The 249809-nt window shown below is 42.3% G+C and overlaps 1 protein-coding gene across 3 annotated transcripts; it reads left to right on the top strand.

Moving 5' to 3' along the window:
* Nucleotides 1–61115: 61115 nt before the first annotated feature.
* SLC35F3 (solute carrier family 35 member F3) lies at nucleotides 61116–245238 on the top strand. 3 transcript variants are annotated; one of them, XM_074820674.1, is made up of 7 exons: nucleotides 61116–61237; nucleotides 194389–194713; nucleotides 231536–231755; nucleotides 237920–238045; nucleotides 240540–240732; nucleotides 242301–242390; nucleotides 243564–245238. In XM_074820674.1, exons 2-7 carry the CDS (start codon nucleotides 194433–194435, stop codon nucleotides 243806–243808), a joined length of 1155 nt encoding a protein of 384 aa, XP_074676775.1. In that variant the 5' UTR covers nucleotides 61116–61237; nucleotides 194389–194432; the 3' UTR covers nucleotides 243809–245238. The 3 variants fall into 3 exon arrangements, with proteins under 3 accessions (XP_074676775.1, XP_074676774.1, XP_074676776.1); XM_074820673.1 differs by lacking the exon at nucleotides 61116–61237 and adding an exon at nucleotides 178436–178631; XM_074820675.1 differs by lacking the exon at nucleotides 61116–61237 and adding an exon at nucleotides 178436–178631 and having other exon boundaries at nucleotides 243601–243826.
* Nucleotides 245239–249809: the final 4571 nt, after the last annotated feature.

Raw genomic sequence — 249809 nt, 5'->3', positions numbered from 1 at the left:
TGTCATCTTCTCTTTGTCTTTCAGACATTAAATGTGTTTTATTATTATTTCAAGGGAAAGAACTGGCAGGCCATTCAGTTGTGTTGGGGGAAAGAAAATAGAAGAACCTGCTTGAGTTTTGATCTTGGAGCCGTGTGACAGCCATGTTTGTCCCTTTGAGAACATGTCCTCTTCCTTAAGAGTTTCTTCCCCAAGGTTCACCAATGGCACCTAGTGCGGGTGAACACAATACTTGCTGAAGGTTGAAATGAGTCATTTTCTAATTAGGTAAATTCAGAGACTTAAGTGGTTTGTGGCTTTAATGCCAGAACTACAAAAGTTACCTAGTGGGTGTTTATTTCAGAGTAATTGCATAAGAGCAGCAGTTCGGGATTACATTAACTGTTTTTCTAGCACAGTATTTTGTCTCTGGCAATGGTCAAGAGCAGACATGTGTGAACTTGTGTAAGGAGAGGACAAGTGTGTAGCAACAGTTCCCCAGAATATTATTCTAGCTCCCAGCAATCTGCAGCTCTGGATCTATGATAGTGTCTAGGAGGTGTGGAAAGTCAACGTAGGTGTGATACGTAGAAGATGTGCTACACTGACGTGCATGCTCTCTGTTTTTGTCAGCAAGAGACTATCCCACGCAGATTCAAATGAAGATTACCTATTACTTTCCCAAAAAGGAGTCTCAAGTTAAGTAAACGCTTTGCAGTAACCAGGTAGGGTAGCACTAACAGTGTGACTGCATGGGATGGTCTCTTGAAAAAGGGAAGAAAGGCAGGGGAATGCCTTTTACACACTGTTACTTGGACATTGATGTCATCTGTGTAGATAGGAGCATACACAGAACCTGTTTGCTGATGCTAAATCTTGCAACTCCACATTACTACACTACCTTTGTAAATAGTAGTCAGAAATCTACTGAGTTGAACCATAGGTTGCTAAAAACATTACTGCCCTAATGTTATTCCATTATTACTGATTCTTCTAGATTCTACTGCAGCAAAATAAAGTTACTATAACTGGAATCAGTGTTACTCCAGATGTGCACCAGCACAAAAGAATGGGGTTTCTCTTTTCTGCACTAGTAACTGTCATTATTGTAGTGTATATCAAGAAGCTCCTAGATAGCCAAAAAAAGCATATATCTTCATGTTGCTCGTTTCAAACAAACAGTAGTTTTCGAAATGATGGTGACTAGCTCTGCAAATTCACATGCTTGCTAATGCATATTAGGTACTTGATGTGTGTCATTTTTAATGCCTGCAATGTTAGTCTCATCACTTCCTAAGTTATCATTCTACCTGCTTTTTTTCCTGGATTTCTTGTCCCAATTATCTTTAAAGGTCATCACATTGCCACTGATTATGAGTGCTGTGATGCAGTTATTTTGCTGGTGATGATGGGGTTTTTGTCAGAGCCGTTGCCTTAGCTGATGAGACTACTTCACATGTGGCAGCTGGGGCCAAATGATAGATTCAGGTAATGAGGAGTGGCAGTGTGGCTGGGAGCAGGTGCACGGGCTGACATCCAACGTCGGGACAAAATCATCCTGGCAGACTGCGAAGTGACTACATAGTTTTCACCAGGCTTCGTTGCCTGTCACTAAGAGTAAGAGAAAAATGGTTCCAGAGGAAGGAAGGAGGAAGGACATTGCCAAAAGACATCTGAAATGGAGTTCAATGGAACTATTTTTTTCACAATTTGTCTGTAATCTGTGTCTCACTTTTACTTCAGTTGCACTGTATATACTACGAATTAGGAAAACTGTTTGGCATTTCCCCAGAGTAGATGGTCCCTGTGCTCCCTGAAGCAAGTTATGCTTGTTATCATAATGAGTTTTCCTGTATTAAGTTCAGTGAATGTTCAGACCCATGAGCAGGAGTGTAAATCAGTGCCACTGATGAAACTTCCCAGGGGCAAATGGGGCTCAGGTCACTGCCTGGCCCTGGGGCTGCCTCCCAGGTTGTCTGGAAAGAGAAAAGTGAACCCTCTACGTTAAAAAGTGGGAAACCCACTCTCCTGGGAGGCTCAAAGCTCCCCAAACCCATTTTGTGCTAATCCCAGAAGTTTTGTAGTCTTGAGCATATATGTGCAAGTATCCAGAGTAGCACATGGAACGGGAACTCGGTTTCTCTATGCCTAATTTTTTTAGACTCAACCTCCTGAATTTATCTTCCCCATTTAAAAATGTGACTTACAGTATTCACTGACCATCCCTAAGCACTCACCAGTACCTAGCTGGGCCTCTGCTGCAGGCAGCAAGGTGAGATTAAGAGGGCAGAAGGACTCCTATACCATCTGCCCTAAGGAGGAGCGGTGGTGGGAATAGGTGAGGGGGCAGGTAGTCACTGGGAAAGCCCCTTCCCTGCCCATGAGTATACGTTAACTTCAGCTGCAGTGTATCAGTTTATTTCTAAAACAACTTCTAACGTCTGGCATATAACGACTGTACGATTCATCCTGCTGCACTCTGTACATCAGCCAAAGTTCATGCTGCTAGTAATGTAATGACTATAAAAACTAATAGCTCATCTAGAAGAATTAAATTATTTTATTTTTCTTTTTAAGTGCATCATTGCTGTGCTTCTGGGCATTATTTAGGCTCTGATTTTATTCTGGGCTGCAATACCATGTTATCCTACAACTGTAAAGCTTCTGTCTCTGCCACGCACGGGCAAAAATTAATTAGCATGCTTGCATAAACAGAAGACAGCAAACTGTAGTATCAGTTTAAATGGGAATTAGCAAATCCTAATTCTGTATTCCTGGGCTGGTTTCCTGATTATGGGCAAAGATCTGTTAAATTTGTTTAGCAATTGACAGCTGTGATTTGAGGCATGCTTTCTGAACAGAGATGCAAAAAGTATCGGTGTCCAGTAATAAAGTACAATATCACCTTTGAGATTAAGTCCCGCAAATGTTGAGTTAGCTGCTTTTGCAGATTAATCCTATTTGCATGGGGTAAGGCCTTGTTTGAAATTTAGTACACAAAAATGAAAATCCACACTCCATTTAACTTGAATTCCTACTGCATGTTCAGAGAAAAGAAAAAACACGAAAGAAGAAGATGACCTTACTTCATATGCCACCTCCCAGGGAGCTTGACCTGATGCTGCTGACCCATGCTCAGAACTGCTTTCCAGGCCACAGAGGCAGGCAGACCTTGCCCCAGGAAGGCTTGCAAGCAACATCCCCAGCCTCAAGAAGATGGGGCTGCCCTGGGGGAGAGGCGAGGGGAGAGCAGCCTCTGTGGGACACAAGAGGAGAGACCACAGCTGCTCTGAGGCCAAAGGGAAATAGCAACAATGGCAGGTAAGAGGGGACATGGTGGGACGTGGAGTGGGCAGGGGCAGGCAGCTGGCTCCAGCCTGTGGGGAGGGACCTGCGCCTGCTGCAGCATGAAGAAAGGAGTGAAATAATTTCATATCAGGACTATCAAAGTGGGCTGGGGGTGGGTGTTGCTTTTTGAAGTGACTTAACTTCTAATCTTCCACACCAAGTTGTGTGAGGCTTTGAAGTGTACTGTGGGAAAGAACTGCAAAGAAGCACAAAGAAGTAGGAACTAGTGAATCCGTAAAAATTAGTAGGTGTTGAGAGAAAAGATGCATTTCTGTCTTCTAAAGGCAGAAATGACCCTTGTGATGTTCTTCCCTGACCTCTTGGAGAACCCAAGACACATTGGCAGTAGCTGTATTAGAACAGATTGCGTTTCCAAGTCTGACAGAGACTCTGTCCCAGCTCTCATCCCCTGTCCCGGATGCTAATTACCTTGTCTCTTAAAATTTTCCTGTTTCCTTTGTCTGGCTGCACAAGTTCTAATAAATTGTTCCAAAAGCAGCATTTCTATAGGACTTTGTTATGTTTTTGACTGCTAGGTGACAGACCACATTACATTAGCTATCAGCTTGCCTCGAGAAGATGAGCATCCCTCAATGTCCTCTTTAATAGGCAAAGCAGGCAGAGCTCCTGTGGGCTCTGAACTCAAACATCTCATCAAAAGCTCAGCTCATTCCTGGTTCAGTTTTTCAACATGCATTTTTCAGCACAGCACTGAAACACTCCTGCCAGTACCCAGGGTGGTACCTCTGCAGAGGGGCTGGGCTGTGGCCATGGACCAGAAAGGGGAGATGGCATTAGCCACCATGCCCCCACCACTGTGCTTTCAGTCTCCCTGGGGACCCCCGGATTTATTCATCCCTCTCCTCACCCAGCCTGTGGAGGACAGCTGGTGCCACAGCTGGGGCTGCAGCACAGGAGGTACTTGTCCCCTACCCCTGCTAACCCTGGGGGAGGTGCATGGGGACAGGGCAGAGGCTGTGACAGCACCAAGTCCTCTCTGCTCCAGATGGCCCTAAGTGTCTGAAACAGAGACACTGATTTTAAACACAATCTGCTGTACCTTACGAGAGCCAGGAGCTTTGTGACCCCCTTCCAGCCCATCTGCCCAGCCTGCTGGGCCGGAGCTGTTTGCGTCTTGTGTTGACCCTCAGGATGCAAGAAGTTGTCAAGCTCGGAGAAATATGGGCTGATCTGCCAGAAGGGACAATTACACATTTACTTCAGGCAATCTCAGAGCACTAATTTTAGGCAACAGGGGTAATTCATCATTCCTTCTGCCCTCCTGGCAGCACCTTGAGCATCAACAAGGTGCTGAGCACACATCTGAGAGTATACATGCACCCTTGGTCAGGAGTGAAGCACCGTGCAGGGAGGGCATTGCAGAGAGAGGGAAGATGTATTTTTATTAACTTCAGGGTACAGCTCCAAAAAAAAAAAATCTGTTGCATTCATTGGAGCTGCTCTAGGGCTGTACCGTGCCCCTGTGATAGACAGTGCCCCTGTGATGTGCACTGGGGACACTTGTACTGTGATCCCCTTAGTGAAGTCTGGCTTTAATTAAAATGCAGCTGAGGCTGCAATTTCCTTTTAGAGAAGGGGCAAGAGACCTAATTCCAGGATACTTGGGTGGGTAAGGCAATGTCAGGCACCAAGGACCCACCTCTAAACAATCCAAAAACCTGTGAGTATCTGTCAAGTTACTGATAACTTTGATGCTGCAAATATTGCTATCTCATCTTTTCACAAAGGAGACTAATAAGGTTTATAGTTTTTTCTTTGCATGTTATGCATTGAAACAAAAACTAATCTCAAAATGTCAATAGTTTTTCCAAAGGTTTTAGTCCTGAATGCCCTTAAATGTGAGTTTGGTGACTAAACAGAATAATGTATTGATCTGTACGCACACAGGAGACTGACACTGAATGCTTGAACGAAAATAGATCCACCGGGCAAATAGTTACCCAGGACTTTCTTCCTCAGCTGCAAAATGTAAGCCTGGGTGAAACTCTCAGAGATGATAACCGGAGCAGAGAAGCAGGAATAAATGGAAAGCACACAACCCCAGTTCGGTAAGACCCCAGGAAGGCTGCGTCCCAAGAAACGAGAGGATACATATGCACTAAACTGACCAAGCGGGGTAGCTAACACAACCATTTGCTTCTGCTACTTTTCTACCTTTTTATCACTGTTGCACTTCGCAGTCATCCTGTAATCCAGGGGGTACCACCCTTCTTGAATGTAATCCAAGTTTATTTTAAGATTATTTTTAGAGGCGTTGCATCAGCAATATGATGGTGTCCTAACACCATCATGTTGGCAGCTCCATGAGGCATTCCCTGAGGCCATGTGGTCAATCTGGCATTTTAATAACCCCTCACATCTCATGAGGTGTGAGATATAAAATCAGTAGAAAACCCATGTGTTGAATAATACAAGGAATTACCGCTCCAATTTCAGCCAGTGGTTTTGCACCTGTCTCAAGAGTAACCAAGTTTATCTTATTTATTGACTTTATAAATCCTGCTGCTGATAGATCATGGGTCTATCACACTCTAGAAATGCAGCCAGATTCTGTCCCCTTTATACTTGTGCTACTATTTTACCAGAGATGAAAGTATTGACACATGCAGTTTATCCGAGAATCAGAAGCGTGTACAAGACCTGGGACTTCTCCAATCCCAAGAGCCCAAATTCAGCTCCTGAATGACAAACTGGTCTCTGGAGGTCTATGAGGAAGCAAGAACAGGCAGTGAGGTGGGATGTGAATTTCTGTTCTTTTGCTTAGATTCAATTCATATTCTTTCCCCCATGCAGCAGTCACGGTACGTGCTCCCATGGGAGCTTAGCAATTTTAACGTAAATTTGGCTTATTTCGCATCCAAGCTTTAATGCTGCGTACAAGCCATACCACTGACAGCTCTTCTTCTATATGATACTGTTTAACCTCAAGTCCAGCTAAATGGATTACAGGAAAATATTTGTGACAGGCTGGGAGGTACTGGATAAATATTTATCATCTAGAGGGACAAACTCAAAACAAATAGAGACTTAGGCTTCATATCAGCTGTAGGTATGTATTAAAGCCAAGGCAGAGCTGTATATGTTTTTGACAGGCTTAAGTCTTACTCAGTTATTGGTCCTCTGAGAGATGCTGCTGTCAAATGGTTTAGTCTAAACACATCCAGTGTGTTTAATGGCTGGTTCTGAAGGAGGTTTTGGGTAAACAGTGCTCCTGCTGAGGGAAAAAGACTTCATGCCCATTTACACTGCAGATTAGTGGCTGGGAACTATTCCTGGCTGAAAAACACTCTCTTTAAATAACAGCTCCTTTGGTTATGTTTAAATGGGTTGTTACCTCTTGGGGTATTTATATGCAGTGTTTTCTATTTGTTGTCACTTAATAGGATTTGGTTCTCCTGTTCTAATAAAGTCTGGATGAGCATTCAACTTGGGAAGGGTACAGGCTGAAAGCCCCACTTTACAAATATTTGTGGTTTCTGTAGGTAAATTTCCCCCAAGATCAGAGGGTCTCTCCCAAGACAAATGTACTGATGTGTGGAAATGTTTGCACGGCTGGACTCAGTCCAGATCAGAGGAAAAAATCCATCAGTTGCAAGGACTTCTCAATTCCAGATGGCAATGCCTTTCTTCATCATATTCTTTCTTTCAGTTTCATGCTCTGTCAGCTGCCAAACATGAGAGTCTTCCTCCATTGTTAAAATTTCATGGAAAAGAGCAAGAAAAATTGTCGCAGCTGACCTGGATGACTCTGGGGTCAGAGGGGACACAAACTGGTGGGGTGCCTAAAAGTGGTCTCTATGACACTGAGACATCCATGCACCTGAACCAGCCCTGTTGCTGCCTGCAACAGCTATAGTGCCCTAAAGAAGAGTAAAAATCAAAATCAAAATGAACAGCATCAAGCAAGAAAGAGAAAATCTGTCCTGGAGCCTGGGGATAATCAGGAAATGGGCCTAGCATGGGACTGAACAGCTAAATCTAGTGTCACAAACACACGTGACTAAGTCTTCTTTCAACTGGAACTCTGAATAGTACTAAAGGAATTGAAACCCCATATCTTACACCATCATTTCCAAAATGGAGAACCATCCCTGTGTTCACACAATCTCTTCTGTAACCTAATCTGACATTATCTTGTAACAGTCAGATACCTTCTCCCAGCATCCCTGTTCAAAGGCTGCTCCAGCACTTTATTTCTTAAAGTTAAATATCTTCTTCTTTCCAACCCAAATTCTTTCAGGGTCAGTGTACACCTCTTTAGCAGCTTTTATCTGAACAGAAATAATTCCTCTCCTTCTCTGCATTTATTGCTCAAACGTAATCCAACCCTCTCTCAGTCTTCTGTTAACACAGCTGCACAAGACAGGCTAGTTAACCTGCCCTTAAGAAACAGAGAGAACCATCTCTTGTTTCTGAGTAGCCCTTTTCCCATTTGTCTGTTTAAAGTCATGTTTTTGAAAGGCAGGTGATGAGAAGTGCACACTGGCAGCTCAATGAGGCTGTTGCGGCACCTCCGCCAGTGCCAGGTCCTTCCCTGACACTGTGGAAAACATCTCACCTGACACCTCCTGGATCTGCTGCCACGTCTTCCCCGGCTCTTGAGTGCAGGAGGCTAAGCAGCAGCGTATCGTTTTGCAGTGCACCCAGATCACCCTCCTCCCCAGCATCCCTGGATAACATCTCAGCACACAGCAACAGACTTTCTTCTTTGAATCCAGCTGAATTATGCCAAGGATTTTTTCCATCACATTTCATAATTTTACTAGCCTGAGGGCTACGTAATTCTTCCTATGAAATAATCCAGTCATCCATTATAAACACAGGCCTTGTCTTGAGCTGTAGGCATGACGAGAAATGGACTAATTTGTGATTTGAGATAGCTCTATGTGCTGGTAACACCCTTACCGATTAATCTTCTTATACTGTCCTCTTCACCCAAGTCCTTACACTGCTAATAATTCCTGCAGTATATCCCAGCTTTACAAACAAATCCTTGTGAGTCACTGCACTAAATTCTTCTGTAGAGATGAGACCAACTAATCTATGCTATTGACTGGAATAACCTTTTTTGCAGCACTCTCCATCTGCATGCATCTGTACATAATAACTAGCTATTTCTATGATTACATTTTCTAATTCTTTTCAGTCAACATGATGGGTTTTGTATCTGCCTAACTTTACCCCTGCTCATTGATAAAATGTAACAAAGGAGTTGAAAAATACTTGCCATGCATGCTTGAAAGGAAAAGGCAATGGCTTGATGGATACAGAGACACTGGTTTTATGTATCATGAAATACAAGATCTGATATGGTTTAACCTATTGGGTGTTTCTTCTTGTTATCCTCCCCTTTCTCCTGGTAAGAGGTGGCCACACAGAGCCTGGACATGCTGCTGCCCAGGCAAAGAGTGCTTTTTGTTCACACAACAACTTCCAGCAGGTCCCCAAATCCAAATGCCAGCGCTCAAGAGATAAACGAGACCCCCTGCATAAGAGAAGTGTGTATGAACAGGTCTCACCTTCCCTTGCCCATGAGAGAGGACACTGCCTGGGGCCAGGGCTGGCTGGTGGCCGCCTGCCTTACCATCGCTTGGCAGGCAGGATCGCAGATGGTCCGGAAATCAAGCCTCTTTCCATGCCGGCTCATCTCCCTGCCATGGTCATTAATAGAAGCACTTATGCCAGTTTTCTCAGAAAGGTCAAACATATGCTGGCTATCGGCTAACACCAACTCATTTTCCTCCAGTAATTTCAAGTTGCCATTTGCTGGCTTTCCCGATCTGCCAGCTCACCGCAGAATTTGCTTCCCACAGAAGGCGGCCGCAGCTCCCTGTTCATGCCACTTTAATCATTTCCTCCTTGGGGTGGGGGGTTGTTTGTTTGTTTGTTTATTTGTTTAATCATCTCCTTCTCTGTTGTGCTGAGCTCTTTCTCAGTGCCTCGCACTCCCCCACTCTGTTCCAGTGCCTGCTGTTATTCTTGGCATCTGAATCAATGCTAACTGGTATATAATCAGCCTGTGTTTTACCAACCAACATTTGTTCCACTGTCAGCTTTCATTTCAGCTTCTGCTCTGATGCCAGTTACTGTTCTGCTCTCTGGTGTGGAGCTCTGATTGCTTGCTGGGTGCTGTACACTACTCTTTAGGCCATTTCTAATTATTTTCATGTCTGTAACGGTGCAGCCTGTTGCCCAGTGTTGCATCCTCGCTTCTTACTAATCCGTATATTTGGTCCACTTCTACACTGTATCTGCACTGTATCCTGACTTTTACCTACCCTCTTCATGTTCATGTGATTGCAATTCTATTCAGATTATTTCTTAATTTTAAGCCTAATATGATAAAATATTGCATAAATGGCTCCTGACAGGCACACTCACACATTATAAGATGCTGTTTTGAGTGTTTTGGCATAGAGCTACTTCATTAAAATCTGCCTGTGATAATCAAAACTCTAAAAACTTATTTCACTCAATCCCTTCTTTTCCAAATTTGTATTTTATTGATCACTAGAAGCATGTGTTGTGCTGAACAAATAGCAATGTAGCTAACAAGGCATTTATCTACATGTCGTCCATGCTATGGTGGGACTAGATTGTGTAGATCAGGCTTTGATTTTTGCAATTAAGAAGCCACAATCAAAATAATAAAGAAAAGCTGGCTTCTAGGTGTCGCAATTCCTCCGCTCCCACTCAGCACTCTGTCAGTCACTTTTTTAGACCATCTGCCTTTTCTCTAAAGAAGCACCTACACTCCAAAGTCACCTTTGAAAATGGCCCACAAACCCCACAGACCTGTTGACGAGGTGCAGCAGCTTTCTCCTCTCCCAGGCCGCTATTGTGACAAGTGAGTGTCTGCTGGTACTGGCTGTCCATAACGCAGTGGCCACATGGGCTCACCCTGTCACAGACAGGGATAGCAGATGAAAGCCCTGGAGATCTAAGAATATTGAGATGCCAAGGGACTAGGAAGGCTTGTATGGATGCTCACAAACATCTGAAAAAGATCCCCAGTCCTTTCATGACACTCACAGCAAGAGTTCTTAAAATTTTATCCTAAATGCCACTGCCTTTGGTGTTTGTCCCAACTCCCAAGACCATATCCGAGCCCTGTGACAGTGATGTACACTGATGGACATACCATGTACACTGACAGCTATATTCACTCCTTCTTGCAGAGCAGGGTGCACCTGAGAAAATGCTGTATTTCTTTGGTATGAAGTAAAGCCTGGAGACTGCAAACTCCATGCACAAATTTATTGTGCATAGATATATAGCAGTTATTAACAAAACCTGTGTCAAGGGCCGTGGTGTTTGGGCTGTCAGTGAGGGGCATAGTGGTCATGATGTTAGACCTGTGGTTAATGCAGCAGGAGAATGCAGACGGAGAAATGCAGATGGAGCAGGTGGGCTCGTGTATCACCTATTCTAGTCTCTACAAGTCCTTCCTCTCCAAAGTCATGTCGCTGATACAATCCAGGCAAACTGGACGACGTGGCATTTCCTCATCCAGCATATGAGAAAAGTCTGCTAGAAAGAGCTGAGCAGCTGGGAAGGGCACTCACAGCAGAGAACCAGAATAGGAAAGCTGAATATAAATTGTTGGGGGGTTTTTTTAGAGTTTCCCTAATTTAAGAAGCAATGAGCTACAACGCTAATAGTCAAAGAAGAAGAATCACAATTCTTTCCTTTTAACGTTGTGAATAAGGAAGAGATACAAGAGTCAACAGAGGATAAAATATTCTAAAAGAGATAAGATGCAGGAGTTCATTTTAAAATAATTAAAGATGACAGCCTGGATCCCAAGATAAGGAAAATGAGGATACAAAAGGAATCATCAGCTCAGTAAGAATCTGGCAGCTCTTTTGTGTGGCCTGATGTGTTCAAAACTAGACAATATTGTCTGTTGGGCAAATACCAATGGAGAGTAAACATAGCTGTACTTTTTTGCAATAGATAAAGTAGATATTACATTAAAGGGGGAGTTATTACTCCTCAATGGACCAAATCCTGCCCCCAAAGCACACTCAGTGCTATCTTTAAGATGTTGTCATTTTCTTTTCACTAAATGTGTTTGCTAACTTTACTGGATTAAATGTGAATGAACAGGCACAGAGTGATCTGCTGAGCTCCTTAAATCAAAAATTGTATCCCCTGGGGTTTGGCAGCTCTCCCTTTAACTGAGCCCAGGCAGCTGGGGTAGGTAATGGCAACCAGTGGTTGGGTGGGGAAAGGTCTGTGGTTTGAAGGGCAAGAGCTTCTCCTCTGCAGAGAGTCAGGCTAGCTAAAAAGGAATATCACAAAAACCTAAGCAATGTGTACAGGAAAAACACTTGGTAAAACAGATCCTGGCAGCTTTAGCTATGGAGTGAGGACTTGCAGCAGACAGTGACGGGGGCTTTTATTGGTGCAGGAGGTGTTAGCAGTCTTGCAGGCAGACTATCCAGGTCAGTGCATCCATGTATGTGCAATGGCTCTGGCCTCACCCCTGGAGAAAGGTAAGACCCAAGCATGTGTCTCCTGCTCGCTGCACTTTTCCCCAGCCCAGGGCAAGAGCCGTGGAACATCCTGGCCTGATCTGGGGGTGAAGGGGCTGGTGGGGCAATGTAACTGCTGCTTGGGGTAGGTGCAGCTGTAAAGGACTGAGGGTGATGCTGTGGAGCAAGAAGCTGAGATTAGAGAGAAATCAGAGGGCTGTGCTGGGAGCAACTCTTAAGTCAGGAGATCGGTTTTCTTTTTAGACTCTCACAAGTACTGTTTGGAGACCTAGAGAAAAAGGCTGAACTGCCCTGGGGCTAAAGGATGAGTTTCCTGTCTGAGGGGAAATAGCAAGGCAAGGATAAAACCCTTGTTATGAGAATAGCCAAATATATTCCTTTGATCTAGCTGGGTTTAAACCTCATCCATATGTTTATTAGCCTCCTCTTATCTGAGCCATATCCCTTCTTACAGCTGCATTTCCCTTATCACACAGCAGTGGAAAAGACTCAAAATGTCTAAAAAGTGTGTCACTCTTTCATATGTTTCATAAAATCCCAACTGTCACCCATATCATTGTCTTAAGTCCATAACTGCTATAAGTCCTCCTTACTTTCCAGTTGATTGTCCACTCCTTTCTCTTCCCAGTCTTTCCTTTACCCTTGTCCTCCATCTCCTCTGATCACCTCCTGTTGCACCATCCCCTTCTAGGCACCCCTGGGCTCTTGTTCCCTCTTTTCCTGCTCAGTTCACCAAGTGAATGGCTGCTTTAAAACCCATTGGTATGCAAAAGTGTCTTCATGGTGAGTCTCTGGCACCTTTAGAAACCCAGCTGTTCGGGACACTTCTCAGGGGAAGGAATCACCCTATTGTGATGCCAAGTGAATGCCAAACAGCTGACTGCTGTGGGGTGTCAGAGGTGTGGGATGAATGCTGATGAAGTTCCAAAAATGGAAGCAACCTTCAGTAAAATGTAGGCTGTCAGGGACTGGAAGACTGATACCACCCTTCTACACTTATTTGGAAGAGGTTTTTGCATGGGGACATCCCCTCGAGCCTGTGGGGATGTAGAGGTATATGCTGATGCCCTAAAACACACCTGTAGTGATATGACCTCTGTTTGATCTCCTCATAAGGCCAGTGCTTGTCTCGGTTTAGGTCGAGTGAAATCTCATGGAGCAAATGTATTTCCTGCATACAACAGTTCAAATGCATTTCCTGCTTGGTGCTAACCCCTAAAAGTAGGACATGAGAAACCATGATATGTATGCAGAGCCTGTGAAAAGAAGGTGATCATCTAGGGCTGAGACACAGGAGTATATAAAAGAGCAGACACCCAGGCCAGGTTGAGTCTGAGCTGTTATGAAAACCTCACCAACGCAGTGGCCTGTGGAGCGTGGGAATGTGTGCTGAGGCTCTTCTTGACCCCACAGCTAGACAGGAGCTATAGCTATGGAGGGGGTCACAGGACACCAGATAAGCATGAACTGTGGACAGGACCTTCTCTTGTTTCCTGGAGAAGCTGTATGTCTCTTGGCCCAAGGTGCTTGGTCTGTCACAACATCCTGGCTGAGGGTGTCCTCTCAAGGGAAAGTGCCAAGCTGAGGCTCTGGTGATGCTCCTGGGGGCCCAACACAGGGCAGGATGGAGAAGTCCACTTGGAATGTGGGTTTGAGACTTTTTGGAGGTACCCTGTGTGGAAGTAGGGCTTGGGACCTGTAGTTACAATTACAGGCCTTCACCTGCCTGTAGCAGTTCACTTTGGTATGTTTTCCTTAAGGGGGGCTCATGCCATGCCTACATCTCACACAGCCTCAGCTGAGGGCAACTACAGCTTGAAGGAAGCCATGATATTGGCAAGGCTCTCCTCTCTGCCCACAAAGCCAGGATGCCCCAGGTGGCACCTCACACCAAGCATGCCTGACAGAGGAGTCAGGGGGTTATTTTCTTTTTTTACTATCGCACCAAACTCACCGAGGGAATTGCCTGAGACGTGCAGAACTGCAGCTTTTGTGTGTCTGATTTGTCAAACCACCCTTCGCATGACTGAATTGGGAAAGGATCGCACTGTGTGGCTGTAGCCTGCTGGAGCTTTAGCTTCTGAGTTTATCCTTAGCTTGCTGTCAGCTACAAATGCATCAATATTTTATTTTTTTTCCATCTAACAGATATTCTCTCTCCCAAATCTTCTTCATGGGTGAATTAACACAGTGATCCACTTGCTCAAGTAGAGACTGATCATTGCCTGCACCCCCAGGAGTTCTCTGTATTGCTGAAGTCTCATTTCTGGTCTGCTAACCAGGGAAAATATTTGATGGGGAACAACATGGAGAGGAGGACATGAATGTGGAAAGAGGACAAGGGCACAGACACAAGACAAACTGACACAAGCTCCTGGGTACCACTTTACTGAGGGAAACAGCTCCAGCAAGTGCCTAGTTTTGGCAAGTCCCTCAACCTTCCCTGAGTGGTAAATTAATGAAGGAAAACAAATCACAGAATCACAGAATCATTCAGGTTGGAAAAGACCCTTGGGATCATTGAGTCCAACCATCAACCCTACTCTACAAGTTCTCCCCTACACCATATCCCCCAACATCTCATCCAAATGACACTTAAACACATCCAGGGATGGTGACTCCACCACCTCCCTGGGCAGCCTATTCCACTGTCTGACCACTCTTTCTGTGAAAATTTTTTTCCTAATGTCCAGTCTGAACCTCCCCTGTTGCAGTTTATAACCATTCCCTCTTGTTCTGTCACTAATCACCTGTGAGAAGAGACCAGCACCAACCTCTCTACAATGTCCTTTCAGGTAGGTGTAGAGAATGATGAGGTCTCCCCTCAGCCTTCTCCTCCTCAAGCTAAACAGTCCCAGCTCCTTCAATCACTCCTCATAGGATTTGTTCTCCAGGACCTTCACCAGCTTTGTTGCCCTCAGCTGCACTCGCTCCAGCACCTCGATATCTCTCTCATATTGAGGTGTTCAAAACTGGACACACTACTCAAGGTGTGGCCTCACCAGTGCAGAGTACAGGGGGACTACCACCTCCCTACTTCTGCTGGTCACACTATTTCTGATACAAGCCAGGATGCTGTTGGCTTTTCTTGGCCACTTGGGCACACTGCTGGCTCATGTTCAGCTGCTTAATGAGTCAGGGTATAGCCAGAACACCAAGGTGTTGCTGGAGCACAGACATCACCCTCATGGCTATGCTCAGCAAAGAGCTGCTGCAAAGGGCAATGCATCAGAAGAGTGTAAGCAGCTTAGATCAATAGTCTGCAATAACATGAACTACTTCTAAACACTTTTTCTTGCACTAAATCTTCATTAAAATGAAAATAATAAACTAAATAAAGTTGGGTGTATGTTAGGAAGATTGATTAGGACCACTGATGTTAAAGCAGAGTTCAGTCCCTCCTCTCACCCCTTCCAGCTTGGCATTCAAGGACACCCTCTGGACCCCTCTGACAAGGGAAGCAAGCCAGATGCACACAGCAGGGTTACAAAAACAAGCTTATTGTCCTGCTCCGGGCTGTGTTGATCAGCTGCATGGATGTTTGACAGGTAACCCACAGAGCCCCGAGCACATGAGTTATTTTACCTAGCAATCCCTTTTCACACCTTTTCCTTTCCTAAATAACCCACCTGCCTCTATTTAATCTTTCCCCATGGGCCCCAGCTTCGCTGATTTGGCCTCAGTGACAGCCAATAAACCGGAACCCTATCTCTTGAGATTTCACCTAAAGGGAGTTCTCAATGCTCCAACTTCACTCTGAAATGCCTGGTAGCTTTTTCCAGTTCCTAATTGATTAGTGCCATCCCAGGTGTGGCTGGCCAGCCTCTTTCCCCCTTCCATGTTTGGAAGAGCCAGTGTCTGGCTCTTTTCTACATTGTTTTCCTATTAGTTCAGCCTTAGGGCTGACCACCTGTATGCAGACCTTAACAGCCAATACTTCCTTCTAAAGACTGCAGAGTATAAACCCTTTATGGCTGTGTTCTTCAAAACGGTGCTTTCCATTCTCTGTTCTACCAAAAAGTAAGGCTGAGTAAAAGGAAAAAAGAAATTCTGAATCCTCTGAATTTCGTGTATATAACGCCAGTCTCTCCCAAGCTGTTCAGCTAGCATCAACAGTACACCTGGCTTCAAGATTTCACACATTTGTAATTTTTTTTGGCTAAAAAATACTTGCCTTCAAACCCAGATCAGGCTTCATAAGAAATATCTGGTGTTCACTGGAAGTAGTAAGGTCTTCTCAGGCACTATCAGTTGTAAGTTTTCATCATGTCAACAGTTGGTCTATTTGCTTCTTGTGCCCTGCGTGGTGTCACTTGCTCTCTGCCCTATATTTGCTGTGGGACTAATTGTAGCTTGCCATATCAGAGAGATCACTGGGGCTCTTGGGCACTGTTCGCAGGGGAATTAATTGTTCTCAGTTTTGGTCTTGGAGACAGTAAGAGAGAAACCACTCTCTCTGGACTTTCTACACAAATCTGTAGCAACTTGAAATGTTAATTTACTTTCTAATGTGTTTGGGCACAAGTGTTGCACCAAGTATTGGCAGAGCCAGGATGAGGTCCTGCGGGAATATCCAATGGAGCAGGAGCCTTCAAATGCTGAGCATGCGGCTGAGGGAAGCAGGAGAGAAGGATGGAACAGGATGGGGCACCAAGGGAAGAAAGACTAGAGACAGGCACCATGCCAAAAGGGGCCACAAAGGAGAAGTAAGACACGTAGAGAAGGGACATAGATTTGACCTCCTTTTGTAACTGACATGGAGAGAAAGACTTTTATCCTCTACAATTTACTGTTGTCAGTGACAGCTTGTGAAGAAAAGTCCATAAATCATATTGCTTTTCTTAGTGGGAAGATGCAGTTTTGAGGAGGAAATCTCACAAAGCCCACATTCTAAGCCTATCTGTGAGAGGGAGCTCTATAGCAATGAAACGCTGACATCAGGAGAGCAGCTGCCTCCACACACTCAGCCCCCACCAGAAGCACTGCTTTGAGATTGTGCTGGCTCTTAGGCACTGACAAAGAGTGGCCTCGTTTTAGAATTACCATGCATAGCCACTTAGTAAATGTGGTGTATTTGCAAGTCATAAACAGAATCATAAATAAAAAGCTTTCTGCATGCATGGGCCATAACTCAAGAGCATCCACAGTCACCTGGGTCCCAGGCAACATATTGCAAAGCCTACTTGAGTCTCCTTCACCCATGGCATTAGCCATACTAGCTTGTGCAAAAGCTGACACACATCATTTTGCTGTGCAGACAAATCCTTTAATTTATACCTCCTATTTTCTGACGTAAGACTTACAAAATCACTTAACACTCAAACAGACCACTTTTAAATAGCTAGAAACTGGGTTTCAAAGCTAGAGGTTGTGCCGAGATGATGACGCTGGGCCACGAGAGGCATGGCATTCACTTGCATAATGCAAATACTGCAGTCCTTTGTGGCTCTCCAGAACTACTAGTTTGCCTAGAATATCTGAATTAGTACAAGTGTCACCATGCACCCAGCCCATCTGTTGTTATAGAACTATTGAATTATGATGTATTACAAGTTTGGTCTAAAAGGAGACTTCCTACCTGTCTGAAACTGACTATGCCATGAATGGATGGTCTGACATTTCAATTTCTCTTGAGCTTCCACCTAAAAAGGGAGAGAAAGTGAAAGTCCCTCAATACCAGATTGCTGTGACAGTAAATATACACCTATTTATTATGTATTCAGACATTACAGTGAGTGCACAGAAAAGTGCAGGAGAAGCCACACTTCTCCTGCCACGAAAGAACAGAAAAACCATGTGGTTAGACAAGACGATGAAGGTGAGATAAAACACTGAACAGCTGTATTAAGCAAGCTTCTACTTTGTTCAGTGTACAAATGGATCTTGCAGAGAAAAGCAAAGCAAAAAGAATTCTGTAATCCAATACATTGTTTGAACAAATGACCTCAGCTGCAGTGTCTCCTAGCATCCAAATAGCTCAACCAATCTTACAAGACCATTAACGTCATAGGGTGTGTTTTATTATACTCATAATCCAAGAAAGGGGAAGGAGAAAAGAGATTTGTCACAGGCGTGTTCGGTAGAAATTCTCTACAAAGGTAAATGGCTGACACACCAGGAGATGGCCCATCTTAAATTTATGGCACTCACCCTAGAACTGTAGGACCAAATAGTGTCTGCACTGCCAATGCCGTGCAGTATGCTACATAATTGGTATGATGGATAAAAGAAAGGCTGTAAATAAAAGTGATACAGCTGAAGCAACAGCTAAACAGCATTTTGGAAACTGCTTTCAGTGTGGGGAAGTATAAGAGTTGAGTGACAGCACCTGATTGATAGAAGGGGTAGGGGAAGAGGCAAAGAAGAGTTGAATGTGGGTCTGGTTTGTCTATTCATCACTTGTCTCCTCTGTACAGTCAGCATCACACAAGACAAAGTCTCTCATACAATGGGTCATCATCTGCTGCCTACCGTCTGGGTGGAATTGATAATGGATTGGGGTTCTTCCTTCTGGTTTGATGACTGAGTGAAAAAACAAAAGAAAAAAGTACTTGAATCAGGTTTGTGGTTTCTTGACAAGACTAGTATGAAAAGTAATCCTGTTGTGAGGGGGAGCTCTTAATCATCCTTTTCTTTATCGAGTATTAGCTCATAACATTTACAAATTTGGTCTTTTAAAATTAGTTGATGGGGTTTTTTTAAAATATACTTTTACAAAGTAACCGTTTCTGAAACAACATTATGTCCCATTTATATTTTTTTCATGTGTTCAAAACTATCCACTTACTTTGACTAAAATTCATAGATGAAGTTCTTCTGGAGCTTCCTTCAACACTGGGAGGGATATGGGAAATATCACCCATGTCTCACCTGATCACTTAGAACACTTTGCTGTTCCCTGCCCTTGTCTTCAAAAGGTGACACATGCAGTGGGTTGAGTCTTGTTTCTGCACCTTACCTGAAGGCTTTTGTTCTCCAGCAGGTCCTCAGTACTAGTCTGGGACCAGTGCCTTCACACCTTGCCTTTGCTCAATTAGCATCAGTCACATGATGCTATAACTTGCTTCCCGGGCAGATGTTTTTATTTACTTATGAAAAAAATAGTTATGCCGTCCTCATCACTTTGGAGGGAAGATATGTGTCCACCTTCACTTAGCCCAAGTGTTGTACACAATTTATTATATAAATGTGTTTTTCTCTTCAAGTAATTGATAGGATAAAGTTTTCAGATACTCTTATCTTGTTGCTCTTCACCTGTCAAGTATGTTTCCTTTTAGTTTAAACTTCAGAAAGATGATTCTTGTCAAAATGATGGCTGTCTGCTCACTGATTGCCCTAAAAAATCACTAAAAGATCATCTGCAGGCCAGCACTGTCCTGGTTTCACCATCACAGGCCCCCTGTCCTTCTGCTGCTTAAGTCATGTATCTCAGTGCTCCTTTTCAGTTTTAATAGGATTTTGCATTTAGTTTGACCTGCTAGGAGATATTTCCATCTTTTAGTCACAGCTAAGACACTCTCCTTCTCAGGTTGAGGCTTTCTGGCACACACACAGGTCCCCAACCCCACCACCTGCTACTTATAGTCAGGCTGAGCAGCTGCCTTCATTTTCTTTTTCCAGAAGAGCATGGCTCAGAGTCTGTGGTATATGGAAGTACTGTAAGGCACTAGGTTTGATGGAGACCAGTGGAAGTCATATATTATTTCTACTTGTTTTCTGTCTTGCTTTATACTCATAGATGAGGCTTATCTACTTAGAAAGCTCAGAGAAGTTCTCCTACTGGGGGAAAAAAAAAAAACAAGTAGAGGTGAATACATACAGCTGATGTGAAAAGCTGGAAATAAATAGCCAGAAACTGTGCTCATGTGTATCTAAGTGTATAAAAGTGGCATGTGAAAATAGGATTTATAAATCCCATTAGCTCTTGAAAGGAAGATCTTCTGGGATTGCAGTTTCCATTGCAAACTTCATTATATATATATATATATATATATATATCAGACAAACAAGTTTTTAAGTGCCTCAAGTGAGAAAGTAGCCTGAGGTTCAAAAGCTACGGACAACTTGTGGTATTCAGAAGTCTTAATTAGCTGTTGAGTGTCTAATGAAGATTTTGAATAACATACTCCAATAAACAAGTTGCTCTGTATAATAATATGTGGAAACTCTTTCATAAGCCTCCCTTCCACTGATATAGAAAAAGAAATCCAGTAAAAATTCCATGCTGACAGTTTCCATAAAGTCATAACATGCTGGGATATCATCTTCAGTTTGATATAAATCTGGATCTATCATTGTGTTGGGATGTCTTTTTTTTTTTTTATACACTCTCCAAGATAAAAAGGAAAAAGATGGGCCTCCAGTGAACCACCAGCTGGTGAAAGGCAGAAGAGACTGGCACTTTGCACAGGGTATGATGATATCTGCTGTAACTATTGACAAATTGAAAGAGAAGGCATAGAGTACCCCTGGTTCAGTGATGGGACTTGCTGCCAGGGAGTCTGCAACAATGCCCAAATCAGGGGAAGGACCTAGATAAGCAGCTCCTTCATATGCAGAAGGGACCTGCATTATCATCGGTCTTTTCAAGTCTAAAGGCACATACCATAGGGCTATCCCTGCCAATGGCAAAATACCTGTCAAGTCTCTAAATACGATTTTTCCAAACAAGGTATTGCCACCAGCTCAGGATTATTCTGTGTCTGCTAGATAGAATTATCTCCAAAAAATGTTTCTAGTTTAACAGTTAATTCCTACAGCTACCTGTGAGCTAGGCATGACCACAGTACAGCTTTATGGAGGAAAAGAATGTGATTCTGGAACAAATAAGAAAAGCTCAGGGGTAATGCTCAAAAGGCAAATGTGCTTCTGGGAAACTGAGGGAGGGGAGGATTATGTCACAAAATATCTATGTTGATAAAGATTTTTAAAATCCTTCTTTTGATATCTAAAAATTGTAATTATTTCAGACTGATGTTATGACTACAAGTACATATATTAATATGCCTATTAACATACATATTTTATATATGTGTATGAATATATATGTCATTGTTATTTCTAACTTCCATTTTAAAGAAATTTGCATAATGGAAGCACGAATAGATGGAGTATTTAGTCAAGATATAAAACTGGCAGGTACAGGTATGGACCTTTCTTGTATTCTGTAAAGAGTATTTAATTTAAAAAAAAACCACCACCAACAGTCTGTGGTCAATCAACATTAAAGACAAAGAGAGGGATTGAAATCTGATTAGTTAATGGATTTGTATTTTGCCTCCTGAGCGAAAGGGAATCACGCAGCACGCTGCTCTGATGTGCACTGTAGCATTATTCAAATACCTATTTGTGACAATAAAGAATCTGCCTGGTACTGTGTCAAAGGATATATAATCAGGGGAATATCACATGAGCAGAAAGACTACGTTGTTTCTGTACAGGATAATAATACCACCACTGCAGGGATATAACAACCTGCTCTAGGGCTAACACTCTTTCTTAGCGTGCTTTGTGCAAAAGGATTCAAGAAAGATTTTTAAATGGGAGGAAAAGGATATAAAATTTAATCTGTTTGCTTACTGCAGTTGAAGGTTAAGAGGTGACTTGATCATGGTCCACGTGTGTGTGAATAAGAGAGGGATTTGAATGTTTAGGGAGAAAAGCACAAAAAAGAAATCTTCAGTGCTTTAATGATAAACTATCACATCTCTGTATTCCCTGATCAGTTTGAATTCAGAGAAATTCTGCAGTTTAGCCTGTAATCTACTAATAGAGATGTGAAGCAATTCTGAAATCCTCTTCTTATCTCATGATTGTTCAAAGAAATATTAAGCTGTTAAACTAAAGACATCATGAATTAGGTGAACAGAAGCATCCAAGTATAAAACTGATTTATCTGTCCAGTTTGCTCGCAGAGTCTCCAAAGACCATGCTTTAATTCTTGGTCTTGTTCAAACATCATAAATCAGGTTCAATTCTGGACAAAGCTAAGATGTCATTGTCACATCCCGCTCAGACGAGGGAGACAAGTGACTCAGATTCGCAAATCCCCAATGGAGAAGACAACAAGTCTCCAAGTCCAAACATTTATTAATAACCCACAATGTACTAATTGAACACACGATAACTGGCTAAGTATATAGCAAGTTGTGGCAAGCAATACCATATGCCTTGCATTTCTTAATGGAAAAAGGAAAAGAGGGAGATAGAGGGAATGGGGAAATATGGATCACCGGTCTGGGTTTCTGCGCTGATCCCACCAGCAAGGGTTCCAGGAGGCAGCCCTCTTTTTCACTTGCATCCGTCTTCTTCGCTTCACTGCACTCTCCAGGCCCCACCCCCCCCGCCCTTTCTTCCCCCCCGCCCTTTCTTCCCCCCCCTTGATTTATACACACTTTCCTTGGGTCCATCCCCCAGGTCGACCCACATACCTACGTATCCTATGTACGGAGGAGGGGTAAGGTGTTTCATGGGATAATGTAATGATCATGTTAGCCCTCGTTAGCATATTGAGGGGTGTTAACTTTAATATGCATTTCGTGGATAATGAAGCAAAGGTCATTCACCAGACAGATGGCCCTTGAAATTTGTCCAGGTGCACCAGAGCAGAGCCATCCTGTCTCCACAGGGCTCCCTCCTCCAGCTGCATCTTGTGTTATTTGGGCAGCCTTATCAGCTTTGACCTCCACACTATCCACCCTGTGACTCATAGTTTTGTCTTGCGAGTGTTTGAGGCATTTCTTCGATCAGCCTCAATTTTTGCTTTCTCAGGCTTCTTTTCTTAGTTTCTCGCAGGCCCGGTTTCTCGTCTCTCACAGTCATCCTCCTGGCTGAAGTGTTCCCTGTACTTTTAAAAGCTCTGTTTCAGGGATTTATGAGAAATATCGGAGGCAGGGGGAAATGCTGGTATAGAAAAGGTGCAATGAAATTTGAAAGCTCCTTCAACAAGTAGGATTTTCAGAAATCTCTCTGGGTCATTAAAAGCTCTTGTTTAAAATCTGTTTTAGAGTTGTGTAGGGAAATGAACAACAGACAGATGAAAATCTGAATTTTTTATTCTCCTCTTCTGTGGTGAACTATTGAGTCTTGCTCCTTGTAGAATCAATATTTGCAGTGTGGAACAAAAGAAAATTAGGGTAAAGTAAGAAAAGCATAATAGTAGGGAACACTTTTTAAGCATTCTGGTACTATTTTCTGCCTAATTCTTTAAATAAGCTCTTACAGGACTGTGGAAGGAAATAGTAGTGTTCAGAGCTACACTCCGCTGTGCTGTGTGAAGAAGCATACTGATAAATGAAGGATTATTTCCCATGACAGTAGGGAAAGACAAGCAGGTTGATCTATGAGCAAACTGGATGACAAGCGGTAGCTTTGGCTGAGCCCTGGTTGTCCCAGCTGTGCAGCAGGAACCACAATAACAGGGGGAAAGCAAGGAGCAGGGAGGCATTGTAGGAAATGTCAAATACTGAGACCATGACAGAGCAAGGCAGGTAACTCAGCAGTGCCCTGAAAGAGGAGCAAGGGCCTGCAAGTTAGAGGCCTCGAATTTTTATTTGCTCTAAAAATATACTTGCCCAGGGCTGGGCTCATTCTGTAGAGCAGGTCTGCAAAGACAGCTTGGAGGAGTGAGGGAGAGCCAGGTCCTCATAAAATATTACCATCAGAGCAGTAATTAGCAGGAATCTGCAAGCGGAAGACTTCTCTGAGGAAAAGGAGGAGAAACTTGAAAGTGGTCATTAACTCGAATGCGAATGGTTGTCAAAGATCAGTCCGTGTGGCCAGGCCTGCAGGCTGGAGGCTGAAGAGAAGTCCCCAGAGACTTTCTGCTAGATTCTGTAACATCTGGATGAAGAAGTAATGTAAATATGTTCCCTAACTGGTCTCTCATTGTCTGGAAATTCTCCCTGACACCAGCAGCTTCCTTATACAGTGTTCAACCCATTCACTCTCTTTTCTGTCATCTTGGTGCAAAAATTCAAGTAACTTTAAAACCTATAGCAGTTAATAGAGCTCTACAAATTGTCTCCAAAATGTACCAGTATAGATCCTAAACATGACACATACTTCATCTTAGTCAGATGCAAGGGAAATAAAGGCAAGAAACTCAAAACATTGCTGTAGGTTGTTTTCATTAAAGGTAAACTGTACATCTCTGATGTGGCTGGGTCTGGCAGAAAGCTCTTTTTTCTGCCATATACAAACTACAGTCTCATTGAATATACATTTTAAGGCTCATTTTCAGGTGTTTTAGACTCAAAGTTAACCTTTTGACAGGTCTACAGCAGTCAATGCGATTATTTGAGGCCAGGATCACTTCTCTACATACATAAATGTTTTCTGAAAGAATAGTGCAAATTATCAGCCTTGTCTCATGTGGAAGTACTAGCTATTCATTACACATTTTCAGTCTGATACATATGATCTGATGCTAATTAAGCCCCTGCTATCTGTGCTTCTGTGAAAAGTGACTCCCTGATGTTTCTTGCTGTCTTTCATTTGCAATTATGTGAAATCAAAAGGAATTGGCTTTTTTTCTTTCTTTTATATCATACAATTTATATTCTTAACTTGTATAATGGTTATCTGCAGAATTGACATGATTGCCCTGAAAATTGCACCTAGCTCATGAAAGCGACTATTGATTTAAAAATGGTGACTATTCTCACTTCCTGTGATCTTGGAACAGGCTTGAATACACTAAACTTTGTCTAAATTTGCTGGGAATCTCTGTAGAAGTATTTCATTTCTGGGAAGCTATGGTTTTAATTTGCAGATTTTAATGGGTCTGTGACCTCCCATGATATCAGCTTGGAACTCCTACTGAAACTGATGGGAGTTGCTTTGAGAGAGTAATGGCTTCGTAAGAGTACCTGCGTGCAAAGGCTTTCATGCAGCTTGTGAAGATGGCTCTGAGTTGTATTAACACCCACAGTGCACAAATAAATAATGTTCAGATAGAGTGTTTCTATACAAATTGGCTCTAATCCCCACCAGAGGCAGTCATGGTTGCCTACCATATTTCAGATCTTCAGTCTCCTTTGTCCTATTCTCACCGCTAGCCTCAGCAGCTATAAACCTCTGTGAGAGAATAAAATGTATTAATCTAAGCCCACCTGAATATGCGAGTCGTGAACAGTTTTGCAGAGGAGCTCAGGCTACCCACAAAGTAATTCAACATGGTTCTGTGATGTCTTGTAGAAAAACCTCACCAGCTGAGCAAAATCTGCCTGCCCGGAAGCCCTGTGAAGCCTTCTCATCATGTTAGATCTTACACTTCAGGACCCCAAACTGGGTGCCAGGCAGTAATTAAAAACCTACCAACTGGACTCATTACTCAGTCAACACAGCCACTGATATGCTTGATCAAAACTTCCCGGCAAGTGCAGCTTTGCTGTATTTCCCTCCCTATCAATGCATGGCAAAATGACATCTCTATATTTTAGCTTTGCCTCAGGCTTAGTGTGTCTCTGGTAAATGTTATGCTGCAGTTGTTGCCTGAGCTGCAAATACAGTGTTGTTTTGCTACAGCTGAGGTATTTCTCCTCTAGTGAGTTGCGCCGATATTTTGGTGCAGTCTTCAAATGTTCAGTGTTATGTTGGTTGCTGTCTTCTTGCTGGTTGTGTGTCTTCTGGGATTGTTATTTTTTTGGCCAGCACCTTCATGAAGGACAGAATTGCTTTCTTCATACTCCCTGCAGAATTTGCCATGGCACTGTTGCAATAACCATCTACATGAACGCTCTCTTTGCAGTGATTATGATCCTTTGCTTGCCAGCCCAGATTAGCTACAAACTGTTAGCAACGGACATTTTGTGTTTGGTAGATCAAATTCCAGGTGTGCTTGTAATGTAATGGATGTATCTGGAAAGAGCTGTCCGCTTTGGTCATAATTACAGCTGTACTGTAGAGTCTTGTACATAAATTTGCTGCAGTAGGGTCTAAACGTTATACTGATGGGACCATATGACAACAGGTACCTCCCTTCCTGCAATGTAGGTAACATGGGAGGTCGCTCCATAGAAATGTGGCATAGTCCAGATAGGCAGGTGATACCAGGACATCCAGAGAAGCAAAACTGCTGCTGCAGTGAGAACTTTTGCACTGTTGACACTATGGGACATGGTGACAGCATTTGATCGAGGAAACCTGGCTTAATCTCTGCTTGCCTTTCAGAACCTCAAGTAGGGAAGAAGGCCAAGTTCAACACAGAAGGACTATTCTGACACCTGGGTGTAAGGATCTTCTTATCCCCCAGAGACTGTCTTATCTCCTGCTGCCAGATGCAGTGATCTGAGTGCACCAGGTTCTGGTCTCAACTCTGTGTGCCAGACAGTGCACTCTGGCCAGCAATTTCAATCCCATTTGCTACTTTAAAATGCCAAAGAGATAGCAGTGGGCATAGTCTTGAGTGGTTGGTAGGTTCAAGGAAAACACTAAAAAAAAATTTCTGAGGTTTATCATTTTGGGATATACACAAGAAGGGAAAAATATTTTGGAATAAAACTCACATTAGAGTACTCTTTGTACTACTGTATATATTTTAAGAGTCTGAAAAAGCTTTGCTGTTGCTTTTTGTCTGATTATACTGCAGCTCTTTTCTCTTAGGATTATCAAACATACACTGAACAAGCAGCCAGGACATTGCATGAGCTTGAAGAAATAACAACTTACATAGTACATTAATTACTAGGAGCATTAATTGTTTGCAACACACAGGACTTGGTTGTCTGGTGAATCTGTATCCTCCAAAACCAAATCTTGTTGGAAGTTGACTAAGTGTAAAGATTTCTATTAATATTATACATAAATATTCTGCAAGGATAAAAAGTATTTTAAGTTTATTTATCAAATGAAAGTGTTTGCAGTTGAGAATAAGTTTAAAATCAAAATAGAATTTCAAGCTTTTGTGAGCATACTGAAGTGATCTTACATTTCTGCTCTTCCTGTGAATGAATATTACTGATACATCTTTCACAAGTCGTAGGCTGCAATGTATGTGGGTTTTAAAGCTCTGACTCTTTGCTAGTGCATGCTTCAACCGGATAGACTTTGGAGACCCAACTCTGTTTCAACAGCAATAAATTTGTAAAGCCATTCTGTCCTGAAATTGTTTGGTGATTTGAAGCAGATAGGATTGTTCTGCTGCAACAAAACCACTTTATTTCCTAAATTTATTGTGACTATTACAAAAAGAATATTGCCAGTATTGTCAACTGGAGTCTTAAATATTTTTATTGCTTGTATTTAACAGTTCATTTTTTTTAATTTATACAAATTCTGTTATCTGATTTAAAACAGAATGACAATGTTCACATTAAGTACTTGGGTCCAAAGAAATAAGTAAAGAACTGTGAACTCTAATCTGTCTGCTTAACCAGGTTTTTAGTCAGCTTTCATATCTTCTGTTTTCTTGACCTTAAAATAAGATCATTGCCTCCCATTGGCTTAAAAGACTCACTGGTCTTGGAAATATGAAGGAGTGCATTCAGGAAAGCTGGAGAACACACGGTGTCAAAAAGGCCTATGAGAAAGCGGTACTAAGAAAAGCTACCTACAAAGGCACAATCTTTATTTCTGACTCACATTAAGGCTAATCAGGAAGATTTAAGTGTAATTTGTCTTTATCTAGATACCAGTTTGACTTACAGTTTGTACAAACCGGCCTTACACACCCTCTGCAATGTGAGTTAAAGCCCACTGAAGTCAGTGGAGGTTGGAGCAGAGCTTGCATGGAACAGGGGACTGTGGAAGGAAAAGTACTGACTGTCATGAGTTTGCCAGGTGAGCAGTGCAGACTTTGTAGCTTCAAAATCTGGGTGCAATTTGTTATTGCACAGCCTCCATACCTTCCCCCAAAGTATTGTTTAGAGTATTATTTAAAAATAAAGACTACATTAAGGCATCCGTAGGCAACATGACAGTATTACAATTTCACAGTCTGTCACAATGCCAAGGCTTCCTATACGTTGGTGTTTGGCTTGCAAAAGTAACACTACCTGAATACCAGAGGCTACTGATGCTGGAAAACAGCTGAAGAAAATGAACTAAGGGCTACTTTAATGGTAGTTTTCATTCTACTGCTGGCCCCAGGCTAGATTAGAAAGTGTTGTTTGGACAAAACAAAATAGTTTAGAAGCTATAGCAGCTCCCTCATACCACTCACATCAGTGCTTTCAAGTGGAAATTCATATTTTTGTGGCATTAGAGAGCTCTAATCCATAAGCTCTGGTGTCTTCATATTTGTAATATTAGCCTGATGTAACTTGTGGAAGGCCAATCCTGAATATAGAGGGACGTCTGCTCATTATTACACACAGAGTTTTTCTGGTTTAAAGGAGTGCCTGGGTCAGTATGACTATGACTAGCCTGGCTGTTTGAGAGCATGTGGCACCATGGGTGCTACCACCCTTTGCAGCTCAGCACTTGGACAAATTGATCCCTGGATCACATCAAGCACAGCTTATTACTGCATACAAAGAGTTACAGTGGGTGACTTGTGGCACTTCACAGAGTCATCTGTGGCTGAGGTAGTGATAGAAAAATTGTACCCTGGGTAGCATTAATCTGCTTTAACCATGAGCTCATCCTTTCTGACTCATCCACTGTGTGCTTTCCAGTTCCTACAACAGGCACAGGAGTTGGTTTTAGTCCTTTTCCTTGCACAACCTTGATTCACAACATGAGCAGCTCCATCCTGTGATCCTAAGGAGGAAGGTCCTGTGCAGAGCGCTGCCTATGAACACATGCCACAGCCCACAATAAAGTATGTATATAAGCACACCATGGTAAGGCTGCAAGGGCAATATTAATTCTCCCACTTCTTGATTTCCAAACACTTTTCTTTTGAACTTTATTCTCATATTCTCTCTGGTGTATAATACTTTTAAGTACAATGTCTCACCTTTCCATACTGAACAATCACTGCCATGTAAGTAGTCCAAAACTTAATTAAATTGTGCTTAATCAAAAAAGGAAACCTGCACTGGCGAGGATATGCCAGTCAACTGCTTTATCTATTATATTTCTTGCTTGGAGGATTTACTGTGTCTCCAAAGTCCTGCTGCTGCTTCAGAGACTACCATGAAGAAAGGCAATAAAAACCATCCAAGTATAATATTCTGTGCTATAGGCAGATGATTACCATTATACTTTTAAATATCTTTCTGTCTTTATACAGAACACATTACACTCAAAATTAAGTATTATTTTTATATGATGAAAATCAATGAAAACATGTGATGCAAGTATAGGCTTATACAAGAATGGAATAACTGAATGAGTCACACAAGACTCCTTCTGATAATATGACTTTTTTTTTTTTTTACTTCAGTCTGTCACAGCTCTCTAACTTCATCCTCCCTCAGATAATGCTATTTGAATAAAGGGTTGTTTTCATGAAAAGACTTGTGACAAGGAAGAGTTATATTAAAATGACACCGGTAACAGAAAGGCAGCATAGTCCTTTATTTTGCATGTGATGTCGGTAATTCCAAACCCTTGAGCTGGTCATATACTTTGGAACTGGTTTGCTTCATGGCTTAAAAATCCCAGCGTTTTGCTTTTTAATGCCTTAAAATAGACAGAACAACTTAGTTTACTGCTCCCTCAGAGGCTGGTGAGAATTCAGTTAGAGCCAGACTCAAAGCCAGGTCCCAACTGATTTCAGGAGAACATGGGTTGGGATGTTCACTATTTGGAGAGCAGCTGGGATACCCTTCCAAAGAGTTTGCTTGACCCAACACTCAGCTAGGATAGTCTTGAGGGAAAAAAAACAACTTTTCACAAAGTTGCAAATGGACCTGTAGAAGGGAAGTGCTGAAAAGCAGGACTCTCCTGGCTGAAGTAACTAACTTTTGGTCTAAGCAGAAGTGGAAACACTGCATAAAAAGATTCTTACTGCCCACATCAACTCCGATTCATCCCACAGAAATGTGTAGAGGTATTTTAACAGGTATTATTAGCACTTTGTCTTGGTTTGCACACCTAATCAAAACCCATCCATTTGGAGAGCACTGGTGTTATTTCAGTAAGTAATGAGAACTTGACAGATAAGACAGAGAGCATGTATATTGAACAGTGAATACTTAACTACTCATATGAATACTAGTAAAAGTAAGTAGCAGTCTTCAAATAAAAATAGACTGTTTTCTCAGGAATAAATCTGATCTCTGCCCATTTTCCAGGATTTCACTGATACTTAAGATTTCTATCCATATCAGTATGGATAGAATATTATGCACAGTCATTGTAAAGTTGTCCCTCCATTTCTTCAAAGTAAAATATAGCTATATCAATGTTTCTTACATATAGAAAAATAACACACAACTTCTATAGAGCTGTCTTTTAGGAGATAAAATTTCAAGTGTATTACAGTTCAGTAAAAATGATGAGAAGAAATATAATTCTTCAGCCTGTGTTATGGACTCTGACAAAAGATGCAGAAGCTGGAAAATCTAAAGCCTTGGGACATAGTGCTCAAAATGTATGAAGAAACAGATGGAGGCTTCAGTCTTCATACCAGTTTTCAACAGGTCTTCAGTCTTCATTTTTCAGTTGTTATGCACCTGGGATCAAATACCAAAAGTGTGGATTGAGAAGGAAGAAAGCAGTTTATTAGACTGAAATCTTGCACATTTCCAGCTTAGAAACAAGTAGCACATAGACAATTGGGTATATTTAGAAGTAATAATTGAAATCATAGCAGAAATTCTGTTTTCTGTGAAGTGACATTAATGTGATTGTCAGTCTCTGAGCATTATCCTGAAAACTCTGTAGAGAAAAATACTTAAACCTGGGACAAATAGTTCCAAGTTCTCCTACACTGAGTTATTTCCAAGACAGTATGTCTGCAAAATCACCCCTGCAAAGATATTTGGTTCCATGCGTAGGAGCCATGACATTAACACCTGTTGTATCCATGGGTGCTCCCATGTGGAGAACTATGTTTTTCTCCTTCACTTTCCCAGGTTATCTGTTTCTTAACATCCATTGTAAAGTTTTTGCTTGCCCAGATTGACACTATTGTCAGAGCATAAATGAAAGTGTTTACAGAGTACAAAATGCAGAAAATCATAGAGTATATTGCACTTGTAGCTGCTGCTTTCACACAGTTCAGGATCTCTATCTGTTCAGGCACTACTGTTTGCTATTTGTGTTCAGAAACCACACCTTTCTGACTGCTTTGTGTTTGCTTGCAAGTTCAATACACTTGATCAGTAATAGTGAAAAGGTTATGTGTGTTAATATTCCATTAGATCATTTAGTAATGTTTATTCCTAGGTTTTATGCAACACTTGTATTTTTTTCAAGTTGGTAAAATCTGTATGTTTATCTGTGTATGCATCTGTTTAGGTGTATCAACCAACAGATATGTGATACTGAAAACTGGAAACGGAGAAGAGCTCAATAGTGTTTTAGGGGGATCTAGGACATCAAAGGATTCTGCATCTTCCTGGCAGACCTCCAAAACCCACCCAGTGAGCCACCTCAGCCTTTCCTCTATTTGTTTCAGATCCCTGCAGGAGCAGAAGATGGCACGACTGCCCCAGGGCCACGTGGAGAGCAGGCATGAGGCCCCACAGCAGCACACAACACATCTGCCAGAGCTCTGCTGCTCACCTTGCAGCCTGCTGGGTATTACCCCTTCCCAGGTAATGAGAAGAATTGTGTTTTCCCTGGTGACTTCTGTACATCCTCTGTAAAGTCTTTATGTGTTTTTCCTTGCCTCCAGCTAGCTGACAAGTTTCTGTCCCCTGTGGCCAGCTTTGCACAAAATGAGCATGTGTAACAAGAAGTCTTGGCCTGGTCTTACAGCTTTGAGATGCATGGAAACACTGCTACAGAAAGTAGCAGGCAAGGCAGAAGATAAAACCCTTCAATCACAGAATGATTGAGGTTGGAAGACACCTCTGGAGATCATCTAGTCCAGCTTCCCTCCTTCAGGCAGGGTCTGCTAGAGCAGCTTGCCCAGGACCATGTCCAGATTTGGTACAGTTTTTAAAATAAAGGCCAGAATAGTCTGCAAGATCTTTTAGAATAGCTTTTTTTTTTTTTTTAGTTTTCAAACACTTCAAAATGCTGCAGGTTTTAGGGATCCTGTTCTACTAGGATTCTCAGGGTACAGGGTGTCACATAGATACAATGTATACATTCTGAGTAGGTAAACCACACTGACCCTTGATGTTCATAGTCAAAGTACTGGAGGGAGCCTTAGCATAAAACTCACCTAAAAGTAGGATGGTTTAGTGCAGCTTCTGCCCTAAATATCTCTTCAGACAGGGAGAAAAGGCATGGAGCTCATATTTAGAAAAATAAATCTTTATTCTTTTAAAATATAATACAATAGATGGGAATAATTAAACCTCTGTTCCACAAAGTTAACTTCAGCACAATGCAGAGACTGACTCTGAAATACACTGATCCTTCTGAAAGTGTGGAGGACCCCTTGCAAACAGCCAGTGTGAAGGGACTGCATTGTGTGGTTTTTCTTTTGTCAGGGCAATGCAAATCAATGTCAAAGTGTTTCTGGAAATTCAAGCAGTTTGTATATCACATTGACATAAAAATACTTGCTTCTAAAAGTCTGTACAAATGAACCTGCAGACAGGAAAAGTGTTTGTCAAAACCTGCATCCTATGAAAGAGATACTATATGGTAATCTGGAATGTACAGAATGGTTTAATTATGAACTAAAGTGACTGCTTTTTAGAAAAAACACCTTTTCTTTTTTTTTTTTTTGTCACGAGACATTGCCATACTCTAGCAAATGAAAAAGACCAATCCCTCCCCCTATTCTTATAGTCGTATTTCACAGATATTCCTCCCATGCTTAGTTATTTTGGGGTGGGGAGGGCTGGTCTGGGGTGTTTGTTGGCATCGCAGAATTGTAAAAATGTCCTATTTTAGTAATATTAAAAGTCAGACAAAATGTTCTTTAATTTCTGTTGTCCTTTACGAGGGAAACAACAATCTGCTTTCTGTGGAGCAGAAAGATGCTTTAAATTCCAAATATTGTAAGACTCCATAGAATTAACCCAGGAGATAAACCAACAAATTCTTCTGAAGACATTATTGTTACTATAGAAACATGTCTAAATCCAGAACTTCATTGTGAGGTAAAAAGGGAGAATTTGCTTCATTGATCATTTTTACTCTCCTGTCACTACTTGGTCAATGGGGACCCTGGTAACCACAGTGCAGAGAGTCATAGAGGTATAAAAACATCTCCTGCCCTCTCCAGAAAAAAACAGACTGACAGAGATGCAAGTTGTTCTTCAGAGCTGGGGCTGAGGGGGCCTTTCCTTCAGCCACCAGGTTGTGTGTCACAGCCCTGTCTTCTTGTATCCTTAGCCCAAAAGAGACATTTTTTTGTATTTGTTGTTTCTTTATGCAGTTTTTCATTAATTGGTGGATTGCACTGCTGCAGGAGATCACTGGAGCAAGTACTGAAGTATGAATTTTAAAAGTGGATGGACGATATTGTTACTAAAGTTTCATCTAATATAGGAGCACGAGCAAAGCTGTAACTAAACCCCAGGCTTCAGAGAGTATGGATGCTTTCCTCTGCCACTCCACCACTGCCCTCTTTTAGGTTTTAATAGCATTGTACATATGCTTCCACCTCGCCCTTTGTCATTTTCCCAAGAGCCGTCAAAGGCAGTCCTCTACATAGGCAAAACACCTCCAGGAGCCAGACCTGGTCTGTTATTTCCCTTAGGTACCATTTTAGGGATTTTGACACTGAACAACAGGTTATGAGCCAGGTTGTTGGCCAAACAGAATACAGAAGGGCAGATCAAGGATGTGCCCGGGGTGGTGTGGAGACCTGCAGCGTTTTGGCTTCTGTGTCTCCATGGCAGCTTCCAGAATCAGAGTCATGCCACGATAAACATGGATAGTGTTGGCACCCATGGCATCCCTTGCTGGGAGCAAAGGCTGGCTTGCTGAGGTGACAGCCATGCTCTCTGCAAGTGCATTCACTTGGCTGGAGTTTGCTGGATTTAGAAGTCAGGGAGGAGCTAGGAGCACCCAAAAACATGCTTGTTGTACTCCCCATTAAACTTTTAAATGCTCCCTGCAAAGTAACACAGAAAATTTTGTGTGAAGGCAGGAAAAGGCCTTTAGGTACAGCTCCCTGGGGCTGAGTTAGAAAGGAAAGGGAACTTGCAATGGCCATTTCTAACCTGGGGATCTCTCAGCTTTTCCAAGCACCCAGGCCTATCACCCAACCACATCCCTACACTCATGACTTCATTTCACAGATAGAAACACACCAGCATGTGTCCTGGAAGACATCTGCACTGCAGTCCATCCAGTTGTGTCCTCAGCCTGGCTGTGCAAGAGGCCAGGACTCACGGTGGACCTGCTCGGTCACCACCACTGGTGTCTCCTGCGCAATGACAGACAGTGCGCCATTCCCGAGGGAGGCAAGCTGAGCTGCTGACTCCTCTCAGCACATCATGAAGAAGGTAAAATTATGTAAAATTATGCAAAAGCTGACATGATTTCAATCATAGTTAAGGTCTCTTGGAAAAATCTTTACAATGTTTAATGAAGATTAAACCAGTAGACTGCTTGAGAAACTATTGTCAACTACAGAAGTTAATACAGAATACCTTCTCTACTGAGATATTTCAAGAACATCAATTTAAGAATACAGTTGGAAGGATGATTTAAGTTCCGCATGGATATTCAGAAGACCTTCTAAGGAGATCTGCCAGGGAGAAAGCCCATTAACGTTTTTATCAGACTCTCTAGGAATCTCCCATAAATTGAATAACATCCAAACTGGAAAGTACATGACTTTGTCTCTATTTCCTCTGAGAAGGAGCTTATTTCTAGCCCTCCCCTGCCCCTTAGTCCTAAAATCTCTTTAGAAACTTATGGTTCTATCTAGAAAAGATATTAAAAATTAGGTTTCTGCCAAAGTAATAATTAATAGTCAAGTAACCAGGCTCACATACTTGCCTTGTTTTTCTGTGTTTAATAAATATATATTTTAATATTTATAATTTTAAGATAACAATTTTTATTGATGGCACTCAGTTATATTGATTTTTATCTGAATAAAAAAAAAAAAAAGTGCTACCAAGTTATAACTTCTGAAATAATGAAGATGAAAACTGAGAAAGGGAATACATTAATTTTCTTTGTGGGTGGTTTCTTGAAAATTACATTTCATGCAAAGTTAAAACACGAGCCTTCTCATTTGAATTTCTTTATACTTCTGGATTACACAGATCATTAGTACTGAATTTTTTTTTGTTTCCATGCAGACAGCTATGTACTGTAGTCAATATTCCTCTCAGGCTCTTTGTTGACAAAATAAATAAACTACCTCTTAAAGTCTTTCACTGTGAGGAATTTCCTCCAGTCCTTGAATCACTTCACAACAGTTCTTTGCACTCATTTGATTTTGCAACATTCATTAAAAAAATGGAAGTAGTGGAGCTGAATGCTGAATACTGTATTGCCATATCAGCCTTGCCAGCCCACAGAAAAGTTATCCTGCCTTCTGCATGCTTTACCCCAGCAGTCAGACCAGCTGTCTTTACAGTAAAATTACAGTAACAGCTCAAGTTTGGCACATAGAAACCCATGTGGAGGTACAAGCATTATTTTCTTCTCCCTGTAGCAACCTGGAAAGGGTTAAAGGGAGCCTGCTTCCTCCTCTTGCCCAAATTGCCTATTAGGCACAACTGCTCTAAAAAGGAGCTCTCAAGGTACAAGTGAGTTGGCAGTGGGTGAGGGTGCTGGGGGTTCCTCTGGAGAGCTGGTAGTGAGAGGGGCAGAGAGAGGCTGCTTGGAGGGCACTGAGGGAAGGCTGTTGGATGTGGAAGGTAGGAAAGCAATCTTGGAGAAGGGTGAAACATGAGAAGGGTTCATATGAGATCTGCATGTAGGAAATTAATATAACAGAACCCATTTCAGGCTCTTATGGGAGGGGCAAGTGATCCTATTTTAAGCAAAGCTGATCTTGCTCACTCATGTTCTCTCATTATATGTATGTATTGCTTATGTTTTCACACCCATGTATTGTAAACAGAGAGAGGGTTGCACAAGTAATGGGTGGCCAGGAGTAATGGTGTGCAACATGGAGGACAGGGGATGCAGGCCATCCAGTCTTTTGTCCTTCTTGTCTTCTATCTATGCTTGGCAGATAACTGTTCTGAGCCACAGCAAAGTACTTCTTTTGTTCTTAGTGGTATAAGGACATTGATGTGCATATCTAATATTATGAGTTGGAGTCTCAAGGCTGGGACTTCTAAAATCTACTTCCTATGCGCCTCATACCAACAAAAAGAAGGTCCAGAGCTTCAGCCAAGTGGCATGGAGATGACAGGGTCAACTGATCACAGCTGTTGAGACTGCTGTTCTCTTGCAGCAGTTTGCCTGCCTAAACTTGCATTTAGGCTCTTTGAGGGGTAGCAAGGAAGTTCTTGGTCCATGTAAACATTTTGAGATGGAGTTATGAGGTTACAGGAGCTGCAGAGCTCTCCTGGGGCTGCCAAACCCAACAGAGCTAAGGGCTGCAGATTCCAGATGTCCAGCTGCTGGTGTGAAATCCCCCTGCATTCTTGCTCTGGTATCTGCTGGTGTCTTGTGGTGCTAACTTGTGGCCTCTTATTTATGGCTAGATGGTGGGATGACGGGTGTCTGTGCCCAGACAACCTGGAAGAGATTGAGCCCCAAAGAGCCCTTGTTTGGGGTTTCTGCTAGCATCTATGGGAAAAGTGAGATGCCTGTGCTCACACTAGGTAGCACAGCAGGTGGAGGTTCCTGAAGGAGGTTGCAGGGTGACCACAGGTGGGAGGTTTCAGCTCCGAGTCCCTCCTCAGAAGCAGCATAATTGACAGAATCATGATTTGGGAACTGCCAGTTGCTAACCTGGCGACAACTGGTGGGTATAGCGTAATTAATTACTGATGTGGGTCCTTCAGCCCGCCCTTGCATATGATCTCTTCCTCTGGCTTGGTCTAGTAGTCCAGAGCAATTCCCTACCCCGTCTCCTCTCAAAACTTCTCAGTTGGCACGTTGTGGCTCAGTGTGTGGGTAACTGTGGGTTCCTTGCTCTAGTTTGCCTGTTTAAAATGTACAAAATAAAGTTTGCTTCTTGGGTTTTTGAGTATTAAGAACACAATAGTGAAAGGTTGGATGTGAAAAGAAAGGACTTGCAGCAATTATCGGTTGGAACTAATGCTTTGTTAAGAATCCTTGTTTCCTATGCAATCCTATTATTACAAGGTTCCTGCACTAATTGTAATTGCAACTTAAAGATATTAGGTTTTAAAATAATCAGAACAAACAATTTCTCAAACTGCTTTTTAAAGAAATATTACATTATTTGTTTTATAGATTTTTTTTTTTTCTAAAATCTCCTTATGAAAAAAAAAAAGTGAAGTCTTGTTTTCACGAGGGAGACTGTTTTTTCTCAGAAGGACAATTGAGCTTCTGGAAGTGTTAGGCTGTGAAATTTGTAGAAAGTGTTTGCATGGATCCCAGAGACCTAAACTCATCTGTTGGGTCATGACTTATGTTGTGTAAAGTGTTATGGTTTGCTTTTTTCTTTTGTCTTTCATAAAGCTCTAATAATGGTCCAGGTTATGAAAAATTGCACAGATCTAGGAACAAAGACATAATTGATTCTTTCATGATGGAGAAGCAAATCATATCAAGGTAACTGATATCTTTATTACTTCCCTACCCTCTTCACCTAATAATTTCTGAGTATTGTACAAACTGATTTAAGCAAAATATCTTCCCATTGACTAGCTTAGAGAATGCCAACCACTCTTGCTAAGTTTGATAGTACTCTATCGCTTATGTTAGTCATACCAGAGATAACAAGGAGATGTGTCTGCCAGTGAAGAATGTGTCTATAAACTCACTTGGACCAAGAGAAGACAATAAGCCAGAAACTGTGAGGGAACTGGAAAGGGAAGAACTATGTTGTACCTAACTGGACTGTGTAAGACCCAGAGGTTCAGGCCCCTTTTCTAGTGGTTACACCTTCCTTGCATAGCAGGAAGCAATGGAGTGAAATTTTGAAATAGTGTGAATAAAAGAATTGTTCTGATAAAGTTCAAGAGGGACAACTGCTTATACTGGGGCAGTAAGGAATAGATATTCTTACCTGAGTGTATGTTTCAGGGGAAACAAAGATCATGTCTGAGACAGGTGCTGTGGGATACAGGATTAATCATACATTGAAGCTGAGTGCGTATTCAAAGCTTTACCTGCATTCTGTATGTATGATCTCCATAGTTCTTTGCCTCCGTTAAACTGTTTTGCTAGTCAGGCATTTTTTTGAATAGTCTGTCAGACCACAGGCAGCATGTTCTTTTTTTGAAATTTAGACTACAGGTGACTTGAACTTCATGGTCTTATGTTGCACAGTCTGTAGATCCAGAATGCCTGCAGATGAGGATTCTGGACGTGCAGAAGACCTCAGTCAGTCCCTGCTGTTCTGGGGTGAAATGAAGACAAAGCCGTCCTTTGAATTGCAGCCAATTGACTCCCTGGAGAAGAGGCTTTTATCTGCCTTCCCCCACATACATTTATGGAGGTGCATGGAAAACGTTATTTATGAGGGGTGCACAACTCTATTAGAAGCTGTTGTTAGTGTAAGTAAATTGGCACGCACTCCCTTTCCTACCCAAAGAGGTAATAAGGAACTACAGAGCAGGGTACACAATAGAGATTTGTATTAAGATTTGCCTTTGAGATTTGTGTCAAATGCTTCAGCAATGGTTTTAAGCTTGATTTAATTCCCTAAATGTGTTAACAACTAACAATCATTGGGTTTGTTTTCTATGCAACTCATTTAATGCGCAGTATAAAATACAGTAAGGATTGAATTACATGGGTTTGCGATTATGCTTGCAAAAATGTATTGCAATGAGCTTTTCAATTTATAGGCAGGAAATGAAGCTCTGCAATTATGTGACAACATAAAATCAGAGCTGTGAAATGGAATTTAGTCCTTTCTTTTTTGAGGTCTACTGTCAGCAAACATGACCTTGGCCCATTCTCCCTTCCACCAGCTCTAAAAAGATTTCTAGTGAGAATCCAGTGAGAAACTGGTAATTTAGAGACTTCTGAAGACTGCATCATAGCCCAGAGCATGCAGTGATATCTGGCCTCAGCGCTGGTGAGCAACAGGGCAATGTCTCACGGTACCTCAGCTCGCTCACTCAAATGTAAGGCCTTTTAGGAAATAAGCACTATTTTAATCACAGTAAAGCACCCCTCAACACAGATAGACCATTTTAAGCTAGCTTGGGAATCTGCCCTGTTCTAAGGTGCAATCATGCCATAAAACATACTTGTGAGAGGGGAAAGGACAAACTCCACAATCCTCGCTATCCCACACCAGCCAAGACTAAGTCACAGAGGCTGAATGTGTTGAACCTCTTATGTTGCTTAATTATGAAAGTGTAGTTTACAAAATGCAGTACTGATACCAAGAGGTCACAATAGTACTAGTTTCATACAAACCTTTTGAATGAAATAATTTATAGAAAGTAAGGCTAAAAGAAAACCAAATTGATACTTAATGAGTAAGGGATTAATCCTTATTTTGGAGAAAACACATTTAATAAAAATTGTACTTACAGTATAATGTGCTGTTCGTAACAGTGATACTCTCTGAAGTATAGTTTCCTTTAAAGAATAACAGTTAGCTTCATGTTTCCATGGAATATACTCTGGATTTACTGCATCTGTATGAACACTTACTATCAAAGGGTATGATCTTCAGAGTAGAAAGAGCGGTGTCTGAATACTCTTGCTAGGAATTCTGCTTCAGCTGAGTAATCTGTGGTCACCTTTGTCATCACCTAACTGCAAACAGATGACTGGAAGAGAGGAAACAAATGGAACAAGGTCTTTGCTGGTGAGGGTTGAGAGAGGCTGGATCTCCAAGCCTGGACAGGGCTGGCAAGGGGCTGCTGAAGGAAAGGCTGGGCTGCCAGACAAACTGTTCCCTGAGAATGCCTGAAGCGGGGCTATGGCTGGGGATTTTATACCAAAGCTCTGTTAGGTGTATGCTGAGAAATACTGAGAATGAATCTAGGGCAGGGATTTCTCATGGAAAGTACAGAAACTCAGTTACTTGCTAGCAAAAACACAACTCCCAGGTCTTCATTTTAAAGCAGCCCTTATGAAGAGATACATTTACTGACGTCTTCCCTCAGAAGCTGACACACTTCAGGCACAATTCTAGCTCTCTGGAAGATGTTTTATATTACCACTGAATATTAACTGGTTTCTACTACAGAACTACAGTACTTAACTATTAAGTGGATCAATCTTGATTCCTATTTTCAGTTACATATTTTTTATATGAAATTTCTTTGTACTTGTATAACTGTTTTCAGTAATATGAGAATAGAGAGTATTTGTGGTCCAAACAGTTAATCTTGATTAAGCTGGAAGGGGAAGTCACCCTGTACATAATGCATAACTGAACTATAAAAAGCTTTTGAATCACTGATCTCTAACAGCTACATTCCATGTTACAGTACTGCTAGTGTATGTTTTACCTGGTTTAATAGGAGGAATGTATTAACAACTTTTAAACTGTCTTAACAAGAAATAGCAATATCCTATTTTTTTCTCATGTTCATAGAACCTGTAACTAGTTGCTACTGGAATACAAATATTCATTGTGTTAACAGGAAGTAGGATATATATTTTTGTCATACAGAATACTGAAGTATAGATGTTTAATGTGGAAAATAGAAAGCATATAAGTTGTGTTAGCAAAAAGGAATGTTCCAGATGTCTCAAACTGTATTGCAAATAAAACCAGACTGCAGGTCTCCTCTTGCTTACTCCAAAGTCCGGTTTGTTTCCTCTTTGCATAAGAGAATTTGATAAATTTGATTTTGATAGAGGAAAAGTGGGACAGAGAGAGTGATGTGTATCTCACATTGGCAGGTTATTGTTTGAGCTTTTACTCTTATCTGGAGTCAGAAGGAGGAGTAACACAGAGCTGTTAATAAGGCTTGCTTTGGCAGGTGATCTGTGTGCTCAGCGTTGACTGCAGATGCTCTAGGTTTCTAATATCATTGTTGAGGGAACCATTTGAGCCCTAACCGATTCTATTTCAAACCATCTGTTTGGGTAAGCTGTGTTTGATCTTTAGTTTAGTTGGAAACTCAGCGTTTTTGCTGTGTATTACAAGCTTCGGTATAAAGTCAGTGAGAACTCTTCGCTAGTGAATGCTGATCTGATGGAACTGCAAAATTAAGAGATCTGTCTTGTGGAGCTATGAAAGCTTCCAAAAAAGTTCAATAAAGGGAAACTCTCTAGGCAGTCTGCTTTTATTTTCCTATGCACGCTGGTTTCTCAGATTGTCCTCTCTTCCTGTGCTTCAAGAAAAGCAGGAGGTAAAATTGTCAGACCTCCTTGATGTTGCTTTAATTATTTCTTTTTTTTTTCTCACTCCTGAAGACAGATAATCTATAGAAAAATATTCTGAAAGCCCTGTGAAGCCTGTTGAATGAGTCAGAGCTGAATTATCTTCTCAACCACCTCAGAGGATATGCCTGACTTCAAATCCCAGCAATTCTACCTATCTGTTACTGGGTATGCTTACTGGGGGCTGCAACACCTTCGGCCAGCTTGGGACTCCAGGTAGCATCCAAAGCGTGATGGAGTACTGAGCTCTTCCCTATACCCCTTTCTAAAAGATGAACCACAGTAGGTGACTACTGCTGAATAAAGTAGTTAATCTTCTAAAATAGTCCTAAATAGGCACTAGTAGATGTACACACAAAAAAGCAGCTGACTTTATATTTTCTGAACTTCCCATCTTGGGAAAAGATATATTAGATATCTATAAATACATTCTTTCCAAAGATTCAGGCAAATGTCCCTTGTTGCAACTGATTGAGCTTTTCCAAAAACTACTTAATATTTGAGCTTGTTTAGGTCTTAACTCCTATGCAACTGTAGTACCTGTCTAAATTTTCCTCTGTATTTATGAATCTTCTCTTTAATATAAAGAGTAGACAAACACTTTAATACTAGAATACAGTTTGATTCTAATGTACTCTAACAGGGCTTGTTAATTAAAATTAACACTTGAGCATCTAGGAATTAGTAAAATAAAGGGGGTTTTCTTAATTACTTTTAAGTTAATGTGTTTTGAAAATCAAAACTTGCATGCAATCTTTCTAGCTCCAGAGTCATGATATTTGAGCTTCCAATTCAGGCCAGGACGGTGAAAAACAATGTGGTCCTGTCAGGAAAAAAATTATCTGTAGGTTGGAGTTTGTATGTTAGAACAATTTTTCTACTTAATGTCTCTGACACTTATTGATACATGCCAACTATAAAAAAAACTTTGAGAAAGATGATATTCTGGACTGTATGAATAGTCAGATAAATGCTTTCAGAGGTGTTAATTGCACCACCTCAACAGGATTTTAGTGCTAAAGTCAAACAGTGACAGCCTTTTTTAATTTCCTCACAGCTGATCAAAGCATGCAAGAAAAGAGAGAAATTCTATTAATATTTTTAAAGATCTTGATAAAACCTCATTTATCTTAGACAAGTGAATGGTATTTTAGAAAGTATTGCTAAGTCAGATCTGCTTTCCCTGCTGTTCAAATGCATTTTATCCCTATTAATGAAAAGAGTATGCATGTGCCTGTGTCAGCCTTGACATTATATCAAGCAAAACAATTCTTAGCATTCAGGTAGCTGAATACTCTTCAATACTGAAATTCTTTTGTGTTGATGTCTGAGTAGCCAAGTGTGGTCAGTTAACCCTGGCTGGACACCAAGCTACTCTATCGCTCCCCTCCTCAGCTGGACAGAGGAGAGAAAACATAACAAAAGGCTTGTGGGTCGAAATAAGGACAGGGAGAGATCATTCACCAATTATCATCACAGGTCAAACAGACTCAGCTTGGGAAAAGTAATTTATTGCCAATCAAATCAGAGTAGGAGTAGGGCGATGAGAAACAAACCAGATCTTAAAACACCTTCCCCCCACTCCTCCCTTCTTCCTGGACTTCTGGTTTCTCTACCTCCTTGCCACCAGAGGCACAGGAGGGCAGGGAAGGGGGGTTGTGGTCATCACCTGTTGTGGTCATCAACCGTTGTCTCTGCTGCTCCTTCCTCCTCAGGGAAGGACTCCTCACACTCTTCCCCTGATCCAGCGTGGGGTCCCTCCCATGGGAGACAGTCCTCCACAAACTTCTCCAATGTGAGTCCTTCCCACGGGCTGCAGTTCTTCACAAACTGCTCCTGCACAGGGTCCCTCCCATGGGGTGCAGTCCTTCAGGAACAGACTGCTCCTGCGTGGGTCCCCCACAGAGTCACAAGTCCTGACAGCAAACCTGCTCCAGCGTGGGCTCATCTCTCCATGGGTCCACAGGTCCTGCCAGGAGCCTGCTCCAGCATGGACTTCCCACAGTGTCACAGCCTCCTTCAGGCATCCACTTGCTCTGGGGTGGGGTCCTCCACAGGCTGCAGGTGGATCTCTGCTCCAGCATGGACCTCCATGGGCTGCAGGGGCACAGCCTGCCTCACCAGGGTCTGCACCATGGGCTGCAGGGGAATCTCTGCTCTGGCACCTGGAGCATCTCCTCCCTGTCCTTCTTTGCTGACCTTGGTGTCTGCAGGGTTGTTGCTCTCATGTATTCTCACTTCTCTCTCCTGACTGCTGCTGCTGTTGTGCAGCAACTTCTGCTTCTTAAGTGTGTTCTCACAGAGGTGTTACCACTGTCACTGATGGGCTCAGTCTTGGCCAGCAGTGGGTCTGTCTTGGAGCTGGCTGGCATTGGCTTTGTCGGACATCAGAAAAGCTTCTAGCAGCTTCTCACAGAAGCCACCCCTGTAGCCTCCCTGCCACCAAAACCTTGTCACACAAACCCCATACAACAAGCACCCACTTACATTTCTCAAAGGTGAAGTTTGAGGAAATTGTAAGTTCCTTTGAAATTAGATGTCTGGCTTCTTCAGCTTGACTCCCAACAGGGTACATAAGACCAGGTGAGTTGCCTGACTTGTTTTTTTAGTGAAAACAGTGTGTGCAGCTCTGTCTCTAAGTACAGAACATGCAGATACCAACAGGAGATGACTCAGAGTGCACCCTGCAAATATACTGAGAGCTGGGAGGAACCTCTGTATTTGCACCTTCTGCATACTGAGGGGGGGAGCAGTTCACACGCCAGTGATGTGTTTTTCCTACTCTATGCTCTGCTGAAGACTCATCCTTAAGACTTTATTCTGGTTTCACTGAGCCAGTCAACAAGGAGAAATGGAAATAAAAGTTGGGAGAGGGAGATTAGACTTGGGTCCTTCAAAAGTCACTGAAGGATTGTGCAAGCACTGCTCACAGAACTGTTTCATGCTGAATGAGGGTGCGTGAACTTCAGAAAGCAATCATGACAGAATAAGACTTTCATCTCAAATTAAATTTCTTCACTAAGCAGCATGGTGCTGCTTTTATAAGCCAGCTGTAAAATCTCCTAAATATGATGCTACAAATGCATGAACTCAGAATCATACAGTTAAGTATACAAAGATAAGAGCTATCTTCTTAATGTTCACTTTCATGTAAAATCCTTTGGTACTTGTTTACTACAGGTTCAGTGACTTTATCCTTTAATGTATTTAAAGACACCTGGACTTTATTTTTAATACAATATTATTCAACCATGTGATCCTTAAACATTGCTTCATAGTGTTGGAAACTTAAGATCAGATGTTGATTAAAGTGCTTAAAGCAGGATTGAAAGTTCTGGGAAAATAATACTGCAGTGTTTTCATATGTCTGCCCATAGTAGGCCCTGAGATAAATGAGTGCAAGTTCACTGGCCACAAAAGATGGATTACTGCTCATACTGAGTTTAGCTTTATAATCTGACAAAGGATCAGTTCTGAAGTTCTTATTGAATTTCTGCAATGGATAATGATGATGATTAAAGCCTTGAATATGCAAGAAAAACAGACACTGAACTGCAGTATTCTAGAAACTGCCTTTATTGAGCTGGTGCATGTTCCTTTAGTCAGAAATCTCAGCTATGCAACTCTGTCTCTAGCTCATGTCAAAGTCTCCTTAGAATCCAGAAGAAATATCAGTCTTCCAAGGGGGCCAGTAGTTACATTTTCAGAACATGGGTAGCAGACTCTAATCCCTTCAGAAAATGCAGGTCTAGCCACTGATTTTAAAATGTCAGGACTGAGATGATGATGATGATGTGATAAAAGCAGTGCAAATGGGAGATCTCTTTTCACATCCAATGTGAAAATGTTGGAGATTGTTCAATCTCATTTTCTTTTCCTAGGACAGTGCTATAGCCATGTCTGAGATACTCAGGAAGAGCAAAGCTCATCTAAGGAAGCCTATTAAGTTCTTTTATTCAGGAACAGTCTGTCAGCCATTGGGGGAGAGAAGTGAAAGGAGGAGAACACATAATCTTGAAACTCTAGACTTTCTCATTAGTGATTAGGCTACCCTCCAGTGAATTGACAGGTGGACACTTGTGCCCTGTTCTCTTTAAGTGTGAAATGTTGAAAAAGTCCTGGGGAAAGCTACAGACAGGGTCATGAGAAAAAGGGCTAAATATAGCTTGCTGCTATGATACATAAATGCAAAGCACTGATTAAAGGCATATTCAGTACATGTTTTAAAAGCACTGTCTTCATGTCAGAATGGAGGCATGAGAGATTCTGCTTTATCATGGGTTTTTCATTGCTTTGGGTACGGAGTGCTAACATAAAACTGCCTCTTCCACAATCACTCAAGAAAAAGAAGACTTAATTGTTTACACTATCATGTCCATAAGAAAGCTCTGGTGGGCCTTTTCCTAGCAGTGCTGGAGGTACTAGATAAACACCACTGCCGGCATGATAAAAGACACATGACAGTCCCAGTCAACCTGGGAATCCTAGGGTTTTGTCTGTCTTCTGTGATCTTTGCCTTCCTTTCTTAGGGCTTTTATCTGTCATCTTTATTCTGGTTCTTTGTTTAGAATTTACCTTTATCTGTCCTCTTTGAACTGTTTTGCACTCAGATGATAACGCTTGTAATGAACTCTTTGCAATTAGTAACCAAAAGGCCCCAGAGTACAGAGTTCAGTATAGACTTCATATTCCATAAAGTACAACAGCGTGTGGACCCAGGTCAGTAAACTCCACTTTGGTATTGGAGAGGATAAGAGCAGTCTAAATTTCTGTTTCTGTATTTCTCCTTCCTTTTGCTATGATAGATTGAGTGGTAGAGATGTTACCCTCTATAATATGAGCTAAGTCATCTAATTAGCTTGGCAAAGAGTCTCTCTCTCTCTCTCTAGTTGTATTGTCTTCCTTCTGCACTACATCTTCTCTCCTTGCTATGCACTGCATTTGACTCTCATGTTCACCAAATTAAGGGCCAGCATGCACCATTATTTCCTCTCTCAAAAGTTTCCAAGTCATGTGTGGTAGGATGCAGCCTAAAAAAAAAAATCTAATGAAAGCAGATGATGTCCATGTGATTAAAGTTACAAACAACTGTTATACTTAGGGGCACTGGCAGTTACACTTCTGCACTATGTAGGCCATTGGGTCAAAGAATTTTGCTGTTTCAGGAGATTATTCTGATCAAAGTTTGTGTACTGGGATGCATAAGTTTTGTTGTTCTACTCCAAAGTTCTTGCTCTGAGGCTCATAATTCCTACAGGTTTTCATAGTACTAGAGGTAGAAATTGCCCAGTTAATGAGCTCAGAGTTTACTTTGGTGTAAGCATGAACTGTTGACTTTTACATGGATGTAGTTACTTGACCTAAACCCTTGTATTTGGTCTTGTAGCCTCTGTCATGTTTCTAATTTACTCTAAAATGAAGGCTCAGTTTCTCTTAGCTCTAAGTAGAGATTAGTGCCCACAAGCATCCCCTTGACATACCACCTAGGATATTAGCATGCAGGTTTTTTTCACTGCAGAGCTCTCTTGCAGTTTTGTATGTGTGCACATGAGAAAACCAATATACTCATTATAATCTGCAAAGCAGTGGAAAACAATAGATGCATGAACAATGGAAAACAAAGTTAGTATTCTTCTAACAAACACATACCTGATGAAGATGTTTGTGTTAGTGTGGTATTGTTCATTTTCATTCCAACACTAAAATTTGTAGATAGGTTTAACTAAGCTAATATTACAACATTATAAACAAATGAATAGAGTTCATTATACAGACAAGAAGAAATATATTTGCACAAATCCACAGTAATTTATCACATCTTGAAGCTTGTATAAGCAACAAGAAATTGTTATGAGGAAGGAAAAAGAGGATGAATAGTAGAGCCACCAGGGGAAACAACTAAAAGCACTAGTAATTTAGTGTGGCAAAGTGTGGCAGCAGCAGAACCTTCTGCATGGAGCTTTGTGCCAACTTCACCTGTTCAAAGCCTTGCTTTTGCACCACCTGGAGGCCGCAGGCTTCTCTGAAATGAACCTCTCCAAACTGAGAGAAATGTGGGGTTTCACTTCTGTCTACTGAGACAGCCTAGTGACTCGCTGCTATTTAGGACCAAAACTCATTCCACTGGGATTCTTTTTTGTCACTAGAAATGATGCTTTACAGAAACTCAGCATAATGTTGCCAACACTACTATGGGGCAAGTCCTAAATTAAGGTCCTCTTCGATTTCCCCTCTGTTCTTCCTGACAGCAAACTCTTGTGCTATTGTTTGAATGTCAAACTATTCTTAGCTCCAAGTCTTTGACATTAGGTGAACACACCTGAGGAGACTGTTACTTATGGATTTTTGGGTGGGTCTTTTGGCTTGGACAAGTTACAGAAGGTGATCCTACAGTGAAGTGTACAGAATTAGCGTCAGCTCCAGTGAAAAGTGCATGTTTGAAGCTTCACTATCATTCATTGGGTGTCATGACTTGGGTGCCAGAACTAGGAACTGGGATTTCATTTCTGTGTCCACCACAAAGTTTTGGTGATATTAATTAAATATGCTTATGCTGTACTGTCACCATCTAAAACATAGAGTTGAAGCTACCTACAGCACAGGGAAATGCTATTTTCATAGAAGTGATTCTTGGCTAGAAACTATCATCGAAGTTCCAGTGATGTGCAGGTTGTGCCAGTTCCCACCACCTTCTGACATGAAGCATCCTGTGTCACACCTCAGGGATCTCTTATTGTTTGTCTTCAAATGGGATAGAAATTTAGGAATCAGTTTAGCTCACCTTAAAACACATATTCCAAACAACTCTCTTTTGCAGTTTTGACCAGGTCCTTAGTTACACATGTATATTGACTGCCAGTCTAGAACTAAGAACTAAGAAGAGGCTGAGGGGAGACCTCATCGCCCTCTACAACTACCTGAAAGGAGGTTGCAGAGAGCTGGGGATGAGCCTCTTTAACCAAGTAATAAGCAATAGGACAAGAGGTAATGGCCTCAAGTTGTGCCAGGGAAGGTTTAGACTAGATATTAGGAAGCATTTCTTTACAGAACGGGTTGTTAGGCGTTGGAATGGGCTGCCCAGGGAGGTGGTGGAGTCCCCATCCCTGGAGGTGTTTAAGAGTCAGGTTGACATAGTGCTGAGGGATATGGTATAGTTGGAGTCTGTCAGTGCTAGGTTAACGGTTGGACTAGATGATCTTCAAGGTCCTTTCCAACCTAGATGATTCTGAGATTATTGTACTTCACAGTGAAGGAGCTTGCCCCTTGGCTGGACTTATGACTTTAATGAACTTCACAGGGACTCTTGTTGCAGATAAGCTAGGACCATTAATTCATGTGGATAACGCTTGGAATTGCCTAGAAATTATTTAAACACAGTTTAAACATCTGGTTTCTGGAGAAAAAGGAAACTTTTCTTGTATTACTTTTCAGCCACCACCCTCCATCAGTACTATGTTTAGAAAAGGAAAATCTAACACAAGTGTTTATACATAAATGACTCTCAGATTTTGAACTGTGTTCATCACATTTGCATCTAATGATGGCCCACAGAGTTGGAGTGGGAGAGGGGGAGAAGGAAACCATTTCCAAAAGCTTATCTATAGCTTGACAATTAGAGCAGGAGCTGCAGAATGACTTACCAAAGCCTGCAAAGCTTCATCTCTTCTGACTAGACAAGCAGAGCTGAAAGTTTCCAACTGTTCTATGAAGAGCTGAGGCTCCCCAGCCTCCTTCCCAGAAGGAATAGGTTCTTCTCCAGGTTCCCAGCTTGCTGCTGGAAAGAACAGCCTCAAAATGAAAGCCATGTCACCCACTCAGAATTCTGCAGCACTTGTCGGTCTTGTTTCAAATGATGGTAGTTCAGCATCCCTACTAAATGTTGTTATGGTGACAGTGAAAATTTAACACTGAGCACTAGATCTGTCTCCTTATCTACCACTAACGATCCTGCTGTGCACAACTTCAAAACGAAGGGAAGCAATGTGTTGTTTTTTAAAACCTCCTCAATGATCAAAGAGGAGAGAGACTACAAAACTGTCCTTCTATTAAAAATGTAATGCTTGAGTTTGATCCCAGGTAGAGGAAGGGAGGGTAGATAAGTTTCTTTATACAGCTCTACGGCTAGATCCTTTGCTTATTTAGGGCCTGGGCATGTTCCTGCAGAAGATGGCAAAAATGCCCTAGCCCCACGTGAGCAGCCTCCAGCAGAGCCCACAGCTGGTACAGCAGCTCCAAGAATGAGCTGATCAACGCCGTGGTCTGGAGCTAAGTGTGTGTGTGCAGACACACACACTTTGTTGGGAAAGCACTAACAGAGGGTAAGAACGTGTATATTCTGGCACTGGGCAGTTTCACACCCCAGAATTGCACAGTTGACTCTCAGGGATATTTTCATATTCCTCCCTTCAGCTCTTACTGCCCTTTGCTTAACACTGGCAGCAATTGTGTCTGTGTAGGTAAATATCTTAAAAATAAATAAAATCAACTGGTGTTTAGGAAAGGTACAGAAATGAAGTGGGGGTGTGAACTTTTTAAAACTCAAGTTAAAAATATAATTGATGTTTAGTGTAGATGAGCACCATAACTGCACATTACCTTTTTATCCCAGTAAAAAATGGTCACAGTCATATGAGAGGTCTTAACTTCCCTCCTTTTTATCACATACACTTTCTGTAAATCAGTTTAGTTGGTCTCTCCCTGACCTCTCCATTGTATATGTGCTTGTCTTGTTGGTCTGTGTCAAGCAATACCTCAACACAAGTGGCACTAGATGAAAACTCCTGCAGTCAGCTAGACCTCCAGGTGATGAATGGGTGCTCTGCAGTCATCCTGCCTATTCCAGAATGAGGTAACAGAAGGCAGGCTGAACTTCGGAAGGAAATGTCATGCTCACAACTGTTACCACTGGTAGACAGCTATAGCCCCTCTTGTCTGATGCTCAGCAATTTAGATTCCATGGTCATCTGAGTTCTTAAGGATGCTCAGGGTTTTTCTCCTCACAAAGCTTCCTTTCCTGCTTCTGAGTAGTGAGAGGAGGTTTTCTTAGTACTTTCTACTTTTCTTTGTGATTTGACTCCTTCTGTTTTGTCATTTTGATGACTGCCTCTTGCATGTGGTGAAATTGGAGCCAGGGAAACAGGCAGGCGGTTCTCCCCATCACACCCCCCTGCATTGCAAGCTGCAGGGAAATCTTTTTTGTGCTTCATTTGTACTTTTACAAAATGTCACGAAAGTATCTTTTCAAAACTTAGTGCTACAAACTGCATTTCTGAAAGGCATGACACAGATAATATTCTCTAGAGCTCTGACTTGGCTCATACACGAGAGAGCTGATGAGTATCTATGGGTAAGGCATGAGAATCAGGAGTAACTTAATTTTATCAGATGAAATGATAGCTTAACTCTGGAGGGGGGTGGAAAAAAGGCTCATTCTTAACCAGAAAATGAGCATTCAGAAAAGGGAAAACAAGTCATTAACCAAGCTCCAGGATTTATTTATTGTCAATCTTGTTTGACAACTAAAATGTAATACAATGGAAAAACCAAGGAGGCTGCAAATAATGAGATAGCTATTGACTAATGCAATACAAAACATTAGATGGAATAATAGGAGCAACTGCAGCAACACTTCTCTAGAAATCTTATACTGAGTCTGTGTTTTTTTCTGGCATGGTTTGGCCTGGCACATGAAATGGCTACTGCCAGTGAGCAATAGAGATTGAGGCCTCCGTGAAGAATAGAGATGGCCAAGGCAGGATTCATGTCTTGACAGATGTGTGTCTAGCTACTTACATACCAGTGATGGAAGCTCCAGCAAACTTCCTAAGTGAGGCACTTCTATGTTGGTAACTATCCTTACCAAAACAAAATTTTTGCTGAGATGTAAGCCCCTTCTCTTGTCCCAGGCAAACAGGAAAATTAATGTATTGTCTCTTTCTTAATAAATGGCTTTAAGGGATTCATATTAGTCCTCACCCCAGTCCCAGTCTAAAAACTACAACACAGATGGCATCTTCTTGCTGCCTCCAGTCTGTTTATAATCTGATCTGCTAACGTAAGTAAAAGAGATGTTACCCTGTGCAGTCCTATTGCCCCATGAGAATAAAATAGGTGAGAAAGTGAAAACAATTCCCCCTTCTTCTCTGTTCATAATGCAGTAAGTATCTCCTAAATGGTGAACCTTTGTTCATGCTGCTGATGCACAAGCCTGAAAAATAACTTTCATCCCTAGGCTGCCTCATGGGGAGTGTGTGTGGTTTTTTCATAAACCTTTGCATATGATCTGGTGGTGTGCTGTCATGATAGATGCAGGTTTCCTTAATGCCAAGAAGATTTTCTCTTTGGGGTATAAGTGCATTCTGGAAGATCTGGGAGACAGCTAGGATTTTTGCATACTTTCTCCTAGTGCAGATGTTCTTGTTTCTGTTGTTTTCTGTTTTGCAAGGTCTAATTGTACAATGGTCTAATAAAGTCACCACTTGGATTTACTAACTGGCAAAATTGTTAAATAAGCACAAATATTGTTCATCAGCTTAATTTAAAAATCTTGTTTCAGTCAATGGAACCCTTTCATCAGTTCTTTTGTAGAATTTTTGGTTTTACTTGTCCTATGTCCTACTATCACATTATACCTCAATACTAAAATAATATAACCACATGCTGCAAAACCACTGATCACAGAAGAAAGGGGAATATTTAATCTCTAGTGGGAGATATACCAGAGCCTAGAATTAGCTTGATAGCCCATGGATTATTTCAATGTCAGAAAAATTGCTGTTAATAACTTATGTGTTTGTATAGCTCTTCAACTTCATAAGCAGAGCTGAATATTTCTGTTGAGGTTTTTTCATTTGACTGTCAAGATTAGGCTTAAAAAAATGGCTTCTGTACATTACAATATCTCTGCCTGTGTATAATATTAAGGAGTGTTATACCTGATAAAGCAGAGAATGTCCGCAACTACTGGAGGAGAGAGGGAAGGGAGCACTTCCTCAGCTTTGCAAGGACAAGGTAGTGTTTTATGGACTAATGCAGCACGAAGTGAACTTGAGGGGTGGGGAATGACATGGCCACCTCAGTAACTGCATGGTGTGAGTGGGCTTTTGTCCTGAATGGTATCATGGTAACTGACAATAGGGCAGGTGGGAAGAGAAGGCACAAAAAGGCCCTTTTATTTATGACAACAATCTCGGACCATAATTGGTGCCAAAAGGCGGGCTAAAACCTGTTGTGATGAGGATTTATTTTGCTTTAGTAGGAAAACACCATATTTAAGGTTACGAGACATTAATTTTAATAGCAGCTGAGAGCTAAAACTCTTGGTATATATGTGTGTGAGTACTGGAGGATGGCAAAACACTATCTGCAGCTCAGTGTTCAGGCAGCAATAATGGCTGTGTTTTATAGGGGCTATTTTAATTCCCTTTCATTTTTTTCAAAAAATACTTTGGAGGCAATATAAAAATCCCATGTGAGATACAGAGGGCGCAAATTACCTCTTCACTGCACAGTAAAGCATAAAATGTTGCTGTTTTTCAACTTTTTAATGTGTGAAATCTCAACTGCTTCATCCATATGTTGTGTAGCAGGAGAAAAAAAAATAAAAATGAATTATACTAATTTTTCTTTAGCTATTTGATAAAGCTAAAATTGATATTTCTGGCAGGCATTTAAAAAATCCTATTAGAGAAGTTTGCAATGTCATTGGTTTTTCTATTTACTACAGATTCTAACAAAAGAATATCAAGGCTAACACTTTTGCTTATCTTTATAGCCAAATACTCAATTAAAAAACCCACAGTGGCGTGAATAATGTTTCTCTCCTTCAGTCTTTCTCACAGGTCTTCAGTCTCACACAGCACTGTCATTTCCCGAAGTGCCATGTAATCCTACAGCCTAGGAAACCTTCTTGCGATTTTTGTCTCTGGATTACTATTTCAAGGACAATATTTGCATTTCAAGACAGTCAAGGTGAGTGTCCATTTCCTAATGAAGATATCTAAGCATAATGTGATCTCTTCCTTACTTTCATATACAGTTTTTAGTTTGCCTTCCACATGCTGCCTCCTGTTTATCACGTTGGCAATGCAGCTTAATTATTCTTTGCTGGATTTTCTCACATTCCCCTATTTTACTTGAATAGGAACTTTGCGTGGGCCAACAAAAGAAAACTTTTATACAAAGGAAAACCTTTAGCTCAAAACCCATAAAGACAGCCTAGGAAAAGGAATATAAAATGCACTTTTGAAGAAACATTACCAACAAAGGAACACAAGGACCTACTGATTTTTACAACGTTTTTATATGCTTAGTTTAAGCAAATTTAGAAGAAGTTAAGATACTTGCAATAAATTTTTCTTGCAGTCAGATTTCTTTTGAAAACATGATAAAGTGATCGATCACAAAAATCATGCCACTCTTCAAAATGAGAGCTTACCTGTGAATTCAGAAGCTATATGTTGGAGGCAACTCCATTAAGCTGGTTAAATTTCACCAGCATGAAATAAATCAGATTAATTGAGCTTGGTGGATAACTTTGCCTTAAATTTTAATGACTTGAAATTAGTTTGCTTGAGTACTTCCCATTTCTGTTGAGAAATGCACGTGCTTGTGTCTACATACAGAAAACCCTATTTCTATCTGGACAACCAGTTGTAAAGAATGTTTTATTTACTGGGGACATTCACTCTACATGTCTAAGTAAACAATCTAAACACTGTTTCCAAAACAAAAGTTTGAGATCTGTTTTACAGGCTGTTGTGTATGAGAATTATAATGCAATTTACTTGACAATATAACTTTCTGTAGTTGTGTGTGCCATAGATGCATGATTTTAAACAGCAATGATGACATTAATCTTGATGTTTGTGACGTTTGGATAGGCACGATTATGCACAACTGGTGCTATTCATCCACTTTCTCCATGTCTTTCTGAGCTCTAATTGCTTATACAGAATGTGAGGCATTGGTGAAAGTGGTGTGGTGGGTCTGTATCAATTATTGTAAATGAAGTTTACCTTTAGACCATCAGGTGATGCTAGCGTACTTTCAGCTACTAAAAAAAATGCTAGAGGATGCTAGCGTATGTGGCTTTTTCCAAACTAAGCTTTTGTATGTAGCTTCCCAATCAGCATGCACAGCAAAATCAATCTTGATGCATTGAATTACACAAGGAGAAGCCATGTTATTTAACATACTGTTCTGTGCAGTAAGCAGCTCTAGCATGAATGGGCTGGGGGGTTCAGTCTGGACAGTTCAGGACTACAGTTTTTGCAAGGTCATCTTCTCCTGACTCAACCTTTAAGAACATGATTTAAAAGCTTTCTGACTTTCCTTAGCAAATGCCCTTTGGCAGGATTAAACCGCGCTGCTGCCAATCCAGCTCAATACCAAGCATGTTAATGAGGTGTCTTGGCCTTTTTATTAATTCTACAAGCAGGGTAGTCCATTCAGCAGTGACTGAGAAAGTTTAATCAAATAATCTCATTGTTCCAAATTTATCTCCACAATAAAAGAATCTACTAAAGAAATACAAGATGAAAGAACTCATTTTTTGAATGCTATATCATTTTATACTAAGAAGCCATGCAGCCTTGAGGCTCACATTAGTGCTAACATCTGCCCCTATGTGGATATACAGCATATAGGGGTGTTGCTGTCTACAGGAGGGACCTGCACAGCACCTCTGCAAATTGCCCATGGTTCTTACTGTCACTCTCACTAAAAATTTATACTGTTAACAGATTTTTTTAATGAAGTCTTTTCATTTCAAAAAACAGCTGGAAAAAAGTGCAGTGAGATACTGTCTTTATGATATGAAATATCTCCATTGTAGATGACAACAGGTGAAGAGAGGACACCTTTTTGTATATTGTAGGGAGAAGTGGGGGCTGGGTTGGTGTAGCAGAACATTTGTAGCAGCTTCCAAAATTATTTCCAGAAGATCTGGAAAAATAAGTGTGGCTAACTTATGAATAGGGTTCAAAATGCATACATGGAAATAAGTGGCTATGCCCCACACTATAGAACCGTACGGCAAAAGTGTAATGCTCCTCGATCTTCTGTGCTCCCAGATCAAAAATTCAGCTGTGGGATTTTTAATGTTTCAGACACATGAGCAGCTTCAAACAGCTGCCATTAATTTTATACAGTAAAAATTGCCTGTCAAATCAGTCTCCAAGTGTTCCTTTCTCTTCAGAAATCTCTCCTGCTGAGAAGGCTGCACAGTCCACGGCTAGCGACACATTTTCTGCATCAAAAAAATGTCAACTTTAAAAACCACCTTCAAAACTGGAAAAACAAAAGTTTATCTGAAGGGTGAGAATTATCAGGTTTTTCTTGGGGCTAGCACACCTTCTGGATAAGCAACTTCAAATGTAATATGAATATTGTGCTCTAAATCACTAAAGCAACTGCCTTCCCTGAGCACAAATCCATTACAAGTTCTTTCAGGTTCTCTCCAGAGTCCTTCATTCTCTTCCCTATATCTTTGTGGCTATTGCTTTCCCCCCCCCCCCCCCCTTTTTTTTTCCCCCTGTGGGTTTTCATGGGCTAGCCAGGGTAGATTGCTGTTGCTATGACCTTCCCCTCTTCCTTTTTCCCTGCTTTTTGGCCTCTCAGCCAAACTGATGCAAAAAGGACAAACTAGGAATGATGCACAAATAAACACAGAAAACTTGCAAGACCAGTATCTAGTCTTTCCTTAACCTCTGTTTTATAGCCCATTATTTCTGGTACAAATTACTTGAAATGGCAGAATATGAAGGGATACCAAGGCTATGTAGAACACAGATTGACTCTGATTCAAGCCTCTGGCATTTCTCAAAATATGGGATACTGAAGAGGTCTGCTGTTCTGTATTTTCTGTCATCGACACCTCCTACAGTCCCTTTGGGGCTTCTTGCTGGAGGAAGGAAATGTTACTATTTTTCTGCTCTTTACATTTCAGTTTTTGATTTGAACTGGGAAGAGAGGCTATGGCAGGGCTCAAACACCACCAAGACATGATGAGATGTCCTAAATTATTTTTTTCTGCACTTCTCGTCAAACAATTGATAGAAAAACAATAGGCCTATTTTCAGTTCCAAATATAAGAGACTTCTATTTTCCACTGTGTCTGGCCAAGAAGAAACTTAACAGTTTATAATCAAAGTAGCACATTGAAATCAGCTTTCTATAAAGCAGCATACCTCCCAGGAACTAGGACACTGACTCTGTACGCCCCTTCCTGAATACAACAGGCAGCCACCTCATAATTTCCAGAGCTTTTCAGTTGCTTTCAGCAAGGATTCATGTCAGAAATTCTCATGCTTGTTTGGTTTCGTCCTGTGCATTGCAGGGGTCTCAGAACAATGTGGGAGCTCACATGAAAAATCTCTGGCAACTTGTCTTAAACCCATCTGACTGCGCTCTCAAGCACAGTCTCTGTCTCTCTACATGAAGGAGCAAGTGTGAGTCTGTTGAATGTGGTCGGTCTGATTTTTGCTTATTACGCAGTCTTGCATTTGGCCATTCTCTGCCTGCTCTACCAGTTTTTCTTGGTTCTCTGGGTTTATTTAAACCATTTAAATGTGGTACTAAATATTTTAAAACACAAATGCAAGCAAAGATTATCCAGGATAGACTAGAAAGTTTCTAGCTACGTATTTCCTTTTGTTGCTGATTCAAAATATTTTGTGTGTGAAATAGATTATGTTCAAAGTTGCACTCCTATTCAGTCTGAATAGCATACTAAAATTAGACCCACTGATTGAGCTGGAGCTACTTTGGATATACAGTAGCATTATATTCCTGTGGATGTAAAATTTGACTCCAGGTAAAGAAAATTAATAGTTTTGCTGTACAAGCATTTCCATATATTATATAGGACTTCTACCATGCATATTGTATTTCTGTCTAGCACCCAAAAACCCTTGGGGTGGGAACATCTGATTAATGGCTCAGGTATATACCTTCAGTGCTAAGCCTAAAAATACTAAGAAGCGGGAACATATATCAGATACAGAAGATTCAGTTAGAAGAGTACTTGCTTGAGGAGGGACTTGTCTTCTAAAAACTCAGTTCCTACGGGTGACTTTTATGAACTGGAGAAGAAGGAACAACACATCAGCTTCATGCTGTAGTTTCTGCAGTTGTGATTAATTTGTTGCCCAATGAAGTATCTTTGCGATCTTATTCTACTACTGTCACTGTATCCTTTAAATGTAAAACTCTTATCTTGGGGGGTGGATGGGTGGCAGAAATATAGATATTCACTTACCTTTCTCATGAAATGAGTAGTATTTTCATAAGTGTAAAATTCCATCCCAGAGAAACTTTTGGCAAGCTAGTATTGATGGGAGGTGAAAATAAATAGCTTAAATTATATTTTCCTCTGACATGGCATCACATTGTAGACAACATAATGTTAATCTAATATATTTTAATGGCTGTGCCTTTTAAGAGCTGACTATCTGTCGAGCATATAATTTCATGTTGTCTGGAAGAAAATAAAAAGGTGTATCTAACAGGACAGAAGTCACCATACTGGAATAAATACTATATGTTCCCTTGCTATAGGGCTCTGCCATTTTAAAAAATACACTATTTCCTAACTATTCTGTGTTTGGACAATTGTAGGTGTTTTATTTAAGTAACGTACAAGTAAGAGGTTCAGAAAAGCTGTTTATAGTGGCTCCAGTTTGGTGTTGCATACCATATTAGGTGGCTCAAACCTAAACTCTGAGGCAAATCCTGCTCCATTTTGCCTGCTATTCCTTAAAATACATATATACTGTTTAGCATTTCTTTTTGTTTCCTGCTCTTGGTAGCATTGCCAGTATGCTACACTATTTTCTCTCCTCATATAAAATATCTCAAGTAGCTCCATAACTATAGATTCTGAATCATGCAGGATCCCATACTTTATCTTTTAATGTCCAGTGCCATATTGTAATGTTTGTTTTAGCTACAATGCTTAAGCGTAATTAAAATAATACACACAAGAACTTTTACTTGTGTCTCCAGCAGCTATTTTTTAAGAAGAAACATCACTTACAGCAGGGTTTGATAAGATCCTAAGAGCTAGCTATGTTGATGTTGCCTCTTACTACACTTTTGAAATGTCATCTTTATTAAACATTTCAGTGAACTTTAAAATTTTCACTCCCATGAATTTTTTTTTCTCTCTTGCAAGATGCATGCTCACTTCAAGTTTGTCAGCACTGCCACCCAAGGTGTCCAAAGTCACTTGCCTGCATGACAGGAGAAAGTATTAACACCCATCCATCATTCCATTTACACCTTGAAATGACAGCAACTGGGAAAGAATAAAATAGCAGAAAAACAATCTTTATTGGACAGAGGAATGAGATGGTTCTGGCATATTAAAGCAGAGATGCGTGTAACAGGGCCTCTGACTTCATGGCTCCTGTTTGGGACTAATACTTCAGTGATGGAGGAGAAATTTCTAGCTGGGCTAACCAAGTCCCTGCTAGTCTGTGCCAGCCCATGCCAAGAGGTAGGCGAGTGCTCAGCAGGTGTCACCACTTGGCTGGTCAACAATGTCGCTTCCTTGGTTGTTGGAACCTTTGCTTGCTCTGAGACTCAGAACTTTATATTAACTGTTTTCTCACACCAATGTGGATTAGCCCTGTACTGAGCACAGCCAGCCCAGACTTACATTTCTGGACCTGTATTATGTTATTTTTAGTACACTTTGAGATTTGTACCTACAATAATGGAGGAATTTGACACTAGATACATGAAGTATTACAGGCAATTCTCAGATGAAATCCTATTCTTGTCCATCACTTAAAGCCAGAGCGAGCATGGGCTCTGCATACGGAATGATGCCGGACTTCAGAGGCCTGACTGAAATGTTTAATCCCATTCATAACTGTTGTTATCACTACTGCAGCCCTGAACGCCCTGAAGAGACTTAAATCAAGCCATGTAATCGGTATCTGTAGATTTAGTGAGCGCTGTGTTTTCATCCTCTCATCTTAACCTAAATCATCCCTCTGCGCTGGTTGTGTACCTTGTGGGGAGCTCTGTCACTTCGCAGGTAGGCAGCGTCAAATGCCGGCACAGTTATTCTCTGCCAGCGCTGCTGGGCCACTGCTGTTCACCTGTGCGGGGTTTTGAAACCGACCTCCTCAGCAAGGACGCCTTTCCCAGGCTCGAAAGAAGGGTTGCAGAGGAAATAAAATAAATTTAGTGCATTATTTTAGTATGTGTGTATTTAAAATGATAATCAGTTTGGCTTTCATCTGCTAGCGGTTTTTTTACTTCCTCTTTCTGATAATGGTACGGTGATCCTGTAACGTTGCCTTCAGTGATAGTGAGAGGTTGCATTTAACTGATACTGCCTTGCTTCCACTTTCAATACCTTGGTGTTTTAATGTTCAGGTGAACTGAGCTTGTGCACTGGTGAAAGGGAACAACCTTTCCTCCTTGGACTTCATTTGTTTTTTCCTATGAGAGACATATACACAGAAAATTATTTTAATTTCAACTCCTTGTAGGTGATCAAGTTTTGTCTAATATCTGTTAGGGGATTTTAATTTGCCTGCTTGTGACTTAAACGCCTGTGCAAGGTACGCACCTGCGCTCACGCAGTTACTGAGGCTTAACCTCACCGTGGTCTCGTCGCTGCAGCCAGGGGCAGCCCCTCACCGCGGCCGCAGGCTCCCTCCCCGCCGGGGGACCCGGCGGCCGCCCCACGCGAGCCCTCTCGGCCCGCGGGGGCGCAGCCCACCCCACCCGTGCCCCGGCTCCCTCGCATCGCCGTTCCGCCGCTCCTTCCTAGCTGACGCCGGACGAGGCGACACCGCGACGAACGACGCGGCCCTTCCCAGAGCCGCGGGCCGCCGCCCCCGCCTCGCACCCCGGCCGTGGGGCTCCCTCAGCGCCGGGGCCGCGCCCCGGGCACCCGACCGGAGCCCGCCCCACCGGCGAGGCGAGGCGAGGCGAGGCGAGACAGGTGCCGTCCGCCCCTCGCTCCGCTCCGCTCCTGAGCCGGGATCGGTCGGGGCTGCCCGGGGGCTGCCCCCGCCCCGCCCCGCCTCGCGGCCGCCAGGGGGCGAGCGGCGCGGGCGGTTGGCGGGCCGGCGGGGCTCCCCCTGCTGGCGGCCGGCGGCACCGCGCGGGGTGGGGGGCGCGGAGCGGAGCGCGCCCTGCCCGGCCCGGCCCGGCCCCCGCCGCCGGCGCTTCGCAGGCGGCAGCGCCTCGCAGGCGGCAACGGCGGCCCGCCCGTTTCCCGGCCTGCCCCTCCCGCCGCCGGCGGCCAGCGCTAGCCCAGGGACCCTCTGCCGCGGGAGCCGCCGCATCCCCGCTCCCTCCCCTCTTTCCTTCCTTCCTTCCCGCCTCTTACCCGGCCGGTGAGCGCCGCCGGCTCGCCCCACCGTGAAGTCTGGGCGCCCCCCAGCCATCGCTGCTGCTCCCCATGGGGATCCGGGAGTTCCCCAACGGCTCCGCGCGGGGCAAAGCCGCCACCCTGTGAGTACCGCTGCGGGGCCGGGCGGGCGGGCTGGGAGGGACGGGGACATCCCACTCACCTCACCCCACCTCACCTCACCCGGCGGCGCCGCCCGCCCCGGGGGTCGCTCCGGTGGAGGGCGGCGAGGAAAGTTTGCGGCGCCGCCGCGGGCGCCGGGCCCGCTCACCTGCCGGCGGAGGTCCCGCCGGCCCCGGGCGAAGTTGGCGGGGGGGGGGGGGGGGCGGCCCCCCCGGCCCCGCTGACGCCCCTCTCCCGGCCCCCAGCGGCATGCGGCGCTCCCCCGATGTCAGCCCGCGGCGGCTGTCCGACATCAGCCCGCAGCTGCGGCAGCTGAAGTACCTGGTGGTGGACGAGGCCATCAAAGAGGACTTGAAGTGGTCCCGCTCCGTGGAGGACCTCACCAGCGCTTCCGTGGGGCTCACCTCCATCGAGGAGCGGATCCTCCGCATCACCGGCTACTACGGCTACCAGCCCTGGGCCGCCAGCTACAAACGTGAGTCGCCGGCGCGGCCGGGGGTTGGGGGCTGCGAGGCGGGGGACGGGCACCGGCGCTCTGCGTGGGGGCCCGGCGGCCCCGAGCGGCCGGGAAGGGTGGGCGCGGGGCTCTGGCCGCTTTACCCGGTGGGAAAACCTCGCCCCGTGGAACGCTCCCGCGCTCTGCACAGCGTGCCGTGCCCGTGTTGCACTGCTCCTTAGGCAGCTGCTGGCTCGCAGGAGCGTCGCGCAATAATCACGACAGTCCCGTTAAGAAAATAGGTCAAATATTTGTCTTAATGTTGCAGACACACTTCGTGACGCTGTGTTTTTGACGGCTGTGTAGAAGCCCCAGTGAGCTCACGCACATGCTGTTTTCAAAAGTAACACGTTATTAGTGCGTCTTTCCGTTGTTCTGGGAGTCTGTCAGATTTTCACAGCACTTGACCTGAGTGTTATGCCTCTTCCTATGTCAAATGGAACTGGTTCTTCCATATGCCTGCAGCTGAGGAAGAAACATGCTGATATCAATATGAAGAGCGACCTAGTTGTATTCCTCCATGTGCATGATTTACAAAGAAAGTGATACCTTGAGTGGTTGTAATATATCAACTAGTATTTTTGCATGTAACGCATCCTATTTCTTGTCCATCTTTCATCACCATGATGGCAACTGCATATATTAACAAGTTCTAAGAGTAACTTACCCATTAACTGAAGTCATAAAAATATTTTGGTTGTCTTATTGTCGTTCATAACATCACAGGGATTTTGTTGTAGAAAGGATTCTGCTGCAAGAGAAACCATTGCTCTGCTGGGAAGACTGGCTCTGACAAAGTGATTGTTTTCACGTTGCACTTTCCTCAGTATTAAGTGTAAACACTCTGAAATGTTTACTCATGGATTATCTGTTTGGCAATGTGGTTAATCATGGAAGAGAATGATACAAGAAAGCATGGTACACGGTACTAGTTCATTTTTTCTGAGGAAGAGATCTTGATTGCCAGATTATAGGACTTTACTGATAAATATTTTAGGACTTCTGTAAAAGCCTTTTATTTTGCTTGATTGTGCTTATGACAGAAATATCTGATGTTTGCTACTTTACTCACAGGGAGTATGGGATTTCTCTAAGAGTAATTCCATTGCCTGGACTGGGACCATTCCTGAGAGTAGAGCTTATTCAGGTCAGTTTTCAGGATCAGATCATATGCTGGTGCCAGACTGAGTTGGATGTTAGTGCTTCTATCTGACAGAGTGACTAATAGTCCAGCTGAAGTCTCAGTGAGCTGCTATGTCTGAACCTTCTGAAGTAATAAAGGTCATGCTGGCTTCTCAATTATAACCTATTTATTGAAATTTATAGCTCTGTCTGAAAAAGTTAATTGCAAGCCTAAGCCTGCTATTCTAGTTATATTTTCTCTTGTAACTTGTTCTGAATAACAAAATTACATACTTGAGGTGTAATGGTGGGGGATAAATATACAAAGTGTCTGAGTTTCATAAATGTATGTCTAAAAATAATAGGTTATGTGAAGTCACTGCCAATTTAAAATCTGAGTTGCTAGGAATGTAGAAGAACATGCAGAAGAAAAGACCCATCTCTCTAGCTGATATAATATGGCATGGCTGAAGAAGAGCTGTGTTGAACTGCATCTGTTGAACCGTTGACTGCATGTAAATGGGGTAGATCATCAAAAGCAGGAAGTTAGCTTTGTCAGAGCTACTTTGAAACCTCTTTGAATAGTCTTTCAAGCTGAGCTTATGCCAGGTTTTGGGATATGGACTTTCCTTGTGACTTTCCAGTTAGAAGGTTTAATTGGCCCAAGAACTGTGAACAAACGATATTTAGTAAGTTCAAATTCCACCATGGGTACTTTTTTGTCATCTTATTGTGCCTTTGTATTTAGATTTAGATGCTGTTGGCACGATAATTATGGAGTGCATTAATAACGGACATGCTTTCTGGAAAGTAAGTCTGTAATCTAGTGTGGTCTAGATTTGGTCTCTCTCTCAGTGACATTCTTTTTATTGTGACTAAATCACCTGTAGGGCCAGGTCTGTTTTTTTTCACATTGGAGTGTATTCCTCTCATACTTAATTTAGACTATATATATAGATAGATGTATGTATGTATGTATAAAATTGTTTGAGACATTCAGAAAGCTTTTGCTAGTCTTTTTAGCAAAATTCCATGGAGAAAGTACCAGAGGTAATCACAGGTAGTGTTGCCATGACTCCAAAACTTGGTTGGAGTCTAGTTTTGTTGTGGTAAAAAACTGACCATTTAAAACATACTGGGACACCTCAAGGTTTTGTATCAACTCCAGTATTTAATATACTTACACATTAGATGGAAAGAGGGGAGGAAGAAGTGAAAATCTGCTGAAGACACAAACTGATATGGGATTGGACAGAATGAGAAAGGACTTGTCATTACTCTAGGGAGACCTGACCTAGCCAGGTGAATAGCCCAAATGTCAACAAATGACATTCGGTTATCACAAATAGAAGCCTCATGTTTCCTGAAAATACTAAAATTACCTGCAAAATTTCACATCATTACATCAGCTAGTGAGAGGGAATGGTTTGAGACTGTACGCAGCTCAGGGAAGACCTCTGCTGTTTGACTGCACTTGCAATCCAGCTTTTAGGAACTGGAATAAGGTAACGTAGTTCTGTGTTATCATGCCTTCAGAGAATTTAATGGTACAGCCTAGTGAAATACTGTGTAATATTGGTTATCTCCTCTCAAAAAAGATTACAGAAGGCTCTGAAATGAGTAGGGAGAAGGAGTATAGACAATCTATAAAGAGTCTCAAGAGTTTTGGCTGTTTACCTTAAAGAGGTTGAAACGAAAGTATGGAAAGTACTGGCACATATTGCTCAGGCAGATGGATATTTTTTCTTCTTATTGTGTCATAAGAGACAAACAGGTGGACAGTCAATGAAGCTGAAAAGCCGTCAATTAAAAACTGATAGAAAAAGAAATGTTTGTTCTTGAGATCAAGAATTCAAGGGCTTGTAATTCATAGCACTGACAAGATCTAGAATTGTAAGCTGGGAAAGAGGATATTAAACTCCATTATTCAGAATTCAAATTAGGCCCTTTTGGGCTGGGAGGGGGCTGCTTCTTGAGGGCTTTTTGCGCTTTCCTCTGTAGCGTCTGCCCGCCTTCAGAAAGAGGACAGGAGTGTGTCCTCATCCAATCTGGCAGCTCTTATTTTTCTGAAATTCTCACTATTGATTTTCAGGGTAACTAATTATGTGAATAACTGCTCTCCAGTCTAAATCAAATATTCATACTTGTCCCATAGGGACTATTTTGCAGCATCTGATTTGATTTCTCAAATGCAAAGGCAGGAGGGAAGAAACACATGTAAGATGTAGTCAGATTGTAGAATCGTACTCTGATGCAGCTATATCAATAACAGAGCTTAGCATTTGTGAAATCCTAGTTATCAGCAAGAATTATGTTAATTGACTTTTAAGTTTTTTTATTTAACACATAGGGATCAAGGATTTAATTAAAAAAAACAACAACAAACAAAACACCACAAAATTTTAGACTGCAGTGACAGGCTTTTTGTATGGAGATCAAACTGTTGTTAGGGCTGTATTAGCAGTGCTGTTCTCTTCCTTGAAGGTTAAATAAATTACAATGATTTCTGCCTCTAAAAGCCTGTGACTTCAGTTTAATAGCAGAGACAAGTTTGGAGGTGAACAGCCATATTTTACATTTCCATTTCACGCCATTATCAGTAGGAGTTAGATTTCTAAATATTTTTAGAAATATCATCCCTAAGAGCAATTCTGTACTTGAGAAAATCAGGTGTCACTAAACTCTTGAACTGCCTTACTGATCTGTATGGAAGACTTGTCTATTTTAATAACTGTAGCAATTGGCAGGGTGCTTGTTTCCACCTGAAATGTGCACAGCTAGCACCTTTGCCAAACATTCATTTTTCTCTACATTAACTAGGTCTATTTTGTGGTGATTCAGTATCACAGTCTGTCATTATGTGATTAGTATTTTAAATATATTCATGTGGGCTTGAGCCAGCTATCCCTATTTTGCAATCTTTGCCTCTTCCTACAGATCACCTGCTTCTACTACTTGTTTAAGATTAGGGTCTGTCTTCTACGGCAGGGACTTTTGAATATCCTTAGCATGTGTTCCTAAATACAGACGTGTTATGGACAGATCAGGATTATATGGGTCCCTTCCTCCTTTTAGATGCCCAAGAGACCACCTGGCTTCCCACCTTTATTCACCTACCTTCTTTGTGTGCTTTACAGATGTTACTCTACCTGCAGAAAGAATATTAAAAGAATAGTATGTACTTTCAACTTGCCTCAGTTCTGTTTAGTAGGAATTGACCTCAGTCTGTGGTTCGTGGCTTGTGAACGTACATTTCTATGAGACTTTCACCCTGTGAGTAATTCCAGGTTGTTCCAGTGTCAACTTGTAAATGGCATGTTGTTGTTCAGGTGAAAGGGAAAGATTATGTCCACTAACTGAAGTTTTCTGGCTCTGCTCCTCTCTTCTAGTTTAAATACTAGTTTTCTATTTTTAATGTTTTTTCATAGTTATTTCAACAATAACAAAATAAACAATACAGTTTTAATGCCCAGAATTTCAGTGTTGTACTCCTCCAGCATGTAGCACAGTAGGTCTTAACCTGGACATGGAATTTAAGTGCTATCACCAATATAAGTAACATATTGGAACATGTTGGCTTACAAATATCCTGGACATTACTCAGAAAGCATAATTGTCTAAGTATGAAAATGGCCCAGTTACTGAACTTTGATAACCTTTCCAGGTAGTAGTTTAGCGTTGGTTTTAGCTAATTGAAAGTATGAGCATTGAACCCTTACGAATATTGGAGTATCAGTTATAGAGCTAAAGACCAGTGTTTCCAGCTGATCCCCAATGTTCCTCCTTGTGATCTGCTTTTCATGTGCTATGTAACTTTCACACTTGCTAGAAGCAAATCCAGTGGGGATACGAATCAGGATAAAACCAGAAATGCTTGAAATTATTAAAAAATAAAATTAAAACACTGGTTTCTCATATTGCATCTGAGCGAGAATTTAACTTATTTTTTGAGGTAATACACAGAAATCTCCAGAAGTTCAAAGACAGAAGTTGTACAGTATTGTTTTCTCTGGGGAAAGCCATTTTCAGGCCAGCTATGATTCATCTAAAACGGATTACTTGCTTTCCAATACATAAATAGTGAATGTAATGCTCATGTAATTAATGCAAGACTCGGTGGTATTGTTCATGTTGCTGTTCCTGAGTCAAATGATTACATGAGAATCTTGCTGGTCAGGTGGAAACATGGAGTAACCTCTAGATGTCTTCCTCTGGGAGAGTAATTTGGATAGCTGCCCCAGGGTCAGTCTATAGGTCAACCCCCCTTCCCCCCCCCCGCCTCAGCTTAGAAGACAAGTAAAAATATGTGCTTTATCTCTTTTTTTGTTTTTTTTTTTTTAAGCCAGGCTTATAGTGCCTGAGGTGTCATTAATTTTTTTCTTTTTAATACTCTTCACTGGCAATACTAACATAACTAATTATTATGCTAGAAAGAAAAGCTAAGGAAACATGCTAACCCCCACAGGTGATGAAAGCAGTGGTAATGAATTGCATTGCAGATTTAAAAGTACTGTAGCATTGTTGTTTCAAATGTCAGCTATAGTTGTCTGTGCAAGCTAAACCTACGTGTGGTTATACACAAACCAGGGATATTACTGATTTATATCCACATGAAAGCTCATATAAAAACTCCGAAAGCCGTTTCCTCGTATGTATAGTACTCATTGTAACTGAGAAGAACTGTCCCCAGAGACAGTCTCTTAAAATATTTCAGAGACCTAATCCTAAGTCTGCAGTGGATGTCCCAGAATATTACAGGAGATGTTTCTCATGGGAAAGGGAACCCATTTGCCCCAGTGGGCTTTAACTCTTTGGGTGGTCTTGCAACTGAGAATGAGTGTGGAGTAGCACAATCTGGCCATGGGAGACAGGGCAGAGGAGTACAGGTGATGAATACTGAGCAGCTGCGAAGATACCATATGAATATTTAAAGAAAAAGGGAGATTGAAATATAGCCAGCCTTTCAGAAGTTTCTTTTTCAAGACAATCCCAATGGAGAAGAGACATGAAGGTTCTTTGGCTTTTGGCAGGTGGTAAGAAAAGTAATTTTTGGCCAATGCTATGCAGAAAACTGGTTCCTGTTACAATATAGAGCTTCATTAATCACAGATTTTAAGTTTTAAATTGCTTGCTGTCAAGCCAAGCAAATTTTAATTTAAGTTGGTTTACTAAACATTTTGAATTGTTTAGTAAGTGGTAAATGTTTAGTGAACATTTAGTAACTTGTTTACTAAATAATTTTAATCTTCTAGTGTTAAGTAACCACCACTTTTAACTAGGCAGCTGGATAAATATTTTGTATTTTGTATCTAGTTTTCACAGTGAAGAAACTAAAAATTACCATCTACAAAATGACTCCTCTTTTTTGTTTGTTTGCTGTTTAAACAAATTAATTGGTTCTTTTAACATTTTTCAGTGCAGCTTTAGTTACATGTCATCTACAGTATGCCATTTAGGCAAAACAGTCCATGGGACAGCAAATAGGGGGCTGTTGGCTTCCAGCATTTGTTTTATATGCTTAACAAATGTTATCATTGAACATTGTTATTTTGGTAGAATATACACTGAAGTCTCCATCATGAAAACCTACTACTAAAGCTAGCTGTACATCTTTGCAAAGTCAGGGCCCATGTTAGCAGTTTTGAAGAGTGTTATCTGGCATTTGAGACTCCTTTCACCGGTGAACTGTATGTTTTTTAAATAGAAATATGAATGTGTTCACTAATTAATGTGTTGAATCCATAGTAATGGATTGTTGCTAAAAACACAAACTATTCTGTATTGATGTGGAATAACAAAGGAGCAAGCTAATTTGTTAAAAAAGAATTTGGAAACTATCAAGAATTATGAACAAATGCTGATTTTTGGAACTGTCTTTATTGGAGGCCCTTCATCAGGCTAAATTTCTGTAACAGTTCTGGAGTGTACTGTGTGGTGTATATTTGCAGCTTAATAACTTGTTTAATAAAAGCAGTTAATTGCATAAGATAATGGCATTGGAATCTGGCTGCAAAGTCTGTGCTGGTCTACCATAATATCAGATACTGTTGTGTAACTGGAGTGTTACTGAAACACAGAGACACAAAAGGACAGAGACTCTTGGGCCCAGATGTTTGTCCCTCTTGGAATTGCTTAGTGCATCACCACCCATGCTCATTAGCCTAATAGCTAATTTGACCAGATTCTGGCTCATCTTTTCATGTCTTCAAGGTGAATTTTTGTGTCCTAATCTCTCTTTAACATATGAGGTGTTTCTGTTTCATATTCCTGGTGTAAATCAGAAGCTGCTGGTAATTGCTGCCGTTTACTTGAGGTTAAATAAACCTCAGGATAAAGAGAGGGATGGAAAAGTTACATAAAGGCAACTTTAGCCCTTTGGCAAAGTGCCTTTTTCTGGAGCATCTGAGGGTGTACTTCTGTCCCTCTCTTTGTTTTGGAAGCTGAAGCCATAGACTTTCCACTATTGCTAGTGAATGATGACTACCCTGAGAACAGCAATACAATGAGCATTTGTGTTTGGAGAAAGAAATTCATCTGCAGATCATGGTTCCTACTTAGGGAATAGCTAGCCTTCGCGTGATACATCTTGTAGTAGAACCTGCTTCCCTTAACATTTTTGATTCTCTGATTATCTTCACTCAGCACATGTTATTTCATTCCTCAGCACATCCATGGAAGAAAAAAGATGCTGTGATTGCATGGAAGGCCATAGAGAAGTATTTGCTTTATGAACCACCCCATGAAACATGCCATAGATAGGAGGGATGCAAGGGTGGTATTCCCTAATTTCACTGTCTTTAAACTTTGGCGAGCTTGTGCTGCACTCAGCCAGCTCCCCTTATAAAAAAGTGCATGTAAGTGGTTTCAGACACCTCTATTTTTCTCTTGAACTTGAGGGCCTCATGAGGTTCTTTTTTGTAACAAATACGCCTTATTTTGCTTTCTGTCATTTTGTTTCCCTGAGTATATCTGGCCAATGTAAGAATTGAGCTTTTTGTTTTTTCTGAGAAAAGCTATTCCAGTAGTGTAGGAATTTAGGTGGCCTAACATTTAGAAAAATAAGGATGACATCACATAGCCAACAGGATATATTAACTCAGCAAGCCAGTCATACAAGGCGAGGAAATTTGAATCTTTGAGCTTCTCCAGGACAAGAGAAGATAACTGACTGCTAAGTGAAATAATAAGGCCTTGATCTTGCAATTAAATATTCTCTTTGCTTTACTGTAACTGGCCCCTGTGCAATAATAGTTCATGAAAAGGGGCCTTATATGTCTAAAGGGAGCAACCATATTTTCAGTTTTGAACAGTGGTGCAAAGTCCTACCAGTCCCACTGCAATATAAATAATGGTAGCACAGGTGGTAGCACTGATCTGGTAGTGACAACCTAAAGGGTTTCAGCTTTTTTTCCTTGACTTGTACATTGGAAATAGCACAGATTTGATGCTTTTCCTCACTATCTCTTCTTCACACCAGCTAAGGTACCAAAGTAACATGAAAGTTGAGCTTGTTGTCCACTGTCCATGTGTACTAGAGCAGGCCAAGTCATTTGACTCTTAAACTCTCTGACACTTGTGGTTTTTGTGAGCCCTGTGGCAGTCTGGCAGCTCTACTTCAACCCTGGTATCTTGCTTTGGCTTTGCCAGATCCCTGCAGTTGTGTGAACAGAGCACAGGCTTGTGATCAGGTGGGAAGTGAACTGAGGACCTGCCCTTCAGTGCTTGTGTGAGGATGAGGATGGTGTCTTCATGGTCATGTCCTGAAAGCCTGGAGTTGGCTTTCCTTTTTCAAACAGTAACCTGTATCCAGACAATGTGGTTTGTCGGGTGTTCATTAGGGATTATCTGCTTGCAAATTTTCGCCCTAGCTGAAATACTCAGTGCCAGGATTAACATCAACCATGCAGTGTTTGCACCGTGAAACAGGAAATATATCTTCATGACTTTATGATTCTGTTGTGTCTCCTGCTCACTTCATGAAACGTCTTTTGAAAGCTTTGAGACTGATTTAGTAAAATATGCAGCCATTTAGACTAGTATTTGTTTGGGCAAACTAACATGGTAATAGTCTTATGTAATCATGTTTAATTTTTCAACTTGGACACTAGCTACTGCTTATATTTTTGGGTTGCACTTTCCATGGAACAGAAATTAATAACAGAAAACATGGTTCTTTGTATTTCTGCTGCAGTTATTTTTTGCTGTATAACATTTAGTTTTACAGTGTCCTGCTGGCCTGATAACTTCTCAGTTGTGGATCTTTCTCCCTTTCAGAAACAAGGCATTTATAATGTGAAGAAGCATATTTAGGTTTGATTTTCAGAGGCTAGTTAAAGAGAAGAAGTTGCAAAATAATGTAAAACAAATGTAATAGAAAAAGGCAGGCAAAAATCAAAACCTAAAAGTCAGTAGAGCCATGGAAAATGTCTGTAATCAAAGTTAGGCATTTGGATCACTTTCAAGTTGAGCAAGAGGAGTGAGAAAAGAACAGAAGGGGCTTTTTTTCCCCATATATTCAGTTTCCTGACACTTTTACATCATGTGTTGTGACTAGAGGCCTCTGTTGTTCAGGACTTGTATTTCAGCTATTTCTTATATACATTACAAGTATATTCTGTGGGCCTGAATCTAGTAGCTCAGCTTTCATGCATACCAGAGATTATGCCCAGACAAGGCAAATTACAGTGCATTCAGGAGTTCAAAACCAATTTAAGCTGTCTCTATAGTCATGGGAATGACAGGTGGGTCTGACTTGAAAATTAACATAAGCTCACATTTTATTGGTATTGTAAATATATTGTGAGACTCCTGTACCCAACCACATGAACCTTCTCCCGGTATACAGGGAAAAAAGCCCTTTTCTAAAAGATTCTTTTTCAGTGTGGGAAAATACATGTGTTGGAATGAAAACAAGATTAACATGGAGGATTAGAGCTACGGTATGTATGGCTGCAGGGATTTCAGGAGGCTATCTGACTCCAGGATGGTTTCTCCAGCTTGCCTGGTTATCCTGGGAGAATATATGAAGAGTGCAGAAATTTATCTTAAATCACTGCATTCCTACAGTTGGCTTGTAAGATTTATTATGATACTATTAGGGGGTACAGCATAGAATTTGACCTTACGGTTCCTGCTCATGAAATTATTTCCTAGTCTTTGGGAAGTATCATTTAGTAAACAACTTATTTAATAAAGAACTTCTTCATTTGCTTTTCTTGTTTCAAAGACAGTAAGAAAATATAGTATCCTTTGCTATTTCAAACTTTACACCTTAATAACATCTAGTTCAATTTCTGTAGGAAATTCTTCATCTTTTGCAGATAGTGATGTCAAGAGATAGAGGGCTGTATATGTGTTCTGACTTCATACAGGATGAGAAGCAGTTTTGTGTTTTATAATATTTCTCCAAATGGCAGCAAAAATGGTCAGTAAATCATAGAAACATGAACAAATATATTCTTTGTCGAGAAATACATGGACAAGAAACACGTCTTGAATCTTGTACTGGGAGGAGTAATTTGGACATTCTGTTTCTGGCATATGCATAGTAGAAGTTGAATCTCACTGGAAATCGTTCTGGCAAACAATATTAGGAGGTCTGTATTTATTTCTAGAAGACTCAGAAAATGAAGATTTTTGCATGGCATCTTTGCACAGGAATCCTTGCTATTAATATTACTTTAAAATGACACTTGTATACCAGACAGTGTTTTCTTTTTGCATGTCAGATTCTTTTACATCCTACAATAACACTTCTCTAAAAGCACAAAGTCTCTTGTCTACATAATAAAAATACGTTGGAAGTGGGAATAATATCAGAATCTCTGGAGTGTAAACCTAGACTCTCTTATGATTCCCTAGGTACTTTTTGTTTCTTGATGAACTTACTGCACAAAGGAAACTGGGAAATGTACCTCCAGTAGAGCACTTCTGGCTCAAAGTAATATATTATTCAGCTCTGCACTCATAATAATATTGCAAATATGAGAGAATTAGAAAAGCTGTTGGAATGAATCCCTGATTCCAACCAAGCCCATGGCACTTTTGTCAGTAACTTCAGTCAAGCCAGGTTTCACCCACCAGGCTTAAGCCTGAATTTGCCTTTTAAGCAGGCTTTCTGCTTTATATGCCAAACATCTGTTCCTAAGGCAACTGCATCCAATTACACCTACCCATACATGGTCTTTATTATATGTTCCTGAGCACTATTGAAGAGCTGTATTTAAATTATAGAATAATTATTTCTTTTAATAGATGTGCAGTTTTAATTTTCTTTCATCTTGAACTTGGTATTTAATTAGGACTTAATAGCTTGTCCCAACATGGGTAGAAAGCATCTGCAGCAATTGAAAAGAGACTACTTTTTGTTCCCATTGCCTAGAAAGCTGACTACCCAGAGCCCAGGTGCTGAAAGGAGAAAGAACATATTACAGTCATCTGCAGTTTTAGGTTAGGGGTTAAGGATTGAGACCTCTAACAGGGTATACTGTAGAAGCACTGGGATAGGACAAGGTGGTCCTCAGACAGGTCTGTTACCAATAGAAAACTCATATTTCCCTAAGCCCGGACTCCCTCGTTTTTGCTAAATGCTAAATCATTGTTCATGTCTTTCCACTTCAGATGAGGATAAAGAATCTGCCTATACTAGTATTGGGGACACTGAATGGGTCTGAGGTAGGAGCCTTTTAAAACAATAACAGAAAGGCATTCTAGTTCATCATTTGTATAAGCTATAACCTGGGAGCTGGTTAGGCTTTGATAGCCCTGACTCAGTCAGCTGAGGAGTAAGAACATATAAAACCAGACATCTTTGCAAACGTAGACAAAGGATGGTGTGCAGTGGGATGGAATTACAGTGTTCCTGGAGAAATTTGAAATGCTAAAGGTAACAAAATGTTGGACATGCAACTTAGTTGTTTTGGTTATTGTTAAACTATCCCACCACAAAGCCATATGAGTGATGTGTAGAATGCAGCTTGGAGAAACTCCTAGGTAAAGTTTAAAATCCATCTAATGAAGCTGGTTGATTGGGTTAGTGCATTAACCTCTTACCTCTTTATTTTCAAAGACTGAAATCGTTCGGTCTTCACGTTGGTAAAACTCTGATAGAAGCTAAGAGGAATTTTGCCTGACTAAAACCAGCAACTAATGGTGTGAAGGAATACTGTAGTCCTGAAGGGAAGTGAGGGTTCTGGTCTAACTGGTTGTAATAGGTGTGTGAAAGCTGTGCAGTTTGGCGGGCTTGGACACTCATAAACCTCCAGAGAGTCCCAGGAGTAAATTAGCCAAAGTATTTTTACAAACACAACATGCTATCACAAGGCCAGAGCCTCTTTTCCTTCTAATTCTAAGGCCTTCTGCACTATTCAAATTGAAATGCAGAGTGGCTGGATCTGGTTCCAGCTGAGAGCATTCCTGTTGTAGCTATCTGTTGATGTAAACATGTATAGTAAATCCAGCTAAGAGCATTCCCGTTGTAAACGTCTAGTGAATTCCTTTGTTTTCTTCACTTGGTTTCCATACAGAAGGCAATTAGTAGGTATTTGTGATCTTCCAATTATTTATAAGAAAATGATCCTTTTTATTTATGCTAGGTGATGACAGCATGAGAGCAATGAAACTGTCTATCTGAAGTGGTTCAAAACAGGAAGAGGTGAAACAATCTCAACCGTTGAGACAATTTGGATCTTGAAACACATTTTTGGAGGGAGGATTGTAGAACCTTAGCCAAAGTTGCATGCCCAGCTGTAGGAATTGTACCAGAAGAATAAGAGAGATCTAGATCAAGAGATTTAATCTTAGTTACTTTGGATATTAACTGCTCTAGCTGAATTACTGTGCACTGAAGAATAGTTGGAAGGTACAAAAACATCAAACAACAAATACAAAGGCTTCTTTCACTTGAGATGTATAGCTCTCAGCTAGTACAAGGTTAAACCAGTTGCACTGTAATCTGCTTTGTGCAACAGCAGCTAATTTTACTAAAAGAAAATTGATTATATAAATGTGAGCTCTGTGTTGAAGCTGGAGAATTTCTCTGACAATAACCAACCTTGCAAGTCCTGATCTTTCTTGCTTTTTTGTTGCTGTTGATTTATTTCTAATAGGCTGAATTATTCTATCATCTCATAAGGATGATTTCATTAGATTTTTTTTTTTTAGAGTTAAAATTAGAGCAATTCTCAACTATTACCTACTTTAAATAGTATTTCTCAAATAATTTTGCATTTATGAGCTTTTGGGACTAACTAATGAATGAAGTTTAAACCTTATAGTGGTTACTATAAGGTAATGTCCCAAGCCTGTCAGTGTTGAAGAGGCATTTGGACAATGCCCTTCATAACATGCTTTAATTTTTGGTCAGCCCTGAAGTGATCAGGCAGTTGGACTAGATGATCATTGTAGGTCCTTTCCAACTGAAACTATTCTATTTTATTCTATTCTTCATCTCTCTCATAATTTTTATTATTAAAATATTAAGGACCTTAGCCAGTAAACAAAATAGTAACTGAAAATACCCATGGGTGTAAGTACAGGGTCATGCATCTGCTTTATATTTGAAAGATAGGTCTTCAGTGCTTTTTATTCACTTAAATAATGAGGGAGCTATATTTCCTTGGAGCTACAGAGTTCCAAGGAAATGTCTCTGCAACTATTTGATACACAAGTTTCAAGCCTACAAAATTATATATGAGTAACTTAAGCTGTGCAGCAGCTGTGTGACTAAAATTATTCATTTGTATATATTAACTTCAAGTATGTTATTTATTTGCATTGCCCCATATAGCTGGTTTCTACTGACTGTGAATGTAAAATTTTTTTGAAAATGCTAATTTAATATTCTTCACAAAATAAAATTTTTATTTGTCTATGCTAATTATAGCAATCTAGAAGATGTCATCATTGCTATTATATATACATTGTAAGTCAATTTGTGTGTGAATAAACCAAATAATTTTTCTGTGCAAACAGAAATAATTCCATTCAGTGTCAAAATACTTACGTACCCTTAATCGTTTTGTCCTTTCCACCATAATCATTGATCTGTGGTTTAATTTTTTTCATCAATCTGATCTTGTCGTTTTTCCAGAATGTAATAGAATCATAGAATGGTTTGGTTTGCAAGGGACCTTAAAGATGATCTAGTTCCAAACCCCCTGCCATGGGCAGGGACACCTTCCACTAGACCAGGTTGCTCAAAGCCCTGTCCAACCTGGCCTTGAACACTTCCTGGGGGGGCGGGGCAGCCACAACTTCTCTGGGCAACCTGTTCCAGTGCCTCACCACACTCACATTAAAGAACTTCTTCCTTACATCTGATCTCAATCTGCCCTTTTTCAGTTTAAAGCCATTACCCCTTGTCCTATCACTACATGCCTTTGTAAAAAGTCCCTCTATGGCTTTCTTGTAGGCCTCCCCTTTAGGTACTGGAAGGCTGTTATAAGGTCTCCCCAGAGCCTTCTCTTCTCCAGGCTGAACAACCCTAACTGTCTCAAACTGTCTTCACAGGAGAGGTGCTCCAGCCGTCTGATCATCTTTGTGGCCTCCTCTGGATCCACTCAAGCAGGTCCATCTCCTTATAACTGGGGGCCCCAGAGCTGGACACAGTACTACACGTGGGGTCTCACAAGGGAGAATCACACACCTCGACCTGCTGGCCATTCTCTTGCTGCAGCCCAGGATACAGTTGGCTTTCTGGGCTGTGAGCGCACATTGCTGGCTCAGCTTTCAATCCATTACTATTCCCAAGTCCTTCTCAGGGCTGCTCCCAATCCATTCTCTGCCCAGCCTGTATTTGTGCTTGGGATTGCCCCAACCCATGTGCAGAACCTTGCCTTTGGCCTTGTTGAACCTCGTGAGGTTTGCACAGCCCCACCTCTCAAGCCTGTCCAGGTCCCTCTGGATGGATCCCTTCCCTCCAGCCTGTCAACCACACCACACAGCTTAGTGTCATCGGCAAACTTGCTGAGGGTGCACTCCATCCCACTGTCCGTGTCCCCAGCAAAGATGTTAAACAGCGCTGGTCCCAATACTGACCCCTGAGGAACGCCACTTGTCACCGCTCTCCACTTGGACATCAGTCTTCCCAGTTGAATTGTGCTGCAGTGTGGCTTGGGTAGCCAGCTAATGGCCTTCCTGGTGTAGATTTTGGCAAGAAGAGGAAATTGGCAAAGGAAAGAAAGGGTACCCATTTTTATTCTTAGATCACACACACCAGTTTAGCAGTATTTCAGATAATAAGTGCCAGCCAACAGCAGCCTGGAAAGCTAGAAATAGTTAAGCTTCAATTACCTAGTCTAATTTTCAAGTTTTGCATGGTTGGGCAGAAGACCGAGATCCCCAAAAGTTTTTTTCTTCATCTATTTATATTTCTCATCTGTCACCCTTAGGTCTCTTTGTTTCTTCTGACAGCCAGCTGCCCTACTAGCTGCAGTACTAGTCAGGGATAGGTAAAGATTAGACCTAAAAGAAAAAGAGACTCAGGAAGACTAACAACACGTTGGGCACTGATATGCTAAGAAGAAAAACTACAAACACGTTCTGAATTTTGTATAGAAAGCCCAGAGCAACAAGGTGGCCGGTGCCAGAAAAGCAGTTCTCAAAGCAGTTGGGGAAAATGTCAAGGGGGGAGACTGGGAAATCATGAGTTATACCAGTTAATTTTAACATTTAAAATGAGTGAAGATAGGTTTGTAAATCACAAAAGGGGGTTTCAAGTTGGTATCAAGCTGAAAGTCAGATTTGTTTTCATGCTTTATGACAGGATCTGTACAACTCGTGGGCACCGGTACAAATATTATGAATATAAAGTAGTATTTGTCCTGCAGAGGAACATATTTCCCAATCTGCTTGTGTGCAGTCAGTTGTCTCTAAGAATGAAATGTTAGTAAATGATATTGAAGCCCTCTGCCTCCTTTAAGTCAGCCTTTTCTGGAGAGCCTGGGCAAGCTGTTTGGCCTTCCCTCAGGGCTCCTGCAGGTGAAATGAGGAACGTCAGTTCACAAAGCAAATGTCACATAACTCACCTGAGTTCTGGTTTTGATAGTTACGATGTGCTGGAGTATCCATATGCATATATGACAGGGCAATTAACAAAAAAGATTTTGGCAGTAACAGAACAACAGTGGTAAAATATGGAAATAAAAGGAAAACATTCTGAATCAATTTAATAAATAAAAAATACAAAGCAAAATAAAACATAAAGTAAAAGAGATTGTTATGGAAGTGTAAAAGTATGTGGGTGAGAATGCCATATGGAGCATTGGATTGCAGGCAGCCAAATTCGCATCTGGTGTGCGTTCTGTGAAAACTTGTAAGGAAATAAATAGTGTAAGAAAGACATTGAAGAACAGCAAAGGCATAGGAGAGGTCGTGAAAGCTTCAAACAGGTCTGAAGAGCCAGAACTAGGAAGAAAACTAGGCCTCTGTTGAAAATATAAGAAGTGTCAGGGTTTATGGTATCTTTATACGTTTCTCATACTCTTATTTAAATAGATTATGATCTCAAATATTAACACGTGAACTGACTGTACACCCAGCATGTTTTGCTAAGAGGTGAGTGCTAGCTGGGCTACATTGCAATTGTTGTATTATTTTGTTTTGCATGTAGGCAGATAGGAGAAAGCAACTTTATCTGAAATGACCAAACCAAAAAAACCAGACAGCCTAGTATCAGTCAGAGATTACCTGTGCCTATAGCCATATAAATGCTAAAGAAGAGTATCAAGAAGATTCCTTCAAATAAAACATTTCATTCTCTCTATCCTATATCCTAAGTATCTACAATAAACAAAAATAGTGGACAGATCTTGGTTATGCTTTTTTCTTGCTAATAGTAATGGGCTTTAAATTGTTTTTTGAGTATTTCCCTGACTTGGAGATTCTTTGGCCAGCAAACTCAGCTGTTCCTGATAACGGAGAGGAAAGACAGCTCTTCCACAGAAAGTAGATTTTGGGGGCAGGAAAATGACATACAATCGGATGATCTTTGTACAAGCAGCAAGTCCCTACATATTACTATCTACTGACATTGTTTAGACTTGCTCAGTCCTGTACCAGTCCAGGATCACAGGAATGGAAAGGATGGAGTAACATGTTGATGTGATCCATGCCATCTCCAGATGTGCTATGTACTGGGAATTTGGCTGAAAAAGCTACCCTTTCCCCTCCCCCCCCTCTTTTCCAGATAAACTGTTCTTGACAAGGTAACACTGGAATCCACAGTCCTCTCTCCTTCCTTTGCTTAGTGGCTGAGCCTATACATGTGCAAAATCACACATATGCAAATCAAGATTGTAATCCTGATGTTACAGTGTTCTGTACTTTTTTATTGTTTTAAATATAAACACGTGATTCAAACACATGCGAACCAAGTGCATGTGTGTGCAGTGTTAGCCAATGCTGTTGGAATTTAAGTGTTGCCTTGGTGAAAACGGTGTTCTTGAACAGAAACGGTTAAGTTTTCTCATAACAAGTACCCTGAGAGAACATTATGTAATGATCGGCACTGACATGTTTGGATGGTTTCTTTACACTGACTGATTGTTCTTACAGCTCGCTTTCCCCCTCCCTTTCTAATAATTTAGTTTTGCACTGAATTTATCATCTGTATCACAGCTATGGATTTGTTCATCTAAGGCATTTTTGCAGAAGTCTTAATTTAGCCTTTTCTACAGTTGCAGCAATGAATATTGTAGTTTGACAACTAGTTATTTCAAACTGCATACAGCACTCCTTGAGTGGTGTTCTTAGAGACATGGAAAAATGAATATGGGAGTTTGATAGAAAATTCTGTCTGTGTGCTATGCTTTTTACCTGGGCAGAAGAAATAACGTAAACCTGTCTAGGGAAAAATAGAGGGAAGGCATCAGAAAAGAAATTTGTGCTATTTTCCTGTGACTAAACCTTAGTCTGTTTCAGCTGCTGTGCTAAGAAGTCTGTAAGCACCCACAGTGTATTAAGATCACTGGCTTGGGTACTCAGTAGAATTCAGACACGCTTTTTTTTTAATGCAGAAAATGGAACATGCATTGAAAAAGTATTTTAAAATACTGTAGAAGTTTTTGGGTTGTTCATGATGCATAATGTCAAGCAGGTGATGGATGAAAGTATAATATGAAATAATGTGGCAATACACTTATAATGAGAAAGTTTGAGTTTTTTAAATGACTACTTATTCAGCAAGATCTGGGATCCACAGACAGGATACTGTAACTGAAAGAAGCCGCTTCGACTAGTACGTTTGCCAAACCCCAAATCAGATGTGCTTATTTGCCCTGGTACTCCTGATAATTTAGACTTTCTAACACTAAGACATAGGCCATTACCACTCAGAGCACTCCTTACAAGTGGTGTTACTTGTGGATAGAAACATAAGAATTGCCATGATTGCTATGAGTTGTGGTCCACCTTATTGTTATTCAGCCTTCAAGAGAAAGCAAGGTTAGGCAACTCTGAGAAGGTGTTATGAGAGAACCTCTCTGGGTTTTTTTCCTGATCCCTAAGAGTTAGCTGGTAAAAATAGGAGTCAACATATTTAAATTCTAGTTTTGAATGTTTTGGCAGCTGGTGTCTTATAGGTTCAGATATAGCCTTAAAATAATCCAACAGCTTGCCTATGTGTATTTAAACTACAAGATAAAAAATACTGTGCCAGTTATGATAAATGATATGGAATAATTATCTTTGGCCGCGCAAATAACTGGACTTTATTGATAAGATTGTTGCTGATTTACTTCAGAATTCTCAAATAACTGAAAAGATAGAACAGGATTAGATGATAACAGCAAGCTGATCATGAAATGATGTTTTGCTAGGCAGTGAGCAAAGCTTAGCTACCAAAGTAACAATGAATAAATGTCAGAACATGATGTCACCCCCCCTTATGCCTTATATCTTATGAAACAAACTTGTCCGAAATAGGAACACAAGCAGGTGATCCAGGTAATGGAGTTTAACCTGAAGTATTTCTGAATCTTAAAAATGTAAAAAGTAATTATACTGATACCTAGACATCCCATATTTCATTTGATGAAAGACAGGAAGATGAAGAAGGTAATTTTTAATTTTAAAAAGTATCAACAGAAGATAGACTTATTTTAGTCTTGGTCTATGTCTCAAATTAAATTAAAATATGTGTGTGTTTTTCTGAAACTGGGAGGTCTGTACAAAAAAAAAGTATATAGTCCAGTTGCATAGGTATTCATCCCCATTAAGTAAGAAACAAACTGGTCACATACTTAAACTGTTGAAAAGTACAGATAGATCTTTGAATGTAAAATGTCAGTAAAAATGTACTTATTCTATTTCACAATATCATGCTCTTACAAGTTTGACTTTATCTTTAATGGAGTTCAGATTTTCAATTATTTGTGCTTGAACTCCATTGTCTTATAGGACTGTTCCTAACCAGTGACGCATGGTGGTTTAGGGTTTTGAAAAAGTGAAATGTGGCAGCTGCTTAAAAACAAAGTTTCCATGTCTGATGATGAGGTCAAAAGTGAATTGTCTCACTTTAGTCTTACTGGCATTTTCAATGTAGGAACTGAATAAATTGTTTAGACAGATTTAACAAGCTTAATAGACTTGCAACATGCTTCAAGACTGTAGTAACTGAACAAGGAAATAAGAACTAACTTCTGACAGACTATTAATTGACACTGACATGAAGCCATATGCATGTGTTGATACTTGGTGGAATAAAAATTTTAATAGAAAATGACATGTAAATAGCAAGTGTGGTTAGTAAAGCAAGGACACTTGTATTTATAATGCCTGTAATATGTTAGTAGTTCAAAATTATCTGCTGGAGTATCTAATTCCAACAAAATTGAAATGCTTTTTTTTTAAACACAAGATCAAAAACAATTAAGGAAGGAAGTATGAAGAAAATAACATTATTACTATTAACTGGAAACACTTTTTCCCCAACATTGGAGTACCCGCAAGGCCCAATTGACAGTGTACTGTTTAGAATGACCCAGGGTATGCTAATCATCTGCATCTTTGTGCAAAGTCTGTAACACAACATTAACCACCCAATGGTGAGCAGTAAGATGGGTTTTGGTTTGTCTCAAGACACATGTTCCCAGCCATGCCTTCCTATCCCAAGATTTAGCACTGTGCATTGGCCAGGAATTCCTTTGCTTTTTGGGAAGAAAATTGCTTTAGGATAGTGCAAGGAAATTTAAAGTGTGATAATGTATTTAGATATGTAGATACTTTTTGTTGCATATTAATATTATTAATTTTATTGACATAAAAATAATCCATCAAAAATAATAGCCACTGTGTCATAGCAAAATTTAAAAAAAGGAAAAAAGTTTCAACTTTACTGATTCTAATATATAGGGATTTAGTGCCTATTGAAGACAGAGGTAAGCTGACCATATACTACAAGGAATGTTACCAGATCAGACTTGTGTCAGGTATGTGTTGTAAAGATTTCTTAAAGCAGGTTAAATGAGGGAGTCTAATTTTATTTAAAGCCCCTACCTCAATAAATTTCCCACTACAGGAAGAGGTGAAGAGTTTTGTGATGAAAGGACAAGAAGAGTCTAATTGTTCTAGCATCCATGGAGTTCTCTACCATTTCTCTTATTCAAGGTTTTATTGAGGTGACCTAGAATTGCATTGGTTTTAAATGTATTTGTGCATTGCTGAATTTTATTTTTAAATGGAAGTATATAGCTTAAGCTCTTGTTATGTTTTCAAATGTATTTACAGCATGTTATACATAAACCCTTTCTCCCATGCTAGTTTTTTTCACATACTGGAAGCACTTCTTCAAAATTTCTCTTCCATGCTATCTATTAAAAAAAAACCCCTAGAACCTGAGAACAGGAATGAGTTTTGAATATTGCTCCCAACTGGGCCAGGAATTGGGTATATTCTGTGATTTTTGCCACTGCGTTTCCTCCCCAGTCCTGTTCTGTCTGTCCTCTTGTTATACCCTGCTTTTATCCTGTTTAGCTTGTATGCCGTCAGGGAAAAGTGCTCTAAATAATGATGCTTTTACTGTATGTAGTACTGATGATCCCAGTTTAGCTGGATTCTGAACGTTACCACAATATACATATTATTAAGTTATGCCCACTGGTTGTATGGCCAAGGGTCAGTGTGGTTCTTGGCTGACATGGGGAGGCTGCATACCTGCAAACCAGTCAAATGACGTACATTGTGAGAGCTGGGAAGGAGGGACTGTGTGTGGTTTAATATTTAATGGGAACTAGCTCACAGAGTCAGACAAAGCATTTGAGTTCTCCTGATTTTGCTGGATAAAAGACATCTGTAGTAGTTGCATAAATGTTTCTCTTTTCTTTAATAGGAAAAGGTAATCGAGAGAACTTTCCTGTTTATAACATCTATAAATATGAGACGGGGTGTTTGGATTTGCTGTAGAAGTTTGTTAGATAATGACTAGCAGAAGAACACTGTTCTCTTTTCAGTCTGTCCTGCGGGGTAGTTTTGGACCTTTACTTGCCAGTGTGTGATGATCATGTTGTGATGTGAGTGATCTCAAACCAGGGTGCAAGCCTGGATCTTTCACCTGCATGCTGCTCTGCAACTTGGACCTTTTACAGATTTTTATTTATTTTGTTTCACTGATTCCAAGGTGGCTAGTGCATTCAGAATGATTATATCATGTTAATTACCAAGAAGTATTTGACAAGCTGTGTTCTTTCCCAGGGTGGAAATGTGAAGTGCAGGAACATAAATCAATAGCATCAAGCATTGTGCAGTACAGACTCTGAGATATGAAGTGACTAGTGACAGGGTAGACATGAGTCTTATTTTTTTTATAAGCAAACTAAAGCCATCTCTGTGTTCTTAATGAATGTAAGTTCAAGAAGAAGGGAACTACATTCAGTGCTGTTCTTGGCAGTGTTTTTTCTTAACACCTGGTCAGTTGGCCTGTGAACAGGTATGTGCAGGAAACAGTGGCAACCCAGTGAGGGAAGTAAGCAGCTTGAGTGATGGCCTCTTCCATCTCTGGTTACTGCTGATGATACCTCCCTCCTGTATGATTTTTCCCATGATTTAATTCCTTTATGCATTGCACGGGGAAGGGGGCGCACTGTGCCAGGAATGAACTTCTGAGAGGACTTCTTTTCTTGGTGTTCATTCTTCTGCAATATCATGGCATCTGAAAGGAAGGCATCTTTCTTATTCTATGTCAGGCTTAACTATCCACTGTATAACTGTATGATACAGTTGAAACAGATATTTCTCACTGCACATTCCACGATTTTTGTCTTTTTAGGGTAGGGATATGCCTGCTGAGGCAGTTTATAAAGAGCTTTGCAGTGATGAAATTGTGCTTCACTTCAGAAACATTCTGAGGTAATGACTGAGGTGGGAGTTTCTGGGGGTCTGGACAAAGGGAACAGATTTGTTTGATTAGCAGCACTGCACTGCATTTTCTTCCTTTTACAAGGATGAAATCTGCAAAAGCCTGAAGCAGTCCTGGCATTTGCCATTGTTTTTTAGGGGACTGTGTTACACATCTTGCTTGTGCCTCTGGAAGTTTATTGAGTCGCCTCACTTTCTTAAATGAAATTGAATCATTCCTCAACTCCAGCACAGTGGTTTCTTGCCTGAATTTTAGGATTGTTAGTGATGGACATGGTAAACTGCAGTAAATTTTCTTTTCTTTATATAGATAAATAAATAAATAACTTTCATTATTTAAAGCACTATGAAAAAATCTCAAGTATAAGTAAAGTCTCATTATGAAAATTTATGGGATTTTAATTATGCCTAAGTAAATACATTATAATCAATCCAGATAATTCCAAGCGAGTTTTTAAAACATATCAGTGTAACAGCTTTGTTTGCTGTTGATGTTTTAAGAAATATCAATCATGAAAGAGGTGAAGGTCCCTGGCTGTTTAACCAGGACTGCATTTTTTTGAATGGCTGAGCCCACTTTAGGTATTTGTAGTCTTTTCTGGGGGAGTGGAAAGAATTTTTTCTCAATTGAATAAATCAAATGAGTAAGCTTAGAAGCTGAAGATCAGATTACAAAACCAAGTTTCTTTTCTGGTCTGTGAATGAAGATGCAGTATGTGATTTTTTTTTCTTTTAATTTTTTTTTTTTTAAAGGATGTACTAGTTCTGGACTCTTGAATGAGACAGTGACTGGACATAGACCATTACCACAGCTCAGTTTATTACAAGAAATTAATATCTGTGTAGAGTGAACTATTTTAAAATTCAAGATATATTATGGTAAACTAGCTTTTTGCCCCAAGAATCCACTTCACTTAGGGTAGTTTGATTAAAATTAACAACAAAATTTTATGCTAATTTTGCAATGCCTATATCAAGTTGCTGTTTTCATCCAAAACCAGCATGATAAAACCATAACATATAAAAGGTTAATTATCGTTAACGTTAAGCAGGAACTCTATTACTAATTAAGAATCCGAGTAAATTACATCACTATTTAAATGACTGTATATCCTTACACTTGTTGGGTTTTGTTGTTTGGGGTTTTTTTAGAAGTAATTTAAGAAAAACCACGTATGATAGAACTATAATGCAGCTTTAATCTGAGGAGATACTAATTAGATTGAGATAATATGACATGAGACAAATGGGGCAATGTTACAAACCTATAAAGAAATTATCTGGTCTTTCTCGTAAAGAAATAATTATTTGTTAGATACTCAATGAAATGATTAGACAGCAATTTTCAAGCAGCTGTGGTTGATTGGGATTTTTAGTTTGTTTCTTTTCTGCACTTTTGTCATAAGATTATATACCCCACTGATCCAGGATATCTGGAAGCCAAAAAGGAACACGGCCAATGTTGGAGAAGGAACAAGACATTTACAGAGAATGGCTGTGTTGCTGGTGTCAGTCTAGATGCAACCTCTAACTTGTCAAGTCCATAGATGTCTGCTGTCTGAAACATATGTGAGGAGAGTAGGCACACTCTGCTTGCTCACACTGTTTCCTATACTTTTCAAGAGGCATCTGTTGTTGGACACTGATAATACTGGTTTTCCCCATTGGGACAGATGCCAGCTGTGCCTTAGCAAACAAATCCCCTTCCTGTCTGTCTTTGTGTTTTATTAACAAAAATGAAAAGAGGAAGCTTGAAGATTGATTAAAAAATGTGAAAAGAGGCAGCTGGAGAAGGGAGGGAAAGTATGGACAGGTATTTGGACAGAGCAACCCTGCTGCTCCCTGGAGGCATCAGAGGATCTGGGTGAACATTGCCCTGTAGTGCTCTGCTCATGGACATGACAAAAACATGGAATTATAGAACCATAGAATGATTTAGGTTGGAAAAGACCTTTAAGATCATTGAGTCCAACCATAAATCTAACACTGCCAAGTCCACCACTAAACCATGTCTCTAAGCACCACATCTACACGTCTTTTAAATACCTCCAGGGATGATGACTCAACCACTTCCCTGGGCAGCCTCTTCCAATGCTTGATAACCCTTTCAGTGAAGAAATTTTTCCTAATATCCAATATAAACCTCCCCTGGTGCAACTTGAGGCCATTTCCTCTTGTCCTATTGCTTGTTACCTGGGAAAAGAGACTGACACCCTCCTCGCTACAACCTCCTTTCAGGTAGTTGTAGAGAGTGATAAGGTCTCCCTTCAGCCTCCTTTTCTTCAGACTAAACAATCCCATTTCCCTCAGTTGCTCCTCATAAGACTTGTGCTCTAGACCCTTCACCAGCCTCGTTGCTCTTCTTTGGACATGCTCCAGCACCTTCATGCTTCAGCAGTTCTGCTGCTTGATAGTCCCACAGTGTGATGGGACCTCAGATGGGAAGGGGATTTATAAAAGTGCAAGGGGAAAAGCACAGCCTGTATGTAGAGATACTGTGGAGGAGCTGGCAGAGAGGCTGCAGCCTGGTGTGTTTAAAGTACCTGTGCACCAAGGGCTCCCCTCAGCCACTGAAGAGGTTTCTCTCAGAGCTCCCATCACCTGTGCTGTGAACATGCTGGGGCAACTGCCCCGTGGAGCGACTCTTCTGTTCCTGCCCCCCATGGCTGTGGAGTTAGCTCAAGGTATGTGCTGGCCCACTCCAGTACCACATGGGCCACCTCCCCATGCAGGGACATCAGTTCGTGTCTGAGTGGGACAGTAGAAAAAGGAAATGGTGTGAGCAGAGCACAACCATGAAGAGGTGTTTCCACAGAGCCATTTGGAGGGAACTGCCTGGAGTTCATGCAGCCAGCTGAGGAGCAGTGTGGGTGATGTCCAGGCAGACTTGCAGGGCAGAGGTAAATGTTGCTACTAGGGCTAGGTGTGACAATGATTGAGGAGACTTTGCCTGTCTGCAGGGTTCTTGAGATGGAGAAAACGGTTGCCAGATCCAGGGCGCCACTCATCTCTTGGAGCCAGCAGTGGGAATGCTGCAGGTGGGTTGTTCTGTCAGCTTCTGGACTCACCCCCTGTGACAGCCTTGATCATTTAAACCATAGTCTTCGGTCTCCTGGTTAAACTGGAGCACAGCATCTCTGATTAAATGGGGAGAAGAATCATTGGAGCAAGTAATATATTGCTCATACAGTTACATATTCAACACTCATTCTACAGAGCATCAGCACAGACAGTGAAGTAATATAACAGGACAAAAAACATTTAGAAATATAGGCAGAAAAAAGCCTGTTGAATTTGGAAAACTGTCAGGTTACATCCACACTTGTGAGTTTTACTTGATACAGCTTCAGAAAAGTGATTTTCAACACAGATATTTTGTAGAAAAAGGAAAAGCATGAGACACAGCAGTACTGAGTGTGGTCTGAGAGTAGGAAGAATACTGTAGACATGAATTTACAACAGTATATACTGATGGGAAAGAAATGTGACTGTTTATTCATCATCAGCCCATTCTGGGAAAAGACAATTGATGCAATGATGGAATTGAAATGAATATATACTTAGTTTGGTTCTGGACACAGTTTCTTTGGTATATTGTGAAACTTGAGTGAGCCCTAGGGAAAAAACATTTGTATTCGGTGGCTGGAGGGGACCAGCTTGTAAGTGAAGACTAGAAGAAATTATTATTTCCTTAAACATTATTTAGCTTGATTAAGAAATAAGGAAGAAAGAACAGAAATACAATACTGTTGCTCTCTTAGTTTAACAATTGTGTCTCGAAGTAGCAAAGGGACTATGGTTCTGCTATTTTCCACATAGATTACCAGAATCAGCATTGCCTGAGAGAAGCATGTTCAAGAGCACATTTGATGTGCTTTTCTGCCTGTGAAACATTGCACCTATTGGAAGGAAATGTTTCAGGAGGTCTTGCTGGAGTTATACGTCTTTGGTTTGCTGGCAGTCACCACATCATTTGTAATGCAGCTACTGAGCCTTGCATTGTGCAAGAAACTACCTTGAAGAGAAGTTGATGTGTACTACCAATGGCATGTTTAAAAAAATAGATCCTGCACTGTTTGCAGGCATATAAATAAGTTGTGCCTTTCTGCAGGGTCTTATAAGTTATTAAAAGGCAGCATAAGGAGTAGAAGCTAGAAGAGATTTATATCCAGGTGGCATGGGCTGACACAAAGCAAATGGATCAAGGACACTGAAAGCCTGAGCAACTCAAGGAAAGAGTGAGCCTCCCTAGACATTTGCTGCAAATAGCCAAGCTTGCTTTGTTTTCCAGGCCATTTAATTTAATGAATAATGACTTTTTACCCATAATCATGACTGATGACATACCTCTTTGTCCTGAGGTTGAGACCAGAAGATGTTATTCTTACTGCAACCTTGCAGAGGTTCCCTATTAGTTTAGTTCACTTCCTAACTAATAGTCAAGTCATTTTTGCAGTAAATGAAGCCTGTAAATATTGCAGTATAATATGCTAGAGCCTCTGCTGTGCAAAGACCCAGTTTTGATGCCATGGAAAACATGTAAAAGGAACTGTGGTAGACCTAGAGATGGCATAGCTGACCTGTGTTTCATGTCAGTGACTTTTCTTTCAAGGATCAGGGAAGGAGAGTACCATAGTATATTCCCTGATTTCTGCCATGTGGGGCAGGACCTGGATAGCTAGTCTTATGAAAACTGGGAGACCTCCCTTCTGCCAGCTGGGTCTGAGAGTTGAGCCCCACACACCAAAAGGCTGTTTCCTGTCTAGCTATGGGTTAATGAGGTCACAACTCGAAATCTTAAATAAATAGCTTTTTTCTCTTCTTCCTTGTACGAGTGTTTTGAAACATTTTCTTGATTTTTCTGTGAATTGTCTGAATCTGACTTAGTCACTGTTGTGGTTTAAACGCGGAGGGCAGCCAAACACCACGCAGTCGCTCACTTACCCTCCCCACCCCAGAAAATGGGGGAGAGAATTAGAGGGAGTAAAGGTAAGGAGACTTGTAGGTTGAGATAAAAACAGTTTAATAACTGAAATAAAATTAAAATAATAATGATAATTGTAAAAATAATAATAGAAAATACAAATGAGCAATGCGCAATGTGATTGCTCACCACCCGCTTACCGATGCCTAGCTTGTTCCTAGCTAGCAATCCCAGAGAGGAGAGAATCCTGAAACCACAATCCTGGAAGCGAGAGAGAGCTTCCTGATCAACCCTTATCTATATACTGAGCATGACGTTACATGCTTTGGAATATTCGATTGGTCTATTTGAGTCTGTTGCTCTAGCTGTGCTCCCTGACAGCTTCTTGCGTACCTGTGCACTAGCAGGACATGGGAAATTGAAAAGTCCTTGATTTCTTAGCAACAGCTAAAAACATCAGTGCATTATCAACATTCTTCTCATACCAAATCCCATACTGAGTCCAAAACAATGCACTATTCTAGCTACTAAGAACGGGGAAAAGAAACCCTAGATCTATCCCAGTTGAAACCAGGACAGTCATGCATTAAAGGGGGCTTGTATGAAGAAGGCCTGACATGCACTACACAACATCACAGGAAAAATGTCAATAACCTTTGGTGTCCTGCATCATCTTGGAAGACTTAAAAATAAAAGGAAAAATAATGTTTCTTACAGTTTTTTGTCTTGATCTAGTTTTGTTCCTGTAAATGTCAGTGGTAGAATTCCCATGGTTTGCAGAGCAGTCAACACCAAGAACTATGAGTGTGCAGAAAGGGGTTTTCAGAAGCACTAAATAAGGACAAATTGATCAGTGCCCAGTATCCCTGAGGGAGGTGGTGACAGCTCAAAGGTTTTTTTAAACAAACAGAACCAGTACTACCCTATCTTCCATTCACCTTTTCAAACCAGTGACTGTTGTAACTTTCCTGAGCAGTTGTGAGAGGTTTAGGGCATATCTTAGACATATTTTGTGCAGAAGTTTTAGATGTCACCCATAGTCTCCTACCCTATGACAAACCTGGCAAGAGTTGTTAGTATGCAAGCCCCCTCAGTACAGTCCCATTTGCAGTGCACTTTCTTTGCTCAAACCCGGTGTCACCAGCAGTTTCAGCTCAGATGCTTAAAACCAAAGCTTTGCATGGGAGTGAGTGAGGCATTAAGTGTGCATTCTCTTCTACTGCTGTGTGGTAGGGCAGGCAGCACAGTGGAAAAAAGAACTGGAAGTAGTGAAATCTTACACCACTGCAGCAAGATTCCCACAAAGCATCTGCTGGTACTTTTAGGACGAGTTGTGGAGGAGCTGGACTATTTACTGTATTTTGGGTGAGATTATTGATAGTGCATAATACTGCAATTGATCATATAGTTGGTGCCATGTAGTGGTAGAAGTATATGGCCACATGGTTATTAATTGGGCTTGTCTGTTGTTTTTTTCAAGAGATGTTGAGAGATACTAAACAGGATTGAAATTATGCATGCCCTACACTGCCAATTAATTTAGTCATGAATGTTACATCAGTCATGTACCTTCTATGTTTCTTCATCTCTTGTACATGTTTTCCAGATAGAAATAGAATAACTTAAACATGCAAAAAATTTTCATGTATATATCTAAGGAATCCCATTCCAAGAAGTGCCATTGAGATACAGGCCTGGTCCACATGAGGATGAAGGATGAGCAATGTGTCGGTCCCCATTCAAACGATGCTCAACCCGTGTTTTTTTCTACTGTTGTTTCATCTACTGTAATTTCAACCTACTAGCAACTCCAGAGGCTTATACTACAGTGCAAAGCTTAATTATACCCATCTGAAGAAAAATGACGATGAATCACCTCTTCACCAGGCTGAATATTAAAATGGCTCAAAATATTTGCTGCATTTACAGATGTAAAAGATTCTGTGGTTGCCCAGCAACCAGGGGAGAAAAAGCAAACAGTGAATGCTGCTCTTCATTAGTGGTGGGGAGCACTGGTGCTTCATCGTCACTGGCGTTAGCCCAAAATGGAAGACCACCTTTACTAATCTAGGTTTCTGCTCAGTTGACAGATCTACCTTCTTTTGGACTTGTTGACCTTCACAGAAGGCAGTCATCATTAGCTAAAAGATCAATTGGCCGTAGAAGCACTTGCACAAATTGCTAGTTGTGTAGCCAGCCTTTCTAAGGAAATGCATGGAAGAGAAGTCGTCTCTGTAGAAAGTTCATTGGACTTTGAGGACTGTGGGTGCCTCTAAGGATTTAAGGGGGCTACACCCATTCTTGCTGTTGTCAGGTAGCCACCCATCAGGGTGATGAATAGTTCATCACAAACATCAAGCCTGGATCTGTCTGGCTGTGTCTGAAGCTCACTTCTTTTATCCTTTCCCCCATGGATTGCAGACCATTATTCCCTTTCCCCTTGCAGCATGTTTTGGTAGAGTGTTAACATCTTCACCTCCGCCTTCTCTCTGTAGTTTTTGCATCCCTTTGACTTCTCTTTGTAGCTCATCCTTGCTAGACTTCTGACCATTCTCAGTGTTTTCTTCTGGATTCTGTCCAAATGGTCTGCATTGTTGTTGACAGCTACTCCAGCTATGACCTTACCTGTGCTGAATGTGTGCAGCTCCTTTCCCAGCTGCTGCAGTGCAAAGAGGGACCTGCTGCACTCTGCTCAGGCTGCAGGACTGCGTGCGTGCCCCTGTGGCACATAACCAGTAGTGAAGCACATGCTGGTTGCTGTGCCTAGGCTCACACCTCATGTGTGGAAGTCTAGGTGCTGGAGGCCACTGTAGGTGAGTCACTCCATGTGCCAGGGAGCACCCTCCCAGCCATAGCCTCACTGTGGGGGAAAGTGAAACACAGAAATTGACTCAACAGTAAAGTTTTTACTGTTAAGCAGGTATTCTTTATTAGCAGCGCTGGGGTAGCCCTGGGGATTCTCCACCATAAGGGCTCCCAAGAATTAGCAAGGGACATCAGTTTACTTACACACAAGTCATACATATTTATTAGACTTCCTAGAAAGGGGTGTCTTTTGATAATGAGTTCCTGGAATTCATTTACATAGTCCGAGCATGCATAGTAAAAATAGAGTGGGGGTCTTCGGTGGTGGAGGGAAGAAGTAAGCAGTCTCCTTCATGGTGTTTGCTAGTTGACCTTCTTTCCAGAGCATGCGCTGTGAAGTAAAGTCTAGGTGCCTCCTTCCTAAATCAGCAAAATCATCCTCCCTATAATAGAGTCTCTGTGTCCCTTTGTTCATGCCCCCCTTATCTTAGTTTTCCCATTCTAGGAGTTGCCATTGAAGGCCTTGAGTCCTGCTATCAGTGATTTATGTAGGGAGCCTAACGAGCGTTTTGTCTTACCTAAACAGACAAAGAGGCCTAGGGAAACAGTTAAGGAGTCAGGAGTCCTTGAGAAACAAATGAAGCAAAACACAAGCAAAACTTTCATACATCACAGTTTAGTCTTAATAATTGTCAGAAATTCATTTGTTTGAGCCCTTTCAAAAGTACTTTGAGCATACTGGTGGTAGATGTACCAGTATGTCTCCACATCTCTGTTTCATCAATGTCCTTCTCTTTATACATCCCAGACAACAGCATGGTCTCGATGACTTCTGTTCACCTTATGATCCACAGCACCCCACGTTTTTGCAGAAATACTACTCCATATTAGTGTTACTGGGTTTTCCCACCAGCACTTAGGACCTTGCACTTAAGCTTGCTGAACAGCATCCAGCCTTCCGATCAAGGGGTTGGTGAGAAGGCACAAATTAAGTTGGTGTTTGGAGAACTGTTTCTGCCTTCCTTAGTGTAGAATTTGGATACTGGGTACCAAGTGAACCAGGAAGGAGAAGTACATAATCACCCAGGGAAATTATGCCACTGCAAGGGGAGAGAGTGAACAGGTGCCTAGTGATTCGAGGAGTAACACCAGATTCCTCTGCTTTGACTTTAATCCCAAGGAGCAGTTTGAGTGCTGAAATGGTGAAAAATAATGGAGATTTAAAAAATTATTCTCATACTAGAGAAATTAAAATGAAATTTTCAGTATGTAGACAAATTCAGTACTGAAAATATGTTTTTTGCCTGCTTAATGACCAGTGCATCTTGCTGTGGTTGTGTCAGGGTGGTCTGTAGGTCTGTAATGTGTGCAGAAAGGCTTTGGTCAACTAACATACTTGTTATTTGATGCTGCCATTGTTGCGGATGAAAATATTAACACGGTAATGATGTAACAGGAATTTTAGATTTATTAATAAATAACAGCAATTGATCATTTACAAAATAATTTAGAAAGTGTTATAAAATAGTGACTTATTTACAGATTCTAGGATGACAAGATTCACGCTAACTTACTTCATGGTATCTCAATTTATACATATGTACATGCACATACACAAAACATACAAACACACACACACAAACAAAAGTATTTGGATCCAGTAAGCAGAGAAAGAGCAGGTGAAAGAGAAGCTAGCTCAGAGTAAAATTTCCCTCTTCTCGAGTTTAGAGTAAATACTCACAATGCCTTTGCATTCCTCAACGGGTGATTAATTGAGACTCAAGCGGGTTGACTTCTCCCTGGCCTTCCATCAGCTCTAACAGCAGATGACACCTTAAGGGTTTTGATACCTGAGAGGCATCTCAGCTCAGGGGAGATGCTGGTCACAGGCCCACTGCGATCCAGGAGAGCTCAAAGGATCTCCCTTGTGGTTGCAATTTATAGGGTCCAAGATAATTGACTTTTGTCAGATACCTTTTGCTCACACCCAGCTTGAACAACGAAGTATTCTGGTGCTTTCCAGCAGTTGCACAAGAACTTGATAAATGTGCAGCTCTTTTATTGTTCCCATTTGACCACATCTCAGGCACAGGTGTGCCAGGCCTTTAAGAGATGAAGGGCTGTTATAACTGTTTCCGAGCACACCTTAGCAGTCCTTATCTCCACAGATTGGTGTATAGTTTGGGGGAGGTGGGTGGAATCACACCTAGCACCAAGCAGCCCAATGAGGAGGGGCGGGGAGGGCTAAGAATTGCACCACCAGAGCCATCAACCCTTCCTTCTTTGCTTTTAAAAATCTATTAAGTTTATTTTTACTTTTTTTCATGTAAAGACAAAAACCATGCCATTATTTTTTTCCTTGGGAGAGTTCTCTTGCTGTTAAGAAGGAGAAATACAGAGGGGCAGTATTACTTTCCTAATATTCTGGCTGGTACTTAACAACCAGCTTCTCAAGTGTGTACTTGTCCCTGGCACCACAATGCAGCCATTCTCATAAGTCTGTGCTTCATAATTGGCCTTTATATTTTTCCAGTTAATTTCTTCCACACACTTTCACAGCCTGGATAAAACTGTGATTAAAAAAGAGAATCTTGCATGCCCATTATTTTCTGTGCTTTATAAACTAAAATGTATAATATCTATATACTAACTTTTCCAGTTGTGAAAGCCTCATTGTATAGAGCTTTCTAAAGCTTCAGCTTGTGTAGAGGGTTTTTTCCTACTACCTTTTGGTTTAAAATGCTTGTCTAGGCTACAGAATACAGTTTCAGGGCTTCATTAGTATCCGTATCACAGAAACAGTACACACAAAACTGAGAAGTAAATGGTGTGAGCAGTACTTCTAGCCACTATTGTTATGCAGTATCCTTCATTTCTGCATGTCAGGAAGGCTGATGATTAACAACTGTCCAGCAAGATGTGCAGGTGAGAGCTTTGGAGCTTGTGCTTCCATGTCATTTAAGTGCTTTCAGAAATTTTCATCAGTGTGTCTGAGTATGAATTCAGGAACCTCTCAAAGGCTCTTAAACAAATCTGTTTTTCAGAAGTTCATCATAACTCTGCTAAAAGGCTGAAAATATGATTCCTTTCTTAAGGCTGTGCTGGATACGATGTGATTTTGTGATGGAACTAAATCTTGTGAAATTAAAAAATAAAAAACTTAGCTCTTGATGCTGCAGTAATTATACACATGCTTAATTTTAAGTACAGAAGCAGTTTGTGGAAGACTTTGGGATATACTATAATATCTACTATACTATATATATCTACTATATATACTATAATATCTACTATATATACACTGTAATAACTATGGAATAACTATGTAAGTAATATTTCAGTAGTGTCTGTTTTGCTTTGGGGTTTTTTTGTAAATTGAGGTAATGTTATCTAGCAATAGCAACATTTAAGAAACACAGCCTTTTCACTTTCCTTCATTATAGAAGTTTATCTAAAATTGAAGCAGTACAGGTGTTCAGATAATTTGAGGCTTTGAAAAAATTAGATGAATTATTTTTTAAAAGTGAAGTAATTTCAAAAAATTGCATCTGACTAGGTGGATTCACTGCTCTTTGGTTTTTTTTTTTTTTTTTTTCAGTAATTTCCATCCTCTGACACCTATGCTTTCTTTGTTGTTCAGTTCCTGCTGGCCATCTTTTTCCTTGTTCACCCATTCCCCACTTGCTGTATTCTTTCATATCTTTGTTTTACTGTTCTGTTGCTGGTTGATGCAGCATTGCCAGCTCCTTTGATTTGCTTAAACAAGCTGCACTGCAAAAGCAGTACCTGTCTACTGCAGCTTTGATTTGAAAGTATGGGACCTTTCCAAGGCACCGTTGTCCTTCAGCAGTCAGGGCAGCAAATATTTTAAGGACATGCTGCTCAGCAGCTGTAGCGTGTTATCTCTTATGACTGGTCAGCAGGATTTTCCCTCTAGACTTCAATCTGTAGGCTCATAAACTCTTTTATAAAGTGTCTGGCATCTGCTCTCAGGAAGGTGATTCAGGGATAAGCAAAACCTGTGTTGGTTAATGAGATTATTCATAGGTGATTTTTAACAGGTGATCTTGTATGTTGAGTAGCAGATGTAATTAATTGTGCTTTTCCCAACAGTGGAAGTATTCCAGCAGCAGAGATAATTAGTTCAGATCTACATTAGTGAAGACATACCTGGGGTGTTGCTGCTAATTTTCAGTCAGAGCAGTTTCCCTGGTAATTTCAATAACGCTGCCAGAAAGCTCATGGGGAATTCAAGGTGAACAAGCAGACCTGCACAGAGCAGAAGCTGCACCATCTCCCAGCACAGCCCCTTTGCCTTGGGTCCAAAAGAAAGCAGGTGACGTAGGTTAGGGTAATCCCTTACCCGTCAGAGATGGTTGCCTGGGACCTATTGCTGCCACCCAGGCCACAGTGGTTCTGTGGATGTGTGAGGAAGAGGCAGGCCGGGCAAAGCCGTGCAGCTGCAAGGGCACAAGGAGCTGTGGGAGGTGCTGCTCTCCTGGGTGAGTCATGGTGCAATGTCTGCTGTCTTTCCAACCAAGAGGTCCAAGGGCCTCTTCCCAGGAGGTGAGCAGTCAGGAAGGGACTGTGAGATGAAGTGAAAACATTTTTCTAGCATCCTGAAGATAGATTTTATTCAGGTTAGCTCCCTCTTGCTGTGTCTCTGCTTTCAGATTTAGTATTAATAATGGCAGTAATATTAAAGCTGTCTGCAACAGAAGATGCACACAGTCTTGGTGGCTTAAAAAATTTTGATTCAAGGAAACTGGTCAGGCAGTGCTATTGGCAAGGTAATTCAAGCAGGATTGTCATCCGCTTTGTCTCCAGCTAGTGTAGCTTGATGATTCCTGCAGACCTGAGCTTTGCTGGGGGAGATACTGAGCAACGGCCATTTGTTCAGAGGGGATTGGGGGTGCTTTGCAGAGGTAGCCACCTTGCAAGAACTAATACAAGGAAGTTTTAGCAATTCTTTGGTTGGTATAGAAAAGCTGTACTGATTTATATATTTGAATACACTAGCCCATGTGCATAAAAGCAGCAGTCATACAAAATGCGAAATGCAGCTTGAATTAGACTTAAAAGCCAGCAAATCCAGCAAGCCAGAAGAAAAAAAACTGGTGGGGATTTTATGGTCAAAAAGCAAATTAAAGCTTTATAGAACTTATAGAAGAGATTTAAGCTTAAAGCCTCCATGAAAGCTTGCAGAACATATGCCAAAGCAGAAAATTAGCAACAGTTTGCAATAGCTAATTCTTTTATGCAAAGTGAACTCTGTTACTTTAAATTGTTACTGTTTATAATCTGAATTGACTACAGCGGTTGGGAAAGGAAAAGTGAGGTGGGGTAGATAATGGGGAAATACATAGCAAACTGCATGTGACCAAACAACAAAAATAAGTAATCCTGATCTTCGGGTAGTGGCATAATGCCAAGTTCAAGGATGATACTGAATAATTTTGCTTACAAACAAATTCTTGTTTTGTTGATATATAGGCTATACATCTGTAGAATGCATTGTTGTACTGCTCTTGAATATGTAGAACTGGTAAAGGGATACAACCAGATGCTTCAGTAGGATCAGCTTTTCAATAGATGATCCAAATTATTTTTAACAGGTGATGGGAACAGTTGCTAACACAAACAACCAAAGGTGTTTTCATCAGTAACAGGTACTGGAGGCATCACCTGTGGGCAAAGACACTACTTCTATTCACTGTGTACAGAGTGCCTAATACAATGTTTTATTCCTCCCTAAACGTAGCAAACGTATGATTAATATTAATAGCAATAGCCATCTGGCTAATAGAAGCATTTAGTAATCAAGTCTATTGCAAAAAATTGTGTCTCAGGAAAATTGTATCTCTGTGATGCGTTGTAAACTTTTCTAAAGAAAAATTCTTAGCAATGTAATTGGAACAACCCAAGGACAACTGCCCATATGGAGTCTGACAAATAACAGATTTGTATTTAGCTGGGTCAAATTGATCTCCTGGTCTTTCTTGTGACTGCTGCTGCATTTGTTAGGATGAATCAGTGATACAGACTCTGTGTTCACCCTCTGAGTAACTGGCATGATCTACATCAGTTTCAGGAAAGGTCAGAAATGTTTTGCGTTTGTTCTTAACACTTTTTCTTAACAATTATTACAGAAACTCAGATGATCAGCCCAGAATTATTACCTCAGTACTGTGTTATTCCATTTTCTCTGATTCTGCCATTCACCTTTTTATTCTTAAAAATTCTTGGCTATTCTCAGGAACTGAATGTTTAAAATTGGATTTGCTGTTAAATGTTTGCTTCTGCTTACCAGCTGAATTTATCTTTTAAATAAACTGGCAGGAAAAAAAAAAAACCTTGATTCATACAAATTCAATTGATTTTGATGGGAGATAAATTTAGGAACTTACTTTCTAATAATTTCACTTACTGCTTTTAGGAGGAAAATGAAAGACTAGGATTCAGAAAATAAGCTAGCAGAACAGTGACTGAGATAGCACAGTCAAGAATGAGTCTGAGATCGGGAGACAATTATGAATGGCCCAGACTATGGAAAGTCAGACACAAAGGCAGTCCTCAGAAAAAACAGCAGAAGAGTCTGGTTCTGGTTCCTTTTAGAGGTGGAAATGTGGTCCAGGATTTATGAATCTCAGCATTCTTCAAAGTTAGCAAATAACTGTGAAAACCTGTGTGTGCCTCATGCTAATTAGCTGTGCTCACTGCATATCTAATGTCAGTTCTTCCACTAGTTCATGTAACAAAGATAGTGCATCCAGAAGGATTTCACCTGGCTTAATGAGTAAGGTTTCAGTAGGATGCTGTGAGATTCATTTTTTTTTCTCACTTTGCTTTCACTTTAGAAGTAACAAAGTACAAAGAATGCTCATTTAAATTGAAATCACTAAGATAGAAAAGTGCAGTAATTTGCAAATGCCAGAATTCAAGTTGCCTGTGCAACCTGGATGTGACCCAGTCTGTGTAGGTGGAGTCATCAGGGTCCCTGAATCCAGGCCACTGGAGCCTCAGGCAGCCAGTTAATAGCTGTTTAGGTCAAAACAGTGCACCTTACATCTTCTCCATGTGCTTTTACTCATCACTGGCCATAAAATACTTTTGATCCTCTAATTGCCCTCCAATAAACTTTAAACCTATTGAAAAGGACCAAAAAATGTGCCGGGAGAACACAAGAGGTGGAGGACACTGCTCATGTTTTAGGTCCTGCAGTTGCTGAAACTTTGTTGCTTAAATTTCCCCTAGACCATAGCACAGGGGAGGGAGAAAAGAGTCTTGATATTCTGAACCCAGTGTGTGACATGTGAGAAGACACATCAGTCAGGCACATGAGAGATTCAAATGTTGCTGGGAATGCTCATGCTATACCCAGCTATATTCATGTTTCTGTCTATAACCAATCTTAGAGGAAATGAGAGAGAAATATGTTAGACTTGACAAGAGGAAAACTATCAGCTAACTAGGAGAAACTCTGAGAACTGACAGAGGCAACATAAATATGATGTGAAAAAAGGGCGACCATCTACAAAAAACTTGAAGTTCTCCCATAGCAATCTGAGCAGGGCTCTGTCTGCGCCTGCCACAGAGTTGTTTGTTACATCTGTCCATTGCTTCAGGACAGGAATAAACTGCAGCCACCATTGCATATGCTCCAGGAAGCAAGTACAACAATGTCATTATACATGTTGAAGAGGTGCTAGATTTTCTCACAACCCACCCAGCTACCTGCAGTATAGAAAGCTGAGCAGCTCTGTAGAGCCTACATGCCTGTATTCAGAAGAAGGTTGCTCAGGACATTTATACAGCAATGGATGCAGATTCATACCTCTGTCCCCAGGAGCTACTACAATAGTGAGCTCTGGGAGGAGCTGATACTGCGTGCTTCCAGCAGCATCCTTCTACCTTCTGCTTTATATACTTCTCCTGTTTATATGGTACAGACAGAGCTGTTGCTGCAGAGTCATTGTAGCAAAATGGAGTTTTGAGCAGGTAAACCAAATGGAGAATTTGTTTAAAAGGCACATTCTGGGCTGGGTATTACAGACAGAGTCCTGACCATCAGATTTGATGGAAGGCTAAGCAGGTGCTGCTAGAGAAGTGTGGGCCTGACTGCAGCAGCATGAAAGCAATGAAAAAGAAAAAAAGCCATGTCTCAGCATTTCTTATGTGCATGCCTTGCAGCTTGCTTACATCCCTGTACTGAGTGCTCTGTTATTTTTTTTAAATCCATGATTACATGCTTCCTTTATAAATAGGTATACAGAAAAGCATGGTTTCTTATTTACATAGCTTTGTGTGTAAAGCCAGTTTGCAGCTCTAAGTAATCTAATATGTTCATAATAATATTGGTATCTTGCATGTGAACCAAATGTTGATCATTTAGATTTTTAATTCTCCTTTGACAGGCAATTTTAGAACTTTCTGAGTCACTTTGTTGTCTTTTGCACGGTCAAACTAGAGGTTTGCTAAATCTGACTGGCTTTGATACAAGTCATAGGAAGTGATTTTGTGGTTAGAGACGATTTTAAATGCAACTTGTTTAAGACCACAGTTGGAATTCAGAAATTCTTCTGGTACTCTGTATGACCCTGTCAGGAATTGAAAAGTAATGAGCCATTGTGTAGAAGTCAAGAAATATGTGTGAACAGTCATCTTTGCAGACTTGAAGGTGCAATTCTTCAGAAAAGTTTTTAAACTGAGGTTTCTTCCTGCGTTAGGATTGTCGAAGTAGTAATTATTCTAGAAGTGTAACAGTTGAGTAATATTCAGAACAAGTTTCCATTTCTGAAGTCTGAGACTGTTACTGAAAAAGTAACTGAGTTCACAATAGCATGTTTTTGTATTTAAAGAAAAAATCAGTGCACTTAATTTACCATATGCTGAAGAATTAAATGAGAATAAAAAAAAATCCAAGAAACGTGTCCCTCTTTTGCAACTTAGTTATTTCACTTTGCAGTTTTCTTGCCACAGAAGAAATAGAGAAATTGAGGATGTTTTCTTAGAGATAAAACTTTAATATCTTGCTGAATAAGAAGAGAGTAAATACTGTGTCTGTGGAGCTTATAGAGCTGCAAGTTATTATGAGGAGAGACAAGTGGATAGGAGTGGAAAATAAAATCCTTCGAAAAATGCAGGCTAATACAATGAGGAATTTGAAAATGGATGAGGTGGAAGCTCTAGTAGAGATTAAGGGGTATTCTCATGAGCACATCTGCAAATAAGTTGCATTAATCAGAACATGCCTGAAGCTTTTATGACCTCTTTAGACAAGGAAAATATTAAGAATATTTTTCTAGATTACAGGTATTTTGATGTTTTATGAGGAAATTATTACCACCATTTTTTAAAATATGTGTGAGTGATAATATGAGTGCAGACACACTGGCTTACTGTAAATACCAGATTCTCTCTTTTTCTCGCCTGGGATTCAGTCTGGAGTAAAACACAACTGAAGAGAGTTTGCTGCTCTCATATTAGCATTGCCTAAATCTCCCTGCATGTTGCAAAGGCAGTACGGACTGCAATCCATTCATGCTGTACTTGCAGCCATCCTCTGGAAAACTCCAAGAACAAAACCAAACTTTAGATCCCGTGTTTGACTGTCACAGACAGCACTGTGAAGAGCTGGGGGTTATGGTTCCAGTGTGAAACCTCTGTTTACACAGCACCCCACCCACACTCAGTCTAACTCTTCTCTTGTACTTTCTTTCATAAACATCCCTGTTTACAGGATTCTCCAACAAAATATTTTTTAAAAGAGCAAGAGACGTATATGGTGCATCTCATCTCACCCTCCAGTGAAACTTCCATTTAGTGTAAACATCAGGCAACTATGACAGCCTTCTTCCTGTGAAGAAGATGATAAATTTTGACTTCAGGGGGAAGCACAGCTCAGCTACAGTCGGTGGCAAAACTCCAGCTGACTTGAGCGGAACTAGGATTTGGGCCATGGTGTTCATCTCATCTCTAACTAGCTAAGGACAGAATAAAGCCTGGAAATCCATGTGTTTATACTTTGCATTTGTTCACCAGGTAACTTTGTCAGCTCCTTAAAGCCATCTGTGTTTTTCTTCAGCTCAGGAACTTGAATTACTGCCACATTAATGCTTTGAAAAACCCAAGGCTTTCAGTGTAGTCCTACACTGAAAAATGAGTATGTGGCTCAGATAGGTACAGCCATGGGTGTTCATTTCAGAAGTTAAAGCATGTTTTTCATTTTTGTTACTCCTGCTTGCCTTGCAGAGTCTTACACACGATCGAGCAGGTATGCATTCTGTCCATCACTGTCATCAACATGTCTTTCCTCTTCCTTTTCCTTTTCTTCTCTAAAACTTCCCCCTGAACTCCAGTTGATGGCTCACAAACCCCTTTAAACCGTATGAGGTAATGATAAGGAGATTGTACAATTCCAGTGTGACTCAGACTTTGCCAGCAGAACCTTGCAAGGGAGGCAGAGGCATGGGATGCTCTCTGCCCTAGTCTCTTTTCTGGACTGTGAGAGTGTGTCCGTCTGAGCTAGGATAAGACACTGTGTACACACCTTGGAGCTCTTGTTTCTCTCACTCTGCAACTGTATGCACGCATCCGTAGCTCAGACCAAACCATGCCATGCAGCTAGTCAGGCTGAAACATAGTTTCAAAGGAGAATTGAAGACTTCAGTTTTATCACAGGAGTTCAGAAACGAGGGCACTAAATGTGCCCTATGGAATTAGAGGCCCAATTCTTTTGGTCCAGGTAGAGCTTTTGTTGCTAGCAGCTTGTAGCTGCTTTTCATTGGCAAACCAAGGAGCCTTCATTCTATTTGCACAAAACAGCAACTTGTCAGCTTTAACTCTTAAAACATATCTTAAACATTTCTGAGATACTTGCTAAATTATTTTCATTAAAAGCTTCAAATAGGATCCTATATATAGGAGGGAGTTATGTGACTGACCAGACTGTCAACTTTAAATGTCATTAGAGATGTTTGCAAGGAACCCATTTTATTCTGACTACTTGGATAATGTAAAATGAAATTAAGATTATTTTTTTTCCTTCAAAGGGTGCATTTTGTCATAAAGTCAGCAAGACAAATACTTTATACAGACCAAATGTAAAATAAATGAAGAACTTCCCATTTAATCCTGCTTGGCTTCAGTTCTATGGCTCTTGACTTGCAATCTGAGAGAATGGTGGATGATGTTTTGCTTTTTGGTGTTTTTCTCAAACTAGCATCCACTATCTGGAAGTACAAGTTTAAAAAAAAAAATTAAAACTCCAAACACAAAACCCCAAAACTTTATCCCATCTGGGTGTTGTCCATTTGCCTTTGATTTGTATGAAGTGTTTATAACCTGATTTTTTCAACAATCAGAGCATATAAGGAAGCACTATTTAATTTGTTGTGGACATCATTGTGACCTCTGCTGGAAAGACTGAAGAGAGCAAATATCAGTTAAGGGAGGAAGAACATGCCAGCAAATGATTGGTTTGGGTGTTGAGATGTTGCAGACAGAAGAAATAATCCTTTTTTCTAAACTGACTCTGTAAAAAAGGGTTTTTTCTGAGAAGCTTGAGAGGAAGTGACCTTAATGAGACCTTTACGGTATTCGCCATAATATTGTCCTTACCTGAAACTCTTTCTGCCTTTGGTGCTTTATTTCCAAATCTTCCTGTTTCTTCCTCCTTCAAATTCATCCACTAAACTACCAGCCATGCTGAGTCTTACTGTCAAAATACTGAAAAAAGGACATTCTCCTGTATGATGGATCTCCATGTGTGTTTACTGTGCTTTTTATAGGATGAACTTGTGGGATAACAAAAGAAATTGAATGAAAGCATAAGCAGGGCATTTTAGTGAGAGGTACAGTAGGTGAAAGTGTATGTGAATGGAAACTTGTGGTTAGAAGTGAACACCAAGGGAAAATGGGAGGAGAACTAGATGGATGTGTGGAAGTGCAACAGAAAAACTGTTGAGTTAAAAATACAGTAAAGAAGTCTTGTTTACTTAAATTTCAGCTGGATAGCAGAGGAGGCTGGGAATGGAGATTTTTTTTTTTCCCAGGTGTTTTTCTTTCTACCCCCATATTATCTTTCTTTGCCTGTATCCTTGGTGAAAATGTGGCAGGAGCTGAGCCCAGAAAATATACTGGAAATGCAGCTCCCCCACTCCCCCCCCCCAACCACCTAGAGATAATTTGTAGAGAGCTTTGAGAATAAGAAAAATAAAATTGTTCATTTCGGTGGAAGCTGTAGAATCAGTGCAGGAATTAAGAGGAAATTAAGAAAGTAGAAGAGTGTAGAAGGAATTATTTGAATGCAGGTCATGGCCGTAATCTAGCCATTCTTCAGTTTTGGATCCTAGTTTAAAATCCCAGAGGAAACAGTAGGAAGATGGTCTGGTCTTCAAAGTAAGAGTTTGACTTACAGAGCACCAGAAATGCAGAAGCTTTCTGAATTGTTAACCTAAAGATGGTAGACTTACAGATTAGGGGCTGAATCACGATCTTGGGGAAGTTCACAGGTGAGGTAGACACATCAAAGTTTATTCACAGAATATGATTAGATCAGTGATTTTAACCATTATAGTTCAATCAGCTGTCATTGACAGACATCAAATTGGGTTAGTAATCTTAGTTTTGGTGGGCGCTCCTGTGATGAATACCAGTAGGATAGGTTTACTCTCTGTCTTTATCCATGCATCCCCATACAGAGAAGGTCTCTGGGCTGCTTAAGCAGGTAGTATAGACTTGTCAGCAGTGGGAGGTGCACAAGTCATGGTGCAGCAGATGTTGTATTCCAGGGTAACGTAAGCGTAGGACAGACATGTCCAAGAGTCTCTCGCTGTGCCTAAGAGCCTACCAGCAACACAAGGCCTGGATGTCCTGGCTTAGGTGGAGAGCATGGCATAAAGGCAGCCTGTGAGCTGGAGTTGCTGTGTTGCAGCAGCAGCAGCACACCATGCAGCCAAACCATCCCTGCTAAGGAGCATCATGCTGTAGTGCTCAGGAACACGCGACGACCTAGTGATGGAGGGCAGAGACACAGACAGTGGCAGGGAGGCAAAGTCTGAGTCCTGCATGAATGACCCCAAGGGTCTTAATGAGCTCTGGATTCTCTGACAGATAGGCTAAAATGTCTCAGATATTGATTCAGATTAGACCTCTGAATTTTGAATTCTTTTGAATGTGATTCTTTTGAATGTGATTTATTAATCAGGGCGAACAATGTTTTACCTCTTTGATTGATGTTTACATTATCTTTAAGCTCGATACCTCTCTAAACACTTATTTCTCCTTCATCTCCATGAAGTGCCATAGGCATTTCAAGCTGAGGTCTAACACGTTTCTGTCAGGAATAATACATTAGTATGATTCTCAACTGGTAGTCACCACTGAGCTTAAAGAAATGTCTGTTCTCCCAACTTGCCTCACGTTTTATAAGTAAATCCTCCATGCAGAGGGTAGGGATTAATAAACACAAACTCTCTGTTAAAATTAAATGAAAGCAGACTTCTCTCACTTCAGGCACCTTTCTGTGTTTATGACTGGTGGCTGAATACATTCTAAAAACCATTTGGTGATACTCCCTTAAAATTCTGGGGAAAAACCCTCAGGTTTCTGATATTTATGATTGCAATTAGACAGACTTGTGATAGTTAATATGATAGATAATATGATGGCCATTAATTCACTTTTTTCAGAGAGGTCTCCTAATGTACTCTAGGGTGACTTTAAGTTTAAAAGGGCCAGAAATCTCTGAATTTGCTTTAATATGTTTTTAGTGAAGTCTTCTGCAAGGGAAAACAGTCTTCTCTATGCAGATAGTCTATTTCTCTGTTTTGCTTAACAGGAAAAAGTGTGTTTATGGTTTTTTGATGTGTATTTTCATTTTTAGTATGATAGTTGATTTTAACATTTCACTGAAACCTTAAGTTGTTGAAATGAAAAATACTATTTGTTTGAATAACTGAAGAATTCTAGCATGACATCATGGATGGCTTTGGTCTTTTTGCATGCTACTGTATAGAATTGTTCAGTTTTCTGATAAGTCTAAGTAAATGATCTTCTTTCAAGACCTGACAGTGATAGATATGTGTAAATGTGAGCATAGACAAATGATAAATTTGTAAGAACAAACTGTATTTTTCAATAGAGGTCTGGCTTCTTCTTGATAGTGTTTCTCAGGTACTTATATAAAATTTTTAGTCCTCCTCAACCTTTGTAATCATCATGTATATATGATGTCTTTTGAGTGCTTTGTTTTGAAAACTGACCCGTCAGGATGCTTTGGCAATCTTCGTTCAACCATTTGCCATAACTCTGAAATTATGTCTCTAGAGCGATACAGAGGGGAATGTTGTAGTCTGTACAAACCTGTCAAATTTTTTCTGACCCAATGTATGAACATTGGAGGAAATGCCAGATCACAGCTCCATCTAACCCAGTGTGTTGTTTCTTGGAGCGGGCATTATCAGATATTTTGAGAACAAGGTAAGAACAGGACACACATAAAATAGGGATTTCCTGACAGGGAATGACTTTCCTACTCTTGGAAGTCATTTGCTAATGGTCTTGGGGTTTTGCAGTGAAGAAGAGTGCACCAGTACCTCATGGCACGTAAATGGGAGGAGAGGAAGCGAAATGGTGTGAAAGGGAGGAATGGCTGTGGACAACAGCTGCTGGGTAAAACATTGTGATAGCAGAATGCCTGTGAGTCTAAGTCAGCCCCACAGACTGTTGAGTGCTGTGGCGCTTCCCTGCTCGGAGACCTCCTGTGCTGGAGGTGGTTCGCAATGAGGCTCAGCAGCTGTGCTAGCACTGTTAATGACAGGGCAAAGACAACCTAAGCACAAACTAACAGGGACCCCATTGCTCCCCATGCAAGATAGTGCAGGTGTACTAACACATTTTACAGTTAGAGCTTTAGTTTTCTTTATAGACCTATCCACACATAAAGCACAATTACTTTTCTGTAACGATAGACTGTGCCCTACCTACATGACATAATGTTTTTGATATATAACTCTTTGTGATTTTTTTTTCCCACTGCTTGAAATGACCCCTCAGAAACTTCCGAATGGCATTCTTCACACCATCACATTTTGCTTGCCATTGATTTGTTCCCATGCTTCCAGTGGAGCCAAAACTTCAGCCAATTTTGTAGTTCGTTCCTTCCTAAAGCCTCAACGTAATAATTGATACAGCCAACAATGTCCACACAGCCCTGAAAGTATGGTTTAACTTATGCTTCCTTATCTGACTGCAATGATGTTCAGAAATGGAAGTCCACATATTGTAGCTATAACTTAAAGGACGTTTGTTTGCTTCAGAATTTATTTTACTGTTTCCTGGCAACAGAGTGGTCAATATTTCTTGCCTTCACATCTCTTTAATAGGTATTTAGTTTTGGGAATACATTTCCAACCAGGCAGTGATTGTTAAATAGGTCAAATTTGGTGCAAAAAATGCCTATGCATTCTTTTTAGAACATTATATTCTTAAATTAATTTGTTCTCTTTCTGGATAACTTCTCATCTTGAGTACTTCTTGTGTGCTATAGCTTCCCCGTCTTTAGCCAAAGGCAAAAGCCTAACTGATGTCTTGAAAATAAATTATTGCTGCTCTCTGCATTGTATCTGTACAGGTTTAGTTACATGTCATCAGAAAATAGCCTCTCAAATGCTGGTAGATATAGAGCGTAAATGATGCTGGATATTAAGTGTATACAAAGGGATAAACCAAAGTAAACCAAAACTTAGCATAAAAACATTCACTGTTTCATTCTACAGCATATGTGTGAATGTACAGTACTTGACAAAAGACTCACTTCTTTAATGTTGCCTTGTACTTCCTCTTTTTTTTTTTTTTTAATGTTCAGTGGTCCTGTTTCTGCCCAGATCTGAGGGTGTGAAAGCACGTGCATGCGATGTGTGGTGTAGTCCTCCTTGAGTATGTCTTTTGTATACAAGAAGAGCTATAAGAGGTCATATCAAAGGTCCATGTCCTTTAGTATCCTCACTCTATCAATGTCTGTAAACAATTACCTAAGGAGGAGTAAGATCAGGCAAGCCCATACTGACACCTCTTTCTAATACTCTGCTAGCATCCAGAATCTGCATCTCAGTGACTTGCTGGGCAAGGTGTTGTTCATTATACCTAATAACCTTCAGTGGATGCTTTTCTATGAGCTTGCCCAATTTCCCCTTGAATTCTCATAAGCTTTGCACATCCCACAATATCCTTTGGCAATGATTTTCACAAATGTACTATGTAGTGTGTGGCAAACCACTTCCTTTTGTTTGTTGTGAACCTGGTTCCTACTGGCTTTGTTTGATACTTGACAGTTCTTGCACAGGAAGAGACAGTGGACACCAATCCCTGTCCAGTTTTTTCATGACATTTATGATTTGGGTAGACCCTTTTTACACTCCCCAAAGTAATTTCTATTCCTGGCTGAAGAGCTCTAGCTTAGATATTTATTCCTTCTATAGAAGCCTTTCTGTAGCTTCGATATCCCTTTTTCCCTTCTCTGAACCCTTTCCAGCTCTACCATTCCCTTTCTCAGATGGAGGGATGAAAACCGCATGCAGTATTCAACGTGCAGTAACCACAGATTTGCATAGTGATGTAGTGATGTGTTCGACTATTCCCTTGCTAATAATTCCAAATATTGGATTGCCTTTTTTGCCTGTTGCTGAGCGTTGAGCTGTTTTCATGATTTATCGTGACCCCAAGATCTCACTTCTGGCTGATAATGATCAGCACAGAGCCTTTCATTTTATGTGTGAAGCTAGGATTGTTTTTTGACATATGCATCACTTATGTACAATGAATATACATGAGCTGTTGAAAGTGGAGTCCCTTGTAGATATTCTGAGGATTTGTCTAGACTACTGAAGTAAGTCAAGATGAGTTCAGTGTTGGCTGGTACATTTTATCTCTGTTTACACATCACCTTAGGATAGTGAAAAATGGATACTTTTAACAAAGTAGTTAGGATCCACTGGAGATTCTCCAAAATGCGTGCCTCAGCTGGCTAGGAAAAAAGTACTACCTGTATCTGCATGAGTAAGAAGGTAAAGTTAGGTCATCGCTAGTGGGGAAAACGAGTTAGCTGACACTGACCTTGAGCCGCTTGTCTGCATCTTGACAGATCTGTTGTCCATTGGTCGCTGTGTAGTACCATGGATTAGGTATTTCATTGCAATAATTTCAGATTTAATTGAGAAAAAGAACTATGTCTTGTTTTTTACTTTTTTTTAATAGACTTTGACCTTAAATCTCATTTATTCAAGATCCATGTTGCACCACTCAGCCAGTATAATGAAAGCTTAAAATAAGCATAAATGTAATTTGAAGCCCATTTTTCTACCATTATTGTTTAAAATGCTTTTGGTATAAGTGATAATCAGAGTCTTTATTTTGAACATAAAAATAAAGAAGATTATTTTATTCGTGGCTGAAAAACAAAAAGCACAAAGCATAATTGTATTCTTAAACACAATCTGAGGCCATTTCTAAATGAAGTTTGCATTACCATAAAAGAAAAGAAGTATTGCTATTCATTTGTCTAGTGTATTCTCTTTTGTTGGATGTCTCATTAGAAGTTACACAAACAGGACATAAAAATCTTCTTCCCCTTTGAATATGTTTTAGCACAGACTGTTTCACTTTCCCACTCTTTGTTTTGATGTATCTACAGATAGAAGTGTCCATTAATGTGAAGTACCTGGACACATCTGCAACTAATTTTCAAGCTTTTGAACTCTCCCAGATCTTTTAATTTATTAGTTGCATTCAAATTTGTTATGTTGGTGCATGACATCCATTCAAACAAAAAAACCCATGATGGTGTTATTTGATGAACAGAACTAATGAAGTTTCCCTTAAAACAAAAGAAAGGATGGGAAGCAATCTCACTCTGGCTGTGCTAAGCGCAGTAAGGACTGAGCCACTGGGAGCCAACACCGGCTCCTCCTGTGTCCTCTCCTCCCCTTCAGTTGTTTAATGACCTAATTTCAGTGCCAGTGCAAATCTGTGCACCCCATTCTGTCACTCCTCCTCCTCTCTATGGATGTGGGCTGAATTCTACTCTGAAAGCCCAGCATCATCATATCTAGCATCCTTTTGTGAATCAAACCCTAACTACATTTTAAACTCTGAAAGCAGAGAAATGCAAGTTAAAGACATTTTGAAGCCTCCTTGTAATGTCAGACATGCAGTTGCAGTTAAGCAAGAGTATTTATGCCAACTTATGGTATCTTATGAGTCATTCAAATAGCTAATAATGGACAATCTGTATTCTGTAGATTGATCACAGATTTATTTTTTTGTAATTCTTAGGGATGAGACATGAACTCTGCTGGTACAGAATGTGTCTCATCCTTGTAGACCATAAAGGAGCTAAAAAAGCTTCAGACAACTCATTAATTCAAATTTCCAGGAATCAAAAATAAGGTGAAGCCTTTTCGTTATGCATGAAGAAAACTTAATAAGCATCCATTTCTCACCCACTTGACTGTCTTTTCTGTTGTACTTTTTTTCTTGAGGGAGTCCTGTTACCCTACGGGTAAAGTGGATGTGTTTATGATTTGAAACAATACGTAACATGGACCACCAAATCATAAGCACTGTGTCAGCTACACAGGCAGCAAAGTGGGCAAATACTTGTTTGCACCAAGGTATTTCTAGTTGGGGTGAGAATACAGTGTGGTCTTTGAAGATAGCAAACTAATTGCTGGGTTATGGTATTGTGTACCAATGTGAGCTAAGCTTGTCATGTCTAGCATGCTTGTATCTGGTAGGAAGAATGAAATGGAGGTTTTTGAGGACATCTTCCGCAGGGCAGAGGGCAGCATGGAGCCCTGTTGAAATTTCTGGGCCTTATGACAGAGATTCTGGTGATGACATCCCTGGCTCAAATTCTAGTCTTTCACCCCTATCAATTATTTCAGCAGTTCTTTGTGGCCCCTTAGCAGCATCTAAAAGGCCCGAAAGGGTCCTTAAGCCACTTAGTCCCCAATTTTTGGGTTGCATGCTGTCCTGTGTCTCTGGAAGCATAGCACCAACAGGTACCCTTAGGTAGCTATTTCGTATGAGTCATGCTCAGCACCGCACTTAAGGGTGTTTCAGTACAGGTGAAAACAATGAAAATTAAGATGTGAATATAACTAAGTAGCTTTACGTATCCTATGCAGCATGATTTTGAAAAAGTTCTGGATCATTTTAATTAGACAGGTGCTTAGAGAGTTTAGTGAAAACAGAAGAAACCACGTTGTGTGCAGTTACAGACCCTTTTAGTGCCTACCCCAGCCACAGGATTCCCTCCCAAGGAAGTAAAGGCCCTGGGAGATGCTACTTCAGTCTCTATACAAAATTCTCTTAGTGTCACTTCCACACAAAATAGACAGTTACATCAGACTAATAACAGCAAGAACCTGTTACACATATTACTTTATATAACATATAACTGTATTCCTTCCTAGCTGATACAGTAAAGTTCTTGCTAAGCCTGGGTTCATTGCTTCCTCCATTTATGTCTACAGAACAGTCTGTCTTATACCTCCCTGGCCAGTCATCCTCAGTGAAAAAAGACAGTGAAACATGATTCACTTCTGACGGTGCCATAAAGCTGAAAGAGTTGTTCTATACACATAGACACTATCTGATTTACTTTGTGTTTTTAGATTCACAACTCAGGAATCTGTAAAATGTGCTTCCAAATGTTATATGTAGATAAATTTACTTTAGATATTTTATGAAAGTACAGCCAAGACTGTATTGTCTGCAGTCAGATACCTCCTTAATCTTCTTAATTCTGAATGCCATGAACACTATGAAAACAGATGTTTCATCCAAAATAGCATAATTTTAACTACACTCAAAATGATATAATATATTACTGAAAGTTTCAATGTCATTTTACTATGGAAAACTACCTTTTACAGACAGGTGGATTTTAATCACTAAAAATAATTTTTAAAATTATGATTTATAACAAAGGAGTAACTATTTCTCCTTAACCACATAAGTTAAATCACAGTGCACACTTTACTCCAGTGGACTCATTCCCTTTTTTAAAGTAAGTGACTCATGGGATTATAATTCAGAAGATCCTTCCTCTGTGCTGTTTATACAGCTATTCCTCAGCATGCTCCTAACAGTTAGCTAGATGATGCTGGTTTCATGTTCATTTTCATAGAGAACTTCTTCACTGGATATCATCTGTGTGTTTTCCCTGCTATGCTGCAGAGAAGCATAGAAAACATCTGATGGGCTTCATTTTGAGTGTGATCATCTTTTAAACTGCAGCAGTTAAGTCAACATCTACGTAATAGTTGATATAGGCCATGTATATCCTCTCAGTATTGACCTCTATGCTATTGATGGAATTTTTAGTAAATTTGAAAAGTAGTATGGGCATTATGGGGATTAAAAAAACCCACAAACCCCAAGCTAGAACTTGCTGGAGTCTACCTCTTGGTGACATCAATCTTCTCCTTGAGTTGTCGTAGTTTCTTGTTAGCAATCAGGAACGTGTCTTCATGTTTCAGCTGCTAGTGATAGCATAATCCATTGACCTTTCTGATTTTTATTTTCAGTCCTTTGGTTCAGAATGAAACATGACTGGAAATTAAAGGCAAAAAAAGATCTGGATTTTTTTTTTTCTTTTTTCTCCTCATTTCTGTTGTATGGTTCAAGGTAATTTCCTTGCCCACTCTTCCAGCTTTCTTTATGTCAGCAGTGTCTCTGTCTGAGGATACACTGATGTTGATACTAACCTGTTTCTTATCAGAGGGAGAAGGTACAAGTTTGTAATTCTCTGCTGATCTAAGTGCCAGATCTTGGTTTTATTTTATATCCTTTTAATATTATAAACACTTTAGGGGAAGATTTTTGGCATTTGTCCTGTATTTTGCTATTTTGAGTGTTGATTTAAACATAATGAGGGGGGATATAGATGGCATTTAGTGAGTTGACTCTTCACAGCATGATTTTTAACAAAAAAAATCTGCACACTCCTTTTCTTCCCTTGGAAGGAATCAGTGGTTTTTTACATGTGCAGGAGAAGTGGCCAAGTACCCTCAGCTCAAAAGTACCCTTTAATCTTCTACCCAGGCATGGACTCTTGAGGTCAGGAAAAGTTTGCTTCAGCTGTTGCTCACAAAATTTGGACTTTGAGATTAGAGAAAAGGGAAATCTTCATTAATGGATTGGGTGGGACTGTGAGATTTATCCTGTGTCCATTTTGTACCTGAACAATGTCAGGGGAAGTTTCTTACCAAAGTTAATACAGTCTAAGAATTTAATATTCAGCCAGATGGCCAGAGCTATTCCACCCGTAATTGAAATGATATCCATGAAGTAACACTCCTGTTCTCTACCTGTTCTGCATGATGGTGTAGCTTTTAACAGTCTTTTGACAGGAAATAAATCCCTCTTTTTAACATGAATGACTTTGTAACCGTGTAGTTTTTTCACTTTAGAACAGATTTCAAATCCCTTAAATTTACCCTGATGGCCATTTTATCAGCAATCTCCTGAAACTTAATGAAAGTTCAAATTTATGATTATATGTATAAGTTTACTTATAACTTTACATATTGATGGTGTGGTTTACCTGTGAGTGCCATCTGTGTTAGGTGATTCCTTATGAGCTGCATCTGAGTACCATTAAAAGGTTAATAGCTGAAGATTGTAGTGCAAAAATGAAGTTCAAAGTGGAGGTGTGGAGAAATAATGACCTTGTCTCCCCTGCACTCTTTTCTTCGATACATCTGTGACAATGTATAGTAGCTGAGGGTCTATTTCATTAACTTCTGTGTCAGACAGCCTCCAAAAGCTTTATTTCATAACACGCTGAAGTAGCAAAGAGCCATCTCTTGATTTATAATGTTATTCAACAGATATTCATTTCAAGGTTACATTAAAATGAATTTATTAGTGGAATTAATGTTCTGAAATGCAAGTCTGGGAGGTACAATCTGCAAGTGAGTTAGCTTAATATCAAACAGAATAATTTTTCTAAGCCATATGAATAGTTAAGCTGTCAGCATCCAAACCGATGTATGTACAGTTAGCCACTTCGAGCCTGTTGGAATTGTGTGTGGGCATAAATCATATGTCTTAGAATAAGCAGTTGTGTAACTGGGTTTTTAATTTTTATTGAAAAATGAAACACCAGCAGTTGCAGGAAATGCTCCTCATTTTGATCATTTGAATTGTTCTTGCTCCATCAGGAAAGTTATTCTGCCTGAAAATGTAGTATCAGAGAGCATTCAGCTGCTCAAAGCTATAAGAAAATGCTAAATACTTTGCTGTGTTTTAAAACTTTTCTTAAAATATTTTCTTTGCACATCCACACTTTATTGCCTGTTAATACAAAATATTTGGAAACTAGCTTGAAAATACTGAAATGTTTTGCTGGAGATTATTGCATTGTTAATGGTAGTTGCTAGTATGCTGATTTGTAATTTTACTCAGAGGTTAATGTCCTTATTCCAATTTGCATTGCAAGACAACTTTGTGTTGGTGAAAGTTAATTTTTGATCTTGCTTTGTCTTAGACTTTACTTCCTGATGTTTAGAAAATAACCCATTAAGATGTCTGGAGGACATAAAGCAAGGTTTTCTGCTGAAGTACAGAATATAAATTAATTTATTTCAAGTGATAGTGAATTTTAAAAAAGCTAGTTTTTTAGAGAATCTGTGTACTTTATAGGCCTTTCTATAAAAGTGGACCTGTTCTAGATGAAATTAAAAAAACAAACCAAAACACAAACTGTCTTGATTAATTTTACTTTCATCTGTCCCTATTTTGGAGAAATTATGTTATCTTAAAAACTGTATTTCTGGCTAAAATATTTTCCTACATGTAGTGATTTCTTAAACTTGTTTAAATCAAAATGAGGCCTAGAAGTAGATCTACAACTTAGCAGTCCCAGTCTGTCATGGTCTTTTCAATCTGCTAGTGTTAGAAGTTCAACTAACAATGAAGGTCACTTGTAATCAAAGGTACTGAAGGAGAAAATAAACTTATCTTTTATTCAGAATATGCTCACTTTGCATATATGGTTTATAAGAAGGTTGCCCTGTGCATTCAATAATTTTCTGTTCTGATTTATGGGAGATTTTTACAAAAGAAATGGGAAAGAGGAAGAAAAGGAGAAAATAAATAGTACAAGGGCAGATATTACCTGGAGGAATTAGACTTAAATTGTAGCTATTTTTTTTCCCTAATATTTACTGATCTTTATCAGTAAGATTTAAAATTCACCTTTCATTTAAAACTAATCCATATTTAAACATTTTTCTCTGTTCTTCCAAACCAGTGCTCCGCCTTGTATGTTGTACCAATTTTTAATTCATAAGGTGTCCAGAGTATGTTCCTGTATTCTGTAATGAATGTACACAGTATGAGGGGGTTGGGAGTCTGATCAACCTGGATACATTTTTCCATGTATGTCCCAACCTTTATTCGGTTGTTAGTTATGGAAATAAGGAAGACTTCTTTCTAATGCATAGAACAGCTACATCTTGCTTAACCTTCCTGCTTGGGTAGTTTTTCAGTGAGAGTTTAGGTGAGGAGGAGCTGAAAGGTACTGAGGCAATACCTCTAGGCTGTGGGTAACAAGCAAAAGCTGGTAGAGATTATTCTGTACCTTTTGAATGAAAAACTGAAGTAATTTTTTTTCTCAGGCTGATGATTTAGCAGGTTTCTTAATCTCTGTGAGCTCATAAATATGCTTTCTTTAGTTGCCATGTGGCACAGGATCATCTGGCCTTTGCAGTGGCAGTAATAGTGCTATATAAGTCTGTGGCTGTTGTTCCAGCTTCAGCACTGTACTTGTGTGTGTGCGCTGTTTTGTATTTAGGACAGGGAAGGGGAGGGTTGAGTTGATCTTGACCTGCCCTGCTGTGGATGGAGCATTACTGACACCTATGGTTTGGCTTACCTAGGCAGTGCCCCTATAAACTCTCCTATGGAACTTCCTGAAATGTTCATTGTTTAGGACTAAATTTCCAAAACCCTGTTCCTGCCTTTTTCTACCTGATTTTGGTTTTTAACTTGCTGTCCACTGCATCAAACTGGGTCATTGGTCAGCAGAGAGAAATAAAATTTTTAAATGTGGTCTCTTCCAACAATTGCAGTGCTAAAACCAGCCAGAGCTGGGAAGAGGAGTATTTCCCTGGCTTAAAACATCTTTAGAGGAAATGACTGCTTTGAAGTGTTAGAACAAGTCCTTGTCAAAATGGATTACTGAGCATGGAACATATGAAGCTGTCAGCAGCGCATTAAGGACATGAGAATGGTCATGCCAGTTCAGACCAGAGGTCTGTCCAGCCCAGTATCTTATCTCAAGTAGTGCCAGCAGCAGACTGTGAGGGCAGAGTTGCATACAGGGCAGGAATGCAGCCATAGCTCCCCAGAATATTCTCCCTGGCTTCCATGGTTTGTGGCTCAGGGACTTTCTGAGACACAGTGTATGTATCCTTGTGCTTGGCTGCCTTTGATAGGCATTATAAATGTGTCACAAAGTCCTGCCTGGGCATCTGCCCTACAAGAAAGCTTGCATGTGTATTAGGACACAGCTGATCACTGAACCCAGTCTGCCCTAAAAGGTAACATGCACATGTATGTGGGTGAGGAGACAGCAGGTCACTGGACCTAGTCAGTCACTGTGAGGCATGGTCCACATGCCCAGGCACTGCTGTGTTTGTTGACACTGGCGTGGAGATTCATGCTCATGTTGTATTTTCCAAGATTTTAAGATTTAAAAAAAAAAAATAATGGTATGCATAGGTGTCACACCCTTGTTTTCAGGATTTGAATCCTGGACCTTCTTAGATTCTGGTCACTTGAACTTCACATGCCTCCAGATGGCTCGCCCTCTTAGTTCACAGTATAAAACCCAGCAGTGGGACAGAGCACTGTGGGACACTTGCCCCCATCATTTGTGACAAACTTAGTGAAAAGGAAAGCCCTGTGGAAGCTGAGTCATACCAGGGTGAGAGCCAGCTGGCTGTTTGGAAATGGCTGCAGCTTATTGTCTGATTCACATTAGCTACTGCATCTGCAGAGACTGCAAAGACGACCCACCAGGGTAGACAAGTTCGTAGCTGATGTTCTCCTTCCCTAACAGGGAGGATGTGAGAGGGAGAGGATTTGCTTCAGTCTTTTCAATGTAAACAAAACCAACAATATTTTATTGATTCTGTGAGATGGTTGAGAGCTACTTTCTTGCTTTCTTTTGTTTCAACTGTATGTCTCAAGTCCATTTTGTGCTCCCTGAATTGGTGGGAGAACATATTTTGAGTCTATTGGGGAATGTGAGTAGATCCTACCCTGGTTTTCTTCTCTTCCTACCTTCTCTCTTAAACATAAAGGATACTACCATCTCTCTACACTGGGTGCACACAGAAAGAAACTGCACCTTACATACTTTACACATCTGTGCAAAAAGAGTGTAAACGGATGGAGAATATGACATGAATGTTACGTTCACTTTTCAAGGTGGATACAAACTGCTTTCAGTGTTGTAAGCACAAAGGCTTAAAGAATCAGAACTTAGAAAACTTCATTTAACTGTATGTGACATGTCTTCAGGGATTCATCAAATTCTAACCCTTACACTGTGTATTCATTTCTTGTTAATCAGGGTCTGGCAGGTCATTGCTTGTCACCATTTCAGAGACCATTCTTTTGATTGAAAGGTCCAGCATGCTGTCACTTACCACTCAACCATACCATACTCATGATGTCACACCTACAAAGTACATTATTGATTGTTTTTTACTAACATTTTTGGTGCTTATCTCTGCAGTATCTGAAGCATAGCAGCTTAATACATTGACAGGAAACTTTTAAGCAGTGTTTCATATAAGGTTGTTCTGGCAGCAATTCTGAAAGAAAAAAAGCAGCTCTGGTGGCATGATAAAGGGCATTCAGGAGGAAGAACAGAAAGGAGAAGAAGGGAAGGAAACAGGAAAGCAGTCATTGCTCACATGAGGAAACAAAAAAATCAATTGATAGGAGAGCTAGCACAAGTAGCAATTGCTCACGGAGCTACAGTATTTTTCATACAGGCTTGTATCAGGGAAGACTAAGATGTGAAACGGAAATGGTAAATGAATTTTAAACTAGGTTTTGGGGGGGTTGTTTGGTTTGGTTTGGGGTTTTTTTAAAGAAAATTCATAATGGTAGTTTGTTTCCTTTCTGGCATTACCCTGATTTGTGAGTTTATTTTATCTATTGTTATAGTTGTATCTTGTTTATCTACTTCATTTCATCTATCTGTAGACAACTGTCTGAAATAATGATAAATGTTCCATAATATACAATAATTTTTTATCACATATATATATATATATAATCCTGGATGTGACCAAGAAGCAAACTCTGGTGGTACGAAATATGCTGCATTGGGCAGCTCCGCAGCTAAAGCAGAATTACAGGTTGCATATGAGCAGGAGGTCAGACAACAGAGATGTGGCCACAAACCCAAGGATGTGGTCCGTGACACCTCCATGCAAGTGTTTTTGTAGGATATGTGCTGGGCTTTTACATCATATAGTTTGCTAAAACTGCTTGCTAGAGAAAAGGATCCTGGCCACTTCTGTCAAATAATGCCAAAAGAATTTTTCATTCTTTTGTGAAAGTTGGGCTGCATTTGCAAAAGGTACTGAAACCCATTTAGGGCCAGAGAAAAGCAACATAGGGATTTGAAAACATTCAAGCAAAGAAAGCACCACCTCTGTTTGAAGCCAAGTCCTTTTGTAAATTGCCCTGCATTTATCTTTGCTTTTTTTCATGCTTCAGCTCCTTCTGTATATCTCGTCTTCTGCTCTCTTCAAAAGACCATGAATCTGTAAATCACAGTCCTTTACAAGGTCTCCTGCACTCTCTGAGAGCTTGAGTCTACTGTGGGAGTAGTAAAAACAGCGGGTCTCATCACTTGCAGGCCCCTGTTTGGAAAATGGCATTGTTACACAGCTTGCAGAACTATCAGTCTTCATCTGGAACCTCCAATGTTGTTAACTCAGAAAACAGAAAAATTATTTTGTTATTTGAGCATCAGAGTGCTCAAGCAGTGAAAAATAATTATGTAAAATTTGGCAATATACTAATGTGATCTGCATTTGCTGAATATCCTGATGCACGTAGTTCATGCATGCTTAGCTGTAGAACTTTAGAGGTGCTTTTGCACTTCTGCACTCATACTTTATGCATAATCCATCACTTGTACCAAATTCTCCAGAATAAAGGGACTAAAAAGTACAGAAAGGATGTGGCCAATTTGAAAAACCTCAGAATCCTCAGATTCCTGAAATTAATGGATGTGAGACAGAATCAGAGAACAGCCCAGATTGGAAGGAACCTCAGAAGATCATCTGGTCCAGCCGTTCATGGAAAAGGGAGGCTCGATGAGATTATCTATCACCCTGCCCAGTCACATCTTGAAAACCTCCAGTGATGGGGACTCTCACCATGTCCCTGGGAAGGGTGTTCCAGATAGGTGAATGACATCTTAGAACCAAGTTATGAATAGCCTGAAGAGGAAGCATTCAAGAAGAAATGCTGAGAATTGCCTTAAGAGGGAAGTAAGAGCACTTTTTCCTTGTTTGTGTTATGTGTTACAGTCACGTAAGTGGACCAAATATACCTGCTAAAATGAGGTGTCTTGTTAACTTGTGTTCACTTCTTGAGTACAGAAAGGGTATTTTACAGCTTATAAATTGTATGCTAGATTTCATATCAGGCAATTAATGGGGTAGTGAAAGCTGGTAAAATGCTGTCACAGTAGACCAACAGAATAGAAGTCAAATGGTTGCAGGTTTTCAATGCAGGAGGTATAATATTAAAGGCTGCACTAGATACACGTTTACTTTTTAATGCAATAAATTAAATTGCAAGGAGGAAAATAATTGTACATGGTCTTGATTTTAGCAGGATTCCACTGAGAAAACGTGCTGCTGTAGACTTAAAATTAGGCTGGTTTGACTTGCTAGAATCTGTCTTTTCAGATTACGTGGAGATGCTTTTGAGACCGAAGGAGTATCGCTAAGGCAAAAAACATTAAGAATTACATTCAGTGCTTCAGGCCAGCGAATAGGCAATTTTTACCCTCGGAATTTACTTACTAGTCTGCACTTTTCACACATTGCACTCAACTCCCAGGTGAAGCTGGTGCTGGAGAAGATAGCCAGGTTTATGTAAATTCTTGATCTCGAACTAAAGCGTTGATCTTTCTGAAAAATGGAGATGAGTTTGTCATCATTAGAAAGGAGAATCTGTGCTGAATCTGATAATATGAAAGATCTATTGGGAAAGGAATTTGTATCTTCAATTTCTAATCAGTTTGGTCTTAATAGCTGCAAGTTTATCAGCCAGATTTCAGAACAGCTTCCCTGGAGGTGAAGTCGTGGATATTTTTCTAGACACCACACCTCAGATTATGTTAGTCCATAAAGAAGAACCTGCATCAGGGCTTAGAAACCTCATTGCAGACCCCATGATGTTGAGGCTTATCCCAGAGAAGAGGGCTTAAAAATATTTATTATGTCTCAGTTTAGCAGATTTCAAGGGTCTCAGCGAGGTCAAGGGCCTCTCTAGACAGATGAGTTCTCTGACTTGAGTATATCTCTTCTTATGCCTGAAGGGCTCAATTGTGATGTTTGAGATCTAATTTTGCACCGAAACCCAGCTGCTTCATGTGTTGGATTGGGCTTCTTTTAAGAAAATGAATTGCCTTAGGCTGCCTTCCTTAAAATATGACTCTTCCAGATGCCAGTTTTCCTTAAAGGAAAGAAAGGCTGATATATAAATCAGCTATGTTTAGCAAACGCCTCTCCCCAGAATTCCTGCGAAACCACTTACCGCAGAGCTGCCCAGTTTCAGCCCCAGGCTTGTGGGAGATTTGCTTAGCACTTGAACAGGGATGTGAGCTATTTATTAGCTCAGCATGTTTTTTTATTGTGAAATAATAAAAACCACACTGTTAATGAATACAAATAAAAATACAAATGTATTTAATGTAATATCCATGGTCAAAACACTGACAGGACTCTCTTGACAATGGGGCATCTCTATAAGGTTATGTATTAAGGAAGAATGGTGATGGTGGTGAGACAGACTCCCAAGTGCTTCTTGGTACTGAGTGGCTGTTTCTGGCCCACAGTCAGCTGCAGATGCCAGCCATCCACCCACTGCTTACATCTTTCAGACAAGCACATTGTTCTTCCCATACTTGAGAGGTGCAAACTGCCTCATTATTTTCATTCTCATCATCCTTTATGCTTTCTTTTTTTGGTAATATCTTGCAAAGGTCATGGTGGCTGATCTGTGTAGCCACTGCCTGTCTTGCTGACCAACAGTGAGTTAGAGTGTGCACGTTGCCAGCTTTGTCCATAACCTTCAGTTACTTTTTGCCTTATACCTAGATCTTCATCTTTGCTGAACCCAGCAAAGCTTTTGTTATTCCCAGGGACTCAAGACTGACTAGATGCATTACTGATAAGTGGAGATTCAGGTTGACTTCCTGATTCTGTGAACTCTTTTTGAGCTGACTTCAAGAGAAATTTCCAGCAACGTTGTTTGAGGTTGTTTGCGTGGTGAGCAGAGGGTGCATTCACTTTCTTAGTGTGATTCATCACTTTTCTGTGTTTCTTTAAATACTTTTAATAAAAATTATCTCTGTGCTTGTGTTGCAGGAGGAATATGTGTGAATAAGCCTTGCAGCCACTATCGGCCTTGAGACAAATAGGTTGTGTCCAAAGCATGGATCACCAACCTTTGTCAAAAATAAATGCATAACATGAAACATCCTGCAATTCTTCTGCCCTTGAGCATTTCAGATACTTTGACTTCTCTTAAGAATATTTGAGTCTCCATGCTTTGAGAAAAGCTATAAATTGTTCCACTAAGAACAGTATTTATGTGCTTTGAATGTTTCCTGGTCTTCAAGTTCTGTCTGTAGACTAAATGGTGTAGAACTGGGTTCTGTAGCAGTGACAACTCACAAGCAGAACTGTCAGCTTCCACAAGAAAAGCAGCAACACCATTAGAAAATGTGTAAATCTTTGCAAGTGGCATCTGCATCCTGTGATGGTGATACATACTGTGAGTAGCCTGTCATCAAGAAGAGAAATTCTTCATGGTTTAGAGATCAGATGAGAGCTTACTTATCTGTGGCTTACTAAAAAATCACTATAAGTTACCCAAGCTCCTTTAGAAGGTTTCTTAGGAACTTTTACATTTGTGATATGAACCAGTAAAAATACATCTATCTGTCTACAGAAATACTCCTGTACATCCAGCGGATGTAAATGCCTCTGCTGGGACCTTTTAACATCTAGTCAGGAATAACAGCAGGAAAACCTCTTCCTAACAGAGCAAAGCCTTAGGGTTTTTAATTTTTGCTGCTTTGCATTGTGTGACACAAAGCTTTTTGTAGTGGTGTACACCCTGAATTCCCTGGGTTTGTCAAGCTGTTCAGGAGCCTCTCAAATATTTTATTGAAAATCATCCCAACACACAGTGGAAAAAAAAAAAATAATAAACTTGGGACTTTGGGCAAACAGATGAGTGTTGACCATCAAGGTCTTCCACATCCAACTTCTTTGTGTTTCTACAGAATACCTGTCATCAAGGAAATACTGTGTTCTGTGCTATATAAACATTCATCCATGGAAAGATTTTTATACAAGGCTCTGCCTATCTCTGAGCCTCCCTTGGGAGCCAAATTCACAGAAACCCATCAAGGAGTTCTAGATGGTTTCAAATTGCCTCAGATGTCATCACTGATAGAGGCTGCTTATGGCAAGCCTGAGTTATTGGCTCTATCTATTGCAAGTGAAAAAGGATTTTTCATCTTCTCAACCAATTTTGCTAACAAGTGTGGCCTGACAGCTCCATTCAGGATGCTGATAGCTTTTTTATTCCAGGCTTCAGAATACAGTGCCCCAGGGAACACTCAGTGAACTACAGCAATTACAACTTTTAGCTGTGCTTTCTTTGCCTCTTAGTTTCAAGCAGAGGGATTGTCTGATGTTGTCTTATCCTGTCATCAGGTGACATATTTGTTTCCCAGGGTCTCAGGTCACTGCTGTTGGCCTGCTGGTGCACACATCAGTTTTCCTGGTGTCCATGAGTCAGATTATATCTATTCAGCTTTAAACAAATTGTATATATGTGCCCAGTTTAGTGTAGGCTCTGGAAGCCCCACAGCTATGTTTACAGATGTCTCTAGGCTATTTTACCCTGCCTCTCAGACTGGCTATTTGGTTTAGGTGCCATATTAAAGTGCCAATACTATGCCCAGGACACAGTTCAGCTAATTAAGAATTAGTTCTTATGTCTCCACTAAACTCCATCATGCAGAGTAGAAATTCTCTTGACTCTTGTATAGTTTTTGTGAGACAAAACTGTGTATTTAGTATTTTTATTAAAATGGTCTTGGGATTTTTCTTTTCTTGTTGCTTGTCATGAGCATACATCTGCAAGCCAAGGAGTACTTCTGAGTTGAGTTTTCTGTCATGATGAGGTATCACATGAGTTGCTAAATAATGTATTTTGTTCATATTTTTCCTTTCCCTTGAGAGTATTAGATAATTTTGACTTCTGTGTTCCTTCCTGGCAGTGAATGGATTTAGTAATGGCACTTGCATGAGAAAGAAGTTGTTCAGATTTGTTAATAACTGCTGCTTTCTGAGGCCAGCAGGTTACATGTTGTGTCTAATTACCACCACCCCTGCCTGCCTAGAGATTTTAATTGCAGATGAAGACTAGCAGGGTCAATGATCATGAAGTATTTGCCCACTGTGGGGTCCTGCATTCTCGTTTTAAGCACACGTTCCTAGCCACAACACATGGGAGGCAATAGATTTGATGGACCTGAAAAGAAATAATGTTCTCTTGCAAGGATGGTGCTTTTGTCTTTCATCTGGAGATTAATGTTCTGTACTTCCTGAGGACTCCTGAGAAACATTGTGACTATTCAAATAAATAGTAGATACTTTCTATTAAGTGCAACTGTTTCACAGGTGAAAAGCATTACTTTCTCTTCTAGCAGTTCTATTAATGACATTTGCTCTGGGATTTTCATACTATATTAAATCTCTCAAACCTGCCTTTTGATGTCAGCTGATGATAACAATTTTTCCACCATGACCCAATTCTGAATTGCTTTTCCTGCTACCTTCACAGAAATCTGTGACATTGGAAGCTTTCCTGGAAGTCTGTTTTCAATTTTCTTCCCTTTTGCCATTTGACACTTACTAAGGTGACTGGGCCTGGTTGTAAGTTTAGGAGTATTATATCTAATCTGAAAATAAAACAACTTTAATATATCTTGTCCTTGATAGTATACACTTGATCAGCAAGAGAGCAAAGGAATAAGTTTATGAAGGTGTACTCCATACCTTGAAGCCCACGGGGGACATCAGCGCAGGGCAGTCCGGTGGCACACAGTAGCCCTGAATGAGTCTGCTCCAGTGTCATGGTTTAGGCCCAGCTGGCAACTAAGCAACACGAAGTCACTTGCCCACTCCTCCCCCCTGGTGGGATGAGGAGGAGAAACTATGATGAAGGGCTTGTGGGATGAGGAGGAGAAACTATGATGAAGGGCTTGTGGGCTGAAACAAGGACAGGGAGGGATCACTCACCAATTATGGTCGCAGGCAAAATAGACCGGTCTTGGGGAAAAAAAATCAATTAAATTTGTTACCAATCAAATCAGTGTACAATAATGATAAATAAAATCAAATCTTAAAAACACCTTCCCCTCACTCCTCCCTTCTTCCTGGGCTAAGTTTGGTCATGATTTTCTCTACCTCCTCCCCTCAGCAGTGCAGCAGGACAGGGATGGGAGTTGTGGTCATCACACGTGGTCTCTGCTGCTCCTTTCTCCTCAGAAGCAGGACTCCTCACACTCTTCTCCTGCTCCAGCATGGGTCCCTCCCACGGGAGACAGTCCTCCATGAACTTCTCTGACATGAGTCCTTCCCATGGGCTGCAGTTCTTCACGAACTGCTCCAGCGTGGGTCCCTTCCACCCACCAGGGGTGCAGTCCTTCAGGAACAGACTGCTCCAGCATGGTGTCACCAGTCCTGCCAGCAAACCCGCTTCAGTGTGGGCTCCTCTCTCTACAGGACCACAGGTTCATCAGGAGCCTGCTCCAGCACGGGCTTCCCATGGGGTCACAGCCTCCTTCAGGCATCCGCCTGCTTCAGCGTGGGGTCCTCCACAGGCTGCAGGTGGATCTCTGCTCCACTGTGAATCTCCATGGGCTGCAGGGGCACAGCCTGCCTCACCAGGGTCTTCACCACAGGCTGCAGGGGAATCTTTGCTCCGGCACCTGGAGCATCTCCTCCCCCTCCTTCTTCACTGACCTTGGTGTCTGCAGAGTTGTTGCTCTCACATCTCACTCCTCTCTGCTGCAGTTTACCCAGCAGGTTTTTTTTCCCCTTCTTAAGTATGTTATCACAGAGTCATAACCACCGTCGCTAACTGGCTCATCCTTGGCCAGCAGCAGGTCCAACTTGGAGCTAGGGAAGCTTCTAGCAGCTTCTCACAGGAGTCACCTCTGTAGCCCCTGCCCTGCTACCAAAACCCCACCACACAAACCCAATACATCCAGAGTCAGGAGCTCTGAAATATTTTCAGCACAGTGCCAGGCTCAGCCTGTGTGACTCCATCAAGGGATGGAGCTGATAATCAGCCTGTTGGCACAGTACTTTTTGGTCTCACCAGCTATCTCTCTGTGCAGAAGTCCCTGTCATGTGTTATCAGCCCACGTGGGTATTACCAAGACAGTGCTCACCACTGTTGAGATATACCCACAGAGAGCTTTCAGGTTAGTCCTTTGCCACCCACACAGCAAAGCAGTGCATAATGGGTGGTCTGTTATCATGTGTGATGTCCCACATTAAATTCACTGAAGACCTTCCTTTGACTTTCCGTGCAGTGTTCGCAGGGAAGTAGCACACACAATCTACTAGTAGATAACTTGGAAGATGAGCAGGGAGCAGATGACAAGAGTACAGGGTTACAACACTTTGAAGACTATGCTGAAATTCATAGGATTTGTGTCATATCTCTTTGATCTTTAATTTCCGTTTCACTATGTAATCTCAGTAGTGTTCTCAAACAAGTGGTGTTGCTGGTATGTGATGGTGGTATGAAAGATAAGAATTCAGAACAAAGTGTATTATGTCTTATCAAAAGGCAAATATATTTTAGACAGCCTGAGTATTGTTCTCATTTGCATTAAAACCTCTTTCTGTAATTCTAGCAATGTGAAGAAACATTAGAAGATATTTCTACATATAGTTTATACTGAGAGAAGTTTAAAGGGGTGAAGGGAACTGGCATGAATGTAATTAAGACTTGCAGTGGAGAAATGGTTCAGGCTCTTGTGAGCAGCAGGCTTCATAGACCAATGTAGAGCACTAGTACCAAATTACTAGATTCTTCCATCCTAAAGATAAGTTGGGAGCTCAAGCTGTGTGCTCCAAAGAGGTGGCAGTGGCAGTGTTGGAGAAAAACTTTCTTCTATTTTTAAGCCTTATGCTTACATATTTCCTATAAGGACTTTGGAAGCTGGTAAGGCAGCTGCAAGGAGGCCACTGCTGCAGACCTGTGTGCCAAACTGCTGGGGCGAAGCTGTGAGAGGCAGTGGCAGGAAGGGCAGAGAAGCAGCAGGAGTAAGGAGGGGATAAGTGGGAAAAGCCAACAAGAAGAGGCTTGAAGACTGTGCTTAAGAGGAAGTAATGATAAATTTTTTAGCACATTTCTGTTACTCAGTATTGAGTTTGTTGCTTTAGCATTGAAAGGTGAATAAACCTAAGACGCAGCAATCCCAGGAAAAGTAGTTTGATATAGCCCATTGAGATTTATGCTGAGATGACTTTACAGCATCCTGACAGTTTCAAGAACTTAAAATTGATGGAAATATTCTTCTTCTTCATTGTTAATACTTTTTCACTGTACCAGTGTACTTGAAAATGAACTCAGTGTGACTCAGGATCAAGGATGTTTCTCCATACCTAAAGCTGACAGACAAACGGGTCATGTGTAACCTGACAATGACTGATTAGGTTCATGTTTCTGTTTCCAGACACCAGCTGGGGGAAAAAGAGACTTTTCCTTTCTTCTCAGGACAGCAGCACTGGATTCTGGCAAATGTTATCTGCAATACAGGAACAAAATATTATGCCCTTTCAAACCCCAAATCATTTCTTTGATTTGAAAAAAATGGCTATTCGTGCTGCTCTGTGACAGGATGCTCACTAAGTCCCTGACACTCCTTGCTCTGGGATTGTTGCATGGTTTCTGTTAATAATCACCTTCCCGGTCAAAGTAAGTGAAGAATTGGGCTAGCACATATATTGTGAGAATTATACACATGGTGATTCAGGATTTGCAGTTATTTTCCAGGTAACTTCTAGCTGTAAGATGAATGAGCTGACTAGGGTAAGAGATGAAAAATTAATGGAGGAGTGAGGAGGAGTGGGATTTGTTAGCATCATCTTGAAGTCTGAGACTTAGTGAGAAACCTTGCTATCCTGCTGTTACCATTTCTTGGTACTTACTAGCTTGGATGCTGGGAATGCCACTAATGAGAAAGCCTATGTGCTGCTTGAAGGATCTGTCTTTCACTTCCATTTCTTGCTAACTGGTTCTCTGAGGAGCTTGAAGCTCTCCCTTTTTTGGTCTCGTGGTGAAAGAAGAGATGTAGATTTTTGTTTCCTTTACTGCTTCTCCCTGTTGGATGGCAAAAGCCTTTCTGGTCAGCTGTTTCCCCAGGCCCAGATTTTTGTGACTATATATCCAGGCCTCCATTTCACTTTATACTACACTAGTAAATTCAGTACCTGCATCTGCTACTTTCTTGATGTTCAGTATTTTAATCACTAAGCATTCCAGAACTGACAGTCAGAAATCCTATGAGAGGGAGGGCTTGAAAATCAGTAGATATTATAATAAAATAACATTTTATTGCCCTTTATTTTATCTATTCATTTTGTCATCTATGGTTGAATGCCAGAGTGAACGTGCATCAAGTTTTCAACCTTTCCCCCTAACCAGCAGCACTAGGAATGTTTTTAAAGGTATTTCAGATTCTCACAGGGACACGTCCACAATTGTGGTGGAAGGAGAATAGAGGTGTCTTGAGAATCTCCATGAAATTGGGAGAATTGACAATGCTATAGATTTGCCTCAAAGTCTGAGCTTAATAAAACCGTTACAAATTCTTTGCACAAAGATTTCATTGTGTTTATCACTGCACTGGGATTTTTTGCAGCCAAAAGCAATGCTTCTTTTTTGGTACTGTGTCGCAATACCCATAGATGCATCGATACTTCCCTCTCCTTTGAAACTAGCTAGTGGGTGGTTGGTTTTTTTTAATTTTATCTTAAAAATCTGAGATTTCCAAAGGTATACCTCACAGGCCCCCACGTATTGTAAGTGAGAGCATTCCCCTAGGATGCTCTTCTTGCTGTAATATACCCTGCATGTCTACTTTCTAACCAGACAAGAGAGTTTAACGCCTTCTCATCACTGAGACAATATGGGTTTGAGGCTATGACAACAGAGTGGGAGTCGAGCCTTCCAGATTATAGCAGCCCAGAGCAATTCAAAAAGCCATGTAGCTGCTCTGCCTGGGCTCAGAGCCTAAGAAATGGAAGATGGTTTAGTCTGTAAACTGTAACAACATTCAGCTGAGCTGAGCCCTTCAGAGGGTGCACAGCGGTCTGCATCCAGCCTTGAGCACAACCCCTGAGGTTCTCCTGCCAGCGCTGTCACTGCTGCTGACTGGTCCGAGATCACTGCTGCATCTTTGGTGTCTGAGTGTCCCCACCTGCAAAATGGAGACTTTCTTCCTTCTTTGTAAAGGGGTAGAAATGTTCACTCTCCTTTTAGATGTGGGAAAACATACATATGCATGCATGCATACATACATATATATGCAAAATATATATACATACATACATTTACAGACAAAGTGTCTAGTACTCCAGGATTTATTTTGCTCAAGGATTGAAAGTCATAACTCCAGGTTTGGGGGTTTTTTGGTGTTTCTGAAGTAACTATAAATCCTGCCTGATTTTGATGTCTTATTTCTCAGGCCTCAAATCATCATCCATTTATCTTCAGATTTCATGCATTGTGTGATGTGGAGTGTTCTAAGTTTCTAAACAGCTTCCATAAATTATTTAGAACCGAATATGTCATGTTAAAAAAATAAAAGCAAATAAACAGAGCATCTCTGCTGGTGATGGAACCCTGAGAATAAAAGCAGAGGGGTTTGTGCTCCCTCTTCTGGCCAGGACTACGCAATGACCAGTCAAAACATTATCCCGAAGCCCAGGATAGCAAAATCTTTAGCATGACTGAATGTTGAGAAGGTCCACATGACAAGAGACTTTTCATACTTCAGGAATAAAGATTTTTTCTGCAGCCACAGTCTGAGGTTAGGGGGAGGGAAGACGGCAGCTTTCTTGCAAAGAGTTTGATAGCATTTGGACTGATCTGCCAAAGGAGTAGTCAGTGTATGTGGGTGTTTAGTTCCAACATATCGAGGTAAGCAAATATTAATGGAATTCCACCAGTTGCAGCAGGAGTCTGCAGAACACAAGCTCAAAGTAGCTCAAGCCTCTGAATCTTCTATCTTGTCTCCACTCTTTTCATCTTGCTTTTTGAACTCCATTTTTTTGAATCTCACAGTTCTTTAAAATAGCTGTGTTGTTTGGTGAAGGAAGGGTTCACACATTCGCACTTAAAATACCTGAAGTCCTCTTAAAACTTAAGAAAGTAAGTTGCACTCTAGAGTGGAGTGGAGCAAGGACTGCCAAGTGCCTTGTGTTATCTCAGCTGCTTGGGCTGGGAATGCTCCCACCCCACTAGCAGAGGTGGCGAAGGCCCTGGGAGCCACACTGGGGCTTTATAGTGAGTATGATTGAACACTGGCACAGGTTGCCCAGAGAGTTTGTGGAGCCTTCATCCTTGGACATATTCAGAAGACATTTGGATATGCTCCTAGGCAACTGACTCTAGCTGACCCTGCTTGAGCAGGGGTTAGACTAAATGATCTCCAGATGTCCCATCCTACCTCAGCCCTTCTGTCAGTCTTTGATGAAAGTGGCCTTTCTTGGAATTAGTGTCCTAACTCAAGTCCTTCTAGCTGGAAATGGCATCCAACAGACTGTCACCAGAGTGAGGACATTATGTAGGCCCAGATGTGCTGGGCCAGTTCAGCGCTTAGCAGTGTCCAGCAACGTTATTCATGCACTTGGTAACAGCCAAGGTATGGCTGGTGTTGGTGCTGCTCATGATCGTGCATCACGCTGCCATCTCCTGGGATAGCAACTCCATGACTTCAAGCTACCTGGAACTTCCTGCTCACTCTCCTGTCCTTCCTCATCCTCACTAAATCACAACATGTCACAGTGAGACCAGCAATGTGAATGAGGATGCTAACAGGCCATGGCAGATGTTTCTGTGTGTGCTATTTTGGAAGGTCAGTGGCAGGAGAGGTGCTCAGGAATTGGTAAAATATGAGTTTTAGAAATCTCTGCCTCATGTGGCATGAGTTGTTCCCCGGGACAATGCCATATGACTTTGGCATCCTGGAAGGGATACTCTTGTTAGTTCCCTTCTCTGGAGCAACCACACTAAACACTGCAGGAATGAGCACTGCCTACTGACACTCCTTAGGAAGAGTATATCAGAGCAGTTAACTGAACCATTAAGCTTCTCCAGTCCTAGGGTAGTACCAAGTGGTGCTACATGTTGGATATTCATACTACAAGGAATGAAATGGAGCCCCGTGTCCAGCTAAATGCCTCTGCACATCCTCAGCTTCCCAAGGCTGCATAGCACCTTGTAAATGTATCTCCTACCCGTAAGCTCTAGTTTAGATGCACCATTGGTGTCTGTGCTGTCTGTGGAAACTGTACGTGGTCAGGAAGTCCCTGAGCTGTGGTGATTAAACTTCTTTTGAAATGTATCTAAATGTAAATTACATAAATTTATAAATAAATAAATCTGCTGCTTTCTGGGTTTGAGAAGGGCGTCTAGTTCCTTGTGATATTGATGAAATGTCTATAATATGCTCAACTTCTGTGGAATTCTCTCGCTTGTCCCACTAGTTTTGGGTGAATTTTCAGCATTTTTTTGATAATTATTTCCTATACTTTCCCCACTGGACTGCCCTGGAATTCTGCAAGTTTTCTGCTATAGAATAAAAGTGACCTACTTTAGTGTTGTACTGCATACAGAGTGACTGCTTGCCTTTTCTCGCCAGAGTTTTTGCAGTTAGAAATGAGTTGCTTAGAAATTCCAACACTCCCCTGTGTGGAGAGAGATTAAATCTGGATCTATACTTGTATATAGGTCTTTGTGACCTATTGTAATCAAATTAATGTAATTTACTTGAACGTTTTTTTGCAACATCCTTTTCTTGAAAGTTCCTAAATCCAGCAAATTCATCCATTCTCCAGGGACTTTTCCTGTTTCCCAGTTTATCTAGGAGTGTCCTGACTGCCAGATACTGCTGCGGTTCGAGGCATTGGTTCCCAGCTCTAGAAGAATCTGGCCTCTGAACTGAGGCCCCTGGGACTCCGGGAAGTTCCAGGAAGGAGGTTAATGTGAGGAGCAGCTTCTCCGATGTCTGAGGAGATGCTCAGTTGTTAAACTAGTCTTAGGGTGAATCAGTTTTCAGGGCTGAAAGGCTTCATTTGCACGGATGAAGGTTGAGGGGTTGTTAGGATTAGGAATTGTATCTGAACACAAGGTGGCACTGCAGGAATTAATTTTATACTGTTTAATTCATTTTCTGAGTCAATGCTCTTTGCAGCGCTCTTAATAGGCACACAAAGAGTATTTTAGATTTCACATCTATATTTGCAGGAATTAGTATGGGCATATTTACTGTAAAATGAATACGAATCACCCACAGTAGCGTGGATTAGCTGATCACAGGCTCTGGAATTTTTGCTCTGAAAAATCTGAACAAACACAATGCAAATACTAACCCCTTCCCCCCACTGAGAGCACTCTCTTTCTTTGATGTTTGCAAAAATTTGAAAATGTAGAGACTAAGGAGGGTGCTGACTAACTTACTGACTTGCTAAGATTAACTTGTTTTCATGTTCTTTATCATCCATCTCTTGTTCTCTGTTTTGCTTTACCCTACACATGAGGGCAATAAGATTGTTGGGCCAGTGGCATTATTTTCATTCTACTTTTTATACTGCCTCATAGGGCTATGCACTATGTGATAGGACTTCTAACAACTGTTAGAACAGACATCAGTTGCAAGTAAAAACCTGTGCTTTTAGCTATTACTAGTCTCAAGAAGTTTATCTCAAGGACAAGATATATGCAAGATCATGATAACCAGTTAAAAATTTCTAAGACGACAAACTTACTTTACTGCCAACTTGGGTTTGATGATTTCAGATCTCTTTGGTTAGAAATGTAGTGGAACAAGATGTTCTATTGACTTTGCAGCTGATTTTCTGAAGAGCTTCTCATTCTTTCATTGCTGTGTCATGTGATGCTTAGGAAAACACTTACATCTGGTCACTGTTTTCCTTGTTGGATGGCATAAAATGTACCATGCACATGCAGGACTGGCGGGGGGGGGGGAAGGTGGTGTCCAGTATTTTTTCTCAAGGTTTTCATGAATACTTGATAGAGCTTGTGGTCCTATCACCAGCCATAATCACTCAGAATTGCCCTTCACAAAGTCATTACCTTACTAAACACAATATACTTATTTCTTCTTACAGTCCTGAGCCTAAATGTTGTGACTATGTTTTTTGAGCCTGGTTTCTAAGGTCATGAAGGTATGCTTAGATGGTGGTTTCAAGACTTTTTTTTCCTAGTGTTATGGTCTATAAATATTTTTCACAGAATCACAGAATCATCTAGGTTGGAAAGGACCTTGAAGATCATCTAGTCCAACCGTTATCCTAGCACTGACAGTTCCCAACTACACCATATCCCTCAGCGCTATGTAAACTCTACTCTTAAACACCTCCAGGGATGGGGACTCCACCACTTCTCTGGGCAGCCCATTCCAACGCCTAACAACCCATTCTGTAAAGAAATGCTTCCTAATATCTAGAGTAAACCTTCCCTGGCACAACTTGAGGCCATTCCCTCTTGTCCTATCGCTTATTACTTGGTTAAAGAGACTCATCCCCAGCTCTCTGCAACCTCCTTTCAGGTAGTTGTAGAGGGCGATGAGGTCTCCCCTCAGCCTCCTCTTCTCCAGACTAAACACCCCAGTTCCCTCAGCCGCTCCTCATACGACATGTGCTCCAGACCCTTCACCAGCTTCGTTGCCCTTCTTTGGACATGCTCGAGGAATTCAATGTCCTTTTTGTAGTGAGGGGCCCAAAACTGAACACAGTAATGGAGGTGCGGCCTCACCAGTGCCAAGTACAGGGGTAAGATCCCTTCCCTGTCCCTGCTGGCCACGCTATTTCTGATACAAGCCAGGATGCCATTGACCTTCTTGGCCACCTGGGCACACTGCTGGCTCCTGTTCAGCCGGCTGTCAATCAACACCCCCAGGTCCCTCTCTGACTGGCAGCTCTCCAGCCACTCCTCCCCAAGCCTGTAGCACTGCTGGGGGTTGTTGTGGCCCAAGTGCAGCATCCGGCATTTGGCCTTATTGAAACTCCTACAGTTGGCCTTAGCCCATCGCTCCAGCCTGTCCAGATCTCTCTGCAGAGCCTCCCTACCCTCGAGCAGATCAACACTCCCACCCAACTTGGTGTCATCTGCAAACTTACTGAGGGTGCATTCGATCCCCTCGTCTAGGTCATCAATAAAGACGTTAAACAGGAGAGGCCCCAAAACCGAGCCCTGGGGGACACCACTTGTGACTGGCCACCAACTGGATTTAACTCCATTCACTCTTTGGGCCCGGCCATCCAGCCAGTTTTTTACCCAGCAAAGCGTGTGCCCATCCAAGCCGTGAGCAGCCAGTTTCACCAGGAGAATGCTGTGGGAAATGGTGTCAAAGGCCTTACTGAAGTCAAGGTAAACAACATCCACAGCCTTTCCCTCATTCAGTAAGCAGGTCTCCCTGTCGTAGAAGGAGATCAGATTTGTCAAGCAGGACCTGCCTTTCATAAACCCATGCTGACTGGGCCTGATCATCTGGTTGTCCCGCATGTGTTGTGTGATGGTACTCAGGATGAGCTGCTCCATCAGCTTCCCAGGCACCGAAGTCAAGCTGACAGGCCTGTAATTTCCTGGATCATCCTTCTGACCCTTCTTATATTTGGGCGTCACATTGGCCAATTTCCAATCTGTCGGGACCTCCCCGGTCAGCCAGGACTGCTGGTAAATGATGGAAAGCGGCTTGGCGAGCACCCCAGCCAGCTCCTTCAGCACCCTTGGGTGTATCCCATCTGGTCCCATAGACTTGTGTGTGTCTATGTGATGCAGTAGGTCACTGACTATCTCCTCCTGGAATGCGGGGGGGTCGTTCTCCCAGTCTCTGTCTTCTTCTTTTTGTTGCACAGTCTTGAAATGCTCATGTGATCAATTGATCCAAGAGCTGGAACTTTAGCAGAAGAAAATATGTGATATAATAATAACTGTTGGAAACATGTATGAGATTTTGTTCACACAACTGCCATAGCACTGAAGTGTGTAACTGTGAGTTTCTCTGTATCTTTTTAATAAGATGCTTTAGCTATGAGTGATGGCCTTCAGACAAACAGAGGGTACTTCATGTCTCCATAGTTTTTTAGTCCCACCACTCTCTGCGCTGCCTACCGATCATGGTATCACACAATGCTGATATCGGCAGAATGGATAAAAGCAATGTCCTTTGTCATGTGGTGTTAATACCTGCCAGGGAGTAACACATTCCAGTTAGTACTGAGAAAGATCAGAGTCCAGCTACCAACCTAAAGATTTTCCTCTTACTTTTAGTCAGTGGTTCCAAAATATGTGAGTGAGTCCATGTCAGATAATTTTATCAGTCAAGTTTTATATGATTTTCAAATAAAAGCTTGCATAAAAATGATGTATGATGCTCCACAAGGACGTTTGAAGGTTGACCATTGATCCAGAAGGCTTGGGGTCAAGTGGTCTTCACTGCTGTCTTTTAAAACATCTCTAGTTTGAACAATGTTTCATAATCTGGAAAGAGAGACATTATATAAGGAGCTGCTGAGACCTCCCAACTCAGTCCTAGTGCACTGCTTTATCGAGCCTCTGTCAGAGCCCACCATACAGGCAGTCTCTGAGACCCTCAAAGCCATTGCTCAGCTGCGGCTAGTCCCGTAGCCAAAACTCGTAGGTGTCTACATGTCTCTCCATGTGCAAAGCCACCAGCATGCTGAGAATGTCTCACAGCTGGAAAGCAGCAGAGAGACTTGTCTCAAGGAATAATCTTGAGTGATGGGAAGCTGTATCCTCACACTAGCCATTTTCCTAACTCAAATTGCCAGAGAAAACTGATCCTGTTGATACGTTCATATTGTGCTGGAAAGAGAGATGTTACCTTGATATGCTTGTATTTCTTCAGGCATATGGGAGAAAGCCATCTTTCCTGTTGAAAATATTTCATGTTGTATAAATAACTAGACTATTCATTCAGTCAGAGAAAAGCACTTGTTTGGGCACTTTTTTTCAGAAACAGGGTCAAATCCCTCTTCCAATAAACACTTTAGTATTTATGTAAAGTGGAGAAACTGAGAGAGGTTTCCTTTGGACTCAGATGGGCTTGGGAGATCTGAATGTGGATAGCTGCTTTGGAGCAAGGACATGAGTGTGATACTCCATATCGCCAGTGAGTCTTCTGATCCTTAAAGAAACACACATCCTACATCATCTGTTGCATTCTGCATCTTGTATAGGTACCTGAAGTGCTAAGGCTTGGTCAACAGGCCCAAGCCAGAGTTGACCTATAGATGAATCCTGTATATTTTATAACTTGATAACCATTGTGCTAGTAGGTATTGTACTGAGTTATAACAACCCACTTATGCTGATGTAAAAAGTGCTAAAGCATTGAAATACTGAAGCCTGAACAACAGGCCCCAAGCCAAAGCAGCTAACTTAGTATGTAATCATTAACAGAGTATGTAAGCTCACTAGTGAAAGATGCAGCTTAGAATATAATCAGTAGTGAGGACAAAATGCTGAGAGAATGTATCCAACTTTGCTTGTTTAGCCTTGTTCAAGGCTGAGAACCCACATATTTGGCCTTGTTAGAAACTCCCTTGGTTTCCCCCCCCTGAGCCCTGGCCAGGCTTTGGGTGGTATCCAACAGGAGAATGAAACCAGGAATTTTCCGCTCAAAACAAAGGTGCCAGCTGTTCTGGCTTGCTGATTTTTGGGTATGTAAGGCTGGACCCGCTCGCAGCGACTTTGGAAGCCTCACGTATGGGTGGACGCACCGCGTAGGATTTCCCACTTGCTGGGACAGGCTCTCCAAATCCTCGCTGTAACCGGGGCTCCCCAGCGACTGTGGATCTGGATGATGGTAACATATGCAAGTGGTGATGTATCTTTCTTAATCACTATTCTCTCTCTCAGGTAGTAATGATTTGATGCATTACCCTGTATTTTCCTATTTATTGCTTTAGGTGCATTCTGCCTTTTCTTACTGCATGTTTTCTGTATGACTCTGTTACATTATTTGGTTATCACCAGTAAAATACGCCTACCCTTTTCGCTCTGGTGTCCACGTTTAATTGGTATCCTTAATCAGCAAAACAGGACCCACAAAATTTTGGGTCACTGGCAAGGCTGGAGACGGACCACTTCACAGGACAAGACCTGCTTTGGGGTTTTAGCTCATCCTGGATCTCTGAGCAGCTAATTTGGTCTCAGGAGGCAGTAGTCCTGAGGACACTTTGTGCTCAGCTCAAGATCCTGTGACAGTGAAGCAGCAGTTTTGAAGGTGGTAGTGGTACCAAACTGGCGTGTAAGCACCTTCTTTGTTCTTTTTATTTTCATGATCTGGGCCTCAGTGCCTAGGAAATAATTTGTCCAGTGGATGTCAGTTCAGTGACACATGCTGGGAAGGCTTGGACAAACTCTATAAGGAGGATATGGGTTTGGGAGTGATTAATAACTGAGTAGCTGCAGGCTTTATTCTCAAACTACTTTGAAATGTGACAGCAGCAGAACTAAAAAGAAATACAAAAACTCTATTCCTTTTTTTAAATTATTTTACTATTTTCAAATATGTGAAAATGAAGCCTGGAGAAATTTATATATATTTATTAAAATATTTAACTAGGAAATCCTTAGGGAAATAATCATCTTGTCTCTTATAGTTGCAAGAGTTGAGAACGTCTTTGACAGTATCATATTGAGAATGGAACAAAAATATGTATTTACTAAGTTGTTTTTCTTATTTACCAAAAAAATTAGGGAAGTGTTTCAGGTATTTGCTCTTTATGCTGTTGGCAACTGTCTAATTTTCCTACTGGTCATAGTAACCACCAAGTTAAATTAATGTACCATACATGCTAATTGCAACGATCATCAGTTTAAGACAGTTTTGGAGATATTAGGTTGTTTACTCTTTGATACCATCTAAATCAGCTAAGAGTTTCACATGGCATCCATTTCAGTCTGCAGCCTCTGTTTTACAAGTAAATAATAAAACTCAAAAGGTGATATTGGTAGGCTTAAATTACAGGGTTTTTTTAAAAATTATAGGTAAAATGTCAGCAATCAGAACTTCCCAAAAAGTGAGAGTGCCTGGAAAACAACAGAAAACATTGTCAGTACAAAGGGTGGATTCCCTTTTTTCCTGGTTTGGGCTAGCTGGTGTGTTAGGGGGTGGGCAACAAGAGAAGTATATTGTTGTGGCTTAATGAATCAGTGTCAATCAACTGAGCTGCAATAACTACCATGTGCTCAATTGCACATTAAAGCAGTTTCACTGAAGTCTAAGCTAATGCATTTTGTCTTCCAATTGGAGTGGGTGGTGAATACCCACGAGGCCAGGCGCATTGGCTGGGAGCTGCGGTACCTCCATGGGCACAACTGTGTGACCATTACTCTCAAATAGCCCTCGCACTTAGGTGATACCCAAGCCTTATACCTGTGATTTTACTGAAATGATTCTTACCTGGAGCATTCCAAGTTATCAGTAACAGAGAAATGTAATAATGCGAATCAAAAGTGTGTGAAGTTTGCTAATGATAATTCAGTGGATATCAGCTTTTTTTACATACAGGTACAAACCAGTAACGTGAATAGCATGAATGCATTTCACAGGAGCGAAATATTTACAGTTACCTCTTGAAAGCCTTGCAAATGCTCTTATTGAGTAGCTGAGGGAGAAGGATTTTAATTGGTCATTATGTAGAACATAATTTGGATCAGTCTGATTTTTTTTGTAGATTGAATAAAGTCCACTGATGCCTCTGTTGATTTACACAGGAAGATGCTGTCAGCTCATATCTGTCAGCTCATATCTGTTTCTTTGTGTTAGTCTATTTATGTGAAGGGAAGATGATCAAATATAAGCCCAAATCTCATTCCTGAGTGATAGATTTCCTCTGCTTTGTTCATGGCAAATTAAAAAGACTTTTGAAAGCAGGAAGGTTTGAGCTAGTTTGGAAGAAGTAGATCTCCAACCTATAAATAGTAATTTCAATTGATCTGTATTAGTTATCTGCTCATGGTGCATTACTTCGGAAGATAAAAACTGAAGTTAGAAAAAGCTCCATGTTTCAAGAAATAAGCCAGTCACTCTTTTGTGAGAGGAGACAAAATTTCTCATGTAGTCCAGAACCTCCGCAGATGTCCTTAGTGACCCTGGTGAGGCATCCGTCTTAAGCCTGTTATAGTGCCACTATACAGCACCTTCCTGGGGGGCAGGCACTGGCCTCAATAACAGCCACTAAAGAGTCCTTCCGACCAAAGGATTTGGAGTTGGACCCATGGCCTGGCTTCTTCCAAGTCCTCCCATAAACCTGAACATATGCTTCTATACTGTGTTTAACTACAGCAGTTGATGCTTTTCAGGATCTAGACATCAATATTTAAATTGAGGTATAGCAGCTCCATCTCTGTGTTTCAAGGATACTGTTTCCTGATTTCTTTTGGGCATTTCTATATTCTGGCATAGAGATGCCCTGAGCCCTCTCCCCAAGGTTTCTGTAACCTGGAAGAGTGGAGCAAGGTTTGCTTCTCGTAAACTCTTCCCATAACATTTGGGCACACTGCAGCTAAAGAAAAGAACAAAGGAAAGGCAGGGAAAGAACTATGAAATTACAGAGTAAATTACTAAAATTAGACCTTTCCTAAAATACGTGAAGCTTTGTCCAGAAGGACTGAGAAGTTCACATCAAGGTAACAGGGTTACTGTTTGCCCCAGATTTTTCCCCTAGAAAGTACTTCTTGTCATGACAATAGAAGTCAAGACACCTATCTTGAAATGATGTACATGACGTAAAAAAGTGATAAAAGAAGCCCAATCGTTTGGATGATGCTCTTAGTCATATGGTTTAGTTTTAGGTAGTCCTTCAAGGAGCAGGGAGTTGGAATCGATGATCCTTCTGGGTTCCTTCCAACTTGAGATATTCTATGATTATATGATTCTATATTTAACAGAAAATTTTACAGATTTAAATCTGGAAAGGGACTGCTAAACAAAGACAGGAAGTTAGTCTCTGCCTTACAAAGTTCTTAGGCTGCAAACTGCTAGAAGGCAGAAGGATATACCAGAGGTATTGTCGTATATTCACCCTCTCCTTTACTCCTTCCCAGAGCTCCTGGACACAAAGTATGTGCCCAAAAACACATATACATGGACAAACACATATGGGCAATACATACTGAACAGTTACATTAGTTTTCTTGTTTCTGTTTTTCATGTGCAGAGCACGGCCATGGGCCCTTATTACCCTAAAAACTGCCAGCAATGTCTGCCCTTTAACTGATCACATTTCCTCACAACTAAGATATGAGACTGATCTCATGCATCAACTCAGTCAGTCTTGCAAGAGGCTTAGCTCCCACAGTCCCTACTACTTTGCTGTGCGTGGTGCTATTTCCCACTGGCTACGTGGTTAGAAAACTCACCAGTGTGCAGGGAACAATACTGAGGCCCAGAGTGAGTTGTGTGCACTGAGCCTTCCCAACTCAACCCCAAATTCTGGGGCCCTGCCTCTGGACATCAGAAAAAAAAAAGGATATGTTTTTATGGAGCCAGAATATCATTTATTCTCTGTTGCACTGGAAAAAATCAGATGGAGATTCAAAATACTTCTTTTGAGGTGGTTTGTTTTTCTTTTTAAATTGTACAAATAGTAATATGTGTAACAATTTTTAAACAATGTTTTGCCAAGCAGTTTCCTGAAGTCATGGCATATTCATATTTTAAGTTTGAAGTGGAAAGCCTTTAAATGGAATTTAAAATAGAAATAAATGAGATTCCTACTTTAAATAGTTAAAATATTGCAAAATTTGCTCAAGAGGTTTTATTTCAAGCATGATAAAAGGAAGCAATCATTGCTCAGTAATAGCACTACAGTTGTGACTTCTTATTAGAACCATGCCTGTAGTGAGTGGTATACAGTGATGCTGTTTCACTCTTCTAACATGAGACAGAAGGTCTTAGTACTTCTTGATAAAGAAAAGGCTATGGTTGTTTTTCATATTGAAAGAATTATTTTCACTGAATGACATAGAGGTTCACAACCTGCTAATGTATTCCCATCATTTATTGAACTTCTTGTTAGTGAAGTCTCTGGGCATTTACAATCTTACAGTAAAGAAAAGGGACTGAGCAATCAACATATTTCTAAAAAGTCTCATAGGAGATTATCTTCCAGAAAGCTAATACAGGGCCATTTTGTGAACAATTTGACATGAACAGGCATTGACAGAACTCACCATCCTGAAAAACTGATTCACGTTAGTAGGAGCTCTTCTGATAACCATCACTGACACTGTTGACTTCCATCAATGTTTGTATAACTTTTTGCCCTTGCAAACCAAAGAGAGAGCAAATGTGAATTTACAGAAGAGTGAGGATAAGGGCTCTAAACTTTTCGCCCTATCATAGAATCACAGAATTGTCTAGGTTGGAAAAGACCTTGAGGATCATCCAGTCCAACCATCAACCCAACATTAACAGTTCCCAACTACACCATATCCCTCAGCGCTAAGTCAACTCTACTCTTAAAGACCTCCAGGGATGGGGACTCCACCACCTCTCTGGGCAGCCCATTCCAATGCCTAACAACCCGTTCTGTAAAGAAATGCTTCCTAATATCTAGAGTAAACCTTCCCTGGCACAACTTGAGGCCATTCCCTCTTGTCCTATCGCTTATTACTTGGTTAAAGAGACTCATCCCCAGCTCTCTGCAACCTCCTTTCAGGTAGTTGTAGAGGGCGATGAGGTCTCCCCTCAGCCTCCTCTTCTCCAGACTAAACAACCCCAGTTCCCTCAGCCGCTCCTCGTACGACATGTGCTCCAGACCCTTCACCAGCTTCGTTGCCCTTCTTTGGACACGCTCGAGTAATTCAATGTCCTTTTTGTAGTGAGGAGCCCAAAACTGAACACAGTAATGGAGGTGCGGCCTCACCAGTGCCGAGTACAGGGGTAAGATCCCTTCCCTGTCCCTGCTGGCCACGCTATTTCTGATACAAGCCAGGATGCCATTGACCTTCTTGGCCACCTGGGCACAGTGCTGGCTCCTGTTCAGCCGGCTGTCAATCAACACCCCCAGGTCCCTCTCTGACTGGCAGCTCTCCAGCCACTCCTCCCCAAGCCTGTAGCGCTGCTGGGGGTTGTTGTGGCCCAAGTGCAGCACCCGGCATTTGGCCTTACTGAAACTCATACAGTTGGCCTTAGCCTATCGCTCCAGCCTGTCCAGATCTCTCTGCAGAGCCTCCCTACCCTTGAGCAGATCAACACTCCCACCCAACTTGGTGTCATCTGCAAACTTACTGAGGGTGCACTCGATCCCCTCGTCTAGATCATCAATAAAGACGTTAATCAGGAGTGGCCCCAAAACCGAGCCCTGGGGGACACCACTCGTGACCAGCCGCCAACTGGATTTAACTCCATTCACCACAACTTTTTGGGCCCAGCCATCCAGCCAGTTTTTTACCCAGCAAAGCGTGTGCCCATCCAAGCCGTGAGCAGCCAGTTTCACCAGGAGAATGCTGTGGGAAATGGTGTCAAAGGCTTTACTGAAGTCAAGGTAGACAACATCCACAGCCTTTCCCTCATCCAGTAAGCAGGTCTCCCTGTCGTAGAAGGAGATCAGATTTGTCAAGCAGGACCTGCCTTTCATAAACCCATGCTGACTGGGCCTGATCACCTGGTTGTCCCGCATGTGTTGTGTGATGGTACTCAGGATGAGCTGCTCCATCAGCTTCCTGGGTACCAAAGTCAAGCTGACAGGCCTGTAATTTCCTGGATCACCCTTCCGACCCTTCTTATATATGGGCGCCACATTGGCCAATTTCCAGTCTGTCGGGACCTCCCTGGTCAGCCAGGACTGCTGGTAAATGATGGAAAGCGGCTTGGTGAGCACCCCAGCCAGCTCCTTCAGCACCCTTGGGTGTATCCCATCTGGTCCCATAGACTTGTGTGTGTCTATGTGATGCAGTAGGTCACTGACTATCTCCTCCTGGAATGCGGGGGGAGTCGTTCTCCCAGTCTCTGTCTTCTGGCTGAGGAGGCTGGATTTCCTCAATACAGCTAGTCTTGTTATTAAAGACTGAGGCAAAGAAGGCATTAAGCACCTCAGCCTTCTCCTCATCACTTGTTACCATGTTTCCTCCTGCATCTAGCTGGGGATGGAGGCTCTCCCTGATCTTTCTTTCTTTCTCCAGCATCAGCTGGACACCGTGCATGCATTGGGACACAGGAGATAGAGGTACCTTTGTGGCCACACAAACCTTTGTTTTCAAGTATCCTGCTCTGTAGATTAAAACTGCATCATCCATCTTCTTCCAGTTGTCAAGTGTCCTGCAGTGTTTAACCTAGTTAAAAGCCCACAGATGGACTCAGACAACTTGAGAAGAGGCAAGGTATAAAGTCAGATCTCTCATCCACTTCCAAGTTAATGAAGGAGGTGTTTCTGGGGGTCTGTGCTCACACTTTTTCAGGTAAATTGCTGACAGAGACATTGAAAGTTTTGGATTAGTAAGATCCACATGTATTTCTTAACAGCACCAATTTCAAAACAGAAGGCCAGCTCCAAAGCAACATGATTTGGAGCCACGATACCACCTTTTCCCTGTACTGAATCCAGATGTTTCAAACCTTGTTGGCTATAGCTGGCAACTTAGAGCTGTATTCAGTCATCTCAACTCCTTACAGAGTTTTTGCTCAAAAATTCAGGAAAAGAGTAACAGAATTCCAGCCAAGAACCTGTTACAGGCAGCACTGCTGAAAATGAGACCTCTTATTGAGGAGTGACGGTACAGAGCAAGGACTCTACCTTGCCCTATTGTCTGTGAGGCTCAGTATCCAAGCCTCATGCTGCCTGTCAGTGCAGCTCTGTTGTGCTGCAGCACAGTGAAACACAGCATCTGCTGTGTAAAATGGGGTTGGTTCTTGAATGAACTTAGCAAATGCTTATTAGATATTAAGAGGGGAACAGATCATAATGAGTGAACCAGAACTGCATTTTCATCCCTGGGAGAGCAGACCAAGATAAATCATGTGGAGGAATCTCACAACATAAGCAGGAACTATCTAGCAAAACAAGTGAATATTCAGACCTAAGTCCTAGAACAATAACTAAGCCATTTTTGCTGAGATGTCTACTGAATCTATACATCTTGAATCCACAATATATTTGGAGAGGCTTTGAATCATAGAAAGTAATTGGAGCTGATGTGTGGGGTAGTCTGTAGGGCTTTACAACAAATTCATATTACCCATGAAGATGAACAGTATAAAAACTGTTTGCATCTGAAGAGCTGTAATGATGTTACAGCTGATTTGGTTTTGAACCAGTCAGACAGTCTTCAGGTTCTGAAAAGTGAGGAGAATCATCTTCCTACTTCTTTCAGATAGTCACTCGCCTCTCAGGAAAGCAATGGTAGATTTCTTCCAAAAGAAGAGAATAATGCTCCCATTCAGTGCTTTGCGCTCCTTAGGACATTGCAGACCTCTTCCTTCTAAGGTCTTAGAAACTTAGTTTTTTGCTTTACTAACAATTTTTTGGTAGTAAATAGCCTCTGACTTTGCTGCTCTGACAATGTCAGCATTTATTACTGCCTGTTCAACAACTTTCTCAGCTGGAAGAACACACAGGATACAGGTGATGATAGAGTCATGAAGCCAACTTCAGTAGCAACTATCACATTGTGCATATCTCATGAGCAACAACAGAAATGTGGTTTTGAGCAAACTCTGTTTACAAAGGGAATATGCTTGCCTTATTAGTAAAGTGGCAGCTAAAATATGTATGTCAAACAGGTATCTATTGTGTCTATTTAGTAAAACTTACAAACTGCAACGTCTTATCACAGGAAGATCAGCCACAAATGGGTATGGTGGATGAGGAAGGGTGAACTGGAGCAAGCAAAATTCTATTAGAAATGTCTATTTTTGTTTATTAACTACATTAAAGAACTCTCCATGAAGGGCTGACAGCTGTTTGCTCATGCTGGCAATATCTTTTTCTAGTCGCCCAAAGAAATCCCTGTGGATAGAGTTAGAAACTTTTTCATTTTTTTGATATTGGTGACCCCAATGTAGTGGCTTACGTGCAAGAATCTTTCATTATTAAGGAGTTAGATTTTGCAGACTTAGAGCATTTCAGCATCCCTGTGTTATAAGATTATATTGTAATCATCCAACTCTTTTTTGCTCCCAAGACATTGACATCCTACTTTATTTTCACTTTCAAGTATAAATGTTTTTTCACCATTCATGCAGGTATAAGCACACAAATTGTTGCATTTGTATACTAGTTGTCTAGGCCCAACTGAATTGTAATGAAAGAGGAGCATGTACACAGATCTGATTATTCCATCTCAGTCGGCAGGGAGGAGTAGTTCTTAAAATGTGCTTGTCATATAAGTCCATTCAGGTTTTCCAAAGTACGGAGAGCAATACTACAATGTCTTTACTGTTACTGACATGGAGTTGAAGATTTGAGGAACTTGCCCATAATAGGCAACTAAGAGGGTAAAATAGTAAAGAAAATAGAGAAAGTTTAAAATACTAGAGTGGCCAAAAGCTCTGCAGCTTCAGCAGCTAGAGTGCAATGTGTGCTTTTTGGTTGATCATTTCAAACAGCAGGATCCTGTTGGCTCTTGTTCCAGTGTATTTGCTTTCATCTTCAAAATACTGAGTTGAGAGGAGGTGTGACAGAGTAAAAGAATGTGAATTAGAAACTCTTAAGAAGCTTTTTAAAGGAGTTTACAAGATATATTTCATTTCCCTAACCTAGAATTCTCTCTTTGAGTTTCTTGGATTTGTTTTCTTTTCTTTCACAATCTTCCTTGGAAGCTATTCTGTTAGTTAGGTGTTAACCTTTTTAGCACTGTACTGCTCTTGCTCTTAGGAGTCATTATCCTTTCCATATCTTTTAATTTGCACTGTTTAAATATTTTTATAAATATTGTTTCCCCCAAATATATAGATACTCCCTTCCCCACATCACATCAAATTTAGAGGGCTTGTCTTAGATTGAACTGTTCTCATTATTCTTTTACTTCTGGCTCCAGTGGAGCTGTCTTTCACAGCTCTTAAAGAGCTCATTCTCCAGGGATCAGGATCTCCAAGGGATAAGCCACCTGGATGTGTTCACAAAGGAGACTCAGTTAGGTAACTGCTATGGTAGCCAAACATCTTTCTCCTGAGAGTGGGCATCTTGTGCACCCCCTCTGTTCTGCCCTCAGCTGGGTGTGTTCATGTGTTTGCATGTGCAAAGACAGGTTTTATACCCTGTCACATACTTAGCAATGAGTTTGTGTTGTTGACAGCCTAAGCGTTGTGGACTACTCAGGGGTTTGCTGGTGGGGCTTCAGCTGTGTCAGGGCACTAGGAGATACAGAAGTGGAGGACCCCTGAAGCATCTCAAAAACCAAGGCAACATGTGCTTTTGTTCTGCAGTCTCCACTGCAGGCACGTGAAGGGCTGCCAAATGTGCATGAAGTGTTAGGCAGCCGATGAAGCTTCCAGAGCGAGTGCTGTCCTTGAAAAGCACAGCGGGGGAAGGAACTTCACTCCAACCAAAGGATGACTGATGTAAAAATAAAATGATGTACAAATGTAGAGTAACTCTTCGAAATTTACATTGAGATTACTTACTTCCACAAAACTAATTGCTTTCTAGAAAGCCTTTCCCGTGTAGGTTAAGTTTTAAAAGTTTACCAACAATAGGAGATCATTTCAGTGATACAATTTATGCCATATTTAAATGTTTCATCTGTTTTTATGAGTGATAACTAGCAAATACTTTATGTGTTTGAATCTTGTACCTTGGGAAAGTCACTTTCAAAATTAGTAAGTCTAATAATATGTATTTCAGAAAGGACATCAGGAATTAGTTTCTTCCCAGACTAGGCATTAATTTCTGGTGAGTAATGCTTCATACTCACAGAGTGATTAGTTGTATTTTTACATCTCCCACTATTTATCATGATTAAACTCACCGCCAAGTGCCAAGCATACTCAGATGTATTCATAGCAAAGCAGCTTTTGCTTTGCAAAATTATCTGCAAAGCACTGTACACCTCTGATTGACTTTAACCAATTGTTATTAATGAGACTTTCTTTCCATTGCATTCGAAGATGTTTCAGCATTCCATTGCTTCATTTTATTTGAAATCCTAAGGGCATTTTAACTACATAAGATACAGATACCAATGCTACCATTTAATTGTCCTTTTTACAGATACATAGCCCTTCTTTCTGTGACCCCACGAGCGTAAATTCAGTGTAAGTGTTCAGCATAGCATCTAAGAGAAATGGGAACGTGTGAGAAGTGCAACCTCTTGGGATTTGTGGGGTGTGTTAGAACAATTCTGTCAGGAACCTTTGCAGAACAAGGGCTAGCTGAGCTATAGCAGGGGTCTGGACATCAATCTGGTCATCTGCTACCGTCCTAATAGCATCTAGTCAGCTGAAAATCTCTGATACAATAATTTCTTGTTGCAAAACCAAAACATTTTATGCAACATGCAGAATATATGTACTTTTATCTTGAGTGAAAAGGTTGTTTTACTAATAGTGAAGTATTTCCTTTGATTTTGCTATTTCAGCTCTTAAGTTTAGTGTATTTTTTACTGCAGTTGTGGTATTTTATGCTTGAGTGATGGGACTGTTTCATCTGAAGCTTGTATCATTTAATTGCTTTTCAATTTCAGCTGAAAATTCTTGTTTTGCAATTGTTTCATTCTCTTTCTCTGAGCATCAGAGTGTCTGCTTCTTCATTCATTTGGGCATTCATACTTCTTGACCTCCTTTTACTCTCCGTAGTTCCAGGATGAAGTTGCCTCATTACTTTGCTTGTGCTGATCCAAATATAGCTTTGAATTCCAGACTCCAAAACTTTTCATATCAAGATGTTTTTCAGGTTGACAGCAATGCACAGTAATTTTCCTTACCTACTTAAATTTTAAATATTTAATAAATCATATAGAAATGCTAAAAATAGTTCAGGATTTTAATGGCCATATTTGAAGGCAGCAAGACCACTGGGAGAGAGATTTCACTTTAAGGCTACTTTCATAAAATGTTAATCACATGGGATAAGATCCAGTCTGCCTACCCAGCTTGCATCTAGGTGTTGCAACTCTGCATCTGGGTATCTAGCTTGGATCTGACTTTTAGATGTCTAGAGAAGAAAGCCTCCTAAAATAAGCACCTGCATTCTCTGTCAAATGAATGCAAATCTCTGAAGTGCTCCAGAGGGGGATCCTGTCTGCTTAAATTCAAGCATCTAAGTAGGTGTTTATCCCTCAGCTCAGTGGCTGAATTGAAAAGGTAAATTTTACTTTCATAATTCAGTAGGTAATCTCTCACTGATGCAACATTGAAGTGAGCAAATAAAGATCTACTTATGCAACAGTCACACCACCGGTGTGTGTAGGAGAGAAGGTAGGACATGATCTGTCCATAATTCCACCAGAAACATTACCAAGGGCATTTTATTCTGTGCCAGTATTGGCATAGACAGTTCAAAATGGTTATTGGGGAAAACTTGCTTTACTTGGAAACCAGGTAAACCAAGATAATTTCTTCTTAGAAAACACGTTTGCCTCACTTGAAAGGTATTTTTTAAAGATATCTTTTTTAAAGTATTATTTATAACAAATGAATTATGATTTTTATGCTAGTTCAGCAGCAGTACTGATGCATGTGACTGTCACCTTAAAGATGTGAAGGTTTTTTGTAGTGGTCCAAAGTGAACACTGTCAGCAATCAGAAGTCCATTTGTACAATAGTTTCTGATTGACAGAAAAAAGATGTAAGACTCCTGTTGGTGTTATAATCTTGGTAATCTACAAGTAACTTTTTAGCAGTATTTTTCAATTAAGAGATATGAGAGTCCACCCTCAATAAGTGGCAAGCAAAAAATAGATAAACTTTTAAAATACAAATGTGAATCTTAATAGATTTTTGTATCTTGGGGGTATGAGGCGAACCTATTTTTCCAAAGGTGCTGGACAACGTGGCTCTCTAAGCCAATTATTTTGAATAGATTTCAGCTTGACATGGCTTAACATTATTAACTTTATGGATCTGAAGAATCTTGAGTCCAAAGAACAAACCTGAATTTTAAAATAAATTATAAAAGAACACCCACAATCAGAATTTGACTGATGTGTTCCTGTTACTTCGAACAGGTTTTGATACACAAGTTTTCTACAGTAGTTCTTAATTTTAAAAAGGGTTGCCATCGTGATGAAGTCCATGAACACAACAGAAGATGAAAGACTGTGTTGTGACCAGTCCTGCAGCAAGAGAGCCCAGTGTGAAGGACAGACACCCCCTTTTGGCCATGGCCAGCTGACTGCTCGGCACCATAAACTGTCTGAACTACTTTGGTAGCTGCCTGGGGAGCAGGCAAGAATTGGTTTCTTTGGCACTGCAGGGGCTTGTTTCTTTTTCTTCATGCCTTCAGTTTGAAATCAGAAAGTACTTGACTGAGTTGCATATAGTGGATGTTGATACGGGCCAGAAATGTGTTGCTGTCTAGTATCTGTCCAGAAGCCTTCCAGTTCAGGAACGAGTGAGCAGAAACATCCCCTCCTAGGCTAGTTTGATCCTTTCCCCAGTTGCTTCTTCCCCAGGGTGGTGGGGGCATCCATATTGGCAAGCAGTGGGAAGGCTAAGAAATGCATGGGCATAGGAACCACAGTCTTGTAAAGAATACTGTAGGAAATTTATATGGCTTTTACTATTCCTGCTTTGTTGAAGAGCAGAGAATGTCATCAGTGCTGCATTTTCTTGTTGCTTTCAGATAAAAAGTAATTAGCTTTCAATCCACTTGTAAGGTGAAATTAGCATTTCTTTTACTTCAGTAATTGTATATTTCTTCTGTTTTAAGTTTTCTGTGTTTGGAGCTTTTTCTATGAGTTAAGTATGATTTTGCAATAAGCATTTTAAGTCTATGGAAATGTGAATCAGTTCTATAGCAAGTCAGTCAAGATGATACATATGAAGCATAAAACTATTGATTTGAAATGTTTATTGGGAAAGAAGTTGAGAAGCTATATTTATAAATGATGGATGTTTCACATAGCTCAATATTGCCAGTAAACTTAATGTTTCCTTTTTTCATTTCAGTTTTTGTATCTTGTGTAACACATCCTAGGATTTGTAAACAGGATAGTCATTGGTATACTCTGTTCTGAGATGAATGTCAATTCAAGTGCAGAAAGCAGCAACTGTTAAGAGGATTATGAAAGTCAATATTTAGACTATTACCAGTGTCTAATAAAGCGGATTCTGGAATACATTTATGAGTATAACAAGTGTATTGAAGCAATGGGCTACTTGTCTACAAAACACTTAAAAGAACATTGCTGGCAAATATTATTAGAATACCTATCCCTATGACAGTCCCTCCTGCTTGAGGAGTGTGTGTGTTTATATGAAATAAATCAAATTGTGTTGATATTTTCCTTTTTAATAGGATTAAAACCAATTCTAATAATTTGATAAGCATCTGTCTATCCCTGTGTACCCTTGAAAACCTTGCCCTTCAGTTAGTATTACTCTGAAAGAATCTTCAGCTGCTGAATTAGTCAAGGAACATTTGACAATGTGTTTCTTTGTAATTTTTTGAATTTTTTTTGTAAAAATATTTTTTAAAACTTTTGTGTGCCTGATGCATCTAACACATGGAACTATCTGCTGAAAGCTGGATTTTAGTCCAGGTATTTAAAAATAGTGAAGCACCCGAAGATGCAGAGAGACACCTATTGATAGAGTTTTGGGGACCCATTAATTGCAGTGGAAATTTGGCATATTACCAGCTTCTGAAGTTCCTAATCAATACATACCAGTACCTTCAGGTTATTGACTTTTAAATATCTGGCTCTCAAGGTACTTTGCGTTTAGCTAACTAACCTTTGTAATTTGTTCCTTGAACTTAGCCATTCTAAATTCTTTTCCGCAAGATCAGCATTAGGGTTGCAATTACTTGATCTTACAGCATTTCCCAATGGGAAGGTGAAGTACTAAGACACTAATACTAAGATTTTCCTCTGCATGTTCTTCTTGATCCCGCATGCTACAGCACTGACTTTTGTTCAGCAATGATGCTGTGCCCTGAACAACAAGCTCTCGGGTGTGAAAGTATTGCAGGAGCACACATTGACACTGCAGCGTAAGCAGCTCCTGTCCTTGGGAGGTGGTCTGTGCCTGTTTGGGGGAGTGATCAGGGTTCACAGGTTAGAACTCTGAAGTGAGAGGAAAAGAAGACAGCCTAAGTGGTGAAGAAATTAAGAGAAAAGGATGAAATACATTTTCTTTCTAAAGACCATTTGTATTCTATACAGAGCACGTACTGGCATGCTTCAGTGCAGCGCCTACCATGCAGAGACAGTTTTAATAGCCATCCATCTCTCTTCTTCACTGCAGCTGCAGATCATTCCTGCTTGCACTGTGGCACATTATTATGCTGAGAAGTAAAACACATTTTTATGTTTCCTACTGTAAAACTGAATTTCATTCAGTGACTCATTTCTGTTTTGTTATCCCCAAAACTCTGTCCCTGCTTTCGGTTCGGAAGCCAAGTCTAATGATGGCTTGGTTAGACCTTCCATCTAGAGGCCGCTTTCTTTCATTCCTCTGCTGAGGTTTGGTCATTTCCTATTACTAACTTAACAGCAAGTCCCTTTCAGCAGTTCAGTAGACCAGAACCCTAGTAATATGTGGTCTCCCCCAACTCCAAACAAAAAAGAAAAGCAAAGAAATGCTAAGTATTTCTTTCACACAATTCTGTGAAATCAGAAAAAAAAGAACTTGGAGTTTGATGCAGTTTTAAATAATAGATTTTAAGGTTCAAAATAGTCTTCTTATGAGAACTAAGAAGTGCTGCTGCAGCTCAATTCTTGGGTGTGTCTGTAAAATTGGAGTGAATGAAAAATCAGTAAGAGGAGGGAGAATTGTTCCTTCAGCAGACTGCATTAAAGAGAGGACCCCATAAAAAAAAAAAACAAAAAACAAAACAAAAAAACAGGAAACTTCGGCCGTCACCTTTTAAGATGAAAACCAGAAGTAGTTAAGTGAATAGGATTCTGTCAACTCAGAAGTTAGAATAAATAGTAGTACCTAACCTAAACTATGATCTTAACAATAAAATGATCTTGAAGTAATTTAAGTCTCATGAATAATGCTGAAAGTCACTGTATATCCTTAAAGATCTCTGAGGATACAGTGCACCTCAGCTGTTAATCATTGATTGGGTTTTTGTCTAAAAGAAATCTGATACGGCATCAGACATACTTGCAAAAGTCAAAGACAGTGCGTGGGTCACCACCAGCAGATCGCAATTGTAACGCTGAGTTTGAAGTATCAGGTTATGGATTGCTGTTAGCAACTTCAGAAAGAAACATAACGAGTAGGTTCAGGTTGTGCAACTTCTCAGCACATTTGCTGAGGGGAAGGCTCTCTGTTGTGGTTTAAGCACAGGCCTGGGAGCCAGGAGGTCTGGATCTATTTGTGGCCATGTACTATGACCTTGAACAAGTCAGGTTAACCTCTCTGGGCTTCTGCACATCCAGTATTATATCTACGCTTAGATAAAACCATTGCAAAGTGTTACTATTGTGGTCACTACACTTCTCTTCTGAGGGCATCTTTGCTTTCAGGCAATGGGAATGCTAGGAGGATGAGCAGGAGAAAGTTTTGGGTTTTTTCTGTGTGGAGTCAGTGTTAGTAACCTCTCCAAGTTCACATATGCTCAACTTCAGTGTTATATATGTCTTTCCTTCAAGGAGTGTCACCCTGTATGCAGACGGATCGGGACCACCTTCCCTCCACATCACCCCAAAGTTAGGACCTATGAGGAAATACTCCCCCTTTATGGGGTATCTTTTTGGTCCTCCATCCAGACCCCAGTCAGCCAGAACACATCACCTAAAGACTCCTGCTTGAGCCTGGTATGTCCCCAGGGCATCTCTGTGCAGGACTTGGATGTGGAGGGGTGGCTTGTAACCTGTTACAACAGGTTACACAAGCAATGCTGCTTATGGAGCTGGGTGGTTTTATATTGGACATTCCTCATGGACTGGCTGCTCCGAGGCAGATGTTGCACATTCTCACATCCACATGTAGGTCCCCATGCAGACAACCAGGCATGCCTAGAGTCCTAAGGGACCTTGATGCAAAGCCCCAGGTCTCAGCAACCTGCATGGCCCTGGCCAGCCTCAGTGGGGACTTGGTTGTTTGGCTGTTCTCCTCATGCAGGAGAACAGATGGCAATAAGCTGGGTTTGCCAGCCTGGTCTAAACCAACAGTGTTTCTGTTAGTTTTTACGTGATTTAATGAAAGTGTAACCTTGATGCAGCAGTTGCAAAGGCTGTGACCGTGATGGCTGAGCAGTGCATGTCTAGTACCTGATACTGTGAACCCCTTGCATGCTCTTCAGTAGCATGTAAGGCTGTAAACTGAAAGAGAAGTGCTGAGAGGAAACAGTAATAAGATACCTGTCTTGTTTGTGGACACTAGAGGGCAATATAGTAATATAGTCTCCTAAATCAACCCTTGCAGCTCGAAGGTTGTAATAGGGATTGACATTTTTAGGTGCTTACCTGAATTGTTAGCAGTCCATCCGTTGCTAATCATACAAATCTCTGGTGTTAGATACAAAGGGCACTCATTCTCGGTTCTTTGTTATAAAATACATGACTAAGTAACATTATTGTGTCTGGACAAGGCAAAGAGAAGGCATCATGGATTTGTTTGTTGTTTTGGTGTTGTGTCTGGTCCTGGCTCCATCCCCTTCTGTGCTGTGCTTCCAGATCAGGTCGTGGAGGAGAATTCGCACAGAGGTGACTGCACCTTTCACTTCTGGCTACAGAGTGGGTGGAAGCTGGTATTTTGCTTTGTCTCTAGCCATGAGCTAGATAGTAATAGCTATATAGAAAGCAAAAAAAAAAACCCAAATCAGGAAAACTAGATCACTGAAGCCACTGGAAGATGACAGTGTTCTTTGTGCAGCTCCGGGGGTGGCTTTTGTGCAGGAGGTCGTGCGTGGGTTTGATTTTCTGCTACCCTGTGACGATGGGAAAATAATAGTTGGAACATGAAAATTAAGAGCAGTTTTCTTTACTGTCTGAGAGAGGGAGCTGTGAAATTCTGTCAATATCACAAGGGGCAGAGCAATGTTTTTATTAGGCTGTTCTGCTACAGTTTTTCTTTCCTGCAGCAGCTCTGACAGAACAGCAGCAGGAGGGAGAAAAATAAAAGGAATTAACCTGAATTTTTACTGCAGGGTTTTCATCACAGAACAAGAGTGGGAGGCAAAAATAATAGGAGCACACTGCCATCAGGTAGAAAATTAATAATGTAGAAAACTGCGTAAAATCTCAAACATTTGATGTCACATGCTGTGTAATGGGGTTTAGCTCTCCCAGGCACTCGTAATTTGCAAATAACAGCTGAGAAGAGGCCCTAATGCCTGAGATTATTGCGAACTCTGTTTTTTCAACCTGAAACAAGTTCTGGAACTGCTGTATGAGTTGCAAATTTTAAATGCATTTAGTTTGTGGTTGCATAAAACACCTGGTATATTGAGATACAAAAAACATTGCACCTCAGAAGGCTTTTATCTGGTTGTCTTGGCACCAGCCTCAGTATATTTGCCCCCACCTTACTGTCATGTCAGATTTATCTTAGCCTCAGCCTAAATCCTGCCCCCCAGCAGTCATACCTGCTACTGTCTCTGCTTTAGGAGATTTAAATCTTTGGCAGTTCACAGTTCTGTGACCAGTGGGTTGAATGGGCTTCTTTTACTTGGAACTTAAAACCAGGTCTTGATCTCTAGTTCTTTTGCAAGCATCGACCAACTCAGCCTTTGTCTCTACTGAAGAAGGTTTTGCAGATGTGGCTTCACTAACAGAGTGCAACACTCCTAAATTTACTTCTTACCAGGAGGGTTTTTGCCTGTACAGCCTAATCCAGAAATAAAGCAACATAGGTCAGCAAAAGGGTTTCCTGACAGTGTGACAGCTATACTGGGCCGTTTTCTGGTAAAGTCACATACTTTATGGACAAGATACTTCTTCACTGTCCTGACTGGTGCAGTTGTTCTAGTGAAGGCACTGGTGTGTAGGTGAGGTCTCACTGACACCAGGGCAGTGCTGAGTAGCAGCAACCTCTCACTTCACTGGGGCCTGAAGAGGAGAGGCAGGCGGCGCCTCCCGTTACTTTTGGAAGGCAAGGGAAGGAACAAGCTCCAGATTTTTCTGATATCATAGTCTCTGCTGGAAAAAAATGGGGACATGTCCATGCATAAAATGAAGGTGTGATATTCGCTCCTTTTTGTCAGCTTGCTCCAACTAGCTGGGAGGACACGGATTTTAGCACACAGTAGCAACCAACCTGTGTGCCCGGATCCCCACAAGCTTCTGCGCCCATTGCTGTCTCGCACAGAAGCACCCACCACTGCTATCCCTGCCCTGCCACGGCTACCCAGGCTGGCGTGGCTGACCTGTCCCCGGCACCAGCTGAGCCTGACCTTGCTCTGAGGTGCCAGCAAGCCCTCAGCACCCTGCCCGGAGGGCAAACAGTCTTCTGCTCCACCCGTGCAATGCCATGGTTTGTAACTTCTGCGTCTCTGTGTTTTAAAGATTTGAGAGCTCACACTGTCTCCCTGGGTAGCTGATTTTTTTCCTTACATTACCTTGCATATCACTGTAGCCAGGCAGAGTTGCTCTAGTTTGCTTTTTTGTTTCTCACACAGTGGGCCAAATGGTGATAAGCTCCTTTGCCATCAAAGCCTGCTAGATATTTACCTACTCCTCAAATTATAGTTTAAGTGTTTTGTTTCATCCTTAGGTTGTTAATAAGTTTCAAGCTGAAGCCTTTTCTCAGATGGCATTGCAAATGTTATTTCAATTACACACTAATGTGTTAGTGGCACTTCAAGTGCGGTGAGATTGCTTGTCAGAGAAAAAAAAATATATTTACAATAAAGACACTTAATGGATGTTGGCATATGTGGCTTCATAATGTTGTATCTGCATGACTGCCAGTGAAAGCTGAGGTGAGCAGCAAAGGTTTCTTACTATCTTTGACTCACTATTTGGCAGAGGGGTACTAAACCGATCACCCTCTGTATTGCACAGAAGCAAGGGAATGAGGCTTTCGGCTGGCATGTGCACTTGATGCCCATTTCTTACCTGCTTGAACACATGCAGAAAAAAGCCACAGTAACAGAAATTAGTTATGGATGAAACGTCCCAGAGAGCATTTCCTGAAAACAGTCTCAAGGTGTTTGCCTCAAACTGTCTGAATAACTTCAATCCCTCCTCTCTGCAGCACTTTCATGAGATCATGTTCTGCAGTGTAGTTTTGCTACTATGCATTTTGTGTTACTGATTTAATTCCTACCACAAAAGAGGTGCCAAGGCATTTCCAAAGATGCACAGATACTCACATGAACTTAGACAGGAAAACTGAGGTGACAAACCCAAACTAAGCAATATAATCCTCCATAGATCTACAGATTAACTGTGATATGGTAAATTTTGTCCAAGCATGCATGATATTCTGAGAACTTCAAGTCCATGAAGTTTATTCCAGTCACTGTCTCAAATTCATTTTCCTCTAAAAAATTAGACTGGGAATAGGATGTATCTACACTAATATTGAGAGAGTGTTTCACTTAGTGGATTGTTCTTAAAGACCAAAAATTGGAAGTCATATATGCTGTAGTAGTGAGCCATATGGAAACAGTTGTGAGTTTTATGAACAACTGATAGGATACAAATGTCTTTTTTTGTCTCTTCCTCTAGTAAACACTTACAGAAAGAATCCAGCTTCAAATCATACACTTGCTCTGTGTTAGCAATAAACAGCCATTTGTTAACAATGATCTGTTTTGATAACTGTTCTTTGACATTTCAGGGTTTCTTTCTTTGAAGTTGTTCCTCTGTGTTACCCAAACTGCAGTTAACTCTTCTCATGTCACTTACAGAGCAGCTAGAAGCTCATCTCTTCAAATTCATTCATGCTGCTCCATATCCAGAGTATTTAACAATCTCAGTTTTAACATCTGCTTCCCCAGCGTGCTTCCCAGGACATTCAGCAGTGCCTCCTTATGGCTCAGGTATAAGGAAATGTGGCTTTTCAGCCCCCTGTAACCTGGGAAGGATTTGAGGGAAGAGAGGGTCAAGCTGCAAAATCATTGACTTGAAATTAAGGAACAGAAATATGGTAAAAGAATGGGACAGGAACGAAGGGGAATCACAGTTGTCATAGGCTGAGACAGAAAGGGGTCACCCAGCAGACACATAGCACAGACCATGACCTGCCATGGGGCAATCCAGAGGAAAGTTAGGCAGGAGCTCTGCTTTCACTGCATGTGGGTCAAAAAGCAGGGATGAAAGCCAGAAAGAGCAGACAAAACAATTGATACAGGATACCATAATGCATAAATCTGCCTGTGTAACACAGTTACATGGTATGGACAGCCATGTAGGCGCTTCCTTGTCTCTCTCTTGACTCAGTCTGGTTACTGAGGTAAAGCCTGCTGGGCTGACTATAGCTGAAGACAGCAGCTGATGGTAAGAGATTGTTCAGGATTTTACAGCCTCCACTATTATGTACTTGCCTAGTAGTATTATAGAGAAAATACAGAGATGCATTGGAGAACTTTTTGACAGTCTTTCCATACTTACAAGGTGACCAAAGATGGCAGGGTCACCCGAGCACTCTGTTTTCTTACTGAAGATTGCACCACAGTGGTAACTTTTAACAACACTTTGCGCTTTTATGAATACTCATCTGATTCACAGTTTCATGAAATAGTTAAGGAATAAGGTGGTTTATATTTATTTCTGGTTGAAGGGTGAAATCGTGAACAGAACAACATTTACTTCCTCTGTTTAAATTTCAGTTGCTTTGTTTGAAACTAAAGCTCAAGGCAGAAGGCTTTGAAGCTTACCTTTGGTTGCTTATTTTAAGCATTTTGTGGGCTGCAGCAGAGTAGGAGAGTGTCACTGGCAAATAAGCTTTGTATTTTTGACAGGGAGTCTTGTGACATTTCAGTAAGTTGGATCCTTGTGCAGCAGAAAGACTGATATGTGTAGCAGCTTTTCTCATGTGTGAGCTTCTTCATCTGGAAAAGAAACTCCTTCCTTTGGTAGTAAGGCAGCTTTTGCATCATCCTTGCAGAATGAGAGAGACTGACCTACTGGTTCAGATTCTGTACATGCTGATGTCATACAGCATGTCCAAGAGACATGCCATTGATTCTGTGTGAGGATTTGTTGGCATTCTTTAAAAATCCAGATCAGTGTAGGTTAATTTGTTTAACGACATTTTAAAATAAGAGCAGGATTGACACTGGGCAAAGCTTTAACTTAGGATAACTGTTTTTTAGGGTTTCCATGAACTTGAACATGTCAGGACAAACGATTCACTTTCTTAGTGAAAGTTTCCCCTTTCTCCTCCTCTCCAAAATACAGAAAGCCTAAAAGGGAGCCAGCTTCTGTTTGTCTGTGCATCTTCCCCACAAGGTGTGCAGAGGTTTCAGCCCAGAACACATAGGAGAGAGAAACTCTGTATTAAGTTCATACTCAGTACATTTACAAGAAAAATACGTTGTTTTCTTTCTCAACTATAAAGTCACTGGGGATCTTATGCAGGAAAGATTTTAAAGCAATTACCTGTAATACAATTACCCATACTAAAGATATTTTTAAGTGAAACTTACCTGGAAAGGATTGTTGATGGTGTGCAAGGCAGAAGACAATCTCAAATGGCCACACTTAAAGCTGCAGAGCTCAGACAAACAGAACTTTAAATTGGCATTTTCACCTGAAATGAATGAGGAATAGAATGGGAATGTGTATTTTAATAATCACTTTGCTATGACTCAGTAACACTGGATAAGGAAAGTTAGAGATGCACTTGAATTCTGGACTCTGCAGTGTACCATGGGCTAGAGAGGGGAACAAAACAAAGGACACGTATTAAACATGGAGGGTTTGAGATATTTGCACCCAAGCGCCACTGAAATTAAAAGTCAAATGCAGTCATTCCTCAAAGCAGAACTTGGTTTATGAACACATGCATTTTTGGGGCTGACTATAGAATTAAGCAAGTGATGACAGAAAAGGACACCAAGTGTATTCAAAATATCACAAATATAACCCAGGGCACTATTTGATAGCTTTTATCCTACAGACTTCATAGCCCAGTTGAAATAACTACTTCTTGAAATCTTTCTAATTTTCTTAGGCCTTGAAAAGTATGCATCAAAATATATTTTTAGCTGGTCATTAGGCAGTTTAGGGGTTTTACTCCTATCCCATGTATTTGTTTCACATTTCTTATTTTTCCTACCTTATAGAAGCTGTCAAACTTATGAATGGTGCTGCTAAAATTACTTTTGCTTCATATAGCTTCTAAAAATACCTTATTTTAAAAAATCTGAAGATGGATGACTAGTCCTTAGTTTAAGGAGTGGAAGGAGGGGCAGCACACTCAATATTACTCTTTTCAGACAGTTTCCTTACATGGTTTTCTTACTGTAAATGTTATCATTTCTATAGCTCACTCAAGCCTGGATTCTTTATACATGTAAGAGAAAGCTTCCCCGAACCATACTGCAGGTGTGGACCTACTATTGCTCTTAAGAAGACTGTTTGCAAGATCTTCAGAAGAAGCTCCTGATGATGTTCAAGAGACAACCAAGAGGAGGAGGTGGGGAAGAGAAGGGAGATGTGTTATTTCTGTCTGAAGTGCTCACTGGGTGTAAACTTTCACTGGATCTTCACTGGATGAAATCCTTTCCCCCATGACTAAAGCATTTCTTCTTCACTGCAGGGCAGACACAAATTCACCCAAGAGTTTTTTCCACTGGTGCTACTCACCTTTGGGTCATACTGACTGCATGAAAAGAATGTTTTGGGACACAGTCGAGAGGTAATTTCCACTGCTAATAGCTAATCACAAGTAAAACTCAAATCCCACTTTACAATATTTGTAGTGTTGATCTTTTGATCTGTTTTTAATACTGTCAGCAACAGAAGTGTTTCTACCCTTTGCTGCCATGTAGGCTACTTGAAAACTAATTGATGTACCCTGTAACAGCTCAGAATAACAAAACTCTGCTTCTGTCTACTCTTGTAAGATTACTCATTTGTCTTCCAGCCTTACAAGTTTGTCACCCTTTCTAGGTTTCTGGAATATAGATATCTTTCCATACAAATATATTTCTGTTAACCTGAGAGTCACCCAAGGTGGTAAATGATCTCTTCCTTGCATTCTTTGCCTGTGAGGTGGTGGGTGAGATATGGCAGGGCTGATTTCTCTGTTATGCTTGGCAATAAGCACCTCCAGTGCCAACGGGTCCCTTCATAGATACTAGGCTGCAGACACAAGGGGTTTCTGCACACCCCTCTTAGTTTGGATTTCAGACTACCCAGGAAGTAGGAAAACCAAGAGTCATTAAGTTGTCCCAAATCTGTTTCAAATATTAGCCTAAAATACAAACAACAAGTTTATTCTAGTGAAGGGTGGTGTTCTGGATAACGGAAAACAAAACAAAAAAGCGAAGCAGAAAACAACAGCCTGCAGTGTTGGAGTACCCCATCTGCATGGCAGCCAGGGCTCTGAGTGTGGAGTTGGCAGTGATAGCCAGGGTGTCCTTTCAGCAGCAATCCCCTGCCCATGGAGTGGGTCTCCAAAACTGCCTAGCAGAATAGGCAACTTAGTTTGCCACTCTGATTTGTCTTGGGAGCTCTCCTACAGTTTGAATCTATACTGTTCCTCTTTTTAGGATGGATTCTCCTCTTCTGATCTGTCATCTCAGTCCTGCCGCCCACCAGCAGGTAAATTTTGTGCTTATGAGCAAATGGCTGTGGTGACGCAGCCTTTTACCCTCTTCTCTGGGACCAAGCTCTGAAATTAAAAAATGCAAATATAGTAAGTGGGACCTTTCTTTCTCTGTGTTTCTTAATTAACACGTTCCTTCAAGTTTGAATGGTTACTGCATCTTGTGAAATAATAACTGTGCTAATTACTGATGGTAGCTACATTTCCAGGACTGTGTCATATTTATAAGTCACGTATCTAAAGTATTCACTATGCATATCCTAACATACTCTCAGCTTTCTGTTTTGGGTTATTCAAAGACAACACACACAATATACAGTAATACAGATGATGCTTTTACCAGTACTCTTTCCATGCACCATCCTCCCCCACTTTCACTCAGGGATTCACTGCCATCATAGCCCTTTCTGAGACAAGTCTCTGCTTATGTGGCTTCACACTAACAACAGCCACACTTGACCACAGCAAATGCCAAATATACCTAGTAATACTGCAAGCAGAATGTCGTCTCAGCTCTAAAAGGCATAACTGAGGGAGTCAAATCAGAACAATCTCAGCATGATTGTAACAACCATCCAAAATGGCTGAGTGAGGAGGAAAAGTCCTATCGTGCTTTGTGTGAAAGTCTAATGCATTTTGGTGAGTTAGAGTCCAATTCTAGTGCTGTGACAAAGATGTTTTATAAAAGGCAGAGCAGCAGTTTCTATTGCCTTTACGGTAAGAATCAAACCAAAGAGAAGTATTTGAGATAGGGCATATCTTAAGTGCAAAATAAGTCAGTATACAGTACATCATTGGTTCTAATAACAATCTTCTCTTATTTGTTCATTACCACGCACCACTTAAGTATGAATGCAAGGACAGCATTAGGAAGCAAGTAAAACTAGATGTTGTATCACTAGAATTACTTGAACAAATTTCTCAGGATTTTTTCTCTCTTGCCTTCTAGTGCAAAATTACAGTGAGTTTTCTGTAAATAATGTGTCTATGTGAAGATTTTTTTACAATACATTTTTAGATGTCATATGTACTGGTTGTAAATATGGTGTTCTCAATACCTACACATTTTTCATGAAGTTCCCATATCATTATTTTATCTGAAGTTCAGGTGTCAGGTAGCTGTTCACAGATGAGACAAGCCTGGGCTTTCTAATCCCTTGCTCTGGTTCTTTCAACCTCCACTGAAAACCTTCTGCACTTTCCAGCACTCCCGACATTCCTGTTCACTGCTGAAAAAATAGTGACTTTATCGAAAGTTTCCTGCTCTGGGACATTTTCTCTTCTGCTACAATTCCATGGACTTCAGCAGGAATAGGCCAACTGAGCATCTGGTGAGTTACCCAAAGTTGCCTAAGCCAGGAGTGATATTTCCACAGATATCAGCATATACCTTTCTGTTGACTGCTGTGGAATTTGGATCTCACCCTTAACACTAGACGACAGATACCTTACTCCTGAGGGTCAATAGACATAGTTCACACAGTAGGCTTGTGCAGATATGCTCAGGAAAGTCAGGACATCTCCTCCTGCAAGTAACAAACTGAGCTTCCGAAGGGGAGAAAAGGATCCTTTCTGCTCCACTGAAATTCTTTGAACACATCCACAGAAGCAGCAGAGAGAGAAGTACTCGCTCACAAATTCTTCCCAAAATCAGTCAAGTGCTGTAGGAGGCTTGAGGTCTTCACCCCAGCTGGCTGAGCAAGGCCTTGTGCTTACAGAGCTCCCAGGTGCCGGAGCACACACACCTCCTCTCCTCACTCCCCAAATGCCTGTGAGAGTCTTGTGCCTGCACTGGGCACCCATGCTTGGCCTGGGAAGCTGGCCAACACCTGTGCTCTGTCACAAATGAGTTTTCTAAAGACAGTGTAAGGTGCCCATGCACATTTTTTGTCATTTATTTCCACATGGTTTTCCATATGTAACAGTTCATCCACAGCAGTGCACACTTTCCTCAGCTGCTGTTGTTTGGAAGTCCAAGCTGTGTCTTGGTTTGCAGGCATCTAGAATCTGACTGTAGTAACGCTTTATTTGAACCTTTTGCTTCTGAGAAAGTAATGTATCTGTCTCATGAGATTTAAAGGCTGGGCAGGCATAAAGTAAATGAAAATAAGCGTTGTCTAACAAAGCAATAGGCTACATTCTTGATCATAAACCTGAAAACATAGTTATAAATAAGAATGTTAAAAAAGGAAGACATGAGATAAAACCAAAGATATGTAAGATATTCTAGCTGTCTTCTAAAATTCTTCTGAGACATGTCTTAGCTGTTACAGCCAAGGGCTAATCAACAGATCCAGGATGCTGCATTGTAGACTATAATAAATTGTGGGTTCTTTGCACACAATCTCTGTGTTGGAGTTTCTCTGACATTTAAGAGTTGTCAGGGTGACAATATGTATAAATGATATGTCAAAGCAATTTTAGGATGTCCGCTTTCTTATTAATCCATTTAGGGAAATGTATTGTATTTGCAGCCTGGGTTGGCTGCAAATATGCTTGAGACATTATAATGGATATATTGAATGTGTTTGTAATGTTGCTCAAGCCTGTCTAGATTGGACTGTGCAAAGCCTCTCTTTGTAGGGGAGGTGGCTTTTCACAACAGCTGTATCCTGCTAATTACACTGCAGTCTCTTTCTGTCTCAGACAGAATGATTTGTACTGTGAACATTTCCTCCTTCTTGTAGGAAAATGCAATTTATGTATTATGAAAGGCAATTCTTGTACAGCATTTTGGTCTCACAAATAGACTTACAAGAAAGACACACAGCCAGCTCTCTATCTCCCTTAACATTAAAAACATTAAAATGCAACTTAATATTTTGAGTTCCTTCTTTTCTTTCTCTGACTTTTGTCAGAGTTATTGGCAAGACTAATCACATTAAGTCAGACCATTACATTTAAAGAAACACTCTTCTCACAGAGTCTTTCTGGGTTCCATACTGAAGTAACATAATTCCCCATAACTATAAATCCATCATTTATTACACCATATTTAGCTGTTGTGGCCAGTGTTGGCCAACCTTTCACAGACCAACTTCAGCAGGAATAGGAGAAACAAGGTGGGAAAAAGACCAGAGTCATAGAGAAGTTACAGAATGAAGAGAGGAGGGAAAGACAGAGTTGTTTAATTTAGAGAAGTGTTAAATAGGAGAGTGCAGGCAAAACAAAAAAATTATTTGGGGACCATGTTTCAGACTTGTCTTGTTTGAATTTTCTCATAAAACAAGAAAAAAAGGGGATTGTTCTTGATTACTTACCAAATAAAACAGGCAACAGCTGTGAAACTGAGAGTAGTATTTTTCACATGGGGCAAAACTAACCTGTGGGACTTCTGCAATGAAAAATATACTGAGACCGTAAGTTCAGTAGGACTCAGGAGAGGATGGGACTTTTTGGGTGGAGTTACACTGTGCTCTCAACAACATCAACTGAAAGAATGGGAAACGTGTGCTCTAGGGATAAATCAAATGGATGATGTGGAGGGAGGGAGGCTAACCAGCATCAGTAAAGCACTGATGCAGATTCTTATCCTTAAATATCTACTTAGACCCACTCAGGAAATCACTTTGTAAGCAGATACAGATCTCTGAAGATGTGCTCAAGTCAGTTAAAGTTGAAGCTTCATTATTTGGTGTTTTGATTATGTGCCTGGACACTTTTGCATAGTATGAGGCCTGGAATTGCAACATGCTGAGAGGTAATCTCAGCACCAAGTGTGCTCTCCATGAAATTATAAACCATGCAGTATAGCAGAAAAACCCAGAACACATATATATCAAAAGACTTAACATTTGAAAGCAGTCCTCCCATTGCCACTGCCCTGGCTTCAGCTGATGAAACATCCAGCTTCCTAATATATATGGGTATTGTGAGGAATCAGGGCATGTTACTGACATGGGAGATAAAAGTGGGTGACTTACAATATGCTAATTTATGTGGCTATAATACAAATTATTTTCTGCTATGCTCACTTGCATTCATTCTTGTGAATCTGAGGCTCATTTCCAAGTTGTTCTTGAGATCCATGGCAAATCCCTAAGGCTTCTTCACATTGAGATACATGCTGAAGAGGGAAAGTCTGAAACAAAAAATGAAAACACAATAAAGTATGCCTTTGATTGAGATTAATCATAAACCATTCTTACACAATCTTATATCTTATGTATTACTCAGAGTTGTTTTGACTCCTCCTCTCTTACTTAGCCTTTGGAGTCTCATAATCTTCCTTAGTGCTGAACAGCAAAAAATTTTCCTGCAAGCCTGGAGGATCTTCTCTGTTCCCTTTTATCCATCTGTATTATCTGCAGCAGAAGTAGCAGTGATTCTAATTATGGAATTTCTGTAGTCATTAACATTTTATAAATGATCTGTTTCTTCTTTCAGATGGTCGTATTCCAGCAGCAGATAGTCTCTCACTCCCCCCTATTACTGGCAAATTATTAAGCATTTGGCATTCCGCACCAGTGGAGTTGCAAAGAACCTCCCTTCCCCCATTTGGTACATTCATGGGTACCACTTTTTTGCTAATCTCTTTCTTAAATGTAGTTTGTTAATGCTTGTATACAGTATACAAGCAGGCAGGAGAACATCAGAATGTTAGTATCTAAGTGACAAGAGAAGCAGTAATGACTTCTGCTTGTTCTTCAGTGCCTTTCACCCCAAAGTTTTCCAAATCTTAAAAAAAAAACCCAGAAACCCAAAACTCTTAGCACTGATCAGGCAGTCATTGGCAGTCTTTTTGGGTAGCAATTTCTTCATACCAGATGCATTGTACTTAATTTGGATTGGAAATAAAAAAGAAAACAAAATTTCTCCAGGTGAAACACAGGAAAACCACAAGATTAAAACACTTTACTAAACTTCATGCTGAATGGGGTAAAAAGAATGAAAGACAGGAAAGGCAGATCATAATGACCCTGGTTGTTGCCAGTGTATAGTGACATCATACTAACATTTGAAACAAAGTCTTCGGTGACTTTGAGTGACTTCCCCTGAAGCAGAGAAAACAAATTTTGAAACTACGAAGTATCTGGAAGTGAGACCAGGCTGACTGAACTTGTTACGCAGCTCTGCACACTGAAATGCAGTCATTTTGATGGTAATGCAATAGGACATGGTGTCTCTTCAGTTAAAGACTATTTTTCTGTCTAAAATTTAAAAAAACCGAACCCACAATTAATAATAGGAAGGGTAAAAGTTCTGTGAAATAAAATACACAGGGTTTTTTCACTTTTCATGCAGTGACCCAGGAAGGGAGTAACAGGTGGAATGGAATATCCACACCACAGCTAAAGGCTTTTTCAGTGAATGCAAACGGCTGAACGCTAATTCTGGTGGTATTCAATGATTAGAGCGTGTGATGAATAGATGACACTACTGCTTAAGGGTGAATTGTTTAAGATTCTCCCCGATTAGCGATTCTCCCCGATTAGCGATAAAATATGACAAAGTTATGTTTGATAAGATAGGGGAGATAAGGATGTAGTGAGATAAAAACATATAGTTTGGCTCTATGCTAACCTACTTAAAATGATCAGATAGAATGTCATTATCTAGGTATTGTCTTAATTGAGAAATAATACCTTTTGGAGTAGTTGTACGATGCTCTACAAGATAAAGAAGGCTGCTTTTTAAGCAAAAGGACTTAAACCAATCCTGCTGCTTAAGGATTTAGACAGTTAGCAATAAGACATTACCTGGCAGTTAAATGGGGTGAAGCTTAATGTAGGTGGTATAGATTGACTAAAATGCAATCAGCTTATTTTATTTTTATGTATCTTATACACTGCCAGAGGAGGGAGAGCAGGGTCAGAACTCTTTAAAATATATAGCATTAACTTAGATGAAGCCATATTATTCCTGTTTTACTTACACTGAAATATAGAAATTAAGGGACACATTTAATCTAAGTGTAGTCCTCTAAAACTTAGAGTTGTAGTTTGGGGAATTTCTCTGTAGTGCTTCTGCAGTTGATGGAAGATTGGCCTAAGGGATCCACATCTGGATCCTGTCCAGACAGCAAAAACATTCTTATTTTTTAAAGTAATTTTCAAGTAAACTCCTGAAATAATGAAATGGTTGCAGGCTCTCTGTGAATATTTGTTTGGATGCTGTTTTGGACTGAGCTCTGTTGCATTTATCTCAGCAAAGCCAACTCGCATTCCCAACATTTGCCTTGTTAGCATTTCACGTCCTCCCTTTCTGTAGTCTTAATTGCACTAATAAGTTCTGTATGCTTCTGCCTGTCTTCTGCCGTTGGATTGTTATCTTCAGCTGATGCCCTGTTTGCTTTGTCAGACACAGAAGTATCATTCAAGAAAATGTCTCCCACAGATACGCCTTCTATGACCTTATTTTACACAGTGATTATATGAGTAGTTCTTAAATGTTGGGATGACAAAAACTATTCTGAGTTCCTGGGTAACAAAACCAAGTTCTTTCCTCCTGATTGACTGGCAAGAACTTACCTCAAGCTTAGTTATGCAGTGGTCTTAGGTCCTTGTAGATTTAAAGCTGTGTTTTACTTCTTTCATCTATCTCACGCAAGCCTTCCAGGTATGATTCTGCTTCTCTACTTGGAACCTCCCTTGTTCATCTGAACAATCTGGAAAAGAGCACCAGATAAGCTTTTTCATGGAAAAAAGAAACCAAGAAAAAGCTTGTCAATTCCCATATATAATCTTGTGGCTGGGGAGTATATATGTTTTCTCAATTAGGGTTCCTAAAGTTCCTTTAAATGCACTAGCTATGCCCTATACAGTGATTAAAGGCTCCAGCAAATAGGGCCTGAGAGCCTTACAACCTTCCAGTCTCCTATAAATGCATTTGCTTACTGATTTTCCCTTCTTTTCTTTATGCATTTGTTGTTGTTGTTTTAATCCTCTCTAGAAAGTCAATCCTGGACAAATGCCATTAGTGGGGGAAAGACTGAGCAAACAGCAAGTCTTATGTTTACTTCTGATGAAGTGCTGGCTTATTCCTAGAGGTGTCTAAAAGAGCCAGAGAGCCTGGACTCAGTCTAAAGCTTTATTTTTTAGGTCTCCATGAGCAATACTCAGTTTGTTTTACATTTTGCACTGGAAATGCTAATATCCAAGCCAGGTTTAAACTGACACTGAAGAGTTATTTCTTTTCAGTGAGTTACTACAGAAAACAGCTATAACTTATCTGGAAGGTGTTTTATACATTGCTAATCAGAAAAAAATTGCTTGGCATTTGTGCTATTTATTTCCATTAGGTGGTATGGGACCTAGATTTATGTTTTGAAGCTTTGAGGAACTGTGTATTGCATTGCTGAAGGCTTTAGACTGTTCTATGAAAGAAAAGCAGCTGAAGAAATATATGCTGCTGCCTGAATTATTACACATATCTGAATAACAAGGCCCCAGCCACATTTGCCTCCTGCCTGTAACTGCAATAAAAGGTACTTTAATTTTAATTACTTAGAGCAAAATTCAAGTGATTTGTTAATATCAACAAAACCCTAGGACAGAGTTATAGTAATGTTTTATATACACTGGGGGGAACGCTGGTGGAAATAATGTGCAGGATATAAATCTGCTTTCCTGCTGCTTCACAGTTCAGTGAAAATTTAACCTGACATCCAGACCTGCATCTGCTGGGAGTGGGCGAGGGAAAAAGAGCACAAACAGCCACCCCTGGGGGAAGGTTTCATTGTTCCAGATCTCAGGAGAATGAATCTGCCATCAGTGCAGAGGCTGGAGCCTGCCTAATGGAGGTTCAGTACAGTCAAGAGGGAGATGGATAGGCTGTCTCTTGCTCTCAGGTCCCTTATCCTACCATCATCCAGGCATCCGTCCAGTTCCTAGCAAAGATCAGAGCATGCCTTATCCTACTGTAAGTGACAGCAGAAGCTGATGCTCCCCCAGGGTTATGCTAAGACCATAGCGTACCAGCCAGGGGAGCCTCAGATGAAGTGCCAGTCTTGTCCTCGCTACTCCTACTTCATATCCATGTGCCATCCAGTGAACACTCCTGAGGCCGTATCTGGCAGGTTTGCTTTGCGTGACGGGAGGGATACAAATCAGCTGGATTCTCCAAAGAATTTGTCCTGGTGGCTGTGGTGAAAGGATCAGACTCAGCTAAAGAATAAGTTGGAAGTCTCTTTGCACAAGGATACATGTTAACCCCAAACAACACCTTATAGGTTAAGGAGCCTCCCTGTAATAGAAATTTGTGCTTTTAGTAGCCTGTTTTTCACTCCAGCTGAAAGGAATGGGATCTGCTGAATTCCTATGCTCTGTCCAAAGGACACATTGACTTTCCTACCAATAGGCAGGTGCTTCAGTTTTCCTGAATTAACCCAATGTTCTTCTTATTTCTGATTCCAGGTGTGTTTTGTATTTGTGTTCTGATACTTCCCTGAACTATTGTCCATCTGTCTTTGGCTTGTCCTGTCTGGTGGTCCTCTCTTTCCCTCTCTCTCTTGGATACTTCTGCCTAATTCTTTGCCCTCTTTTAGCTTTTCTATGGATTCACAGCTTATTGTGACCCTCCCTCCCTCTACTCTATAAGCTAATATTTTTAATTTGTCTACTTTTAAAATTTAATTTCCTTTTTAGCTGTTTTATTATTACTGTTTTATCAGCAATGACAGTTCCAGTGTTGAGTGCATTGAGTGCAATGGCAAAATTCCCATTAATTCAACAGAAAATCGTCTGAGTCATGGGAATGTAAAACCATGTGCGTAATCTTATTACAGATATCCCTGGTACTGTTAATTAATGATCCAGATTCATTCCCCAAAAGCATTAACCAAATCCAGTCTAGAAGTTGAGGGATTAATGATAAGCAGCAGCAGGTCTTTATAAAGAGATGTCTTGTTATTGTGAAAAATACAGGGCTTATAGCATAGAATAACACATCTTCAGTGCTCACAGCCATTGTCACGTAAGAGTGAAACTTGAAGTTTCTACTCCAGCATTTCAAAAAATCATCATGCCTATTTTAACAAAAGGTGTACAGATTTAGCAATGACTGGCTAGCAAAAGACAGCAAGAACCCATTATACCTGCTTTCTTCTCATACTGCAAGAGAAAAACAGACAAGATCCACCAATCACATCCCAAGGAAGACTGTAGAAATCTCTGCTTTTTACAACAATATGTAAATTGCAAACTCCTAAAAGTTGGCAGGAATCAAGTTGATGAAGGATAAAAGTTGTGTATCATACAGAACCTCCACAAACAGCGCACATACCTTGTGCCCATGTGGGTGGGGGGAAAAGAAGATATCTGTAGTAAATGTGTGCCATAGTATAGTTTCACCTAAAAATAGAGAGAAGCACGAGAGTGACTAAGAGAAACCACCACTTTCTCCTTCATCCTTTCCTGACCTCCTGACCCCCAGGCTGTGGTTCCCCTTATCTGCTGAAATCAAAGGCAATCTATTAGACCATTTCATCAATATCGGGTCAGTATTTATGACATTTTTTAGAGCTAATCTGATATTCACTGAATTTCCAAACTGTAGAATTTTAAAAAAACCACAATGCTTTTGCTTCTTTTAGACTAAAGTTCATCAAATAGAGAATATAATGTTACAATCCTGCTTGTTTATTCCAAGTATTTCTGTTGGAAAAAACTTCCAGTTTTCCTCAGTCTCATGACTGATTTTTGAGGGCTACTACAAACATAATATTACAGTCTATGTAAAAGAGTGAATTCAGTGCAGGTTATTTGGGGTAGATTATACTCTTTGCTGCCTGTGCATTCATCTGACATGGCTGAATTGAAATCTGAGGAATCATTGTAATTTTACATTGTTATGAAACTCCTGACTGTATCCGTGGTCTTTCATATAAAGTACTTCCTTTCCAAAGGGACAGAGCAGCTCTCCTAACTTTCCAGCCACAACCTCAAGCTCATTTCCTCCTGTCTTTAACTCTGCGCTGCAATCAAAACTCCCACCTTGAAGCAGCCCAAAGGACTTGAACTTTTTCTGAGGTGTTTCCCATGAATATGAGGCAATAAACCTTTGCTGCAGGTATTCATCTATTGTTCAACAATGCACTTATGAGGTTAAAATCATTCACTCTATAAAGATATATAAAATTATTAATAAATTTATGAACACCTAGAATATTAAGAGAGGTACTTCTTGGTCTACAAAATGCTGTTTCACAGTCATTTCAAAACCTGAGATTTAGTGTATGACCCAAAGATTTTAATTATTCCTGCACTAGTGACAAACGACAGTAACAATACATTCACCCTCTGCACTAGTTATAAATTCATCCTCTTTATTAAGAAAGGGTGATAAATTATAAATATAAGCCTGTTAAATATACTCCAAGTGTTTAATAACAGTAGTGCTCAGCTGTTCTCAGGGCTTTTCAGCATAGGTTCTCAAAAGCACATTAAGGAAGTAGCCAAGTTATGTCCCAGGGTACTCATGAGTAACTTGTGGCAAAAACTTAACTCACGCCCTGTGTCACGGTAATGGCAGAACCTGAAATGGAGTGGAAGGATCGTAGTGCCACTGCTCATAGAACACACCAGTAGGTACTTTTAGATTATATAATAGGCAGTCCCACCCCGGCGTTCTCTCACTTTTCCTTTTCCCAGTATCTGAAGGCAGATATTCTTCTAGGAAGCAGGTTTATATTGCTGTGTCATATTATAATAAAATATCTTGGGCCCAACTATATTAAAATCTCCCTTAATAGCTGCTGAAAGAATCAAGAGGAGAAGTCCCCAAAAAAGAGGGAAGTAGTCAGTGGGCTCAAGAAGAAGCAATCGGCCTCTCCAAGGGTGGGAGACTGGAGTGATAAGGATTGCAGGGTAGGGAGGATGTAATTACAAATCACTTGGTGCTAAAAGGTTCATCCCATATAATGCCTTTTAAATAAAATCTACGCTTCAAGGAGGAACTCAGTGTGCCAAACTGAATGCTCTCTCTGAGGGCAATCAGCACAAGTTACTTACTCTGAACCTTTCAGTGAGAGGTCCCAGGAAAATTAACCTGTTGCTTCCAGGGATCTGACTTGCTGCTTCCTGAGAATTAACCCAGAAGTCCTCTCTGCTGGGCCTCGCTTGGAGAATCCTGTAAGGAAACAGGGCAGACTTGGAAAATTTGTAGAGATGCTGTGCCCAGGCCATTATTTTTCATCCTCATCTTGAATTCTTCTGGACATAGCACCAGTAGTGTGCACAGGCAGAAATTTAGAATCACGAAGCAAATGGTAGGAGAGCTTGAGAGGTGTACAGCTTATGGACAGCTGCAGTGAATTTACTTTGAAGCTCTAAATTCTGAAGTCTAAGACACATCCAGAAATCCCAGTACTAGCTATTAAGGATTGTGATGGACATGAACAATAAAAAAAAGAACCCACAGTTGGATGTTTTTTGCTGTTTGTCTGTGTAACTTTATAAGTGGATGTGGCATTCAGTTCGTATTGCAAGCTTTTTAGTATTAGCACTGGAAGAAATGTGACAAAGGAAAGACATGAAAGAGGAAAGGAAAAGACAATGCAAAGAAAAGAAGAACAAAAGAAATATATAAAAAGTAAGAAGAAAGACAAAGTGCAGAGTATACAGAGGAGAACAGGGAAAATGTAATTATTTAAAGTGTTTAAAATCAGTCTTCCTGGTAAAAGAGCAATACAGGAATAGGTCTGGACCTGGTGGCTCTTACACATCTTTGGATTTTAGATAGGCAGCAATTTGCTTCCTGGAAAATATCTAGCAAGTTATTTATGTGCGCTGAAAACCTCTCCAGTCCACAGGCCACTGGGAATGCTTACATCCTACCTAATTTTTGGTTCAAGCAGCTGGCAGTAAAACTTAAATTTGACAGACATCGTGATTTTCATCCCAGAGCACTGTCCGTAAAAAGGGTGACTTGAAATACAGAATATATTTGCTTGGAGGTGTCTTTACTGTTATTTTCTGAAAGATCTTTGGATGTCCCTTTTTCATCTCATTTTTTGTTCTTTTCCTTCCTGATACTACTTGGGAGGGCAGTGCAGAGTTCTGTAAATATTCAAGTGAGAAGGAGAAAAAAAATGTGAATCTGTCTTCAGTTCTCATAGTCTCTGTTTGTGTGTTTGAGGCTGGGAGTCTATGCTTATTTGCTCAGTCAATTCTAAAAGAGCCTCTTCTTTGAGGACAAAAGCTTGCCTCACAGAATGAACTTATTTCTTTTCTTTCTGAGCCAGAGTCTGAACAATAGATTTTTTTAATCTTCTTTTTAGGTTTTAGATGTTTTAATTCTGTTTTTATATGTTCCAATGTTGGATTTTTTTCATCTATTTTTTTACAATGCTAGAAGTGTGAGCTACTGCCAAACATGGTCTTCTGGCCTTTGCATCTTTAATAGAGGAGTCAGTTCCTCCTAACCTAGGATGTTACAGTGGTAGAGGTTTAACACATTTACACACTGTTTCTGATGGTGGAAAGCATGTGCAACTATGTTTAAATGCACTTCACATCCAGTGCTTTACAAAGACAACTGGCCAGGTGTGGGCTGGTGGTGAAAAATATAGAGGTGATGCCCAGTTATTCTTAATGTGGTATGTATCCTAGATAATGAGAGGGTTAAGAAATAGTTGCTACTGAATCCTTGATATTGGTGGCATAACGGTATCTTTTGTATGATTTGGGGTCATTAAGGTCTTGTAGTTAGACAGTGTCCCATATACAAATAAGCAAGGAAAAGCAATTGCCTGATAAACCCAGGAGGGTCATTAGAAAAACTGCCAGGTTGTTAGGATATGAGAAGACTACTTTCTTGTCTCCAGCCACAACGGCACAGGGAACTGCTAGCTCTGGGAATCGACGTTTGAAATGGCTAAAAAGTGACAAGAGACAGAAGGAGGGTTGGTGGAGTTGTCAGGAGCAGCTAGCGAAGAGCAGCTTCTACCAGGCAAAACTGTTGAGCCTGCTGGGGTTCCCAGGGAATGACAAACTGCAGAAAGACAAATGGGCATCTTAAGTGTTTTGCCGGTTTATTCCCTTCCAGTTTCTCCTGTGTTCCCACTACTAATATCAAGAAATGCTATATATTTAGGTAGTCTGATCGCTGTATTTCATTATAGGTCACAGCTCCTAAAGGCAAACCTTGCAGGTGGCCTCACTGAATAATCACAGTCACCAGGTGATGGGTTGTTCCTGAGCTGCCTGGTCCAAAAGTGGGCAGTTCCCGTAAACTGCACCTAAAGTGAAATGAAGACCGAGTCCGAGTGGCTTTGGGATGCCCTTGTCCCCCAGCAGTGTCAGAAAGGTTTGAAGCAGCTTGGCAAACAGCTGATTCACTTATAAACGTAAGGCTTTGTTCACAAAACTTCACAATCCCATACCTGCCCATGGGCACTGAATTAACTTTTCTTTAAAATTCGAAGTAACATAAAAATTGACAACATATTTCCCTTCCAAAACATGGTTAAGACATGAATGTTTCCTGTCAAAATCCTAAAACACAAGTCTGAAAATTAAACTTACATAGTCCAGTGTTGAAACTCTAAGACTAGCTGCTTCTTCTTACATTTTGTGGAATTCACCAGTATTATTTGAAATACATGTGGTTTTTATGCAGAAAACCATGAGAGCTTCTCAGAAAATATTGGAAACAGTTAATATTTTATGAGATTTGGAAATAAAATACATCAGTGTTGTCTCCTCCAGTAATGCTTACAGCAGTTATAAACAGGTTAAAAAACTTGTGAAGAAGATATTCTCACCAGGACTTTGCATCTGTGTCTAGAAACTGTTGGATATATGGTCATATATACAGTCTGCAGCATTTATGGGCAGCTCAGATTTGACTGTTTTCTGTAGCACTGTATACCTGATCAAACTGAAGAGAAGGTATTCAGGTAAAGCAGTAATTCTATAGCAATCTCTGTTCTGTGAAGTCTGGCAAATACCTCTAGCCAGACAGGTCTTAATCCTTCCTCTTCCCTTCACTACCTTGTACTGTGGATTCAAGACATGATACTGAAAGTGACTGAACTCTTGGAATAAGGAAGATTGGAAAGATGTCATCCTTACAGCTAGGCTAATATTGCAGAGAAAGACTGTATGTAAATTTGACAAAAATGTGAATTTGTTCTGAGTGGAGGTTGTGAATGTAGGAGGCGTGCAAACAGAATAGTGGTGGATGGTCACCAGACAGTGCATCTAAATGCAGATTTCAGAATGATTGCAAGACAGCAAATATCACTTTCAAAATAGCTATTATTTGTGTTGGAAATGTGCTTTTGACATCTATGTTTTTCTAGTTGGGAAATATAAACAGATTAGAAAGTTATTAGACAGTAGCCAACAAAACTAACACAGCATTCAAGTAGAACAAGCTCCTCACAAACAGACTAATAATTATTTGCAGAGAATCTTCACCAAATAACTTCAGATAAACTAGAGGAAAGGGTGCTCTGTTCCTGACAGATTGTGGGCAGTGTAGGTTTCATGCATGTATTTGACTCCTGGCAGATGAATTCATTCTGGCATGAGATGGAGCCTATTAGGAAATTGGCTACACAAGTAAAAGTCCACACTCCATTTCCTTTAGGGTTGCTAAGCACAACAATTATTGCCCTCAGTGGTAAGGCAAGCACTTAAATTAATAAATGTCCTATTAATGAGTACACTAAACACAAAACGTCTGAACTGGAAAAATACCAACTGTACATGTTACCAACTGGGTGCGTGTTTCATGTTGGTTAAACAAACTAACTAATAGAATAAAAGTCAAAGGTTGTAACACACATAACTATGAGAATTTAGTTTTGTCTTGAATCTACCTTTCTATGTCAGTAAGAAATCTTTCAGAAAAGCAGTGATGATATATGAGTTTAAAAGCAGTATGATGCTGGGTGTTAGCACACTCATATATAGGTTTACGTGTAAAAAACGCAACCCAGTGACTATGATTTCTTTAATCTAAAATGATGAGGGGTAACTGACTGTACCAGTTCCATCAAACTTCAAATTCTACAAATTCTTCAAACTGGGCAAATTCTAACTATCTCATCCCGGATTTTTAGTCTGACCTTGCCTTTTTCACATGAAGCATCCTTGCTCTTGATTAGAAATGAAAGTCTGCTTTCTCCAATTTTCAAGCTTTGAGAGTTTCCTATCCACATTTGTAAACTGTCTGCAGCCCAGATATCCACCAGCTTCTCCTCCTCCTCTCCATCCTGGGAATGGTGTTGTAAAGGAAAAAAGCCATAAATTTGACTTGAAATTTTACCCTGAGTGCATCAGTTTTGCATTGCTTACACTTTAAGAAGCCTACTGTAAATTAAATTAAATGTAATCCAGCAGCAAATGCGTTAAGGCTTAGGGAGGTGGGGAGGCTGCAGCATGTTACAAGTTATGGAAAGTAACAAGCCTGCTGCCAAATGCAGCTCTCGCTGTAGAAGCCCTGCAATACAGTCCTCAGGCACCCTAGTCTTCATTAAACAAACACAAGTTTTTGTTATTGTGATATGTGGCTGAAATTTTTATGCACAGTGCAAGACGGGGGCCCAGTGTGGATCTCTGGTGAAAGTGTGTGTGCCTGTAAGGGCAGCAAAAGAAATCAGAGACTGACAGAATGAAAGTGCTCTGGGATCAGGGTCAAGCAGAGCCGTATCAGACTGCATCAGCCCCAGTAAGCTTCACACATGCGTTTCCAAAAGCCTGCAGGTGGTTGGATGTCCTATCCCCAATTTGAACCCAGCCTTAGTTGGCTATTAATTGTCCTTGGTGCCTTTAAAAGCTTCTCTGGGGTGACTAAACTGAACACGAAGGAGAGGAGTCTTGCGTGCAGTGGTCGCGCAAGGCATCATTCAGAGGAGGAAGGAGGACAGGAGGTTTGAAGGCTTAGATGCCTCCTAGCTCTCTGGCAGCACCAGCTGGCAGAGGTGTGCCAGTCTCTGCTAAGCAGTGCACTTGGACACCACCCTCATCTAGGCAAGCGGAGGACCAGCTAGCCGCAGGAGATAGTTACTGCTGTGCAAGTCTTCAACGTTTGGAGTTCTAGGCCTAAATAAAACATTGCAAATGTGAAACACGTTAATAACTCCACAAATCCTGCAATATTAAATATATGCAGAGTTAAAATAACATGCCATCAAAAAAATAATAATTTGTCTTGTTTTCAATGTGCTTCTCTAGGTAAGCAGCACAATCCTCCAAGTAAAATAATGTACTTACTGTGTTTTTCCTTTAAAAAATAAGAGAGCATAAACCTTGCAGAAAGGGTGTAAGTGCCCAGCAAAAAAGACTTTTTAATAAATAGCCTTTTAATTCTTATGAATGTCCCACTGATTACAAGATATAGCCAGTAGAGAAGTCTGATTGTCCTGCCTTGCACAACCATTTACCTCTAGGAAAAGTAGGTGAAATCTGGATGTAAAATGCTGGTTTAGTAGTCTCCTGCTTACATAGCAGAGGCTCAGATGATCCTGAGAGGTAAGCTCAGAGCAGAAGCCAGCCAGGGTTATCCAGGTTCTGTTCCTCACTGATGTTACTTGGTCATCTGAATTTGAGGGAGTCACTTAAATTCTGTGGCTGTATTTTACCCACCAGCAAGCCTGAAGTTTCTTCACAGAGGCAGTGTAAAATGAATTAACATTTTGTAACGTGCTTTGAAATCTTCAGATAAAAGGCACTGCAACATTGCAAAACATTTCATGGACAGAACCATCCGAGGTGAGATCTGCCTCTTTTTATGTAACTTCTTTCAAAGATCAGAAACTAATTGGACTCTGAGATTAAATAGTGCAGTGAAACACGATGGACCGCCAGTTTCCAACGTGCCTATGATCTGTAACATCACAGGAAGCTGAATGGATCAGATAATTCTACTGAGAAGGCCTGGAAATAACCATGAAAGCCAATTTTTTTCATTTCACCAAGACGAGCTTTTGTGGTCTTAGCACTGAGCACATGAATATACCCTCCAGAAGGATCCCTTCGAAAGGAGCCTAATGATATTTTTATAAAGCTCATCCCAAAGGCTGACACAGAAGAGGCATAGGAAATGCAAAGCACCCCAGAGCTTCATCAGACTGCAGATCACCAGATGAGGCCTGTGCAAACTAACAGTCCGGATCTGACCCACCAGGAGAGCTCGCCTCTTAAATATAAAGAGCTGTCTGGCTGGCACAAGTAAGGTGGTGTTTTCCCACGGTTTGCTAAACAGTCTGTTGGGGCTGCTTTTCAATAGCTAGTATTTATATAATTAACAAATACCTTGGTATGTTTGTGGAGTATTGATGGCTGCCCAGTCTTGTTTGCAAAGTACACTCATTTTAATTTGACCAAATCTTAAGAAATGTTGAGTATTTGCGTCTTTGTCTGGTGACACATCTCATATTGGAACCTGGTAGATGTGCTAAGTATTTTCATACCCACAGAAGAAATGACTAGGAGTAAAGGGTGCTGAGTTCACTGTGCTCAGCATCTTGTGAAAGATAGTTCTTTGCTTATAGAGATATAATCTTTTTTACATGTTTCATATTCATTCATTAGGATGTGTTCTCTCCTGGATCCACTTGCATTAAGACTTGTTAATTAATACCAGTTAGACTTCTGCATATTGACAGAAGGGTAAATCTACCACATGTTGTTGGTATGTCATGACTGGGGGTCTTAAAATTATTGTTGAAAAAAGCCCACCATAAGAAGTTGCTACATACGAGCAGCATCCAGTTGTGAAATACCACATTTTATTTAACTTGGGTGTAGGTATGGAGATATTTTGTTTCCTGCCTCAAAAAGAAGTTGGTAAGCGGTGTTAAGAAAGCTGTAGAGTATGCTACTGCAAGTATTGGAATATTATTGATAAATCGATGGCGTATCCTCATCTTGAACACTGTGTCTAATTTTGGTCTCCCTCCTAGGAAGGACGCAGCAGGAACAGAAAGGCTGTGGAAGGGATGGTAGGAATTAGTGAAGGCATGGAGGAAAATCGACACAGAACAGTGACTGGACTTGAAGGAAGATAAAGGAGGGATATAATATGGGCAGATTAAAAAAAATGGTTTGGAGAGTGTAGATTATCCTTTCCCGTATGCCAGTACGAAGGGAACGAAGCAGACCATGAAAAGCCAGGAGCCCTTTCGGTGCGGTGCGGTAGCCCAGTGCCAGCAGAAGCCGCCAGAGCAGGGAGCCCGGCTGGCCTCGGGGGGTCCGTCTGGCCCCGGGGAGCCCGGGCAGGCCGGCGGGAGCCCCAGGGGTGTCCGCAGCCGCATTACGGTCCGGGCTGCCTGCGGGCTCTGCCGGAGCGGTGCCCGGGAAGGCGCCCGCGGCGCCGGCCCTCCCAGGCTGGACCACGGGGCAGGCGCCCCCCGGGACGGGGAGGGGGGGGGGGTCGGCAGCGCCCCTCGCCGCGGCGTCCGGTCGCCACCCGGCCTGGACCCGGGGGGGCGGCCCCGGGAGCCCTGGGGGCGGGCGGGGGGGGCCGTGCCGGTGACGTCGGGTTTGCAGCAGCCCCGAGCGGCAGCGGGCGGGCGAGCCCCAGCCCCCGCCGCCGCCCGGTGCTGCGGCAGAGGGCGGCGGGCCGGGAGCCGTTCCGGGGGAGCGCCGCCGAGGAGGGCTCCGGCGGCGCCAGGATGTAGGCGCGGGGCGGCGGGGGAGCTGCCGCCGGCGACGGGCTCGCCATGAAGAAGCATTCGGCCAGGGTGGCCCCCCTCAGCGCCTGCAACAGCCCCGTCCTCACCCTCACCAAAGTGGAAGGTAAACCGCGACGCTGGGAGCGGGACGGGGGTACCGCCACGGGGGATGCTCCGGGACCACGGGGTACCGCGACGGGGGATGCACCGGGGAGACTGGGTACCGCCGCGGGGGATGCTCCGGGGCGACCGGGTGAGGTGCTGGGGCGATGCCCGGCGGCGGGGGAGCTGCGCGACCCGTGGGAGGGCGGCGGGGACCCTCCCACGGGTCGCGCAGCTCCGCCACCGCGGGGCATCGCCGGCGCCCACCCCTGTCCCCCGCCCCGCTCGGCTCCGGCTCCTTCCTCCCCCACGCTCCAGAGACAGAGCTCTGCACTTAGAGCTCCCCCCGGGGCCCGGGAGTAGCCCCCAAGCCCCTGGGCAAGTACCTGCCAGGCGGGACCCCTGGCAGGAGGGAGGGAGGGTGCTGGACAGGTTTGACCCCCGCGATGGGAGGGACACTACCCCGTGTGGCAACCATCCGTCCTCACCTCTGGTTGCCAAGCCCAGCTGCATGGTAGCCGTGGGATTGGGTGTCAGTGACCGGGAAGGACATTAGGAGCCCGCCAGCAGTGGGGGGTTGCCAGACCATGGAGACCTTTGGAGACTTTCAGGGATCGTGGCTGGGGACCTTGAAGAGAGCAGGGGTGTGCTCAGGAGGGTTTCCCAGAAGCTCTGAAGCTCTGGGCATAGCTGGTGGGGAGATCTGGGGCGAGGAGCTGCGATCTTGGGTAGAAACCTGTAGGCCATGCCCTGGGGAGGCAGAGCGGGTGAGATGGAGGGTGTGATGCAGAGGCAGGAGGAACAGAAGGAAGGTGCAGGTCAGGGAGAGGAGCCCATCTGAGGGGTGAATATGGAGCACAGTCCTGAAGGAGGGTAAAAGAGGAAGCCACTGGTTTGGGGGATCTACTGGGGAGTGTGGTCGTTGGTCAGGAGAATGGGATTGGTGAGAGGAAAAAGGTTGGCTGAAAGGAATGGAGGGAGGAGAGGCGGAAGGGGGTGAGCAAGATGAAGCAAAGAGGAAGAACAACTCAAAGAGAATGATTGAACAATGAGAGGTAAAATATGAATGTCAGACTCCATAGAAAGCTTATGCAGAAGAAAAAAAAGTTATATTGAAAAACTGAGGAACAAAGAAAGGAAAAGAAAAAATAGTAGCAATAGCTCTGTGGAGGAGAAAGTGAGAAAATGCAGAAATGCCTAAGAGGGAGAAAGGAACTAAAATCAGCAAGTAAAAGTGGAAAATCAGGAGTACCCAGAGGTTGTTATTTCAGTTCATGGAGAATACAGCTGTTGCATTCCCCCAACATAAAAAACACCTGCTGTAGAGATAGGAAAAGGGATCTCAGTTTTCTGACCGAAAGAAGAGCAGTCCTGATCTTCATTACACTATAATTAGAATTTTAAAAAGCCCTTGGAGTAAGCCCCATGCACAATAGAGTGTTTCTCTCAAGGTTCACATTGGAGGCTGCTCTGGGCAGCGAGCACGTCTCCCTTTCTTTTGGTGCACTGCACGTGCTTTATGAATCATAAATAATAATAACCCACCAGGTTCCAGCTTTGAAATGTGGGTCATCTCATTCCTCTTCTACCAGTTCAAATACAGTTTATTACCAACCTTATATAGAAACAGAAGTAGCGCAATCTTTCCCTGTACTGTAAAATTGAATCCTTTCAAGCCTTTCCGTGTTTGCTCTGCCTACCAGCTCTCAGATACCTTATTACCGCACACCAGGGACTTTGTTAACTTAGTTGGACTTTTCCTTCTTTACTTCAGATGCTTTTTTCCTTTATCATCAGTGGTAAAATCTAAATTGCCTTGATGGTGCATGATAGGGCCCAGAGGTTGTACAGAGGCAGGTAAGAGTTTCCTTTGCTATTTGCTTCCTTTTAATGAAACCAACTGGCTTTGTTTGAGAACTTCTTTTTCCAAATCAATTGACAACATTTCCTTTCAGACTAATATTGACTAATTTTGCCAGCTGGTGTTTAGAGCCATATGAAAAAGCCAAGATGTAGTTACAGGCAAAAATAAAGTGCGGCAGTGGGCATACTGCGGTCTGCTTACTTCCCTTGGTCTGGATGCCGTACCTCTGACAAAGATTTACCTTCCTAAAGTTCTCTGGTAGCCCAAGTCCCTTTCAAAGATGTAGCCAATGCTGCAAGAGCAAGACAGCAAAAACTTTCCGCTGCTTCGTAGTCATGATTATTTTCTCCCCTATCAACCACCATCAAAGCATTTCAAGGATCTTTGGCAGAACCACAAGGAATATGTTTCACTCTAGGATAGTTAGCCAAGAGGAGCCTTTCATTGATATGCATTGCTGTAAAGCCTTCCAGCATTCCCTCTATTTTCCTGTCAGTGCAGTAGTTTCTTTGCTTTAAAAGGGAGATAAGGACTTTGTGCGCCTTCAGAAGCGTGACTGCCATTTCAAATTATTTCAGAGATTGAATCATCAGTATGCTCTGAGCCTGCTGTACCAGCACTTTTCAAGACAACTGTATCTACATGCATCACTCAGGCAGGCAGTAACCGTATCATGTGTTTTCTGTGCCTGGTACCATTGCACACACTTCGTATTTTGAGAAATGTAGGCTCAGTGCCTGATTTGTGCTTCTTCATCTTTGTGTTGTTGTTTCTGTCACTAGTTTCGGTCCATACCTCAGTGGCCATTCCTCTCAGACTAGCCAATTGACTGGTTTCACCCTGTTTCATGTTCACATGAAAGCACAGTGTGCTTTGAGGACTGACTTCCCTTCCTTGGGAAGGTAAATATTTCCATCCCTGCTCTGCGTCTTGGGTTCTTCCAGAGATAGGTAACATCAACGTTGATGAGGAGCTGCAAGACAACCACCTTGTCAGAGAAAGCCCATCCTCCACTTAATTAGCCCCTGCTTTGAACTACTCCCAGGCTTCCAGCACCAAGGAAATGGTATTGCAGCCTCCCCATATAGCACGTTTCCTTTGCCCTTTTCTGTCAGCAATAGTGACTGGTGATACTCAAAGTTGCTTATAAGGCACACGATACCTCTCTGCTTTCAATTATTACCTGTAAATGTCTAAACTGGGTTGCTGTGGAACCAGATTCTGCCACATGCTCAGCTGGAGTAACCTTGTCTGCAGCACTGGAGTTACAGGAAATTTGTACAAGTACAAATGAGAAATTAATTTGGCCTTTAATATATTTGCATGCCTGCAAGGAACATCACAAGTGTGTCAACACTGTAATCACTTTAATAATAAATCTTTTTCACTTCTTTAGCAAGCACAAACTGAAGATCCCAAGCACAGCAGAAACTTTCATGAGTAGCTGTCTGCCGCCTTAAGAGATGCGATTCTTATTATCTGCATTTTGCAGATGGAGCTGCCAAGAAACTGCAGAAGGAAGCAACTTGCCTAAAAACGGGCAGCACATCTTTTCACAAAGCAGGCAAGAAGAGACCTACAGTAGATAGGAATGGACCCCCAAACTTCCCACACATTTTCTGGCCACGGGAGGGCACTGCCACAAATAGATGCAATAGGGATCTGAAATCAGGGATACTGAAATCAGTGACTTCTGGTTCCTACTAAAACTTCTCTTTGGGAAATAAGCTCAAATGCTGCATAAATATGTATCTGGATAAATACTGTGTAGCTATTAGCAGTGTTCTGCTCGTGGCATCTAGAGGTTTTGGTAGTCAGGCAGTGCTTGCTTGTACTTTGAGCATTAGGGCAGGCGCTGTGAAAACCTCACCCAGGAGTTACCATCTGTGGAAGCAAGAATTGTGCCCACTGGTTTTTTTTATGTGAGAGCTGTACGTTATAGAAACACTCAGTGCTTGTGTGTTCTAGAAACGGAAGCAGCTGGAGAGCAGGAGAGGCTGGTGGTTCAGTGGCTCAGCAGGGCTGTGGGTTTGTGTGGGCTTCCCCACTGAAGTGGCCTTCGCAAGGAATGCGTGCTGGCTTCTGCGTGGAGTAATTATCTTGCAAAATGTTCACTTGTGTTCAGGCTGTCTTTCTGCACAGAAGACAGTCTTCAATGTGAACATTCACAATCAGGGCAGAGACCATCAAACCCACCTTGTGCTTGCTCCATAGTTGTGGTAGCAGCTTTCACTCGCTCCTGACTGGAGCTGGGATGGAGGGAATGCTCTAGGGTTGAAGGTAACAGTAACACATTTGTGTGCAGCTACAGGAATGAATGGGGGTGTAAATTTGCTGTGTGTCTGCTTCTCCATGGTACCTGCCAGTGTGCACTCTGTTATTACAGAGTGAAGTCAGTGTGACTTATTCCCCTGACAGAAGAGCAGTACCCTCTACCATGTTTACTGTGGGTACTGAGTGTTAGGTGCACATAGGCAGTAATTGCACTCTGGCTTTGCTCCAGGGCAACTTTTGCCCAATTCTCCTATTCCTTGCAGTATTTTCAGTTAACACAACAGTGTGTTTGAGCAGATACCCAAAATCTTGTTCCAAAGACGTGAGGAGTTTCTCATTGCATAACACCTGGCTCCCTTCCCAAATGGCACCGTGCTTTCTTAGGCTTTAAACAGCCTCAAAATGAGCCGCTCTTAGCTGTGCTAGGCTTACTCACTGGGGATTCCCACCAGCTCATCTTTGATCAAGTCCCACTGGTTATTTCGTATACCATCTCGCCTGTGCAAACCCCTAAGCTCTAGGTTTGGAGGTGACTCATTACTTCTGCACTGTGTGTCCCCTCCCCAAATGATACAAAAATAAAATGAGACCATTTTGATGTTACTAAACTAATGCCAGAGCAGGAGCTTTAATGCATCATGAAGCGGAAAGATAAGTTATTAAAGATTTATTCAAGTTTCCTTACTTAGTGGCTGAAATGAGCCAGTATCTACACACTATGGACAAACAACAGTCTCATTTACCATGACAGAACTTGAGAATACCAGCAACCATTGGATCATCTTCTCAGACTTTCTGTAGATCACAGACTGTCACATTTCACCCACTTATCCCTAAGTGAAGCAAGGTGCATTTGCTGGTTGTCTTGAATCAATTTAGGCATTTGCTCTCAAAAAGTAGATTATGAATCCATCTATTTATTTATAATTTCCCCCATGAGAAATTGGAACAAGCACTAGTAAAAAATAAATATTAAGTCACCAGAACTCATCATTCATTGTCTCCTATTTTAGTTTTATAATTCTTGTAAAAGAAATGTCCCTCTTTCCTAATGGTTGACAATTGTAAGCAGTAGGATTTGTAGCACAGAAGCAGTTCAGTTTAAGAGCCAACGTTCAGAAAAGACTGGTAGTTCAACATAAAAGTCTATGATAGCTCAACATGTATTCTCCAGCAATTTCCCAGTTATAAGCCTCATACATAGCATTATTTATGTTGTAGCTTTCCTAACACATTATACTCAGCACAGGACATTACTTATATACTAAGTGGCTTGGTACTTGGCTGGAGTACCATCGCCAACCTTTAGTCCACAGCCCAGTTAATCTTTGTTAATTATAAACCGTGAGATGCCACTGCAGACCTGGATAGCATCCTGCGGAAGCAGGAATTTGGCCAATAAAAGAGTAGATTTACTTTGTAATCTTCACTGAGTTTTGCTGGCAGCCACTGCAGTGTAAGATCAAAGGCAACAGGAAACAAGGTGTTCTTAGCAGTGCAGAGATGGCTTGTTTTTAGGCAGAGCTGCCCAACAAATCTGTAGGCGCTGTGTGTTGGAGAAGCCAGGTACCACTGCCAATGTTAACTGCCCAGTGCCAGGAACCTGGATCCACTCTACCTAGGCATAATGCAGGAGTACCTTAGCCTGGAAATTTTGTGAGGCCTACTCAAGGCATGAATTTCACCATGGGATCTAGCACCCTTTGATTATACAAAAGTTATATGTTGACTCTTGTGGAAGTAATAGATAAACATTTTGCTCAGATTCACTAAGTCTGGCCAAAAACCTCCTCAAATTAAAAAAAAAAAAAAAAAAAAAAAAAAAAAAAGTGAGCCTTGTAATTCAGTCATGGAGAATGCAAATTCCCTAGTGCAACTCTCAGTATTTATGGCTGAAAAAGGCATGAGTCTGTCTTCTGTAGCTGGTTGAAAGAAGTGAGGAATAGCGGGTTGCAAAAGCCTTTCCTGCTGAAAAGAGGAAGAGGCAAGTATCAGAGAGAAAATAGAAACTAGAATTTTTGCATGTAATGTGTTTTTGCTCAGACTTATACTGAGTGCCTTGGTGCCAGCATGGGTCTAGCCAAACCTAGCTTTTTTATCAAAGGAGACCTAGCTTTTGTTGAGCTTGCTGGTGAGAGGTGAGGAGGCATCCTCTTTCTTCTGGTAATCCTTGAGCAGCAAATCATGTGGGGACTTCTCTGGATATATGTGCATTGCTCCAACCGCTGTGAGCACACCCAAGTCCATGTCAAGTCCATGCTAATATCTGGTTATTGGTTGACAGAGAACAGATGCTCCAACTATCTGTTCTGAACTTAGTACCTAAAAAAATCATTGTGTGTGAGGTTCAATAGCACGTTAACCCTTTAGCTTCTAAGAGAACAATCAATGGGCTATAGCAAAATCTTCTGTCTAAAACTGTGTTTACTTGAAAGCCAAGCAGCTCTGAATTTTTGAAAGCTCCATAAGGGAGAAAGAACATCGTCTTGGTTTTGATAAAATGCGCCCAGCATAGCCTCCACAGTTAACATGTATTCACTTACCTTTTAATATAAACACCTGTATATATGTACTGATATAAATGTGCTATTTATATTAGCATAAGTAGTGGAATTCCCTTGGAGATAAAACTATTACTCAAGAAAGGCATGTGGCACTCAAATGTCTAGCTAATTAGTACAGTAGTTTCCTGCAGAGAATCCAGTCTGTTTTTTTCACCAGAACAGACTATCATCTCTCAAACCTTTGTTCAGGGTGCTATTTGCACAGACTCTGATCAAAATTTGTCCAGAATATAGTTTTGGTCATAGCTTATTTTTGTTCTAATGGAACAAATGCTTACATGGAGATGCTGGTCTTCTCAAAGTAAATGGTGAAACTCCCAGTGACCTCACTAGGTAACTCACTGAAAGCTTCAGTCCAATTTTTATTCAAGAAGAGAATGCAGAATAATGAAAAAAACCCAACTCTTTTTCCATACTATCAAGAATATGAATTTCATAATCAGGATTATTCTTTACATGCTTTTATGGCTGTTACTTTCCAGCACCTCAATGGTGGTACTGTTATAAGCACCCAGTATCTTTTGTTTTCACTCTGGACTTCAGTCATGCATTCTGATTAATAAAAAGGACAGTATTTTTGGGAACTCACCACCCCACAAAATTCATGTTTTATATCATGTTTTAATGAGGCCCATTTGAATGCAGCACTTGTAGTAGAATTTTTAAGCAGTTGCCTCTGAAGATAAATTAAATGGATTAAAGTCCAAATTGCTGCAGTATGGAGTTAATTTTTCAGCTCTCTCTGTATCACTAACAGGAATTAGAATATATATTGTGCAGAAAGCCTTGCTGGAGTATTTGACAGAGGAAGAAAGGCATATGTATGCTAAGGAGGAGAATTTAGCATATCTTCAACAAATACATGCAGATTATTTAATTCTAACTCTTAGTAAGCTTAGGTATAATATTTAGCACAGGATAAAAGAGGAATCAATATATGGTAACCATTAGTGATAGAAAACAGTGTATCTGTGAGTAATACTTTAGGATCTGGGAGTGCCTGTTTCAAGAAATTTATGCCTCTTTGGTACAAGTTAAGCTAGATGGATAATCTGGTGGTATCAGTGATACGGGACAGATTTCCACAGACAAGAGGAGAGGAGGATCATCTTGATTGCCTGTAAGCCAATAGACCTATTTCCTGCCCTGTGGAAATTAAATTGAGATGATCAGATAGGTTTGAATATCCTGCATAGGTTATTGTAACACTTCACTTTGTATAATTAGTTAATTTGTATTACGAATTCCAATAGCAGAAGATGGTCTGAACTCAGAATGCATTTGTCTTGCTTTGAATCTGTGTTCATGCGGTTTTCCCCATTTTCAGATACCTACATCCGTTATTCTATAGCTTCAAGCAAATTCAGACCTTCTGACCTAATAGGTTAATACCCTGGTTTTATTCTTTAAAATAACCTCTACTGTGGATTTCAAAACTATCTGCTGTATTGATTTATTCTTAATTTAGTCATGCCATTCCTTGATCAAATTAAGTAAAATTATTTTTATCTGTTACTGTAAAAACAAAGTATTTAAAGAAAGTGCTTTAAACTTTTAGTTTCCCAAATAGCACTACAAATCCATATGTGCAATGCCATTTTGACCAGGTATTCTCATTTAAAAAGTGATTTAATAAATGTTTATGGGGTTTTGTCATTCTTCCATTGTGATACATTAATTGGTATTATTAAAAAATATAATACTAGTCTGTTAGATCTTCACCACCAACCACAGTTGGAAAGTTGGCGAAATGTGTGTAAACCCAAAGTCACTGCAACACTAAGCATTGCAGTCCCACCCGCCAGCCACCCATGGGGACTCACAGCTTCCCTGTAGGAGCCCAAAAGCAATTTCCTCAGAAATCACACGCACACCCGCCATATGGGGCCCAACCAAAGGTCTGTCTGGTCCTGACTCCAGCTCAGTAGAATTGATCGGGAAGGTGTATTTTCTAGCCCAAGATGCATCTCTTGCCGTGTGGGTGTGCTGACAGCTGCAGTTTCCCCAGATGTAGGAAACAACTTTTTTATCTGTTTTCTGCTCTGTTCCTAGTAATTTTTGGCAGTTATTTTGCTTTTGTGGCCGCTCCTGAACACTGAGTTGCCCTTTTTGTGGAGCAGCCTGTGAAGGGCTCAGGATCCCTGGTGGCAATGGGCAGAGCCCATTGCTGAGTCTGCAACGTGTGGGTTGTTTTTTTATTCCCACCTGCACCTCTTTATCGGCACACTTCTCCATCTGCCAATATATGACCCAGTCACGGAGCCTGTCATCCCTCACAGCTGGCCCTTACCCTTGCTGTCCTGCCTAACTTCATGTCGTTAGGAAACTTTGTTTGGCCTGCCCTCTTGGTCAGGTTACCTGTGGTTATGGTGAAGAGTGCAGGTCCCGCAGCAGACCTCTGCGGAGCTTCAGCTACTTCCCCCATTGCTGTATTTAGTCCTCACTGGTTTCCTATCTTGCACTGAGCCTTTTATCCATATGAGCACCTTCCCTGGCTACTTGTTTTCTGTAAGGCCCTTTGGAGTGGGATTTTGCCAGAAGCCTTTCAAAAACCTAGAAGGTGAAACTGCAGCTCCTTTATCAATATGCCTGTTGACCCCTGTCAGAGGACACCAGTGAGGCTGAAGGATGAATCATCTAGCTTGCCCGGTAGGTAACACTGAGCAGAGACCTATGCTTTATGCCATGCTAGGATGCCTGTTCGTCACTATTGCTCACTCTCTCTAGCACTTACCATTATGTTTCAGAGTTGAGTTGACAGCTAAGTGGCTGAACCCTTTCCTTCAAAAAGTGGAGGTGGAGTGTTTGCTCTTCTTCAGTAGCTCAGTGTGTAGAGCAGCCTTCCACCCCCTGTGCTAGAAGGAGCAGGGTTCCTGTCTGCCCAAGAGGGTGCCCTAAATCCACAGGCCCTCCAAGGCCAGGGGAACCCAGATACCAGCAAAGCTGGTCGGCTCAAAATAGAATATATCCTTATTTATTGGGAAAGCATGAAGCAAGGAGGTCATTTGCCCAGAGGAGAAAAAGTGAGGCTCTAGGCCTTGTTCCAATGACTACATCAAATACAGAATGGAAATACTTCTTGGAGATGACTCTTAAAATGAGAGATGGAAACTCTCAAATGTGTCTTTAAATCCTGACAGGATCTGGGTGTAAAGAGAGGCACAAACCTGCTTAGGAGTCATGGTGCTTAGGCATGCCCAGGAATGGATTCTTTGGCATCTGAGGAGCTCCAGTGGGGCTGGGAGGTGGATACAGTTGGTGCAAGCAGCCTTGGCAAAGCTAAAGCTAATTTGGAGGAGAGAATGTCCCTTGATGCAGAAGTTGGGCTGTGCATGCTCTCATTACTGATCTGTGCAGCAGAGATGTAGGCCTTTGGAAACGTTGGTGCGTGGAGATTACTGGCTTCCAAAATGAAATTTTAACAATTCCTTACAACCAGCTGTCAGGATGACCTGTGAAAGGAGAGGTCGTCATTGACAATGACATGAGAAAACTGTACTAACTACTAGGTGATCTGCCAGGCAACAGACAAGTCCCTAATACCTCATTCTTTAACCTGACCAACTGTGAAGAAAATGCCTGGGCAACATATCTGAATAAACATCAACATTTCAGATTTAGGCAACTACAGTGGCAATTAGAGATGTAAATCACTTTGTGGATTTGACACTTCATCTTCTCTTCACAGGATGATGCCTCAGCTGGTTTTTTAATAGCTTAGCTCAAAAATCCTGGACAGCTAAATAATGCATAGCTAGTGTCGTGGACAGGAATGGGATAAGAACACTTTGAGGAGTTTGGGAGTCTGCTACTGAAGCAAATAGTATTGTGTGTCCAGAAAACCACCACCAGTAGTCACTGTGTATGTACTTAGGTATGTTTGTAACTAGTAAATAATTGTCTTGGAACTAATGGTTTCCCACTGATCTCTCTGTGTAGTAGTTACTGGGAGAAGAGGAAGTCACACAGCATTCAAGGTTGTGAGAATATACCTTGTTCAGTGTCCAGCTCCAATCCCCCTGCCTGTCACTGGTTTGTAGAGCTCTAACCACACTGAAGGTCGGGCACTGTCCTACAGGACTTGCCTCAGCTCCTTCTCCCCTGTTTATGATAAGCATATAATATTTTTGCAAGCTTTACAAACTTGTTCTGTGCAATGCCCAAGCAGCTACAAAACATTTGAGAGGCTGGCAAAATGGAAATGCTTTGAGGATGGCTCATTTGTAATTGCCACGGAGAACTGTGGAAAGGATTCTTCCTCTCGTCAGATTTTTTTCCAGAAGCCTGATTTAAAGAGCTGTTTAAGAATATGCTTATGTTGAAGCACATTCATAGCCTGGGGAAGCTGGTGGAGTTGTGCATTATCAGCAGGCACATGTTTCAGTCCCTAGTAGGCAGGACCTTGGTCTGTGAGGGTCACTTTCTCACTCTGAAGGGTTGGCAAGGGCACCCAGCACTTTCGTAATACTTCTTTCACTCATTAGCTGGCTAGGCAACAGCTAAAGCGGCTGATTGGTGACAGCTAAATATGTTTGTGTGGCGGGGCCCAGCTCTGAGCCTACCAGTGCTGTCTGCAGTGGCTTTACTCTCTGTTCCTGACAGTACCGGTGGAGAGGTGGGATTCATCTCACCCAGCTTCACACACCTACGCTAGAGACACCTACTTCTGAGCTTGTCGCCCCAGACTGTTTAGAGCTGGTGGAAAGAAACAAGCACTTGGAGAGGGTGATTCATCTGGCTTGTTTTAATCGTCTACTTTAGGAGGAGATAAATCATGCTATGGAAATGTCTTTTTTCTGTCTACTAACTATGCAGAAAGTGTAAATGACTGTCTCAGATACACAAGTCTGCACAACAGATGTCTCAAACTGAGCAGATGAATGCCACCCTTGGTTTTTATCAGTATCACATTTTTAACATATACAGTGAGGTACAGTGTGGTCCTATGATAAGCCTTTAACTGGCTAGCTGTGCACAGGAGTCTTAAGCTTTAAAGCACTTTTGGAGTGGTCTGGACAGGCTATTTAAAGGTGTTACCGCTGCTGAGGTAGATTTTCTCTAACCCACTGCAATCAGCTGTAGTCAGTAAGAAAAGGCACATCATCTAAGGTATCTAGCTTACATGGGGTGTGTAGTGCCTTCCAGTGCCTGTTTTCCTCCATGGCCTCAGCTGGGAGAGTGGGGTGAGTAGCTCAGGTTTAGATGTCCCTACCACAGGTATCTGAAGTCAGCTGAGAGGGGTCTCACCCATAATGGAGGAAACAGAAGGATGGCTGTTTTCTGGGGTTGGGGATCCCTGTGAGTAATGGCACTGGCAGTAGCACTGGAGGTGATTTCCTTCCGTTGTTTCTGAATGCCGTGGGAGAGAGGTTGGCTGAAAGGGAGGGAGGAAGAGTGGTTCCAGTTGGGATTTATGAAACAGGAAAATGAGTGAACAAAAGGGAGAATGAAAAGCCAAATTTAGTAAAAGCAAGATAGGCGTTTTTCCTCTATCTCAGCATCTTCATTTACTCTTTTGGGGGACACAGTAGCATACAGAGCAGTCTGCTGCAAGGGGTAAAGGAAGAAACCCATTAAAAGTCTGGAGGAGGATGTCCAGAAATAAAATTCTTTAGAGTCCTGCCTCATCCATTCTGAAAAGCCATTTTGCCATCTTTAAATTCATGTATATTCTGTTGCCAGCTGGCCCTTGAGCAGTGCTGGAAAGAGAGTGAGGATCTTCTCATCCATGTGTGGGTTTGATGTCACCCCATCTGTGCACCTGCAACTTGGGTGACAAAAACTGTCCCCATGGGGATGCAGGGACTGGGCAGGGAAAGGTACAGCTCTGGGTGTTAATTCATGCTAGCTGGCAGACAAGTCCCCAACGTGGTAGATGGGAGGATGGGACGACATGGGTCCCATTTCCAAAGACAGTCTGGTTTGGGGTGGATTACGTGCCAGGTATCCTCCAGGACAGTGCCGCATCCACTGGAAGAGGCTGTGCCCGTTTGGCACCTAGCCCTCTGGCAACACAGGCAATCATGAGGGCATGGTGCAGTTTCACTGACGGATAGTTAAGTCTCAGCTTGTAACTGCTAATCAGTGGGTCAGTGATTTTTACCCCAAAATATGGGGCCCATCATCTTGAAATCCATCATGCCTAGGATAAGTTTTACTCCATCCAGCATGTAAATGCATCCAAAGAATGAACACCCCTAGAAACATAAGCCTTGAGCTGCAAGATCACTTTAGAAGTGATACATGCAGTATTGTCTTTTGCTGAAAGTGAATGTTTCTGTTCGTGCATTTAACATAAAATTAGATGTATGTGGACAAGTCATTTTGCCTGTGGAGCAGAGGAAACATCAGTGAAGTTTAGCTTTAATTTGTTGGGAGTAATTGCCATGGAATAGAGTTAAAAGGCAGTGATGCTCATGCAAGCTGTCCAAATGAGCCACTGACTCATGCGTATGTGCACAGTGCAATGGAGAGGAGGGTGGGCAGCTTCAGCCCTTAGTGGGAAGAAGATCCCCACCAGTGTCTGTTGTGGGGTGTCCACCAAACACTGCATTATTTTATATTGAGTGTCTGGTGCATCAGATGGTATAGCTGTGATCTTCTCCCTTTTCCGTGACTGCCAAGACTACTGGGCCAGAGGGCCAGACATGTTATCTTGCTGTCTCGGTGACCAATTCTTATTTTAGAAAAAATAACACAGCTTCAGTGTTGTCATTCAGAGCAGCTACTCATCTTGGGATATCATATACCCTAGTGGTTAAGGCGTGTTCTATTGTGTTAAATATCTTCAGCAGGAGGGGTTTAAATCCTGTCTTCCTGCTTCCTGGGGGAATAACTGCAGAGAAGACAGGGATGGCAGGTACCCTGCTAGCTATTTTCTAGAAGGAGAAATATTTTTGCCTAACTCTCCACATAGTTGCAGGGTTGCAAACTGTGAGTGGAAGAAGGCCCTTCCCTGCATTGACACAGTAGCACAAACCCCTCCTAAGCTTCTGCTTGGCACCCTGGCTGCCTGAATCATATTTTTCTGTGCTCAGCTCTCCCTGTGGTGCATGGGAAGGATCCTGGAGTGCGTTAAGGTGTGTTAAGTTTTTGGAGTTACAAGGACAACACCCAGTAGGAAAACTTGAGAGGAAATGAAAAATTCAGTAACATTGAGGGACTTGTACGGTGGACAGCAAAGAGAGCGCTGGCAGCTGCCCATTGAGTGGTGAAGCTAAAAGAAATGAATGTACCATTGTTCAGTAAACTGAACCCTGGCCGATCTGTGCAGCAAGAAGCACTAGTTTCAAGCAATGTATTACAAAGAAAATGTATTAAAATTATTTTGAATGAGCTAAGGGTTCACGGGCAGACTTTTTCAATTCTAGCTTCTTCTAACATTTAGCAGGTAGCTTGTAACCTTTCCATTATGTGTTTAATACAAAGCCACATTAACTTTGGATAATTCATTGGCCTGCTGGTGCATCTCCTGTTATGTGGGAAGCTGCCCACGCAATTGTCTACTGAAAACTGAAATAAGAGGAGAGATCAGCAACATCCCCATCTCTCTTAAAGACTCAAAAAGACTAGATGTTTATACCTTTGCTGCTGTACACTCTTTTTAGATTTCAGGTTATCAGAGGCCACAGTTTTTCCCGTTACAAAATACAGCTTTACTAGGCAAAATAATGGCACTCTTAGCTCAGATCATGCATTTCTTATCTGTAAAGAAATAATTAAATAGTTCTCTCCATTGGAATAAACCTTTTCTTTACTAATGTATTAGCTCATGTAAATACAGATTTAGGTTAACCTGAAATAAGAGGCTTTAAGAGATTTTCCATTCCAAATACTGATTTTTGCCAGGATAAGGAAGGATTTTTTGTGCGTGGATCTTTTAGTCTGCCTTGAATGTATATAAATGTTTGGCAATAGTACAGTCTCTCATTGTCCTGGCTGTATTTGTATTTCTCCTTTCACCTTTCAGTGCATGTAGTGACCTCCGGACACTTCTGAAGTTGTAGGTTCCTGGCTTTCAACATGAGTTACTATTTCATCCTCCTCCAAGTGAATGGACCAACTAAACTGAAGTCAGTCTTTAACAGAAATCACTGCTGAGTGTTGCACGCAGGTGACTGGTGGCTTTAGCGGATGTTAAATGGGGTGAATTTAAGGAAGGCAGGTGAAAACCCTAAAGGCAGTGGCCTGCTGGTGAGGTCTGCCAGCACGTTTCGATCTCCATAGGAACTGGACCACCTAAGGTCACTTTGCTCATTTATTCACAAGCTGGATACAGTATCTGCCAATAGCTGAACGATAGCAGGGCTATAACAATTTGTGTTTAAGGATGTAAGGGGCAAGGTTTTTTAGGAGAGAAATTTCCAGCAGCATGATAGCCTCAGTTATACTGAGTCAAAGTTCCAGTCCAGTCTCATTTGGTGCAGGACTCAAGCTAAAAAGTTAGGGCTGCCTAGTCTGAGATGCTCTTCAGGGCAGCCTGTGGGTTGGTCTGATTTTTGCCATCTGGCTACAGCCTCAGGACAGGTGTTTTTCTAGGGATCACTGAAATGCCTGATGATCCAAGTTCAGTATTAATCATGCTACTTACATTGCGGTGATCATGCTTAACTGCAAGATTAAATACATTGTCCCCCCCCTCCTTTTAAGAAACACCATATTCCATAAGCCGCCCATTTTTGCATTTTCCAAGACAATAACAATTCTAAGTGGTGTTGTAATCCCCTTTGCTGCTTTATTAAACTCAGTGCTGTATTTTTCATTCATTTACACATCCTAACAGCATCAGTTTAAGTGGTGTGTTAAGCCTTTGTGTACATCAGAGCAACATGTAATTTTCATTTCCATTTTACCCAGTGGCTTCTAAATCTAGAGGTGATAATTATTATTTGCATTGTAATTATGCTTCAGTTGAACCAGAGGCTTTTCAATGATCTAAAAACGAAGGACATTTTGTGGCAAGATCTGGTGGGTTCTTTTGCTGGTAAAGCTCCACGTGACTTCAGAAGGGCCTAGGATTTGCAGACTAAAATGCAGGCTGGCTTTCCTTAGTAAGCCTTGTGTTTTCTTCTCCCCAGGGGATGAGCGCTCCCGGGAGTCTCCAGCCCCAGCCGAAGCACAGATGCAAGCTGGGGCGGAAGGTGGTGGAAGGGTGAACCGCTGTTGCTGGAAATGCTCCGTGACGCAACTCAAGAAGATTTTCTGGGGTGTGGCTGTGGTTCTGGGTGTCTGCTCCTCTTGGTCGGGTTCAACCCAGCTAGCAAAACTGACTTTTAAGAAATTTGATGCCCCCTTCACTCTAACGTGGTTTGCAACAAACTGGAACTTTTTATTCTTTCCTTTGTATTATCTTGGACATGTTTTTAAGTCAGCTGAAAAGCAGTCTCCAAAGCAAAGATACAGGTATGGGAGCTTTTGTTTTTTCTCCTGTGGCTCTTGCATGCTGCTCTACGTCTAGTGGACATTTTATTCAAATCAGTCAGTTATATCAAACTTGCTTTTGCTTTCCTTTCCAGGTTTGTTAAAGGATATTCTGAATTCATTTTCTGTCCTGTGCTAGGTGCTATGTTATTAATCTTAATACAATTTCACTCCAACAGTAAGAAATCCAGGTTTATTTCCAATACATACAAGTCTGCATTTTCTGCAATTGCTTCTCAGAAGTTTTCTGTTGAAACCTCTGCAAACATAATTTTTTTATTAATATTTTCTTCCTCTACCCACAGCTGACTTTTATGGTAATCTCTGAGTAAGCTAAGTAAGCTTTTCTTTTCCAAACTCAGGACTAGTGCAGTGCCTTGAACAGCCAAGTAAAAAGTATTGCAGTATTTTCCTGGCATTATGCCCCTGACATCAAAAGCCAAGCTCTGATCCCAATTAAACTTGAGCTGTTGTGTTTCTTTCTGGGAGGAAGCGCAGTCATAACCAAAGGCAACACTTTGTCTTCAGCACACCTTGCTTTTACAGCAAGGCAAACCCACAAAACCTGAAGCACTCATGGAAAGCCCTGAATGCCCATCCTCCATGAGGGGCTGAGAATGCTCTGGCTTCTTGAAGGACTGCTTCTTGGTGAGCGCTCCTTCATCTCATCTCTTCTTGCCCTGAGAAGTGTCTGGGACAGATGGGATGACTGAGCCATCAAGATGTCCCGTGTCAGAGAGCTTCCCCAATATATGGAAGGATGTGAACAACGTTTTCCCCTTCTGTTACACTGTGGGACTCACAGCCTTTTATTGAAGTAGCTCAGGAAGTAAACAGTAAAGAAGTACATATTTCTCAGCTTCCAGCTGTGCAGCAGTGAGTTGGAAACTTACTACAGGAAAAATCTAAGAAACCAGGGTACTCAGGAATGCTCTACCTGAGATGACTAGGCTTAAGATTATAAATGCTGAAATTTTGCTGCTTAGCCATTGTTAGAGTTTCTTCATCTTCTGAATCATTCAGGGGCTGCAGATAAGGGAATTTTACTGTTCACTGCAGGTCCTAGAGCAGTATCCAGAAGTTTTAAAGGCATTTTCATAAGATGCCATGTTTCCTCCACTTCAGTCTTCACTTTGTATTTGTTGTTTACTCCACAGCAAACATGGTTGCCTCAGAGATGAGAGAAGTATGGAGATTAAAGAAAGCAACAATTTATTCTAAAAACAATAACAAATACTAGTCCAAAACAACTACTTTCTCATTTCTTTGGTTTTTAAGTATTTTTCTTTCCAGCTGCTCTCAGATAATGTTTTAAATACTGCTGAATTCTGGGGTGAGTGGTTGTGGTTTGCCAGATCCCTGGGGTTAAAACCAGAGCATTATACTCTTTGTTACTGCAGTTAATTGATATGGTTGGTAGTTTTATGTCTTCATTTAATTAAATGATGGCTGAGTTGAAGAGCAGGTGCAGCCTGTTTGGGATGCAGGGGGACATCATGACAAGTAAGCTTGCAGCAGGCTTAGTAAAGAATGTGCATTTGTGTATCTGACCAGCAGATTGAATAGGTTAATTTACAGAGTTTTTTCTTGGTGTCAGGGTAGACCTGGGCATTTGATTCCTAGCTTTGCTGCAGATTTGTTTTGTGGTTTTGAGCACATCACTACAGACCTCTGAGTTCCTTGTACTCTCTGCTCATTTGGATGAGACAGTCCTTTAGGGAGGACTCCCTTACCATGTGTTCACACATAGCATGTCCTCTATCTAAACTGAGACCTTTCAGTGGTGCTGCGCTAAGAATTACTGTGAAAACAATTACTGTGCGTCTGCTTGCTGCATTACAGATGAGATGTCACATGCATGTACATCAGAAAACACAAGCATTGCATTCCAGCATCCCCTCTTAATTATTCCTCTTTTTGCATATTTTATATATATGCATATATAGAGAGAAAGACATATACAGAGACTTTTCAACTCTATATGAGGCATTACGATCTTCAGGAAAGCTTGCACTCCAGACATAGTTGGACATGTTAGGGAGGCATTTCATGGACTTCTGGGTAGTTAAAATAAGACAATTCTCACCTGGAACTAACAAGAAACTTGCATAATCACTTTCTGCTTCTTCCATGCACCTTCATCTGTATTTTATATATTATCTGAGCTCTCTGTCAGGAATTTGCAACAAGATAAATGAAAAAGTGGTAGTGGGAGAAGGTGGAAGTATGACATCTAAGTCACCTTAGCAGGGAGGTAGTAAAGGAAGGGATTCTCAGATCTTGCCCACACAGGTTGCTAAAATCCACAGGCACCTAATGTTTTTTGACAGCAAAGCTCCCCAAGGACACCTGCGCAGCCGCCTCCTCAGCAAGGCTGGGCAGCTCAGCCCTCCCTCACCACGATACAGGCAGTGCCTTCACACCGCCCCTTCCTCAGTGGGTGGCTTTGCGGGGCCCGAGCCAGCAGGCGTGCTTTGGGCTACCTCGTTTTACAGCTAAAGAGCATGTGAAGAATGGCAACTATTAGGAAAAATATACAAAAGAAGGATCATAAAATGTAGCAACAGTGAATAGATGTATAGGCCCTCCCACACAGACTATATGGTTTATTATGGTTTTTAATGCCTATTGCATTGTACCAGTATGTATATGTACTGTGCTGTAAATATATGAATTTGTATGTTTTGTAGTCTCACGGAAGAACATACCTGTTATGGACACAAACCAGTTTAAAGCGGCACAGATTTTTTTTTTTCCCATTTTATAGCACATATTTTACAAGGGCATGTAGTGATATGACAAGGGGTAATGGCTTTAAACTGAAAGAGGGCAGATTTAGATTAGCTATAAGGAAGCAACTCTTCACTGTGGGGGTGGTGAGGTACTGGAACAGGTTGCCCAGAGAGGCTGTGGCTGCCCCTCCCTGGCAGTGTTCAAGGCCAGGTTGGACAGGGCTTTGAGCAGCCTGGTCTAGTGGAAGCTGTCCCTGCCCATGGCGGGGGGGTTGGAACTAGATGATCTTTAAGGTCCCTTCCAACCCAAACCATTCTATGATTCTATGATATAATTGTAATAAATCTGCTACCAAAATTTTGTAGTAGCACATTAAATTAAGAGCAGGTTTATTCAGTTTCTTTATAAGATTTGGAGTATTAGGCCATAATGTAAAGTATTAAGGATTTCTGCTTGACCCATATTGCATGGTAAGGAACTTTCTATTTAAGCTGCAGTAGGCTATGAGTTGTGTCCACAGCATGGGGAGAGAGTCACTCTTCAAGGCAAACCAAGCTCATGCATTCACATCCAAACTGCTTTAGGCTTCCTGTGCAGCTCCATCAAATGCCAGAGTTGGGCCCAAGTGCAGACTGTTCAGGGAGAACTTGTCCCACGCTCACTACCACGGGTGCCATGCACCCTTGGCACAGGACTGCATGCGTGGGGAATGACGCAGAGAGCTCTGGCAGGCCGCAGAAGAGCATGCCAGGGTCAGTGCTGCTCTCTTACCTCTTGTGCAAGTGCTCACTAGCTTAAAATAAAATTACAGTAACTAAATTATAATTCATTTCAACCATTGCCCAGTCCAGAAATAACACATATAATGATTTATGCACCTAATGGATCATTTAAGAGTACTTCATTTTGGCTTCATACTTTTTGCTTCCAAACTGTTTTATAAAATGACACGTTTAATCAGATGAGCTACCCTCTGTCATACCTACATTATTAATTTATGAGGTAACATAAATTAAAAGCACTAGAGCTTAAAGCTCCCTGGCTACCTGAAAGATTAAATTAAAATCTCTGTAATATATTGCTTAGCTTTGTGTATCTCTAGGCAGGACAAAACACACTTTTTATAAGGATTCACTCTGTGTGCCACTGGGGCAATAACAGGGTTGTGTTCACATTTAAGGAGAAGAATACCTCAGAAAGCTTGTTTATTTTCATGGTACAGTCTTATCTAAGAATTTTTCGAGAAGGAAAGGACAGGACTTTCCAAAATGGTTTGTATGATTATTTATTTATTTGTTTATCATTTAGATCTTGATTTTTATTTCATAAAGCATTAGGGCTAAAGCAAACACCAGAAGCTAAAACTAAATCTCTTCTACAACCTTGAATGCACCTGCTGTGTTGGGTGGATGAAAGAATCATCACACCTACCTGCACTGATCTGCAACCATGTTTTAACATGTTCTTTTTCACTGAATCAGAGTTTTGTCTCTATACTACCCCCAAATTAGGTGCCACTAATCTTTCAGAATTTGAAGAATTTTCTTTGAAAAGAAAGAAGTTGCAGGTGACACTGAAGTATAGTTATTTCTTTGAAACTGAACCAAAATACTGGGGGCAACAATGGTAGAGAACGAATGTAGTAGATCTCACTTACTCTGGATTACCAACATAGTAACTTCACAAGAGACACTTTTGATTTATATGCATATGGGCTCAGAATCGAGAATTAGCTCTTCTGTGGTCAGAAATTATCAGTGCCATAGCTTCACATGATGTGCAGGAGAATGTGGGCCAGTTTCTAAATGTGTTTCACGTGTATTTCTTCTAGCATGGAGGAGACAAGGCACTAGCCCGATAATCCCCAGTAATTCCAGGAGTTGGGTCCGTTAGTTTGATCCTGACTCATACAGAAGTGCAACTCTCACTGCACCATGGGAGCTGCCCTCCTCTTCTGCAGCAGGCAGAGAACCCAGCCACACAGACTGCCAACCAGCTGCCTGACCACGATGAAACTCTAAGGGGGAAGAAGGTCAGAGCCTGTTTTGGCGTGACTGGATGCTTTTTTACTATTGATTTTCAGCATTTTCTATTCATGAGTCTCTCTTACCCAGCAGCATTAAAATGTTGCAATGTGGTTGACTTTTGGCATCCAACTGATTTATATTACTACTTAGGTGGGAGCTTCACCACCAGAGCAGACAGCATTAACAGAGTCATAAATAAGCTACAAAGGCATCAAGACATGATGCATGCAAGTGTTTTTAGCAAATGTCACCCGATGAAGCATGTTTTCTTTCAAAAAACTTCAGTTTATAAACTCTATTTGTCTAATTCAGTACATTAGCCTTAAAATAATACCTATTTACTTTGTGTTCCTCAAAATAAAATCACTTTACAATTCAAGTTCCCATTAGCTTGTTGGGAAAAAAAAAAAAAAAAAAACAGCAACCAAAGGACAAAAAGAACCCTTGAAATTAAAAGGTATAGCATCTGATTCTTACCCGAGTTAGACAGATACAAGCCAGAAGTAACTCCAAATTAGATCAGTTTAATCTCTATAGCAGACTTCCAGGACTTACCTTTGTGCTTGGTATCAAAGCAATTAATTAACAGAAGATGTGGATATTGTGCAAGAGGATTATTATACTCATGGTCATCTATAGCTCTCCTGCAGATGTCTGAACTGATGTTGGTGATGTGTTATTGATGGGCCACTGTATCACTTACTTAGACTGTTTTCACTGAATCTGCGCTTTTCTTCCAGGGGTTCTAGCTGAAGACAAGGCCGAGTTGCACTATTAGCAAGTAGCAGTAGTAGTGAAGCCTTCTGCCAGAACAGCATGGTGTTTGTGGTAGGGGCAGTGCTGGTGGACATCTGTCTGATGTCCAACCTGCTGCGCATACAGCATCAAGCTCAGTCATGGAGCATTCATTTGGGCTTCACCCAGATGAAGGCCAAGCCACAGAATGCTGTTGTTCACTTCAAAGTTAAGTAATTACCTCTTCTTGATGAAACCTGTGGTAGCTGCTGTCTCTTTATTTTTGAAAAGGAAAGTATGTCCCTATGGGACATGCAATAGGGGTGCGTCACCCCGTGATAGTTCTGGAGGTGTCTCCTTGCTGCTGCCTTTACATAACAGAGCTATGCTGCATTATTGCCAGATGATCACGTAAGTTATCATTTCAGCTGCTTCCTTGGAGAGACTTGTTTTCTTAGGTGATTAAATATTAATGTCATGGTTTCTTGCTCTGTGTGTCTCCTGAAACAAAAATTTCTTATCCAGTTGTCAAAAATATGCTCTACAGTCTGCTTGTTCTTGAGAAAATACGTAGTCCTCCAGCTCCAGAATTTTTCTAGAGTAGCCTCCTGTTCACATAAGTCTTCTCTACACACTGAAAATAGGACCAGGGGTTAGATTAGCAAGAAATTTGCCACAGCTAGCTCCTCAGTGCCACACTGCATATTCGAGCACTGCTGGCTTGGAGCTGAATGCCCAGTTTCCTCCCAAAATGCATGGGGAGCGCAAATACCTACAGAGGAGACACAAACATAAGGTGTGTAAGGTAAACAGCAGAAAAGGCTGAGGAGAAAGAGAAGGTCTGTTGGCCAAACTAGCTGTTAGTGGGAGCCCTCCGCCATCCCAGAGTGAGGAGCTGTTAGTGGGAGCCCTCCGCCATCCCAGAGTGAGGAGCTTAACTAGACTTGAGGTGGCACTCCTCTTGACGTTTTCCATTGAAAAGCTTAAAAAACTGCTCCCAGGCCCGTGTTCAAGGTGGTAGTTTTTCTGTTCCTCAAATGCATGGTATGGGAGCTTGGCACCTACATTGGGCTCATGATGTGAGTGGCTGGCAGAATGCCCCAAAATTAATACCTGAGTCCTAACTTCTCTGGAAGTAGTTCTCACAATGTGAAGCCTGCATAGTGGTCTCAGGAGCATAAGGTGGCATTTATATGGTTACCTCGCTTTCTAAACCTACCTCAGCTTTTACATCTCCTGGAAACACCTTTAAAAGAGTTTCTTTAAAATTCTGTTTGACTACTTTACTAATTCCTTCTGTTCAGGTAGCTAACACTGCCTTTGAGAGCTTGTGTCTTAGCTTCTGTGAGAAAATGGTCGTGGGTCCTTCTTTAGGAAGCCATTCCTTTCTAATTTAGCCTCCCAGTTTATACGTGGAGATTGCGTTTGTATTTCAGACCATGATGTTCTGAAAAGTGCTTAACATTCATGCCCTATGAAAAGCTTTCCCTTAATCTGAAGATCCTTCATCTGTTGAGGATCACCTGGGCTTTTGGACCTTTGTGGAATGCTAATCAAGAATAAAAATTGGGTACTGCCTGATCAGGAGAAACACATGTTCTTTAATCTTGAGCCTGGTTTGCAAAATCATTCCAAGGATGATTGAATTGTGGTGTCCTGTAATTTTGTCTTGTTGTTCCATTACTTTTGTCTTCTCTGCTGTAGCTCGAACAGATGCTCTAAAATAATTACATTATATGCCTCCTATGAGGTAACAGTGCTTGAGGCAAGGACTAGAAAGAGAAGTAATTGTTCTTGTTACCTGCAGACAGGATATGTGCTGTGAAACAATGTGTTTATGTAATGGCTTTTGCTTGGAAAAAATGTCGTGTCTTGGATCTCTGGTCAGTAGTTAAACTGCATTTCATTAACTGACTCTTCCTCTGGTTAGTAAGCAAGCTGCCAAGCTTCCACACTGCTAGGGCTTTTCTCAGGAGACCTCAAGAGCAAATCTGATCCTACCCATGCTGGTTCCTCTGCAGTGACTGAGGCAAGCCAGGCTGAAGGGACCTCAGGGGTTGCCTCCTCCCTTCCCGCCTCCAGGCATGACCTGCACGCACAAACAGAAAAGTAACTGCATTTTATGGCTGGCAAAGGGAAAAAGGGACTGGGAAAAGAGTGTGTGATCATGTTTACTGTGTGGGGAAGGAAGCAGAAAGCTGAGGTGAGCATGGGTATGCTGTTTTTCCAGTCATCATGACATGGAAGAAGACAGAGTTCACAGGGGGGTCTTCTTGCAGAAAGTGTTTTACCTTGGTTGTCATATCAAGTACCTTGACACAGTGCACAAACTCATTGAATGGGGACTATCCTAGACAGCTTCTCCCATGTTGCTTAGAACAGCAACGAAAACCAGCAGAACTTAGGAAGGAGTGATAAGGAATTCTGTATTTTTTTTCAGCCCAGATCTGTGCCAAAATATCTTGAAGGCAGCTACCTTTAAAGCTGCTTTAAAAAAGGAAAGTGCCTGTATGGCAACAGACTTCGTAGCTATAATTAACAGCTCTCAATAAAGACGGATGATACAGTGAGAAGTGTTGGAGGCTGGCAGTACTACAGAAGTGGAAAAAACCTTTTTGTCCAGCTGCCTAGTGGTTATGGACCATGTCCAGATTTCCCAGGATTGTTTGTGTTTTTATGAAAAGGCAGCCTCATATAAATGCACAAGTACCTGTATGAAGATCCTGTTCAGTCCAGGTCTGCAGGAGCTGGCCACCCTTACTTGCTAGTCAAAGCTGTAACTGGTAAAAAGGGAGAAATAGCCAAAGGTGAAGGTTGGCAGCAACATAGGTATATGAACGGGGCGTCGGAAATTGAAAAACCCTGTCAAGCAGCTACATAATGTTGTCTGTGAACAACCATAGATTTTTCAGAGGTAAACAATGGCAAAATATGAGCTGATGGGCAGACAGGTTCGTATATGTACTTGCACACCCATGTACAACCATTTCTGTCTTTTCCAGTGCTAAAACACCTTTCCAAATGGTAGCTTCCCACCAGAGAGTCTGATCCAAAGTGGAGAAGACAAACAAAATCTGGTTTTGTTACCTTGTTCACCTGCTTTGACTGGCAGTTAGTGAAGACCACTTCACTTCAGCATAACTGTGAAAAAGAAACAACCCTCCTGTTGATCTGTTTGTCAGTCCTTGGGTTTAAAGGAAAGAGCCTCATTTACTTTATGGCCTTACAGTCATTTGGGTCTCTTGTACTCAGCAAGTCTACACTTACCAAGTCCACTGTGGCCACCTCATCTCTTCCCTGTTCCTCGTATCTCCAGCTTCCCTATTTCATTCATTTCCCCTGGTTTCATTTGGTCATGGCTTGTTATTTTATAAATTTCATTCCTTCTCTTTGGGGCTGAGGAATTGTTTACTTATTTGCTTAAGGTGCTTATTTCTGAGCGTGTAGAGACTGCTGCATGTTTCCTTTGTATCTTTGAAGACCTTCCCCTGCCTCAGTGAAACATTCAGACTCCCACAGGGGGAAGGATGGCATCTCCCATCTCTTTCAGCAGATGCAAATATTAAACCCCAGGGATCTCAAGTCATCATGAATGTCCCTTCAGTGACAGAGCCTTCACATAGTACATGGCTAACATGGGGCATCCTTGGATGGTATGAGCCCAAGTCCGTTCACTACAAGAGGACTCTGTTCCTCTATGTCATCTGGTGTTTGTCCTGGCATCTAAAAAATGTTTTGCTTTGTCAGAATACTGTGGGGTTTTTTTCCTTAATTCCTTAATTCTCTTCACTGTATTTATTGTAGAGGCCAGCCAGGCCAACTGAAAATTGTATCCTGCTTTTTCTGCACTGAAACTACAGCTTTCTTCACTAGTCTGGCTTATTATGCTTTCAGCTGGAGTACATATAGATTTCCAAGTACAGAAAGATAATTCATCAGCTATGAAAAGCTCTCCTGTTCAATAGCACACTAGAAAATAGCGAGAACTGCACCTCTACTTTCAGTACCTCTTAATAGTACCTAGAATAAAAATGAAGCTACAGCTCTGTAATGCTGTCTGATATTTTCATCATCTAACAAATGGTGCTGTTGTTAGACCATCTCACCATGATATCCTGAACATCAGGTCATAGAAACACAGATTAATTCTGGCTGCTGGGACCTGGGGAGGGAGGTCTGTTGTCCAACCTGCTCAGCACAGAGCCACATCATATCTACTTTTTTATTTTGTTAATGGTTAGTGATCTGCAGAAACTGAACGAGGCATAGCTATTATTATTTAAATTTTTGTATACTTTATTGCATCTTTTAATGTTCTGTCTCTAGGTTCCCCAAAATTACACATACCAGAATGTGTTGGCATGAATGGTACCTGTTCTGCTGATGTTTGCCCCTCTTTGCCAGAGCCACCTTAAATATTTGTCTGCCCTCAGCAAGAACATGTGGATTCAAACCTTGAGGATTTATTTTTTATTAACCTTGAAATTTTTTTAAAAAAGGTATTAAGCCACTATAAAGTGTTTCTGCTTAACTTACTTTTAATAATCAAACAAAATTTTCACTTCATTTCATGAAGTTCTCTATATTAAATGTGATGGGTCCAGTCAGCACTTGACCCTAGCTGGCACAGCTCCACTGAGTCCCATGACAGCATGCTGATTTTTATCAGAGAAGGGTCTAGGTCAGTGAATATTAAAAATTCTAATTCACACTATTTAGATGTGTTTTATCTTTCCTTTTTTCAAAGAACTCAGGCTTTGACCAGGTGGAAGTCCACCCTACTCCCCCACATCATTTTTTAAAAAGCGTCTTTTTACTCCAGAGAACTGAAGTAGAAAAACTTAATGTTGAAAAATAGTATGTCATAAAAAGATACAGTGACATACAGCCAAATGATCAGCTGCCTTCTATTTTAACGCACCTGCCGACCTGCCCTTGTTCATGAAATTTTTAGCAATTAAGGCCAACCCTCTGAAAGTCTTGTAGCATTTAACAAAGAGCTCTATTGATTTCATAGAGTTAAACAACTGTGCCCTTCTGTAGTTCCAGGTAATTCACATAATGCCATTACTTTCTGCCTTACCAAGTTCCATGTGGCTTTTTTAATAGAGTTGGACTCTTGATCATGTAGAAGGGGTAACTGTAGGGGGATATGATAAAGGTCAGCTGAATCGAGTATGGGTTGGAGAAGGTGAGGAACAAGCTAGGTGGTATTAAACAGAATGAGTGAGGTGTTTGAAACAAGGGAGGTGGTTTCTATCAGTGTGCAACTGAGCTGTCAGGAGGCTGGAAAACAAGAAAAGCCCAAAAGAGTGGTTAGTGCACGCTTAGGAATCAGAGATGATGGGCCAAATGTGGCATGTTGTGGGAGCAGATTGCATGAGCTCTGCTGGAACATAACACTCACATGAATGGTAGTTCTTGTAGCTATTCTACGAGCTAAGCTACATCAGTAAATTCTATACGATTTCAGTGGACTGTGTGCTCACTGTAGTATTGCTCATGTGTTGAGTCCTGTGGCTGGTTGCAGGTTCTTAGCGTGGGATATTCCAGGACTTGGTTGGGCTCAGCAGCCATCCAAGTTATAGGGATCCAAACAAGTCCCTTGGAAGTATCTAGTGAAGATTTAATCATACCAGCAGCAGTTATTTTATGTGTTAACAGATTCGTTTCTTGACAAGAATGAATGTACAAATAAAATTTAACAAACTGCTAAGATGTTTTCTTGGGATCTTTTCAAAAGTGAGCAGCAAATTGGCTTCATTTTTAGATAAACAGGAGTCCTAAAGAGGACATTCCTCTTGAAAAATCACATCAGTTACATGTATTGTTAATTGTGAACCTTACTTTTGGCTGGCAAGTTGCAAAATGTTGTCCGCTGCTTTATATTTCTTTAACTTTGTTTTGTTTTAAGGATTAAAAAAAAAAAACAAAACACAAAAAACCCAAAACAAAACAGCTGGCTTCCAGGATATGTTTGCTGCAAGAAACCAGAGACAAGTGGTTTCAAGAAACTGGAGACAAGTTTGTTTCCTCCATAGCAATTCTGCTAAAAACAAACTGTTCTCTTTGTCAGTGTGGCTTCAGACACTTTCCACTATTATGCTGCTGGTGTCTGGAGTCTTATTACCCAAAAAGCCTTTGTCTAGCACAGAACAGTAAATAACCACAGATTTTAGGCACATGTAGAAACATCTCATTAGGGAAATTTGAGAGAGAGATGACAAATAATGTCTTGGTATCAATCTGATGTCATGATCCGAATGTGCAATGGCAAATCATCCTTCCTCAAGTAACTCGGCTACTGAAGGCTACAGATGGGTTTGCCTTCAGCTGGAAGCTTGGCGTTTGCGTGCCTTTGGGCTAACAGCCATGACCACGCAGCTCCTCCGCATGAAGCGTGCTGATGGCACCTACTAGATGTTGTGCAGCTGACAGGAAAAAGATGCAATAGTTCATTAATTTTGTCATTCTGTTTAATTCAGACATTTTCAAAAGGAATGGCACTGAAAGCTTTGTAGTACTGAAGGTGCATAATAATTGCATCAAAATTGCCCATCTGCAGCTAAAGTGAGATAATTGCCTAGGCGTATTTGCGTTTGCAGAAAAGATTTTGAATAATAAATGTTTATAAAGCCCTTCTGTCATCATGTTATCCAGTCCTCACCCCATGAGCCAAACTCTCAATTCATTTACACTCTTTTCAAACCAAAAATATCTCTTGTTGGCGCAGCTCTGGTGTCAGTGAAGATGAGAATCTGGACTAGTGTAAGTCACCTGAAATTGGCTCCCACCTCCTCAGCCACATTTATGAACCAGATTGAAAGAGAGTAATCAGAAAACCCTGCTGATTCCTTGCTAGTGTTATTTGCTGTATCTTTAATAATTAATTTGACTAAATTACTGGAGTTTATGGGTGCTGGTACTGATTTTCAGTGATGCTGAATGGCGCTCCTTCCTGAGGGGCAAGGCTTGTCACAGGGTTAGATCCACAAAAAGGCTGAGACACGTGCGCCGTCCTGCAAACAGGCATAAACATCCACGTGTGGTTTCCAGCAGACGCTTCTCCCTCCTCAGGAGCCTCTCTTCCCTCTCGGAGGTAAAGACAGAGCGGATCCGTCCTCACAAACACTTAACACGCTGAGGATATTGCGGGACTGGCAGCAGCAGGTGAGATGCAAGCCCATCTTAATCAGGTTTATCATGGCTGATCTAACCTGCTCCTGCAGATAAGCTCATTAGCACGGACTCAGCTCACCCAAGACTTTGAACACAGTCCCTCCATGCTTGACAAAATGCAGACAGCTGAAAAGACGTGTCCTGATTTAAGTGCGTGCTTACCTGGTCAATCCCTCCTCCACAGGGAGACGGTTTGTAACCGCTCCAGCATTCTGGTGTGCTCCCTTTTTCTGGCAATTAAAGACGCAGACAGTGCTGACCAGACAAGATTTGTTGATGCAACTTTGTTATCTAATGCTTCTCCGAGAATGAATTAATTGATTTTTCCATTAGACGATACAAATCATGCTGATGTCCCTGTCATCTTCAGTATGCCTCACTGATTCCTAATAGCTGCCTTATAGCCTTCGCAACACATCTTGTCCCTCTCCCATGCTCTGGTGCAGTGACTACAGCTGCTTGTTCTAGCCCAGCACTACTAAATGAACAAGCATGGATGATTTACAGTGGGATGGAAAATGTTTTCAGCTAGACGACAGGATCACCTGCTTTCTGCCACTGCATGTCATTGGTCTTTCAGCATGAGCAGAGGAGCTGCCGTTCCTGCTGTGGGATCCCTTCAGCAGAAGAGCCACCTGCCTCCCCCACGGTCGGCTCGCCCTGCAGCTCTTGAGCTCGTAAATCCTTTGTGCTGTAATGAGGTTTCAGCAGGCTGTACCTCTTGGGTAGCCCCAGCACGGGCATAGCAAAGCTGACTAGCTCTCCAGCACTGGGAAAGTAGCCAGCAACCCTAGGAGATAACTAAACTGGTGTCCCCAGCCACCTAGAATCCTGCACACCTCGGAGGTGCTTTGCACACCTGCATTGGTGATGTTCTTCAGATCCCTTCACTGTGCTAACAGTGCTCTGCTGGAGGAGCAGCACTCTCACTGCTAGGGATCCGGAATAAAGTAGAGTAGCAAAACAGGCATCGCCTTTGCCAGGTTTCTGAACAAATAGTTTCACCGCAGAGGCTGAAACCACATTGCTGCTCTTGTCACTCTTCCTAGGAAACAATCTGAAAAGAAATTCAGACGTGACACTAAAATTAGTAACAATATGAACTACTGTTCAGTACGTTTTTCTCTCTCAAGGGCTTAAGCTTATTCAGTAACCTCTCTCTCTCACTCAGTTTCATCACAGAGCATTAAGTTTTGAGAAAGGGATGAGCCCAACCACTCAATCTCTTTATTCTAGTTGTGTAGGTGCGGTATTGACAGAGCCAAATTTAACACAGTTTACCCAGTGCACAGTTACAGTAAAATGAGCCAGATTTTGCATTGTGTACGCTGGGGGGGTTGGATAGGGATATTGCAGAGCACTGTGACTCTGAATGACTCTGTTACTGAGACTGAGTGAGGTGTCAGGATATTTTGGGTAGCGTTTTTGAGGTCCTGCTGCTGGATTCTCTACTCTTACGGAAGACTGTGGTGAAACTGTAATGACTCAGTTGGAAGGAGTGGTGAACCAGCAGTGAAGGCAGCTGGAAATGTCATATGGTTGTGTACATATGTATGTGTGTGTGTATGTGTGCATATGTATGTGTGTGTATATATGCACCATTTGAATACAGCTGCTGAGACCCTTTACCCTGCAAGAGCAGGGATATCACAGAGGGGTAACAGGCTGGTTTACTTTTGACAGTCTTCATACAGTGTCCTGCAAATCAGGAGCTTTCCTGTGAAATACAAACTATTGAGGAAGAAAGGAAAATGAAGCCACAGATGTTGTGCCTTCTAGCTTTAGGGTAAATGTGGTGTTGTGCCATTGACTGGGGTGGAAAAATTCCCTCATACAATGTGTATCTTTCCCTGTGGGTCTCAGTGGGAAATCACAGTCTCCAGGATGAGGCCCCAGCTTGTTTGCTGAGGGAGCTGACACCTGCCTTCTTGCAGCAGGAAGGCTGCTTGTTCTCAAGCATCTGTCTGCAAGTGCTGCCTGCTGCTGCTCCGAAAATCCCTTACCCCCGCCGATGAACAGAGCTGGAGCCCCAGGAGGGGGCACAAGGCACCCCCAGCATTTGCCTGCCCTCAAGCCTGGTGATGCCTGCAGCACAGGATGACCCAGTGGCTTGTCACCGGCCCCCCACCGCCACCCTGGGCTGCCTTCACCCCAGGCAGAGCCCTAGCTATGGGGGGAATTGGGCTGCAGGACAAGCTCTCACCTCCGTTTACACCGCTTTCCATCCCACTCATGTTCAGTATAAAATGAATGCCCTTGACAGCCCTCTTCATTCTCCATAAACCTAAAAATTTTAAAAAATCCTTAGCTTTTGGTACATGCTCCTTCCTCCACAGCCATATGTAGATACTGTCCCCACTTCCAAAAGGCAAAACTCCTCCTCAGCAAGGTTTTTCTACTCTCTCCTGGTCTGGAATCCCACCATGGCTGATGCCCTGTTTGAGGGATGCTGTGCTTAACATTCCTACCTCTATTTTAAAATCCAATTTGATCACCCATAATTCCTTTTGAAATCAGTGGGTGGTGACAGTCCAGCCCACTGGAAAAGTCAGTGCGTTAGGTACCTGAATATAAATTTATGTTTTTAATTTGATATGATCCTCCTAGGATTTCAGTGTGAAGGTGGAGGAATCCAGGAATACCTTGCAGCTTGCTCTTTTGTGCTGTCTATGGATTATCTGTCAAATTCTTTTTATATTATCTTCATGAGAAATTTAATTAATCTCATCAACACCAGATCGTTTGTCTCTGTTGGTTTACTTTCTAGGATGATTTATGTATACATTAAATGTGATTGTGAGCTATTTCTTAACACATGTAAACCTCAATTTTCAAAGATTTATGGAGATGCACTAAGTTTTAATAACAGCCTCACATGAAACACAGTTACCCCATTCTGGCAGTGGGCATGAGTAAACATGGATATGAGGAGTTAGTAAAAAAAGTTTATCTATTGTTTCACAAATTATACTCTATAATTAGGAAAAACTCTTTTAAGAATGCATTGACCATGTACCCTAAACTTGGTATATTCATTCGTGTTTTTACATGTGTTATTGATCCTGAAGAGAAAAGGTTAAACATATTTTTCTTGAACATGCATAGCAATAAAATTCACATCAAAAACAAAGAGCAAGAATAATTAGGTATATTTTTTTTCCACTATGTATCCATGTTTTCCTGTTGGGCAGCTGACATTGTTTGCTCCCTTCTCTCATATAGTCTTGAAGCTGCATGCTCAGCCTCTCTCACATGCTGGGAATATTTTGGTTTATGGCTCAGCCCACCTACCAACTATTTCAGCTACTGAGATGCAGTGAGCTAATTAATGCATCCATCATCTTCCACATTCTTCAGATGCCATGAGCAATAAGGAGACTTAGCCTTAATCTTCTTCTTTGTCTTATTCTTTCTCCCAGGCTCGGCACTGGCTTAACTCAAGTCCATACACATTTTCCTTGTTGAACTGTTCATTCATGTATTTTTGTTCTCTATTTATTGACTTCTAATTCCCTTCCTCTCTTAGCATGCATGCTAGATTAAATCTCCATTATCTAAGCCTGTGTCTCCTTTGCCTAGCTCACACAACCATGTAAGTATCATTATTGCTTAATATTTGTATGAAATTAGCAACCGGCAAATCCTGATCTGCACCAGCAGCTTGTGCTAGGTGCTTTTCCAACAGGGAAACAAACACAGTGCCAGTGCCACAGAGCCTGCAGTCAAGGTTGAGGCACATATCTGCTAAAATCTGCTATTTTTCATTTAACTGGTGATTGCTGACTTCTGCAACTGCTGCTCAGTGCCCTGTGGAGGGGGGCTGTGGTCCCACAGTACCTGCTGGGGGAGGGTTGGACAGAAGGATGAGGACATCAGGGGGATGCTTTTCTCACCCCTGCATGGACCTCACCATGAACCTAAGTAACGCAGCATGTGAGACAGTAGCACAACCTAGCAGATGAACAGAAAGGGAAATAATTACAAATGTCCTTATAGATGAGGATAAACTCAGGATTTTCAAAAGCCTGATTCCTCTTCTGTCTGAGATCCACTTTCTGCCAACATAATGCCTCAATCTCACCCTGTTCATGTCAGAACATAATGTAAGATGTCCAGATCCTGTTAATGACAATGAAAGAGAAAGCCCTATGTGAAAAACAGGCAAATGACAAGTCTCACTGTGAAGCTTCCCCAGAAAGCTTGCATCACTGAGCCCAGCATGGCTGGGCTGGCTTAATTGAAAGATGTTTCATAGAATCATAGGATGATTTGGGATGGAAGGGACCTTAAAGATCATCTAGTTCCAACTAGATGATGGACAGGGACACCTTCCACTAGACCAGGTTGCTCAAAGTCTCATCCAACCTGGCCTTAAACACTTCCAGGGAGGGGGCAGCCACAGCTTCTCTGGGCAACCTGTTCCAGTGCCTCACCACCCTCACAGTAAAGAATTTCTTCCTTATATCTAATCTAAATCTGCCCTTTTTCAGTTTAAAGTAGTTACCCCTCATCCTATCACTACATGCCCTTGTGAAGTCCCTCTCTGGCTTTCTTGTAGGCCCCCCCCTTTAGGTACTGGGAGACCATTATAAGGTCTCCCCAGAGCCTTCTCTTCTCCAGGCTGAACAACCCCAACTCTCTCAGCCTGTCCTCACAGGGGAGGTGCTCCACCCCCTTGATCATCTTCATGGCCTCCTCTGGACCTACTCGAGCAGGTCCATGTCCTTCTTATACTGGGAGCCCCAGAGCTGGATGCAGCACTGCAGGTGGGGTCTCACGAGAGCAGAGTAGAGGGAGAGAATCGCCTCCCTCAACCTGCTGGTTGCACTTCAAGCAGCCCAGGATACAGTTGTCTTTCTGGGCTGCAAACACACATTGCTGGGTCATGTTGAGCTTCTTGTCAACCAACACCCCCAAGTCCTTCTCCTCAGGGCTGCTCTTAATCCATTCTCTGCCCAGCCTGCATTTGTGCTTGGGATTGCCCCAACCCATGTGCAGGACCTTGCACTTGGCCTTGTTGAACTTCATGAGGTTTGCACAGCCCCACCTTTCAAGCCTGTCCAGGTCCCTCTGGATGGCATCCCTTTGCCCCATAGTGTCAACCACACCACACAGCTTGGTGTTGTCAGCAAACTTGCTGAGGGTGCACTCCATCCCACTGTTTGTGTCCCCAACAAAAATGTTAAACAATGCTGGTCCCAATACCAACCCCTGAGGAACGCCACTCATGACTGCTCTCCACTTGGACATCAAGCCATTGACGGCAACTCTTTGAGCATGACCATCCAGCCAATTCCTTATGCACTGAGTGGTCCATCCATCAAATCCACGTCTCTCCAATTTAGAGACAAGGATGTCATGCGAGACAGTGTCAAATGCTTTGCACAAGTCCAGGTTGATGATGTCAGTTTCTCTTCCATTATCCACCAATGCTGTAATCCTGTCATAGAAGGCCACCAAATTTGTCAGGCAGTTTATTAAATCCAAGGTCGAAAGAAATCTGAGTGCCTTACAAAGATGTAAACCTGCTTTTCCAGATAACACCAAGTTATCTGGTTAAATTAATCTATGTCTGAACTTAAACTGAGGTAAGTGCTTACAGAATATGTAGGCTGTGATACATCCCCAGCAGTAATTCTGTTAAATTTTTCAACACCCCTGCTATGCATGTGTAAGGATTCGCAGGCACACCGAAACAGGCCAACTAACTATGCTCCTCTCTTCTGCTTTTAACCACTCTCAGAACAGCAGTGTGCCTCCTCCTCGCATGCTTTCTGCTATAAACCAAACCATTTTCATTTTCCAGGCAATCCATTGTATGAGACTGCAATTGCACTGACCATAACTGCAACCAAAGGGTATCCGATCCAAATTATGTAGCACATTCTGATATTGGCCTCTGGAGCTGCGGATCTGGGAGAGGGCCAGAAAAGCCATTTTACAATTATAGTCTAAGTCATGGGCTTTATAAATCCGTTATTAAAAAAAAAAAAAAAAGACAGGGCAGGCATGCCCATAAGGCAGGCATTAATCATGGATAGATAAAGTCCACTTCTCTCCTAGGTGGCAAGCTGCAAGGTTTCAGCAGGAGCTGACTCCTGCTGCAAGGACACCTTGCGCTTTTTGCCCTGCAATAGCAGGGAGCAGATTTTTCACTGCTGTGTGTGCAGCTGCTCTGGAAGCAGAGATGATCCTGGAAGTAAGGATCACAAGGTCATTTTCCACAATGAAGGGAGGAATAAGCATGTCACAGGAGGAGAAGGTGGAAGACAAATGAACCCGGTAATTTCATATCTGGCAAATACTTGGCTCTCCTCACTGCAGCTCAGCTTTCAAAATCAGCAAGCAGGAGGGAGGCTCATTGCACAGCCCTTACCATCTCACTCAGAAAATCACAGCCCCACACTCCCTGTAACTCCCTCTACCCATTAAATCCAGGAAGATGCCATAAACTGCAGCTGTATGTCACAGAGCTATTTCATTTTAGCCAAAAGTGAGTGCTGTAAAAATGGATGTGCTGCACGCTTCGCTGATGTAGATTAAAAGGAGCTTGATTCCTATAGTCAAAAATAGTCAAGGAACAGAAATTACTTTTATGACTCCAAATCAGGTTATAGTACGTGAGGGTCTTTCCTGATACTCTTATATTTTATTTTAGAAATCCTCTATCATAGAAGGATGTTAATCTGTGCTACAGTCAATCGCGTGGTATCTGAGCATCTAAATGTAAGAAAACTCTTTAACAGGCTCTATTCCAGACACTTTATTAAAGCCATTACCAGAGGCACATCAAAATGTAATAAACACAGAAGCAGATAATGGTCGAAACATTTCTAGCGTGAAATGCACGATCTATTCCGATTACAGGAAATCCAGGTTAAAAGCTGTCATTTTCATTTGGCAGGTTCAAATGTCACAATCACATTTCTGAGACAAATTCAGATACCATGTTCCTGGGTCACCTCAAGTTTACTGTCAGCAGTCAGTCACTGCCACTTAAACATCAAAGGGCTCTTCTCGCAAGTCTTCCAGGAGCTCTCGCTAGACGGTGTATCTCCACTGTAGATAATCCTGACTCTTCCTCTGTCTGCTATGCTAATTCCCAGAAGGTAGTGGTACTGTTTTCTCTCCAGAGATGTAGTCTTAGTGAATCCCAACCACCCTGTGGAGCAGCACTGTCACGGCACCCAGTACGGATGGTGCCTTGTCACAGGAAGAAGTCCCAAATTTGGCAGACCAAGCACACAGTGCACTCCCCGGGGCTCGCAAAGTCCAAGCTGAGCTGAGCAGATGATCAGGAGCTTATCACAGTGGTTCATATCATTCTGTCAAAGACAGTAGAGCTGTACTTGGCTGTGCACTTACACCTAAGTGGTTCAGAGTGCTTTAATTACTGAAATGGTAATTAATTCTCACTGCTCCTGAACTGCAGGGAGCTACACTTGTCTTGCAGGCTGAGTGAGGGTACATGGCTAATGCATCCAAGGTGGATGAAGTGGGAAAGCAGGAAGAGAAAGTGGCAGGTTGTCCCATGGGATGGATTTCTTCATGTGTGCCGTGTTCCCTGTGCCTCCACTGCTGGCAGCTGCCGGAGACAGGACAGGGCTTGGCTGGACCCAGGCTGGTAATTCCTGTGTGGTCCAGGTCCATCCCTTCATAGGCACCTCTGAGTGAATGCCTCACTGACACAGACCGGGCTTAAGCTGTATTATTATTTCAATAATTTTAATGCTGAAAACATGAGTATGGCATTTGGACCAGCAGATGGGTTTTCCGGTTCATTAACTCAGGAGTTCAGCTTCTTGTACCAAAAAGTTCCTGTGTTATTACTGTTGCAGATAAGGGCTCCTTCCTGGTTTCCAGTCTTTCACAAAGCAAATCAGACCCTTCAGCAATGACTGGGTTGAAATCCCAATTTGTGGATTCACAGCCAAGATCAGGATGGTGCATTAGATGATAGTGAGGCACCAGGTTGCTCCTCATCAGGGCAGTTTTCAAAGAGCTTCTCTGAAGAGAACTGTTTTCTTTGCACTGAGGATCTCACAAAGTGGAGCCAAAAGAAGCCGTTTAGTAGGCAATAAAAATATAAAAGTAAAAAAACAAGTACATAAAAAATGTCACTAGGAAGGAGAGCAGTGTGTGCTGTAACAGCCTGATCCAAACCACACTGACATTCCCCCCACACATGCATGGTAATGACAAGACCCTCCTGCTTTGTTTTTTCCTACTTCTGTGGCACCAGACTCTGGCCAGAGACTTTTGATGCTTCACCATCTCTTACTGTGTAAGAGTAAAACCTTAAAAATATGAAATATTTCATATAAATAATTTAACATTTTTAAAAGGCACAGATCAGCACTCTGAAGCACAGTATCTGTGGATGGCTTGTTTCAAAGCAAATTTCTTCCTGGCCTCTGAAGATCAGCTGCATATCCCATCCAAACACATAAACAATAATAGCTAGTGTCCCGTTCAGAGGGGCGCTCACAGCTTCCAGCAATTTTTAGTCGCAATCACCATTTTGCTCCACCATCTCAACTATGAGTCTAGTTTTTAAATTCGATGAATCTGAAACCTCCTTAAGTTCTGCTTCCTTCAAATTCCTGAGTATCCCTCACCACTGCTCTCGTTTCTGATCTCTCCAGGGACTTCAAATAGATCTCATTTTCTTATAACCTCTAAGCAGTGTAATCACCTCAGTGCCATAATCTCTTTGTTTACGTGTAGAATGAATCAATTGCTATCTGATCTCTCTTTCTCCCCGTATATTTCTTCTCTGTTCTTTTTAATATCATGCTTGTTTTACTTCATTGTGAATGAAGCAATCGAGGGCTAATAACCTCATTAGGTACTTATGTTCTTATTTTGTCTCTAATGAGGATATTGGCTGAAAAGTCCAGAGTAGGACATTGACAGCAGCTGGAAGAAAAGTCAATACTAAATGTGGCTGCTGTAATAGCCAACAGTGGGGGCACAAGGGTGACGCATGTATGTGCCACTCCACACTTTCAGTAGAAACCACGGGGGTAAATAAAGCTACGCTATTCTGGAATTCAGATGAGCATAAGACTTAAGAGCCTTGGCAGCTGACACCTGCTTTAAAGACCTGATTCGTCCAGTACAACAATATGCATAACAGGGTCACTGTGGCTCTTTGAATCTAGGGTATTTTTTCACTATTTCTCTTGCTTCTGGACCCCAAGGTCACATCAGCATCAGCAGGCAAGGCTCTGCTGGAGTTTGTCATTCCTGCCACAGCTGGGGAGCATCTGTATCTGTTGCTGTCTAATGGACTGCTTCGTAGTTCTCCTCTGTCAGTGGCCGCATTCCAGAGAAGATGGATATGGACATGTGGCTGCTAATGGCAGATCTCTGGAGGCACCTTTTTACACTCTGTGCATACCCAGCCCATAGGCAGCCCTTTCTCCCGTGCAAATGACATGGCTCTCAAGGAGAGAAGGGGCTGTAGATCCTTTGGAAATGGAGGCTACTGGCTTCAGCAGAGGAGGAGAGGCAAGGGTTACCGACTTCCAGAATTCTGAAACGTCGAGGGCCTTAAACCGGGAGTCAGGGAAGTTGCAAGGAGTTGATGGAAGGAGATGGAAATTTTCTGAGCTTCAAGAGCAGAGACAAAGCACGTCCCTGGAGTTGCTCTGTGATAACTCATCTTCCTCTCTGGAGGAAGGACCCAGCATGAAACATAGTAGTCCTCCTCTCTTCTTTAGAGGGTATAAAGAAGGAAAGCTCATGGCCTGCAGAATGATGGAGCATGAAACAGATTCAGCTTCTGAACCATATCTATAGGCATAAAAAGAGCTTGAAAGAACAACTACAAGGATGTAGACCCCTCACAATGCAAGAAGACTGAAAGACAAATGTGACTTGCATCCACCCTCTGGACCTGTCTCTGGTGCTCAGAAAGAAAATTAAAATGATGCTCTGTACTCTTATGTCTTGAGCAGAGTCTTCAGAGAAAGTTTCACTTTTACATAGAATCCTTATGTAATACTGCCCGTAATTTTACAGACTCCTTTGTAACTCTGAAAAAGAGGAGAAAATTCCTTAGAGACAAGGCTCCTGAACTGGCACACGCATGATCTCTCTAGCAGTCAAGTTTATGGTTTATTTTAATATTCCCTCCTGTGGGTCTTATTTATGAAGATAACTATTGACTATATTGTAAGGCTATGGAGGGAAAACTCCCCTACCTCAAGACATAGTTCTTCCTTAGCTATGAAGCTTGGGTCAGCAGTGCCTTTTATGCAGTCACATTGAAGAGTTGTTAAGGGATAATATAAAGGGTCATTAATAGACTTTCTTTTTCCAGGAGGCGTTTTGAAATTTTAAAAGAAGTCCGAAATGGATGAAAGGCAATATCCAAGAGTATCCACAGATGGGAAATGAAAATAAAACCACCTTTCAACTACAATACATTCTTGCCTATTCTTTTTTAATATTTTGTGCTGATTTTGATCATCACTTCCATTATTTTCCACTATAGATTTACTTAATATTAATTTTGAATTAAAAAGGCAGATTTCACTTAAAATGTTCAAATGGAACAATTTAAAACCTGTTTCAGTATTTTTTGTAAGTTTTTTTAACCTGTATCCTTCTTCAGAAGCTTCTGTTTCAGTGAATGATCATTTTGTTTCACTGAAAACTGAATGAAAATAAAAATTTACAACTTTTCAACCAACATTTGTAGAACATGTCCTCAAAGATCCAAACCACATGAGTTCCCACAGCTCTTCACTGGAGCTATATCTACCTAACTCTTCACAAGCACAGTCTCTTGGACTTTCAGCTGCTATGGCTCTATTTCTGTGCTATCCAATCCTTCTTTAAAAACACAGTGGGTGTCACTATTTTTTACTTTGCCTGTTTACTGTTCAAACAAGAAAGTGCTTATATGGGGAGCCAAAAATTACATATTTCTCTTGGACAACAGGCAATTGATTTCCAAGCCATTCTCTGTTATTGTATGCCACTTGAGAGACCTAAATGTTCCAGTAACACAGAGAAACTATTCAATTCATGTTACATTTCACTCTATTTTTACCATTTATACTAAGGTCTTCCACAAAATTAATGCAGCCAGCAACAGCAACGTATCGTAGAACATGTTTTCTGAAGGACTAGCCTGTTGGGAGAAAGGTCAAAACAAGTAAAGCTGTTTGGAAATATGAATCTCAGAAGTGCTGTACATCATATTTTATAACACCACCCTTTTGGCACCAAACTCATCAGCTGTACTCCTCCACTTCATGTGACGTAAGACTGCCGAGTTTCTCAATCTCTTACAGGCTGCTTTTCAAAGATCGCTATGCTCTGAAGGGTGCTGTTTAGATCAGGCTCTGGGATGAGGGTAGATTCCATCACAGTGTCTTGACACCTCCTCGCTCCACTTCCATGGGTTATTCAGGACTCGCTCCCCTCCCTGCTGTGCTGCTGTGTGTGGGATTGGGATGACATTGCTGAACAACGGGGAGTAAGGGAGTATGGCACAGAGAGTGCTCTGGTTTTGTATTAAATGGACATCAGCAGTGCAATTGAAAAGGCAAACAAGCTTCAGACAGAAAAGAGTCACCTGTTCTTGATAAAAGGTAGTCTAAAAATGACCACAAATACAAGTATTTAGAAAAGTTTATTCCTTTCTATGCATCTAGGGGCAATTTGTGCATTGTAAATGTCAGCTTCTCTGTTAGGTCAGCAAGCTCTCTGCTTTCTTTTTTGTATAACTTTCTTTCTTTTCACTGACCAGCTGCCAAGTTGATGGTGTCTCTTTTGGTATCTTCTGACTCATGTGACTTCCTGTTCCCAGCTGTCCCAGTATCCTGTCATGCTGCTGAGAAATTAGTACTTAGGCTGTGAAGTTGATTTATTTCCCTCGTTTTCTGTATTACAGCATGATGCTGCTATGGAGTGAGGATTTACAGAGGCAGTAGTTTACGCCCATGGCCTAAGGCTGGCAGTGAGAAGGGCCATGGGCTGGCAGGGCTATGCCCAGTTGGAACCATATCTCCATGCAGAGTCTTTCTGACAGTCCACAAGCATAAAGGTCCAAGAGTAAATGTGCGTGTGAGTGTATGTATACTAGATACATGTTCCAACCTATATATATATGTGTGTGTTTCAGTAATAGCTATCTCAAGGTGTTTGTGTAGCCAGTGTTATTGCTGAGACGTTTCTCTTCTCCTTGTATTGCCTCTTGTCTTGTTTCTTCCCTCTCCCAAGACACAACAGCACTGTTCCCCCTCCTGTCAGCACTGTGCTTCTAAATCAGCAGAGCCAAACCCCCCTATTTCCAGAAGCCAAGACAGAAGCTATTAGAAAAGCATTTTATTCTTGCATGGTTTTTTGTCTGCCTGTACCATCCACTACAAAAATCCAATTCACAGGAGGCCAGCTGGCCATCTTCTCCTAAAAGTTTCATTTTTGACTATTCCAAAAAGTAGGAAGTGGTTCAGGTCACAGCTGAAGAGCACAAGCCAGATATAAATCACATCAGGCCATGCTTAAGATATCCGCAAGTGATAGCTGTACAGTTTCAGACTCTGCAGGCCTTTCACACCCAGAACATCCACTGACGTCAATGGAAATTTTGAAAGATGACGAAGAGCAGTGACGATGTTGACTCCGGCAGTGAAAGCCTTGAGAGCCTAATGTTTAGGTTTTCTCTGCCTTAGTTTGTATATGCTGTCCCTCACCACACGCTGAATGCCGCACTAATGCTTGCCTGCATGTACCTCAACACAGACCTGGGAAATAACACTGAGCCTGTGCCCTCACACCCCGCTGCTGAGCCGAGGGCAGACTGGCTGTGACTCAGCCATGCTCACACAGGGAATTTGTGATAGAGCATCCCCATGGACCTCAAATTCAGGCTCCCAGTGCCCTTTCCAGCACTTTCCCTGGGAGACTTTCCATCTTTTCAGTAACTGAAGTGCAACATCGCTTGAGGTGCCTCTCCAAACTGCTGGGACATGCAGGGAATTGCCTAGTCCACTTAGGTAACATTAAAAACAATGTGGGTTTGGGGTTTGGGGGTTTTTTCCCCAAATATTTTGATTAACTCACCTTTTGAAGGCCAACATTAGCAAACACATTCATGTGACAGTCTGGGCCATGCAAGACGCAAGTGAGGTGTGACTTCGGTGCCAGTGTATCCTTCAGGCCACCCCGGATGCAGACCCTGCTCCCCAGCACAGCACCCAGCCTTGCTGGCTGAGGAAAGGGGCCCTGAAGCAGCTCCTCTGGCAGCTTGGGGTGCCCTTCCCAAAAGCTGGGGTGCAGCCCCAGGGTGTTGGGGAGGCTGGGGCAGTGCTGCTCCCGGCCTGGAGTGGGGCTGCACTGTGCTGCTGCCCACCCAGGGGAAAGCTGAGCCCAAGGAGGCGAGAGGCTTTCCCTGCAGGCCAGCAGTGCTGGAGCTGAGCCCTGCAGGGTTTTTTAATTTCAGCTGCACATGATAAAAGTGAGGAGCAAGAGTCCCGGAGGGAGCAGTCCCTCTGGAGACCCAGTGTCCCCAGGCCACTTCTACCTGACTGGTGCAGCGGGAGATCCTCAGGAAGATGTGACTTCATTAACACTAGGTTGCTCCGAGCAATCAGTGCCCTGCTTTTGAAGATGGCAGTCATTAGGCACGTAGTATAAAGCAGGACAGTCCTGCTGGGGTCAGGCTTTAAGGGCACCTGCCACCAGGCAGTCTGCTGGGCTGAAAACTCTTGCAAGCAGCAGGAACACCTGAGCTGTGTCAGCATGCTCCTTGAATCAGGCCTTCCCTGTCCTCATTGCTCCTTGATGAACCAAGGAGGAGGAAGAGGTGATCAGTGCAGTCTTTAACCAGCAATGGTTGGTCTTCAAAATGGATGCCAGCCACAGTCACAACACTAATTAGATTTAAAGAATCAGTGTGATATTTGCTTGGGCAGAAAGGCAGTTTTAAGGGCAAAGTTACAGAGCCCTGTTAGGAATTCCCCACTTCCATTGTTGGGCTTTTTTGAACTCTTGAGTAAATACTGTCTGGCAACTTGCTGCTGCTCATTTTGCCAGTTTGCTCCATAACTCTGTAAGGATCGTCATTAGCTTCAATACAGCTCACTAACTGCTCTTCCCACTCTGCTTTGGCCTGCCTGCACGTGGCTTGACATGGCTCTGTCAGAGCTGATGGTCCTTTCTATTTACTCCATTTGGGCATGACATCAGGTCCCAATGTGACGTAACCTAACTCCCTCGCACCCCCCCATGCAAATGGACCAGTTCCCTCACACTAGTCCTCCAGCCCAGCCCCAAACACAGCAGGAACCGTCCCTCTGCGTGCACTGTGGACATGCCAGTAATCCCCAGGCCCCTGTGAAGCTTTCATTCCCCTTGCTGCCCCTTCCAGCTTCAGCCACTGCTGCTGTGGAGGGGAAATGTCCAGTCTGAGAACCTCTTGGCCACTGGTCTGGTGGCCTCTGACTAAAATTTAAGGCCGATCCTGCATGCTACACGAGACTAAGTCAAGGGTTGCATCTCCTCATGGGCTCTAACCAGCTGCTCCATGAAGCAGTCTTTGAGAGTGACTAGAAAGCTCATCTTTTTGTCCAAGTGTGATGTCTGCCTGGTCTGTGGGTGTTTGGAGTTTGCATATAACAACAGTATTACATTTTTTTTGTATAATGCTGATTATCTAGAAGAGTATAAAGCAATTTAGGCTCTGAGTGCCTCTAGGGTGTAAAGGCAGAAAATGTTAGATAATGCACCATGTGATAACTTCAGCTGTCTGATCACTGAGTGCATGTTGTCACGTTAAAAGCTGCTTATTGCCAGCAATACTTGCTGCATTTTCCAAAATGGCATGTCCTCTCTGGCTTGGTGGAAGAACTGCAGATGCCAGCCTGCCCCATGCAGCAAGCTGTAGAGGGACTTTGGAGGAACCATCTAGTCACTGTGATAATACACCCCGAAGTGAGCTCAGCTCACTCTGGTGGTCGTGGATAGTTGTGACTCTGTGGGAAATCTGTTGCAATGTCTGCTCGCACTGCTACAGCTGGTGCTCTTTCTCTAAAGTATCAGCAGTGCAGTGGTGCTGCTGCTCGACTTTACCTTCTCCTCAGCACTTTCCCTCATGTCCCATCAGGGGTGGCTGGTGGTCCTGCTCCCACAACAGACAACCTAGATGCAAAATTCTGCAGTATGTTCAGGTGCAGAAATTAAATGAAATATTCATCCTTTGCAGCCTTTGCTGCAGTCATGTGTGTAAAAGCTGTAGAGTATCCTAGGACTAATGCTCTTCACTGGACATGGATGGAGGCAAACAGAACAGGTTTAGTGCCCCGGACACAGCAAACTGGGATGGAGGACCATTCCACCCAGGAAGCTGCAGATTTTTCCCTGTGCTTCTGCAGCCCAAGACTCCCACCCTGGTGTTTTTCTAAGGCAGTTTACAGTATATGAATCTTCCCTGTGGTTTGGTCTTGTTCTTTTAAACTTTTTTTTAAAAAAAATGTTAGTTTAAACAGTTTCTCATTAAGGTTTCTGAGTGTGTGCTAAGACTTGTCTTGGAAATGTGTATTCAGGTGGTTTGTAAGATTTGTATTATTTGCTTCTTTTGGAGCCATTCTGGCGTATTATGTAAATCCATAGCTAAGCATTTCCTGGGACCATTTATTGTGCAAATGCCTAGTTTGGCACGTGTACAGTGTTGAGCAAAACCAATTGCTTCTGTCTCTTTAGTTCAGAGAAGAAGGATCAGCCTGGAGATTTTTTGTTTCATTTAAGAGAAGACAATTTTCTCATTTCATTGCCTATCAGAATGCATTTTCTGCAAATGAGCTGGAAACTCCTAGAATAGATGAAAGGCACATAGAGGGACAGCACAGGAGGGGGGATCCCCTCTGGGGCACGCCAGGGAGGGCTGAGATCCTTACTGTGGTGGCTGTGGATGGATGTGCTTGGCGTGGACCTTGGCTCATTGCTGGGCTGGGAGCAGCATGCCAGCATGGCACAGCACAGCACAGTCCGTGAGTGACCTGCTGTTTGAATTTCCTGCCACGTAAGATTTGTAGACATGATCTCAAATTGACCTGACCCAGAAGACAGGAGCAATTAATTGAAGAAACTTTTCCCTGTGAAATCAGCTGCAAAAATGGTGGTTTTATGACAGGCTGTGCTTGCTATCTTGTCCTTTCTAAGGACAGGGTGCTCCAAGCTTGAGATTTTCTGACAGTAGCCAAGCATTTCTTCAGCTCTTCTCAGGCACAGATCTGGTAAAGGAAAAATGCCTGATCGTGATGATTCACTCACTAAACAGCTTAATGGTGCACCATCACCAGCCATTACTATGGTCAGTATTAGTTAAGCAGCCACGTCAAACGTGCCAGGCTTTTTCTAGGAAAAAAAGGGGCACCCCCTGCCTCCAAGTCCAAAAATCAGTGCTGTCACCGGGGCTGATGTTACCTGCCAGGCTGCAGGGCTGCGTTCACCCATTAGGCGGGGTATAAGGAGAGAACAAAGGGCCAGGCTCTGCAACCCTAGTTCAGTCCCCAGCACAGACAGACCAGACTGGATAAGTACAGGGCCTCTCTGAGGAGCAACACAGCCGCTCGCCTGGCCCTGTCTTCTGACTAATGGCCATGGGCTGTGGTGTGCCTCAGCAGGCAGTGCAGGCAGTGGGATAGGCAAGGGGCACTGGCGCGCCCAGGGCAGGTCTTGGACTGGTGGAAGCCAAGGAGGAGCCTGTGCCCTCCCAGCACTGGGAAGCAGCTTTCCTGAGCTGTTCCGGGTACACGGGAGGAAAGCTGGAGGCAGGGGTATACAGGTTTTGTTGTAGGAGCCTCAGACCAGTGGGGCAATAAAAGCCACGGCAGGATCCTCGGTACCTCTCTGCAAAGTGCTGAGGCTAGCAGATTTATTCACAGCATTTTATGATCTGGGACACACCACAGGAGCCTCCGTGCAACTGTTCTGCTGGCATGTGAACCTGCGGTGACTCAGGAAAAAGGCGCTCAGGGGCTGTCTTGATAAGTAACAGGAGTTGGCTATAAAATAAACATGAGGGAAAAGCAAATCCTCAGCTCTCCGAAGGTGCGGCCTACAGACAGCCCTCATCCTGCCTCTGCACCCAGGGACTTCACCTCTCTTGCCCTAGCTTGCACATCTGTAAAATGGGTTTCATGAGCTCACCCTTCACTTGCACTGCTTTGACATCTGCCCACCTGAGAGGCTGATTTTGTCATGACTGTCCTTCAAGTCAGCACTGGCTCGAGGGTGAGGGAAGCGGAGCTGGAGGCATGATCCTGTTTTCTGGGAAACACATCATGTACATTCCTGGAGAGAATTTTTGAGGAATATTTCGGCTCAACTTGTGTCTTTTATCTGTACAGCAGTCTTTTACCTACCTCCAGTTGTGAGCGTAATGCATGAGGGATGCTGTGGCCCTAACAGGATGAATTATGAAAAAATGTCGTAGGATATTTTTTTTCACTGGGAGAAATTAAACTTGGCTTTAGTTTCTTTCCCTCCTATTAACAGCCAGAGCACCTCGTCTGTCTTCTTTGCTTTTCTTACTGCAACTGCCTTGCAAGTCCCCCCAGAAGGCATGGCATGACATTTTAGTCCGTGTCTCTTCTTCCGTACGTTGAACGGAAAATGTATGACTGTTAACAGTGGATCTGCAGATTATTTATCCAGGCCTTTAGCGGTTCAGGGATTACCAAAGCATGTTTTGCCTGCCAATCTCTAATCAAGAGGCCAGATTCACTGGCACAGTGGCGGCTTTGCTGTGCTCCAGGGAGGCAATGCTCATTCTGCTGAAAATCAGGAGCAATTTAGCCAAATTCAATTTGCAGGTACAGACATTGCAAGGTCAAAGTAAGAAGCACAGTCTACAAAGAAAAAATATCACCTGCTAGGAGCAACAGCAGATCCAAACCTGCTTTGGAGGAGAAGGCTCTAATATGAACACTGATGCAATAAGAAAATTGTAACAAAAGTTAACAGTCTGGAAAGGAGAAATAACTGACTTGTGCAAAGTATTCCCATAGGATGTGTATTTCTCCCAGATATTTTCTACTTTGCTGCATCTTTCTCAAAGATGTTACGACAGCTCAATGGCTTATTATCCTTTCTGGCATAGGTTTGTTCTGCAGTGAGTATCAAGAGACCAAACCCCCAGCCTGGGGGAACACGCTGTGTGTGCTTTTTCTGGTTCTTGTCTACCTTTCCTCTCCATAGGTGGGATATTTTTGCAAAATGGGGGGAAAAAGCATTCCTTCTAGTCTTGACAGAACTTTATAAATTCATTTGCATGAGGTTCAAAGCAGTGGAGAAACATCCTGACTACATAGCAGTAGTTAAAGACAAAACAGGCAGTGGAAGGTGAATAGTGTTAAACATAATTGTGAGCTCAGTGGGGATAAAAATGGAGCTTCACTGTCATATTTTATTTGCAAGTTTTATTTGACTGCAACACCTGCTTTCAATATGATTAACTCTTACTTAGCATGCAATTTTGGCACTGATGACTTCTGATTTACTTCACTGGGGATGCTCGGTTCCAGTGGCAGAGGTATTTTGCTAGTATTGTGCTGGAGACAAGTCTAATGGGGCATAGCTGATTTGCCATCTGCTGGGTTGATGAAGATACACACTTAAAAGATTATGAGGAAAAAGAAGAACTAGTATGTGAAAAATGTGAAAGAACCAGCAAACAATTTAGAGTAAAAATACAAACAGTAAGATCTCTATGCCTTAGGCTTTTCTGTAGTATCTTCCATCCCAGCACAGTTCCTGTAGTGCCATAGCAGCTACGTGCTGTTCCCAAGTGACATTACACATTTCCGTCAGGCCAAATTGTCAGGGCACCCTGTGACAAGCAGCAGGGGACCAGAATCCCCATTTGGGAGAGAAGAGTGCTGGTATGTGCAGCCTGGCCAGTGCCGGTCAGGACTTGCTAAGCCCTGTTTGGGGGCTGTTACTGAGGGGAGCTTGTGACATAGCGGCAGTAAGGTGGGTTGTGTCGTGCCATGTGCTGCTCACTGCTTTGTTTCATACCTACAGGCAGGTTTCTGTCTGTCCCCATGGCTGTCTTCCCATGCAGAGAATGCCCTGAAAGCCAGGCAGCTGCTTCTGCTCCCAGCTGGGCTTTATAGGCTTTATGTCATCCATCCTGGTTGGCATCCTGAGGAAGTGGGGAGCAACCAGGCCAAGCGTGTCCCCCTCTTTCTCACCTGCACCCTCCTGTTACCCCGACACACAGCAAAGATGCCTGCTGCAGCAGCCCCCTCAGCAACACCCCACGGTGAGCACATCCACTGTGTAACATCTCTCTGGAAACACTTCCCAAGGGCCACGTGAAACCAGGCTGCAGTTCTCTCAGTTTGCATGTATCCTCCCAGCAGTGTAATCCTGCCTTTTATTTCAGTCATGAGCCTTCAGCTTGTCTGTGAACATGGATATGACACTTCTGAGTGGGAGCAAGCTTTTCTTTATTGCTGCTGCAGCGATTAATCCAGTACATTTCCCTTCCTTTGACATTCCCATTCCAATCTTACACAGGCCTTTGCCGTTCCCTTGGCTAATGTCTTGCATTTATTTTTTAAACCAGCTGCTGTGATTACAATGGAGCTCTAGCTCATGAGGGCAAAATCGAGGAAAATAATGCAGGCAGCTGGTTTATCTCAAAAATACAGCATTAGACCCCACAACACCAAAGCTCCTTGCCAGCAGTTGTAGGAATTTACTCCTCCTATGGAGGATTACACAGAGTTGAGGAGAGATCATCTCAGCAGGGTGACTCCGCAGGATGTCTGCCGGGCAGCTTCCCTGCCCAGGAGGACCAAGGGATGCACAGGGCCAGGGCATGCCTGAACTTTGCATCAGCGTTTCCCCGTGGCCTCTCTGTCCATTGTCCACACCCAAAGTCCCACAGCTCAGTGTGCAAAGCAGGATGAGCCCAGCAAACGAAACCGTATCAGTAAGCAAGCAGCAAGGCAGCTTTTGGGTTGAGGTGGTAAGTGAGTCTGTCAGGCACAGGATTTCTGGTAATGTGGGCAGAAGTAGATTTGGTCAGTCTTTGATGATAACACAGGGGGTGGGATTTCTCCTTCCAGATGTGTGCTGGAGGTGCCTTTGTCTGTGCTCCTCACCCGGGGGTCCCTTTTAGAGCTGAAGGAGAGAAACAGAAGTAGCGTTTCCCTGGGCTCAGTGCCTCCTGAGGTGGGCAGCAAAGGCAGCTCAGGAACATGCATCTCCAGTGACTCTGAAAGAGCCTGGGGTCCCGGCTCAGACATCAGAAGTTGCTTGTACATACCTTAAGGTCAGTGGGCAGAAGCTCCCCACTACCACTCTGTGTCCCTGGGACTCAGAGCCACACGCATGCACATTCATCTCACAGGGCACTACCAGAGCATCTTCAGGGCCTCCTCCAGCTGGATGTCTTGAAGGTACATTATAAATATACACTCTCTAAGTAAATAAGGTTGCTTGTAATTAACTGCCATTATTTAAGATAGGCCAGGGACTCTCGCTCTTGTAGGTGTATGGCCCAGAAGGTCTTTGAGAGCTCCCCAGTGAGTCTAAGGTATGATGGGCAACAGCGCATACTCTGTGTGAGCTGGGAGTGGGAGCCTGCAGAGGACTGTGACTGACGGGCTGGTTGTGTGTGCACACTGAGACAGCCCCACTCAGCTCTGTTTGCTGGAAAACTCACTCTGGGGGCAAGTGCCAGGAGGAGAGGGGAGGGGAGCACCTGGGGATCCCTGTTTGCTTTCTTTGCAAAGCACACCTCTGGCACCTCTGCCCACATTAGCAAATAGCAGGGATTTAGTCCCAGAGACAAACCCAACAAAGAGAAGAGTCTGCAGCCTCCAGGCATCCAGTAACCTTCCCTCTTCACCCCAGATGAGCTAGAGCTAGCTGTGCAGCAAGACCAGCTCACCAAAGCCTGAATAAACTGAGGTAGAAATTGTATTTTATCCTGGAAATGAGGCAGCTTGACTGCTGGCCCCAGCAGTCAAAGCTGGAGGGGGCTGGTGGTCTCCCTGCAGAGAGATGTGCTTCCCCAGCAGCTCTTCCACTGCCACTGCACACTTGTCCCGGGAGGAGATACCCAGTACCATCTCACCACTGACCCAGAGCCAGCCAGCTTGCTCTGGTGTGAGCAGAGGACTCCCTCTGTGTCCTGCCCTGGGCAGGTAGACCTGCAAGAGGCTGTCTTGTCATCAAGAAATCAACCCCAGCTCCCACTCTGTCCTGTGGCTTCGGGAGACTTGGGGTCAGACCTCACATGAGAGTCCACAGTGCTGAGTTGGGCTTCAAAGGGCACCGAATGCTTTTCAGACTGCCCTCTGGGTAGGGTGTTTTTTGTCTTTCTTAAAAAGTAACATTTTTGTTAGCAGATGAGATTGTTAAAATATTCATAGACAGGCTCTTCTGGCACAACCAGGCATGCCTGAAGCACCACAGGACACAAGCTCAGTTTTTGCCAAAGACTATCCATAAAACATCAGGATACTCGTTGGGTACGAGGTACCCTTGTGGGCAAAACTGAAATTACTGGACAGCAGGAGCAACTGTGTCCAAAATGTTCTGTCAAAATGTTTAAAGTTGAAGGTTGGTTTTTCTGGAGTGATTTCATCCCCCAACTGTTTTGGGATTACAGTGTAGGTTATATCACAGTCCTGTCTTGCTTCCCATAACTATTTATCTACCATTACTGATAAATCTCTTCATCAAATCCTTCCTTGTATGGCTTCACAAGCTGCGTTATGGCACCAAGGAAAAATCAGTTTCCCCGACAAGCAGTAGGAAACCTGGGGACACAATTAATTGTGAGGGGGTTATTGTACAGTATATAGTCATCCTGGCACACAAAACATACCACATTTCCCCTAATGCTCCTCAGGCTTCGCTGAAGATGCCATGTCCAAGAAAGCCATCTAACCCATCTGCTACCTCCACAAAGAGCCCACGGTTCAGCAGTGCACCCGTTCTGGACAATGGTGCTTGCTGTGCACATGGGTGCAGAGCTGGTAGCACCCTCCACAGCCCCGGCTGTCCTCAGGGAGAAGCTCCCTTACAACCCCTTGCTGGATGGAGGAACCTCTGCCATAAGGAGGTCTCCTTTGGAAGCTGGAGCTAGCCTACAAGAAGCAATTCAAACTTGGTGAAACCAGCCAAAACAGCTAAAAGGAAGCTTTATTGTATAGGCCAGTGAGAGGAGACTCCCAAAGGGGGAAATGCAGCTCAGAGTCCTGATCTGTGCCAGGGCAAAGCTGTCCTTCAGGGCATCACAGCACTACACTGGGTGCTTCAGGTATGGGGGTGAGTGTCAGGTTGTGCTACTGTATGGATCCAGTGGTATCTGCTAAACAAGAATCAGGCCCACAGTACAGTAAAAGCATGTGTTTCTACTGTATATGAAATAGTGGTACCCAATTCTATATGTGGGGAACAGATTTTTGACAGGAGGAACTTTTTTTCCCAGAATGAATCCAAATATAAATTGCATTTTAGTCCTTTAATTTGACTACGGCCTTCCTGTCCCTCTCATACTAATCTTACTTAACATCATTTAATTTAAACTGTGCCTGCATTTTTTTGTCTTCAGAGCATTAGACTGCCTGCCTGTGACACCCTGGCAGTCAAAGCCTCCCTGGTGTCTTGAGAAGCAGGTTTAGGCCTCTAGTGAAGTTCAGGACTGGGTTTTTCAAATGTCTCTCTGCATCCCCATGCACTGCCTGCAACCCCTGTGGCAAGTGGCTGGACCAGACAGTGCTTCACAGGGCTAAAAACCAGATTTGAAGTGGGTATAGTGTTTGTGGAAGGGGAGAGTGGATCCAGGCCACATGCTGAGCACAGGCAGCATCTGTCAGTGCTGCGTGCATCCCCGAACAGCCCTGCATGGTGCTGGCAGGTGGGAAGTCAGGCTGCAGTTTGTGGTGCAGAGGGGTAGCTCTTTTACTCATACAGAGATGCAGTTAAGAGGTTTAGCCAGGAATAGGCTGCTGCCAGCAGATAATTTTGTACAGGACAAGGGACACTGATGTGCTGGCTGTGACACCGAGTGACACGATTCAGAACCAGCAGCTCAGATGAAAGTGTCCGTGTACAGCAGCCAAAGCCCAGGGTCATCGCATCCAGAGATGGGCCAAGTTCTGTACAAGAGATGGTCAAGTTCTGTGCAGCTATAACCTGTATGAGAGACTGGCAGGCAACAAAATGCAGCAAACACAAAAAATGCATTTTCTCTGCCCTGCAGCCTTGTACCTGCTGCAGCAGAGGGGATATAGACAGCCATAGAGCTAGTGATGCGGGAAATCTGAAGAGGCTCAGAGCATGGATTGGTTTCTTTAGGTAATCGCTTGATACATCCCCATCTTCTGAGAAAGTGAATCAAAATCACACTTTCACCAGACTCCAAATAATGAGCCTTACATGCTGAGTCTCAGGAAACAAACATTGAAATTCAAGGCAGCAGTGAAAACCTATTGGGCATTGATTGTCAGTGAAAAATTTAATTTTGCTCAAATTTTGTCAAAGCACCTCATTAAAGTACTTTAGGGCCTCAGGCGTTTTGCAGGTTTGAAAGCAAGGAAAGCCAGTACGGGCCATGGCACCACCATTGACTGTCCTCAAGTGCCACTGTGCCATGTGCCAGTGTATGTCCTTGCCCCAGTGGGAGCAGGCAGCTGCCAGATGCCTCCTCCTGCTCCTGCCCCTGCTACTGCCAGGGGTTTGAGCCAGGTCCTATGGCTGCAGCAGTAGTGGGGAGCAAGGGGCTTTGCTGCCAGCCCTGTTCCCTCGGCATCCCCACAGAGGTGAAAGGAGGAGGATAACCCCATGCTGTTTCAAGATGTCCCCTGTGAAGTTGCTCATGGCAGAAGTGAGATTTTTACCTCCTGGCTTCACCTCTCTGCTCGCTCTTCCGTTGCTGTCCCTTCTGTGTTTGCAGCCCCCGTGTGTTCATACCCTGTGCAGGTGCAGGCTGTTGCAGCAGATGCTGAAACTTATTTTTCTCCTCTTTAAGGTGTGTGCCTCTCCTTCCCCAAAGAAAAAGAAGATGAGCAAGAAAGAAAAGAAACCCATATATTTGTTGCAGACTGTGACTGGCTTGTGTAGTAACGCTGCCTTTCTCTCCTTGTTTTAGGGAGTGCTGCCGATTTTTTGGAGACAATGGCTTGACTTTGAAGGTGTTTTTTACCAAGGCAGCACCCTTTGGTGTTCTTTGGACACTCACAAACTACCTTTACTTACATGCAATAAAGAAAATAAACACTACGGATGTCTCCGTGTTGTTCTGCTGCAACAAAGCTTTTGTGTTCTTGCTTTCATGGATCGTTCTGAGGGACAGGTTCATGGGAGTGAGGGTAAGTGACTCCTTATCTCTGTCTCCTTTCTTCCCCCTCGCCCTTCTGCCTTTCTTTTTCCTCTTCTGTCCCGCTGGCCGAGTGGGACCCCACACAGATGGCTGAGCGGGCACAGAAATCCTTGCAGAGCAGGGACACATCCTTCCCGTCAGCCTGCCCAGGCATCCGTGAGCTCCCAGAGCCCCCGTCTCCCCCAGCCTGGTGCTTTGCACATTTTGCTTCAGAAAAGAGGTAATTTGCTCCAGAGTGTGGTACAAAGGATAGCTGCTATCTCCATGTTGCTGTGGACATGTGTCAGCCTTTGCCGGGCCCTTCCAAGTGACTATTGCCAGGCTGTGGCACCAGACCTAGTTGTTTCTAACGGCACGTTCCTGCAAGCCCCAGCTGCGCACTATGTGTTTCTGTTCCCAACCTGTAAATTTAATAGGGGCCTCACTTTCCTACAAGCAACAGCAGGCTTGCAGGGTGGCACAGTTATCCTTTGCACCCATGTCAGTCAGCAGCAGCTGCGGAGAGGTGAGGAGAGCTGGGCTGCCCTTGCCCACTTGTGGCTGAGGCATATGTGTGTGTGTCGCAGGTGGAGGATCAGCATAATGCTGGTGCATGGGGACTTGCAGCTGCCCAGTGGCTGTGGGCACGGGGCCAGGCAGCACAGTATGCAGCAGGGTGGCGGGTCCACTCCCCCGGGACTGCTTTCCTTGTAGCACCCCAAATGTTTGCTTACGCCCTTAGTCCTACACCCTATGTGAACACCCATGTCACAGCAGCAACAGAGCTGCACCTTGTGGGGGTTATTGGAAACCCCCGTGGCTCCCTGCTGACCTTGCTGCCATTTTGGCAGCCCTCAGCGCAAGGTGTCCTCTGGCATCCGCCCCAGTATCCCACTGCCCCAGTGCCAAGGGGGCTCTGCCAGGGCCAGGAGTAACTGCAAGGAAAAGGAACCAGGGCGTCTCTCCTGCCTCTCTGCACTAGCAGGCACTTATTAATATTAGCAGCAATAATGATAATAATGCCTATTTTCCGCCCACCATTTGAGGAACTGTCTGCTCACATACCTGGGCGATGCTTTCAGTGCTCCAAAGAGGCTGTTATACCTCGCTGTGTAGAGCAACCAAGAGTTAACTTTTTGGGAAGCACTCCTCTCTGCAGGAGAACTTGGCCAGCCTTGTGGTGGTGGCAGCCAAGAGGCTGCAAAATGTACCCGCCAAAGCCCAGCTGGTGTCTGCGCTTGCCCACCCACCTGCCCAGGTAGCTGTACCCTGAAAACAAATAAACTAGGCTTTTTGAGTACAGAAGCAAGGGTGTCCTGAAATTATCCTAGAAGCAGAGAAGTGCCGCTGTTATCCCAGCTGGACGTGCTGGCCATTTTGATAAAAGTAAAAAAAAAAAATGCGTATTTTTGTGTTCTTCAGCTGTCTTGTGGTGCTGTCAGCTGTAGTGCTGGTAGGATGCCAAGAGAGGAGGTGTGCGGAGGGCTGACCGCGGCTCTCCTGCGTGTGCAGCTTGCTCCTTGGTCTGTACATGCCGTCTCTCACCGCTGGGTGCAGCTGAGGTCTGGGAGGAAGAAGCCCACCCATGTGTAGGGATACCCACATGGGCACGCACACGCTGGAGCAGAGACACTTCTCATGCTCTCCCAGGTGCATGGTCATGTGTGAAGAGCTGGGGTGGTCAGGAGCTCTCGAGCAGCTTCCCAGCCAAGTTAGGTCTTGTGCCACAGCAGGTGACAGGCACTGGGGGACTAATCCTGCTCTGGATGCCCCCCTTCCCAAAGGGGCAGGAAGGAGCAGAGGGAGGAGGGAAGCAGACGCAAGTGGTGGTCTCGGTCATGACCAGCTGTCCTTCATTTCTTATCAGCACTGCCTTGGGAAAGGCTGACTCTCTCAAAACCCAGCAGCAATGAAGCAGAAATGAAGCAGAGACGCAGAGCGGGAGCCAGGGCAGTGGGGGCCATGGGATGCTCCTGCCACATGTCCCAGCCCCTCGCAGTGGTATCTGGCACTGACAGGAGTAACACGTTGGAATGGGGGGGGTGGGGGTGGGGGGTGGGGGGGGTGGCTTCCTGAGACTCCATCTCCACACCCAAGGACTAACACGGCCATCTCCCACCCTGGTGACAGGCCAGCAAGGGGCCTGGGCACAGGGGGAAGGGACTCACAGGAGGACTGAGCTATTTGGTCTTGGGCAGACCAGATGTGGCATCCTGACATATGGCAAGACATGTGTGAGGAGATGCTTGTCCCTAGGGACTGTCAGGGCACCGGGCAGCACAGCAGTCCTGCCACCCAACTTTGTGTGACACAGTGGGAGTGCTGGGGACACTCCTGTCTGCAGAGGGAGGTAGTGTGAAGTCTTTCAGTGAGATGCGTTTTCTTCCGTCTTTCCTCCTATTTCTGTACAACCCATGTGAAAAACAACCAGCAGTGAGGGTGGCGCTGACTGGCATGCTGGGGGGTAGCCTCAGGATGAACCCCAAAACAAAGCTCTCCTCCTGGGACTGGCAACCAGGAGCAGGGACAGCTGCTGGGGTTTCTCCAGGAGGGACCTAGGGACTGTGAGCCAGCACACAGCACAGCCTCGAAGCTCGTGGTCCTTCGGGCCCACGCTGTGTCAGAGCTGCTGACCCTTTCAGAAGCAACCTTTGAGAGGGTATCTGGCAGATGAGGCTGCAGTGGGGACAGTGCCTTCCCCTGTGGTGAGCAGGAGCCCTCTCACACTTCCTCTCCATCCCTGCGGCAGTGCAGCAGGATGGACATGCCACAGCAAAGCTCTGACTGCACATTTGGGTGTCCCTGTTCACACCCACTGGAGGAGAGGCCAGGTGGGAAAGGCAGCAGCACAGGGTTTAAGCACATATAGGTATCTTACTTGGCCTTCAGAAGTGTAACTACTAGCTCTACAAGCACTGAATCACAATTTGGCTGGAATTTAGATGTAAGAGCAAGCTACAAAATCCCACCCTTGCCACTCAGGCACTTGCAAGTGCCTACATCTCATGTAATGCAGTTGCACGTCTCTCCCTTTCCCTTCACTGTGCCCAGAGCTGTCATATTGCTTTCAGGGAAGACACACATGTAATGAAGCTGTGAGTGTCTGAAGTGCCTCTGCAAGCCCTGTGGTGCTGAGGCATTTGCAAGTAACAGCAGACTGGTAGCACTGGTGTGGTGCAGTGCAAGCAGCCTGTCACTGCTGCTAACGACGTGCTTGATAGACAGACTGAAAGGCTTCCAGAGAAAGCATATGTGACATGCCTGGCATGTCAACAGGCAAGGCCAAGACTCATCTGACACTCATGACATGCTTGACAGAAGAGGCAAGGACTTGTGCCCCATCAAAACTCTTTGCAGTCTGCATTTATTTGCTTTGATATTGGACTTCGGTGTTTCCCTCCATGCTACAGTAAATAAAACAGCTCAGGATCCAAGAGAGCCATCGCTTGCAAGTACCTCCTGTGTACATAATGTATAGACAAGCACACCTGCCAGTGGGACTTGGAAATAAATACACTATCAAATCCCAAATCGTAATCTTCCTTTCTAACCAGGCAGAGACCCAGCCTCCCAGGAGATGCTCTGAAGTCAGTCAGTCACTGATGTTAAAAGCAAAACTGGATGCTTTTTATTCTGCAGTTCATTAATGCACCCTTCAAATTTCCACTGCAGTGGAGTTGCAGCTGCCAGCAGGGGCTCAGGCAGGCTCCCTTCACTGATACGCATGGAGGTACCCAGTTTGCCACAGCCTGGCACGTGGCTGTGGTCTCCACCTGGGTCTCCAGTGAAAGCCAGACAAGCCCCACACATCTCGGACGGGAGACAGCCATGCCTGGAGCAGATGCTACAGGAAACACTGCATCATCCACTCTTTGTCACCTGGTCTGTAGCACAGGTGATGTTGAAGGGCTGGAGCTGCCATCTTTCAGATAAGCCCAAGCCATGTGTCTTGGATCTGTACAAAGAGCCATGCTGAGTCAGAGCAAAGGTGCGGCTGCCCCAGGAGCCTGGCTCCAGCAGCTGCCTGCAGTGGACACCTAGAAAAATCTGTCTAAACAGGAAAAGCCTATAATGATATTTTCTGATGAGACTTTCCAGCCTCCAGCAATTTGAGGCTCAAGGACTTCCTGAGATGGAAGCGATGTTCCTATAGTTAATAGTCCTTGATGGATTTTTTTTTCTTCCGTGAGTTTATCCATGTAAACTTTTCACATGCACAGTGTGCAACAGCAAAGCTTTCCTTGGCTCAATTATATGTTGGGTGAAGACAAATCTCTTTTTTGTTGTTCTGCACCTGCCCCATGCTAGTTTCATTCAGTGACCTTTTTTCTTGTGCTTCTGAAGACACATAGAGTGTCTGAATTTTTATTTGACAAGCACCAGCACGATGACATGAGAGAACTGCTGAGGGCTGCTGAGTTTCTTCAGTCCTGCCTATCTGAAACAGCCCCACATTGCTGTAGAGCCATGCATCGGGGGGTTTCCTCTCCTTGCCTTAAAAAGAAGCCTGTCCAGAACCATGGGACCCAGTTACACCACCGCCAAGCTTTGCTTTAGAAATGGTGCCCCACAGCTGTGCATAGAGAGATCTGACGCCAAGAGGGCTGCAAGCCAAGATGCTGTATCTGAACCTCTCCAAATTTGCGGTGTGCGCACCCAGCCTTTGCACCTTGCACCGGGCTCCGCTCTGATCAGGTCATAAATCAGCATCTTCAGAATGTGCTGCCCCTTGGCTGGGCCATGCAAGGGGTTGAGCTGCTGGGGGAAACCCTGCCTCTCCACAGCCTGCCGAAGCTGCGCTCCTGCAGCCTCTTGAACAGAAGTACAGCAGTTTCTAGACTCAAGCCCCTTCTTGTTGAGATGCTGTTAGCAGCTGCCTTTTCCAGGCAGTGTCAGCTTCTGCTGATTTGGGCTTTTTTCCACCCTTATACCACCCTGCCATTCTACAGCAACACCTTTGGAGAAATTGATCCCCTTCTGTTTGCAAAAATGAGGCCTTTTTAAGTTAGGGAAGGTTGAAGGTGTTGATGTCAGCATGCAGAAGGGATGTGCTAGGTGATTGTCTGTGGAAGATTTATAGGTGCCCCCTGGCACCAGCCCCAGCTCAATCCATGGAAGTGGCTGCTGGTGCTGCTGGGAAGGGGATCTGCAGCTGGTAAAGGGGTGCCCCCCCACCACAGTTTGCTCATCAGGTGGCAGCAGAGCTTGGCATACAGGCTTTTCCCCCTGCAGCCCCAAAATCGCTAGTGGTGAAAGGGAAAGGCGAGAGGAGACCATTGCTCTTGGATGTGTAGGCAGTTGTAGCCTGTGGATAAGGCCCTGGTCTGGCCCCAGGAGAGGGGACAGTTGGCTGGCACTGGCCCAGCTGTGAGTCAGAATAAACTCATTTATCCCAATCATCTTAGAAGCATCACCATGACTGTGCAGCCAAAGGGGATGTGGTCTATGCAGGGCATCCCTCACACCACTGCAGAGCCAGCAAGCACAGAGCATGCAGAAAGCCATTTTCACCCCAGAATTACCACCTGGGGAGGCTTGAGGCATCTGCCAGGAGAAGCTGGGAGTCTCTTGCTGACCCTGCTGAATCAGGGGCTGCCTGTCCCCCCCACTTCGTGAATGCTACCTCCCTTTGTACAACCCCCCTCAGACACTTCTGTGCGCCAGGCTGGCTGACTAAACCTCCCTCTACTCTCTGAAATGACACTTCTGAACTGGAAAGTATTTGCATGAGTTTTATTCCCTTGTTTATTTCAAAAACCTTTTTCCTCCAAAACCTCCACAGGACTCAAAGCCTTTCCTGCAAGAACCAGGGAATTATTACTTGTGTATTATTGTCACGCACAGGCTGCAGGGACCCACTGATGGGGAGGCTCAGTGACGGAGATGAAATCCCCACTTCAGCTCAGTTCGAGACAGGGGGCCGTGCAGTCTGGCCTGCTGCACACCCCCCAAGGCAGCCGCTCCTCCACAGCTCTGCCTGCAGCTTCTCTGCAGCCAGGGAAACCGCAAGGGAAGGCAATGTCGGCTCTGCCGGTACTGACCTGGGCTTGCTACTGGTTTTCTATGTAAGCAGATGATGCAGAAGTACTGCCCTCTCATTTAAAGCTTCTCTTGTGTTTTCCCATGTTGGGGGTTGTTCAGTAACACTTTATTTCTTTCTTTGCCTTCAATCAGATCGTGGCTGCTATATTTGCTATTGCGGGGATAGTTATGATGACGTATGCTGATGGGTTTCACAGCCACTCCGTTATTGGGATAGCCCTGGTGGTGGGCTCTGCCTCAATGTCTGCTCTCTACAAGGTAAGCACACCTGGGTCTTTACCCACAGAAAGATGTCAGTCACCCCCATCACTCACTTTAATTGCTCCTGCCTTACTTGCAAACCTTCATGCAGTTCAGTGCCACGTGCCCTTCTTTGAGGGGCTCTGCCATAAACACTGACTCTGCAGCACTGCATTCAGGTATTCCCTTGTTTTGATGTCTGCCCTCACTTATGATAAAAACTCCTACCTCCTGGGAAGAGTCTTCTCCAGGGCCCACAGGAAGACTTACAGCTGTCCCACCTTCTTGAAAAATGAGGCTGCTTTTCCATAGTTCTGGATTTAATCACTCACTCTGGAAGTGCCCTGCAGATCTAGTTTTTTTTAAGTTACTTTGTTACCTCCGCTTGCCAGTCCTCCTTCAGTGGCATGCATAGCCTACATTGGGCTTAAAGTATTACTTATCATGGAAGTAATCACATGCTTAAAATCCAAAGCACATGCCTATGAATCAAGGTCTCATCCTGACCAGCTGGGTAAGCTGCACTATGTGTAAGATGACATGCAGCCTTCTCTGCTTGGGCAGAGACCCATTTCACTTAGCCTGAGACATGTATGTGCATTTGCCTCTGTGCTGCTCAGAGTCACAGTCCACACTGAGGAATAAGCACTTGCAGGGTGGTTCACCCACCCTGGCTCGGACGTGTAGACTAGGATGAGTTGTAGATGTCTCCATCTGGTCTAATGAATTGCACCATACCAGTCCTTCAACAAAAATTGTCAGGCAAGCCCTGCATCCTTAACACAACTTGCCAAACTGAGAAGCATCTGTCTGTGTCCCTCAGCACTGTGCTGCAGTGCTTTCTGTTCACTTTTTCAGATCAGTGTATGTCTTACATAAGGGAGTTCATGAAGTTTCATACAGCTCTTTCCTCTAAAAGAGCATTTCCTTGCAAGACCGGAAACATTGCCCTCCAGACCCGGGGAAACACCATGGCTCTGGAGTCATCTGCAGGCAGACAGGATTATTCAAGGCTAGAGCCTACCTCTGCCCCCTCTCCCATGGCACCACAGCTCCTTGCAGGGGTGGGGGCCTCAGGGCCACTCCACCAGAGCCGGTGCATGGGGAGGTGACAGTGGCAGTGCCGGCAGGGTGTTACTCTGCAGTGTAGAGGACAGATGGAGCATGCGAGCACAGATGGAGCTGTGCAGCTTGTTCTGCAATGAATGCCACTCTGCTGCTGCCACTCTGCTCTTGCTTTCTGCAGCCTGGCTCAGTTTCCATGAGCTGTGCATGCTGAAGGGGCAGGCAGATCTGCAGGCAGAAAGCTGTGCCACGTACAGCAGAGCTGCCTTGACCTGCCTTCCTACCCCAGGCATGGATGCTTCAGTCTGCCTGTGCCGGCTACCTACCCTGCCAGGGTAACACGCCGTCCTCAGGTGGCAAATGAGAAGTAAGTGGCTTTCGGGACATTTTGCTCCATTATGCAGAGCAGCAACACAGCTGCGTTGGTCAGTAACGGCTGTGAGGTGGTGGGAGCAGGCAGCAGCCCCACGAGCACAGCAGCCCTGCAGACATGCCTGCGGGGCTCTGGGTAGGCAAAGGGAAGAGACGGCTGACACTGGCGAGGGGGCCTGCCATCCCAGCACAAACCAGTAAGTCAGAGTCCATCAGCTCTCCTGGTTTTCAGCCCGTGGAAGAAAAAGCTGTACCCAGAGCCCATGGGATCCACTGGATCCTCTTGCAGTTCTGTGGTGGGAAACTGAGGCATACTCCAGACCAGACCCATCTGTGGGGGCTCCCCAAATGAGCCACTCACATCCCTCATTCCCTCTCTCTTTACCCCTTCTCCCACTGACAAACCAAAGCTTTTAAATCCCTCTGTGGTCTCATTAGTCAGGCTGCAGCTGGGGTCTGGGCTGTAGGGCTGCTGTGGCACTATCTGCCTTCTGGGGACGAGTTCCCAGGGAGAATGCGGTCCAGCACTGCAGGCAGGCCATGGTGGACTGTGCTTGCTCACCACCACAGCGCTCCTCAGGTGGCAGCTCAAGGCCTGGACCAGTGATATCTTACGCAGGGAGATCACCCACATTGCTTCCTCTCCTCCCCCTGCCCTGCTCCACCAATTCTTCTGTTTTTCATGTCAACTTTTCTGGAGGTTTTCGTGAAGGGAGCATGCAGAAAGAAGACCGAAGGGTCTAGGCTAGCGTGAACGGCCTTCCCTTTTGGGAGGTGCATGGCCAAAGGTGCTGAGTCCCCTTCCCACACGGGCTCATTTGGCAGCTGCCCCTGCCTGTGTTCCAGGGGAGTGCCAGGAGGGAGAAGGCTGAGGCACATGAGCTGCTCCCCACAGCTTCACGAGCAGCCACCTCAAGTGCCCAGCAAGCACCACCGCTTAGCTGCTGACTGACGCTGCTCGGCACCCTACCTGTCAGCCCCAAGCACTGGCCAGTGGGCCAAGATGTCAGGAGCCACTGGAGTCAGGACACCAGGCTGGTGCAAGAGAGTTAAAACTCATGTTTTCCTCTTGTAGGTTTTATTCAAACTTCTTTTGGGCAGTGCTAAATTTGGAGAAGCTGCCTTATTCCTGTCTGTGTTAGCTGTCTTCAACGTCCTCTTCGTTACCTGTATTCCTGTCATCCTCTATTTTACCAAAGTGGAGTACTGGAGCTCTTTTGACATCGTTCCTTGGGGAAACCTCTGCGGATTTTCAATTCTCTTATTGAGTGAGTAGACGGGGGGCTCTACACTGCTCAGGGTGGAGGAGGGCGCCAGAAGCTGGCTGCTGGTGGAAGCTGCAGACCTCTGACGTACTGGAGTTGTCTTCCCTTCTTCTCAACCTAATTATTAACTTGAGAAATCATGCAGAGTGTCCATTCCTAGGTGGCAATGTAGACCCTGCTCCTGCTGTTATTACCAAACCAAAATATTGTGGCTGTCATTAGAAGGTGCTGTGGGACTAAACTGTAAAGCTTTTCCTAACTCCTACTCATGAACTCTGCTTCAGAGAGACAAGCAACACTTGCCCAGGCTATGACATGAAGCAGCCCTGCCCACAGGGCATTACCTTGTACTCATCAGCATCACCGAGGAAGCAGGTTAGGCCAGGCCAGTCAAGGCCAGCCTCCGGCACCTCTGCTGACTTCAGTAATAGCTAATTGCTGTTCCTAAAGAGCAGGAAACTTTTGAAAATGTAGCGTTGCATAGCGCTAATGGGAATTTGGTAGGTGGCACTCCTCTCTTCTGCTGCCACTGCTGTGCCACCAAGGGAACCCAGCTTGGGAGGGATGCCAAATCTAAGCTTTAATGATTCATGGTCATCAGAAATGTGATGCTGTTCCTTGTTAAACTAATGTGTTGACTGTGCTGCCACAATTGGTCCTAAACTGGATGATGGCATCACATCTCCTAAAACATTCCTTTCCTTTCTACTAGAAATAGCCCTTCTCCATCCCTATGTTGAGTCCCAGCTCCTCTTACCCTGAACAGTCACAACACTTGACTCCAGAAGTACCTCCCGTTTGCTTATCAGTGGACTCAATGGAAGTCACAATGCAACACTTCACAAGCAATCCCTGGGGTGTGCAATGTATAGCTACTACTAGAGGACAGTGAGAGCACCAGCTCCTGACAAGTTCAGTATTGGCAAGGCTCTCCTGACTTTCTAAAGCTAATAACCTTAAAACAAGGGTGAATTTGGCCCAAAGCAATTATTAATTTCTCATGAGACACTCCATGAACAGTGTATGGTATTACAATGGAGTGATACTATAACCAATCAGTTATAATGATATTAATAATGATATTATAATTTCATTGCATGAAATCGTATTTAGCAAGTTCCTGTCTGGAAGAGGGTTAGATTTACAGCATCTTTCACCTGTGGCTGGAGGCAGCTTTTCTACGAAAGAAGTATCCAGACAGAAGGGACTGTTTGGCTGAAATCTCCCGGATTAAAAGTGTTCAGCCTTTCATCGGGGCAAAGGGGCTTTGTATAGAGGGTGGGAATCACTGCATGTTACACTGAGAGACAGGTGGTACCCAAACCTCACCCTGATCCTGCCACTGGACTCCAGCCTGATATAGAGCTCCCCAGAAACAGCAATGTCTCAGGCAGATGGACATGCAGCAGACAGACATCTCTCCACAGATATCTTCCACGAATAACCACAGAAGTTAATATGCCTTCTATTTGAACAACATACAGAGGGAGTAATAAAGCATAAATGTTTCAAGTGACATGCCCTCTGCCTAGTTTCACTGTAATAAAAGGTGTTTTTCTTTCCTTCTTCAGCATTCAATATTCTACTAAATTTTGGGATTGCTATTACCTACCCCACGTTGATTTCTCTTGGAATTGTACTGAGTGTCCCAGTGAATGCGGGTAAGAATTTGTGCCTTTTACATCTTAATGAATACATTAAATCTGTGGCCTTTCAAATACACAACAGGGACAAAAGCAAATAGCTTTATTAAACATGTTTTGCATCTTCTCGCAAAGACTTACGGAAGTGACACTGATTAAAAATGTATACTTTATGTGTTAAATATGTATTGTATAATATTACATGAATATTCATAATCTCCAGAATTGCTTTTTAAATTACTGTGCGAAGAAGCCTGTATACTGAAAAACAAAGTAGATTTGAAGTCATCTGTCTCTGGGCTGGGATGAAAACTCATGGATGAAGTAGAAATCAATTAATTATTTCTTCAAGGCAGGCTTAACACTGAATTGAAACAAATAAAACTGCTTACATTTTGCAGCAAGTATGTACTAGTAATTCTGCTTGCCTTGGTAAATAACATTGCAGGTGTTTATCAAGAGCACTGGACGATTCAATTTTGGGAATGGCCTGGTACATTTCTCTGACAGTTTTCTGAAATTTAGCTAAAGCCAACAGACTGCAGAGCCTGAGAGGGCTGGGCAGGGGAGTGCAGAAGCAACCCTGGCCCAGACCAGAGCAACCTCTCCCAAACCAGGTTCCTAAAACCCATCATGCTGAACTGGTGTCACTGTGCAGGCGATAGCTCCCAGCTTTGTGCTGACTACAGGCACACAGAGCTGGGCACCGCTGGCTGCCCCAGCAGACGTTGGTACCGAAGTGAGATCCCCACCAGAATGTGTGCACGGCTTAGCATGTGCAGGGTTTCTTACTCAGTGGGGCAGTCAAGGTGAGAGGAAAAATTTACACAAAGGAGCTGCTATGCTGGGGAAGGGAAATACCCCTTTCTCTGCATACCCGGACCTCAGCGGGAGTTCCTGTGCTGTCAGCAAGCAAGGGAGAAGATGCTGCTGCAGACAACAACTGCAGCTCCAGGCATCGTGCCCTTTTGCACCCTGAGCTCACAGGCCAGCTCTGCCTGCTCTGAGGGAGGCCGTACCCTGCTGTGTGCTAAGCCAGCATCAAGGGTGGTCTCCCTGCCACCATCACCTCCACAGCCACATTCTCCTGCCACAGCCAGCCTTCCAAGCTGGGGAGGCAAAGGGGTGGGAAGGGGATACTGCCCTAATGCTTTGTCCCATGTAATAACACCCGTTCAATGTCCCACACAGTTGTTGATCACTACACGAGTGAAATTGTCTTCAACAGTGTCCGAGTAATCGCCATCATCATTATTGGCCTGGGCTTCCTCCTGTTGCTCTTACCAGAGGAATGGGATGTCTGGGTAATAAAGCTCCTCACGCGTCTCAAAGTCCGGAAGAAGGAAGAAATCCCTGAAGGGAATGGAGACATTGCTTCAGGACTGCCTAACAAAAGCCGGAGAACTCGTCCCTCCATGTCATCCTTTGCTCATTAAATGCTCTTTTTACCAAAACTTTGTGGTTAACCTTATATATGATGATGCAAAGGTCTTTCCTTGGGAAGAAGCACACCTGTCCAACACGGTGTACATACCTGTACAGTTTTGATATGATCACCATCTAAGGCATCGAGTCTTGGCATGTCCAGTTTGCTTGTACTTTTTTCACATCAGACCTTTCACTTAAGTAGTACACTGAAAAAAACTGCAAACCAAGAACCTCTCTTCTCTTTTTAAAATGAATGTAATATATAGTCAAAATATATTTGCATAGGTTATTTTAAAGAATGATTTTCATGAAAAGCAGGGCAGACATTTTGAACATTAGGTACTGAATGATGCATTGCACACTGTGATTTAAAAGAAACAAACGCTATGCTACATCACACATTTATTTTTTGACCAGAGCTGTACTCTGAAAGTTTTCAAGGAACAAAAAGGGAATCTTTTGGGGGGCAGGAAGATGGGGGGAAGAGAGGAAGGAAGGAGGTTTGGAAATCACTCTATGTAGATGAGCGCATGTTGCGCTGCAGCCAGGAGAAAATTCAAGCACTAAAAATGCTTGCACTAAAGCACTAGAGAGAAAGCAGTCTAGAGCCCAAATCTCCTTATTCTGCACATGACTGTAGTCCACGTTTAAAATCATGCAAGAGAAATCCAGTGCCTTCTATAGAACTCTTGTCTTTACCCACGCAGAACCAGGTCCCGCCGCGAGGCACATGCAATGGCAGGGCTCAGGCTTGCGGCCCCAGGGGACCCCAAATTCCCACCGACATCAGGATGTGCCCCCCATAAGCGCCGTGGCTTCTGTGGGAATGCGGGGCCCAGGGGACTGCAAGTTAGCATGCAGGAGACCTGGTTCTCTTCTCACTTGCACAGGTTTTACCCCTGTGTGGAGCTGCGCTTGATTAACACCAGTGTGAGGAAGGGGAAGTCTTGGTCATGTGTGGGACAACCCGACCGAAAATGATCAAAGGGGCTGGCAAGAGCGTGGTTGATGTACAGTCTGAGAGCACGGACTAAGGGGGTGAATCACCAGTTGCTTTTACTCCATAATTGTGAGTGTTAAGAGTTTAAAATGTAAGATATTTACATCAAATGTAACACTTTTTATGAAACTTGTAAGCACCAGGATGTTTACTTACGCGATTTTGGTTCGCCATTAAATTTCTATCTGTGATAGACCACATGCTATGTAAAAAGGGGGGGGGGAAAGGTTATAGTTTACTATTTTTGAAGTTTACATTGTTGCATACAAAATTAAAAGTGTTCTTTTGAACTGCTGTCATAGCCTAAGGGTCCCTGCTGCCACTGAGGTCCTCTTTGTCTCAGGCAGGGGTGGCACCCACTTCAAAACATTTTAGCAAATCAACTTCGGACTCCATTATCTGTTTGGCAAAGCTAAATAATAAAAGATTTTAAACTCAGCCTTGGTCAGTGCTGTTTCCTTCTCTTGACTGCACCTTTATTCCAGTTTTACTGTGGGTAGTATTTGGCCAAAGCAATCAGAAGGGAGATACGTGATCATCAAAGCAACCAAGGCTGCAACTCAATGCACTGCTTGCCAGTCTGTCCTCGACAGCAAAGTCTGCTCTAGACTTCCTGGACAAATCAGTCCGGAGGGCTGATGTTGGGCATCAGTCAGGAAACACATGTCCAGCAGAAGTAGACAAAAGGAAAGGCTGACCTAACAGGTATTTAGGGGCTATGTATGGGACATGAGTTTCTACATTAATAATTAGGCCCTAGTCCAGGCTGTATGTTTGTTCCCTGCATATCTCTTCATGACCAAACAGATGCTACTCACTAACAGCAATTACACTCACAGGCAAAAATCTCAGGCTGTGGGAAGCTGCTCACAACCACTGTCCCATTCAGTGTTACACACCTGAATTTTTAAAGCTATTTCTTTGGGAAGCAAGGGAGGGTAAGGCATAGGACAGGAGCACAGGTACAACTCTAATAACTGGTTTGAAGGGCACATACAGAGACTTGATCTCAAAGCTCCCAGATTAACGCTTACTCCATCTTCATCATACCATTTTGTCATGCCTGAAGTACCCACACCCCTCCCCAAGCCCCCTGTCTGAGGCAAGGCCAGAGAAGAATGTACAGACAGTCCTTCCATTTTTCATAGTCCCAATAAGTGGCATCTTCTGTTATGTCTGCACTCCATTTTACTGTATGTTTGATGCAGTCTGGTAGGTATCCAAAAGGTTCTAAATGCCACTTTAAAAACTGCAACTAATGTGTGTTTGTTACTAAAACGGCAGCAGATTTTTTAACATTCAGTATGGATTGTGGGGGAATTTATGCATCAGAATGGATAGCAGCATCAGTAAAACCCTGTGATTTACCAGATGCAACTGTCATTGCTTCTGTTGGCTCATCCTTCCTGAGAACAGGCTAAACACACAAGGGCTGGGATTTCAAACAGCAGTTTATTACAGTCTCTCTCCTGAGTGGGAGCTAAGCAAACTAGATTTACCCGTGTTAAGAAATTCTAAACTACATATAGACAAATTCATCAGATTAAGTGACCTATATTTCTTCAGGCAACACCTTGCCCTAAGGATAAATACCTGACTTGATGGCACACTGCTGCTTACCAAAACCTTCCAGACAGTGAAGCTTGAGATGTGACTAGGAGAATGTCAAGAAAGCAGCATGTCCATATGGGTGCATGTGTGCATCTATAAGTGCCAAAGCTTCACAGATCTGAAGCTGAGGAATGAAAGGAACTGGAGTTGTTGGCTCTCACCAGAAGGACAAGGCAGAGAGCAAACCCTTCTGAGAAGGCATTAGATATAACCAGGCCACCCTCCAGGTGAAGGCAAGATTGAGCCCTCATGATCTCGGACTGTTAGAGGACTCCCAGGACAAATTCAGTGCCTTGGAGATGAGGGCGGAGTTGTGGCAGGCTCCCCTGCTTGCCCTCATGGGCTGAAGCGCTGGGTACAGTCTCTGCAGCACCCCTGGCCTGTATGGAGCCCACACAGCTCTGCAGGGCCATACCTGCTCTGCAGAAGAGCAACATAAGCAGGAACCAGCACTTTTAGCCCACCCTTGGCCACTTCAAACCTCCTCCTGAGGCAGAACTGCAGGTCCCTGAAGAATCAGGCCTTGCTGCCTGGTGTCTTTGAAGCTTCGTCGTCATTGCGTGGGTCCTGCCCTCATAGAGCACCACCAGCCACTTGTGTGCAGCCGTGTTCAAGGGCTGACCTGGATCAGCTGCTTTCTGTCCCAGCTTAGCCCTCACACAGTGTCTTGGCTCCAGCCAAGTCAAGGGAAATCAGTAATGATCCAGCGGACTTGTTAAAACAGCAAGTTGAAAAAAAATCTCAGGAAAGTAAATAGCATCACCAGACCCCATTGCAGCTGCCGGCTTTTCCTGCTGCAGCAGGAAAGGAAGGAACAGTTCCTACAGCAGCAAGGAATCCGAGGAAGGAACAGTTCTCCCCCTCCCTTGAATGTAATTCTCTTTGGCCTTTCTGTAGTTGTCTCCTGCTGCTACCTTTATCATAATTTTTTATTTTTTATTGCAGCTCTCCACAGTGACTGCATGAGCACATGAGTCACAGATGGGCTTATTTTTAAAAGTTTCTCCTGCTCTTCTGTCTAGGATGGTTGTATTCATATCAGTAGTCTTCAGAAAACAGCTGTGAGAGGCAGAAATCCAACCACAATACTCAACAGATGAACAGAAGACACTGAAACCAACGTGTAGCTTAACTGTTTTGGAGGTTGAGGGTAGACTAGCAGGACCTGTAGATCACCAAGTTCTTGGGCTGAATTAATGTCTCCTGTAAACTCGGGGACAAGTCACTCATCCCCAGCTCTCCTGAGTGCTCTGTAACAACGCTAGCACAATATTGAGTTGGTCAGGGTTAATACAGGCAGTATCTTCAACCTATAGTGAAGGTAACATCACCAGGTTGATGCCATTTCTGGACAAAAACCTTTCTGCTACTGTGCTTGCAGGCCTGCAAACCCACTAGAAAGTGAAGGTTTCCCTGTGTAGTGAATACAGAAGTCTGAATCAACTTCTGTAGCTCTGGATCATATTCCAAATAAACTCACAAATTTGCACAAGAGAAACACATGTGAAACACCCCTCCTCTTCACCGAACAGGATGTCATAGGTCTCCAGCAGTTCAGAAGTCCTAGGAATAGCACCAGTCACCTCCCTGGGCCACCTGGACTCAGAAAGCAGGCTGGGACTGGGGGTTTCTTCAAGGAATGGGGAAAGAACAGAAGCCAGAAACAGGTGTGAAGCAGGAACACAGGAGAACTGCTGATGGGATCAGGACAGAAGTGCCTTTTGGGAAACACTTTCTAGGGGAAGATGCCCACCTGTCCCTTGCTACAACCCCAGTTCACAGAAATGGGCTCTGAGCACATGCTGTAAAGTCATAAATTACAGGGAGTTTGGTTCCATGGTTTCCCTGATTTGTACTGCAGAAAGGATGAATTCCTTCAAGGCCTCCAAAACTGAGCTACTCCTTGGCAAAGGCCAATGCTGAGAAGCATCTTTCACAGTCCAGTCCTTGTGCAAGCTTGCTTTGCAGAAACTGCCAGCAGTAATGGATTTTGATGGATGAGTTTAATTAGCTCATCACTATGTAAAGAGAAGCAATTAGATTTTCTTCTTTAGCTGGCATGTTCTAGGGCATTTCCATAATAACCTGCACCTTATCTAAAAGTCCTGAACATTAAAAAGGGAAATAAGAAAAAAAGATGAAAGATCTTGTGAAAGCAAAAAGGAAGTCAAATGAACAGATGCCCACCTACAGTCCAAAAATCTTCTTTTAAGAGGAAATCACATTCCTAAGAACAGGACTGGTAGCTAAAACTAATGTTTCTGAAAATAATAAGACTCATATTTCTCTCTTCTACCTGACTCTGTTAGAGGGATCTTTATATATGCACAAGATCATTCTAAAGAAGGCGGCAATGAGTATTTCTCCATGCACATTACACTAGGATGCAACCAACTCACTTCTCAGAAATGAAGAGTGGAACTTGGAAGGAGGGTTACAGTTCTGGAAAAGACTTAACGCAGGTTGTGGAGCTCACATTACTCGTGTATTTAAGAACCTGTTAGATGCAATTTCTCTGCAATGATCTAGAGACATTTCTCTAATCCTACTGCTGAACTAGATGATCTCTTCAGAAGAGAACTCAAGAGTTTTGCAGCTCATCATCTCCAGGTTTCCCTCCAGTTCTAGATTCAGTCCACCTAACATCTCAAGATAGCCATCAATGCATTGATTGGGAACAACAGCAATCAACCTGCAAAGCATCTTTCACCCAAACGAACAGAACTAAAGTAGATGTGCTTTAACAGAGCTATCCACCATAAATTGAGAATCTTTCTGATGAGTGACAGCAATAAATTTAGAGCCCCTCACTATGTATTTTAGACCTTTTCACCACGTCTGTTACCTCGTGTCTATTAATGCTGAATGCCACCAGCTATTTTACTGCCTGGACACATGACAGTGAGAGATCCTCTCTGTTTTAGTCTTCACTCTCCTGAATCAGTAAAAAAGTATGGTCAGTAAATGTTTTTTTTCTGACCAGTCATTTATGAGTACATACAAGAAGACAGGCCTCAGCCCTGGTCCTTTGGTAATCTCTCTCCTTTTGAACAGCAATAATTTATTCCTGCTCTCTGTTTCCTGCCTCACTAACCAGTTATTAGTCCACAAGAAAACCTTTTGATCCACAGTAGCTTCATTTCTTTGGTAAGGAGCATCATTAGAAACTTCAGAAATCTAAATGCAGTGCTTTCTATTCTCAAAAAAAGGGCCAAGACAAATCTATGGAAAGACATTTATCCTTCAGACTCCTTTTAACACGAAAGGACAAGACCACTGAGAGCCTGAGACTTCTCCTTTGCTGTTCCTTAGGGGAGGGCTGCCTTGGCTAACTTCCACAGATTATTTAACCAAACTCCAGCTTCTGCACATACCCCCAACTGACCCAGATGCTTAAA

The sequence above is a fragment of the Strix aluco genome, chromosome 3, assembly GCF_031877795.1.
Source record: "Strix aluco isolate bStrAlu1 chromosome 3, bStrAlu1.hap1, whole genome shotgun sequence".
Taxonomy (NCBI): Eukaryota; Metazoa; Chordata; class Aves; order Strigiformes; family Strigidae; genus Strix; species Strix aluco.
This window is presented reverse-complemented; position numbering and strand designations above follow the sequence as displayed.

Excerpts from the sequence above, each read along its gene's own strand:
- SLC35F3 (XM_074820673.1), top strand. The coding sequence starts at position 178,556 with ATGAAGAAGCATTCGGCCAGGGTGGCCCCCCTCAGCGCCTGCAACAGC. Across the intron at positions 231,756-237,919 it reads ACAGGTTCATGGGAGTGAGG|ATCGTGGCTGCTATATTTGC; the intron begins GTAAGTGACTCC and ends GCCTTCAATCAG. Across the intron at positions 242,391-243,563 it reads GAGTGTCCCAGTGAATGCGG|TTGTTGATCACTACACGAGT; the intron begins GTAAGAATTTGT and ends TGTCCCACACAG.